The 288,358-nt window shown below is 44.4% G+C and overlaps 4 protein-coding genes and 1 non-coding gene across 24 annotated transcripts in view; 3 read left to right on the top strand and 2 right to left on the bottom strand.

Moving 5' to 3' along the window:
- Nucleotides 1-7,027: 7,027 nt before the first annotated feature.
- On the bottom strand, nt 7,028-20,531 carry COIL (coilin). The gene is made up of 7 exons (XM_022552638.2): nt 20,257-20,531; nt 15,110-16,214; nt 14,898-14,984; nt 14,353-14,400; nt 12,402-12,471; nt 9,627-9,715; nt 7,028-7,972 (listed from the first exon to the last, which is right to left on the bottom strand). The coding sequence occupies exons 1-7, from the start codon at nt 20,499-20,501 to the stop codon at nt 7,862-7,864; spliced, it is 1,755 nt and encodes a 584-aa protein (XP_022408346.1). The 5' UTR covers nt 20,502-20,531; the 3' UTR covers nt 7,028-7,861.
- A 9,088-nt stretch (nt 20,532-29,619) lies between these two features.
- On the top strand, nt 29,620-115,728 carry SCPEP1 (serine carboxypeptidase 1). Of its 17 annotated transcripts, none has more exons than XR_016388963.1 (15): nt 29,620-29,723; nt 31,555-31,703; nt 33,111-33,244; nt 36,380-36,469; nt 38,962-39,117; nt 39,462-39,536; nt 51,964-52,036; nt 55,979-56,016; nt 56,539-56,667; nt 57,299-57,383; nt 58,165-58,278; nt 60,811-60,948; nt 61,960-62,123; nt 78,796-82,111; nt 100,837-115,728. XR_016388963.1 is itself a non-coding variant. In XM_089900866.1 (14 exons), exons 1-14 carry the CDS (start codon nt 29,638-29,640, stop codon nt 78,880-78,882), a joined length of 1,518 nt encoding a protein of 505 aa, XP_089756992.1. In that variant the 5' UTR covers nt 29,620-29,637; the 3' UTR covers nt 78,883-100,799. The 17 variants fall into 17 exon arrangements, 10 of the variants coding, with proteins under 10 accessions (XP_089756992.1, XP_089756996.1, XP_089756994.1 ...); XR_016388962.1 differs by having other exon boundaries at nt 101,776-115,727; XR_016388959.1 differs by lacking the exon at nt 100,837-115,728 and having other exon boundaries at nt 78,796-78,937; nt 79,233-100,799.
- Nucleotides 115,729-146,904: 31,176 nt separating this feature from the next.
- On the top strand, nt 146,905-179,346 carry AKAP1 (A-kinase anchoring protein 1). The gene is made up of 11 exons (XM_022552774.3): nt 146,905-147,027; nt 166,004-167,645; nt 170,172-170,305; nt 171,816-171,942; nt 172,479-172,606; nt 174,489-174,666; nt 175,947-176,097; nt 176,498-176,565; nt 177,457-177,530; nt 177,783-177,845; nt 178,251-179,346. The coding sequence occupies exons 2-11, from the start codon at nt 166,028-166,030 to the stop codon at nt 178,323-178,325; spliced, it is 2,616 nt and encodes an 871-aa protein (XP_022408482.1). The 5' UTR covers nt 146,905-147,027; nt 166,004-166,027; the 3' UTR covers nt 178,326-179,346.
- A 48,512-nt stretch (nt 179,347-227,858) lies between these two features.
- LOC115803551 (U6 spliceosomal RNA) lies at nt 227,859-227,965 on the bottom strand. Its single transcript, XR_004024288.1, has one exon. It is a non-coding gene; the product is annotated as a U6 spliceosomal RNA (small nuclear RNA).
- Nucleotides 227,966-286,705: 58,740 nt separating this feature from the next.
- The window catches only part of MSI2 (musashi RNA binding protein 2), a 388,015-nt gene continuing 386,362 nt past the window's right edge, over nt 286,706-288,358 (top strand). For 2 of the 4 annotated variants that reach the window (XM_022552618.3, XM_022552619.3), the window contains exons 1-4: nt 286,709-286,865; nt 287,165-287,205; nt 287,527-287,608; nt 288,330-288,358. The exon at nt 288,330-288,358 is cut by the window's right edge and continues 56 nt beyond it. In XM_022552618.3, the coding sequence (XP_022408326.1) occupies nt 286,804-286,865; nt 287,165-287,205; nt 287,527-287,608; nt 288,330-288,358 (214 nt within the window). In that variant the 5' untranslated portion in view covers nt 286,709-286,803. Of the gene's footprint in view, nt 286,866-287,164; nt 287,206-287,526; nt 287,609-288,329 lie in introns of all 4 variants that reach the window. The other 2 variants (XM_089900876.1, XM_022552616.3) reach the window with 2 other exon arrangements.

Here is a 288,358-nt window from a genome sequence, read left to right on the forward strand (position 1 = left end):
AAAAATTCAGACATTACCTTATAGCCACATTTCATACAGAAAAACCCTCCCCAAACCCTGCCCCAATCCAGTCACTTAACACGTGGGGTAGCATTACTGCAAGGTTAACAAATTTACCAGCCTGTGTGTCCTGCAGAGCAAACTGCCAATCCCCTTATATCCCAAATGCATTTTTTCTGCGGTTTCATTATACTTACGTTCCCATAATCTCTCACTGGTTCATCTCCGAATGACTTTTCTGTTAACTGGAACAAAACAAAACAAAACAAAAAACCACCTGAGTTGTTTTCTTAATATAACCACTTTGAAAGTGGAGATCATGTGTTCTAAGTGGCTAGAAACCTGGGAGAAAAGCTGTACCACTCAAACATGAGAATAAGACACAACAGTTTGGAGATAATGGGTGGATGTGCAGGAATCTCCAAGCCTCCTATTCTAAAAAGCATCACTGATGAGAATTAGATGACTGACTTCCTCCTACCTGCCAGAGGAAATTAGAGAAAATCTAAACATGACAAATATGACATGAAATATGACACAAGTTATTTCTAACAGGTGAAAATAAATTAAAAATAAGGGGGTTCAAGTGCTACCAAAAATTTGGAGCAGGACCTTAGGCAAGTCACATAATGGAAACATAAATGATAACTAATGTCTCATCAAGCACTTACTGTGTGCCAGGGCCTGTGCTAAAATGCTTTACACATTATTATCTCACTCAGTCCTCACCACACTCCTACTGGCAGATATTGTGATGAGGAAAATCGAGGCTCGGAGAGGTTAGATAACTTGTCTTATGAAAAAACTACTAAGAAGAGTATAAGGCAGAACTGTACCTGGTTCATCAGACTCCAGCACCCATGTCCTAACCACAAGCATCTCTGTTATTTCACCTATGCTGAGTCTGCCGTTTCAGGGTAAAATGGAGGTTGGGCTTCATTATTCCAAAGGTGGCTTCTGGCTTTAACATTTTGTGACCCTACAATGACCGAAGATTGTATGCTTAGATTCCAGCAAAGACTCACGGTTCAGGGCGTCCCTGCTGGCGCAGTGGTTGAGAGTCCGCCTGCCGATTCAGGGGACACGGGTTCGTGCCCCGGTCCGGGAAGATTCCCACATGCCGCGGAGCGGCTGGGCCCGTGAGCCATGGCCGCTGAGCCTGCGCGTCCGGAGCCTGTGCTCCGCAACGGGAGAGGCCACAACAGTGAGAGGCCCGCGTACCGCAAAAAAAAAAAAAAAAAAAGACGACTCACAGTTCAGACCGGAGCTTTATTTCTCCCTTGAGTCCACTGGGACACGGAAGAGATGATATTCTCCTGGCTGACCCATTCCCATGGGGGTGCCTGGACTGTTTAAAGAGCTGGGTGCTCACTGTAACCCCACTCTCATTTAGGCAGTGAATCTTTAGAATGAACATCTTAAAACAGGATACCTAAATATAACTTGAAAGTGAAATGAATCCACCGTAAAGAATATCCTATGCTAATACTCAGTAGTGACTTTTCTTTCTGAAGTTTAAGTTGGAGTTTACTTCATTTTTATTTATTTATTTAATGGGGCCACGCTGCGTGGCATGGAGGATCTTGGTTCCCTGACCAGGGATAGAACCCGTTCCCCCTGCAGTAGAAGCACAGAGTCTTAACCACTGGACCGCCAAGGAAGTCCCAGAGTTGGAGTTTATTATTATTATTATTATTATTTGGCCACTCCACACGGCTTGTAGGATTTAAGTTCCCTGACCAGGGATCGAACCCAGGCCCTTGGCAGTAAGAGCAAGGAGCCCTAACCTCTGGACTGCCAGGGAATCCGCCAGAGTTGATTAATTAGCTTCTTTTGAGTCTTACTAAAGTCTTAAGAGTAGACCAATACTTTCTGAATGTAACGTTTTCAAGCATTACTTTAACACTTCATTATAAATCTAAGGGTGGGTTAGTCTCATTCTACAAATGAAGACACTCACCCTTTGTCACCCAGCTCAGATGAGGACCCAACTCGGATTTCAAAACCCGTTTTCTTTCCACTATGACAGCAGTTCTCCAGATGTAGTCTGTGGACTCCTGCAGGTCCTCTAGATGCTTTTGGCGGGGGTCTGTGAGGTCAAAACTCCTAAGACATCATTTGTCTTTTCACATCTTGATGTTTGCAATGACGGTTGCAAAAGCGACAAACTGCTGCACTCGAGCACCCATCTAGTCAGTGGTGTCCTTGGCCTCACTCGCAGTAGGAAAGAAAAAAAAAGCCAGTTGCGCTTAAGAATGTCCCTGATGGAGCAGAGACAATTGTTATTAAGTCGTGACCCTTAAAGGCACAGTTTCCACAGCATACCACAGTACGGCAGTTGTCTCAAGGAAAACCACTCGTGCAACTGGTCCCATTGTGAGCTGGACTGCCCCATTTTTCAGGGAACACCAGTGTTACTTGAAATAAGTACAGACAGAAAATCAGTGGTCATTCTGACATGGGTATTGGCAGACATTGTCTTGACAATGAATGAAGTGAGCCTCTCAATTCAAGAACAACTGACAGTGTTAGTTGCCGATGAAAAAATTTGAGCTTTCAAGCAAAAATTAGAATTTTGGAAAACTCCCATCTGCTATAGTGAGCTGATAGCTTCCCACTACTTAAAGACTTTTCTGATGAGATGAGGTGCTTGGCAGTATTAATAAGTGTAATTTTAAAATACTGCATAATTAAATGTGTCAGGATTTGAAAGATGGCAGATATCCAGCAACCCTCCCAACAAGGTCTGATCACAACCTAGGGGGTGAGGGTATTGCAGACTCTTCCTTGGCAGCTCTATCTCAGCCCTAGGGATTGTGGCTGCCCCTCATATATGACTCCAGCCCCTGCTATAGTTAGTAGTTCTCTGGTTGAATTAACGTGTGGTCTCTCTCTCTCCTGATTGGATGGAGGCTGATACAGCTGGCCTTGCAAGCAAGCGCTGAGATCAGTCACCAGGGAAGAAAACCAAACCAGAACAGTCACTGCTGTGAAGGGAAGAGAGCAAGGAGAGGGGCACGACCAACCACCCTCCTCATCTTTGTCAACAGCAAGAGCTGTCTATTTGACATGAAGGGGGGGCGGGGATGCGGTTTGAAGGAGAAAGTTTGGAACAGCTGCTTTTAGATATAAATAAAGAATTGAAAATTAGACTCAAGGGCTTCCCTGATGGCGCAGTGGTTGAGAGTCTGCCTGCCAATGCAAGGGACAGGGGTTCGAGCTCTGGTCTGGGAAGATCCCACATGCCGCGGAGCAACTAGGCCCGTGAGCCACAACTACTGAGCCTGCGCGTCTGCAGCCTGTGCTCCGCAACAAGAGAGGCCGCGACAGTGAGAGGCCCGCGCACCGCGATGAAGAGTGGCCCCCACTTGCTGCAACTAGAGAAAGCCCTCGCACAGAAACGAAGACCCAACACAGCCAAAAATAAATAAATAAATATTTTTTTAAAAAAAGTAAAATAAAATAATTTTTTAAAAAAATGTTTAAAAAAAGAAAGAAAATTGGACTCAAATAGTGCCTACATCTCCAGCAGGCTAGTTCTTTCACCAGCGCAAAGAGTTTCCGTGACGTCATCCCTTCAGAACAGTTAAAGGACTAGGGAGTGAATGACCCAACCGGTTCAGGTTTGGAAGTAGCTTAAAAAATAGTTAACAGGTGATGAACTTACCATCACAGTGTCCAAGATGAGGACAGCAAAGGGGAGACCAATCATATCAGTGACGCGAGTTGAACTGGAGAGCTTGAAGGTTTCACAAGAAGAGGAAAAAGACCCAGTGTGAAATTGGACCAAGTCAGGGTCAGAGTCTTTCCATATAGAGTTGAACAGCTGAGAGCTAAAATAGTTTAGAACTTAACAGTGACCACGGCCACTGCAGCATTATTTACAATAGCCAAGATGTGGAAACAGCCTAAGTGTCCATCCATGGTATGTATTATGTGGTAATACATACCATGGAGTATTATTCAGCCTTAAAAAAGGAAATCCTGCCTATGTGACAACATAGATGAACCAAAGGGCATTATGCTAAGTGAAATAAACCAGTCACAGAGGGACAAATACTGCATGACTGCACTTACATAAGGTATCTAGAAAAATCAAACCCACAGAAGCAGAGAATGGTGGTTTCCAGAGACTGGAGCTAGCGGAAATGGGGAGCTCTTGTTCAATGGGTATAAAGTTTGTTATGCGAGATGAATGCATTCTAGAGACCTGCTGTACAATATGGTTAAAAATACTGTATTGTGCACTTAAAATTTTTGTTAAGAGGGTACAAAACAAAACAAAAAAACAAAACCAAACCAAAAAGAAGTGTATGGAAACTTTTGGAGGTGACAGACATTACCTTGACTGTGGTGATGGTTCCACAACTGTGTGCATTTATCAAATTGAATAAATGCGTGCAGAGTTTGGTATATCAGTTATAACTCAATAAAGCTGTTTTTTTTTAAAATTTTTAATCCAAACCAAAACAATAAACACTTGATTAAAAAAAAAAAAGAAAAAAGAACTTAATGGTGAGGAGACAACGTGAAGATGGACAAAGCTGGGCCATGGGGCCAGAAAGGTAATTAGCCAGGAGGTTCACATGAGCTCCCAAGGATAAAGGCAGCAGGGGGAAAAGTGAGGCAGGCACCCTGACGCTGCTTACACTCAGGCCAAGGCAGAGCCTCTTTAGGGACAGCCACCATCCTGCTCTGAAATGACACTAGACTCTCCCTCTTCTGCTTGGGTGGTCTTTGGCAAGTTATTCAATTTTGAGTTGAGAGGAGTCAGATGCTGTGAGCCCAGAGAATAATCCTAGAATAATACTGGCTGGCATCAAGAACCGTGCTTCTGGACCACCAGTCCAGGAGCAGCGAGGCACATTCAGTCCCTGGCATGGGCTTTTTGCCTAGCACCTATGTTTTCACCTCTCCTCTTCTCTGTCACTCCTAGAATAAACGGTATTGTTTAGTTTCCACAACTGAAAATTATGTCTGATTTCGAGCAGTAAGAAATACATTTACATTTTACATGGTGATCCAGGACACCTGGATATGGCATATGGCTATATGTAAATTACGTCTTTCATAAAGCAAACTGAAATTTACTAAATGTGGTGCACTATTTTTCTATTCTATTTCATTTTTCAAAATGCAGGTCATGACCCACTAAATCAATACCATGACTCTTCTAGTAGACTGCTATTCATAGTTTGAAAACCACCACCATAGAGGAAAAAGGTGACTAATAAACTGATTATAATCTGAAGAAAAGACACCCTGAGGTCAACACTTTCCTGTGCTCTAGTCAATGTTTAGTAGTTATCATTTTTTTTAAACTGAGGTATAATTGACATATAACGTAAGTCTCAGGAGTACAATATATTCAGTATTTGTATACGTAGCAAAATGATCACCACAAGTCTAGTTACCAGACGTAGTAACAATTTTTTTTCTTGTGATGAGAATCTCTAAGATCTGCTCTCTTAACAACTTTCAAATACAGTATGCAATACAGTATTAACTACAGTCACCATGCTGTATCTTACATCCCCAGGACTTATTTATTTTATAACTAGAAGTTTATACCTTTTGACCTCCTTCACCCATTTTGCCCACCACCCAGCCCCTGCCTCTGCCAACCACCAATCTGTTCTTTGTAAGTTTGGGGTTTTTTTGAAATTCCACAGATAAGTGAGATCATACGCTATTTGTCTTTCTCTGTCTGACTTAATTCATTTAGCATAATGCCCTCAAGATCCATCCATGTTATCACAAATGACAAGATTTCATTCTTTTTTCTGGCTGAATATACATATATATATATATATATATACACACACACACACACACACACACCACATTTTCTTCATCCATTCATCCATCGATGGACATCAGTGTTTCCGTATCTTGGCTATCGTAAACAATGCTGCAATGAACATGGGGGTGCACATATCTTTTCGAGTTAGTGTTTTGCTTTTTTTCACATCTTTATTGGAGTATAAATGCTTTACAATGTTGTGTTAGTTTCTGCTGTACAACAAAGTGAACCAGCTATACATATACATATATCCCCATATCCTCTCCCTCTTGAGCCTCCCTCCCACCCTCCCTATCCCACCCCTCTAGGTGGTCACAAAGCACCGAGCTGATCTCCCTGTGCCATGCAGCAGCTTCCCACTAGCTATCTATTTTACATTCGGTAGTGTATACACGTCCATGCTACTCTCTCACTTCATCCCAGCTTCCCCTCCCCCGCCCCCTTGCCCTCAAGTCTGTTCTTTACGTCTGTGTCTTTATTCCTGCCCTGCCACTAGGTTCATCAGTACCGCTTTTCAAAATTCCATATGTATGTGTTAGCATACGGCACTTGTTTCTCTTTCTGACTTCGAGTCAGTGTTTTTGTTTTCTTTGGATAAATACCCACAAGTGAAATTGCTGGATCATATGGTAGTTCTACTTTTAATTTTTTGAGGAATCTCCATACTGTTTTCCATAGTGGATGTATCAATTTACATTTCCACCCATAGCGCACAGGGGTTCCCTTTTCTGCACATGCTTTCCAACAATTGTTATTTCTTGTCTTTTTGATAAAAGCCATCCTAACAGGTGTGAGGTGATATCTCACTGTGGTTTTGATTTGCATTTCCCAGATTAGTGATGTTGAGCATTTTTTTTTCATGCACCTGTTGGCCTTTACTATTTGTCTTGTTTTCCAAACCCCGGAAAGAAAGCATGCTTACACAAGAAACCCAGTGCCAAGATTCCATCATTCATGTTAATCTCACTCTTTCTGGAGTCATACCTCTCAAATCAATAAATACACACTTTGATACACATCAATGTCATGCAAATTAAAACTGGACAGCATCTCCTTTGGTCCAATAGCTCCCAAATCTAACAAACTCCATTGGACTAAACCTTGCAACACCAGAGTCTTTAGTCAAGGCAAACCTTGCTCCAGAAATTTTTAATCTTTTGCACTACTATAAAACAAGACAGCAATTTGCAAAACTCAACCGAACAAGATGACTCAGCACGGAAGTTTAGTTCAATATGATTTTATTTAAAATCTGCAAAGCTGAAGGAGGGATCTGATGTTTTGTGAAAAGAAAACAATTTTCATACTATATATTTTAGCCTTTTTAGTTCTGTGCTGAATAATAACAGAAAAGGAAGTTTCTGTTCACGATCCTAACTCCAGCCCACTCAGCCAGGTGCTCGGGATCTTGTAGCAAGATAACCCTGGTCTGAGCCTCTCCCCCGAGTGGAGCCCCAGTTCTTCCCCAGGCACACATACTTATTTCCACTGCTCTCCACAGGCCCTAAGAATCCTTCATTTTAAAGAAAGTTGAAAAGAGTATGAAAGGATTCCTTAACTCACTGCCTGCAATAAACCCAACTACTGGTTAACTCTTGACAATTACAAGTATAAAATACTTGAAATGTATAAGATGTTCCATATTGAATGGACCATCTTAAATGTTAAAAAATTAAGTCAAGTAACATGCTTTCACGTTTTAAAATATTACTTAATAAAACTTACTTGAGACAAGAAATGCAGCACTTTTTTGTACTTGGTATTATAAACTCCTACTGACAATGGCTACTTGATGGTCAAACAAAATAAAAAAGAGAAGAAACTGTACATACTGCTTTATACACAATGCCTGAAGAATGTCATGTTTTGAATTTTGTTACTAAAATTAAGCCTGCGGAAAAAAAAGAGGTCTAAAAAAGCAACACCCATGTTATTTTAAATGATGAGGTAGATTTTTTCCTACGCGGTAAAGATAACCAAAAATGCATACAACTCTCAAATTTTCTTTAAAAAAAAAAAAAGAAGTTCAAGTTACAGTCACTTTCACAAATAAGACATTTATAAACCATCAGGTGGAGAGATCATACTCAGGGAAGCTCCGCACTTTGTGTTACTTGGAGATTCGATAATCAGTCTTGGATCAATTAATTCTCTCCAGAAAATGGTGATCTGAGGAAAAACAGAAAATATTCAGTTTAGAGACTTCATTTTGAGGTCGTATGAATTTTAGTCATTTAAAAAGTCAATTTCCATTTATGCAGAATGCTTGAAGACCTGGAGTAATTTGAGTCCCAGTAAACTCAGTTCAATTAGGGTAGAAGGTCTTGTTTACCTAGAATGCAGCTAAATTTTACAGTAAACATACTTCATCTTTCTTTGATTTAGAGCAGGGGCTGTATGGGGAGGGCAGCTGGTTACAAAGCGGTCAGGAGGATTTGCCCAGCAAGCCTCTGTGGAAAGGCAGCCCACAGACCTCCCGGGAGGCAGATGTGGCCCAGGAAGGTTATCACTATACTGTTGATGCCCTTTTGTGCAGCTCTGTAGTTCTTTTCCTGTGCTGCCTAAAAATAGGAGGTATTTCACATTTTACCAAGAGAAAGCAAAGCTAACGTTGGCCATATGAATAATGAGAGCCATCTAGTGTCAAAAAAGGTAATTACAGGCCCTACTTCAGGCTGCTGTTTAGTAAGGCCTCCAAGAGGAAAGCCTTCAACGTTTAATTTTCCAATGTAGTTTCCAAGAATACATTTCAACAAAAAAGTGGGGCTGCATATATTGCAAATGAAGAAGTACAGGAGACTGGGCAATATCTGCTGGGCCTACCACAGACCCTAAAAATGTGCTTTTGGAGTAAATCCCTGAGTGGCATCTACCCCAAAGACGAAGCAAAACATACAGTCAGCTTAGGGTTTCCACAAATTCACATTTCAGATAAAACGTGCCTCCGCAGTACTAAAACTCAGAATACTATCATAACATTTCAAGTATAAACACCTTAAGAAGTGGTTTCTTAACTATAAATTCTACTCACTTTAATGCTACCATACTCTAATGAGGCAGCCGTTCCAGCAACTCTGCAAGTCTGCTGCCTACAAAGCTCTAAACCATATACTTCCTAAAATGGAAATTTAAGGACCGAAACAAAATCAAAAGACAGCTTCATCACTTCACGTCATTCTTCAAAATGACCTGTGCTGTTGTAAGTCAGAATCATGGTTAACGTTTGAGAGGTAGTAGTAAGTGCAAGGAGGCGTGATGGAGATTTCTGGAGGGGCTGCTCATGTGCTATTTCTTGATCTGGGTGCTGGTTACTACATGGGGTATGTTCATTGGTGAAAATCGCCCAAGCTGTACATTTATGTGTACTTTTGTTTTTAAAATGCTACTCTTTTCTACTGACACCCTTATAAAACTGTGATTTGATTTGATTTGATTTTGATTTTTGGCCATGCCACATGGCTTGTGGGATCTCAGTTCCCTGACCAGGGACTAAACCAGGGCCATGGCAGTGAAAGCCCAGAATCCTAACCACTAGGCCACCAGGGAACTCCCAAAACTGATTTTATGCAACTGTACACTCTTAAATGAGATTTATTTGTGCATCTTGTCTTATAGGCTCTCTGACGTTCAAGATGGCACCCTAACTTGGCACTTGGCACCGTCACAGCCACCCTGCAGGCACGACAGAGATCCCCCAAGGCTGAGATCCTTTATGATTTTAACACAGGCAGTTCAGGAAGCTGCAGTGTCCCCTTCCAGGCCACCAGTGGCCAGTCAAGAGCGTGGACGACCAAGCAAATCCCAAGAAGAGAAGCGCGCCTACCCTCTTCTCCTGCGTCACCGCGTACTCCACTACCTCAGCTCCATTTTCGTTGTGATAAACCAGATCAAACTTCCCAGGTTCTTTCACGGCTGAAAGCAGACGGTAGGAAGGAGAGACAGTAAGTCATTTCCCAGCAGTGAAATGTTCCTCTACAGGGAATTCATATCATTAGAAAAACAACCACAAACACACTGTCCATTGATGTGGAGGCTGGCGACACACATGAAAGTATGGAGTGCTCAGTGACGGGAGAGCCTTCGAAAACCCTGCATCAAAAGACGGGAGCTTCTCGGCTACTGATCAGTGACAATCTTTCCTTCATCAAAAAGAAATGAGCTTGATCCGCTACCACTAGTAATCCCGGAAAAGAACGTGTAACCACAAGATAATCCCCAAAATAGCTGGTATGTTTCAACAAGGGTAGGTAATGTGAATTCTGCCAAGTTTTTATATCTTGCTGTATCCTCAGAAATCACACAGGCTTACTACTTGGTAATACAGCAGTCCTCACTTTACATGGTAGGGTGGGACCGTTAAAGTGACCATGCAGGCTGAAATCATGCAAAACAATCTTAATCAATGGGAAAACTTATGATTGTCTCATGATCTTTAAAATTTTTTGTCAAAACTTTAAAACCTTTACTGTATAGGGAAATGAAAAAATACTACAACTGCTATTTATGTAGTACACGGATCTAATTTAAAGCAGAAATACTGAGAATTAAAGTGTTCTATGTCTTTGTAAGAAACTTATCAAGGGTACTTTAAGCAGTGCTCACCTTCTTGTCATGTAACCACAGTACACAGTGAGAACCTTTTCTACGCCTTACATAACTGTCATACTCCTCTGTTTGTTATTCTTTGAGCTTTTAACGTCATGAAATAGCTCTGAGAGTTTTTCACAGCTTTGCGAAGTTTTTGCTGATGTCACTTCTAGGACATCCTCATCCCTTTCATCACAACCACTTTCCTCGTTGACGTCAAGAAGCTCACATAAAGCTCAATGTCAACATTCCCACAGTGAGCTACTTCTTCTATGATTTCACTTAAACTCGATTTGGATGTCACTTTTAGCATTATCACTTTTTGTTTCTTTGCTGTGCTTTCATCTTTGTTGGCCAATTCCCTATTTCAATTATCCATTTTTGTAAAGTGTTATGTTACGTGGATTTATCACTGAGAGACAAGGAAGCAGCACAACTACACACTTTGCTGTGTTATGGGAATTGAGTAACAGATGCACGTGACCAACCACCAAAAGACTTTGAAAGAAGTGATGTGACTTGTCACTAATCACATGGCCATGTGTTATTTATGCAGTGATTTGTGGACAGGAGAGCTAGCGGTACTCTATACAGTTACTTTTAACAGTTAACATACCAATGTCACCGGGGAGCTGGTTTTATTTAACTAAATCATGGTAACTGAAATTCATGTATATTAGAACCATGCAAAGTGAGGACTACCTGTACTTTTGCTAGAAAACAGATAAAGTGTTTCTTGATGCTCCCAAAAAGGAAAGTTCTAATTGGATGTCATCACTGTCAATCACCTGACAAGAAGTGATCAGGCTGTGTCCACAAAATTTGATCATGGACAAACCTCTGTCCACCATTCCAAAGAAGAGGGATTTCTTCAAATGAAACCTAATCAGAAGAAAGCTGGAAAACCAGTGGAAGGTGTGTGTGTGTGTGTCTGTGTGTGTGTGTGTGTGTGTGTCTGTGTGCGTGTGTCCGTGTGTGTGTGTGTGTGTGTCTGTGTGTGTGTTTTCTGGCTGCACTGCACGGCTTGTGTGATCTTTGTTCCCCGACCAGGGGTTTCTCTGAAAAACCTTTTTGAATGATTTCTATGTACTGGAGTTTTGAATCTTTTACTCACTACCTTATTTAAACACGAACAGAAAATAATAAATTCCTTAGAGTCTGCTAAAGAAAAAGAGATCTCCTCTACTCCCTGGCTGGGGACCCCTGCAAACACAACCCCAGTTAAGCCATATACAGTAAAAGCCCTCTTATTCCAGGATTTCAGAACCAAAAATGGGTGGGGTGAATCAGGGATAAAGCAGGGAACCATTTAAAATAATGTGTGAGCGTGTGGATACACTTACACTTTAGACATTTTATTTTGACTTAACACACAGAAGTATGTTCATTTGCCAATCTTTTGAAACAGAGCTAGCAGGTCTTATAAGTCCACCAACTAGAGCTGTCTTTCTTTTATAAATCATATCCTTAATGTATATATGTAATTTCCACAATTTTTGAGTTTTGAGGGTTTTTTTAAAGTGATGCAAGAATGAATAATAATAAAAAAAAGAATACAAAAGCTAGCAACACAATGTAAGTGTAGAATCTTCACAGATTTTTACCAAATTCCTCCCAATCTCTTATAGCTGACCCACCACATATAATTCAAAAGCAAATTTTTCAGTAACAATCCTGAGTGAGCATTCAACTTAGGTTTCACAGACGTAATTTTTTTTGCCATCAATTTTCATCAATTTATGTAATTTTACGAAACTACATAACTACAGTAACAAGAACAACTCGCCTAACAGCTCTGGGAACAAACCCAACAACTCTTAGTAGACACGCACCTCCACTTGTGGCAGTGCAGCACCCACCCTCCCGGCCGCTCTGTGCTGACAGAGGTATGCAGAGCGCCAGGCAGCCATGGGGGCCAAGGCAGACAGCAGCGCCTGCGTGTGAAAGCTGTTTAGAAACCAGTGCAGATGTGAAGAGCCTACATTGCCAAATTCTTTTCCAGAACACTCACCAGGTAAAGATGAAAGAATTTCTATATCTACTTGCTGGGTCTCCGGATTATGGCTTAATATTTTTCCTTCCTTTCAAAAACAAAAGTTCAAGTCAAAAATCAACATGTCAACTATTATGAATATACTAAAGCCACTGAATTGCACACTTTAAAACAGTTAAACAGTGAGTTTTGTTATGTGGGTTTTATCTCAACAAAAAAAGTTTTTAAATAAATCAACATGCATTTGAAATAAAACTCCTACATACCAAGCCAGCATTTCCCCTGGTCTCAATCATCCCAGGAGCAGGTACCAAACAGGGACAGCCCCTATAGCCAACAGCCTGCTACTTATTCAGACTAGCTGATCCTAAGCTGTCTCCCTCACCCTGCCTTGCCTACACCAAGGAAACCCCAATAAAAGCTCCTCCCTCCTGCTTCTGCCTCCCAGCCACAACCAGGTGCTGTCCCCTGTGGTCCTGCCTGGTGTGGCATCCCCCTCTTCTCTCGGGAAATGTAAGTAATAAATTCCTTTCTCAGTAGCACTGACTTCTCTGTATCATCACTCAGTCACCTCCATAAATTAAAATTCCACGGATACAAATGAGACAGGTTAGAGGCTGAGGAGACTACATTCTTTGAAGGTAGATTTGACTTTTAAAGACAAGCTTAATGAATAAAGCCAATGATCTAGCTGGATAAAAGTACTTGACATCAAAGCAAAAAAGTGATACTGATTTTCACCCTTGAAAGGTTTTGAAAGCAACTTCAAAAAAGTTCTAAAAACACTGGGAAATAAAGTAAGCAAATAGCTTACCAAGATGATAACTATAATGACCAACATCCATTTAATATGAGTTTTAAAAAAATCAATATCATCTAGAATCAACAATTGGTAGAGGCTGTGGGACATACCAATTCATGTTTATCTCCATTTCCTCATGTACCACAGAATTGAATTAGTTATCTATGGCAGGGTGAAAAAACATCCTGGTTTGCCCAAGACAGGTCCATTTACATTTCCTTTCAGTATAATTATTAATACAATATTCATCCTTTTCACTCACAAGTGTTCTGATTTATATAAGTTATGTGGTCACCTATATTAAGGGGCTAAGATGATAAAACACCAGTTACCCAGAACTAACCAACCAAATCCCTTCATGAACTGATTCTTCTTCTAGCCTGCTTTTGAAGAAAGATTCTTACCAAGATTTTAAAAGGCTACCTAGGGATCAACTCAGATTGAATCAAATCTTCTTATACCTTATCCGTATCACTATATTAACGTTATCAATTATTCCCTTAAAAAAATGAACTTACATTCTGAATCTCACATCAAAATAAGAAAGTATGCATTTTAACAAGATTCTCAGCAAAATTTTGAATGCATGAGAAAGGGAAGGAAACATGTAATTACTGATTGAGTCAAACTTTTACTGAACTGTGATAAAGTTCACATGCCAACATGAAGTCCCATACAAATATTAAGTGAGTAAATTCCAAGGACAGTATTTGTGAATTACCAGTGGTTAACTGGTAAAGCAAAACAAACCATATTAGATGATAATAACCAGTAGTAATGCACAAATATATGAAGTAGATTCCTCTGCTGAAAATAATCAAATTTTCTGGCTGAGAGCTATCTATTTTTCTCTTTCAAAGTTTAGGATCATGGGAGAGGGGTACTCAAATAACTTTGTGTATCTAAGCTGATTAGAAATAAATGAGTAATAAAAAAAAAATTAAATTCGTCATTCTCATTCTATATTCTTCCCAAGTATTAAGAAAAATAACATTGGGAGACTTCAAAGTGATACTATCAAAAAGTTTACATTTTGAAAATATTTTTTCTACTTTATGACATTATTTACTCCATAAAAATCCGTATTATCCATATTAGCAGTATTAAACATGACTTTAGCTTCTTTAATATACTGACATTTGATTACTTTAAAATAAAGAACCTTACCTTGTAGTCAGAAACATCAGGAGAATAATCGGATGTTAGTTCCAAAAGCTAAAAAAGAAGAAAAAAACTCACAAATACACATGCCCTGTGGCACCTTTCCCCTACTCCTGAGAAAACAAAACACGCAGTATTGGGGTGCCCACTCCACCTCTCTGGGAGCCCTACCATGAACCTGGGGCAAAACAGGGGTTCCAGTAGGAAAGTTTTTTTTGGGGTTTCGGAGGCTTTTGGGGTGATATGTAGAGGCTTTTTTTATTGAGCACTTGCTATGTTCCAGACACCAGGCTGAGCCATTTCTACTCATTCAGAAAACAATTACTAGGCACCTACTACATGCTAGGCAAGAGAACACGAAAGATATGATCCAGGAAGAGTTATTATAAATATGATTTAATATAAAGTAGTTTAATAAATTTATTAAATTTTATTAATATAATTTATATTAAATTATAAATATAAATGTAACCTGACATGTTAATGAGTACGTTTATTTAGGGGGGAATAATCTTTTTTGTTGTAACTATTGCTGTTTTTTAAAAATATACCTTAAATGCAATCTTTTCTCCAACTTGAGGGGCAGCTGCTAAAAGCGGTAAGAGACTGTAGTCCTTCTTGTGTGTCTCTATGGGATTCTGAAAAACAGTATATTAGTCATGTGATTTTGTTACTAGTGAGAAACTGTGAACCCATGACATCAATTCCAGAAACACTACGTGAGGAAAGGGGAAGAGGTAAACTCACAATAAATAATACTTACCTGGATAACAGTAGATGAGTTCGTCACCATTTCATTCAACTGCTGTTGCTTCTGATAATCAGCATTTCTATTTAAAACACAGGGAACAGCATGCCCTCGTCCTCGACCTCTGCCCCGCATACCCCGACCCCTCGCTCCCTTCCAAGAAAGAAGGTCCTCTCCCCTACTCCAACCTCTTCCCAAAGTGATGGGGAGAGTCACATTGGGAGGAGGACCAAGGGCCTGTCTGCCACCATTTGAGTCCGACTGCTTCCATCCAGCAGCATTTGGAACCTGTGAGGATGGCCCTGGACAACGTTTTCCTGCAAAGAGACCTACAGTCTTTAAGAAATCTGCAGTACACACCGGGGTACTCTTTGACGTCACACATTGGTCATCTGACTCTGAACTAGAGTCTGAACTAGAAGATGATGTTCTGGAGGTCTTGCCCTTGATGGGGGTAGAGGTAAAACCAGTATTTGCAGCCCCTTTGTTCGCAGTTGTGGTTTTCGTAGAGGATCCTTCCTTTGATACTTCAGTCGAGATTTTCTCTGGGGAATGTGTGACCCCCAAGATGACATTGCTGAGACCATCACTGGTTGATTCATGATGAGACTCAGACTCTGAGGAGGAGTCGGGACTCTCTTTTGTACGAATGCCTGGGCCACCTTTTCTTTTGGCTTTCACAAGGCTGTTTCTAGCAGGAGGACCTTTTGGAGGACTGTACTTCAGGATGGTCCACTCTTTCACTGCCTGTGCTTTAGAAGACTTGGGAGTCTTTGCCTGCTTTTTATATTCACATTTCTCCGTTTTCTTTGGTGATTTTCTTTCGGTCTCTCCACCATCAGCATCCACTACACCACTTGTGGCTTTCTTTTTCCTCTTGTTTTTTTTACTCACACTCTGATCTGTGACAGCTTTTGGTTCTAGATCCAAGGTCTTCTCACTGTTATTGTTCTCATGCCTCTTCCAACGCTTCTTTGAATTTTTGTAATCTAGTTCGGTTTCTTCATCTTCCTCCAACTTAAATGCCCGCTTCTTTGCTTTTCTAGATAATAAACGAGTACTATCACCATTGTTAACTGTTACAGGACTCTCAGCAACTCCTCTCTCTTCTAATTTAACTCTATCAAAAGAACAAGAGAGAAAGCTTTAGTAAGTAATTCATAAGCATGTCTCCAGGATGTAGTTATATACTAAGAGGACTGCAAACTGTCACTGTCATCAGGCAATGAAAAAATGTCAAATCGCTTAAGGACAAAAGACTCTTTTTAACAAAATGGCCTATATGGCATCACTTACGGTCAACTTGCAAATGACTAATTTTATTTATTGATCAACTACTGCATCCTAAACATTTCCTATAGATTTTCTCTAATCTAAACACGACCATGAAGTAAGTATCTTTCATTTTAAAACAGATCACAAAATTACGGTTCAGACAAGTAACTGCCCAGGATCCACAGCTAATATGCCACAGAAATAGGATTCAAACCTGTTTGTGTAACGTCAACGTTCACAATCTTTCCACTACATTATATGCCTACGCTAAATGGTGATAATGCTAACTATCCATTTTTGTTTTTAACTGTAAGCTACTATTTTAAAACTCAGATTTCATTTTTATTGTGCTTAAATTTAGGAAAACACCGAACAATTTATAATTTATGTTCTCTGGGGTACTGACAGCCATCGTAAAATTCCATAACATTTGGTGATTATTGATTTTATGTGCCAACTTGACTAGGCCCTGGGGTGACCAGATATTTGGTTAAACATTGTTCTGGGCATGTCTGTCAGGGTGTTTCAGGATCAGATTAACATTTGAATTTGTACACTAAATAGACTGCCTTTGTGAGCAGATGGTCCCAGTGTGAATGGCCCTCACCCAACCCACTGAAGGCCTGAACGGAATAAAAGGCTGAGCAAGAGGGAATCCGCTTTCCCTGCCTGCCAGTCTTTGAGCTGGGACGTCAGAAGAACTTCTGCCTCAGACTAGGAATCAGACTGAAACACACCATCTGCTTTCCTGGCCTTTGCACTTGGGCCGGAACTTTATCATCAGCTTTCCCAGGTCTCCAGCTTGCCGACTGCAGATCTTGGGACTTCTCTGTCTCCATAATCTCATGAGTCAGGTCCTTATAATAAATCTCATTTCTGTACCTAGAGCTATAGCTATGTCTATATCTATATCACCTCCTATTGTTTCTGTTTCTCTGGAGAACTCTAATATACAGTTCATCCAAAATCATTTCACTATAGTAAAGGAATTCTGTTCCTCCATGAACCGGCAACAGCTAATTCTAATAGGCACAGCCCAGTGACAGAGAGCTGAGTGAGTGTCGTCAATGTCAAGCACATAGTGGGTGTTTAAAAATGCCTGCTGGGGCTTCCCAGCTCCCGAGGTTTCAGGAAACCAAACTGCCCTCAGCCTGGCTCAGGTGCTCTGTCTTCTTCACTCCCACTGCCGGCCTCACAGACATATCAAGAGGGGCTTGGCTGGCTATCCAAGGAGCCACTAATCACAGCAACATGAAATGAGAGCTCATCTTTAATGTTCAGCATTTAATAATCAGTATTAAATGCCGCAGAGTCAAAAGAGTGACAGAGGAGAGAAGGCATTCTGTTTCCTCACAGAATGACTCTTCAACAGGGAGAGCTCACTCCAGCTGGTCGCTCTCCAGGTGCTGCAGCCAGGCCTCTGTGAAGCTCTCTTCAGGGGGTGTTATGGGATGTACTGTGTCCCCTCAAAATTCTTATGCTGAAGACCTAACCCATAGTACCTCTAAATGTGACTGTATTTAGAGACAGGGCCTTTAAAGAGGTAATCAAGTTAAGATGAGGCCGTTAAGAGCGGGGCCCTAATCCAATCCGACTGGTGTCCTTATGAGAGAGAAAATCTGGACACACAAAGAGACACCAGTTCACGTGCCTTTTTCTGAGGACAGAAAAAAAGGTCATGTGAGGACACAGTAAGAAGAGAGACACCTACTAGCCAAGCAGAGAGGCCTCAAAAAGAAACAAAACTTGCCAACACTTAACCTTGGACTTCCAGCCTCCAGAACTGTGAGAGGGAAATTTCGGTTGCTTAAGCCTGTGGTGTTTTGTTAGAGCAGCCCTAGCAGATGGATGGGGCTCCAGGCAAATGGGAACACTTCCTCCTCCCAGGGGAGATGGAGACCGCCTTGAGGAGCTCCACGTTAGCAGCCTGGGGGCAGAGGAAGTCAGATTCTGGGGGCTCAAAAGAAGGGGCTGTGAGGAAGTGGCCATGGCACACAAGTGTGGAGATGCTTGCGCCTCCAGGGCTAGTTCTCAGGATTCCCACAGCCAGGCTCCGCTTTTCCTCATGAGAGCTCTCTCAGCACTCCTGGCAATCCCAACAGAATTCTTCTGCTGGTCAAACTCATCCCTTCACCAAGTCAGGGTAGCTTTTGCCTCCACAACTGTACGAGGCTATCCAACCTTCAAGGTACTGTGAAATTCGCTGACCATTTGTGTTCCACGATGATCTCTTCTTTTCAACCATCTTCTGCACTTAGCAGCAAAACCTGGTATGATTATCCAGTCAGATAATTATCCACTCCACATGACACAAGAACATAATATACAGAAGCACAAAACTAGTTATTTTGGTCTACTCCAACAATACTGGGTACCTTTGAGAAAAGAAACTGTTTTCTTCTGTAGCTCTGAAGAAAAGTGAGTCTGTCAGGGGAAGACAGAGAATGACTATGGACATGAAACCACGAAAACATACAAAACTTTTCCAAATTCAACTTTTTCCTAAGGTCTGCCCCATTTACCACTGAAGCTAGCTGCAGAGGTATTTCTTGCCATATGCAATCGTGCATTCTGGTGTTTAGGAGGAATTCTGCCTGCCATTGTGCTGTATTTATTTCCCATAACAGCTTTCATGGTTTGCTTTTGACACTGTTGACTTCATTATAAAGGGTCTAATTTCCAGACGATTCATTAAATGAAGTATAACTGCAGTTAGCCATCAGCAAGTTATTAATTCATTAGACAGGAGATAGATCAGAAAGTAAACTTAACAGGAGAGGATGCAGTCCTTACAACTGCAATATTTAAATAGTCCCTGAATTGCAGAGAGAATGGAGATCTATTTCACAGTGAATAAAAAGGAAAAAGACCTCTTTCTGAAACTTGGATTATTTCAAATTGTCACTGGAAACAGCTAAACATTATTAGTAAATCAGTGTTCCTGATTTACTCCATTTATGCTCAAAGATGTAGCAGTTGTTCCAAGTTAAATTCCCTGATGCCCTGAAGAAATCTTATGAATCTGACATACTCTGGGGAAAGGAATATTCAACATGCAACAAATGGCAAGCAGAAGTAAGTAGCCTGGTTCACAACTCTAGAATTTTTTTCACTGTAGATGAAGCTTTTAAAAAGAAGCCCTGAATAAATCAGTCCAAGATATGAATCCGAACTGAAATCACCATTTTATTGAGATAAATCAGCCACACGTGAGCAATTTACACCACAACCGCTCCTTGATACTCATCTCAGTATCATCTTTTAAAACTTCTTTTAAAAGCATATTTAAAACTATTTTGTTTCCCAATCCACAACCCAAAAGGTTCCAAACACCTATTTAAGTGAACCCAGGTGAGACACTGAATGACGCCCACTAGTCCCAGGGGGTATCGCAGGAGCTCTGAGATTGGACACGCTGCAAGCGGTGAAGAAAACATGACTTTGGGTCCGTTTGCTTGGGTCTCCGGCACCTGACCCTGCGAACTGCCAGGGGAAGGCCGGGTCTCAGGCACGCCCGGCACCCCGCGCACCTAACACAGTGCCCGGCTAAGTGAGCGCTTGCTAAGTCAAGGCTGGAAGAAACGCGGGCCCTGCCCACACCCAAGATCAGGGTTTTTCCAAGTGTGGTCCACCAACCTTCTGCATTAGAAGCTTCCCGGGGAAAGATGCTCGTTACAATGCAGACTCCTGAGCCCCAAACCTGACTGGACCAATCAGAATCTCCGGGGTTCACGGAAGTGCAGTTTGACAGCCCCCCTCCCCCAGCTCACCCTGACCCTCACCCGGACCCACACCCACACGCGGTCTTCAGACGCCGGAGGCGCCCCCGGACGTGCGCAGGCTCGTCCCCGGCGCCCCACCGCCGTGCCCCCATCCCGCCCGCGCACCTGAGGCAGTCGTTGTCTCGTACCAGGCGCGCGCTCTCGGCGGGGGGCAAGAGCCCCCCCTCCAAGTAGAGGCCCAGGAGGGCCCCAGAACTGAAGCCGAAGCGCTGGCGGATGAGACTGATGAGATCCGTGACTACTCGGCATCTGTTCAAGTCGATGAGAAGCCAGAAGGACGTGCAGTGCGGGGTGGCGGGCGGCGGGTAATCAAATTGAAGGCGTAGCCTAACCGTCTCGGAGGCTGCCATCTTGCTCGATGCGCAACGGAAGCCTAGAGACTCCACGGGGCCGCCGAGAGGCGTGCTCGGGGCCCGCCCCCTGGAGCCTGTTCACGGGTGCCACCTTTTGGTGGCAAACGGCTGCTCCAGGCTTTGTGAATGACGAGAACGCGGAGCGGGATTGATTCAGGTCCGCTCAAGACAGGGCCAGGGAAGAGAATAAGCGAAATGCCTTTATTCCTTTCCTGCTGAGCCCTACGTAGGGTCCGAATTTAGGCAACTCTCTAGATAAACAAGCACTGCTCAGCTGTGGTCTTCTTCTAAGATATTTGCTCATATACATAAAATAATTTCAAAAACGTAACTCCCAATGCATCTAGTTTACAAAATGTTTCATCATACAGAGTTGCAAAAGATGTAATTCCTAATGTATTGTAAATATTGACATTTTAAAATAAAACCATTAATCACTCTTTTCAAAGTATTCAGTGGAATTTAAATACCTTGGCAGTTTAATACCTACCACCATGCAAATTTTAAAATATAAAAAATAGTCCTCTTATTAACTCTTAGGTAAGTGAATCAGAAGTTTTACATCACTTGAATTTCCATTCCATTTCTTCCACATAGTATATTAACTCCTTTAGTTTTCATTACAAAGGTATGAATTATAAGCTATTATTATTCCCATTTTGAAGATTAAAAAAAAACAAAAAGTTCAGAGAGGTTAAGTAACTTCCCCAGGGTCACTGGACTAAGTACGTGGCTAATACCTTGCAGTCAGTAGATACGTTTTAAAAAGTTTTTTTTTAAGTTTTATTTTCCTGTGACCCTAATGCTCTAGGTCTTCTGGATTGAGTTATTACTATTATTAGAGGTACACAATTGATCAAAATAGCATAAAACGCCACACATTTTGTTACATAATTATTAAACGGAGAAAATAAAATGGACATGGACCATATCTATTAATAAAATAAATGGAGGTCTGTGTGGGTTTTTTTAATTAGTCCAAGTCTCTGTGAATGGATATTGCTAAATGAGACAGGGCTCCCCATCAATTCTGGACTTATTTTTTGTTTTTATAGATGTGACGTCCTGAGAAAACATGTTCATTTATGTAAGTAGATAAGAATGGAAGGACTTATGTTATTGGCTATATCAGTCAATTCCTTAAAACTCTTTCCAACTTACATGCTAAAATCACCTAGAGATCGTTTGTTAAAAATTATTTTCAGTACTCCTTCAGCCAACAATTCAGTTAGGTTCAATAATGTTAAAAACAAAGAACTGGGAATCACCTGACTTTCAAAGAAAGTGTTTACCCAGTCGCTAGAGTTGTTCACTTTCTCAATATCTGGGAAGGCTCTACTAAGATTTAAGTGATTATTATTCCACTTACTTTTACAATTAGAGGTGCCTTGTCTATGGAGCTAAACTTAGATGAAACGGGGGTAAAAATGACAATTCATAAAAATGGGGATTATGATCAAAGACCTGTATATTGATGACAGATGGATAGAGAGATGGATGATTATATATAAATCATCCCTATAAATCATCCATATATAATCATCCATATAAAACTCTTACATGTAGATTTATTAGCAATTTAATCTGATAGTTGAAATCAATTATGTTTATAAATATTCATTTGATAGAATTGGAAGAGCACATCAACATCTAAGAAAGAAGAGTTAATCCCAATAAAATGAAGCTGGGTTCTCAAGTTCAGGGCATTGTTACATTTTTTGTATGAATGATTGCTGTTATGGACATGATTTACAGCAGAATCCACTACATGTTTCCCTAAAGTTAATCTAAATTTAATAATAGCTGGAGGAAACAAACAAGTACAGTAGGTGCTGTAAGGCTATGTGGATGGGGTCAGGAGGGAGAAAGACACTTTGAGGAGAACAGAAACAGTGCACAGGCGCATTCTCAGGCAATCAGCTGTAGGAAGGAGTCCCAGTGAAAGAGGGAGATGAACTGAATTCTCTTAAAACCACGCAGGCCTACCTCTCCTTAGAAAGTGCGTGCGACTCCTCAGGACACATTTACGCCCAGTTTGAAGACTGCTACTCCAAAACATGGAAAGTTAGCTAAGCAGTGTTTACCTGGCTAGTCTTGTTTCCTTTCTGGAGATGCGCAAAACACCACCATTCCCCCTATTATCGGGACCTCGAGTGTGTCCTCTGTGGTTTCTGGTGAGAAATCTGCTATCCTTGGAATTGTCTTTACTTTATAGGTAAGGTGTCATTTTTCTCTGCTTTCAAGATTTTTTTTTTTGTCTTTGGGTTTCAAAATTTTAATTATGCTGTGTCTTGGCATGGATTTTTTTAGGTTTATCCTGCTGGAGTTTCACTCAGCTTTGAGAATCTGTAGGTTTATATCTCATGCCAAATTTGGGGCATTTTCAGCCATTATTTCTTTGGGTACTTTTTCAGCCTCTCTTCCTAGGATTCCAATCGCTTAAACGTTAGGTCTCTTATTATAGTCCCACAGATCCTTGAGGCTCTTTTTTTTTTTAACTTTATTTTCTCTCAGTTGTTCAGATTGTGAATTTTCTATTCTCTTTCAGATCACTGATTATTTCCTCTCTCCCCTCCATTTTGTTGTAGAGTCCATCGCTGAGCTTCTTACTTTGGTAATTGTATTTTTCAGTTCTAAAATTTCCTTCTGGTTCTCCTTTACATTCTTCTATTCCTTTGCTGAGACTTTATATTCCTTGCTGAGTCTTTCTTTTCTTTCATTCATTTCAACATGTTTATCCTGTCTGCTTTAAAATATTTGTCAGATAATTCTAACATCTCCATTATCTCCGTGTCAGCATCTATTAATTGTCTTTTTTTCAGTTTGAGATCTTCCTGGTTCTGGGTATGAAATTGAAGAAGTTGAAATCTGAACATTTTCATATTATGGTCTGAGATTCTGGATCTTGTTTATTCTGTTTTAGCTGTCTTTCTCTGACACTGCTCTGGTGGGGGAGGGGAGGTACGGCAGGTGGGGATTGAAGTCCAAGTTCCTTACCTGGGCTATGTTAACACCTGAAGGCGCAAGTGGCAGAGAAGCTCCTCCTTGCTGAGAAGCTCCTCCCACTGGTGGGAGTTCCCATCCTGGTTGACATGTAAGAATGGACTCAAGCAAACTCATTTGTCTCTGGTCCCTGATTTATTTTTATCTGAGTTTGGAAATTTGAGAAACAAGGTGCATTCTGATTCACCCCACATATAGAGTTGAATTCCTGTTGTTGCACCTACAGGATTTAAATTTAGAAACTGAAGCTGAAACTAAGGAGCATGAAATAGCATTGGCCTCCTGGGTTTTCCTTGCTCCTAAGAATTATTTCTAGTCCATTCCTTCTCTCATATTTTCCTGTTCGCACTCAGCTTTGTCAAGCACATTTATATCTTCCCTCCTCCTTGACTGGGGGGCTTTGTTATGATTCCCTACCTGCTATCATCCTTTTTGAGTTTTGGAAATAATTGCTATGGCGTTTAGCCCGGTTCCTTCAGGAAATTAGCCCTGAAGAAGAGAAAAAACACTTTTGTTGCAACTATGAAACAAAATTGCCTGCCCCCCCACCCCCCGCAGATCTGGTCATGTGATTGCCTGCCGACTCCTCTTCCCCGGATTCACACCACCTGTAGTGAATCCTGAATTAGTAGCTTGTCAGCAGTAGCTGCATTCTGATCCAGACCAGCCAAGACCCCTTGTACTTTATTCTGCAACGATTCACTGGGAAGGCCTTTAACGAACCCCCAGGCAATGAGCCTCCATCAGCTTCTCATACCTTTCCCCAACATATAATTTAAAAAATAAAGTATTGTTGCAAACACAGTTTTGAGATAAGTTTCTTCCAATCCTGTTGCCTCCCCCAAAGCTCTATTACATTTTTGATCTGTCCCGAGAGGACGAGTTTACATCACAGAAAATGCAAGTTCAAACTGAACCACAAACACAAGCATCGCCTTAGAAAATGTGCTTTTGCCACTCTCCATGAGAGAAAATTCCATTGGCTCTTCAGTCTTAACTCTCTTTTGCTGGTCTTTCGGCACAGTCCCCTTCTTTTCATCTATCTCGCTTCTTTCTCTCCTAGAAGGACACCAAATTCCTCTCAAATTCCTGTGCAGCACAGTTTAGCAATTCTTTGTTGCCTTTGCTGATGCCCCTATACTCTCAGCTCCCACCTCCTCATGTCAAGGAACCAATAAGTTCTTTTTTTTCTCATTATGGTTTATTACAGGATATTGAATACAGTTCTCTGTGCTATACAGTAGGACCGTGTTGTTTCTGTATTTTATATATAGTAGTTCGTATCTCCTAGCCCCAAACTCCTAATTTATCCCTCCCCACGCCCTTTTCCCTTTTTAATCATCCATTGGTTTTCTATGTCTGAGTCTATTTCTGTTTCATACATAAGTTAATTTGGGTCGTATTTTAGATTCCACGTATAAGTGATATTTGTCTTTCTCTTTCTGACTTACTTCAGTTAGGACAGTGGTTTCTAGGTCCATCCATGTTGCTGCAAATGGCATTATTTCATTCAAAAATATATTTTTCTTAAACAAAGACCATTCCAGTTGTTGGGAGGAACTTTACTGCTGGCTCTTAGAATAATAATCTTTCACTTGGTTCCCAGGTGTGTTTTGTTGCTTTGATTCTAGTGATTATAAACTGTAAAGAAAAGGGGATATGTTAGTGTTTGCCCTCATAAAAGACCACCCAGTGTTGAAGGCCAGATTCAAATGGAGATTATAGTGCACCTACTCGCAGTGTGCCATACTTAACACCACATTTATCTACACAGCCACTGTAAGTGACTCATTGTTTGGTGATTCTTGTGTCATAAGAGCATTTTTGGGGGTTCCCTTGTTTGCTTAGCCTTTGCTTATATCATCAAAAACTTAAACAGATAAAATAGTATGCATTTCAGGTCCTAAGGCATTTTAAGAATGGACTTCTACAATCCATCAGAGGTCTAGTCCTACTTTTTCCAAGCTTTTTCCTTATATTTTATTATAAAAATTTCCGGACACATATAAAGTTTGAAAAAATATATAGTGAACACCCATATACCTGCCACCCATATTCTACCATTAACATCTTACTATAATACTTGCTTTATCACATATTTATCCATCTATTCATTGCTCTTTCCACCCATCATTCCATCGTATATTTTGGATACATTTTAAAGATTGCATACACTTCCTCCTAAACACTTCAAACCCATATGATTAACTAAAGGTGAAGTTTTGTTTACAATTTTTTCCTTTTCAAGCAAAATTTGTCTCTTATGAAACGAGCAAATCAAGTGTATGTTTGCTGAGTTTTGACAAATATATACATCTTTGTAATCCAAACACCTGTTACAAACAAGACAACAGGCCCCAAATGAAGTCGCTTATGCTCAGCCCCACATCACCAAATCGAGACTTAATTACAGTTTTGGCTGTCCCAGAAATGGAATCTTAAACCAGTCCATCAGGATTTGCCTATTCAGCACTAGTTAATCTGCCTGATAGACCCCTGCCATCCCGTAAAGGCAAGTAAACTTGCAATAACCAACTTTTTTGTCTGTATAACTTCCTCATTCTGCTCCTTTCTACCTATAAAAGTCTTTCATTTTGTACATTGGAGCTCCTTTCTATCTGCTAGGTTGAATGATGCCTGATTCATGGATCACTGAATAAAGCCAGTAAGATCTTTAAAATTTACTCAGTTGAGTAAATTTTTACTCAACTGAGTAAAAGTTACTCAGTTGAGTAACTTCCCTGGCGGCCCAATGGTTAAGACTCCACCCTCCCAATGCAGCGGGCCCAGGTTTGATCCCTAGTCAAGGAACTAAGATCCCGCATGCTGCAAGACGTGGCCAAAAAAAAAAAAAAATTTTTTTACTCAGATGAATTTTCTTCGTTAACACACCTATCAAAATGTGCAATATTACCACTACCCCCAGGAAATTTCATATCCCTTCCCTGTCAATGCCTGCCTTTTATCCCTTTGATACCTGCCTTTTATCAACCACAGTTTCTAGTTGATTTTTACTCTGTCATTTTATCAGGGAGTTCCCTCCCCTCCATTACTTCTACTGAATAAGCCCATCCCATGATTTAAAAATAACACTTTTAATGTTATATTCAGTCGCCCCTAAGTATCTATAGGGAATTGGTTCCAAATCACCCCACAGATACCAAAATTCACAGATGCTCAAGTCCCTCATATAAAATAGTGTAGTATTTGCATATAATCTCCCATACACTTTAAATCATCTCTAGATTACTTATAATACCTAATACATGCTATGTAAATAGTTGTAGATACAGGCATGACTCATTTTATTGTACTTCACAGGTATTGCATTTTTCACAAATTGAAGGTTTGTGGCAACCCTGTTTCAAGGAAGTCTATTGGTGCCATTTTTCCAATAACATTTGCTCACTTTGCATCTTGTGTAACATTTTGGTAATTCTTCACAATTTGCCAATATTTCAAACTTTCATTATTATTATATTTGTTACAGTGATTTGTGATCTGTGATCTCTGGTGTTACTATTACAAAAAGATTATGACTTGCTGAAGGCTCAGATGATGGTCAGTATGTTTTTTAGCAATAAAATTTTTTTTAATTAAGGCATGTACAATTTTTAAGACATAACGCTATTGCACACTTAATAGACTACAGTATACTGTAGACGTAATTTTACATGCACTGGGAAACAAAAACATCTGTGTGACTCTATTGGGGTGGTCTGGAATCAAACCGGCAATATCTCCAAGGTATGCCTGTACAATGTTAATGCTACGTAAATAGTTGCTTGCATGCAGTAAATTCAAGTTTTGCTTTTAGGAACTTTCTAGAATTTTTTCCAAATATTTTTGATCTCCTGTTGGTTGAATCCACCGATGAGGAATTCACAGATATGGAACCAGCCAATAGTGAGGGAGGGCTGACTTGCAGAATAACGGTTGCAGCCTTTAATGCAATCGTACCACTTCTATTTTATCTTAGAGAAATAACCCCAAATATGGAAAATACCATAGGCAAAATATAGATACTTATCATAGTGCTATTTTTCTGTGACAAAGTGAAGCCCTAGAGTCTAATTATGGAAGGGTTTAAGTGTATTTGAGGCTCTGGCGACACAGAACAACTTTGAATTGTTTAGCTAGGAAAAGTTTAGGACAATCTTTGTTACATCATTACTTCTGTTTGACTAACGGTGTAACTTTTATATAAATAATATCTTTCAAATGTTTCTTCAGAGGCTCATCCCCAATACCAGCATTATGGGATTTTACTCCTTCTGGAGCATCCCATGCTAAAGTTTAAGAGAACCTGGTTGCATATTTCTCTTCTCTGGCCCAAATCTCAGCACCCTCCCCCTTCATCTGCAGCACTCTGCCATTTCACAAGGCTACAGATGAAAACGTCTGTCCGTTAATTACCTGCAAGGGCGGAGGGTTAGAGAAGGGAACAGGAAAGAGAGAGTTGTCACATGTACTTCGTTTTTCTGTTTTGCCATGTGCACCTTTGAAGCAGAATATTTAGAAGTAACCTGACCCTCATACCGCCCTGCACAATCTTGTTTCCTAGCTCTGAGGTGAGTTATTCTGTACACCCTAAAATAAAAATGACATTTAGACACACACACACACACACACACACACACACACACACACAAGAAAACACCTCTCCCGTCCTTTTTCCTCCCTTCCCCTTCCCAAACCTCTAATTGCCTCTTTAAAATGACTGTTGTCGTGTTAACGAAACGGTTAGGTGTTATTTAGGGGGCTCGGTCCTTATGCCTCAGCGTAGAAAGAATTCAGCGAGGCAAACTGATAGATAAGAAGTGATTTTTTAGAATAGGACACTTGTGAGGCTTAACAAGCAGTCAGGCAAGCATTGCGATGCCCCGAGTACTTAGTGGGTTACATTTTTATAATCAGAGGAAGAGAGAGGAGGGGGAGAAGACCTTCTTTGTCTTTCTTGAGTAGATGTCATGCTTTCCTCATCGGTTCCTCCTCCAGATTGGGTTTTTTGTCCCTACATAGTCAGGCCAGGACTGTCATGGCACTTTGGAAAAATTATTTCAGGTCTCAGTACAATGAGGACCTTTCACTTTGATATGTCACCTTTCCATAAATGATTGTTTTTTGTGTGCAGACCATGTGCCGGTTGTCATTAACTTGATGACACCACTGGGCAGAATATAGGTCTCATGCCACCATTTTTGTATTGTTCCGGGGCATGTCTCAGGCTTCTGTTGCATTATTTTGTTGCTAATCAAGCTAGCTTTATTTTGTTGTTAAGCAAGCCAATCTGGCTTTGATGCTAAGCCACTTGTTCTGCTTTGAGTCAAGCAAGCCCACATTTTTTCAGGATTTTCCCATTACTTTCTTGAGTGATCATTAATCTTACTGTGGTCTCCCAAAGCTCCCTAAAGTTCCCTATCAACAATCCCCCTAACGGGGTTTCTAAGCTAACTATTTGATTATCCTACTCAATCCCTATCATTAACAACACAGGATTATGCCAATGACAAATTATCGAGAAAAAAAACAGAATAAAAAAATTTATTATCGTATTTAAAAAGATGACGTAAAAGACTAGAGGAAAAAAAAATCCCAAATGCCAACAATGTTTATGTAGTATCTAATTTTTCCCCCAAATTTCCAAAATGTCCATTATATTCGTAATTTTATAAGAAAAATAATTTTAAGAACAAATCTATGAAAATGGAATCCCACAGTTTCCAGATTAAGCTGGCCAGGTTTAATCTGATTTGGAGCAGATGCAGCAGTTTGAAATGCCAGGTCTTTTGTTGGGGAAGGAAGAGATGGGCGGGGCAGGAAGGACGGTCCTCCTGGTTATTTCTCTGTAGCGTCTCAGTTCTGTCGCACAACCCAAGTCAAATCAATGCATTAAACGCCTCTTCCTTTCTGCTTGTCCCCAAAACGGCAAAAAGAACACCCCGAGCGCCTCTGCAGGGATCCTAGTGGGCCAGTTGGGCAGAGGGCGCGCGAGACGTCGCTAGCCTCTCCACCCGTCCAAGCCCCGCCCCGCCCCGGCCCCGACGCCCAGGCTCCGCCCCCGTCCCGGCTCGGCCTCGCCCAGCCCGCCACCGTCACGTGGTGAGGCGCGGGGCCCAGCCCGTAGCTGATGCTGCCGCGCGGTATTCGTCATGGAGCTGGCGCCGCGGAGTTGTCGTATGCCGCTGCTGCTGCTGCTCCTGGGCCTGAGCACGGGTAGGTTCGGGCAAAAGTGCTTCAGCGGCCGGTGCCTCCTTCTCTTCTTTAGGGATAAGAATCAGTTAGTGGGTTTGTGCTTTTTAAAGCATATTCCTTTTCCCCTGTTTCTGCCTTGTGTAATTATTTTTGCTTTTGAGCCTCACTTTTTTTTTTTTTTCCTGATTCAAAGTTCTTTTTCTACTTTTTTCTGGCTCTGGGTGGTCTGCTGCCTTGTTTCTTCCCTGCGTGTAGGTAGAAGCAGTTTTGCAAAATGTAAGATTTGGAGAAGCTCCTGATCAATGAGGGTTCCGCAATCTTAAGGCCACCTCCCTGTTCCTGCCGTGATTGGCTGCTAAATGAGATTATAAGGTCTTTTTATTTTGAGCTGAAACACACGGCACCAAGACTCTGAAAAATCCTACCACGAATGGGACGTTTAATTGCGAGTAAGCCTTTCTCCCTCTACCTGATCAGAACAGGCAAGATAATATGTCCCCTCACCGCAGTCCGTTTTGGCAAAAACAAATTCGTGTTTAATGGGATGACTTGCAAATTGATTTTCAGTCTTTTCTTTAAGCAAAATGAGCCCTGGTGTGAATCAAGAACTGAGAATTCGAACTAACCACAAACTTGCCTTGTGATCTTAGGCAAGTTGCTTAACTTGTTTTCCCTTTTGTAAAATGGGGATCATATGACCCTTCGACTTGTGTCTGGGAAATGTTGTCGAATAGGTTGCCCCCCGATTTTTTTTATATAAATTTATTTTATTTTATTATTATTTATTTTTGGCTGCGTTGGGTCTTTGTTGCTGCGCGCGGGCTTTCTCTAGTTGCGGCGAGCGGGGGCATTTATTGAATGCCTGGTAAGTGCTAGGTATTGTACAACTATCTTGATTGTTTCAAGGATCTTGCATTTTTTTAGTTGGTCTAACGATTAAGGAAATACCGTTTTTCATATTTGCTGCCGACCTTTCTTTGTTGTTTTGCCTTTTATTTTTGTTGTACAGAAATGTAACAAGTTTCTGTCCTCAACTCTTAATATTTGTTTTATAGTCTCTAGGGTATGCTTTAATCGCTTCCCCATCCAGAGGTCAAAAAGACTTTCAACTCTATTTTCATATTATTTTTCACATCTAAATTTTAAAATTGAAATATCTGAACCACTTGGAATTTATTTTGGTTTAGAGTGTTAAGAAAGAAACTACATCTCTATAATCTTGCCCCACTAACTTGTGATGCTTCTCTTTGTTTTTTTTTTTTTGGTTATGCGGGCCTCTCACTGTTGTGGCCTCTCCCATTGCGGAGCACAGGCTCCGGAAGTGCAGGCTCAGCGGCCATGGCTCACGGGCCTAGCCGCTCCATGGCATGCGGGATCCTCCCGGACCGGGGCATGAACCCATGTCCCCTGCATCGGCAGGCGGACTCTCAACCACTGCGCCACCAGGGAAGCCCGTGATGCTTCTTTAATTGTATATTAAATGAGGAACAAAAATCAACGTGCTGCATTTTGAGATTTTTCTTTTTTCCCCCAAGTGTAAATCTCTCTCTCTCTTTTAAACAGAATTATAAACACGTTTTATGCTTCCTGTTAAAAATCCAAACATTACAGAGGGTGTAGGTGAAAACGTGAAAGCCTCCAGCACCCTGTGCCACTATTAAGTTTGGTATGTTTTTTCATAGCTGAGTTTTTTGAGTTTTTTTTCCCTTATCCCCACAATAAATTGGAGTAAATAAATTGTCTGAAGTATAAACCAAGTCATCACTAGCCAAACCCAGCCGTGTCTCCTGGGCTGGGAATTTAACTGGACATAGACATTCTTCCGGAAAATCGAACTGTGCTTCTGTTTCAGGAGCTGTCATCAGCTGGCCCACAGAAGAGGGCAAGGAAGTATGGGATTATGTGACTGTCCGGAAGGACGCCCACATGTTCTGGTGGCTCTATTATGCCACCAGCCCCAGCAAGAACTTCTCAGAACTGCCCCTGGTCATGTGGCTTCAGGTAAAATTGGTTTCACTGCCTGGCCTGAGGTTGAGGCCAGGTTTCCCCCACTTACCACCTTGCTTGCCCTTAAAGGCTCACAGCTCAGCGATGAAGAACTGATGTGGTCCAGCAGCCAGCTGGGGCTCTCCTAGGCTTGGGGATTCAGCGTCCTTCTGAGGCAGGCAAAGGCGATGGTACAGTCAAGGAAGCCAAATCAGAGAGTGAGAGGTTCTGGCCTTTTACGGGGGTCTTTTTCTATTGAGCCCAGCACAGGCAGCAGTAGGAACCCTTACTGGAAGCTCCTGAAGACACATTTGACAATATGCTGACAGAAAGTGTTTCTGGAAGGTTCCAAAGCAAAGACTGAGGTACCCTGACCAGCCCTTCCTCTCCCTCACCTCCCAGTCCTTTCCTAGACCTGAATTCCTTGCCCCTAGAAAAACTGGTATTTTGAAAGAACTCAGCCTTTTGTATCTTAGCATTAAGTGTTGGGCCCTATCCTTCTCCCTAAAGAGTGTTTGCATCTTAATCTTGAGCTCTAGTGGAAGGATTGAAGACAGGAAACTGGTTGGAAATTATTTGAGGGCAGGCAGAGGATCCTTCCTTTCATTCCTAAAATGTCTGTACAAAGGTGGCCCACACCCACCTGGAAGACCAAGATCTAGGGAGGGGTTGAGGAATGCGGTCTTGCTTCACCTTCTGGAAACTGTAGGCATGGCCCAGCTGGGGCGCCAGGTTGCTCACCAGTAAATAGGGCGCCCTAGGGCTTCCCTGGTGGCGCAGTGGTTGAGAGTCCGCCTGCCGATGCAGGGGACATGGGTTCGTGCCCCGGTGCGGGAAGATCCCACATGCCGCGGAGCGGCTGGGCCCGTGAGCCATGGCCGCTGAGCCTGCGCGTCCGGAGCCTGTGCTCCGCAGCGGGAGAGGCCACAACAGTGAGAGGCCCGCGTACCGGAAAAAAAAAAAAAAAAAAAAATAGTGCGCCCTGATACTCACCCCCATGGGATGTAAATGTCACTTCCTCCAAAAATGTCATTATTCATAAGCAGCCTCCCAGTGCCCCCAGCTTTGCCTTCCAGACCAGTGGATACAGGCTTTCTGATGAGATAAGAAGAGCAGTTTGCATGGAGGGGCCTTTTTCTCTTGGGGTTATCGCAAGTATTTTCTTTGAAGGCTGGGGTGAGGCTCAGTCCGAGAGTGCAGATATGAAAATGTCTCAGAAGAAGAACCCATCTGTGTGGCCCAGGGAGCTTTTGTGCATCCCGGGCGGCTGGAGATGAAGCTGTGGCAGGGCTGTCAGGGAGAGCCGTGCAGTGGACAAGCCCAGTTCTGCCTTCCTGCCACTTAGAGCCGTGGCAAAACAGTTCCCTTCTCTGGGCTTTGGTCTGTGGGATTTCAGCAGTTTTCAAACTTTTTATTAATCAGAAGAACTTCTTCCCCTCCCAAGTGAAGGCTTGCAGACCAGCCAAAGCAGAAGAAAGAAGTGCTGGGGCCGAGGTTGGGGCGGAGTGCCAAGTCCCCCCCATTCAGCCTCCCCTTTGTCACATGCTGCCCCTCAGGTACTTTCTGGGCTTCCAGGGACACAATTTGAAAACCACTGAATTTCTGAAACTGCAAACCTTCCTTCTGGTTGACTGCAGAGTAGGGCAGTTGTTTTATTTGAATGAGTTGCCAACATTTACAAATCAAGACATTTCCTTCCTTTTTCCAAAAACCAGGAGATGCAATTGCTTGGGGCCTGAACTTGCTGTCCCGGAGCGGAGTGGTGGGGCCCCTCCTGCACACAGGCAGGAGCTTCTGGGGGAGGGGACCCACCTGCCCTCTCTGCTCCGTGTGGTGTACTTCTGGCCCCTCGAGACCGTGCAGTTGGTGACCTTTGGTTTCTGTGAGCTGAGATGCTGTTTGATGGTTATCAACTGGTTCACTGTCCTGCTCTTCATCTCCTCAGAGGCCCAAGGGAAGGGGAAAAGTGTATGATTAAGGAAGAAATAATTCAGGTTAAAAGGAGATCTCTCTTAGCAGCCTACTGAGAATCCATGCACTGACTTCTCTGGACAGGTCTTTGGGAATCAAGGTCACGTCACCTGAGTGGAGTAGCTCTGAGTGATGTAGTGTGCTACTTTAGGTACAGTTTCAAGTCATTTAAGCGTTTTAGTTTGTCCTTGGACACACTTGCCATATTTCAGAGTCACTGCATAGTCCCGGGCCATGACAGTACCCCCATCCCAAAGTTCTAGACAAAGAGATTTTGCAGTGGTATGTTATCAAGTAGAACAGAACAGGAGAATGGGATTTCTCCCACAAAGACCATACCTCTAGGATTCCAGCTTCTCTCCTTTCACTTTGGTCCTATCCCAGCCCAGTAAGTCCACTAGGAAAAAGGGGCCCAGCTTTCACTCAAGGACCCTCGCTTTTATTTTATTTTGTTTTTGTTTTTCGCTTTGCTTTTTTTTTAATTGAAGAATAGTTGGTGTACAGTATTATATGTTACAGGTATACAGTATAGTGATTCACAATTTTTAAAGGTTCTACTCCATTTATAGTTCTATAAATATGGGCTATATTCCCCGTGTTGTACAATATATCCTTGTAGTTTATTTTATACGTAGTGGTTTGTATCTCTTAATCCCCTTCCTTTACATTCCCCCCTCCCTTCCCTCTCCCCCCTGGTAACCACTAGTTTGTTCTCTGTATCTGTGAGTCTGCTTCTTTTCTGTTACAGCCACTAGTTTGTTGTATTTTTTAGATTTTCCATATAAGTGACATCATACAGTATTTGTCTTTCTTTGTCTGACTTATTTCACTTAGCATAATACCCTCAAAGTCCAATCAAGTTGCTGCAGTTGGCAAAATTTCATTCTTTTTTATGGCTGAGTAGTATTCCATTGTATATATATACACCGCATCTTCTTTATCCATTCATCTGTTGATGGGCCCTTAGGTTGCTTCCATATCTTGGCTATTATAAATAATGCTTCTATGAACATTAGGGTGCATGTATTTTTTCAAATTAGTGTTTATGTTTTTTTCAAATATATACTCAGGAGTGGAATCACTGGATCATGTGGTAGTTCTATTTTTAGTTTTTTTTTTGCGGTACGCGGGCCTCTCACTGCTGTGGCCTCTCCCGCCGCGGAGCACAGGCTCCGGACGCACAGGCTCAGCGGCCATGGCTCACGGGCCCAGCCGCTCCACGCCATGTGGGATCTTCCCGGACCAGGCACGAACCTGCGTCCCCTGCATCGGCAAGCGGACTCTCAACCACTGCGCCACCAGGGAAGCCCCTATTTTTAGTTTTTTGAGAAACCTCCATACTGTTTTCCACAGTGGCTGCACCAATTTACATTCCCACCGACAGTGTTACAAGGATTCCCTTTTCTCCACATCCTCGCCAACATTTGTTATTTGTGGTCTTTTTGATGACCGCCATTCTGACAGGTGTGAGGTGGTATCTCATTGTGGTTTTGATTTGCATGTCCCTGATGATGAGCATCTCTTCATGTTCATGCTGGCCACCTGCATTTCCTCTTTGGAAAAATGTCTATTGAGTTCTTCTGCCCATTTTTTAATCAGGTTGTTTGTTTTTTTGATGTTGAGTTATATGAACTGTTCATATATGTTGGATATTAACCCCTTATTGGTCGTATCATTTGCAACTATTTTCTCCCGTTCCATAGGTCTTTTCATTCTGTCAATGGTGAGGACGTTGCTTAGAGGGATTTATAGCCTCCCAGTTTTATAATAGTTAGCTTGGTGTCGGTTCAAAACATTCAATAGTTTCATAAACTCTCTGTTGGGGTCCTTTAGTTACCCCTGAGCCCTGACTCTATGTTGTCTTTTTTTTTCCTTTAGATTTCCCTGGTTTCTGTTTTGCCTGAGCTGTTTCCTTCCATCATTGTGTATCTCCCTTTCCTAACCATCTTGCACAGGGAGACAGCATCCTTTTATTCAAGGCCCTCGGCCTCTCCTGTTGGCTCAGCTGACCCCTGAGGTTTTGTCCAGAAAAGCACTGACCATCCTTACCCCTGACCATCTCCTGAAGGACCTCCTCCCCTCTCTTAGCCCTTAGAAGCCATAGAACCTCTGCCTCCCATTGTCTGGGCCCCCAGCACTGAGCTTCTGTTCAGAATCCTGCTTCGCCCCTGGCCTTGGATGCCCACAGTGTTGAGTGCTTCCTGCCCAGGGACTTCCGCATTTACTATGTTATATCCTGGGGATCATCTTGATCAAACTGCCCCTCAGTCTGGGTGCCTTGTAAATCCTCAAGGACACTGAGGAGAGGGTGGTGGAGAGTCACAAGGCCCCGGGTCCAGTCCTGGTGGAGCCCCTAATTGCCACGTTCCCTCTCTGGGCCATACTGCTCATCTTTGAAGGGAGAGGTTTGGACGAGATGTTTTGAGGTCAGCAAACCCCACGTGAGGCCAAGGCTCAAGCTCAGAGAATCAGAGGTAGGAACGTTCCCTCTGGGGGCTCTTAGCCCGGTTGCTTCCTTTTTTTAGAAAGACTTGAGCAGTTACCAGGGGGCTCAGTTAGTGCAGACACTGGATCAGTTGTGTCCTGTGTGTAAGGTTGACCCAGCCATCACTGACTCATAAATTGTTTATAGTGATTGGGGTCATTGTTGTAGTGACGAAGGTTTGACTAACATTTTCTCTGACTTTATTTTTGTTTGTTTGTTTTTTTTGCTTTCACAGGGTGGTCCAGGTGGTTCCAGCACTGGATTTGGGAACTTTGAGGAAATCGGGCCCCTTGACAGAGATCTCAAACCACGAAGAACTACTTGGGTACAGTGAGGAAGGCCTGGAACTCAAAGTGCCGTGTGGCCTCCCCCAGGCTGAGTCCCACCCAGCCCTACCCCATTCTGGGTGGCGTCACAAGTTGAACGATCCCACTCCACCCCCCTCCCTCTTCCTCTGTGTCCAGGGGGACCTTGCGTACTTGTCCACAGGCTTCCTCTTTGGCCAGCCTCTTCCATTTCTTGGGACAGCTTATCCCATACTGGACACCTTCCCAACTCGGTGACCTTTCTCTCCACTTGCCTGCAGAAACCTCTGTCTACTCTAGCAGACCCCCTGGACCTTGTCATTACCCACATATTGGCCATCCCTGCAATCTGAGACACCAGGGTCCCACCTTCTGGCCACAACCTGCAATCCTTTCCCCTCCTACCCTCCTACTTCCATTCTTGTCTTCCTCAGGACTTCAGACCCCTTGTCCTCTGCCCTTTTGATGTCTCTCTAGTTCTCTGTCTCACCCCGCCCCTTCATTCTTCGCTTCACTTCCTTACCTAACCCCCACCCCTGGTTCCCTCATTCTTCTCCCTCCACATCCTTGCCACGCCCAGCCTGGGGTCAGTCCCCCTGTCCACCTGCTCAGTCCCTTCCTCCAGGCTGCCAAACACTGGTGGGTAAAACCACACCAGTGGGCAGGGTGGGGCTGTTGCTCCCAGCTGGTGGCCACCCTCTGCTCTGTGCTTCTCCTCTGCTCCTCTCCCATCTGTTGATGGACACTTAGGTTGTTTTCACCTTTTGGCTGTTGTGAATAACGCAGGGAACATTAGCGTACAAATATTTGTTTGGGCCCCTGTTTTCAATTTGGCAGGGCGGTGGGGAATTGCTGGGTCCTATGGTAGCTCTATGTTTAATACCCAAGTGTTGTTAATATTCTTCATCCACCCCTTTTCCATCGCCTCTCATGGGTGCTTTCAAAATGCCCACCCCCCACCCCCAATCCACTTCCCACATGGTGCTTGGGTGAAACCCTCCAATGCCAGTCACTCCTTAGTTTACTGTCTTTCAGTTCCCCAAAGATCGGATCCAGATTCCTGGGCATAAACTGGCTTCTGCTAGCCACACCTCCCAGCTTCTCTCCATGTGCACTCTCCTTGAGGCCTCTGCGTAGGCCATTCCTGGGCTTGCACTTCATTCCTTTGGTCACCCGGTCACACCTAGCTCACCATACTCACCTCTAAGACTCAGTGCGGGAGCACCTCCACCTGAAGATCCCCTCTGAGCCCTTTGATTTTCTTGTCTGTCTCCATACTGGTCTTCTTTAAGCACATTTTACTTTTGCCTCAGGGCCTTTGCACATGCTGTTCCCTCAGCCTAGAACATTCACATACTCACTTCCAGTAGCAGAGTACCCCACTGGCTTGTCCCCAAGCCTCCCACGACTAATAGGGTAATGTGACTGGGGCAGAGAGCCTGAACAAGAAGTGAGGAGATGCTGGCCTTGGTCCTGACGCTGCCATTACCTATCCAACTTTGTGACCTTGGACAAGTCCTGGGCCTTTCTGGGCTTTAATGTCCTGATCAGTAAAGGACATGGCTGTAGTGTGCCATCACTAGGGATCCTTCAGGATGTAAAATTATATAACTCTAAACCTCTTTGGGAAAGGTGTTAGAATAAATTCTGTTCTTGTAGTGTTCAGCAAAGCCAGGCCAATGTGGAAACTGGATTCATCTTGAAGAAAACAGATGTGTGGTATTCCGACCTCTCACTGCATCGAGCTGTTGCTCAGACTGACACTGCATGGTTCTACCTGCACGAATGAATTACATTCAGGACATTTGTAGTGTCTGAAAGTAACAGCCTAGATGCTTTGATCCCTGTGTATATGTTAATTTTTCCTTCTTGCCTCTCCTTTTCTTTGCCTTTCTTTGCTATACTAGTCTGTGTTCCTGTTCCAATTTTTTTTTTTTTTTTGCGGTACGCAGGCCTCTCACTGTTGTGGCCTCTCCCATTGCGGAGCACAGGCTCCGGACGCACAGGCTCAGCGGCCATGGCTCACGGGCCCAGCTGCTCCACGGCATGTGGGATCTTTCCGGACCAGGGCACGAACCCGTGTCCCCTGCGTTGGCAGGTGGACTCTCAGCCGCTGTGCCACCAGGGGAAGCCCCCCAATTTTTTTTTTTTAATCCATTTTAGTAACATCATAACCACACTGATATCCTCACATGTGTGGTTTTTGTTGAGCTCATATAAGGTGATCAAAAGATAGTTGGTGACTGGCTGGCTGATTGCAACATTTTTTTTTTTTTTTTTTTTTTGGTACGCGGGCCTCTCACTGTTGTGGCCTCTCCCGTTGCAGAGCACAGGCTCCTGACACGCAGGCTCAGCGGCCATGGCTCACGGGCCCAGCAGCTCCGCGGCATGTGGGATCTTCCCGGACCGGGACACGAACCCGTGTCCCCTGCATTGGCAGGCGGACTCTCAACCACTGCATCACCAGGGAAGCCCCTGATTGCAACATTTGACTTTCCTCTGTGGCTTGTAGCTCCAGTCGGCCAGTCTCCTGTTTGTGGATAACCCAGTGGGCACTGGGTTCAGTTATGTGAACAAGAGTGACGCGTACACCAAAGACCTGGCCATGGTGGCATCAGACATGATGGTTCTCCTGAAGACTTTCTTTGAATGTCACAAAGAATTCCAGGTAAGCAAGCTCGGATGGGGGCTCGCAGTTGCAGCACTGCATCCATCAGATGCAAACTTCCCTGAGAGTTACATGCCTAGCTGATTCCAGAGAAAACCTTTTTGCACCCAGGATCAGACTGTGGGCTTCTGTTTCAGTCATCACTAAAGGTGGTTTTAGCTTGAAAAAAATGACCCTGCAGCCAGTATTCTAATTAAACCTAATAATCAGATATGGGAGGAAAGATCAGCAAAAGCAGATTTGTTTTGTCTGGCCATTACATGCAATAGAAATTTGAAATTGATTCGTGTGAATTAAAAGACATTCAGGATATTTAATTCTTTGTAAATTCCTTTTCTTCCTAGACGATTCCATTCTACATTTTCTCAGAGTCCTATGGAGGAAAAATGGCTGCTGGCATTGCTCTAGAACTTTATAAGGTAACAAGGAAGATGACTTTGTTTTGATGTTGGACAGAAACTGATTATCTTACTTGTTATACTCACCTGATAATTGAATACTCTTTGAATAGGACCTTGTACATACAGAGTAAGTCTGTAATAATAACCCTGAAAAGTTTCAAAAAGAACAATGAAGTTTGCCCCACCAGATATCGAACGGGCTATACAGCTAAGCGAGTAAAGCAATTTGGGGCTGGCATAGCAACAGAGAAATGCAGATACATGCATCAGGCTAAAGAATCTAGAAACATATTTTATATATACTTATGTATACGTATATATGTATCTGTGTATGTTTATAACACATACATATGTATCATACTTACATATGAACATATATAAATGATAAGGTGGTATTTCAAATCATTGAGGAAAACAGAATGTTCAATAAATGATATGGAGACAAGTGGCTATCACTTTGGAAAATAGTAAAGTTAGATTCTTGCCTTACATGAAACATCAGTTCTTTTTTTTAAAATTTAATTTATTTATTTTATTTTTGGCTGCATTGGGTCTTTGTTGCTGTCCACGGGCTTTCTCTAGTTGTGGCGAGCGGGGGCTACTCTTTGTTGCATTGAGTGGGCTTCTCATTGCGGTGGCTTCTCGTTATAGAGCACAGGCTCTAGGCGTGCGGGTTTCAGTAGTTGTGGCTTGCGGGCTCTAGAGCACAGGCTCAGTAGTTGTGGTGCATGGACTTAGTTGCTCTGCGGCATGTGGGTTCTTCCCAGACCAGGGCTTGAACCCATGTCCCCTGCATTGGCAGGTGGATTCTTTACCACTGCACCACCAGGGAAGCCCTGAAACATCAGTTCTTGATAGTTTAAAAATCTAAACATAAAAATCAAAACTGTAAGAGAACCTGAAAATATAGGAGAAAAGTTTTATAATCTTGGGTACGAAAAACTTGCTTTTCCTTCATAAGATGAAACACCCAAAAGCAAAAAGAGTAAGTTTGACGTATTTAGACCACATAGAAATTTAAAAGTAATTAGAGTTTCATAAACAATTTTAAAAGATATATACACACAAATAAATATATAGTAGAAGTAGTATTCACATCAATAAGTCCATTAAAAAAGATAATATTCTAGGGGGCTTCCCTGGTGGCGCAGTGGTTGAGAGTCCACCTGCCCATACAGGGGACGCAGGTTCGTGCCTCAGTCCGGGAAGATCCCACGTGCCGCAGAGCAGCTAGGCCCGTGAGCCATGGCTGCTGAGCCTGCACGTCCAGAGCCTGTGCTCTGCAACGGGAGAGGCCACAACAGTGAGAGGCCCGCGTACCGCGCCAAAAAAAAAAAAAGATAATATTCTAATAGGATATTGGCCAGAAAATATGGGCAAACAATTTATAGAAGAAATGCAAACTGCCTATGGACATGTGAACAATGTTCAACTTTTAGTAGTAAGTCAAATCTGTGAGATTTGCAAATATTTTTAAAAATCGGTGGGAGGTCTCTGGGGGTCCGGTGATTAGCACTCCACGCTTCCACTGCAGGGGGCACGGGTTTGATTCCTGGTCGGGGAACTAAGATCCCGCATACCACATGGCATGGCCAAAAAACAAATAAATAAAATAAAGTAAAAATTTGGTAACCCCCAGTTTTGGTAAGCAGTCAGGGAAATAAGTGCTCTTGTGCACGTTTGATGGGAATGAAAATTGGTAAATCATTGTAAAAGGGCACTTTGGCAGTATCTATAAACTTTTAAAATGTATGTGCCCTTTGACCCAATAATTTCACTTCCAGGAATCTGTCCTGTGGGAATACTTATACACGTGTGTGTGTCAGAGGATGTTAAGTTCATCGTTGCTTATAATGTCCATAAACGGAAAACAAGATCAGTGGCTGTGTGTAGAGGATTACTTAACTGAAATACGTGGATCCTTCCGTGATGGACACTTTGAAGCCATCAGAAAGAATGGGTAGATCTGTGCATATGTATACATGTATGTATATATATATGCTTGTGAAAACAAAGAAAGGAGTTAGAAGGATATATACCATGTTAACTGGTTAGTGAGCGTGAGGGTGCAGGTGGGGCAGAGGTAGAAGTTTTTCCACATTTTCTCCTGTCTCCTTCTGTGATTAAACTTTTTACAGTGAGCTTGTATGAGCTTTTTTTAATTGAAGTATAGTTGATGTACAATATTATATAAGTTACACATATACAATATAGTGATTCACAATTTATAAAGATTATACTCTATTTATAGTAAAATATTGGCTATATTCCTCGTGTTTTACAGTATGAGCTTTTTTTTTTAAGATTAATTCTCTTTAAAAATGAACCTTTTATAAGAAGCAGTATAGGTGCATAACAGAAAATTAGAAAATACAGCAAGCACAAATTTTAAAAATTAAAAAGAGATCACCATTGTTAACACCTCAGTGTATAGCCTTTAAATCTTTTTCTGCGCTTTTAGAAATAAGTAAATTTTTTAACCAATAGGAGATAGTAGTATACGTAATGTCTGTAGCGTGCTTGCTTCTGTCACTAGTCCTCCCTTCCTACTTCAGTATATTTTCATCTCAAATATTCAGGCTTTAATAATCCCAACACGTCCTTTGTGGTCAGTTTGTTTAAGCCAGGACTCAGTCCAGATCCGTGAATTACATGTGGCTGGGATGTCCCTAAAGTCCGTTTTCATCTAACACAGTTCCTTTTTTATGACCCCCATTTGATAAAGAAACCAGACTAACAGAATATCCCATTTTCTGGAATTGTGTGGTAGCATCTTCATGGTGTAATTTAGTTTATTCCTCTCTTCATGGTGTTTCCTACAAAACTGGAGGTCGTAGTTAAAGGCCTGCTGCATTCAAGGTAAAAGTTTTGGAGAGAATATATTATAATAGATCAGATTTCAGGAAACGATGGCCTATAGGTCAAATTCAGTCCACCACCTGCTTTGTATACGACCCATGAGCCAAGAATGGATTTTACATTATCAAGTGACAGTGGTGGGGTGGGGTGGATTAAAAGAAGAATAATATTTCATGACACATGAAAATTGTGTGAAAATCAAATTTCAAGGTCCACAAATAAAGCTGGGTTTTTTTGTAATTTTTATTTTTTTTAACATCTTTAGTGGAGTATAATTGCTTTACATTGCTTACACAATGGTGTGTTAGTTTCTGCTTTCTAACCAAGTGAATCAGTTATACATATGTTGACATATCTCTTCCCTCTTGCATCTCCCTCCCTCCCACCCTCCCTATCCCACCCCTCTAGGTGGTCAAAAAGCACCAAGCTGATCTCCCTGTGCTTTGTGGCTGCTTCCCACTAGCTATCTATTTTACGTTTGGTAGTGTATATATGTCCATGCCACTCTCTCACTTTGTCCCAGCTTACCCTTCTCTCTCCCCATATCCTCAAGTCCATGCTCTACTAGGTCTGTGTCTTTATTCCCGTCTTGCCCCTAGGTTCTTCAGAACTTTTTTTTTTTTTAATGTTCCATATATGTGTGTTAGAATATGGTATTTGCTTTTCTCTTTCTGACTTACTTCACTCTGTATGACAGACTCTAGGTCCATCCACCTCACTACAAATAACTCAATTTCGTTTCTTTTTATGGCTGAGTAATATTCCATTGTATATATGTGCCACATCTTCTTTATCCATTCATCCGATGATGGACACTTATGTTGCTTCCATGCCCTGGCTATTGTAAATAGAGCTGCAATGAACATTTTGGTACATGACTCTTTTTGAATTATGGTTCTCTCAGGGTATATGCCCAGTAGTGGGATTGCTGGGTCGTATGGTAGTTCTATTTTTAGTTTTTTAAGGAACCTCCATACTGTTCTCCATAGTGGCTGTAACAATTTAAATTCCCACCAACAGTGCAAGAGGGTTCCCTTTTCTCCACACCCTCTCCAGCATTTATTGTTTGTAGATTTTTTGATGATGGCCATTCTGACCGGTGTGAGATGGTATCTCATTGTAGTTTTGATTTGCATTTCTCTAATGATGAATGATGTTGAGCATTCTTTCATGTGTTTCTTGGCAATCTATATATCTTCTTTGGAGAGTGTCTATTTAGGTCTTCAGCCCATTTTTGGATTGGGTTGTTAGTTTTTCTGATATTGAGCTGAATGACCTGCTTGTAAATTTTGGAGATTAATCCTTTGTCAGTTGCTTCATTTGCAAATATCTTCTCCCATTCTGAGGGTTGTCTTTTTGCCTTGTTTATGGTTTCCTTTGCTGTGCAAAAGCTTTTAAGTTTCATTAGGTCCCATTTGTTTATTTTTATTTTTTTCCATTTCTCTAGGAGGTGCGTCAAAACGGATCTTGCTGTGATTTATGTCATGTAGTATTCTGCCTGTGTTTTCCTCTAAGAGTTTGATAGTGTCTGGCCTTACATTTAGGTCTTTAATCCATTTTGAGTGTATTTTTGTGTATGGTGTTAGGGAGTGTTCTAATTTCATTCTTTTACATGTAGCTGTCTAGTTTTCCCAGCACCACTTATTGAAGAGGCTGTCTTTGCTCCACTGTATATTCTTGCCTCCTTTATCAAAGATAAGGTGACCAGATGTGCGTGGGTTTATCTCTGGGCTTTCTGTCCTGTTCCATTGATCTATATTTATGTTTTTATGCCAGTACCATACTGTCTTGATTAGTGTAGCCTGAAGTCCGGGAGCCTGATTCCTCTGGCCCCGTTTTTCGTTCTCAAGATTGCTTTGGCTATTTGAGGTCTTTTGTGTTTCCATACAACTTGTGAAATTTTTTGTTCTAGTTCTGTGAAAAATACTTGTGGTAGTTTGATAGGGATTGCATTGAATCTGTAGATTGCTTTGGGTAATAGAGTCATTTTCACAATGTTGATTCTTCCAATCCAAGAACATGGTATATCTCTCGATCTATTTGTATCATCCTTAATTCCTTTCATCAGTGTCTTATAATTTTCTGCATACAGGTTTTCTGTCTCCTTAGGTAGGTTTTTTCCTAGATATTTTATTCTTTTTGTTGCAATGGTAAATGGGAGTGTCTTCTTAATTTCACTTTCAGATTTTTCATCACTAGTGTACAAGAATGCCAGAGATTTCTGTGCATTAATTTTGTATCCTGCTACTTTACCAGATTCATTGATTACCTCTAGTAGTTTTCTGGTAGCATCTTTAGGATTCTCTATGTATAGTTATCATGTCATCTGCAAATAGTAACAGTTTTACTTCTTCTTTTCTGATTTGGATTCCTTTTATTTTTCTTCTCTGATCGCTGTGGCTAAAACTTCCAAAACTATGTTGCATAATAGTGGTGAGAGTGGGCAACCTTGTCTTGCTCCTGATCTTAGTGGAAATGGTTTCAGTTTATTACCATTGAGGATGATGTTGGCTGTGGGTTTGTCATAGATGGCCTTTATTATGTTGAAGAAATTTCACTCTATGCCTACTTTCTGGAGGGTTTTTATCATAAATCGGTGTTGAATTTTGTCAAAAGCTTTCTCTGCATCTATTGAGAGGATCATATGGTTTTTCTCCTTCAGTTTGTTAATGTGGTGTATCACATTGATTGATTTGCGTATATTGAAAAATCCTTGCATTCCTGGAATAAACCCCATTTAATCATGGTGTATGATCCTTTTAATGTGCTGTTGCATTCTGTTTGCTAGTATTTTGTTGAGGATGTTTGCATCTATGTTCATCAGTGATATTGGCCTGTAGTTTTCTTTCTTTCTGACATCTTTGTCTGGCATTGGTATCAGGGTGATGGTGGCCTCGTAAAATGAGTTTGGGAGTGTTCCTCCCTCTGCTATATTTTGGAAGAGTTTGAGAAGGATAGGTGTTAGCTCTTCTCTAAGTGTTTGACAGAATTCGCCTGTGAAGCCATCTGGTCCTGGGCTTTTGTTTGTTGGAAGATTTTTAATCACAGTTTCAATTTCAGTGCTTGTGATTGGTCTGTTCATATTTTCTATTTCTTCCTGGTTCAGTCTTGGCAGGTTGTGCATTTCTAAGAATTTGTCCATTTCTTCCAGGTTGTCCATTTTATTGGCATAGAGTTGCTTGTAGTAATCTCTCATGACCCTTTGTATTTCTGCAGTGTCAGTTTTTACTTCTCCTTTTTCATTTCTAATTCTATTGATTTGAGTCTTCTCCCTTTTTTTCTTGATGAGTCTGGCTAATGGTTTATCAATTTTGTGTATCTTCTCAAAGAACCAGCTTTTAGTTTTATTGGTCTTTGCTATCGTTTCCTTCATTTCTTTTTCATTTATTCCTGATCTGATCTTTATGATTTCTTGCCTTCTGCTAACTTTGGGGTTCTTTTGTTCTTCTTTCTCTAATTGCTTTAGGTGTAAGGTTAGGTTGTTTATTTGAGATGTTTCTTGTTTTTAAGGTAGGATTGTATTTCTATAAACTTCCCTCTTAGAACTGCTTTTGCTGCATCCCATAGGTTTTGGGTCATTGTGTTTTCATTGTAATTTGTTTTTAGGTATTTTTTGATTTGCTCTTTCATTTCTTCAGTGATCTTTTGGTTATTAAGTATAGCCTCCATGTGTTTGTATTAAGTTTATTAAGTTTTGTATTAAGTTTATTAAGTTTGTATTAAGTTTAGCCTCCATGTGTTTGTATTTTTTATAGATTTTTTCCTGTAATTGATATCTAGTCTCATAGCGTTGTGGTAGGAAAGATACTTGATACGATTTCAATTTTCTTAAATACCAAGGCTTGATTTGTTACCTAAGATATGATCTATCCTGGAGAATGTTCCATGAGTACCTGAGAAAAATGTGTATTCTGTTGTTTTTGATGGAATGTCCTATAAATATCAATTAAGTCCATCTTGTTTAATGTATCATTTAAAGCTTGTGTTTTTTATTTTCATTTTGGATGATCTGTCCATTTCTGAAAGTGGGGTGTTAAAAGTCCCCTACTATGATTGTGTTATTGTCGATTTCCCCTTTTATGGCTGTTAGTATTTGCCTTATGTATTGAGGTGCTCCTATGTTGGGTACATAAATATTTACAATTGTTATATCTTCTTCTTGGATTGATCCCTTGATCATTATGTAATGTCCTTCTTTGTCTCTTGTAATAGTCTTTTTTTAAAGTCTATTTTGTCTGATATGAGAATTGCTACTCCAGCTTTCTTTTGATCTCCATTTGCATGGAATATCTTTTTCCATCCCCTCACTTTTAGTCTGTATGTGTCCCTAGGTCTGAAGTGGGTCTCTTGTAGACAGCATATATACGGGTCTTCTTTTCGTATCCATTCAGCCAGTCTATGTCTTTTGGTTAAATTACATTTAAGGTAATTATCGATATGTATGTTTCTATGACCATTTTCTTAATTGTTTTGGGTTTGTTATTGTAGGTCTTTTCCTTCTCTTGTGTTCCCTGCCTAGAGAAGTTCCTTTAGCATTTGTTGTAAAGTTGGCTTGGTGGTGCTGAATTCTCTTAGCTTTTGCTTATCTGTAAAGGTTTTAATTTCTCTGTCAAATCTGAATGTGATCCTTGCTGGTTCGAGTAATCTTGGTTGTAGGTTTTTCTCCTTCATCAGTTTAATATGTCCTGCTACCCCCTTCTGGCTTGCAGAGTTTCTGCTGAAAGATCAGCTGTTAACCTTATGGGGATTCCCTTGTGTGTTATTTGTTGTTTTTCCCTTGCTGCTTTTAATATTTTTTCTTTGTATTTAATTTTTTTTTTCTTTTCTTTCTGTGGTACGCGGGCCTCTCACTGCTGTGGCCTCTCCCGTTGCGGAGCACAGGCTCCGGATGCACAGGCTCAGCGGCCATGGCTCATGGGCCCAGCCACTCCGCGGCATGTGGGATCTTCCCAGACCAGGGCATGAACCCGTGTCCCCTGCATCGGCAGGCGGACTCCCAACCACTGCACCACCAGGGAAGCCCTGTATTTAATTTTTGATAGTTTGATTAGTATGTGTCTTGGCCTGTTCCTCCTTGTATTTATCCTGTATGGGACTCTCTGTGCTTCCTGGACTTGATTAATTATTTCCTTTCCCAGATTAGGGAAGTTTTCAACTATAATCTCTTCATATATTTTCTCAATCCCTTTCTATTTCTCTTCTTCTTCTAGGACCCCTATAATTCAAATGTTGGTGCGTTTAATGTTGTCCCAGAGGTCTCTGAGATTGTCCTCAATTCTTTCATTCTTTTTTCTTTATTCTGCTCTGCGGTAGTTATTTCCACTATTTTATCTTCCAGGTCGCTTATCCGTTCTTCTGCCTCAGTTATTCTGCTACTGACCCCTTCTAGAGAATTTTTAATTTCATTTATTGTGGTGTTCATCATTGTTTGTTTCCTCTTTAGTTCTTCTAGGTCCTTGGTAAATGTTTCTTGCATTTTCTCTATTCTATTTCCAATAAAGATTGGATCATCTTTACTATCATTATTCTGAATTCTTTTTCAGGCAGACTGCCTATTTCCTCTTCATTTGTTAGGTCTGGTTGGTTTTTACCTTGCTCCTTCATGTGCTGTGTGTTTTTCTGTCTTTTCATTTTGCTTATCTTACTGTGTTTGGGGTCTCCTTTTCGCAGGCTGCAGGTTCGTAGTTCCCGTTGTTTTTGGTGTCTGTCCCCAGTGGCTAAGGTTGGTTCAGTGGGTTGTGTAGGCTTCTTGGTGGAGGGAACTAGTGCCTGTGTTCTGGTGGATGAGGCTGGATCTTGTCTTTCTGTTGGGCAGGTCCACGTCTGGTGGTGTGTTTTGGGGTGTCTGTGGCCTTACTATGATTTTAGGCAGCCTCTCTGATAATGGATGGGGTTGTGTTCCTGTGTTGCTAGTTGTTTGGCGTAGGGTGTCCAGCACTGTAGCTTGGTGGTTGTTTAGTGGCGTTGGGTCTTGGTGTTGCGATGGAGATCTCTGGGAGATTTTCGCCATTTGATATTACGTGGTGCTGGGAGGTCTCTTGTGGATCAGTGTCCTGAACTTGGCTCTCCCACCTGAGAGGCACAGCCCTGACGCCTGGCTGAAGCACAAAGAGCCCGTCATCCACACGGCTCAGAATAAAAGGGAGAAAAGAAAGAAAGAAGAAGATAAAATAAAGTAAAATAAAACAAAGTCATTAAAATTAAAAATAATTATTAAAAATTTTTTAAAGTAATAAAAAAAAAAGAGAGAAAGAAAGAAAGAAGAGAGCAACCAAACCAAAAAACAAATCCAGAAATGATAACAAGTGTTAAAAACTATACTAGGGGGAAAAAAATGGACAGACAGAACCCTAGGACAAACTGTAAAAGCCAAGCTATACAGACAAAATCACACACAGAAGCATACACATACACACTCACAAAAAGAGAAAAAGGGGGAAAAAAAAAAAAAAATATATATATATATATCGTTGCTCCCGAAGTCCACCTCCTCAATTTGGGATGATTCGTTGTCTATTCAGGTGTTCCACAGATGCAGGGTACATCAAGTTGATTGTGGAGCTTTAATCCGCTGCTCCTGAGGCTGCTGGGAGAGATTTCCCTTTCTCTTCTCTGTTCGCACAGTTCCCGGGGTTCAGGTTTGGATTTGGCCCCGCCTCTTTGTGTAGGTCGCCTGAGGGCATCTGTTCCCGCTCAGACAGGATGAGGTTAAAGGAGCAGGTGATTCGGGGGCTCTGGCTCACTCAGGCAGGGAGGAGGGAGGGGTACGGATGTAGGGCGAGCCTGCGGCGGCAGAGGCCAGCATGACGTTGCACCAGCCTGAGGCACGCCATGGGTTCTCCAGGGGAAGTTGTCCCTGGATCCCGGGACCCTGGCAGTGGCGGACTTCACAGGCTCCTCAGAAGGGGGGTGTGGATAGTGACCTGTGCTTGCACACAGGCTTCTTGGTGGCGGTAGCAGCAGCCTTTGCATCTCATGCCCGTCTCTGGGGTCCGCGCTGTTAGCTGCGGCTCGCGCCCGTCTCTGGAGCTCCTTTAAGCAGCGCTCTTAATCCCCTCTCCTCGCGCACCAGGAAACGGAGGCAAGAAAAAGTCTCTTGTCTCTTCGGCAGCTCCAGACTTTTCCTGGACTCCCTCCCGTCTAGCTGTGGTGCACTAGCCCCCTTCAGGCTGTGTTCACGCCGCCAACCCCAGTCCTCTCCCTGGGATCTGACCTCCGAAGCCCGAGCCTCAGCTTCCAGCCCCCGCCTGTTCCAGCGGGTGAGCAGACAAGCCTCTCGGGCTGGTGAGTGCTGGTTGGCACTGATCCTCTGTGTGGGAATCTCTCCCCGCTTTGCCCTCCGCACCCCTGTTGCTGTGCTCTCCGAAGCTTTCCCCCTCCGCCACCCGCAGTCTCCGCCCGCGAAGGGGCTTCTAGTGTGTGGAAACCTTTCCTCCTTCACAGCTCCCTCCCCCGGGTGCGGGTCCCGTCCCTATTCTTTTGTCTCTTTTTTCTTTTGCCCTACCCAGGTACGTGGGGAGTTTCTTGCCTTTTGGGAGGTCTGAGGTCTTCTGCCAGCGTTCAGTAGGTGTTCTGTAGGAGTTGTTCCACATGTAGATGTATTTCTGATGTATTTGTGGGGAGTAAGGTGGTTTCCACATCTTACTCTTACGCCATCTTGAAGCTCCTCCACAAATAAAGTTTTATTAGAACTCTCACTTGTTTACATATTGCTTGTGGCTGCTTTAGCAGTACAGTGGTAGAGTTGAGTAGCTGCAATGTAGTAGACTTTTGTTCTACAAAGCCTAGAATATTTAATATCTGCCCCTTATAGAAAAAATTGCCAGCCTCTGACGTAGGGGATGTTGTGCACTTCATTTTGCTTTGAATCAGAGGGCACATAATAACCAGATCTAGTCTGATCCCTCCATTGAACTCCTATACCTGGACAGAAAATGATCTGAGTGGTGTTATTTTCACCTGACATGGATGTCCAGTTCTTCATCCATCTTTCACTGAATAATGGTTTTAACATCAATTTTTAATTCTTACGCAAGTCAGTAATTTCATTAGGAGTTTCCAAATGATGGTTTTCTCCTCCCTTCATTTTGTTCGCATTTGTTAGCTGGTATTCTCCTATAAAGTGGAACTTTTCCTCATCAACTGGTAGTATTTAAGTAACTTGAAATAAGTTCCTTTTGGAAAAGCCAAATAATGGCATAATTTTTTCTCTTTTATTACCAGTGTTCAAAGTCAGGCTATTCATTGTTTTCTTATTTTAGATCTCTGAATAGCCTGTGCATTCACATAATTCAAAATTCAAAATATGTAAAAGGTATGCTATAAAAATTCTCCGTCTTGGGCTTCCCTGGTGGCGCAGTGGTTGAGAGTCCGCCTGCCGATGCAGGGGGCACGGGTTCGTGCCCCGGTCCGGGAAGATTCCACGTGCTGCGCAAGCGCGGAGAGGCTGGGCCCGTGAGCCATGGCCGCTGAGCCTGCGCGTCCGGAGCCTGTGCTCCGCAACGGGAGAGGCCACAACAGTGAGAGGCCCGCGTACCGCAAAAAAAAAAAAAAAAAATGTCCGTCTTGCCTCTGTCCCCCGCCCAAGGCAACCTCTGTTAGTTTTTTCAGTACCTTTTCAGAGTATTTCATGCCTATATAAGCTAGTTCATGTATATTCTTTTCCCCCGTTTTTATACAAATGATTGTATATACTGCACACTGTTCCACATGTCTCTTTTTTACTTTAACAATATACCCTGGAGATCTTTTTATATTCGACCATAAAAAGCCTTCTCATTCCTTTTGTTTGTTCGTTTGTTTTTTGTGGTATGCGGGCCTCTCACTGTTGTGGCCTCTCCCGTTGCGGAGCACAGGCTCCAGACGCACAGGCTCAGTGGCTGCGGCTCACGGGCCCAGGCGCTCCGTGGCATCTTCCCGGACCGGGGAACGAACCCGTGTCCCCTGCATCGGCAGGCAGACTCTCAACCACTGCGCCACCAGGGAAGCCCCTCATTCCTTTTTTTAAGCTGCATCATGCACCATGGAAATAACCATAATTAATTTAGCCCACCGTATTGATAAATATTTCAGTTGTTTCCAATGTTCTGCTACTGGGCAGATGAATTCCTTTTAAATGGATAAAAGCAGCAGGGGGCATGAGTTCCCAGTCCTAAGGCATCCATCCCACCCTCAAGGACCTTCTGAGGAGGCCTCCCAGCTCTCCAGTGTCCACTGGAGACAGTGGCGATTGTACCCAGAGAGCCCCCAGAGCACCTTGTGAGAAATCAGAGACCTCCAGGGGAAAGAGTGCCAGCGTCCTTTCTAAGGAAGAGATAGGAGCTACACCAGGTCCCCCGCACATCCTGCCAACACCCTTGGGAAAACTCAAACAGTTCTTACTCATTTTGCAAATGGCAGCAGGAAAGAGTTACCCTTGCCTTCTAGTGGGCATCTGTTGTCTTTGGATATCCAGGGTATCCTGGGTGGGCAGGAGCTGTCTCTGCTCAAGAAAGGCAGTGTATAAAGGCCTGGCTCCCTCATGTTGAGGAAGGGATGGAGGCCCCTGGGTCTTCTTGACAAGGATATTTCTTGGCTTCTCTTTCAGGCCATTCAGCAAGGGACCATCCAGTGCAACTTTGCCGGGGTTGCTTTGGGTGATTCCTGGATCTCTCCCATCGGTAAGTAGGGAATTTTCAGACATTTTAAAAGTCCCTTTCCCTACCCTTCGGGACTTTGGGCTGTGGTATCTAGATCAAAGAACAAGGCAATGGAATTCTCTGGGTCCTTGAAAAAGTCAGCACAGAAAGTGTTTGCTCCAGGAGTATTCCAAGAAATTCAGGAGTGAGAACTCACAGTGCACCTTCCATGGACTGCTACAGGCTGAACCGAGGTCTCTTATTTGATTTTCACAACAAAAGAATCAAATTTTACAGTTGAAGACATTCTAGAGACGTAGAAAGATGATGGAATTTGCCCTCTGACACACAGAATGAGTTGCCTGGGCAGGATACAAACCCAAGTCTGTTTGTCATCTCGTCCTGTCCACCATCCTTATGCTAACATGAGCATTTGGGGTGAAATTCCCACCTGTTGCTCATTTTGATGGTGAGGCAGGGCTACCATCTGGTCCTGTAACTCAGAGGTTCGAAGTTTCATAACCTGAGCATCCTTGTTGGGAGTATAGATAAAAGTTGTTTGGATTGTATACACCCAAGGTGTGGCTTCAGGCATCTGAAATAGTCACTGTGGTAGGGTTAACTCTAGTGAGGATTTCTAAGTCTCAGCAATGTTGATGTTTTGAGCGTCATGTGATTCTTTGTTGTGGGGGGGGGGTGTCCTGTGCAGTGAAGGATATTAGCAGCATCTCTACCCGTTAGATGCCAGTATTTCCACCCCAGCTTGGCAACCAACAATATCTCCAGACATATTGCCAAATGTCCCCAGGGGACAAAATCACCCCAGTTAGGAACTACTGCCCTAACCTAACAAAAGGTGACTTTTCACAGACAAAACCAAACGGTAGAGTTAGATTTCAGAAGAGAAGTTGCCTCTGAAATAGGGAGGGGAATAAGCTGGAAAGGGACACGAAGGAACTTTTTAGGCTCTCGTTGGGTGGTTGTTACATGAGTGGATGTGTTAATCGAAACTCTTCTAAATGTATGTCTGTGGTTTGTGATGATGCCTCAGGTTTTTAAAAATAATAATTTATACAAGGTAATATTTTCCCCTTAAAAGATAGAGATTTGGCTTGTTACAGAGCCATGTCCCTGATGGATTCAAGACATTCTGAAGCTGCTTGGAATGGTTATTTCTTGCCCTCGTTCTTGGCATCTCCAGGGCAGGGGTTAAAGGACAGAACTGAAAGCTCAGTCCGCATTGTGAAAAGGGCTGCTCTTTGTGTTTCCTTCCTGGATGTACTTCCTAGGACGCCAAGATGTTGCAGAAGCCTTGACCTGAGGCGTGAGGGAGTCAGCAGGTTTCCTGACAGGTGTCTCACTCAGAGTGACGGTCCTGGCCTCACACTTCCTTCGAGGGTCTCATCACAGCTGTGTTAATAACACTAAACACTTTTCATGTGTTAACTTCACTTAATGTTTGCAACAGCTCCATGGGATGGATGGTATTATTATCCTAGTTTTGGAGGTGATGAAATGGAGACTCAGAGAGGTTAAGCAATCTTCCTAAAGTCACACAGCTAAAGCCAGGATGCACATGAAGGCAGCAGGCAGTGGAATCCATGCACTTAACCATTACCCTGCATTCCTCCCTGAGACCAGTAAGTTAGCCTCATGGCTTTGCATGTGCTCTTCATCTGGTCCAAAATCTCCCGAATTCACATTGTTGTGACCCACCTCCCCTTTTGAATCTTCCTGCCCAGCTCTTAATCCCTCCTTCCAGGTCCACCTTGATCTCTTCTTCCAGATCCACCTTACGTATCACTCTTCCACCCCAGGAGTACTCTCTTTTTTGAAGAAGTACTATTAATTTTCACAAGCAATTATTAATTGCTCGCTAGGGAGTAGTTGTTTTGTTGGGTGCTAGGAAAGATGCACAGACATGCTTCATTTCTTCAAGAGGATCTGCACAGTTCAATATGGTAGCCGTAGCCACATATGACTATTTACATTAATTAAAATACATAAAATTTTCCATCTTTCATTTGTACTACACACAATTTCAAAGTGCCCAGTAGCCACATGTGGCTGTTGACTATTGTTTTGGACCACACAGATACAGAACATTTTGAGAATTCCCTGGCGGTCCAGTGGGTTAGGACTCTGTGCTTCCACTGCAGGGGGCACGGGTTCAATCCCTGGTCGGGGAACTACGATCCCACAAGCCTCGCGGTGTGGAAGAAAAAGAAAAAGATATAGAACATTTCCATCATTGCAGAAAGTTCTACTGGACATCAGAGGTCCGCATCAGAGTTCAGCAACTACGGCCTCCAAGTCAATTCTGTCCTGCCACTCTGCTTTAGTAAATAAAGTTTTTACTGGGACACAGTCACGCCTGTTTATTTACATATCCTCTGACTGTTTGGAGGCTGCCAAAACAGGGTTGAGTAGCTGTAACAGAGATCAGCTGGCCTGCCAAGCCAGAAATATTTATTATTTATCTCTTTCTTTCAGAAAAAGTTTGTCAGTCCCTGGTCTAGATCAAGCAGGGAATGGGATGCATTGGAGAACTGCAGGTGATTCTTTATAAGAAACTGAGGGGGCTTCCCTGGTGGCGCAGTGGTTGAGAGTCCGCCCGCCGATGCAGGGGACACGGGTTCGTGCCCCGGTCCGGGAAGATCCCACATGCCGCGGAGCGGCTGGGCCCGTGAGCCATGGCCGCTGAGCCTGCGCATCCGGAGCCTGTGCTCCGCAACGGGAGAGGCCACAACAGTGAGAGGCCCGCGTACCTCAAAAAAAAAAAAAAAAAAAAGAGAGAAACTGAGGCACAGGTTTGATGGTTTAGCTGGAGAGGTGAATGACAACTGGGTCCTGTAGGACCTGGTGTGCCTGCATTTCTCAGGGTGTGCTCTGAAGAATATCAGTCCAATGAAGTGCTATGCAAAGGGCTCCATGGCCAAATAAGTTTCAGAAGTGCCAAATACTGGTCCCACTTCCTCATGGTTCACAGGTACATTAAAGGCTCTGAGAAGTCCTGCAGTAAAAAATAAAAATATGTTGTCTTTTGCATAACCCCAAAGGTATTTCACCACCAAGTCATTTTTCCTTCTAATACTTTGGTTAACATTCTGTAGAACTGGGGTTATTTGAAACAGACTTTGAGATACTTGGGCTTAGGGGGAACCATTGAAGTCTTTTAAGCAAAGGAGTGACGTGTTCAAATGTGCTCTATAAGTTGTGGTCCTTGATGGAAATCAACTGTACTTCAGTTTCTTTTTTTAATTACAGAAGAAGAAAATCACATAAGCCAAAAAAAAAAAAGGTGTGGGCCTTGCTACTTTTTTGGCACATCTCTCAATGGCACTAGCCGTACCTAGTGTTATGGTAGTTGTGAACTTGTCCAAACCAAGCCCAACTATGCTCTTTGAAGTCAGGTGTTGTCTTACTCATGTTTATATCTTATAAAGCTCCTTACTGGCTTTAGGCCCATAGTAAACTCTCAATACATTTTCGGGATTGAAATGAATTGATTGGCAGTTACAGCACAGACACTTGTGAGGTCATTAGTCTTCTTCCTTAATTAGCTCCTTGACGGAAGCTGGCGTCCCCAAATTGGAGGAGCAGGCAGGATGCAGAGCAGAACTCTGAAGGTGGGGAAATATTTTAGGCTGTCACAAAGTCTAGAAGTCTGCAAATGAGGGCCTCCACTGCACACGCACTGCTTGGCTGTGGTGCCATCCCTGGCGACTCACTGGCTGTGCCAGTATCAGGCCAAATTAATGTAGCATTTAGTCCTGAGTCACCAGAAAGACCCCCACAGCCTCGCCCCACCTCCCAGCCACTGAGACATCAGCCCTGCATGGGCCCTGGTGAGTTAAGGGGCCTTCAGACCCAAAGCCACTGCATTTCTTCTGTCTCTTTCTGCTTTGGAAGGAAAACTAGTTAGGTATTTTGTGGGGAGGACAGAGCCACAACAAACTTATTTTATTATGTGGTTTCCTTTAGATTCAGTGCTCTCCTGGGGACCTTACTTGTACAGCATGGTAAGTAGATGAGTCCCCAACTCTGCACGTTCTGTGGTTAACAGCCCAGCTGACCTCTTCTGGTTCTGTCCGAAGGAAGGACAAAGCTAGCTGGGTTTGCCTGTGTGGTTGACATTGCCCCTTAGGGACTTATCAAATAATCTGTATCAAATCAAAGACCCTAAGCAACAGCCGGCCTTGGGGACAAATTTAAAGAAATATCAGCACAGTTACCCATTTCTCCAGCTATAAGAAATGCACATTTTAAAATTCCCCCCCCCAGCTTTTTATTACAGACATTTTCAAATATGCAGAAAAGTTGAAAGATCATGGGGAACACCCATATACCCATCACTTAGACTCAGTTACCATTTTCCTATATTTCCGTCATCAATAAACACAGCACTTGTAATGCTGTGCTTTCATATGGACGGTCCCCTTTCTCCTTCCTGCCGTTCTTTCTGTTACCCATCCCTAACTGGAGCAATGCCAGATTTGTGTCTCTCACAAAGTGGGCCTTTTAGTTCTTGCTTTGCGTTCCAGTCTCTTCTCGACGACCAAGGTCTGGCAGAGGTGTCTCGGGTTGCAGAACAAGTCCTGGATGCCATAAATAAGAGACTCTACAAAGAGGCCACCGAGCTGTGGGGGAAAGCAGAAATGGTCATTGAACAGGTAAGAGGGGACGCGCTCGGGGCCAGCCTGCTTGGCTTTTCCCCTTGGGTGAAGGGACCTTGGTTGGTGTTGTTAGGATTGGGATCTATCCTGAGACTGCCCACAAGTCGAGAAATGCTGTCAAACTAAACGATAAATCTGACGAGTCTGAGCAAAGACGGGGTCAGAAAGCCACCCAGCCTGCAAGACTTGCCTGCCTCTTGACTGAAGGTATGGCTTCTATAAAAAAGAATATGTCCCACAGATTTGCCAAACACAGAGGCAAGTGTTTGGATCCTTGCCGAGCAGTGCTTTGGCCCCAGTGAGCCAGGAGGGAAGAATGCACAGGCTGAGGACTTCAGTATGTAGGACACTGTAGCTCGGTTTTCCCTGGTAATTAACACACAGGCCCTTGGTTTCCTCCTGCGGCATCGGAGCTCCACTCGGATGAGCTGCTCACTATGCCAGGAGACTGGGCTGACACTGCTGCTGGTCTCTGAGCCTTAAGGTCTACATTTCTTTCTGGTCCGAGCAAATGTACAGAGTTAAAGCTGTCCTCGGATAAGGTGGAGAGCCAGGTGCCGTTCTGTTTTGCAACTTTGATAATGAATAAATAAAACAAACAGCCAAATATATTTCTTCTGTATTTCAGAACACAGACGGGGTGAACTTCTATAACATCTTAACTAAGACGTCTCCCACGAAATCGAGTCTAGAATTCACCCAGAGCCACATAGGTGAGTGGACCTTGAAGTTGCTAGACCCTGTCTCAGCCTGCGTGTGAGAAGAAACCAATTTTTTAAAAAGCTTTATTGATATATAATTTACATACCATAAAATTCACCCATTTTAAGTGTGTGATTCCATGGTTTTTAGTTTATTTACAGAGCTGTGCGCTCATCACCACAATCGAGTTTTAGCACATTTCCATCACCCCAGAAAAATCCCACATGTCTGTCTGCAGTCAGTTTCTGTTCCCACGCCCAGCCCCAGGCAACCACTAGTCTGCTTTCGGTCTCTGTACATTTGCCATTTCAGGACATTTCACATAGATGGAGTCCTGCACTAGGTAGTATTTTGCATCCGGCTTCTTGCACTTAGACAGTGTTTTGAAGTTTGGAAACCAGCTTCTGCACATTGAATTACGATGTCAGTTCTCCTAAAGGCTGGATTGAGTTGTCTTCCCTGTGGGTGCTGAATGCCTGGTATCCTTCTGCCATGTAGAAGCTGCAGGAGGCCTCTAGATTCCACTCAGCTGATTGCCTTTGGCCGTGCTGGATAATCTCAGTGGCCCCAGAGTACATAAAATGCAGCAATCAAAACCAATAAAGCATCTCCACTTTGAACATGTTCCTGACTCCCCCCACCCCCCCGCCATCTGGGGGGAATCAGGGGGACACCTTTCTTCTTCCAGGTGCAGGCCTCCCTCTTACACACAGCATCCCCGGCAGCTTAGAAAAGAGGTTCTCTTGGTCTTATTTCCAGTCTTTCGACTCACCGTGTACCAGTTTGTTTTAGTTTACCTTTTCCAGCGCCACGTGAGACACTTACAGCAGGATGCCTTAAGTCAGCTCATGAATGGTCCCATCAGAAAGAAACTCAAAATTATTCCTGAAGATTGCTCCTGGGGAGGTAACTTGTGTGACCTAATTAAAGCGTCTTTTGTAGAGCTGGGGGGTGGTGAAAAAGGTGGAAATTCAAAGGCCTTAATTTGTTGAATGGGCTTTGGTGGTGGCGATAGTGTGTTGCAGGTAGAATAGTGTTGACATTGATAGATGAGCAAACATAGAAAGACAGTAAATAACATGCCAAAATTGGTTCAGAATCGGGGGTTGGTAAGGGAAGTGGGTGGGGAGAGAAACGAAGCGACTTTTTATAAGTGGAAGCCAGGAGTGAGTACATGGGAATCATCACACCCTCCTCTTTACTTTTGTATCAGTGTGAGGTTTTCCATAATAAAAAATTGAGATTAAAAAAGCCATGCCCAGGGTTTCCCTGGTGGCGCAGTGGTTGAGAGTCCGCCTGCCGATGCAGGGGACACGGGTTCGTGCCCCGGTCCGGGAAGATCCTGTGCTCCGCAGCGGGAGAGGCCACAACAGTGAGAGGCCCGCGTACCGCAAAAAAAAAAAAAAGCCATGCCCAAGGCCACAGTTGGTTGTGGGTGAGACTTCCAGACAAAGGTCCTTTCGGACAGGGTTTGAGAAGCTCTCTCGGGCTGGCCTCTGCAGGCGTCCTGATGTGGATGTGGTCTGGCTTCTACTGCATTCTGGTCTGAAGGTCATAGTGGGGAAATACTGGGGTCCTCAGGGACCCCAGTAAGTTCCTGCTCAGTCTTATAGGGAAGCCGTGAGCAAGTGGGACTCCCAGACTCCTGGAGGGGAAACACTCAAGCTGAGGAGGGTTTTGTTCATGTCTAAGAGACCCCAAAGCTATGCCTCTGTTAGGGCAGAATGTTGACAGCGGCGGAGAGGCTGGGACTTGGCTCTGGCCCTGGCTTCTTCAGGGGACACGGCCACCTTCCCAACACGCAGTCAACAGAGGACTCGTCCTAGACCTAGTGTCTTCATTTCCCCCCCATCCCTTAGAGTTTTCTAGTAATGAGGGAAAAGTTAGCTCAAACAAAAGAATGTGGTGTCAGAACTTTAAGGGGTACAGACACCCATGGGAGGTTGGATGCTGAGAAGGAGGAGATATGAGCACCCCCAGGAGGCCAGGTGAAGGTCAAGCTCACAAGAGCACATCTTTCCAGCTCAACCCCCTCATCTTACCTTCATGACAGTGTTGTCCAGCCCCAGCTTCTCTCGTTATAGGGACCCTCCCTCGCTGCCCAGTGTGTCTGGACGGGCGAGCCAACTACACTTTTGCAGATGAAAACTGATAAGAGCAAACTCTCCCTGGCTCAGGTGTGCCTGTGTATGGGTCTGGAAAGGACAGACTGTCCTTTCCGGGTACCCTCAGTGTCCCAAGTCCAGTTTGTAGTTAAGGCCTACATACTTCGGAGTCAGCCAGGCCTGCGTTCCGGTCCCAGCTTGCCACTGGCTGTTTCGCCCGGGGCGTGTTGCTCAGCCTCTCTGAGCCTTATTTTCTTTAGCCATTGCACAGGCTAAAGAAGCTAACCTCGCAGGGTTGGTGAAGGGAGGAGGCAATGGGATGTTGCTTGCAGAGTGCTTACTTAGCACAGTGACTGGCAACTAAAAGTCAATGATGGCTGCTGCCGTCGTTCAGTACATACGATGACAGTGATGCTCAGGGATCCGGCAAGAAGGCTGTGCGGACCGCCTCCCCTCTTGCCTGGGGCTAGTCATCCATGTGACTTTACCAAGGGCCAGCTCCGAATTGGTTTAGTACTGATTTGTTGATTACTAAGGTAGCCCTACTGGTTCAGAGCTTAAAACTTGGTCCTGAAAAAGCAAAAACAAAGCAAAACAAAAAAACCTTGTCTCTGGTGTGACTCAGCAAAGGAGGAAAACTAATGCTGGCCCCAAATCAGTTTGTCCCCTGAGAGGACCAGCGCGATGGTATTTTCTTTTTTTTTTAATTTTATTTATTTTTTTGGCTGCATTGGGTCTTCGTTGCTGCGCGCGGGCTTTCTGTAGTTGTGGAGAGTGGAGGCTAATCTTTGTTGCGGTGCGTGGGCTTCTCATTGTGGTGACTTCTCTTGTTGTGGAGCACGGGCTCTAGGCACGCGGGCTTCAGTTGTTGCGGCATGTGGGCTCAGTAATTGTGGCGCACGGGCTTAGTTGATCCGCGGCGTGTGTGATCTTCCCGAACCAGGGATTGAACCCGTGTCCCCTGTGTTGGCAGGCGGATTCTTAACCACTGCGCCACCAGGGAAGTCCCTCAAAGGGTATTTTCTAAACCTCCCTGTTTCCTTGGGTGTTAGCTTTCTCTGGGTTTCCATCCCTCATGACAGATGGCATCTGCTGTCATCACAAGCACCTGGATGACCGGACACGTGTGCTCTTTGGGATCCCCTTCTACACGGCCAGCTCGGGACACAGATTTCTGGGCCAGCTGGTCCCTGTTGGTGAAGCAGCTGTGTATTCGGTCTTTGTTAGGTGCTGCACGGTGGTCACTTTTGGGTGCTGGGTGCTCTGGGCTGAAAGGTGCCTCTTGTTCTGGCAGGTTCCAAGCTGCTACCTCTTTCTCCTTCCCCTTGTACAGGCCAGGCTGCCAGCGTCTTCCTGAACATGGAGGGGGACTTCATGAAACCCGTCATCAGCATTGTGGACGAGCTGCTGGAAGCCGGGGTCAACGTGACCGTGTATAATGGGCAGCTTGACCTCATCGTGGACACCATGGGTAGGAACCACTCGGGGCCCATGGAGGCAGTGTCGTGGGTTGAGCTGGAAGGGAACTGGCCTCTTGGGGGACTGTTGACATTGAAATGGCAGGAGGAAGGCCATTTCCTGTTACATGCATCCACCCCTGACCTTGACTCTTTGAAGAGGGTAGGGCTGCCCGAGGTTGTGACCCCTCAGAGAAGCCTGGCCTGTCCAGCTTTTGAGGCCTTAGGTATGATTACAGAAAAGGATAATACCCACGCCCACCTCGAAATTTAAAAAGAAGACATTTCCCTAGCCACCGGACAGAGGCACCATTTAACTGAGGGAAAACCTCATTTTTGTGCAGCGTCACAGGGGATGGTAAAGCACTGCAGCGTGAATCAAGACAGCCCTGCTGACCCTGTAAAGATGAGGACCCAGGGGAAATGGTCTTGGTGGGGTCCCTCCCGCGTTGGCTGCCACCTGTGCCCACCTCTGGTTTCAGGGAGGGCCAGGGAGAAGCTCAGGCAGGTTCTCAGAACTGGCAGATAAATCGAGGCACATGGTCTGGAGGGTATGAGCGTTCCTCAGAGTCAGCGGGATTGAATATTTTTGCGACTTGGGAGCCAAGGGTACTGAGGACGATTTGAAAAGGTTCTGTGTTTCTTCCACGACCTCCCCGATGTGATCCAGCATCTCCTTACCCTGAGGCTTCTCCGTCCTCCTGACAGTGCTGTCCACCTCCAGAGGTCCCCGATTTCCTTCCTACAGAGCGTAGGGCAGTGGGAGGGTCAGGAGCAAAAAGTAGTCACAGCTGTTAGGTTTCTCCTGGGCAGCCTGGCTGTGGCTGGGACAACCAGTGCTACAAATGCAGAGTCCCAGGCCATGCCCAGACCTACTGCATTGGAATGTGCATTTTAACAAGATCCCAAAGTGAGTTTTATGTACATCCCAGCTTGCAGATTCCATGCCGAATCATGGGACCCAGATTTTGGGTTCTCCTCCACTCAGCTCTTAATGCTGGGCCCTTCTTTATCCCCCTCACCAGGTCAGGAGGCCTGGGTGCGAAAACTGGAGTGGGCAGAACTGCCCAAATTCAGTCAGCTGAAGTGGAAGCCCCTGCACAGTGACCCTAAGACTTCAGAAACGTCTGCCTTTGTCAAGTCCCACAAGAACCTGGCTTTCTACTGGATTCTCAGAGCTGGACACATGGTGAGAGAGGGTCAGCGTTTGTTCCAGATTTGCCACTCGAGTTGGGGGCGGAAGAGCCACACGCACTGGTCTCATAAGTGCATTGGGTTTGGGGGTGTTTTGGGGTTGCTAATGAAACTCTATTTGTGAGTAAATCCTCCTGAGAGACTTACGCTGGGTTCTCTATCCTCTGCTCTTTAGATTAAATGAGTTGAATGTTACTTTCCTCTGGACAGTTTGTCCTGAAGGAACAACTTGTCCCAAGGGAGGGAGGGAGGGAGAAATTGTCTTTCCCTGACATTTTCAGGGAGTGAAATCAGAGCTCGGTGGTCTGTAAGGCTGAGCACAGTGCAGAGTACAAGTGTTTGTGAGGAGCGGTGGCTCTGGAACTTCAATTCAGAAGTGGCTTCACCAGCAACGACGGGCACTGAGGCTGCAGCACTCTTGCACTTGCCTAGCGAACACGTTGTTTTCCCTTAGGCTGTAGGTGGACTGAGTAGCTTTCCCTGGGCTGAGGGAGATGATGGAGGGATGGATCCACTATGCAAGCACATGCACACACGTGCACACGCATACACACACAGACTACCTGCAAAGGAGCCAAAGACGGGAATGCCCAGGAAGCAGAGGGGCCCAGGTGTTTCCCTCACGGTTATGCTTTGGTCCAGCCGTTTAAATGCAGGCTCTCCTTTCGTCCCAGATGGCAGTTTGCTGGAGGAGATCTGTGGGAGAGATGGTAAGGCTTGGCGCCATAGCACTAAGACAGAATCTCCACAGAGAAGGGGCTGAGGGACAGCTATCTGGCTAGAAAGGAGAGCCTAAGGAACTGGCCTTAAAGCTTCATTTGCACAGTGAGCACATCATAGAGCATTCACTTGGACTGCCAAGGAAATGCTGAGGGACTTGAGGGTTACCAACAGTGGTTCTCAACTGGGGTCAGTTTTGCCCCAAGGGGACTTCAGGGATGTCTGGAGACATTTGGGGTTGTCACAGCTTGGGGAAGGTTGCTACTGGTATGTGGTGGGCAGAGGCCATGGATCCTCGTAAACATCCTGCCGCACACAGGCCAGCCCCCCGCCACAGAGAATTGTGCTGCGTGAAACGTTAGTCGTGTCAAGGTTGAGAAACCCTGACCTAGAGGAAAGTGGGAGCTTGGGTATATGGTATACCTGTTCTCACAATATTTATTAGGTATCTTGACCATGAATAACTTATCCTCAACCTCTCTGACCCTTAGTCTTCTATATTTTTTTATATATAAATTTATTTATTTTATTTATTTATTTTTGGCTGTGTTGGGTCTTCGCTGCTGTGCGTGGGCTTTCTCTAGTTGTGGTGGGGGGGGGCTACTCTTCGTTGCTGTGGGCAGGCTTCTCACTGCAGTGGCTTCTCTTGTTGTGGAGCACAGGCTCTAGGCGCTCGGGCTTCAGTAGTTGTGGCACGTGCGCTCAGTAGTTGTGGCTCATGGGATCTAGAGCGCAGGCTCAGTAGTTGTGACGCATGGGCTTAGTTGCTCCGCGGCATGTGGGATCTTCCCAAACCAGAGATCGAACCCATGTCCCTTGCATGGGCAGGCAGACTCAACCACTGCGCCACCAGGAAAGCCCTTCCCTTAGTCTTCTCTTAAGAACCTCCCAGAGAGAGACGGGAAGATAGCAGAAGAGTAGGACGTGGAAACCACCTTCCTCCCCACAGATACATCAGAAATACATCTACACGTGGAATAACTCCTACAGAACACCCACTGAACGCTGGCAGAAGACCTCAGACCTCCCAAAAGGCAAGAAACTCCCCACGTACCTGGGTAGGGCAAAAGAAAAAAAGAAAGAACAGAGACAAAAGAATAGGGATGGGACCTGCACCAGTTGGAGGGAGCTGTGAAGGAGGAAAGGTTTCCAGACACTAGAAGCCCCTTCGCAGGCAAAGACTGCGGGTGGCGGAGGGGGAAAGAAGCTTCAGAGCCACGGAGAACGCAGCAACAAGGGTGCGGAGGGCAAAGCGGAGAGATTCCCGCACAGAGGATCGGTGCCGACCAGCACTCACCAGCCCGAGAGACTTGTCTGCTCACCTGCCGGGGCGGGCTGGGGCTGGTAGCTGAGGCTCGGGCTTCAGAGGTCAGATCCCAGGGAGAGGACTGGGGTTGGCGGCGTGAACACAGCCTGAAGGGGTTAGTGCGCCATGGCTAGCTGGGAGGGAGTCTGGGAAAAGTCTGGAGCTGCCGAAGAGACGAGACATTTTCTTGCCTCTTTGTTTCCTGGTGCGTGAGGAGAGGGGATTAAGAGCACTGCTTAAAGGAGCTACGGAGATGGGCGCGAGCTGCAGCTATCAGCAAGGACCCCAGACACGGGCATGAGATGCTAAGCCTGCTGCTGCAGCGACCAAGAAGCCTGTGTGCAAGCACAGGTCACTCTCCACACCTCCCCTCCCAGGAGCATGTGCAGCCCGCCACTGCCAGGGTACCGGGATCCAGGGACAACTTACCCGGGAGAACACACGGCGCGCCTCGGGCTGGTGCAATGTCACGCTGGCCTCTGCTGCCGTGGACTCACCCTGCATCCGTACCCCTCCCTCCCCCCGGCCTGAGTGAGCCAGAGCCCCCGAATCAGCTGCTCCTTTAACCCTGTCCTGTCTGAGCAAAGAACAGACGCCCTCAGGCGACCTACACGCACAGGCAGGGCCAAATCCAAACCTGAACCCCGGGAGCTGTGTGAACAAAGAAGAGAAAGGGAAATCTCTCCCAGCAGCCTCAGAAGCAGCGGATTAAAGCTCCACAGTCTACTTGATGTACCCTCCATCTGTGAAATACCTGAATAGACAACGAACCATCCCAAATTGAGAAGGTGGACTTTGGGAGCAAGATAGATTATTTTTTTCTCCTTTTCCTCTTTTTGTAAGTGTGTATGTGTATGCTTCTGTGTGACATTTTTTCTGTATACCTTTGCTTTCACCATTTGTCCTAGGGTTCTGTCTGTCTGTTTTTTGTTTTGTTTTGTTTTACTTTTCAAAATTTTTTTCTTAATAATTATTTTATTTTACCTTACTTTATGTTATTTTATCCCCTTCCTTCCTTCCTTCCTTCCTTCCTTCCTTCCTTCCTCTCCTTCCCTCCCTCCTTCCCTCCCTCCTTCCCTCCCTCCTTCCCTCCCTCCTTCCCTCCCTCCTTCCCTCCTTCCTTCCTTCCTTCCTTCCTTCCTTCCTTCCTTCCTTCCTTCCTTCCCTCCTTCCCTCCCTCCCTCCCTCCCTCCCTTTTATTCTAAGCCATGTGGAGGACAGTCTCTTGGTGCTCCATCCAGGCATCAGGGCTGTGCCACTGAGGTGAGAGAGCCAAGTTCAGGACACTGGTCCACAATAGACCTCCCAGCTCCACATAATATCAAACAGCGAAAATCTCCCAGAAATCTCCATCTCAATGCCAAGACCCAGCTTCACTCAACGACCAGCAAGCTACAGTGCTGGACACCATATGCCAAACAACTAGCAAGACAGGAACACAGCCCCACCCATTAGCAGAGAGGCTGCCTAAAATCATAATAAGGCCACAGACACCACAAAACACAACACCAGACGTGGACCTGCCCACCAGAAAGACAAGATCCAGCCTCATCCACCAGAACACAGGCACTAGTCCCCTCCACCAGGAAACCTACACAACCCACTGAACCAACGATAGCCACTGGGGACAGACACCAAAAACAACGGGAACTACGAACCTGCAGCCTGCGAAAAGGAAACCCCAAACACAGTAAGATAAGCAAAATGAAAAGACAGAAAAACACACAGCAGATGAAGGAGCAAGGTAAAAACCCACGAGACCTAACAAATGAAGAGGAAATAGGCAGTCTACCTGAAAAAGAATTCAGAATAATGATAGTAAAGATGATCCAAAATCTTGGAAATAGAATAGAGGAAATGCAAGAAACATTTACCAAGGACCTAGAAGAACTAAAGAGGAAACAAACAATGATGAACAACACAATAAATGAAATTAAACATACTCTAGAAGGGATCAATAGCAGAATAACTGAGGCAGAAGAACAGATAAGTGACCTGGAAGATAAAATCGTGGAAATAACTATTGCAGAGCAGAATAAAGAAAAAAGAATGAAAAGAACTGAGGACAGTCTCAGAGACCTCTGGGACAACATTAAATGCACCAACATTCGAACTATAGGGGTCCCAGAAGAAGAACAGAAAAAGAAAGGGATTGAGAAAATATTTGAAGAGATTATAGTTGAAAACTTCCCTAATCTGGGAAAGGAAATAGTTAATCAAGTCCAGGAAGCACAGAGTCCCATACAGGATAAATCCAAGGAGAAACACACCAAGACCCATAGTAATCAAACTATCAAAAATTAAATACAAAGAAAACATATTAAAAGCAGCAAGGGAAAAACAACACACAAGGGAATCCCCATAAGTTTAACAGCTGATCTTTCAGCAGAAACTCTGCAAGCCAGAAGGGAGTGGCAGGACATATTTAAAGTGAAGAAGGAGAAAAACCTACAAGCAAGATTCCTCTACCCAGCAAGGATCTCATTCAGATTTGATGGAGAAATTAAAACCTTTACAGACAAGCAGAAGCTGAGAGAGCTCAGCACCACCAAACCAGCTTTACAAAAAATGCTAAAGGAACTTCTCTAGGCAAGACACACAAGAGAAGGAAAAGATCTACAATAAAATACCCAAAACAATTAAGAAAATGGGAATAGGAAAATACATATTGATAATTACCTTAAATGTAAATGGATTAAATGCTCCCAGCAAAAGACACAGACTGGCTGAATGGATACAAAAACAAGACCCGTGTATATGCTGTCTACAAGAGACCCACTTCAGACCTAGGCATACATACAGACTGAAAGTGAGGGGATGGAAAAAGATATTCCATGCAAATGGAAATCAGAAGAAATCTGGAGTAGCAATTCTCATATCAGACAAAATAGACTTTAAAGTAAAGACTATTACAAGAGACAAAGAAGGACACTACATAATGATCAAGGGATCAATCCAAGAAAAGACATAACAATTGTAAATATTTATGTACCCAACATAGGATCACCTCAATACATAAGGCAAATACTAACAGCCATAAAAGGGGAAATCAACAGTAACACAATCATAGTAGGGGACTTTTAACACCCCACTTTCACCAATAGACAGATCATGCAAAATGAAAATAAATAAGGAAACACAAGGCTTAAATGATACATTAAACAAGATGGACTTAATTGATATTTATAGGACATTCCATCCAAAAACAGCAGAATACACATTTTTCTCAAGTGCTCATGGAACATTCTGCAGGATAGATCATATCTTCGGTCACAAATCTAGCCTTGGTAAATTTAAGAAAATTGAAATCGTATCAAGTATCTTTCCAACCACAATGATATGAGGCTAGATACCAATTACAGGAAAAGATCTGTAAAAAATACAAACACATGGAGGCTAAACAATACACTACTTAATAATGAAGTGATCACTGAATAAATCAAAGGAAATCAAAAAATACCTGGAAACAAATGACAATGGATACACGACGACCCAAAACCTATAGGATGCAACAAAAGCAGTTCTAAGAGGGAAGTTTTTAGCAATACAATCCTACCTTAAGAAACAGGAAAGGGCTTCCCTGGTGGCGCAGTGGTTGAGAGTCCGCCTGCCGATGCAGGAGACACAGGTTCATGCCCCCGTCTGGGAAGATCCCACATGCCGCGGAGTGGCTGGGCCCATGAGCCTGCGCGTCCAGAGCCTGTGCTCCGCAGCGGGAGAGGCCACAACAGTGAGAAGCCCGCATACCACAAAAAAAAAAAAAGAAAGAAAGAAACAGGAAACATCTCAAATAAACAACCTAACCTTGCACCTAAAGCAATTAGAGAAAGAAGAACAAAAAAAACCCAAATTTAGCAGAAGGAAAGAAGTCATAAAGATCGGATCAGGAATAAATGAAAAAGAAATGAAGGAAATGATAGCAAAGATCAATAAAACTAAAAGCTTGTTCTTTGAGAAGATAAACAAAATTGATAAACCATTAGCCAGACTCATCGAGAAAAAAAGGGAGAAGACTCAAGTCAATAGAATTATAAATGAAAAGGGAGAAGTAACAACTGACACTGCAGAAATACAAAAGATCATGAGAGATTACTACAAGCAACACTATACCAATAAAATGGACAACCTGGAAGAAATGGACAAATTCTTAGAAATGCACAACCTGCCAAGACTGAACCAGGAAGAAATAGAAAATATGAACAGACCAATCACAGGCACTGAAATTGAAACTGTGTTTAAAAATCTTCCAACAAACAAAAGCCCAGGACCAGATGGCTTCACTTGTGAATTCTGTCAAACACTTAGAGAAGAGCTAACACCTATCCTTCTCAAACTCTTCCAAAATATAGTAGAGGGAGGAACACTCCCAAACTCATTCTACGGGGCCACCATCACCCTGATACCAAAACCAGGCAAAGATGTCACAAAGAAAGAAAACTACAGGCCAATATCACTGATGAACATAGATGCAAACATCCTCAACAAAATGCTAGCAAACAGAATGCAACAGCACATTAAAAGGATCATACACCATGATCAAGTGGGGTTTATTCCAGGAATGCAAGGATTCTTCAATATACGCAAATCAGTCAACGTGACACACCACATTAACAAACTGAAGGAGAAAAACCATATGATCCTCTCAATAGATGCAGAGAAAGCTTTCAACAAAATTCAACACCGATTTATGATAAAAACCCTGCAGAAAGTAGGCATAGAGGGAACTTTCCTCAACATAATAAAGGCCATCTATGACAAGCCCACAGCCAACATCTTCCTCAATGGTGAAAAACTGAAAGCATTCCCACTAAGATCAGGAACAAGACAAGGTTGCCCACTCTCGCCACTCTTATTCAACATAGTTTTGGAAGTTTTAGCCACAGCGATCAGAGAAGAAAAATAAAAGGAATCCAAATCAGAAAAGAAGAAGTAAAACTGTTACTATTTGCAGATGACATGATAACTATACATAGAGAATCCTAAAGATGCTACCAGAAAACTACTAGAGGTAATCAATGAATCTGGTAAAGTAGCAGGATACAAAATTAATGCACAGAAATCTCTGGCATTCTTGTACACTAGTGATGAAAAATCTGAAAGTGAAATTAAGAAGACACTCCCATTTACCATTGCAACAAAAAGAATAAAATATCTAGGAAAAAACCTACCTAAGGAGACAGAAAACCTGTATGCAGAAAATTATAAGACACTGATGAAAGGAATTAAGGATGATACAAATAGATCGAGAGATATACCATGTTCTTGGATTGGAAGAATCAACATTGTGAAAATGACTCTATTACCCAAAGCAATCTACAGATTCAATGCAATCCCTATCAAACTACCACAAGTATTTTTCACAGAACTAGAACAAAAAATTTCACAAGTTGTATGGAAACACAAAAGACCCCGAATAGCCAAAGCAATCTTGAGAACAAAAAACGGAGCTGGAGGAATCAGGCTTCCGGACTTCAGGCTATACTACAAAGATACAGTAATCAAGACAGTATGGTACTGGCGCAAAAACAGAAATATACATCAATGGAACAGGATAGAAAGCCCAGAGATAAACCCATGCACATATGGTCACCTTATCTTTGATAAAGGAGGCAAGTGTATACAGTGGAGGAAAGAGAGCCTCTTCAATAAGTGGTGCTGGGAAAACTAGACAGCTACATGTAAATGTATGAGATTAGAACACTCCCTAACACCATACACAAAAATAAGCTCAAAATGGATTAAAGACCTAAATGTAAGGCCAGACACTATCAAACTCTTAGAGGAAAACATAGGCAGAGACTCTATGACATAAATCACAGCAAGGTCCTTTCTGACCCACCTCCTAGAGAAATGGAAATAAAAACAAAAATAAACAAATGGGACCTAATGAAACTTAAAAGCTTTTGCACAGCAAAGAAACCATAAACAAGACCAAAAGACAACCCTCAGAATGGGAAAAAATATTTGCAAATGAAGCAACTGACAGGATTAATCTCCAAAATTTACAAGCAGCTCACGCAGCTCAATAACCAAAAAACAAACAACCCAATCCAAAAATGGGCAGAAGACCTAAATAGACATTTCTCCAAAGAAGATATACAGGTTGCCAACAAACACATGAAAGAATGCTCAACATCATTCATCATTAGAGAAATGCAAATCAAAACTACAATGAGATATCATCTCACACCAGTCAGAATGGCCATCATCAAAAAATCTAGAAACAATAAATGCTGGAGAGCGTGTGGAGAAAAGGGAACCCTCTTGCACTGTTGGTGGGAATGTAAATTGATACAGCCACTATGGAGAACAGTATGGAGGTTCCTTAAAAACTACAAATAGAACTACCGTACGACCCAGCAATCCCACTACTGGGCATATACCCTGAGAGAACCATAATTCAAAAAGAGTCATGTACCAAAACGTTCATTGCAGCTCTATTTACAATAGCCCGGAGATGGAAACAACCTAAGTGTCCATCATCGGATGAATGGATAAAGAAGATGTGGCACATATATAGAATGGAATATTACTCAGCCATAAAAAGAAACGAAATTGAGTTATTTGTAGTGAGGTGGATGGACCTAGAGTCTGTCATACAGAGTGAAGTAAGTCAGAAAGAGAAAAACAAATACCGTATGCTAACACATATATATGGAATCTAAGAAAAAGGAAAAAAAAGGTCATGAAGAACCTAGGGGTAAGAGGAATAAAGACACAAACCTACTAGAGCATGGACTTGAGGATATGGGGAGGAGGAGGGGTAAGCTGTGACAAAGTGAGAGAGTGGCATGGACATATATACACTACCAAACGTAACATAGATAGCTAGTGGGAAGTAGCGACAGAGCACAGGGAGATCAGCTAGGTGGTTAGTGACCACCTAGAGGGGTGGGATATGGAGGGTGGTAGGGAGGGAGACGCAAGAGCGGAGATTTGGGAACATATGTATATGTAGAGCTGATTCACTTTGTTATAAAGCAGAAACTAACACACCATTGTAAAGCAATTATACTCCAATAAATATGTAAAAAAGAAAAATACAGTCAATCATTAGGATGCTTGAAACAGGAAGGGAAGTGACCATAACATCTCATGTAGCTCAGAGTCTCTCTGATTATGTCACAGTGAGTACTTAAAACGAGTGCAAAACTTGAAGCAAAGCTGCCTGTTATTCTTTAAAAAAAGAACAAGTATCCCAAACTTAATGACCTTTTCTCTAATGACAAGTGGCTGTCTAGCAGGTATTTTACTCTTTGGTTCCTTTATTCACTGAGCAAACATTTTAGTGTCTCATAACTACTCATCTCTGTGCCAGGTACTGAGAGTACACAGATGGATGATACACCATCTCTGTCCTCTGGGAGCTCATGGACCAGAACGGCAGACAGGCAAAGAGACTCTAGTAACATGGGGTGAGACATCCCACGATGGGGCTTGGCCCTGGGAATGGGGCCCAGCCCAGGCTTGGGGGTCAAAGATGAGGCCCTCAGGATGGGCAGGAGTTAGCTGGGTAAAGAGGAGAAGGTGTGGGGTCAAAGAGAGCAGTGCATGCAAGGCCAGAGGCACCTTCAGGCAACTGCGGCCTCGGAGGGTTGTCTCCGCATCACTGAGGAGACATGAGGCTGGAGAGGGAGACTTTGCATGCCTTGGTAAGGAGCTTAGACCTACCCTGAAAGCAGTGATGTGCCACTGGGGGGTTTTAAGCAAAGGAGTAAAATTAGCAGATTTGTCTAAGAAATAACATTCTAGCAATAGAGGGCATGGGACAAGACTGGAGCAGAGAGCTGATCTAAGATGCTTTTATGATAATCCTGGCGGGGGTGACATACAGAGGAATTTGATGTTAGAAGGGAGAATAAGCAGGACTTGGTAACTGTTTTTCGATAGACCAGCCGAGTGGGCTATCCATAGGCAATTGACTATATAAACTGTGTATTTGTGGGTCTGGAGTTAAATGTTTGTCCTTAGAGATAGAGATGTGGGAGTCAAATATGGAAGAGGCCAGGGTCAGGGCCCTGGATACACCAGTATTTAAGAGGCAGGAGGAGAAAGAAGGACTCTCAAATGAGACTTGAGTAAAGAACAGCTAGAAAAGTAGGAGGGAGACCCGGGGCATCCCCAAAGCAGAGAGGGGCCAGTGGTGTCGAATGCTGCCAAGAACTCAGATAAAGGACTGAGGCGTAAGCAGTGATTTGGGTGCACCGATGTTGGTGGTAATTGTGGCAAAAGCATGTTTAGTGAATCGGCAGGCTCAGAAGCCAGCACGGAAAGGACAGAGTGAATGAATGAGCTGTGAAGACGGAAGACAACTTCCTTTAAGAAACCAGAAGGAAGTAGTAGCCCACCCTTTTAATAAACTTGATCCGAAGAGACAGTGGACAAGGCAGCAGGACACAGGGTTAAAAAGGCATTTTGTCATGGCTCTGAGTACCTTCGGTGTTGACTGGGAAAAGGCAGTAGGAGGTCTTAGAGCAGAACACTATTCCAAGAAAGGGTCTCTGTGGAGTCAGAGAGGAGGGGGAGGCAGGAGGAACCAGCTGTGGGCTGTCACTGGTGTGAGGAGTTCAGGCCCGTTTCCTGTTGGTTTGTCACCCATAGAACAAGGCATCAGTTGGGGCAGCCTTAAAATAGCTGTTGGAGACTGTTATTAAATCATCCCCCAACCACTTCCTCTTTAGTTGATTAAGTGTCATTTTGGCATACCCCACCGTGCCTGTGCCTCCTGGGGACCGAGCCTGGCAGGAGAGTCGGCAGGAGTGTGAGAGAATCGTGGAGCCGCAGAATTTCAGAACTTGGAGCCATCTACTCTACCGCCATCCTTGTGGAGGACAAACTGAGGCCTCTGCCCCTCCCCCTCTTGATGGTGTGTGGGAAGGAGATTTTTTTACAAGGATTATTTGAAAAATCTTACAGGAAAACAGAAAGTTGAATAACTGTAAAAGCAGGGGTGCCCCAAACAAAGGGTCTTGTTGGTTTACAGATTTGCTGTTAGTTTCCCTTCCACTCTGGGACCCTTCCTACACATAGAATCCTTTAAAATGTTTACAATTTTCCCTCTTCCTTGAACAGGCTGGATCCTAGTAACATAAGCACAGCCCTTATAAAGAAATCAACAGGGACTTCCCTCGTGGTCCAGGGGTTAAGACTCCACGCTTCCACTGCAGGGGGTGAGGGTTCCATCCCTGGTTGGGGAACTAAGATCCTGCATGCAGTGTGGCCAAAAAAAAAAAAAAGAAAGAAAGATATCAGCAGCTCAGCCCCAATGGAATAGGAGATTCCTTCCTAAATGCTGGCTTCTCTAGACCCCTGCAGCCCAGCAGGTGGGGGCCCAGACGTAGGGTCATTTCACAGAAGCGACGCTCTTTTTTTTTTTTTTTTTTTTAAGCGGAGGCCTTCTTAGAAGCCCATATGATTTAGATTTATTTATTTTTATTTATGACTGTGTTGGGTCTTCGTTTCAGTGTGAGGGCTTTCTCTAGTTGTGGCAAGCGGGGGCCACTCTTCATCGCGGTGCGCGGGCCTCTCACTATCGCGGCCTCTCTTGTTGCGGAGCACAGGCTCCAGACGCGCAGGCTCAGTAACTGTGGCTCACGGGCCCAGTCTCTCCGCGGCATGTGGGAGCAACTTCCCAGACCAGGGCTCGAACCCGTGTCCCCTGCATTGGCAGGCAGATTGTCAACCACTGCGCCACCAGGGAAGCCCTAGAAGGGACGCTCTTTTACGGAGTGGCACCCAGGTGCAGCTGTCCTCCCAGGTTGCTGTCACAGAGCTAGCCCCCTTCCCGAGAGCAGGGTCTCGGGATGCCGGCCCCGACCCCAGCTCCAGGCATAGAAGCAGGAGTGCTAACGCAGACACCGCTTGCTTCCAGGTTCCTTCCGACCGAGGGGACGTGGCTCTGCAGATAATGAGGCTGGTGACGCAGCAAGAATAGGACGGCCCGGGCTGCAGGTGGGCTGCTTGGCCCTGGGGCACGGAAGCCGCAGCAAGCGCCCTGAAGGGGTAGGAAGCACTCTTCTCCCTTTGAATCTGACTCGCGGGGGAGAACCTCACTTGGGCTGTGATTGTGAAGGGTCCCATCAGCTTCGACAGAGAACAAAATCAGTGCCTCTGTGACAACTTGGAAATCATTTCTGCTTCTGAAAACTGAGTTTTAAAAAACTGGATTTGGGGCTTCCCTGGTGGCGCAGTGGCTGAGAGTCCGCCTGCCGATGCAGGGGACACGGATTCGTGCCCCGGTCCGGGAAGATCCCACATGCCGCGGAGCGGCTGGGCCCGTGAGCCATGGCCGCTGAGCCTGCGCATCCGGAGCCTGTGCTCCGCAACGGGAGAGGCCACAGCAGTGAGAGGCCCGCGTACCGCAAATAAATAAATAAATAAATAAAAATTAAAAATTGGATTTCTTTTCCTCAAAATAAAGGGTTGAAAAAGATTAACATTTTCTTACTACAAAAGCAAATTATGCGATTTATAGAAAAAACAGGAAATACAGGCAAGCAACAAAATGAACACTCATATGCTCCCTTCCCACGGGTAAGCGCTGTTACCACTTAAGTGTTTATTCTTGAAAATCTTTTTTTGCTGTGTATACATATATATTTTACACAAAAAAACGCAATCATTGCTATGTTATTTCACAGTCTACTTTGTTCACACATCAGTATGATGTCTGCTGAGCATTCCATTTTATGGATGTACCATAATTTACCTACCAAATGCCCAGTGTTGCCCATAAGCAGTGTCTAGTTTGTCGCTTTTATAAACGGTGCTCTGGTGATTTATCCTGTTAGTTACATTTTTACACACATCCTTATCATTTTCTTAGAATAATTTCCTAAAAGCATACTTGTTCAGTTAAAAAATTGTAACATTTCTTTAAAATTAAAATGATGAGTTTGGGACTTTAGAGTTTTAATTCATGGCTCAAGATCTGCAAAGGGACCTGATAGCTTCTATGATAGCCCTGAAAGAAATACTACTTCCTGTAGTTGTGGGGCTGAGATTTTGAAAACCAAACCCAAAGTCTCGTCCTGCAGTATGTGAGGAAAGAGTTACTAACAGGTTACGCCTACGTGACCAGCCCCTTCTGACCTGAGACTAAAAACAGGCTTCCTTGGGTGGTGCTCCACGCTTTCCCCACAGTTTGGTTTGCTGTTGGGAAAAGAGGGCTCCTGTACTCCTGTGTGGACGGGGAAGAATGCCAGAGGCTTGTGCTGGGCCCCCCTGGACTCCACCAATGCGTATCGTTCTCCTGCTGCTTCTGCCAGGTGTCATTTGCTGGAAAAAAATTGAGCTATGAGTATAACTAGTTACTGGGTCTTATGAGTCCTTTGGACATTGAATTACAACACAAATTGAATTCCCAGCCTCACAGAGTCTTTTTGTTAGAGGTTAGGGTATTTCGGGGGAAGGAGTGAAAGTCTGAACATTAGGATATGTCATATGGGCAGATTCCAATGAACCTGGGACCTCAAAGCTTTTTTGCCATTGGGAGCAGCCCTTCCATCCCTGTCTGAGGAGGTTAGTCTCTTGTCCTAAGATCCTATAGCAAATTCCCAGACTTGCCTAAGGCCCCTGTTCCTGCTACCTTGTATTCTCTCTCAATCCACACCCATGCCTTCATGGGATTCCCTATGATGTGTCGACTGAGGAAGAAAAGTCTCAGGCTTGGTTTGTAGATGGTTCTGTGTGATATGCATGCATCGCCTGAAAGTGGACCACTTTGGCACTGGAGTTCCTCCCTGGGACAGCCCTGGAAGATGGTGGTGAAGGAAAATCCTCCTACTGGACAGAACTGGGAGCAGTGCACCTGTTTATTTTGCCTGCAAAGAGAGATGGCCAGAAGAAAGGGTCTGCCCCGAGTCATGGTTTGGTTGGGTCGTTGAACTGGAAGGAGCACAACTGGAAAATCGAAAGGTCTGAAGGAGAGAGGTCTGAGGATAGAGCTCTCGGATTGGCAGAGCGTGAAGATATTTGGGTTCCACGTGAATGCTCACTGAAGGGCAGGGGAAGGTTTTAATAATCGGGTGGATGGGATGACCCATTTGGTAGACATCAGACAGCCCCCTTCCCCAGCAACTCCTGTGGACTTGTGAACAGAGTGGCCCTGGTGACAGTGATGGAGGCTATGCATGGCCTCAGCAACATGAACATGTGTTCACCAAGACTGACCTGGCTACAGCTGCTGCTCAGTGCCCAACCTGCCAGCAGGAGACAGCGCTGAGCCCCTAATGTGGCACCATTGCCGCAAGGAATCAGCCAGCTACCTGGTGTTAGGTTGATTACATTGGACCACTTTCATTTTGGAAGAGGCAGCAAGTTGCCCTTACTGGAATTGACACTTGCTCTGGACATAGATTTGCCTTCCCTGCCCACAATGCTTCTGTCAAAACTACCACCTGTGGCCTTACAGGATGTCTCATCCACCATCATGGTATTCACAGCAAATGACATACAGCAGTGGGTTCACGCTCTTGGAATTCACTGGTCCAACCCTAGTCTTCATCATCTCGAAGCAACTGCTTTGACAGACAATTGAATGACTTTTTGAAGATTCAGTTATATTGCCGAATAGGTGGTGACATCTTGCAAGGGCTGGGGCAGTGTCCTCCGGTTTGTGGTAAATTCTCTAAATCAGCATTATGTTTCTCCCATACCCTGGATTCAGAAGTTCAGGAATCAAGGGAAAAATATGAAAGTCCATCCTCTCAGTATTAACCCTAATGATCCAATAGTCAAAGTTTTGCTTCCCATCTCTGCAGTTTTAGCATCTGCTGGTGTAGAGATCTTGGAGAAATGCTTTCACAAGGAGACACAGCAAAGATTGCATTAAATTGGAACTTGAAGCTGCCATCTGGCCTCTTTGGGCACTGAATCAATAGGCAGAGTACTGGCTGGGGTGATTGACCTGACTATCAAGGGGAAACTGGGTTGCTGCTGCACGGTGGGGGTAAGAAGGGGTACTGCAGGAGACCCTTTGGGGTGCCTCTTAGTACTCCCATATCCTCTGATTAAGATCAATGGAAAACACAGAAACAACAAGGTCCTGCCACTGTATAGCACAGAGAACCATATTCAGTATCCTATGATGAACGATAATGGAAAAGAATATTAAAAGAATATATATATATAACTGAATCACTTTTCTGTACAGCAGAAATTAACACAACATTGTAAATCAACTAGATGTCAATAAAACAAGCAAACAAAAATCAGTGGAAAACTACAACAACCCAATTTAGACTGCTAATGTCCCAGATCCTTCAGCAAGGGCTTGAGTCGTTCCACCAGGCAGGGAACTATGACAACGGAGGTGTTTGCTGAGGGCAAAGGAAACGTGGAAGGAGCAGTAGGTGGTGATAGTTACAAATACTAGCTGTGGCCCTGTGACCAGCTGTAGAACGAGGACTCTAATAGTTTAAAGTATTTCTTCTTTATTTTGATGTGACTATATTTTAATAAATATTAACCAAAAATTTTGTATCTCCTCTCTCAATCTCTATCATCTAACCTGAGATGTGCTCATAATCACTTTATATGTAAGTGTTTTAAGTTACAAGATGTCAAAACAGGAGTGTGAATCAGCTAGGAAAAGAACGAATGTTATCCAAAGACGAAAAAGGGACCTTGATGCTCTCCTGGGGATGAGGTTAGAATGGTTTTGGTTGTAAGAGGGATAGTGTGTCATGTTAAGCAGAAGCATAGCTTTGTTTTTGTCTTTATTTGGAGATTAAATGGTGTTTCGGGCAACATGTGGGTGGCCAGTTGAGAAGGGGTAGACTGTAGTCTTTGTAATGTTTCAACTTGCCTTGGCCAAACTCTGTTTTCCAGAGTTAAATTTCCGCTATGTTTCTGATTAGAGTGGCCTAGAAGACTGGAGATTCTATGACCTTTGGAGGATGGAAATTGATTTTTCCTAGTTAGGCCAGCTGCTGTTTCACCTTGTGAACTGTTGTCTTCTCATCTGTTTCTTAATTTCTTATTTCATGAACTCAGTGTTTGCTTTAATTTCCTTGAGAGGAAGCAAAGTGTTTAGAGTTTCCTAGTACAAACCTTCCAAGGAATGTTTCTCATCTGTTTCATCTATCTTTTGTATTTTGTGTTGATTTCCTCCATTTTAGTTGAGGTTGGTTGTGTATGTGTTTTTTCATGTTTATTGTGTTTGCTTGTTTATGTATACTTATCTTTGAATGAGGGTAGTTACAGAATAATCTCGTTCCCCATCCTGTTCTTTTGGTTAATTTTTAGCTTGTCCCCTTAGTTCTTATTCTGGAAGATTGGATGTTGTGGGTCCATATGGTCTGTTTAGTTGTTCAGGTGCCTAAGGGAGGTGGATGCTGGGATCTTGAGCAATAAGAACAGATCTCCCTCGACTTTGATGGGGTTACATCCTGGTAAATCCATCGTAAGTTGAAAATAAGTCAAAACTGCATTTAGTATACCTAACCTACCTAGCTTACCTAGCTTAGCCTAACCTACCTTAAACGTGCTCAGAACACTTCCGTTAGCCTACGGTTGGGCACAATCATCCAACACAAAGCCTGTTTTATAATGAACTGTTGAATATCTCATGTAATTTGTTGAATACTGTACTGAAAGTGAAAGAATGGTTGTCAGTGTCTCATGATCATGTGGCCGACAGGGAGCTGTGGCTGCTGCTGCCCAGCATGACAAGAGAGTGTTGTACCAGGTGTCGCAGCCCGGGGAAAGATCACAATTCAAAATCTGATGTATGGTTTCTACTGAATGCATATTGCTTTTGCACCATCTAACGTCGAAAAATTGTAAGTCAAACCATTGTAAGTCGTGGACTGTCTGTATTGGGAACCTTACTTGGGGCCCTTATTCACTAATGGCAGAGGCACCTAGATTTTGTTGTGGTCCCCTGCTGCAGGATGGACCAATCACTTTGGTTTTTTTCTTTGTTTGTTTTTTTGGACCAACCACTGGTAAGAAGCAAAGTCCAGAGAGACCTAGGGACTCCTTATTTGATGGATTAGTATTAGTTACCTATTGCTGCATAATAAATCACCCAGAAATGTAGTGACTTAGAACATTATTATCTGATCGTTTCTGTAGGTCAAGTTGGGGTCTCTCCTGGGGCTGCCATCAAGCTACTAGCCAGAGCTGCAGTCATCTCAAGGCTCAACTGGGGAAGGATCTGCTTACAAGCTCGCTCATGAGATTGTTGGCAAGACTCAGCTCATCACAGGCGGTTGGACTGAGGGCCTCTCTCAGTTGTTTGCCATGTGAATCTCTCCGCAGGGCAGCGCATGACGTGGCAAAGTGAGAGAGAAGAATCAGGGAGAGAAAGTGAGCAAGGTACAGGTCACCGTCCTTTATAGCCGAATCCCAGTGTGCTATCTTATCACCTTTGCCTATTCTATTCTTAAGAAGCAAGTCAGTATGTCCTGCCCCGTTCAAGTGGAGGGAATTACACAAGGGCATGAATACAGGAAGCAGACATCGCTGAGAGCCATTGAGAGACTGTCTACCAGGTGGGCCAGCACTCATTTTCTCATACCTCCCTCTGTCTTTCTTCACCTCAGAACTCTTCTTGTCATGAGAGGGGTCAGAGGAGAAAGTATGGTGATGTGTAGACTTTCAGGCTCTCCTCACACCTCACACTCCTGAGGTGGAAGAATGGGCTTCCCCATGGCCTTAGATTCAAGTCCAAAATCCTTAACCAGACCCTAAGACCTAATAGAATCAGGGCCCTCTTCAGCCTCATTGGTGTCTCTCTACCCCTTTCTCTTTTCACTGCAGTGCTCTTAGAAGTTGGGTTCCTGGAGAGGGCCCTATAAGTTGTATCCTCTTCCTTACCCAAGTTCTGAAACAACTGAAAACAACACAATAAAGTCAGCAGATAAGAAAACCAAAATAAACTGGAAGACGTAGCTTAGTGTGCGAATCAGAATGCACTTGCTAATTGTAAATACCCAGTCTTGACCTTGGACCAGCCCATCCAAGGGAAAGGGACAGTGTGTAGGGCAGACACTGCCTCCTGCTCATCCTGGTAGAGAGGGGAAAAGAAAGCCAAATCCCCCCAAGCCAGCATTCATGCTAGATTGGCTCTACCCAGTCAAGAAATGTAGACCACCATCTGTGCCCCAGTGTGACGGACACTATGAATTAGCTTGCCAGTCCACCCTCACAGGCACCTTCCGGAGTGCAGAGGTCAGAAAGCCCAAACTATACTCACAGATGCCTTGGTAGCTAGGGTTCGTATGTAAATAAGGTGGATATTAGATGGTGGCCCCTTTGGGTTTTTTTTTTTCTCGCAAGCCAGGTTGTAGAATCGTGAGATTTTTCAGCAGCAACGTTCCAGGACCCATTCTTCCTGTGTATGAAGGATCTTTTGGGGTGGCATCTTCTTGCCTGAGGGCTCCTGGTCCCTGACTTACAACTATGGTGGTCTGTTAAATCAGTGTTCCAGTGGTAGGAGCTACAGTAGTGGACGAGTTCTTCCATGTTCTTGGACTCACCCCTGGAGACCCTATCCTCGAGCCATTTCTTCCCTCCTTCCAGTCTTTCCAATGAAGTAGTGAGCACTGATACTGATAAATCCTTTCCTACCCAAAATATCTACAGTGCTTTCTATTTCCTGCACTAAACTTTGGATGATATTGTAGTGGAAGTGCCTGACGATTAGCTTATTTGATTGTAATGTAGGTGCCTGACATTAAACTTTCGATTGAATAAGCACATTGCCAGCTACACAAGTACATAAAGAGCCAGGCCACTGCACCTATGAAGTTCCCCCTTTAGAAAGCCCTGGGTGACCTAGATGACTGACCGCTTGAGTGATCCTGCTTTTTCCCTTCCTGCTCCTTCATTCCCAATCCTGTGTTCTAAATTAACCAATAAAGAGTGAACTCATGAAACTCTAGGCACCCCAGTAAAGGCAGAACCCAGGTATGCACTCTCTTTCTCTTTGGCCATGACCTCAGTATGTAGGCCCCAGGCATGCCTGTACCCTCCAGGGCTTGTGAGTAATCAACCTTGCTTTTTCAAAGTTCCCTGAGGGTTGCTGTGAGGTGCATCTTGCAATCATGATCAGAACCACAAGAGCTAATCCAGCCACAACACTGGCTCCAGTAGGGGAAGAGGAGGCTCACCACAGGTAGCAGGGCCCCAGGTGAGTGCCCGCAGGCATTCCGAGCAGATAGGTAGCATCACTGTCCATAGGCTGAGACTGCCACAAAACAGATACCCATCAGATAACTCAGCCTTCCTCATTGCAGAGGATTAAAGCGAGGCCAGAGCTCTGAGTCTTCAGGAAGACTTAAAGCCAGAAACAGGGAAGAAGCCTTTCCCCTCTCCACTCTTCAGCACCCAACACTGGACTTTTCATGTGTCCTTCTTACTGAAAGACCTCCTGCCCCTCCCCACGTAGCTACTTTCTTACTCATCTTTCAGGTTTCAGCATAAACCTGACCTTCTCTCATAAGCCTTCCCTGATTCCCCTGGGAAGTTAGCAGCCCCCTTACTCAGTCTCATAGCCCTCTACCCGTACTCTGTGATCCTCAGTCTTCTAGTGATTACTTCCTGGGGCCCTGGTACAGGGTAGGCCTTCAGTGTTCGCTAGTTGTTTGGCTGAGTGACACTCCAGAGCAGGAATGAGGAATGAACACAATGGACCTCTTGCAAATTGTGCAGTCCCTGAGCTGCACTTGAGTTTGCTTTGTTCCAGGTGCTTGTCTTCCTCATTGGCTCTGACTGGGATTTCACCATTCAGTGATACCCACTTTTTGCCGTATCTGTGCATGAAAATTTGCCACATTTTCTCGTTTCAAAAACTTGACCTTTTCATTTGTGCTGTTCTCTTTCCAACTTTGTTGGCAGATGTAGTTCACTGTTGCAGAAGTCTTGGGAGCAACGTCTTCAATGATAGCAAGAACAAGAATTGTATTTCTCACGAGGAACTGTGCCCCTGACTTAGGGCCATCTGTTGCAAGGTTAGTTACACTTTATGGAGGTCTATCTATGCTGTAGGATAGGTAATCGAGCAGGTTGTAGGCAGAGTGTGCCAGTACGAAAGCCCTTCTGAATGAGATATCACCTCACAGAGGTCAGAATGGCCATCATTAAAAACTCTGCAACAATAAATGCTGGAGAGGGTGTGGAGAAAAGGGAACCTTCCTACATTGTTGGTGGGAATGTAAATTGGTACAACCACTATGGAGAACAGTATGGAGGTTCCTTAAAAAAACTAAAAATAGAATAAAGATGCAGATGTAGAGAATAGACTTGAGGACATGGGGAGGGGAAGGGTAAGCTGGGACAAAGTGAGAGAGTGACATGGACATATATACACTACCAAACGTAAAATAGATAGCTAGTGGGAAGCAGCCGCATAGCACAAAGAGGTCAGCTCGGTGCTTTGTGACCACCCAGAGGGGTGGGATAGGGAGGGTGGGAGGGAGACGCAAGAGGGAGGAGATATGGAGATATATGTATACATATAGCTGATTCACTTTGTTATACAATGGAAACTAACACACCATTGTAAAGCAATTATACTCTGATAAAGATGTTTAAAAAAAAAAACTAAACTAAAAATAGAACTACCACATGATCCAGCAATCCCACTCCTGGGCATATATCTGGAGAAAACCATAATTTGAAAAGATACATGCACCCCAGTGTTCACTGGAGCACTATTTACAATACAGAAGACATGGAAGCAACCTAAATGTCCATCGACAGAGGAATGGATAAAGAAGATGGGATATGTATATACAATGGACTGTTACTCGGCCATAAAAAAAGAATGAAATAACACCATTTGCAGCAACATGGGTGGACCTAGAGATTATCATACTAAGTGAAGTCAGACAGAGAAGGACAAATAGCATATGATATCACTTATATGTGGAATCTAAAAACATGACATAAATAAACTTATTTACAAAACAGAAACAGACTCACAGACTTCGAAAACAAACTTATGGTTACCAAAGGGGAAAGGCTGGGGGGAGGGAGAAATTAGGAGCTTGAGATTAACATATACACACTACTATATATAAAATAGAGGGAGTCAAGATGGCGGTGTGGGAAGACAGGGAGTTAGCATCTCCCCACAACTAGGGCACCTGCTGGCTGCTGGTGGGAGACTCTGATGCCCAAGGAGACGGGCGGAATGCCAAAGTGAACCGGTAGGATGTAGGGGGACTAAGCGGGGAGGAGAAGTGGAGGCCAGACAGGATTGGCGCCACTGAGGGTGGGGAGATCAGGAGAGGCAGATGGGAGGGACTCTCCAGGAAGAGCAGGAGAGGAGTGGAGGGCGATTGCCTGACCCACTCGGGCCGGGGAGCCTGCTGAGCTCCCAGGCCGGTACCCCCACTCCAAAGCCCCATCCAGGCCACGTAGGTCCTGGGGGCATAGGAGGGAGGCTGGGGGGATCAGGAGAGGCAGGTGGGAGGAGCCACCCAGGAGGAGCAGGAGAGGAGCAGAGGGTGATTGCCCTGTTTACTTGGGCCTGGGGAGCCTGCTGAGCTCCCAGGCCAATCCCCTGCCATCGAAAGCACCCTCCAAACCCCCCTCCAGGTCATGTGGTTCCTTGGGGGCATAGGAAGGAAGCCGAGGGGAGAACAGGAGAGGCAGGTGAGAGGAGTGGGAGAGGAGCAGAGGACAATTGCCATGCCCACTAGGGAGCAGGGAGGCTGCTGAGCTCCCAGGCTGATCCCCTGCCCTCCAAAGCCCCCTCCAGGCCACGCGGGTCCTTGGGGTCATAGGAGGGAGGCCGGGGAGATCAGGAGAGGCAGGTGGGAGGGGCCCTTCCAGACCAGAGGAGCAGGAGAGGAGAGGAGGGCGGTGCCCTGCCCACTTGAGCCCAGGAAGCCTGCTGGGCTCCCAGGTGAGGTCCCCTGCCGTCTGAGACCGGGGATGGGTGATATGCCTGGGCCCCTTCTGTTTCTTGAACCTAAGCCCCACACCCCACACCCCACAGCTCCCAGGGCCTTTTCTGACTCTGTGGGTCCTGAGCATTGGCCCCACCCACCGCCCAAACCTTTCCCTTGTTTAGTTCCTGCCCTCCACAGCCAAGGCCTTTCCCCACCCTTTTTTTTTCTTTTCCCTCCTCCTTTTTACTGTTGTGGTACTGATGTACCTTCTGGTTGTTGATTCATCTATATTTTTATTTTTATATTCTTCCTAACATATCTGTTAGTTTACTAGTCTACTTTTATTTTTTACTTTTTTTTTCTTGCTGCCCCAGGCAGCTTGAAGGATCTTGGTTCACGAGCCTAGGGTCGGGCCAAAGCTCCTGCAGTGGGAGCTCTGTGTCCCAATCACTGGACTAACAGAGAACCTCAGACCCCAGGGAATATTCATAGGAGTGAGATCTCACGGAGTTCTTCATCTCAGCACCAAGACCCAAATCTACCTAATAGCCTACAAACCCCAGTGTTGGAAGCCTCAGGCCAAACAACCAGTAAGACAGGAACACAATCCCACCTGTCAAAAAAATAAATAAATAAGATGACAAAAAAATGTCACACATGAAGGAGCAAGGTAAAAACCTACAAGACCAAATAAATGAAGTAGGCAACCTACCTGAAAAAGAATTCAGAGTAATGATAGTGAACATGATCCAGAATCTAAGAAATAGAATGGAGACATGGATTGAGAAAATACAAGAAATGCTTAACAAAGATCTAGGAGAAGTAAAGAACAAACAAACAGAGATGAACAACACAATAACTGAAATGAAAAATACATGAGAAGGAATCAATAACAGAATAACTGAGGCAGAAAAACGAATAAGTGAGTTGGAAGACAAAATGTTGGAAATAACTGCCAACGGGCAGAATAAAGAAAAAAGAAGGAAAAGAATTGAAGACAGGGGGCTTCCCCAGTGGCACAGTGGTTAAGAATCCACCAGCCAATGCAGGGGACACGAGTTGGAGCCCTGGTCTAGGAAGATCCCACATGCTGAGGAGCAACTAAGCCTGTGAGCCACAACTACTGAGCCTGTGCTCTAGAGCCCATGCTTTGCAAAAAGAGAAGCCACCACAATGAGAAGCCCACGCACTGCAACGAAGAATAGCCCCCGCTTACCGCAACTAGAGAAAGCCCACGCACAGCAATGAAGACCCAATGCAGCCAAAAATAAATAAATAAAATAATTTTATTAAATAAAAAATTGAAGGCAATCTCAGAGACCTCTGGGACAGCACTAAACACACCAACATTCGAATTATAGGGGTCCCAGAAGAAGAAAAGAGAAAGAAAGGGTCTGAGAAAATATTTGAAGAGACTATAGTGGAAAACTTCTCTAACATGGGAAAGGAAAGAGGCAACCAAGTCCAGGAAGCACAGAGAATCCCATACAGGATAAACCCTAGGAGAAACACACCAAGACACATATTAATCAAAGTAACAAAAATTAAATTCAAAGAAAAAATATTAAAAGCAGCAAGGGAAAAGCAAAAAATAACATACAAAGGAATCCCTATAAGGTTATTAGCTGATTTTTCAGCAGAAACTCTGCAGGCCAGAAAGGAGTGGCAGGATATACTTAAAATGATGAAAGAAAAACACCTACAACCAAGATTACTCTACCCAGCAAGGATCTCATTCAGATTCGATGGAGAAGTCAAAAGCTTTTCAGACAAGCAAAAGCTAAGAGAATTCAGCACCACCAAACTAGCTTTACAACAAATGCTAAAGAAACTTCTCTAAGTGGGAAACACAAGAGAAGAAAAAGACCTACAAAAACAAACCCAAAACAATTTAAGAAAATGGTAATAGGAACATATTGATAATAACCTTGAATGTAAATGGATTAAATGCCCCAACCAAAAGACACAGACTGGCTGAATTGATACAAAAACAAGACCCATATATATGCTACCTACAGAAGACTCACTTCAGTCCTAGGGACACATACAGACTGAAAGTGAAGGGATGGAAAAATATATTCCATGCAAATGGAAATCAAAAGAAAGATGGAGTAGTAATACTTGTATCAGATAAAATAGACTTTAAAATAAAGACTGTTACAAGAGGTAAGGAGGGACACTACATAATGATCAAGGGATCAATCCAAGAAGAAGATATAATAATTATAAAGGTTTATGCACTCAACATAGGAGCACCTCAATACATACGGCAATTGCTAAAAACCATGGAAAGAGAAATCAACAGTAAAACAATAATAGTAGGGGACTTTAACACCCCACTTGCACCAATGGACAGATCATCCAAACAGAAAATAAATAAGGAAACACAAGCTTTAAATGACACAATAGACCAGATAGATCTAATTGATATTTAGAACATTCCACCCAAAAGTGGCTGAGTACACTTTCTTCTCAAGTGCACAGAGAACATTCTCCAGGATAGATCATATCTTGGGTCACAAAGCAAGCCTTGGAAAATTTAAGAAAATTGTAATAGTATCAAACATCTTTTCTGACCACAATGCTATGAGATTGGAAATCAATTACAGGAAAAAAAAACCCTGTAAAAAACACAAATACATGGAAGCTAAACAGTGCACTACTAAATAACCAAGAGATCATGGAAGAAATCAAAGAAGAAATTAAAAAATACATAGAAACAAATGACAATGAGAACATGATAAGCCAAAATCTGTGGGGTGCAGCAAAAACAGTTCTAAGAGGGAAGTTTATAGCAATACAGCCTCACCTCAAGAAACAAGAAAAATCTCAAATAAAACAATCTAACCCTACACTTTAAACAACCAGAGAGTGAAGAACACAGAAAACCCAAAGTCAGTAGAAGTAAAGAAACCATAAAGATCAGAGCAGAAATAAATGAAATAGAAATGAAGAAAACAATAGCAAAGATCAATCAAACTAAAAGCTGGTTCTTTGGGAAGATAAACAAAATTGATAAATCCTTAGCCAAACTCATCAAGAAAAAAAGGGAGAGGACACAAATCAATAAAATTAGAAAAGAAAAAGGAGAAATCACAGCTGACACTGCAGAAATAAAATGGATGATAAGAGACTACTACAAACAACTATATGCCAATAAAATGAACAACCACGAAGAAATGGACAAATTCTTGGAAAGGTACAATTTTCCAGACTGAACCAGGGAGAATTAGAAAATATAAACAGACCTATCACAAGCAGTGAAATTGAAACCATAATTTAAAATCCTCGAACAAACAAAAGTCCAGGACCAGATGGCTTTACAGGAGAATTCTATCAAACATTTAGAGAAGAGCTAACACTGATCCTTCTCAAACTCCTCCAAAAAATTGCAGAGGGAGAAACACTCCCAGATTCATTCTACGAAGCCACTATCACCCTGACACCAAAACCAAACAAAGATAATCACACACAAAAAAGAAAATTACAGACCAATATCACTGGTGAACATAGATGTAAAAATCCTGAACAAAATACTAGCAAACAGAATCCAACAACACATTAAAAGGATCATACACCATGATCAAGTGACATTTATCCCAGGGATGCAAGGATTCTTCAATATACGCAAATCAATCAGTGTGATACACTACATTAACAAATTAAGGAATAAAAACCATATGATCATCTCAGTAGATGCAGAAAAAGCTTTTGGCAAAATTCAACACTGGTTTATGATGAAAACTCTCCAGAATATGGGCATAGAGGGAACTTACCTCAACATAATAAAGGCCATATGTGACAAACCCACAGCAAGCATCATACTCAATGGTGAAAAACTGAAAGCATTTCCACTAAGATCAGGAACAAGACAAGGATGTCCACTCTCGCCACTCTTATTCAACATAGTTTTGGAAGTCCTTGCCACAGCAGTCAGAGAATAAAAAGCAATAAAAAGAATACAAATTGGAAAAGAAGAAGTAAAACTGTCACCATTTGCCAATGACATGATACTGTACACAGAAAATCCTAAAGATTTCACCAGAAAACTACTAGAACTATTCAATGAATTTGGTAAGGTTGCAGGATACAAAATTAATGCACAGAAATCTCTGGCATTCCTATGCACCAACAGTGAAAAATCAGAAAGAGAAATTAAGGAAACACTTCCATTTACCACTGCAAGATAAAGAATAAAATACCTAGAAATAACCCTGCCTAAGGATGCAAAAGACTTGTACTCAAAACTATAAAACACTGATGAAAGAAATCAAAGATGACATAAACAGATGGAAAAATATACCATGTTCATAGATTGGAAGAATCAATATTGTGAAAAGGACTATACTAACCAAAGCAATCTGCACATTCAGTGCAATCCCTATCAAACTACCAATGCCATTCTTCACAGAATTAGAACAAAAAACTTTACAATTTGTATGGAAACACAAAAGACCCCGAATAGCCAAAGCAATCTGGAGAAAGAAAAACTGAGTTGGAGGAGTCAGGCTTCAAGCTATACCACAAAGCTACAGTAATTAAGACAGTATGGTAATGGCACAAAAACAGAAATATAGATCAATGGTACAAGATAGAATGCCCAGAGATAAGCTCACACACATACAGGCACCTAATTTACGACAAAGGAGGCAAGAACATACAATGGAGAAAAGACAGCCTCTTCAACAAGTGGTGCTGGGAAAACTGGACAGCTACATATAAAAGAATGAAATTAGAACACTGTCTAACACCATACACAAAAATAAACTCCAAATGGATTAAAGACTTAAATAAGACCAGACCCTATAAAACTCTTAGAGGAAAACATAGGGAAAATACTCCTTGACATAAGCCACAGCAAGATCTTTTTTGAACCACCTCCTAGAGTAACAGAAATAAAAACAAACAAATGGGATTTAATTAAACTTAAAAGCTTTTGCACAGCAAAGGAAACTATAAACAAGACAAAAAGACAACCCTCAGAATTGGAGAAAATATTTGCAAATGAAACAACAAAGGATTAATCTCCAAAATATACAAACAGCTCATGGAGCTCAATATCAAAAAAACAAACAATCCAGTTAAAAAATGAGTGAAAGACCTAAATAGACATTTCACCAAGGAAGACATACAGATGGCCAAGAGGCACATGAAAAGATGCTCAGCATCACTAATCATTAGAGAAATGCAAATCAAAACTCCAATGAGGGGGCTTCCCTGGTTGCACAGTGGTTAAGAATCCGCCTGCCAATGCAGGGGACACAGGTTCGTGCCCTGGTCCGGGAAGACCCCACATGCTGTGGAGCAGCTACGCCCAGAAGCCACAACAACTGAGCCCAAATGCCACAACTACTGCAGCCCACGTGCCTAGAGCCCATGCTCCGCAACAAGAGAAGGCACCACAGTGAGAAGCCCACGCACGCACCATAATGAAGAATAGCCCCCTCTCACTCCAACTAGAGAAAGCCCGTGTGCAGCAACGAAGAGCCAACGTAGCCAAAAATAAATTTATTTAAAAAAAAAAAAAACTCCAATGAGGTATCACCTCACACCAGTCAGAATGGCCATTATCAAAAAATCTGGAAACAATAAATGCTGGAAAGGGTGTGGTGAAAAGGTAAATTGCTATCAATTTACAAAAAGGGATCAATTTACAATCCATAGTAAATTGATACACCCACTATGGAAAACAGTATGGAGGCTCCTTAAAAAACTAAAAATAGAACTACCATATGACCCAGCAATCCCAGTACTGGGTATATACCCTGAGAAAACCATAATTCAAAAAGAGACATGTACCACAGTTTTCATTGCAGCACTATTTACAATAGCCAGGACATGGAACCAACGTAAATGTCCATCAACAGATGAATGGATAAAGAAGATGTGGCACATATAAACAATGGAATATTACTCAGCCATAAAAAGAAACGAAATTGAGTTATTTGTAGTGAGGTGGATGGACCTAGAGTCTGTCATACAGAGTGAAGTAAGTCAGAAAGAGAAAAACAAATACCGTATGCTAACACATATGTATGGAATCTAAAAAACAAACAGAAACAACGGTACTGAGTAACCTAGTTGCAGGGCAGGAATAAAAAGGTAGACAGAAAATGGACTTGAGGACATGGGGTGGGAGGGGGAAGCTGGGGCGAAGTGAGAGTAGCATCGACATATATACACTACCGAATGTAAAATAGATAGCTAGTTGGAAGCAGCCGCATAGCACAGGGAGATCAGCTCGGTGCTTTGTGACCACCTAGAGGGGTGGGATAGGGACGGTGGGAGGGAGATGCAAGATGGAGGAGATATGGGAATATATGTATATGTATAGCTGATTCACTTTGTTATACAGTAGAAACTAACACACCATTGTAAAGCAGTTATACTCCAATAAAGATGTTTTAAAAATAAATATAAATAAACAAATAAAAGAATGTGTCTTGCTCATCTTCAGATCCCAAGTACCTGTCCCAATGCCTGACATACAAGAGCACGTGGTAAATATTCGACAAACCAAACTAAATTATGAGCATCACGCAGGAAGCCTGGAACCTACTTAAGAAATGGAGAAGTGCATTTCCAGTTTCATGTTTCCAGTTTCATTTGGGACTTAGGTGATACATATATCTTTTCTAGTTAGTGTTTTTGTTTTCTTCAGATAAATACCCAGTAGTGGAATTGATGGATCATATGGTAGTTCTATTTTTAATTTTTTGAGGAATCTCCATACTGTTTTCCATAGTGACTGCACCAATTTACATTGCCACCAACAGTGCGTAAGGGTTCCCATTTCTCCACACCCTCACCAACACATGGTATTTGTTGTCTTTTTAATTAATTAATTTATTTTTTTGCGGTACTCGGGCCTCTCACTGCTGTGGCCTCTCCCGCCGCGGAGCACAGGCTCCGGACGCGCAGGCTCAGCGGCCATGGCACGGGCCCAGCCGCTCTGCGGCATGTGGGATCTTCCCAGACCGGGGCACAAACGCGCGTCCCCTGCATCGGCCGGCGGACTCGCAACCACTGCGCTGACAGGGAAGCCCCTGTTGTCTTTTTAATGATAGCCATTCTGACAGTTATGAGGTTATAAATCATAGTATAGTTTATTTACTGATTCATATGTATATTATATATATACATATGTATATATATGTGTATATATATATATATTCTTTTTCAGATTCTTTTCCAATACAGGTAATTACAGGACATTGATTATAGTTCCCTGTGCTATATAGTGAGTCCTTGTTATTTATCTACTCACTGTGGTTTTGATTTACATTTCCTTGATGATTAGTGATGTTGAGCATCTTTTCATGTACTGGTTGGCCATCTGTATGTCTCCTTTGGAAAAAATGTTCTGCTCATTTTTTAATTGAGTGGTGTTTTTGATGTTGAGTTGTATACATTCTTTGTATATTTTGGATATTAACCCCTTATAGGAGATATTGTTTGCAAATGTCTTCTCCCATTCAGTAGGTGGCCTGTTCATTTTGTTGATAGTTTCCTTCACTGTGCAAAAACTTTTTAATTTGAAGCAGCCCAATTTGTCTGTTTTTGCTTTGTTTCCCTTGCCTCAGGAGATATATCCAAAAAAATGTTACAAAGACTGATGTAAAAGTGTAGTGGTTATGTTTTCTTCTAGGAATTTTACGGTTTCAAGTCTTTGATCCATTTTGAATTTATTTTTGTGCATGGTGTGAGAACATACTCTAGCTTGAGTCTTTTGCATGTAGCTGTCGAGTTTTCTGAACACCATTTATTAGGCTGTCTTTTCCCCATGATGTATTCTTACCTCCTTTGTCATAGATTAATTGCCCACACAAGTGTGGGTTCATTTCTGGGTTCTCTATTCTGCTCCATTGATCTGTGTGTCTATTTTTGTGCCAGTACCATACTGTTTTTTTTTTTTAATTTATTTTTGGCTGCATTGGGTCTTCGTTGCTGTTGCGTGGGCCCTCTCTAGTTGCGGCGAGTGTACGGGCACACCAACCCTCGCCATGGTGTGCGAGCTTCTCATTGCGGTGGCCTGTCCCGTCACGGAGCATGGGCTCTAGGCGCACGGGCCTCAACAGTTGTGGCACGTGGGCTCAGTAGTCGTGGCTCGCGGGCTCCAGAGTGCAGGCTCAGCAGTTGTGGCACACAGGCCCACTTGCTCCACGGCATGTGGGATTCCCCTGGACCAGGGCTCGAACCCATGTGCCCTGCATTGGCAGGCAGACTCTCAACCACTGTGCCACCGGGGAAGCCCCAGTACCATACTGTTTTGTTTTGTTTTTTTTTGTGGTACGTGGGCCTCTCACTGTTGTGGCCTCTCCCGTTGCGGAGCACAGGCTCCGGATGCACAGGCTCAGTGGCCATGGCTCACAGTCCCAGCCGCTCCGCAGCATGTGGGATCTTCCCGGACTGGGGCATGAACCCGTATCCCCTGCATTGGCAGGCGGACTCTCAACCACTGCGCCACCAGGGAAGCCCAATACTGTTTTGATTACTGTAGCTTTGTAGTATAGTTTGAAGTCAGGGAGCATGATACCTCCAGCTTGGTTCTTCTTTCTCAAGAGTGTTTTGGCTATTCAAGTCCTTTTGTGTTTCCATACAAATTATAGAATTATTTGTTCTAGTTCTGTGAAAAGTGCCATTGGTATTTTGATAGGGATTGCATTGTATCTGTAGATTGCTTTGGGTATTATGGTCATTTTAACAATATTAATTCTTCCAATCCATGAGCACCGTATATCTGTCCATCTGTGTCATCTTTAATTTCTTTCATCAGTGCCTTACAGTTTCCACCTACAGGTCTTTTACCTCCTTAGTTAGATTTATTTCGAGGTATTTTATTATTTTTGATACAATTTTAATGGGATTATTTTGTTAACTTCTCTTCCAATAGTTTATTGTTAGTGTATAGAAACACAACGTATTTCTGTATATTAATTTTATATCTTGCAACTTTACCAAATTCTGATGAGTTCTATTAGTTTTTTGGTGGCATTTTTAGGATTTTCTATGTATAGTATCATGTCATTTGCAAACACTGACACTTTTACTTATTCCTTTACAATTTGGATTCCTTTTATTTCTTTTTCTTATCTGCTTGCTGTGGCTGGGACTTCTAATACTATGTTGGATAAAAGTGGCGAGAGTGGGCATCCTTGTCTTGTTCCTGATCTTAGAGGAAGTGCTTTCTGCTTTTCATCATGGAAAATTATGTTCAGCTGTGTGCTTGTCATATGTGGCCTTTATTATGTTGAGGTACGTTCCCTCTATACCCACTTTCTGGAGAGTTTTTAATCATAAATGGATGCTGACATTTGTCAAAAGCTTTTTTTCTGCATTTATTGAGGTGATTATATGATTTTTGTTCTTCAGTTTGTTAATGTAATGTGTCACATTGATTGATTTGTGGATATTGATCCATCCTTGCATCCCTGGGGTAAATCCCCTGGATCGTGATGTATGATCCTTTTAATGTATTGTTGCATAGGTTTGCTAATATTTTGTTGAGGAATTTTGCATCTATGTTCATTCATCAGTGATATTGGCCTATAATTTTCTTTTTTTGTGATATCTTTGGTTTTGGTCTCAGGGTGATGCTGGCCTCATTGAATGAGTTCAGAAGCATTTCTTCCTCTGCAATTTTTTGGAATAGTTTGAGAAGGATAGATGTTAACTCTTCTCTAAACATCTGATAGAATTTACCTATGAAGCCATCTGATCCTGGGCTTTTGTTTGCTGGAAGTTTTAAAATTACTGATTCAATTTCTTTACTGGTAATTGGTCTGTTCGTATTTTCTATTTCTTCCTGATTCAGTCTTGAGAGGTTGTACATTTCTAGGAATTTGTCCATTTCTTCTAACTTGTCCATTTTATTGGTGTTTAATTGTGTCATGGTAATTTATTATGATCCTTTGTATTTCTGTGGTTTTGGTGTTGACTTCTTTTTCATTTCTGATTTTATTAAGTTGGGCCCCCTCTTTTTTCTTGATGAATCTGGCTAAAGGTTTATCAGTTTCGCTTATCTTCTCAAAGAACCAGCTCTTAATTTTATTGGTTTTTTTTTTGTCTCTATGTCATTTATTTCTGCTCTGATCTTTATGATTTCATTCCTTCTACTAACTTTGGGTTTTGTTTGTTCTTCTTTTTCTAGTTACTTTAGGTGTAAATTTAGGTTGTTTATTTGAGATTTTTCTTGTTTCCTGAGGTTAGCTTCTGTCACTATAAACTTTCCCCTCAGAACTGCTTTTGCTGTGTCCCATAGATTTTTGGATTGTTGTGTTTTCATTTTCACTTGCCTCTAGGTACTTTTTTATTTCCTCTTTGATTTCTTCAGTGACCCATTTGTCACTTGGCTTAATTTTCTCTGTTCCTGATGATCACTGTCTGAGTACAGTTGTAAAGAATAGCTACCTCCCAAATACTTTTCCTGGACTCATGGTAGTTTCACACCTTCTTTCGTAACTTCAGCCTTACCATCTGGGATCAAGAAGAGAGCGATCAAGCTCAGGCACCATGTGGAAATTTAATTTTTATGTGTTTTTAGTCATCATGTATTTATATTTTATATCCTACCCTTTTTTTCATTTAATAGTATTTCATATAAAACTTTCCAGTTATTGGACCTTCTGGATTGGTGAACACATCAAGGTGCTGGGAGGGTGTTGTGTCTGGAGAGGACATGGAAGCTGTGTACCCCTCACCCCATACTGTGCCCTACGTATCTCTTCCATTTGACTGTTCCTAAGTTGTATCCTTCATAATAAACCTGTAATAGTAAGTAAATTGTTTCCTGAGTGAGTTGTTCTAGTGAATTATTGAACCTTGGAGATGGATTTGTAGGAACCCCCAAACTTTAGCCAATTTAGATAGAAGTGTGGGTACCCTAACCACCCCATTTGTGACCAGTGTCTGATGTATGAGACTGAGCCCTTAAACCTGTGGGCCTGATGCTAACTCTGGGTGGTTAGTGTCAGAATTGAGTTGAATTGTAAGACACCTAGTTGGTGTCAGAGAATCAGAGAATTGGTTGTTGATGTGAAAAAAAAAACCCACGTTTGGTATCACAAGTATTGTGTGTTAAAACAGCTCTTTCAGTGTCAGAAAAAATGTGGGATTTGCTAAAACGGCCTTGCTCACTGAAACATGTGATTTGGGAAGAGGAAAAGTGAGTGGAGTATAAGGAACCTTTAATCCCTGGGTAGTCATGTGGCCATCCACAGTATGGAGCAGCAGCTGTGGTGGGATAAATTACTAACAGTAAAAATTAATAGCTCCCAGGGAGTTGGTACACTGGATACATAAGAAATGCAAACGAGGGCTTCCCTGGTGGTGCAGTGGTTAAGAATCCGCCTGCCAATGCAGGGGACAGGGGTTCGAGCCCTGGTCCAGGAAGATCCCACATGCCGCAGAGCAACTAAGCCCGTGCTCCACGACTACTGAGCCTGCGTGCTACAGCTATTGAAGCCTGCACGCCTAGAGCCCATGCTCCACAACGAGAGAAGCCACCGCAATGAGAAGACCGTGCACCACAACAAAGAGTAGCCCCGCTTGCTGCAACTAGAGAAAGCCCGCGCACAGCAATGAAGACCTAATGCAGCCAAAAATAAATAAATAAAATTTTTTAAAAAAACTGCAAACGAATAAGAAAAAAGCAAAACACACAGTCCCTAAGTTATTGTTATCTGTAAAGACTAAAATGATATTAAAAGAGAGTGCTGGGTCAGACCTTGATACTGAACCGTGCTCACATTTCTATCAGTCTGAGCTTCAGCCTCAAGCCTCAAAGCCACCCCAAAAGGATGGATTATGTGGGGACAACAGAGAGTAGCTCCAATACCTCTGGTCACCAAGGAGGTGGTCCACATTGGGGGAGGGCAAAATCAAGAAACAATTGAAACTAGAGGGTACAGCGTGAGGAATCTTATTTTGTGGATTGGTATCATCAGTTTCCTGAAGAACCTTTACTAGAATAGATTATGAGAGTAATTTAGGAGCACTGTCTCTGGTTTTGAAAGCTGCAAAGTGGAAGAGCATGTTTGGGTTGGTGTAGGACCCACAGCTCACGATGGAGCAATCACAGGTGGCTGTGCAAGATTCAGAAACATAACAGGCTGTTCCCAAGGAAACACCAGTCTGGTGAATGACTAAAAGTGAATGTAAGGTCTTTTTACCCTGAGAAGGGAGACAGTCTGACTCTCCCTATAAAGGCCAAGTGAACACCGCACATGAAGCGGCTGGTATGCTCTGTATGCAAGCCGTGTGGGACTGGCTTTATGGTGACCAGGGTATTCACCTGCAGCAAAATGGGTTTATTTGGGAACAGCAAAGAACTACAATTCAGGACATAAAATCTTTGACGAAGCACCAGCAAGTCTGGAGAACAAAGGAAAAGAATGTTCTTTTATAAAGGAAAAGGAGGTATTGGGAGGGGCTGTTGTAAATAAAGAGTCCATTGGAGGAAACTGGGAGTGCCAAGTGTAGTGGCTTTTCATTGGCTGAGTGGTGACAGCCTCTCATTGGCTGGGCTGTTGCTGGGCAAGGAGAAATTCTTCCTTCTCCTGCTCGGTAGTAAAGTAGTAATCTTCTTCCTGTTGGAGATGCAAAGGTATGTCTGGCCTCCTGACTCCATTTTATTTAATTAATTAGTTTATTTTGGCCACACAGCATGTGTGATCTTAGTTCCCCGACCAGGATTCGAACCTGTGCCCCCTGCAGTGGAAACGTGGAGTCTTAACCACTGGACCACCAGGGAAGTCTCATCCTGACTCCATTTTTTTTTTTTTTTTTTTTATGTGGTATGCAGGCCTCTCACTGTTGTGGCCTCTCCCATTGCGGAGCACAGGCTCCAGACGCGCAGGCTCAGTGGTCATGGCTCACGGGCCCAGCCGCTCCACGGCATGTGGGATCTTCCCGGACCGGGGCATGAACCCGTGTCCCCTGCATCGGCAGGTGGACTCTCAACCACTTGCGCCACCAGGGAAGCCCCTGACTCCATTTTAAATGAGGTTTCTGTTTATCAATTTTCACACCTGTAACCCAGGTCATGGTAAATTCTGTGGTTAAGGGGTGCGCTTTTTCACTGGGCACCCTGTGTAACTTTACTGCTGCAAAATCAGCAATAATCCCAGAAGCCTTATCGAATTTGCTGTCTCAGTTTCTCCTCATGGGCTTTACAGATGCTAATAAAAACTCTAGGTTAATGAACAAGAGAATGTGGAAAGGTGGGGGGAGGGGCGGATCAAGGGATGCATCCCAGCAGGATGGAAATCCTTAGAAATGAGATAAATAAAACTGGACATTGATGGGATTGAAACAAAAGTCTTAATACAGCACGCTTGAAGGTTGGGTGGACAAAAGGGACCCCCTGGTGGGCCCCAAACAAGTCCACTCTATTTACTTCAGTTTGAAGAAATTTTTGTAAATTTAAAAAGCTGGCAGACAAAGATCACAATGAGAAACCTGACCTGGAGTAAGTTGGGGCAATAGCTAGGCAGTAAACCAAGATGAAGACTGTTAAAGTAACCAGATTAGGGCCAAGATGGAGTCACTCACGCTAAACCACATGTCATCAAACCAAAACTTCACTAAGTTTTTATGTTGGGCTCTCCTGGAAAAGGAAGACCTAAGCCAACCCATCAGCTCTTGCCTGCTCAGCACAAATTACCTGGCCCAGCTCTTCTAAGACTTCCCTTTGCTCCATGTAAGGAAAGAAACCCTGCCTTAACAAATCAGCAAATGCCCAGTATAACTTCCTTGTTCCTGCTCCCTTCTGCCTATAAAATTTCTTGCCTTGTATAGTTCTTTGAGGTTCCTATCTATCTATTGCTAGATTGATGCTCCCCAATTTATGAACCTCTGAATAAAGCCAACGAGGTCTTTAAATTTTACTCATTTGGGGCTTCCCTGGTGGCGCAGTCGTTGAGAGTCCGCCTGCCGATGCAGGGGACACGTGTTCGTACCCCGGTTCGGGAAGATCCCACATGCCGCGGAGCGGCTGGGCCTGTGAGCCATGGCCGCTGAGCCTGCGCGTCGGGAGCCTGTGCTCCGCAACGGGAGAGTCCACAGCGGTGAGAGGCCCGCGTACCGCAAAAGAAAAAAAAAAAAAAAGATAAACAAAGCTGAACACTAGCTAAAGTGGTGAGGCTAGACTTCATTCAGTAATACTTTTGCAACAGGAAAGAGAGTCCAGCATAAACTCAACTCAACTTCAATTTGTGCAGGGGTCTGAGATAGAATTATAAATTTGAGGTCAGTGGTATATAAATGGTGTGTTGATTGCCTTCCCAATATCATTGCTCTTCCTTTTTTTCCCCAGTTGAGATATAATTGACATATGACATTGTGTAAGTTTAGGGTGTACAGTGTGTTGGTTTGACACATTTCTGTGTTGCAATATGATTACTACAATAGTGTTTGCTAACACCTCTATTACGTCCCCTAATTATCATCTCTTTTTTGTGATGAGAACAATTGAAATCTAGTCTCTTAGCAATTTTGAAGTTTATAATAGAGCATTGTTGACTATAAGTACTATGCTATGCATTAGATCTCCAGAACTTTTTTATTTACTAGTAGCAAGTTTGCACCCTTAAACGTCTCCCAGTTCCCCCACCCACCCGACCCCACACACCCAGCCCCTGGTAACCACCAGTCTATTCTCTGTTTTTAGTTCAGCTTTTTAGATTCCACATACAAGTGATATCATATAGTATTTGTCTTTCTCTGTCTGACTTATCTCTTAGCATTATGCCCTCAAGTTCCATCCATGTTGTTGGATGCAAATGGATGAATTTCCTTCCTTCTTTCTCATGGCTGAATAGTATTTCACTGTATATATTTAAATTTCCTCCCTTCTCTCAGAGTCTTAAATTTGTTCAGGATACCATGTGCCCAGTTAAATATACCTTCCCTGACTTCCTGGCTGCTGGAAATTGTCAGCTCTGACCAAAGAGGTAAACAGAAGTAGTCAGGTAAGAGTTCCAGGAAACTTTATACAAAGTGATAGATTAGGCTTTCATAAATTTTTGTCATTCCCCCATCTACCTGCCTGGAATATGAAGTTGAACCTGGGGGCAGAGCATCTATCTTGTTATTTAAGGCAAAAAGAGCATGAGAATGAAAGCTACATGTGAGGATGGTGGAGAGGAACAGTCAAGGGTACCTAGGACGCTGATGACATGGCAGAGCCCAGATCATGTATTTTTTTTTAACATCTTTATTGGAGTATAATTGCTTTCCAATGGTGTGTTAGTTTCTGCTGTATAACAAAGTGAATCAGCTATATGTATACATGTATAGCTATACATGTACATATATAGATATATAGTATTTTTAATCTTACTAGAAAAATAAGCCCCCGTTTGGTTAAGCTAGAATAGTCACTTTTTTAGCTGTACAGTCGTCCCTCAGTATCCATGGGGGATTAGTTCTGTTGCAGGAAAGGGGATCCCTCCCAGGGCTCTTGTCTAACACTCAGAAATGAATTGTCCGAGGAGACACATGCTGGCAAAGCAAGAGACGTTATTGGGAAGGGGTGCCCGGGTGGAGAACAGTAGGGTAAGGGAACCCAGGAGATCTGCTCTGCCACGTGGCTCACAGTCTCAGGGTTTAGGGTAATGGGGTTAGTTTCCAGGTTGTCTCTGGTCAATCATTCTGACTCAGGGTCCTTCCTGGTGGCCCGTGCATTGCTCAGCCAAGATGGATTCCAGCAAGAAGGATTCTGAGAGGTTGGTAGGACATACAGACTGGAGTCTCCTCTCTCCTTTTGACCTTTACCAAATTCTTCCGGTTGGCGGTAGCTTATTAGTTCCACGTCCCTTACCAGGACCTCCTGTTGTAAGATAACTCACGCAAGTGGTTAGGATCATATCTGGCCAGGGTGTGTGGTTTTGGTCAGTGGTTCCCCTAACAGTTCCAGAACCCTCCCCAAAAGGACGCCAAAATCTAAGGAAGGTCAAGTCCCTTATACAAAATGGCATAGTTGGCCCTCTGTATCCGTGGGTTCCACACCCATGGGTACAGAAGGGGCCAACTGTATGTGGGCAAATGCAGTCCTGACATTGATGGCAACTGAACCCAAGGGCCTTAATGCAATTGCACAGGGATAGAATCTAGACAGTGAGAGGAGAGGAGGGCCTAGGAAGAATCCTGTGAGAACTTGTAACACTTAACGGCCAGGCACTGGAGGCTGACTTGCAAGGGAGAGTGTTTGAGAAAGAGTGCTTGGAAGTATCGGCAAGACCAAGAAGGAGAGGGATTAAAAGAACGAGCTCTGTCACCAGAATTCAATCCTGGCTCAGGTTACTACTAGCCAGATGACCTACGGTGATTGACTTAATTGTTCTGTGCCTCAACTTCCTCATTTGTAAAATGAGGATAATAATAGGGTTATTGTGAGGATGAAATGTGAAGGGCATAGAGTAAGCCCTCAGTCAAGACTAGCTGCTGTTATTGGTAATCATCCCACAGAAAGAGGAAGTTTTTCTTTTTCGTAAAGGCTTATCTCTTGGGAAGCCTGGCACATGGTATTATCCCCCATGGGATTATCAGACATTAGTCATCAGACAGGTCTAATGAAATTTCTCTCTATGGTGTCGCAAAATTCCTTTTCCAAGTCTGCCTGGTTGGCCCTGTAGTTGTACACTGGCAAAGAGTTTTCCATTCAAAAAAACATTTAGAAGCGTTTGTTGAACCCCTTTCATGTGCGAGGACTGTGTTGGGTGATGGTGGGATACAAAGATGAATGTAATATTGTGTGTGTGTGTGTGTGTGTGTGTGTGTGTGTGTATGCATGGGGGAGGGGGCGGCAACAGCGACTGCTACTCTCTTGTTTTTGCTAGACTTGAACCAGATCAGATGCGAACCTGAGGGAAGCACCTTGTGGAGTCCAAGGATGAAGCTAACTTGGCAGACGGCAGAGCCAAGAGACAGAGAGATATAGAGAGTCCCAGTGCAATGGCATGTTTGAACACTGGCTCGAACAACGCCTTGTGAAAACTAATAAAGGGAAGCCCTACTAAAATTGTCAGGAGGCCAGAAAGGGGAGATCTCATGCACATACAATTCAGATCCCAACCAGAAGAGATGTACCTTGCGTCTCCAGCAGGAAGTGACAATACTTTATCACCTCCAGAAAGAAGAAAAAAGATTCTCTTTGCTTGGCAAGAGCTCAGCCAATGAGAGAGTGTCACGACTCAGCCAATGAAAAGCCACTCTACTGGGAAACTTCCAGTTTTCCTCTAGTGGACATTTTGTTTGTAATAGCCCCTCCCAACTTCCCCTTCTCTTCTATAAAAGAGTCTCCTCTCCTTTGCTTTACCGGGACTTGCATGTGGTTTTCTGTAATTGCATGTCCCAAACTGCAATTTTTTGCTACTTCCAAATAAACCCATTTTGCTGATAAAATAACCGGCTGTTTATTGTTTTAGGTTAACAAGCTGAAGAGAGTCGTATTTTCTAACTTTTCACGAATGGGATCCAATAAATTGCTTAAACCATTTTGAATTAGATTTTCCTTCACTTAGAATGGAAACAGCCCTAAATGATGCTGGTGATAACATTTGCCTCCTGCCTTAAAATTTACTAATGACTTTGTTCCCAGTTGTTAATGCCCTAATTAAATGAACTGTTGAAGTTGCATAGTTAGCCAGTTTCAGAAACTGGAGTAAATTCTAAGTATCTTTTTTCTTTTTAATTACATTATGGAAAATTTCAAACAAATACAAAAGTAGAGACAATGGTATAATGAACCACTATGCTTCTCTCACTCTTTTCAACAGTTAATCAACTCATGAACAAACTTATTGCACCTAGTCTGCCCTCCATCCCCTCCATCTGATTAGTATGCCCGGATCATAGGACTGCATCATATCTGCCAAGGAGCAGGGAGAGGGGAGATCTAGCCCACTTTAGACCCCAAGACTCCTCCAGCAGAGGATTCCCCTTGATGGTGGTAAGTCAAAAAAGCTGACTTTCCATTTTAAGTGGTAATAACAGTAATACAAAAGAGAGAGAGGGTAATCAGGAAAAGCTTTTGTATAGGAAAAAGGATTAAACTGAGCTCTATGAGGTGGGTTGAATGTAGGTACCTAAAGAGACAAGAGAATAGGATTTATTTTTTATTTCGAATATAATAAATAAGTATAATAGTAAGAAAACTTGGAAAATTAAGAAATATAGGAAAAATAGTCATTAAAATTCTTATTAACCAAAAAGCCATTGGGGTTTGGATTTTAATGTTTGATTTTTTTTGTTTTGTTTACTTGTTTTTTGTTTTTCTATATATAGGTTAATTGTAACTGTACTGCAAGTTTATATCCCTATATTTTTATTTAACAGGGTAAGCAGTATTCTAAGTTACCGTGGACTCTTTGTAAACATAATTTTTTTTTCTTGCTGTGCCATGTGGCTTGCGGGATCTTAGTTCCCTGACCAGTGATCAGACCTGGACCCCTGGACCCCAGCAGTAAAAGCACTGAGTCCTAACCACCAGACTGCCGGGGAAGTCCCTGTAAACATAATTTTTAATAGATGCATATTTCATTAAGGATGTATAGCATGGTTTATTTGATCAATGTCCCATATTTTGGCATTCTGATCCCTTTTATTGTGTCTGATTATATATAACTATGTAATGAGTATATTTTTTCTTTAAAACTTTTTCTGAATTTTGAGTTAAATTGTAGCAAAATTACTGGTAAAAGAGTATGAATATTATAGAATGGGGTATTTCTAATACTGATTTTACACCATCTTATATTGTTATCTCAAAAGGTGATTCAAACTTCTTAAGGTAAAATTGATAGAAACATTAGTTTTAAGAATATAAGACCTAGAGTGTATGTCACAGAAATATAATTTGGGGTTTGCTTTTTTTTTTTCTGGCCGTGCTGCACGGTTTGTGTGTGGGATTTTAGTTGCCCAACCACCAGGGAATTCCCCTACAAATATAATTTTTAAGTGGGCACACAGCCATCCAGAAAAAAGACTACATTTCCCAGCCTCCCTTGTAGCTAAGTGTGATCATGTGATTAAGTTCTGGTCAGTGAGATATAAGCAGAAGTGTTCTCTTGGCAGTGGATGGAAACCTTCCCCAATGGGTGCTTTTTGCCTTTTTTTTTTTTCCTCTTCTTTTTTTACTTTACTGGCTGGTAATATGCATGCCATCATTTGGGATAATGAGCATAAGGACAAAAGCCTAGTCACAGTGGGAGACAAGCTGGAAGAGGCCAGGGTCACTGAGAACTTTGAGGAATGCACCCACCATTCCACTCCCTCCACTTCCCTCCCCTTTGCATGGGAGAGAAGAAGTTCCATCTTAAGCCACTGGTGGTTTGGGTTTTCTACCACATACAGCCGAACCTTATTCTAACTAAATATGGCTTTAGAAACTAGGAATAGCATAGTTACACTCTTTTTCATCAGCCCAGAGAAGGAAAGAGTTACTGCCCTGGCAAAAAGCATTTCAAATGTACTTCGAGAACACGTCATTAGGTTTGGCTTAAGTATTGCTGATTCCAACAAAAAAGAAAACTTTAGTGGCAACAGCCGGAAATCCCAAGTAAAACTATAGGATTCATGATGTCCAACTTCCAATTTAGTTACCTCAAGTGTAAAAGAAAAAAAAAGAGAGTAGGGGTAGGGTAAATATATCCCAGTTTATCTTTTTTCCAGAGATTACCATCCCTACTCCAAGAACTATTAAAAAGTCCTCTTGAGAAAACTGAAACCAAAAATAAAGTGGCACTGGCATCTCTCTGGGAACACATTTAACTCTGCTCTGAGAAGGATAACCTGTTTTAATTTGCTAAAGCCCAAGTCTAGCTCTGTTTTCCTCTGAGCTGGGAAAAAGAAACCACTAAGAAAATATTTTAAAACAAAAATGTCAATCTAAAAAAGAGAAACAAAATGCCAAGTCAAAAGAAAGTCACGTTAGAATGTATTTTGGTGAAAGCACAGATAACTCTGGGGCTCAGATATGTTGGGAATGGGGAATCAGGGATTTTTGTTGTTGTTTGTCAAAATAAAGTGCCCATTTCTGGGGGCAGCGAAGTGAGTAAAATGTTTTGCTGGGATGTTTAGAAGCAATCCTGGCCCTTGCTTTTTCCTGCCATTAGGAATTTGTCGGCAGTTAAAATCGGGGTCAGGTTCAAAAGCAAAGAGCAGCCTGTAGGTGACCCTCTTCAGAATGAAATAGCATCGCCAATGACATAGCTTAATTTGATGTCTTCGGGTGTAAAGAACTCTCTCGACCAGATCTCCCCACTCAGTGTCCTCTCTGCCAAACCACGTGTGATAGGTCTGACCAGTTCCTGTAAGATGCCTTCTTTCCCTCTAACTCATCCTGGATTGAAGCTTTGGGTGCTTGCAAACGAGCTATAGAGGGGCCATCCAGTCTGTGATTACACACGGCAAGATATCAACCCAAGCCAGCTTCTTCCCGCCGGTCTGCACACCTCTGAACTACTCCAATCAGTGTTCATCTGGGGAAAGCAAAGTTGAGTTTTGTCTTAGGCAAAGCCTAACAGAGGTAGCAAATCTGTTTCCAAAATAAATCGTATAGTGCATCTCAAAGCCAATGGGATTAAAAAGAAACCTGCAGGGCTTCCCTGGTGGCGCAGTGGTTGAGAGTCCGCCTGCCGATGCAGGGGACGCAGGTTTGTGCCCCGGTCCGGGAGGATCCCGCATGCCGCGGAGCGGCTGGGCCCGTGAGCCATGGCCGCTGAGCCTGCGCGTCCGGAGCCTGTGCTCCGCAACGGGAGAGGCCGCAGCAGTGAGAGGCCCGCGTACCGCAAAAAAAAAAAAAAAAAGAAAGAAACCTGCAAACATCCTCAGCCATTCTATTATAGTGATAAATAATTAACCTTCAGCAAGTCAAATTTACGTATGGACTTTAGGAAGTTTCTGATATCATAAGTCTTTTTTTTTTTGCGGTACGCAGGCCTCTCACTGTTGTGGCCTAGGGTAAAGGAGAGGGTTGTAGAACTTGGCGATGAAACCTATACTCTCTTGGAGAAAAAGAAAAAAAGACTGGGGCGTATAACTTTAATCGCTGATGGGTTTTAGCATTACATTCCAGTGTGTTCCACCAGTGACACAGCTCGTTATTACCTTGGGCTTTTTCTTCAAAAGCCACCTGCCTGCTTCCCTAGCGCCTGGAAGGTTGCCCTTGTTCCTTGCTCACTTTCCCTTTAAGACTCGTTAGTGTTTCAGCTGGTAAAGGTCCAAGTGCCCTCTGGAATAATTGGCATGATGTGCAAATTTTCCATTTCGGAAGCGAAAGAGCCTGTTCTCCAGGGAGGGCTCTTCCAGGTAATTGCTCTCTGAGAGATTCCTGCCGCTACCTTTGGCAGCCTTCACCAGAGACAAATCCCTTTTGCTGTTAGGACAAGCTAGAAACCCAGAGATGGAAAAACAGGAGCTCAGGACAGACATGCCAAGACCTTTGAAACCAGTGACCTTTCCAAACAGAGGTCAGCACAGGCCAAGGCATATGAACCCCACCTCCCCCCTCCCGGCAAGACAGGCACAACAGCTCTGCCCCAACATTTCCATCGCCTTCCTTTCTCAAAAGAGCTTCCTTTTTCGAAGGAGGGTTGGTAGAGGGAGCTAATGTATTAATCAGGATTCCAAGCAGGGAGAGAAAAGCCTTTAACAACTTGGGCTGGAGGGAGGCACCCAAAGGATGTGCTGGATGAGGAAAACTGGTTTGCTAACCCGAGGGCGCTCCAAGAGGAATTTGGGTGAGAAGGGGAGAGTGAGAAGGAGAGACTTGGAAAAGAGGGAAGTCCTCCCTCAGCCACCACCTGCCACCCCAGGCAGAGGATGTGTGGGGGAGGGGGGAGGGAGGCTGGAGGGAGCGGTGACAGAAGAACGGGTGGCAGGCTGGAAAGAAGCATGGAAGAATAAAAATGGAGTTGTTGTCTCCTGTGAGTTGTGCGCTGGAGATCCCCTTCCTCAGCTCTGCTTTGAAATCTTCAGTAACGTTTCTGTTGCTCCCTGTTGTGGTCAGTGCATCCTTTTGGTTTTTTCGTCGTTGTTCGTTTGTCTGTTTTGTTTTGCTTTTTGTGGGGCTATTTTGGCCCTGCTGCGTGGCATGTGGGATCTTGGTTCCCCGACCAGGGCTCGAACCCGCACCCCCTGCATCGGCAGCGCTGAGTCTTAACCACTGGACAGCCAGGGAAGTCCCGAGTGCATCCTTTTGGGGGACGCTGGGGAGCTGCTCATTCTGTGGTCTGTTGACACTGGGTGAAAAGAGGGAGCGGCTGGACACAGGAGATAGGAAAGCCCCGGCTGGGTTATGGCACTTTGGGGTGGAGAAGGGAGGCTCGAAGCCCCCAGGATGAGGGGAGATGTGAACTTGGAACTGCCTGACTCCAAAGCTCATGCCTTAATTATCTGTACAGTCGCATCTTCCCACACCCCCCTTTCCCAGCCCCTGCATGGAGCTTTGGGACTGTGGGAATTCATGTCTACGAGCTTCTGGCCCCTATATCTGGTAGGAGGAGCATAGCATGGGGCATAAATATGTGGGTTTTGGAGCCAGATTCTCTGGGTTTGAATCCTAGCTCGGCCATTTACTAGTAGTGTGACCTTGGGCAAGTTATTCCGATTCTCTGCACCTTTCTTATCTGCAAAGGCGAGACAATAACCATGCCTTCTTTAAAGAGTTGTTAGGGGAAGTAATTGAGATACGCACAGAGGAATTTTAGGACAATGCACTAAATGTTAGTTGTTATCATTATTTCTGACAACAACACAGGATCATGCCACGAAGAGCCCTGCAGTTCAGTGATGGTTATGGTACCCTTATATCCATCTTTCTGATCCACAGAGAGAGTTCAGGTTCTGAGGCCAAACAGACTGGGTTCCAATCTCAGCTCTGCCCCTTCTGGCTGAATCACTCTGGGCAAATTACTTAACCTCCCTGTGAAAGGGGTAAAAAACCACCTCACCTGAGGTGCAGGCTTGTTGGGCGGGTAAACTAACATGAAAAGTAGCTGACCAAGGCCTGTCCATCTGTTTTGATCATGACACTGTCTAGGAGCTCCCCTGCCCTACTATGCTTTACTACACATATATTCTAAATAGCTCTGGGGGCTCCTAGGACATCAGACTTTTCCCACATTTGGTTAAGTTTGACTGGAGTCAAACTCAGTGAGAACTGTTCCCTCTGTTTTGTCTGGAAACCCAGTTGGCCTCATCTTAGCATCTTGCTGGGCAGGTTGGCTGAAGTATGACAAAGGCTATTTTGAGATTGCTGGGAAAACTAAACTGGCTAAGATGGAATAAACTAAGTCAAACACATTTATTATAAGCCAGAGCCTTTTCCTCTAGCTTTGGGCAGTTCTGCATGTTAGCTGCTTCCTCTTCCCCTTCCAGGGACCTCCCCAAAGGCTTTTGTCACTGATTGCCACAATCTGTAATGTTTATTCCTCCTAGGATACCAAGTCCCATTATAGTCCCTCAAGAAGGCTTGATTTCCCTTTGTGTGTTGCCCGGGGACCAAGACATTTTGTTTGGCTGTTGAAAGAGTAGCCCCAGAAAGTTGAAGGACTTGGGAGCATATATATCCCTATATATGTGGGTAGAGATGCATTGAAATTGCCCTAGAAGAATACACCTGAAGGCTAATGCAGCTATCTCTAAATGTGAGATAACATGTTTTGTTTTGTTTTTTTAATCTGTACTTTCTAATCTTTTCTACAATGAAAAATATGGCTTTTGCAATAGGGGAAAAATAATTGTTAAAGATAAAAGTGATATTTTTAGCTAGAAAATCCCTCCAACAGATGTTTATCAAGGCTGTATTGTGGACAGCACTGGGCGTGGCACTGGATGAACAAAAGGGATAAGACCGCTGCACTCAGAGAAACTGTAATAAATCGAGGGAAACCTTCAGTAAACTAATAAATATGTCATGACAAAATGAGATGCATGCTTTGAAAGAAATGGCCTGGGTGCTGTGGTTGAGAGTGATGGAACCTGCTTGAGAAAGCAGTTCCCTAGGCTCAGATTTTTAGGAGGAAAAGGAGGCTGCAATGCACAGAGCGGGCAGAGGACGGTTCCAGACACCGGAAGTGTCTGCAGGATGGTCCTGAGACAAGAGCAAGCTTGACACATGGGAAGGAGTGTTTGGAGAACAGAGGTGAGATTTGGAGGGGAGGGGCCAGTTCATGCAGAGCCCCTAGGCCTTGATAAAGAGTTTTTTGGTCTTTATTCTAAGTGCAAGAGGAAGACTGTTAGGAGGCTCTTGAAAGAAAGGAGGCTGGGATGGTGCCCATGGAGATGGAAAGAGGTGCGTGGATTTAGGGCATTTTGAAGACAAAACATGCCGTTGGACTGGAGGTGGGGAGTGAGAGAGGGCAGTGACACAGATGGCTTCCCATTTCCTGGCTTGGAATTATCCATCAAAGTGAGACAGACTGTGGGAGGAACAGGTTTGGACTTAAACTTCAGATGACTGGGTTTATTAAAAGGGCGCCATTCAGAGGTGGCTCAGACCTCTGATGTGATAAAGTTCAATGCAAACAAGAGAAACAATTCACCCAGTTGCTTTGGCACAAGTTAACAGCTTTAAAAAGGTTTAGTTCCTTATTTATAGAACTGTTAAGGACTTAAAAGAGTCATGTATATGTTTGAGTTGTACTTGATTTCATTTTATGGCTGATAATACGTGCTAGAGGGGCAGTTGGTGGCTTGAGGTTTCACAAAGATAACAGGTATAACCCTTGTGCAATAAAAGTCTTATTTTTATGGCAAGACAAGAAAAATTTAAACAAAAATCTCTGCCCTTTGGCCTCCTCTCTCCCCCACTGTGCATTGTGTATCTGCATTGTACATTGACCAGACCTCCCCCATCGGTAGAAATACCTGCTCAGCCATAAAGAACAACATTCTCCCAGCATCAACAAGACAACTCCTTAAAAGATAGCATTCCTTCTTGATCTTGTAAGGGGTCACATGACCCACCACGATGAGGCTTATATCTGGATTATGTAAACTGTCAATAATACGTCATTTGAGGTACCGTCCTCTGTCTCAAAAAACTTATGTAACTGTGCCTTGACTTCTAAGGGGGTGGAACAGTTCTCAGAGCTTTCTGAGATGCTCTTCCCAGGTTATAATCCTCAAACTTGGCTTGAATAAAATTTTCCTTTTTTTTCTTAGATTGAATGATTAATTTTTTGTCAACACCCTCATGAAAATCAAAGGTCTACTATAGATATACTAGACAACATATTTTGGACAAATTACTGGAATAATTTCCAATAAACTTTATGGAAAATATAAAGTGGCTACTAGTTGGTATCTAGCCTAAGGATAGACAATAGTTGTCCTTTTTTTTTTTTTTTACGGTACGCGGGCCTCTCACTTTTGTGGCCTCTCCCGTTGCAGAGCACAGGCTCCGGACGTGCAGGCTCAGTGGCCATGGTTCACAGGCCCAGCCGCTCTGCGGCATGTGGGATCTTCCCGGACCGGGGCACGAACCCGTGTCCTCCGCATCGGCAGGCGGACTCTCAACCACTGCGCCACCAGGGAAGCCCAAAAGTTGTCCTTTATCTAGCACTTACTATGTGTCGCTCATTCTGTTATACACCGTAAATAAAAATCCTGTTTGAGCCCCACGTTATTTACCATCCAATTTACATGTGAGAAAAAAGGCTCAGAAAGGTTAAGTAACTTCCACAGAGTCACAGAACTAGCATGGGGCAAAGTCTGTATTGGACCCAGGTCTGGGCTGACTAGAAAGCTTGGGCTTCTATGAAGCAGCTGTTGTCTTTGGTTTGCAGAATGGGTTATCTGGGAAGCGTAGGCTGAGATGGGATTGGGAATGAGAAAGGTTTATTGGGGAGTGACACCCATGGAAAGGCAAGACTCCAGTGCAGACCTGTCAAAGTCTCTGGAGCCCAACGTGATCTGTAAGCAAAGACAGAGATGGAGATGGCCAAGCCCTTGTACCACTACTTCAGCTTACCTGTTGGCTGGGGAAGGCACTTAAGTAAAGTGTGATCTCAGCCTGAAAGCTGGGCTGGACCCCAAAGGCTGTCAGTTAACTGTACTCCTTGCATCTGGGCAGGAGTCCATCCTTAAATGGGGATCTGAACACTGCATCTCCTTGTTTGCCACATGCTCTAAAAATTACCAGTGCTTCTTCATCCAAGAAAAGGCAGTGTATCAGTCATCCATTGCTGTGTAACAAATTGCCCCCAAATGTAGTAGCTTAAAACAGCAAATATGCATTATCTCATAGTTTCTGTGGGTCAGGAATCCAGGCCCAGTTTGGCTGGGAGCCTCTGACTGAAGGTCTCTCAAGAGGTTGTAGTCAAGCTCTACTGGGGCCACGGTCTCATCTGAAGGCTCCACTGGAGAGGGAATATGCCTCAAAGCTCACTTGTATGGTGGTTGACAGGACTTCGTCCCTCATCCCAGGGACCTCTCCTCAGGACTACCTCATTACGTGGCAGCTGACTTCCCCCAGGGACAGTGAGAAAGAGGACCCAAGGTGGAAGTCATGGCCCTTTATAATCGAATCTTGGAAGTGACATCTTATCACTCCTGCCACATTCTATCAGGAGGCAGGGACCATTGGCAGCCATTGCAGAGGCTTCCTCCCATAGGCAGGTGCATATTCAAGTAAACAACACTGATGACAATAATAATTTTAGCCACCATGTGTTGACCATTTGCTATGAATCAGGTGTGGGATTTGGCCCTGAATACATCATCTCACCACGACGCCTTCATTCACACAAGATTCATCAGGTATCAGGCCCTGTGAGCTGCTGAGAGCAGAATGATACATGAAGTGCACTTCCTGCTCTTGAGGTGCTCATGTCCAGGGATACAATTTGACAAAGGAGGAAAAGAGAGGTCACACAGTTAGTGGGTAAGTGGCTGAGCCAGGAGGGCAAAACTGGTTAGTGTGACTTCAAGGCCAGTAATTTTTATGAAGACAGCCTACTCCAGAAAACATTGCTAGTCTAAGAACAATTGGGAGGAAGGAACAAGTCACAAGAATATATGCAATGTCCTTCCATTTGTATGAAGTTCAAATACGGGGGCTTGCGGCTTCCCTGGTGGCGCAGTGGTTGAGAATCTGCCTGCTAATGTGCGGGACACGGGTTCGGGCCCTGGTCTGGGAGGATCCCACATGCTGCGGAGCAACTGGGCCCATGAGCCACAACTACTGAGCCTGCGCATCTGGAGCCTGTGCTCCGCAACAAGAGAGGCCGCGATAGTGAGAGGCCCGCGCACTGCGATGAAGAGTAGCCCCCGCTTGCCGCAACTAGAGAAAGCCCTCGCACAGAAATGAAGACCCAACACAGCCAAAAAATAAAAATTAATTAATTTTTTAAAAAACTGGCTTGCTTAGCGGTGCACAAATAGTCATAACCCTAAAGAGAAAAGCATGGAAATGATTTGCACAGGTTAGGATAGTGACCGTCTCTGGAGGAGGAGGGGAATATGATTTGCGATGGGGGCCTCACAAGGCTGAGTGCCCTTTTAGACCTGGTTGGTTGTTATATGGGTGTCCAGTTTATAATGATGCATTAAACTGTACATGTGTTTTTATTTACTCCTCTGTATATATCAGATATCTCACAATAAATAAAATGACAATAAAAAACCAATTGCATTGAGTGGGGTGTTATTTGCCAGGTGCAGGCACCTGTGATGGCAGGTAAAGAGGTCTCTTTTATAGACATGAGGGGCATAAGGTCTTTTTGCCTTTGGCACACATAGATTCACAGCCTGGCTCACCCCTATGTTCTTAACACGTGTTACACCCAAAATAAATTCTGAGGAGGACAAGCGCTTGGTGAGATCATCTTGCAATTTGATACAGCAAGGCTGAGCAAGTGGGGTTTTCCTATTCCAGAAAGGGCTGCTGGAGACGATTCCCATTATAACAATGGCCACTTAGATCAGTACAAAGCAAAGAGCAACTTTGTAGAGAAGTGCCAGGGAAAGCTCACTCCCTGGGTACCTCAGATTAATTAGGCTTTAATTTATTCCCTTTTAGAATCTGTCCAAAAAGCAGAGGGGTCTTTTAGGGTGGGTTCTGTGTGAGGCTGTGAAGCCAGACCAGCTGGAAATACTTGAGAGGGATTTGGAAGCCAGTCTCTGTCCATCGGTAGGTTAGGGGCCTGGGGGTCAGGAGCTGGGAGATGTCCTATCTCCTTGGGGGATTTGGAGCTCCTTCTAACCAGTCCCACTTTAGTCAGTTGGAGCTTTGCTCTCTGAATTACCAGCCCTCTAGATGCCCTGGGCTCATGACAGCATCCTTCCACCATCAATTTCAGAGGAGGTAAGGTTGCCAGATAAAGTACTGGATGCCTGTTAAATCTGAATATCAGATAAACAATGAATAACTTTTTAGTATAAGCATGCCCCAAGTATTGCATGGGACATACTTATACTAAAAAAATTATTCATTGCTTATCTGAAATTCAAATCCAACTATTCAACTGAGCATCCTCTATTTTTATTTGTGTATTTATTTGGCAACCCTAGGGGAGAGAGTACCCAGCATCTAGCAAAGGAAAGGACAGCTGGATGCAGGCAAAATGCTCCTGGGCTCTGTGCAGCCAGCAGTGCCTACACTTGCTTGATCTGCTCACATTTCTCTCCCTTTTGCCAGCCCTTGGGGGTTTCTACCTAGTGTGCAGGATGCACACCTGCTTTGCACTGGATATTTGATAATATTAAGGAATTATTGTTGATTATGAAGTATAATAATGACATTTGGGTTTTTTTCACTTTGTTTTTTACTTTTTTTTTGGCCACACAGTGTGGCATGCAGGATCTTAGTTCCCTGACCAGGGATCGAACCCATGCCCTGCTGCAGTGGAAGCACAGAGTCTTAACCACTGGACCACCAGGGAAGTCCTGACATTACATACTTTTAAGGAGCTCTTATCTCTTAGAAATGTAGAGTAAAATATTTATAGATTAAGCAATATGTGACATTTGCTTCAAAATAATATGAGGAGGGAACGTACGTTGTCCAAAAAAAAAAAAGGCAGCTCATGGTTGCCTGAGAACAGCAGCAGAGGGAGGGATGGACTGCAAATGGGCACAAGAAAATTTGGGGGATGATAGAAGTGTTTTGTGTTTTGATTATGGCAGCGGTTTCAAGGATGTATATATACATCTGTTAAATCTCATCAAATTGTATACTAAAATGGATGCAATTTATTGTATATAAATTTTACTTTAATAAAGGTATAACCTCAATAAAGGCATACCTCAATAAAAGTACTAGTTGAGGGCTTCCCTGGTGGCGCAGTGGTTGAGAGTCTGCCTGCCGATGCAGGGGACGCGGGTTCGTGCCCCGGTCCGGGAAGATCCCACATGCCGCGGAGCGGCTGGGCCCGTGAGCCATGGCCGCTGAGCCTGCGCGTCGGGAGCCTGTGCTCCGCAACGGGAGAGGCCACAGCAGTGAGAGGCCCGCGTACCGCAAAAAAAAAAAAAAAAAGATAATAAGGAAAAAAGAAGAAGAAAACTCCAAATTAGATGTTTTGGCATTTCTCAATAAGAGACAGCTGCTAAAAAAAATTAGATTTGATTCAAATAACTGCAAATGACTGAAAGATAATTATTTCCTGGAAAAATGCTATACTTAGATCTCCTCTGACTGCAAATTTTCACTGCACATTAATGAAAACAAAACACGAGAATCCAAAAGAGTGGGAGTGCAAAATAATACAGCCGCTTTGGAAGACAGTCTGGCGGTTTCTGAAAAACTAGACATAGTCTTCCCACATGATCCGGCAATCAGATTTCTTGGTATTAACCCAAATGCGTTGGAAACTCATGTCTACACACAAACCTGTATCCAAATGTTTATAGCAGCTTTATTCATAACTGCCAAAACTTGGAACCAAGCAGGATGTGCTTCAATAGGTGAATGGATAAACGAATCATGGTACATCCGTACAATGTAATATTATTCAATGATAAAAAGATATAAGCCACTTGGGGGCAGGGGTGGGGGAAATATTGGTCAAAGAGTACAAACTTCCAGTTATAAGATTAACAAGTTTGGGGATCTGAGGTACAACGTGGTGATTATGGCTAATAATACTGTTTCATTTACTTGAAAGTTGCTAAGAGAATAGATCTTAAATGTTCTCACCACAAAAAAAAAGGGAGGAAGGAGGGAGGAAGGAAGGAAGAGAGGAAGCAAACAAGCCACCAAGCCAGGAAAAGCCATGGAAGAACTATAAATGCATATTTCTAAGTGAAAGAAGCCAATCTGAAAAGATTACATACTGTATGATTCTAAATATATGGTGTTCTGGAAAAGGCAAAACTACAGAGACAGTAAAAACATCAGTGTTGTCAGGGGTTGGGAACAGGGGACGAATGAGTAAGTGGAACACAGGGGATTTTTAGGGCAGTGAATCTATTGTCTGATACTGTGCATGACATTATTATGCATTTGTCAAAACACATAGAACTGTATGACACAAAGAGTGAGGCCTAATGTCAACTAGGGCCCTTAGTTAATAATAATGCATCATTATTGATTCATTAATTGTAACAGGTATAACACACTAATGCCAGATGTTAATAACACGGGAAAGTGTATACTTGGGGAGAGGGGGTATATGGGAACCCTTTGTACTTGCCGCCCAATTTTTCTATAAACCTAAAACTGCTCGAATAAATGTCTACTAATTTTTTAAAAGATAAGGAAAATAGAAGAAAAAATCCAAATAAGATGTTTTGGCATTTTTCAAAAGATAAAAATTTTTGGAATTAAAAAAAAAATCATTGGAATTAGATTTGGTTGAGATAACTACAAACACCTGGAAGAAAATTATTACCGTCTAGAAGGATTGTACACACAGATTTTCTCTACAAATGTGCCCTTTGGTCTCTCTTTGTTTAGCCCAGCGGCATCTTGTCTGTAACTGTCCGGTGTTTGCACCATTGTTCTCTGGTTCAGAAGGGTGACTCCTGTTCACAAAGGGTGAAAGAGCAGGGTATGCAGGGAGGCCTTCCAAAAATTTGACAAGAGTGAGGGGGACTTTGAAATATTAATCCAGCCACACTTACAAATCCTGCTGACAAGGCTGGGAAGTTGGGATACTGAGCTGCTTATAAGCCTTCTCGCAGCAGGGGTGGCCTCCTTTAGCTGTTGGGAACCAGCCTTCAGCCTCGTGTCCGTGTCTGGGAGGACACACCCAGTTCTGACTAAATGAGAACGTAAAAGGTTCTGACTGGATTCTGCTGGCTGGGAATGGAGCCACCTGTCTGTAGGGAGAACAGGTCGTGCCTAACTCAAGGGTGCTCCCAAGTGGCTGTGGACCAGCAATGGTCCCCTGCAGAGAAGCAAGAAATGTGAGCCCAACTCTAAGTATCAGGACATGGAGAACATGGAGAAGCCTGGGATACAGAATCCTTGACTGCAACTTCCACTAGTGGGCTGGATATGTGAGCATCACAGGGTAAACCAGAAGTTCAGAACAACTACTGATGATAACTAATATTTATTCAGCACTTACTCTGTACAGGCATTGGGCTATGTGTTTATGTGAAATACCGCATGTAATCTTCACAACCATCACAAAGCAGTTACTATTTGCATCTCCATTTTAAGAGATTAAGTAACTTGCCCAGGTCACAAAACTATTACGTGGTAGAGCTGGGATTTCACTCTGCCCGCTGGACCTTCCAGCCTATCCTCGTAAACACTGTCCTAGTGAGGAGGAGGGCAAAGAGATTAGAAAGAGGGAGTGTTCTTTAAATGGCTACAATGGCTTTGAGTCATTACTGCTTGATGAGGCCTACAGATGGGTCTAGTGATAATACAAGAACCTGAAAGTGGGGGTGGGGGGTGGGCAGGGAGTCGAGGATGACGAACAGCTGTGATGAGTTGATGAACAGCTGTGATGAGTGCCCTCTTGCTGGATGAAAGCTTTTCAAGAGCAAAAGTGTGGTCTCTGTAGCCCCAGTGCCTAGCATGGTGATAGGCACATAGTAGGTGCTCAATAAAGGTCTGCTGAATGAATGCAAGAAAGAATTTTTTTGGCCATCAGAGCCATTTACATGGAACTCTCCCATAGAGCCCTAATAAATACCTGATTGCCTGCTGGTGATATTTTTTATTATGATAAAATATAGATAGCATAAAATTGACAATTTTAACCTTTTTTTTCCAGAAGAAAGTAACCTGGCCTTTTAATGTTATCTTCAGAGCTGTCATAGGGCATCATACTATATCCGAACTGGAGAGTGGAATTTTGAAATTTGGTATTGCTCATGGTTACAGTCCAATCAGAAACCTCATATACATGCCCCTGCATTGCTCTCTGTGCTGTAGTGGGATTGAAGATGGACAGAAGTGGAAGGGGCTACATCAGTCTGGTGCTGAGCTAGGTGAGAGTGAGCAACTTTAAAGTGTAAATGAAGAGCATCATTCATGAAGGTGACTGATGTCACAGCTCCGGTACTTGGGATCACAGCCTGCAGTAAAGTGGTGATGATAATGTAACCCCCTTAAAGGGGCTGTGCCGTTTTAACCATTTTTAAGAGTACAGTTCAGTGGCATTGTGTATATTTACATTATTGTGCATGCTGACGATTTTTAAATGATACACAGATTAACAAAGCAATAATCCCTTTCCTTTCTAAACTAGTCTATATTAGTGTTGGTCAGGATGGCATAGGTTATGCTGCAGTAACAAAAAACTCCAAAATCTCAGTAGCTTGAAAACAATAAAGGTTTATTTTTAGCTCACGCTACATGTCCATTGCAGGTCAGCTGGGAACCAGGCTGACGGGAGAGACGCTATCTGGAGTATTGCTGGTTGCTACGGCACAGAGAAAAAAGTGGCATATCTTGTACTGGCTCTTAAAATATCTGTTCACACGTAATTGGTCGAAGCAGGTCCCATAACCACCCCTAACTTAAAGAGGATGTGGAAGTACAGTCTTATCACGTGTCTGGAAAGAAAGAAGCAGAGTATTTGTGAAGAGCCCTGTGAAAGCTACAAGTCTCTTTCAGTTACAAATGGCAAATCATATTTGAATCGGCCAGAGCAGTAAGGGGAATTTGCTGACTTACCTGAGTCTAGGGGTCGTTTGGCTTCAGACACAGTTGGATCTAGATACTCAGAGTCGTCTTCAGTGATCCAGCTCCCTTTTGTTTGGGCTTCATTCTCAACTAGTGTCTCCCTAGTCATGATAAAAATAGCAACCAGCAGTTTCTTATTATCCACCAACTCTGAAAGGAAGAGTCTCTTCCCATTATTTCCTACAAAACTCCCTGGACTGATTTTCTGGTCCTCCATTCTCTGGGGCCCCCTCCAGTCTTGTGGATCCTAGGGGCATAGGAGGGAGAGAGGAGGGGGGAAGAGGAGAGAGGCTGACGGTGGGGGGCAGACCCTCCAGGACTGGAGGATCTGGGGTGGCATGGAGGGTATCTCCCCCACCCACTTGGCCCCAGGAAGCCTGTTGGGCTTCCGGGTCTGGTCCCCTCCCTGCCTTCTGGGGCCCCCTCTGTCCGTATGGCTACTAGGGGCATAGGAGGGAGGGGAGGGGAAGAAAAAGAGATGCCAATGGGGAGGGAGCCTCTGGGATCAGGGGATCGGGGGGAACGTGCCTAGCATTTCCCCCACCCCTTTGGGCCCAGTGAGCCTGCTGGGGTCCTGGACCTGGTCCTCCAACCTCCAAGGCACTCCTGGACCCCTCCTGCTGAGTTAAGCCTAAGCCCCACCCCCCAGCCAAGGCCTTTTCCAGCTTCTTTTTTTTTTTTTTTTTGTCTCCTCTTTTTTACTACAGTGGTTCTGTTTTACCTTCTGGTTGCTGTTTCATCTATATTTTTACTTTTTTACTCTTTCTAACATATCTGTTAATTTTCTAACCTTATTTTATTTTTTACTCTTTGTTACAGTTCTGCACCTTTTATTCTTTTCTGTTTTTTGCTGCCCCACACGGCTTGTGGGACTTTGGTTCACAAGCCCGCGGTCGGGCCAGAGCTCATGCGGTGGGAGCTCCAGGTCCAAACCACTGGACTAACAGAGAGCCTCAGACCCCAGGGAATATTCATCAGAGTGAGGTCTCCAGGAGGGCCTCATCTTGGCACCAAGACCCAGCTCTACCCAACAGCCTACAAATTCCAGTGCTGGAAGACTCAGGCCAAACAACCAGTAAGACAGGAACACAATCCCAACCCATCAGAAAAATAAAATAAAATAAAATGAGGGCATCTCTGGTAGTGCAGTGGTTGAGAGTCCACCTGCTGATGCAGGGGACACAGGTTCGTGCCCCGGTCCGGGAAGATCCCACATGCTGTGGAGCGGCTGGGTCCGTGAGCCATGGCTGCTGGGCCTGCGCATCCGGAGCCTGTGCTCCACAGCGGGAGAGGCCACAACAGTGAGAGGCCCGCGTACCACAAAAAAAAAAAAAAAAAAAAAAAAAAATGAGATGACAAAAAAATATGCCACAGATGAAGGAGCAAGGTAAAAACCTAAAAGACCAAATAAATAAAGAGGAAAAAGGCAACCTATCTGAAAAAGAATTCAGAGTAATGATAGTAAAGATGATCCAGAATCTCGGAAATAGAATGGAGGAACAGATTGAGAAAATACAAGAAACGTTTAACAAAGGTCTAGAAGAACTAATGAACAAACAAACAGAGATAAACAACACAATAACTGAAATGAAAAACACACTAGGAGGAATCGATAGCAGAATGACTGAGGCAGAAGAACGAATAAGTGAGCTGGAAGAAAGAATGGTGGAAATAACTGCCAAGGAGCAGAATAAAGAAAAAAGAATGAAAAGAATTGAGGACAGTCTCAGAGACCTCTGGTACAACACTAAACATGCCAGCATTCGAATTATAGGGGTCCCAGAACAAGAGAGAAAGAAAGGGTCTGAGAAAATATTTGAAGAGACTATAGTGGAAAACTTCCATAAGATGAGAAAGGAAATAGGCACCCAAGTCCAGGAAGCACAGAGAATCCCATACAGGATAAACCCTAGAAGAAACACACCAAGACACATATTAATCAAACTAACAAAAACTAAATTCAAAGAAAAAATATTAAAGCAAAGGGAAAAGCAAAAATAACATACAAAGGAATCCCCATAAGGTTATCAGCTGATTTTTCAGCAGAAACTCTGCAGACCAGAAGGGAGTGGCAGGATATACTTAAAGTGATGAAAGAAAAAAACTTACAACCAATATTACCCAGCAAGGATCTCATTCACATTCAACGGAGAAATCAAAAGTTTTACAGACAAGCAAAAGCTAAGAGAATTCAGCACCACCAAACAGGCTTTACAACAAATGCTAAAGAAACTTCTCTAGGTGGGAAACACAAGAGAAGAAAAAGACCCACAAAAACAAACCCAAAACAAGAAAACGGTAATAGGAACATACATACTGATAATGACCTTGAATGTAAATGGATTAAATGCTCCAAACAAAAGACACAGGCTGACTGAATGAATACAAAAACAAGACCCATATATATGCTGTCTACAAGAGACCCACTTCAGACCTAGGGACACATACAGACCGAAAGTGAAGGGATGGAAAAAGATATTCCATGCAAATGGAAATCAAAAGAAAAATGGAGTAGCAATACTCGCATCAGATAAAATAAACTTTAAAATAAAGACTGTTACAAGAGATAAGGAAGGACAATACATAATGATCAAGGGATCAATCCAAGAAGAAGATATAACAATAATAAATATTTATGCACCCAACATAGGAGTACCTCAATACATAAGGCAATGCTAACAACAATGAAAGGGGAAATTGACAGTAACACAATAATAGTAGGGGAATTTAACACCCCACTTACACCAATGGAAAGATCATCCAAACAGAAAATAAATAAGGAAACACAAGCTTTAAATGACACAATAGACCAGATAGATTTAGTTGATATTTATAGGACATTCCACCCAAAAGTGGCAGAATACACTCTCTTCTCAAGTGCACACGGAACATTCTCAAGGATAGATCACATCTTGGGTCACAAATCAAGCTTTGGGAAATTTAAGAAAATTGCAATCGTATCAAGCATCTTTTCTGACCACAACACTATGAGATTGGAAATCAATTACAGGAAAAAAACTGTAAAAAGCACAAATACATGGAGACCAAACAGTGTGCTACTAAATAACCAAGAGATCACTGAGGAAATCAAAAAAGAAATAAAAAAATACATAGAAACAAATGACAACAAAAACACAATGACCCAAAACCTATGAGACACAGCAAAAACAGTTCTAAGAGGGAAGTTTATAGCAATTCAATCTCACCTCAACAAACGAAAAATCTCAAATAAACAATCTATCCTTATACCTAAAGCAACTAGAGAAAGAAGAACAAAGAAAACCCAGAGTCAGTAGAAGGAAAGAAATCATAAGGATCAGAACAAAAATAAATGAAATAGAAACAAAGAAAACAAAAGCAAAGTTCAATAAAACTAAAAGTTGGTTCTTTGAGAAGATGAACAAAATTGATAAACCTTTAGCCAGACGCATCAAGAAAAACTGGGAGAGGATGCAATTCAATGAAATCAGAAATGAAGAAGGAGAAATCATAACTGACTCCACAGAAATACAAAGGATTATAAGAGACTACTACAAAAAACTATATGCCAATAAAAAGGAGACCCACAAAGAAATGGACAAATTCTTGGAAAGGTACAGTTTTCCAAGACTGAACCAGGAAGAATTAGAAAATATAAACAGACCTAACACAAGCACTGTAATTGAAACTGTAATTAATATTCTTCCAACAAACAAAAGTCCAGGACCAGATGGCTTCACAGGAGAATTCTATCAAACATTTAGAGAAGAGCTAATACCTATCCTTCTCAAACTCTTCCAAAAAATTACAGAGGAAGGAACACTCCCAAATTCGTTCTATGAGGCCACCATCACTCTGATACCAAAACCAGAAAAAGATAAAACAAAAAAAGAAAATCACAGACCAATATCACTGATGAACATAGATGCAAAAATCCTGAACAAAATACTAGCAAATAGAATCCAACAGCACATTAAAAGAGTCATACACCATGATCAAGTGGCATTTATCCCAGGGATGCAAGGATTCTTCAATATATGCAAATCAATCAATGTGATACACCACAATAACAAATTAAGAAATAAAAACCATATGATCATCTCAATAGATGCAGAAAAAGCTTTTGGCAAAATTCAATACCGATTTATGATAAAAACTCTCCAGAAAATAGGCATAGAGGGAACCTACCTCAGCATAATAAAGACCATATATGACAAAACCACAGCAAGCATAGTACTCAATGGTGAAAAACTGAAAGCATTTCCACTAAGATCAGGAACAAGACAAGGATGTCCACTCTCACCACTCTTATTCAACATAGCTTTTGGAAGTCCCAGCTGCAGCAACCAGAGAAGAAAAAGCAATAAAACGAATACAAATTGGAAAAGAAGTAAAACTGTCACTGTTTACCAATGACATGATACTGTACACAGAAAATCCTAAAGATGCCACCAGAAAACTACTAGAACTAATCAATGAATTTGGTAAGGTTGCAGGATACAAAGTTAATGCACAGAAATCTCTGGCATTCCTATACACCAACAGTGAAAAATCAGAAAGAGAAATTAAGGAAACACTTCCATTTACCATTGCAACAAAAAGAATAAAATACCTAGGAATAACCCTGCCTAAGGAGGCAAAAGACTTGTACTCAGAAAACTATAAAGCACTGATGAAAGAAATCAAAGATGACATAAACAGGTAGAGAAATATACCATGTTCTTGGATTGGAAGAATCAATATTGTGAAAATGACTATACTACCCAAAGCAATCTACAGATTCAGTGCAATCCCTATCAAACTACCAATGGCATTTTTCACAGAATTAGAACAAAAATTTTACAATTTGTATGGAAACACAAAAGACCCCAAATAGCCAAAGCAATCTGGAGAAAGAAAAATGGAGCTGGAGGAATCAGGCTCCCTGAATTCAAACTATACTACAGAGCTACAGTAATCAAGAAAGTATGGTACTGGCACAAAAACAGAAATATAGATCAATGGTACAGGATAGAAAGCCCAGAGATAAACCCATGCACGTATGGTAACCTAATTTAGGACAAAGTAGGCAAGAATATACAATGGAGATAAGACAGTCTCTTCAATAAGTGGTGCTGGGAAAACTGGACAGCTACATGTAAAAGAATGAAACTAGAACACTACCTAACACCATACACAAAAATAAACTCCAAATAGATTAAAGACCTAAATATAAGACTGGACACTATAAAACTCTTAGAGGAAAACATAGGAAAAACACACTTTGACATAAACCCCAGCAAGATCTTTTCTGACCCACCTTCCAGAGTAATGGAAATACAAACAAAAATAAACAAATGTGACCTAATTAAACTTAAAAGTTTTTGCAAAGTGAAGGAAGCCATAAAGAAGATGAAAAGACAACCCTCAGAATGGGAGAAAATATTTACAAATGAAGCAACGGACAAAGGATTAATCTCCAAAATATACAAACAGCTCATGGAGCTCAATATCAGAAAAACAAACACAAAAATGGGCAGAAGACCTAAATAGATATTTCACCAAAGAAGACATACAGATGGCCGAGAGACACATGAAAAGATGCTCAACATCACTAATTATTAGAGAAGAGCAAATCAAAGCTACAATGAGGTATCACCTCACACCAGTCAGAATGACCATCATCAAAAAATCAACAAACAATAAATGCTGGAGAGGGTGTGGAGAAAAGGGAACCCTCTTGCACTGTTGGTGGGAATGTAAATTGATACAGCACTATGGAGAACAGTATGGATGTTCCTTAAAAAACTAAAAATAGAACTACCATACGACCCAGCAATCCCACTACAGGGCATATACCCTGAGAAAACCATAATTCAAAAGAACACATGTACTCCAATGTTCATTTCATCACTATTTACAGTAGCCAGGACATGGAAACAACCTAAATGTCCAGAAATAGATGAATGGATAAAGAAGATGTGGTACATATATACAATGGAATATTACTCAGCCATAAAAAGGAATGAAATTGGGTCATTTGTAGAGACGTAGATGGACCTAGAGTCTGTCATACAGAGTGAAGTAAGTCAGAAAGAGAAAAACAAATATCATATATTAACGCATACATGTGGAATCTAGAAAAATGGTACAGATGAACCTATTTGTGGGCAGGAATAGAGACATAGATGTAGAGAACATGGTGGGGAACACGGTGGGGAAGGGTGCAACAAATTGGGAGATTACGTTTGACATAAATACACTACCATGTGTAAAATAGATAGTTAGTGGGAACCTGCTGTATAGCACAGGGAACTCAGCTTGGTGCTCTGTGATGACCTAGATAGGTGGGATGGGGGGGTGGGAGGGAGGTCCATGAGGGAGGGGATATAGGTATACATACAGCTGCTTCACTTCATTGTACAGCAGAAACTAACAGAACATTGTAAAGAATTTTACTCCAATAGAAGAAAAAAAGAGTTAAAGGGGAACTAAAGGGTAGTTTCTACTTCTCCAAGACATCCACAACTTATCCAGGGAAAGAATGAGAACATTTTCTACGTCACTGCCTCTGGCCTTACTCTCTCTTCTGGTTTTCCTTCTTTTGATCCTGGATTATATGCGCACGTGTGTGTGTGTCTACAAATACCCATGCACATCCATGTATATGATGACATGCTCGCCTATATTTACATATGTTTATGTATATCTTTTGATTGTTGATCTCCCTACTACCTGTTGATCTATCCATGTTTCTAACTAAAAGGTTATTAGAACATTCAATTCTGCTAATCAGAATTATTATCATATTGGTTAAAAACCTGAGCTCTGTCAGCAGAGAGAACTGGGCTCCAATCTGCTGTGCCATTTACTAACTCTTTGGCATATTTTAACTTATTCAATCTCTCTGAGACTTAATTTCCTAATCTGTGAAATGGGGATAATAATACCTACTTCCCAGGGTCACAGAAATGATTAAATGACATAGGTGAAGTGCTTAGTATAGTACATGGCACATAGAGGTAGCTATCATATACTGAGAATTCATTTTCAATAATAATAATCATGATAATATAGCAGAAAATTCGAAGCCATGAAAACCTATTCATAATATTATAGATTAAAAAGTCAGATTGTCAAAAGAGCATTTACAACATGATCTCATTTTTATTAAAATACACACACACACACACACACACACACACACACACACCTGGAAGGATATACACCAGAGTTTACCAATGATAGTGTGGGTAGAACTACAGGTGATTTTTAAAATTATATTTTACTTTGCACATATGCAGTTGGCTGTATATTATTCTGCCAATCTGTAATTCCTCTAGTTTGTACAATACATAGCAACTCTTATGGAATGATAAAAAGAAACAAAAAAAAACATGTCACTGTAAAAGAAAGAGAAACAGTGAGTGATCTTCTGGAAGATCTAGCAAAGCTTCATGACCAGATGCCATGGGATGGATAAGGTACCAGCCTATCTTGGCAGGCTTCAGTTGTCCTATTTTTTTTGTTTTGTTTTGTTTTGTTTTTTGTTTGTTTTTTCACTCTCTCAGTCTGTCTTTGATGAATACAAGCACCGCTCCCAGGGAAATCTTACCACACAGACTCAAGGCTATCCTGGACATCAAAGAGCCTGGAGCAGTTTGTCGCTTATCTGGATGTGGGCACAGCTTGCCACTAAATTCTTCTCTTTACAGCTACTCTTAAGGATCTGTGATAATAGAAAGGAGCAGTGATAGAAAACATGAGGAGATCCTCCAAACCATTGGTGATTGAACCCAGGGTGTTCATCTACAGGTACTTAGTTTTTGTTTTTTGAACCAGCAAATGTACTGCTCTGACAATTCGAAAGAGCTTGTATCCCACAAGAGAGTGGCTGATGAGAGAGGAAACCAGGCTGGGGACTTTGGGCGAAGGTAAGGGTCCAATTCATACAGGAGATCAGTAATTTGAATAATTAATACGTGACTTCCCCGACTCTACACAGCCATTTGAGTTCACACAGACGAATGGCCATGACATAATTAGGCTCTGGATGAGGAAGATTAGTATAAACTTAAATCTCTCTTCACTTCCCATAGGTTTGGTACTCCAAACACTAGTTGTCTGGGAGTCTAGAGTGTGGGAGAAAGAAGTAGGATCATTTCGTCAGCTGGTAAAAGTGTTCATCTGTGAGGCTGCTCCTCACACATGGTTGATTTAGTATGTTTTACACTTTGGAGACTTTTATGGTAGTTACATATGTGCCCTTGTGCCTGAGACCTGATGGTACATCAACAACTAGCTATGTGGGTTGTGGAAGAAGCTGGGAATTGGTGTGACCAGGACTTGGCAAACTGGTGTAGCTGCAAGTTGGGTTCCTAAAGGCTCTGAGTCTGCAGACCTGAGAAAGGTGGTGGGTGGCAACTGGGTCTACACCTAACATTTGCTGGGCCCAAGTAAGAATATTAAATAGATTCATGTACCATATGTCTAAATAATTAAGAGTTTAGAATCAAACTAATAAACGGTTAAATAAATTCTAACTCTCACATACAGCGTCATCACAACAAAACAAACATACTTTCATAACAACAAAATTTTTTTTAAATCCATAAAACTGTGGTTTTTAACATGACTTAAAGCCAACAAAATAGCAAAGATAACTGAATGTAATTATTACTGCAGTGAATATTAATTTCAATTTCCTTGTTTGTTTTTTTTCCTTCTGGTGGTTCATCGATATATATAATATATACGACTTGTTTTCCATGACTTTTGAAATGTTACCTTTATAATAATAAAGAAAAAGAAATAATACTTTTGATTATATTCTGTAATAGATCTAAGTAAATTGAGTACCTAAGTACAATTTACTTCTAAGTATGTTGTATATGATTTTTCCTCTTACTTTAAAACACATTAAATTAATAATCTCATTTTGAGTCCTCCATTCTATATAGTGATCATCTGATGCATTTTTAAAATTTTTTATTTTTTTTTTGCGGTATACGGGCCTCCCACTGTTGTGGCCTCTCCCGTTGCGGAGCACAGGCTCCGGACGCGCAGGCTCAGCGGCCGTGGCTCACGGGCCCAGCCGCTCCGCGGCATGTGGGATCTTCCCAGAACAGGGCACGAACCCGCGTCCCCTGCATCGGCAGGCAGACTCTCAACGACTGCACCACCAGGGAAGCCCCATCTGATGCATTTTTTAACCTATATTACATGCGGAACATTTTTTCCCTTTTTTGTAGTTGTTTTTTCTTTTTTATCTTTTGTTTTTCTGTTTTTAAATTTATTTTTTCTTTTTTTCTCTTTTTCCATGCTGAACATTTTTGCATTATGTTGTAAAATAATTTTTATGAAACTGAGAAAATTTCCATTGTTTTCTGTAAATATTGAGCTGCCATTGCCACAAAAAGCATCATTATGCTTGATTAAATATTGGACACATACTATTTTATCCTCTAATTTAAAAAATTATTTTCCATTATGGTTTATTACAGGATATTGAATATAGTTCCCTGTGCTATAGAGTAGGATCTGGTTGTTTATCCATTCTATACATAATAGTTTGCATCTGCTAATCCCAAACTCCCAATCCAACCCTCCTCCATCCCCCTTTCCCTTGGCAACCACAAGTCCATTCTCTATGTCTGTGAGTCTGTTTATTTTGTAGATAAGTTCATTTGTGTCATATTTTAGATTCCACATATAAGTGATATCCTATGGTATTTGTCTTTCTCTTTCTGATTTATGTCGCTTCATACGATAATCTGTAGGTCCATCCATGTAGCTGCAATAGCATTAATTCATTCTTTTTTATGGCTGAGTAGTATTTCATTGTGTATATATACCACATCTTCTTTATCCATTCATCTGTTGATGGACATTTAAGTTGTTTCCATGTCTTGGCTATTGTAAATAGTGCTGCTATGATCATGAGGGTGCATGTATCTTTTTTTTTTTTTTAGTTTTATTTATTTATTTATTTATTTATGGCTGTGTTGGCTCTTCGTTTCTGTGTGAGGGCTTTCTCTAGTTGCGGCGAGCGGGGGCCCCTGTTCATCGCGGTGCGCGGGCCTCTCACTATCGTGGCCTCTCTTGTTGGCGGAGCACAGGCTCCAGACGCGCAGGCTCAGTAATTGTGGCTCACGGGGCTAGTTGCTCCGCGGCATGTGGGTCCTTCCCAGACCAGGGCTCAAACCCATGTCCCCTGCATTGGCAGGCAGATTCTCAACCACTGCGCCACCAGGGAAGCCCTCATGTATCTTTTTGAATTATAGTTTTGTCTGGATATATGCCCAGGAGTGGGATTCCTGGATCATATGACAAGTCTATTTTTAGTTTTTTAAGGAACCTTCATACTGTTCTCCTAGTGACTGCCTCAATTTACATTCCCATCAACAGTGTAGGAGGGTTCCCTTTTCTCCACACCCTCTCCAGCATTTATTGTATGTGTTTTTGTTTTGTGGTACACGGGCCTCTCACTGTTGTGGCCTCCCCTGTTGCGGAGCACAGGCTCCGGACGCACAGGCTCAGCGGCCACAGCTCACGGGCCCAGCCGCTCTGCGGCATGTGGGATCTTCCCAGACCGGGGCACGAACCTGCGTCCCCTGCATCGGCAGGTGGACTCTCAACTACTGCGCCACCAGGGAAGCCCTGTATGTGTATTTTTGATGATGGCCATTCTGACTGGTGTGAGGTGATACCTCATTGTAGTTTTGATTTGCATTTTTCTAATAATTAGCGATGTTGAGCTTCTTTTCATGTGCCTATTTGCCATCTGGACACATACTATTTTATAAGACCATCATACATAATATAAGAACATCATTTGTCTCTGTTGAATACTATTTTTGTTTTGCTGTTTATTCAATCTTTTAAAAATTAATTGTAGTAGTTACATATGTAATACTTTTTGTGTGCAAGTGGTGTTTCATTTTAGTCAAGAACCTAAGTGATTCCAGAAACAAATACCTTAATTGGCCAAAACTGATCATGAGGCTTGCTTTAAAATTTTGTCACAGCGGTAACAAAATACTGCTTTTGGACCTAGGATATAAAAACATATAACAGCTATTTCTACAATTTCTTTCTCCATCTAAAATAATTTTGCTGTAAAATTAAATACTAAATTTAATTCTGCCATATTCATACAATGGAAAATTGTACTCATTAATTTGAATTGGATTGCATCTTGCTAGAAATATATTTACACTGTCAGAAAGACGTGACAGCCATTTTTCAGGATCACTGTCCAATAAGCACAGTAAAGCTCCAGAGGTTTTTCGTTTTCACATTCAATTTCAGCTTTTATAAATGCAATTTTCTTCATATGCTATCGGACAGGCCAGAATTGCATTTGGCTCCCTGAGTCATAATTTTGTTATGAATAATTCTTTTTGTTGCTGTTATCATTTTAATCAATAATTAAGCCTTTATTTAATGGAGAATATGAAGTTGCAGGGATTTCATCTAATCTTTCCAAAATGTGAGTTGGAAATTATTTTGTTCATTGTTATTTGATTAGTAATGAAATCTTTATTAGGTAAAAAATTTGTAAAATCCTGTCTGTCTCTTTATGTGGGTCATGCTCAGCAGAAACCTGCTCACTTTCATTGTTTCTAGTTTTTAGAAATTTAAGCACTGATTTTTTTTTCTTATTGAAGTGTAGTCGACTTACAATGTTGTGTTAATTTCTGCTGTACAGCCAAGTGATTCAGTTACACATACATATATGTATGTGTATATATATATATATATATTCTTTTTTATATTCTTTTCCATTATGGTTTATCACAGGATATTGACTATAGCTCCCTGTGCTATACAGTAGGACATGTTGTTTATCCATCCTATATATAATAGTTTGCATCTGCTAACCTCAAACTCCCAATTAGTTCCTCTCCCACCCTCTCTTCCCCTTGGCAACCACAAGTCTGTTCTCTATCTAAGCGGACTGCTTTCTATCAATACTTCCTTTTCCTTCATCTTTTTTCTTTACTGAGCTTCACTTTTGTATTTTCTATCTCTATGATGATCTTGTACTCATTTTCAAAATTATTTAAATAAAGCTGAAATGTATATCTAAATTTTGGAAAAATTTACATCTTATTCAAATGTTAATGAAAATTAATCATTTTAGCATTCAATGTGCATCTAGTTGCCACTGTATTTGTCCACCTAGTTGCCAATTCATATAATGTTTCCTTAATGTTGCATCTAAACTTGCATATATACAAATTTAAGAGTGATATGAATTATTTAGTGTTACAAAATATCCCTTAGCTTTTACTTGCAACTCTTGCAAATACCAGAACCATGCACCACCGGGAAATGATAACCTTGTTATGCAGGAATCTGTTGCATTCAAGCTAGCTGAGAGGAAGGATTTGACAAGTTAATTGATTTGTCTTTTTTTCTTAAATTCTTCCTCCTCCTTGCGCTCGGAGGCAATGTCTAGCTCTATGTTAGCGGTAGCACCACTGACAAATCTTCATGGCGTTTGGTCTCAGTCCCTTTGTATTTCAAGGACATAGGGTTAGAAATGTAAGGAAGCCATTTCTTGGGACCTGAGCAGTGTGAGTCATGAGAACAAATGTTTAGGGTTTATGGATTGTGCTGTGGTAGCACTGACTGCCAAACCCCAAATGATGGGCACTCTTACATTCCTTGATACACTTATCTGTTGTGTAAAGCTCAAGGCTTGGGCCCCTTTTGCCTGGATTAAGGGCTGTGGTGGCCACTTTGGATGTTGTCTTTGGAATAGTGAGAATCTATGGAGACTGGAAAACCTGGCAGATCAGCAACTAGGAGAAAGGAGACCCGCTAGGTGAGATTTGGGAGAGGGGGCAGAGGCAGATCACCATGAGGCTAAATGAGGCTTAAGCTTCCAAGCCCTTTATTTGCACAGACTGCTCCAAGACCCATACCTAATTTTCTGTTCTTTTTCTTAAAGGTGGCCCCCAGTCCATAAAACTTTTAAAGTGGAATACCAGGACTCAAGACAGGCAGGGAACTTCAGGACTGGTCCTCCTTCTGGCAGCATCCTGGAGTACTCAACAGGGACTAGAGGCATCTGAGCTGGAAGCAAAGCCTGGTCCAACCCAGTCAGGTTTCACAGTAATAAAAGAAACCCCAGCAGCAAGATTCATCCAAATCCCTAGAACGGCACTGATCAATAGAAGTATAATGCAAGTCACAGGTGTAACTTTAAATTTTCTAGTGGCTACATTTAAACAAGTAAAAATAATCAGGTGAAAGGAATCCTAATGGTATATTTTATTTAACCCAATGTATCAAAAATGTTAATGAAGTTCCTAAAATCTGGTGTGTATTTTACACTGGCAGCACATCTTAATTCAGACCTCCCACATTTCAACTGCTCAGTAGCTACGTGTGGCTATGGCTACCATATTGTACAGCACGGCTCTAGATAAGCCCTCTGTCTCTACCTTCTAGTCAATGTTGGCTGGGGCACTGTATTAGTTTCTTATTGCTGCTGTAACAAGTCACCCCAAATTGAGTGGCATAAGACAACACAAATTTATTTTCTTATAGTTCTGGAGATCAGAAGTCCAAAATGGGTATTACTGGGCTAAGATATTGGTCAGGTTGCCTTCTTTCTGGAGACACTGTTACCTCGCCTCTTTCAGCTTCTAGAGGCTGTCCACATTCCTTGGCTCATAGCCCCACATCATTCCAACTTCTGCTTCCATAGTCACATCTCCTTCTCTGGCTCTAACCCTCCTGCATCCCTCTTATAAGGACCGTTGTGATTATGTTGCGCCCACACAAATAATCCAGGATAATCTTCCCATCTCAAGATCCTTCACTTAATGACATCTGCCAAGTCCCCTTTGCCCTGCAAGGTAGCATATTCCCATGTTCTGGGGATTAAGATGTGGACATCCCTGGGAGGTACTTAGGAGAGGCTGAGGCTTCAGGGAAAAGATGCTAGGGCCTCTAGACAAAGTAGGGTCAAGATAAAAAGGAATGGCTCCATTTTTTTTTTTTTTTAAATGGGCTGAAGATCTTTATTATTTTTTAGTTGAAGTATAGTTGATTTACAATATTATATGGGGCTGAAGATATTAACCTCATCAAAGAAGATATACAGAAGGCAAATAAGCATATGAAAAGATGCTCCACATCATATGGTATCAGGGAAATGCAAATTAAAACAAGATCTACCATACAGCTATTAGAATGGCCAAAATCCAGAACACTGAACACACCAAATGCTGGTGAGGATGTGGAGCAACAGGAACTCTCATTCATTGCTGGTGGGAACACAAAATGGTATAGTCCTTTGGAAGACTGTGTGGCAGCTTCTTACAAAACGAAACATACTCTTAGCATACAATCCAGCAATCGTACTCCTTGGTATTTACCCAGAGGAGCTGAAAACTGACGTCCACACAAAAACCTGCACACAGATATTTACGGCAGCTTTAATCATAATTGTCAAAACTTGGAAGCAACCAAGATGTCCTGCAGTAGGCAAATGGATAAATTAATTTTGGTACATCCAGACAATGGAATATTACTCAGCACTGAAAAGAAATGAGCTATCAAGACATAAAAACTCACGGAACAATCTTAAATGCATATTACTTAGTACAAGAAGCCAATCTAAAAAGGCTGTATGCTGTATGATTCTAACTATATACCGTTCTGGAAAAGGCAAACCTATGGAGACCATAAAAAGATCAGTGGTAGCTGGGATGGGGGTGGGAACAAATGATTATGCAGAGCACAGAGGATTTTTAGAGCCGTGAAAATACTCTGTAGGATATTATAAGAATGGATATATGCCATTATACATTTGTCCAAACCCTTAGAATGTACAACACCAAGGGGGAACCCTAAAGTAAACAATGGACTTTGGGTGATTATGATAGGTCAATGTACGTTCATCCTTGGTAAAAAATGTACCATTCTGGTGAATAACGTTGATAATCGGAAAGGCTATTCATGTATGGGGGTAAGGAGTATATGGGAAACCTCTGTACCTCTGCGATTTTGTGGTAAATCTAAAACTGCTCTAAAAAAATAAAGTCTTAAAAACAAAACAAAACACCTGATTGACAGAAGTCTACACAGTGAGTTGGGTATTTAATTTTGATAAAACTGGTCTTCATTAGGAGTAAATGTCTCCAAGGCACTATGGTTTGAAGGAGGCAGCATGAATTCCAGAATTCAATGATGCAAAGAATTAACTGGACTGTAAATCCAGTGGAGACTTAACCATGCTGCTCTTTTTATTAGGATTGCTATGGTTTACAAAGTTCTATTGGTTTTGAGTGATCTATCCCTAACCCAATCCCCCACCCCCTGCCACGCTTAAGACCTGTTATTTGTGTCGCGTACTTCTGTAGAATGCAGTTTTTCAGGAACGCATAAGGTTACTAGAGTAGAAGCACCTCTGTTATTTGTATATAACAAAGTATTTTTTGGGCTGAATACACCGGGACAGACGAGGGCATCTACTGATAACATAGCTCAGCTTTTAGACTTAAAAACCCTTAATAAAAGAACGCGGGACTAGGGAATCACAGTACTCCACATATTGAAAAAGTGCTTCTGGTATAGCATATCACAGCTTACAGCGAGTGAGGACCGAGAATCAAAACTCTGCTTCAGGGATGAGAAAACTATAACCTAGAAGTTATTTTCTACTTCGCATCTTGCCTCCCTAGCAAAGTGTTACAACAAGCCTTCTTGTATAGGCCAATGTTCATTATGCCAAATAACTGGCCATCTTAACAGTTTCTGCATCACGTTACAGCCAAGTCAACAAGGAGGCTTTGTCCTTCCCCAATGCAGTTCCAGTTTTATTCTGTGGTTCCACAGCAACCTCAGCAACTGCACATCATGTAGTACTGCAGTATTTACAGAAAAAAAAATCCAGGTAAAGGTAGATTCTCACTGCTCAGACAGCTGTTGTTCAAGGGTTAACTACAATCACCTTTCTCAATCCTCATAACTGACACCCCCAGTTCCGCCACGGTTGCCATCACCGTCCTCCTCTCCTTGGGTAGCAGCCCCCTGTGTCTTCTGGCTCCATTTTGTCCAGAGAAAGAACAAGAATGAGCTGAAATTCTAAGGGAGGAAACCTAGGGGAAGCTGAAGATGTTGAATCTTTGGGGGAGCCTGGCTCAGGGTCATCCCAACCAGCAGGCTGTCTACTTTTACTGCCATTTGGGAAACTTGTCACACTTATCAATCCTAGAATAGAGCTTCTTCTCCAAGGATCATATCCATTCCACACCACCCCATCCCTCACTATTGGCTACACACACACACACACACACTCAGTGCACACATCAGAGGCAGACTGCTCATGATGTCCTCAGTAGCAGAATGGATCATGTAAACATTAACATATTCATTGAATGAAAAAATAAAGATGTATTTCATTTCTTCATAGGAATACTATTAAAATGGGACAGTGGGCTCCTAACCAAGGACTCAGCATTAAATAAGTCAGAGACATGGTCAAAAATACATCCTAGGAGAAAAGATTATAAAATCTGTTATCACCTAGAACAATAAAAGTGTGCTGCTTCAACTTCTATAAAACAGACTTAAATATAGCTGCAATGATTACACAAGAGCCCAATGAGCTGTAAGTGCATAAAAGTGCCATTGGATCATACACTTGAGCTAGAGCCTAATTTGATGGCTATAAAGGGTAAATGCTAATCTTGCTCAACTTGTTAGAGTTTAGATGGCTCATAAGAGGTGATTTAATGATCTAAGATATCTTACGGATTCCTGTATTTTCTCTTGATATGTTCCCCTGGAACCAGCTGAGGTATTTAAAACTATTTCCATGAGTCAGTATATCCAGTGTTCAATGTGTTATTGGTAATGGCAGCCATCCTAGCCAATCTGGTCCAGAGCATTGAAGAAACAAGGTGCACTGGAAGGGGTGGGGACCTGGCACTTGACACACCCACCCAGGATATGCCCTGGGAATGCAGCCCACAGGTTGGGGTGCTAGGAGGCTCTCCAGTGTTGCAGGCAGAACGTGGAAGCTGGGGAACAGGGCAATCAATGATAAGCAGTTGTTTTGTAAAATAGGAGACATCAGGGTCATCTGATACGACAAGAGGCGGATACAGGGTAACAACAGAGCAGCTAATAAATTAACACCCTTGGCATTCTTGGATGTCACAGTCACCACTTAAAATACTTTTGAGGGACCCCAAAGATCCATGACATGCAGCCATTTGTCATTCTGCCAGGACAAGCATCTTAAATACCTGAGCACGTGTGAGCTAATTGAGCGAATGACTGGTCTTCCATCTCACCATGACGCTGTGCTTCTTTGCTCATTGTTGGGCATAGAGAAATTTTCCTTAGGTAATTAAAAAATAACAATAACCACAATGTTTTTTTTTTCTTTGAAAGAGGAAGTTAGCTGCTGATGCTGGTATTAAACTGAAGAGAAATTTAGTCAGAAAAATGAAATATAACTGAATGTCAAACTCAGCTGTGCTGGGCTGGAAGGGATGAACAGGTCCACTTGTGTTCTATACAAAAAAAAGAAATTAAAGAAGCTGTTTGTGTATGGCACAGAAACTGGTCATCAAAAGAGAGTTAAATTTTAGTGAACGTTGAAAGGGAGGTGAGTAGGTGATGAGAGGCTACACACGACAAGCAGGTGACCCTTTGATTCTGGAGAACAAGAGTCACTTATACAGGGCTTCCCTGGTGGCACAGTGGTTGAGAGTCCGCCTGACGATGCAGGGGACACGGGTTCATGCCCCGGTCCAGGAGTATCCCACATGCCGCGGAGCGGCTGGGCCCATGAGCCATGGCCGCTGAGCCTGCGCTCCGCAACGGAGTCACTTGTACAATGTTGGGGTTCGAAATGGCTTGGAAGAGTATTGCTCAAGCATGTCACGGGTTTGCTGCAATTGGAAATCAAGCCTGTAGGCGCCGGTTTCGGGAAAGCATGTTTGCAGGTAGCAGCCATTTCTCCCAGCTGGAGTTCAGAGGCAGGACTTGGGTGGGGCTTGGGCAGAGCCAAAGCAAGGTAAGGACTTAGTCCTGGGAGGACTAGGGTGATAAGAAAAAGGGCCTTGATGCTTCTATCTCTTTCTGCCATGTGAGGACACATGCTATTTGCAAGCTAGGAAGAGAGTCCTCACCAGAACCCAACCGTGCTGGCACCATGATCTGGGGCTTCCAGCCTCCAGAACTGGGAAAAAAATAAATTTCTGTTGTTTAAGCTAAAAAAAAAAAGGCCTTGTTGGCCCCAGCCAAAGGAACCTAGGACAGAGCAAGAAGTCAAAGATGATCTCAGAGCAAGCGTACCTTTATGTCGTGTCCCTGGTCATCAGACTAAACATTAATCTTCCTTTTCTAAAGTTAGAATTGGTCCTAGAAATTGTGACAAGGCTGAGTCTACAGATTTGGGAGGAGGATCAAGGGCTCTTGGGTATAAGGGAAGAGAGCTGCAGAGCTAAGAACCTGGAAGGGGGTGAGAAAAATTGCCCGATGAGAAGTATCTGGAGCGTCATACTATTGCAGAGCCCACGGTCAAGTCAAGTGCAGTAGCGTCTGGTTGTCCTTCTCAATGGAGAACCTTTACAGGACGTTCTCAATGTGTGCCTCCTGGATAAAGTTAGGATAATTTGTACTGTGTCTGTTTGACTAAGTTGGGATGTACATTTCCCAGGATTCCCTTCTCTGTATGGTTCCAGGTAGGATTTGGCCAAAAAAGGAATTGGCATGAGATTTGGAAGGTGGAGGGGAAGAAGCAGCCATCACCCTCGGCAGGTTGTTGTGGTCAGAAGCGGTTACAGATAGATGCAGAGGTGCCTGTGGGTTCCAGCTCGTCCTCGTTCTCCTCTGCTCCTGCTCCGGACGCGCAGGCGCAGCGGCCATGGCTCACGGGCCCAGCCGCTCCGCGGCATGTGGGATCTTCCCGGACCGGGGCACGAACCCGCGTCCCCTGCCTCGGCAGGCGGACTCTCAACCACTGCACCACCAGGGAAGCCCCTGATCTGCCTCTTCTTACCAACTGCTAACCCTGATGACTAAGAGTGGCCCCCGACACCAGATGCTTGACAGTGATCCACAAAGGCAGTCGCTCCCCAAAGGCACAGCTTCCCACTGACCTCCCATGAGACTTGACTTTGCCACCTATCTCATTTTGGTGCTGGATGTGCTTAGCTTCTCAGATTGACCAAACAGTGATCTCTTCCCTGATCCCCAACTTTCCTCCTGGTCCTTCTCTTCACCAGTTTCTCCCATCATTGTGTAAGTCTCCTTCCTATAATAAATTCCTACTCTATGACTTGGAGCATTTCTGCTTCCCTGAATAACCTCTGACTGCGTTACTAGTAGCCTGTGGAGACTCCTGGGAAATCGATGCACGGAAGCTTCCACCTGCTTACTTATCGTGAAGATTCTTTTGTTGCAAGAGACGGAAAGCCATACTGAACTAATTTAAGCAAAAGAGGGACCGTTTTGGGCTTATATCCTCAACCCATGAAAGAAGAGGGGTGACTGGAGCCAGGGTTTCAAAAACTATCAGTCTTTTATCTCTTCTGCTCTTTTCCTGTTACCTTTCTCCTTCCCCCTATCAGGAAATACTGATCAGCCCAGCTCAGGTCATGTATCCACCACTGGTCCAATTACAGGCCTGAGGAATGAGGCATTATAATTAACCCAGGTGGGATTGCTTGCCCACCTCTGTGACTTGAGGTTGAGTTTATTATCAGGGGAACTGTCGCACAAATGTGGCCACTAAGAGTATTATTGTGAGCCAGGAAGCTACCTTCATTTATCTCTATCGCACCCTGCTTAGTAAATTAAATTGGCAATTTCGAACACAAGAAAAGCCCTTTCTAGCTAAGCCATGCAAAGAGATATCCAATGGTTGGAAGACACAAATTGCCTAGGCCCCTCACAGAATCTGATATTACACGAATATTACACTGGAAACCTTAAAAACAACTACCAGGATACCACTGGGCATCTTTAGATGGAGCTCTAAAATGTGTCTCACTAGAGGCTTGTTAAGATAGGCAGAAGACATTCTGGCAATGAAAGAGCTACTACCTTCTTTGTTTTTGGACATTACAAGAAACAAGAAAATGAAAGGATGAGAAGTAAAGGTCTTCATTAGGAAGCAAAGGAAGTGAAAGGTGGAGACTATTACATCTTTACTACATTGAGTCTCCACAGCCACAGACATGGTATCATCTCTCCATTTGTTTAGGAATACTTTTAAGTCTTTCAGTAAAAGCTTTAAATTATTTTTCATAGAAGTCTGACCGTATTTTATAAGACTTATTCCTATATAGCTTCTAGATTTTTGTTCTATTATGAATGGTATTTTAAAATCAAATTTTCCAATTATTTGCTTTTTTTTTTTTTTGCAACTTTCTTTTTACTGGAAATTGTAGTCAACTTTTTCATCAGTTCTGAGGATTCGTCTGGAGAGGCTCTTGAATTTTCTAGAAATTTTATCTCCTAATTTTTACACAAAAGTTAATTTTCCTTAGGTGAAATATGCAAATTTAATAATGTAAAGTTAGGATCATAATACCCTGTATTAATTTTCTTTGACTTAACAACTAACATTTATTTAGCTCTTACTGGAAATCATATGGTCTATGGAAGTGTTTTGCAAAGCATGTCTCATCGACCAAGAGGAGGTTTTCATATTCCATACTACAGTTCTTTCTCAGAGATTCACAAAGGCCCTGACAAGTCCTGCAAAGAAACCTCTCTACCTCAGTTAAATCCTGCATTCCAAATTTATTTCATCACAGAACCCCTTTTCAGGCGATACCTTTCAGCTTTCTGAGGAACTGCTTTTTACAAAGAGCTCACTTTGGGAAATGATGGTCTCAGGAAACAGTTATTGTGAAAATTGGTTAACTCCAGGATTTTCTCAAAGTATGTGCTGTCTCTTTCACTATATTCTGTGGAAGCTAAGTTGGGTAGAACAAGGCTCTATATGGCTTTATCTGTTCCTACTCTTCCGTTTTTAACAATAACTGTCTATGGGTTAATGTTAGCAATATAAAAAGAAAGAAAAATATGCATATTAATTTTCATGAGCCTACCCACTACCTCTATTCCTCAAGAAAGGGCCACAGCTGGTCACAGTGGGAGATGATCCTTGAAATTCTGTCAATATCTTTTGACTGATATGGAGATGAGATTTTTTTTCTGGTGCTATTACTCTTCCTGCTAAACCCCAGGTCATCAGCTCTTATGTCATGTTGTTTCCTTACATTGTACAGAACCGCACATGTTTATCGAAAGCTGTCCTTTCTGTGTTCTGGATTATGTACAAAGGCCACAGTTTATCAGAGTACAACTAAATAACTGGAAATGGAGAAGGCCCACAAGTAGGAACCAATTTTATTAGGGAAAAAGAGTTCTAGTTATGTAAGTTTTCCTTGTATTGCTATTTCTGATCAAACAGAGTGTTTATTAGATCATTTGAAAGGATAATGATGAGCTTCACCCTCGTGTACATCAAAATCATTTGTGGAGCTCTGAAAAAATATAAATGACTGAGCCCTATCTGGGACCTTCTGAATTAGAATCTCCAGGGAGGAGCTTGGGCATTTGTATTTTTAAAAGCTCTGCAATTTATTCTCTGGCTTTTATGATGTGGCATTTCTTTTTTAATAAACCACTTTCCCACATGGCCCTGCCTAAATTTTTCTTCTGATTTTGATATTAAAAAATAAGGAATATTTTTAAAGAAAATAAATAAATTTCAAAACCACTTCCCAAACACTAACAATTTTTTTCCTTGTTTGTCTCTAGTTGTTGTTTATGTAGAGAAATTCTTTAATTCTGAATTTGTCACTTAACATTTTGTTAAAAAATGTTTCCATGCTTTCATGTAGTGATAATAATTGTCACTTTAGGAATCATGTAATATTCCAACAAGTTTTTATTTGTATCATAATTTAACTAACCATTTCTTTATTACTAGACATTTAAGCTGTTTCTCTGTTTTTAGCCATTCTACAGAAAATGGCAATGAAGAACTTGATGTATATGGATTTTGCTTTTCTTTTGAATCAGTTCCCTTGGAATAATTTTCTTGAAATCTGGTTATTGGCTCAAAGGATATGAACGTTTTTTACGACTCTTGTTAATGATTACTAAATTGCTTTCCAAAAGGTTGAACAAATTCACAAAGCCATGCCTCAACTCCACAGCATAATTGCCGAGGTTTTCAGGGAGGGGCAAGCAATACTAGAGGTCTGTTAGGTGTTCCCCTGACAGGTAGAAGAAATCACTCTATTACCAGTCCTATTACCTTACTTAAGAAGAAAGACAGGGCTTCCCTGGTGGCACAGTGCTTAAGAATCTGCCTGCCAATGCAGGGGACACGGGTTCGTGTCCCGGCATCCGGGAAGATCCCACATGCCGCAGAGCAACTAAGCCCGTGCGCCACAACTACTGAGTCTGCGCTCTAGAGCCTGTGAGCCACAATTACTGAGCACGAGTGCCACAAGTACTGAAGCCCACGCACCTAGAGCCTGTGCTCCACGACAAGAGAAGCCACCGCGATGAGAAGCCCGCGCACCGCAACTAAGAGTAGCCCCCGATTGCCGCAACTAGAGAAAGCCCACACGCAGCAACAGACCCAACACAATCAAAAATAAATAAATAAATAAAAAATATTAAAAATAAAATGTTTCTCTTTGCCCAGGAAATGGTCAAAGACCCGAAGATAACTGCAAAAAATTAAATTAAAAAAGAAAAGAAGAAGAAAGGCAATCTAATAACAACAGTATTACAGAACTGCTCAGCTATCTCATCTACCAGGCGCCGGCACTTTCCATGCATTCTCTCTAATACTCAAAATAACCCTGGCAAATTAGATCTTACTGCCCCTCATTTTACAGATTAGGAAAGGGTGGGAAGAGAGGTATGATAACTTGCCCGAGGGTCATACAGCAAGTTAGTACTGAAATGGGGGTTTGAACCCTGTGTTTTATCACTGCTATACCACACTGCATTTTACGCCACTGATTTCTGAAGCAGCCACGGAATCTCACCAATTATTGATAGATACCTCCTAAGTCATAAATCGGCTGTAATGGGACTTCCCTGGTGGCACAGTGGTTAAGAATCCACCTGCCAATGCAGGGGGCATGGGTTCAAACCCTAGTCCGGGAAGATCCCACATGCCACAGAGCAACCAAGCCCATGAGCCACAACTACTGAGCCTGCGTGCCACAACTACTGAAGCCCACACACCTAGAGCCCATGCTCCGCAACAAGAGAAGCCACTGCAATGAGAAGCCCGCGCACTGCAAACAGTAGCCCCCGCTCACCGCAACCAGAGAAAGCCAGTGCACAGCAACGAAGACCAGGGCAGTCAAAAATAAATAAATTTATTAAATAAATAGGCTGTAAAATGGAATATGATATAACAGATGTGGTGGGTTAAACATGTCTCCAGTTCTCTGCCTCTTCTCCCACCCAGAGGTGGAGTCTATTGGTGCTTCCCTTGAACCTGGGCTGGTCTGGTGACTTATTTTGACCAATAGAATGCAGCACAAGTGATGCTGCCTAGGTCTGGACCTAGGTCTTAAGACACCTGGCAGATTCAGCCTTCATCCTCTTGGAACCTCAAGCCACTATATAGACGTGTTCCACTTCCTTGCTGGAGAGACCACGAGGAGGGAGAGGTAGATGCCTGGCCAGCCCAGCTGTTCCAGCCATCTCACCTCAGGCACCAGACATGTGAGTGACGCCATCTTGGATCCTCCAATCTCAGCTGAGTCACCATGCCAACAACATCTGGAGCAGAAACAAACCCTCCCGATGAGCTGACAAGCAATCGTTGTGTGTGTGTTTTTTTAATTTATTTATTTTTGGTTGTGTTGGGTCTTCGTTGCTGCGCGTGGGCTTTCTCTAGTTGTGGCGAGTGGGGGCTACTCTTTATTGCAGTGCACGGGCTTCTCATTGTGGTGGCTTCTTTCATTGTGGAGCACGGGCTCTAGGCGCGCGGGCTTCAGTAGTTGTGGCTCACGGGCTCTAGAGCACAGGCTCAGTAGTTGTGGCGCACGGGCTTAGTTGCTCCGCAGCATGTGTGATCTTCCCGGACCAGGGCTCGAACCTGTGTCCCCTGCATTGGCAGGCGGATTCTCAACCACTGCGCCACCAGGGAAGCCCGCAATGGTTGTTTTAAGACATTTCAGTTTGGGGGTGAATTGATACGCAACAATAGAACTAAAGCAATACATTTTATTTTGGTGAATGTCAAATGCAGAAGGAGTACCGATGATATAGTCAAGCTTCCTTAACCCTAACACAAGCAGAATGAAACTCGTTGACATTTACCACCTCTCCTCCCACCTCTGTACTGACCTCTGTCACAGCCCTGATCCCACTGTACACAGCCTTTGTATACATCCACGTCTGCCTTCCCTACCACATTGGGGGTATTCACCTTGGTAACCACAACACCCTACACAATGCCTGGCACAAAATAGCTGTTAATACATATTTGTTGAATGAACCTCGACTTGCTCTTGACTTATTGATGAAAGAACTTGAAATGCAATCATTGCTTTTATTCTTGGGCTCAGCACTGTGCAAAGTATTTTATGCTGAATATCTCATTTAATTATCACAACGATCCCATGAAGTAGGTCTTATTATTATCCTCATTTTACAGAGGAGGAAACAGAGTCTAGGCAAAGTTCCTTGAGGTCACAAGTGTACCTGTGCTGAGCAAGGCAATGCTTTAGGCTTTGACAGCAATTAGATGAATGAAGGCACTTCAGTATGGTGCCCAAAACCCGCAGGTGTCTGGTTGGATGACTGTGTCATGGTAGACAGCACTCGCTCTGTGAAGGCTGCCTCCCAACTACAGGAACGTCAAGGAGGGTTGTGCAGGTCAAGTTCTGCACAAGGGCATCCGGCCCAAGGGCAAGTAGGGACTGAAATCCAGGCTATGCTATCGCACTGTGCTCACCATGGTGCCTGGCACAGAGCTCCCTGTCTGGGGGAAGGGACCCTTGTTACCTAATCTGCACAATGCCACTGGGTGGACTAGTGATATTCCTGGGTAGAATGTGCTAGTCTATGGGAAACCTGAATGCCTGATCAAACAGAAGACAGAGATGACTAAGAAACTTGCCAGGTTTTAGAATGGATAGAGCAAGGAAATGGTTCCAGAGAAATAGCAGAGGGTATGTGGAGGCTGGGGGCAATGGAAAATTTGAGAGAGGTCTGAGCCCCCATAGTGCTATGTGCTCTGCCCCATCCCTCCTAGAGGTGGGTCACCTTGACTAAATGTCTCATCCCCAGGGAAGTTCCGGTCTCTCTGCAGTTACTTGAGACTTCCGGATCTTGCTGTTTCAGACCATCCCAGCTGCAGTGGTGCACAGCAAGGTATGCAAACTAACAAAAATATTTCATAATGATTATTAACCTTACCAGAGAGGGCTCACTGCAATTTTTCTCATAGAGTCCAAGCAATTCAAACATTCATACAGCACCCAGCATGTGTGGCCTTATGGATCCCAACAGTTGGCCCCAAAGAGATGCCTCTCATGGAACAAAATGAGGTAGGTAACAGTCTACCTATAGAAGATTTAATTGCTTCTCTATATGCACGAGCTTGGCTATAGTTGAAGGACCTAACTTGGTTTGGGGTAGAATTTCACCCTATCTGGAGTAGCTTGCAGAGTTTCTCAGGCTCCACTTCAAAACTGGAAGAAGCTGGGAAGAGTGGAGGGGGCTCTGGGAAATGGCCAACCATACCCCTGCCAGACGCCCACTGAACAGAACCAGAATTAAGATCTTAAATATGTAGCTGGAAAATTCCCAAGAACTATGTAGTGGTGATGGTGTCAGAGCCTGAGTAGTGCCTATCTGAGGCCCTTTCATCATAGCCACTTGGATGAGGCCTCTGCCTTGTGAAGACATGGCACCTTGGGCCCAGATGGGAGGAAGGGGACAGCCACCTTTTATCGACTGCTGAATGACTTCACATTCTCTTGTACCACCTGGCACCCGTGGGTTCAAGAAAGAAGGGCACTGTATCAGTTTCTTAGGGCTGCTGTGACAAAGTACCACCAACTGGATGGCTTAAAACAATAGAAATGTATTGTCTCACAGTATAGGAGGGATTAAGTCCAAAATCAAGATGTTAGCAGGCTCTGTTCCCTCTGAAGCCTGCAGAGGAATCCTTCCTTGGCCCTTACTTGCTTCTGGTGGTTTGTGGGTGATCTTTGGCATTCCTTGGCTTATAGATGCATAAATACAACCTGCTGTCATCACATGATGTTCTCTCTGTTTCCCTGTCTTCGCAAGGCCATCTTCTTATAAGGACACCAGTCATATTGCATTAGGGGTCCAATCTACTCCAGTTAGGACCTCAGCTCAACTAATTACATTTGCAACAGCCATATTTCCAAATAAAGTCACATTCAGAGGTGCTGGGGGTTAGGACTTCATCATTATCTTTTTTTGGGGGGGGGAGACAATTCAATCTATAGCAGACACGTTCCTGTATAATACCGCTCTCTGGATCCCTAGATCCGCCTCTAGTACAGTGAACTGGTTAACCCATGGGTTCCGAGCCAGATTTCTTGGGTTAAAAACTTTGTCTCTGCTGCTGTGTGACTGAGGTTTGCGGAGGTAAGAATAAGGTGCTGTGAACGGTGCTGCGCGTTAGGTGCTCATTAAGTATTAGCCCTTAGTGTTGTTACTTCCCAACTCTGTCCATTGACTTCCCTAGAAGGAGACCATTTATTCTTCCCTGCAGACACGCATGTCCTGGGGCAGAACCAAATGCTTCTACAGTTTAAGGGAACAGGGAGTGGGATGGAGAGTAAGAGAGGTTTGTTTCACTTTGTCCGGGGTGTTATATTAATCTAATGAGACAAAAGCAATATATTAAAAATAACCTATTTCCACAGAAAATACCATACTTATAAAACTATGTGTGCAATTTCGGGGAGCTCATGGACATCCAGTAGCTTGGGCAACCTAGCCTAAAATCCCTGCCTTAAGCAGGCTTTTGCCCATTATGAGCTCATGTTGGAGTTTAATAATAGAATCCTATTTTCCTCATGGCCACGTTCTTAGACTCACATTCCATCCTCACCTCCCTTCTCATTCCTCTATCTTCTAATCTCATACTAGAATCACTCTTTGACCTCTGAACTGCCCTGACCTTGTGGTCACCTCCTCAGCCACAGCTGCTGGGCTGATTTCTAGTTGTGATTACAGTTAATCTGTGTTCTCACCTTTCCCCCTTGGACTTGAGTCTTGTATCTTCCCTAGTGTTCCCGTTCTCCCACTCCTCTTTTCTCCCCTCATTCCTTTTATCCTGGCAGGCTTTGCCCTCATCCCCAGGCATAGATATGACCGACATCTCCGTCTTCTTTGCCCCTGCTTTCTGTCCCTCCTTCTCATAACCATACTCATAGCTCCATCTCCCTCTTTCTTCCTCTTCCTCCCCTCTGCCTCCGTCCCCCCATTTTTTCCTGCCACCTTTCCAGGTCTCACCCCCCGGCATCATTTTTCAGTTTCTTCCTTGTGGACGTTTCCTACCTCCACCACCACCAGGGCATTGTCTGCCTTTAAAATATCCACTTTTTACATGGTTTTCAATACATACTTGTATTTCCCATCCACTCCTCTGAGCTCAAGTCCTCTGAGCTGCAGGCTTGCATATCCAGCTTAATTACTATTTGCACTTGGATGTTACGAAAACATTACAAACTTAATGGGTCCAAAATGAAACGAATGATTCTCTGCCCCCATCTTCCCCAGTCTCAATAAACTGTACCCCATTTCACACAGTAACTCAGGCCAGAGGAAGTATTGCTCCTTCTTCTTTACCCCCAACAACATGAGTGAGTCTTGTTGCTGCTACTTCTAAAATCTGTCTTGAGTCCAAAGCAGTCTCTTCATGTTCACTGCCATGACTCCCGGCTCAGCCAACATGATTTCTCACCTGGGCCACTGTACCAGCCTCCCAACTGGTCTCACTGCTTCTATGCTAGTGTTCCTCTAGTCCATTCTTTCCACAGCAGCTACAGCTCCTATTTCCAAACAGAAATTATACTGTGTCACTCTCTACTTAACCCTCTTTAATGGCTTCCCATTCATTCACTAAACATATTTTTACTGAGTGCCCTCGATGTGCCATACCCTCAACAATGCCTCCACTCACGAAATAAAAGAAATATGTAGTATGTAGATAGTGGTAAATGCTGTGAAGAAAAATAAAGAAGGCGTGAAGGACAGGGAATTGTGTGTGTGTGTGTGTGTGTGTGTGTGTGTGTGTGTCTTTACAGTTATTAAACAGGGACTCCAAGGAAGGTTTCACTGAGACTGAGTAGGTGATCTTTGAGCAAAGGACTTGAAAGAAATGAGGGAGTTGAGCTCTGCAGAATATTCCAGTTGGAGAGAATAGCAAGTGCAAAGGCCCTGGGGTAGAAGTATGCCTGGGAGCTAAACAGAGAAGAAGAAAATCTAAGCTTTACTATGGTTTATAAAGTGGTCCAGTTCCCTCACACCCCATGCCCCCCAAAAAAACCCCTCCTCCCTTTATAATCTCCAACCTTCTTTTCTAGCACTCTCCCCACCTCACTGTAGTCCATCCACACCAATCTAGTTCACCAAACGCTGTTTCCTGCAACACAGGCAGTGTTGCTGCCTCTGCTGGAATACTCCCCAACCCTTATTCTCAAGTACAATTTGCAAGGCCAGCTCCTTCTCATCAAGCAGGTTTCAGTTTAAGTTTCACCTTAGGCCTTTTTGAACCACAGAACCTAAAATAGGTCTCTTGTTATTTCTTTCCTGATTGTTTCCTTCATGTCCCTAATCACACCATGCAATTGGGATTCATATACATATATGAACTTAAACTCAATAGGTATCTCATCATCATTTAAATTTGCATTTGATAACTAGTTAGGATTAACCATGTTCCCAAGTAATAGTTCTTGGCATGATCTCTTTTCACTTAAAGTCCCTGTGTCTCTGGCCAGCTGGAACCCCCCACCCTGTCCACCTGTTTGGGGGCAATTTATTTTCTCAAGTTTCCTCAGGGAGTCACTGATAGATCATGATGACTATCTCTTGGTAGGAATTATTCCAAAACCCAACCCCCTTTGGAGGAAAGTTTGTTTCACTTTGACATCACCAAGTTGTGAAAATGCGCAAGAGTGCCGCATCTGAGTGGTGCCACGTACTCCCATTACGCAGTTATTATCGTGCAATTATTAATATCACTAAATCATGCGTACAATGTAATGATGAATTACAGTGAATAGATCTATATAATATAGATCTATATTCTATCTATAATATATAGTATATATAGGCAAGGGAGGCAGGCAAGGGGAGCCCTGCGCATCACTTGCCCCTTTGCCTTTTCCAGGGGCCTCTCTATACAGAGGCAGGCAGACGGTCTAACTGGCCCCTCGAAATCTCCCACACCCGAGGCGGGCGAACTCGCGCAGGTCTTGAGGGGTCCAGAGCTTCGAGGTTCGTAGGTGGGGGAGGAGCAAGGGGCGTTCCGAAGACTCCAGCCAGGCCTCTCCCCCGAGCCCAGCCGAGATTACAGCTCATCTCGCGAGAGCCTGAGCAAGGCCGGCTGCGGGCGGCGGGGGCGGGATGTTGGCGGAACACTCTAGACCGCGCCCCCTCTGGCGCAGCTGGCAGAGGCGCTGGCGGGAGCGGCCGGCGGCGCGCACGCGCAGGTGAGCCGGGAAGGCGCGGGGGCACAAGGGCGGGGGGCGGGGCCTTGCGTCGCGCCGCGGGCACGTCTCTGCGCGTCCTCAGTATTTAATGTCTCTGTGTTCCACGGGTCTGGGCGAGCACGTGGGGGAGCGGCCGGAGTGCACCGCTGCGGGACCGGCCTGGCAGAGGGGCTGAGGCGGGGCAGAGGCGGGGGCCGAGGGGCCAGGGGGCGGCGGCGGCGCGAGGACTCTGCATCCCGACGGTCGCCGAGGAGCTGGTAAGTTGGGGCCGCAGGGAGCGGCTGAACTGGGGACCACCTGCCGGGGCCCCGAGGGCGGCGCCGTTGGGGTGGTGGTGATCCTAGGGTGCAGGTGCAGGGTGCGTCGCGTGCTCCAGGACTCATGGGGTGCGAGGCTCCCGACGCTGAGGGCGTGCAGAGGGGTTCCGGCCCGTCGCCTGCTGTCAAGCAGGCCCTTTCTCTTTCGTCGCCTGCGCGCCCCCTCGTCCTTCTCCGCCGGGTTCTTGCTGACAAATCGCTTGTGCTTGGCTGGGGCCGCGCTCCGCAGCCGCGCGGTGTCCCCTACGCGCGTCACCATCCTCGGGGGCGGGAAGCGAGGGCGCGACGCCCGGGATACCCCTCTGCGGCTTAACTTTCCCCGAGTGCACACACTCTCCCGAGAGACGGACCTGAGTGCGTTCCACCCAAGGTCGCCCAACCCCACACGCGTTTACTTTTCAAAGGTCGTGTGTACCCAGTCTGAGCCGGGAGAGGCGCCGGCGGGCGGGCTGTGGGCAGGGCCAGGTGCTCACAAGGGCGAGGAAGTGTCCCAAGGCCTGCGGGCACTCCTTCCCCTCTGAGTTGAATTGGTCACTTCAGGAACCTCACCCAACTTCTGGACCCCTTTATATCGCCCGGGGGTGCTCCCCATCGAGGCCGGCGGTGGCAGACTGGAGCTGGTCGCTCTGCCCCTGGGAGTTCAGTGCGGCGAACCAGGGGAAGGGGCTCGGTTTGCAGAGCCGGGAGGATGAGCTAGGAGATAGGTCGTGATTGGAACCTTGTTGCGGGCGGAGGGAAACCGTTTGAACCGAGTTAGGGTCCCGATGTGAAAGGCTTGGTGTCTCTCAAGAGGATTAGCTTTTGCAGCCCCTTAAAGGGTGTGGGAGAGGCGGAGGCTGTCCTGTCCCGTGTGCCCGCTGACTTAATGCCCGCGGGTTTGTGGGTCACGTGTCGGGCTCCGCCTGCACCCACCTCTGGTCCTCGGGCCGGAGGGACCATGCTAGTTTCGGGGTTCTGGATCAAAGTGTGTTTGGGCAGGCTTTCACCAGTTTTACTATTTTGTGCCCTTGGGTGCGGTTCCTCCCATTTCCCCTCCAAGGAAGGCACAAGAGACGGATAGGAGCTGTTGGTGTGTTGGGTGGTGCCGAATAGACCTGGGACTGCTTGGAAGCCCTGGGCGTTTCGCGGTCTCCCTTCTCCGCGGAGATGCAGAGGTTGGCCGGCGCCTTCTTGCCCCCCGGCCTCTGCTAACACAAACCCGGTGCACTTAACTCCAGGTGTGAGAGGAGGCCTCTCAAGTCGGGTAGGGTGTGTGGGCAGGACAATTAGGTTAAACTAGCCATCTTTCCCCCTATGAAGTTCAGGCTGCTTGGTGTTTAAATTTATTTCCTGCAGGGAAATCTGGGTTGCTGGACACTTGGTACAGTCATATCTGTTGGTTGGTTTGCTATCCAAGCCCCCCACCCCCTTTGTCGAAATTATTGATCAAGAAACACCATTCACAAGAAGCTATTAATTCTGGCAACTAGTGACCTTACTTTGCTACCCTGGTATTGTAACTAAGTCCTTCCCGGATTCGTTTTTTTTTTTTTTTTTTTTTTTAATTCTATTTAGAAGTTTGGGCTCTTAGTAAGCACCACCCGCCCTCTTTACTCTTAAAGGTACAGAGCATCTTTGAAATGCAGAGAGGGCAGCGTGACTTGACCATTTATCAGATTCCTCTTTTCTTGAAGTTCAGGTGGTTCACCTGCTGATTATTTAAGATTTTCTCAGCACTGGAAACAAGTGAAGTAATTTTGGGGGAGCTTTTCTGACTTGTGTTGAACCTTTCCTCTTGAACCTCAAAACTAGTTTTGTGGGTTCTGGGTAGTAATTCCTGGGTATATTCTCGGATGAAGAATGGCCCTAGGCTAGAGTAGGTCCTACAGGTATGCAAATCTTCGAAGCCTTTGTGCCTACCTGGATTAAATAGGCTCTATTGTCATATGTTTTGTCAGGTGATGGCCCAGAAGTTGCAGGTAACTGATCCCCTCCCAGCCTATGAGTGAGACTGGTCTACTGTCTAGCTGGAGCCCTTTGTGTGAATATCATTTCCTCCTCCCAGCTGTTTCTAGGAAGTACACTCAGACTTGGCCACTGCAGGGTGACAGTGAAGGTGTCTGTTGGAAGTGGCTGCTCAGGTGCCAAGGGGATGTGTCTCCAAGTATAAGGTTGCTCAGCATCAATATTTTAAAGTAATTTGTTTTGCTCTACCTGGTAACCCAAATTATTCTTGGGCTTTGAACCCAGGCCAGGTCATAACCATCGTTTGTGGGTGAAGGCTAGTTTTAGGCTTTTCAGTGTTCTCCCATCCTAAAGACAAATTAAGATAATATTTGTGGGGCATGGCACTGTGCCTGGTACATGATGGGTGCTCAAGCATTGATTTCTTTTTTTTCCCCTCTTTCTTAAAGAGTCTCTGAGACTGACTTTAAGTTTCCCTTGAATCTGTTAAGTGACTTGAATTTTAATAAAAGTACCCTACTCCCCAACCTCTGACCTGGAGACTTGGTTGGAAGGAGGGGGAAAACAAATTGGCTTCCCCACACTTTGCCAGCCTGCCTCCTGGCTCAAGCCTACAACACCCCATGTGCCTGGTGAGCTGGTGCCTTCCAGCCCATTCTCCCCGGGCTCCTCCTTCCTCATCTTCCCTGTGAGTCTAGAATGAATGGGCTTCTCTGCAGTTTGGACCGCTGTGCTCTTGTGGGGAAGTTTTGGGTGTGACTTAGTACCTTCAGCTTACCTTTCTAGGCAGTTTCCCTCTGCTCTGGGCAGGTGGTGGTGGGTCCTTACGGGCCTCTTATCCCACTGAAATCATTTCATGCTATTTGAGTTGCTGATCTTTGTGGGATGTATTTTAATCCTAAACCTTCATTTCTAGGGCAGGTTGTTTCTTCCACATCCCTTTCTGGTGTAATGTCTCACACAGGTTTCACCTTTGATCATTTAACATCAAGTACCCATTGTGTGTGGCATTTCCACCGAGCAAACCTGCTGGCCCTCGTACCTAGTTTTAAACTTGGGCCGTGTAAAACAGTGACAGTGTTTCGGGTAGGACAGAGTAGCTGGAGAAATAGCTGGTGGGGGCATGGAAACTAAAATTTAGGGGACACCTCTTCCTTGATAGTTACTCTGGGAGGTGAGTTACAAGCAAACGCCTCCCTAATCCTTTAATCCTGACACCTCTGAGTGCAGTTGAGGAGGGTGAAGCTAGAGTTCATTCGGGATTGTTTCAGTGGCTAATAAAAAATACAAATAGAGGGATAGAGAAACCGACAAGTGTGGGTTTGGACTTAAACTAGAGGGCTTTTGTGAGAAGGACAAGGAGTCATCAAGTCCATGGGCTTTTCACCTAATCTTTCTGTTGCTTTCTAAGCAGATTCTTGCAGTAAAGGAATGTGTGTTATCATTCAGCATTCTGAGGACTGGCTTTCAGTTATAAGGAACTTTCGAGGTGTCCTTTTCCTCCTCCTAAATGGTTCTACTGAGTGGTCTTTGTTCTGTCCAGTTCTTGCCATCTTGAATGTCTCTGCAGCTAGGTTTGATAAGTTTGCAGCAGTTGACAGTAAACATTCTGTCCCCATCTGGTAGTACAGCCTGGCTGCCTTCACTTAGCCGGTCCTCACTGAGGCCCATGTACTTAGGAACAAAGCAGGGCCTCAGAAGAGTTCTGGAAGTAAACGTATGCAGTGCTGAGGGCTCATGAGACTTGTTTCACCCTGGGCTTAGCTAGCAAGAGCCCTGGATTGGGGGTTGTGGGTGGAGGGGAGGTTGAGATCTGGGTGCCGCTTTCAGGGTTGAAACCTGGCTGGGGTTCCAGGCAGGTCTGTTGGCCCTCAGGGTCTTAGTTTCTTCAGCTGGTGAAAGAAGATTGGTCAACATCAAAGGCATTCAGATTGTGCCCCTAAGAGCACAATCTGACTAACCCCTGGAGTTAGTCAGCCCCTTAGGGCTGCTGGGAGGTAGAGTTGCCTGCAGGGTTGTGTATGGGAGGCAGGGTGTGTTTGGGCTGGGGATGCCTGGGTGGTACAAGCCAAAGTCTAAGAAAAAAATGACAATCCACTGGTTTAGGTGCATTTGAAGTTCATTTAACGCTAAGGTGCTACTGTAGTAAATATTTTTATGTTTTACAATATCTTTATTCTCTTAAGTCTGTCTTTAGGGTTGAGGGTCTAGAGCTGCCTTGTCCTATAGGGTAGCTACTAGTTATGTGTAGCTAGCTAAATATAAATTTTTTAAAGCATTAAGTAAAATTTAAAAATTAGTTCCTTGTTGGCAGTAGTCACATTTCAAGTGCTCAGTAGCTTCATGTGGCCAGTGGCTGCAGTACTGGACAGTGCAGGTTCTGGAACATTTTCATCATCGCATAAAGCTCTGTTGGACAGCACTGGACTTAGTTCTTTGCCCAACTCTAAAAGCTTCATTGTCTCGCCTTGTAAAGCATCATGTGTTTGGGCTTAGTCTTCCATATTCCACACACCCAACAGCTTTGGTGACAAGTTATTTATCAGTCCTCTCCATGGCATGTTCAGAACAAGTTCCGGTCTGCCAGCTTGGAGGGCAGTGATCAATTATGAAACAGTTTGAGAAAGGAGTGTAGTGAGGGGTCTGGGGATGGGAGTGTGAAGTGAAGGGGCCAGACGCTAAGCCTTTGGAAAGCCGTTTTCGCTTGAGAGCCTATTTATCAGTGTAAAGGTCCTCGCTGCTTCTCCAAGGCCAGTGCTCACTGGCCTTGGTCGTTACGTCAGGAGACTTGCTGCTTGGTCCTTCACTCACCTGATGACTTCCCGCAGGTCTCAGTGTGGGCCCTCTGCTGAACCAGGTCGCAGACACCTTGCGGACAAGCGTCATTTTCATTCTGCTCCTCCGGTCCATCTCAGTGTTAGGAGGCCTGGCTTTACTGAAGGCCTCGGGGAGAGTTGGTCCCCAGTGGGGATCCCGAAGTGTTGGTGTGGAGCCGGCTCTGGGGAGTGCGCTTTATTTCCAGATGCCCCTCATCTAGTCCTGGGTGTGCTTAGTTTGAACCCTACTCGACTGGCCTCTGGCATATAATGTGAACTCTTTTTTTGGACCCCAACAGCAGAAGATGTATAACAGACACTTACTGAGTACCTACCGTATACCTGATAATTTAGCAGGGTTTTTGCACGTTATTCCCTTTTTATTCTCTCTCAATCCTATGAGGTTAAGAATTCCTAGTTTGTGGACTTTCCTGGTGGCGCAGTGGTTACGAATCTGCCTGTCAATGCAGGGGACCGGGTTCGAGCCCTGGTCTGGGAAGATCCCACATGCTGAGAAGCAGCTAAGCCCGTGCGCCACAACTACTGAGCCTGCACTCGAGAGCCCACGAGCCACAACTACTGACCCCACGAGGCACAACTACTAAAGCCCTCGCGCCTAGAGCCCGTGCTCCGCAACCAGAGAAGCCACTGCAATGAGAAGCCCACACACCACAATGAAGAGTAGCAACTAGAGAAAGCCCGTGCCCAGCAATGAAGACCCAATGCAGCCAAAGATAAATTAATTAATTAAAAAAAAAAAGAATTTCTAGTTTGTGTATGTGGAAACAGAGGCCCTAAGGAAGGCAAGCTTATCCTAGGGCACAGGACTGGGCTGTCTTGGGGCTTAGATCAGGGTTCAGTATCTCTAGCTCCCTGCTTAGAGGCTGTTTCTTGTTAACCGCCCCATTACCCCTCCATCCTCATCCAGAAAGTGAAACGGGGTTTTTAAAAGAATAAAATCCCACAAACTGAGTCAGACTGTTAGGTCATTACAGCCTCATTCAGCCCTAGGAGGGAGGTATTTGTATCCCATTTCTTTGGTTGTTATCATTTTACAGGAAACAGAAGTTAAGGATCTTTAAGGCAAGTGTTTTATCAGAATTATGCAACCATCCAGTGCCTTCCGAGCTGCATAACCATGCCTTAGGGCCTGGAAAACTGCTCTCAAGACTCTGGCTTAGTTTGGTCACCTGGTTGAAAAGGCAGCCTTGAAGTCACTCATTCCCTGGCTAGTAATAGTGTGGCCTGTCAGACCTCACACAGGGTTTCGAGACCATCCCCTGGCCTCAACAGGCCGTCGCCTGAGAGTAGCTTGGCTTGCCCCCTGTTGGAGCAGGCAGCAGGATCCCTTCAAGCCCAGCCCTCAGCTCTCAGCACGCTGCCCTGCCCACCCCCTTCCCTCCAGCCTTGGCTGGGAAGACAGATCTTCTGCCCCTCCCCCTTCCTGCCCCTCCTGAGAGATAGGAGTGGCTTGCCCTGAGCTGCACTGGGATGGGCGTGAGTTCTGTCTCTAGTGAGGAGAGGCCATGCTGAGACTAACCTCCTTGCTTTGTCCTTTGACTTTGGTGAGGCCCGCCCAGCCAAGCATGTGCTATCATGCTATTTTTAGCAGGTGGTATCCTTTAGGAGGGCCAAGTGCATGTGGCTTCAGTGTACGGGGCAGGTCCTGGTGCCAGAGCTGCAGCCTCTCCTAATCAGGGGAGGAAGGAGAATAAAGCCACCCTAGAGACTGTCATGGGGGGTGTGTATGTGTGTGCGGTCACTTAAGAGGTCCCTGCGCTGCTTTTTCTATCTGGACCTGTGGCAAGGACCCACCCCTGCCTCCTGGGCCAGGCAGGCATGTGACCGAGGCAGCCCAGTGAGCGGGCACTCCTGGGTCAGGATTGCTGTCCTAGGGAAGGACGACCCAGCAGCTGGTTTCTCAGGAAATCACGTTAGTTCTGTCTTCGTGGGAAGCCACCCAACCTGAGGACAGGCCACTAAAAACTCTGTAAAACTATGAACCCGCGGCAGCCTGATAACTGGCATCCTCTGACTTAAGCCAAAATAAAACCACGAGAGAAGGCAAACCCGTGCCCTTCAGCAGGAATTCTTACTGGGAAGCCACTGAGGCTGAAGAGATAACGAAAAAGGGGTTTGACAAACAAGTTTTGTTCCTCGCTGCCCTCCATTCTCCCCCCTTTCTTGTCCCTTCTTTCCTCTAACTTGGAGCTGCCAGCTCCAGCCCATCTCTCTTGTTTCTGATTAAGAAAGCTTAGAGCCATATAAGGTCCTCTGTTGCCTATGGTTTACGTTGGCTGGAGAACAAGGTTGTTTTCGCAAAGTCCGATTCAAAGAAGTGGCAGGGACTTCTGTGTGTGTGTCTGTCTGTCTCTGTCCTCCATCCGCAACCCCACCCCCACCCCCGGAGGGGGGCTGGGCCACCTTATTGGGACAGATGCACTTGAGGGTGTGGAGGCACTGTGGTGAGAGGGCTTAGCTGCGGTCTTCCAGGACTAAGGATCCCAGGGCTTCCTGGCAGATGCATTCGCTGAGAACTCAGAGCGAACCTCTGTTGGCTCACACAGTACGTGCCCGCCATGCTACCAGCCACAGAGGCACTCTGTCCTGGAGCGGACGCTGCAGTCAACTTCTGTTTATTCAGAAACTACAGTCCCCTGGCTTTTCGGGCAAGTCAGTCCCCCTCTCTGGAGGGAGTTGGGTGAACCTGGTCTTCCAGGTTCTTAACCTTCAGCATGGCTTCTGTGCAGCGATGCTGGGGAGCAGTTTCTCTGGCAGCGGCCCTCCAGCCTCGTCTTTGCCTCCCCTTCTTGCTGTCTCTTGAGTCAGCCAGGCTTGTTCCTGCCTTAGGTTGCTGGCACGTCTTCTCCCCGCTGGAACCTTCTCCCCCTCTCCTTTCCCTGTCCTCTCAAGATCTTGGCAGAGCTGCTCCTTGCTGTTCACTCTCCTGCCACCTCTGCAGAGAGACCTTCCCTGACCATTCTGTCTAAAGCTCCCCCTCTCCCAGGCACACTTTATCCAGGCTTCGTCAGCCTGGGTTCCTCGTTTAATCTGCGCAACACAGAAAGCGATTGGCTTTCTCAACTCTCCCAACTAGTACCATTCTGGATGCACAGGAGCATGGTTAATTCATTACGTGCAGGGGATGCCTAGGGCTCAGCTGTCTGAATCTGTTGAGAGAGGCTGCAGGTTCCGGCTTCTTTGCGGTATTATCTCATCTGAAATGTGATTCCCTACCCCTCCTTCCACCTTTGCTTCCGGAGGGCTCCCCCACCTCCCTGCCCCCAACCCCAGTGGAACCTGGCTCGCTGTGGGTATTAAAATCTTTATTAAATGGCTAGCCCTGGGGGGTTCTGCTGCCTGATGCTGGTGTGACCTCACCGGGGTGGGGGGATCATACGCCTTGTCTCTGAAAGGGTCTAGCTGTCAGTAAGCATGTTCTCTTTCTGAGTGTTACTGTATGTCAGCGGGGCAGTTGGGGGTTTTCTGAAGGAAGATTGGTATCAGTTATTATGGAAAATAAAGCAGTATAAGTTTGTGCATAGATGAATTGGGGGCTTCCCTGGTGGCGCAGTGGTTGAGAGTCTGCCTGCTGATGCAGGGGACACGGGTTCGTGCCCTGGTCCGGGAAGATCCCACATGCCGCGGAGCGGCTGGGCCCGTGAGCCATGGCCGCTGAGCCTGCGCGTCCAGAGCCTGTGCTCCGCAACGGAGAGGCCAGAGCAGTGAGAAGCCCGTGTACTGTAAAAAAAAAAAAAAAAAAGATGAATTGGCATTAATACATATTTGTTATAATGGTTGACAAGAAACATAAAGTTGTATGGTAGTAGAGCATCCATTGTAGTTAATACTTCAGAATGTATTAAGTTTCTGTCAAAGCGTTGCTTGTAGACAGATTTGACTTTTGACTGTTAAGCTTTGAAAGAACAGCCCTTTGCTTGGAGTGCTTCCCCACCCTGTCCTGTTCTCTTCTAGAGGCAGCCGTCCTCCCTGCCATTTACCTCTACACAGTTGACTCTTGGTCTCCCGGGGCGTTTGTTCCAGGACCCCCGCAGATAACCAAAATCTGTGGATGCTCAAATCCCTTACAGTCTCTGTCCTCGGGTTCTGCATCCATAGATAGGGAGGGCTGACTGTATTTCTAAATAGTATACTACTCCTTTTTTTCCTTCCTTCCTTTTTAAAAATATTATCTGTTTTGTTTTTCTGCTCTGCGAGATAAGGACTTGGCCCATTCCTACACTTTTTCCCCCCTCATCCTCTCAGTATAGAGGTAACCCAACATTTGGTCACATGACAGTGTTGTGATCTAAATATTGCTATGGCTGCAGTCCTATTTCCTTTCTTGTCTCCCCCCTCCCTTCTCTTCTCCTAGTTAATTTCCTTTGTTTCCTTAGCTTAGTTTTCTTTGTATGTCTCACCAGGTCTCTGAGTCTCCCCTGGGCCTTGGCCACTGCGGGTCGATTGCCGGGAAGCTCCTCTCGTGCTTAAACTTACCGCAGACTCAGCAGTTCCGAGTCGCTCCTGGGAAGCATCCCCGGTTCCCTGGCTCTGCTTCCCCTTCATCCTGGGACTTCCTTCTCCCCTTCTCTTGTGTTGCTTCCTGGATTGGTGCCCCCTCCTTTCTTGTTTTACTCCCTCGTCTTGGTGAGAAAGTGTGCGAGGGTGGGCAGCCAACCAGGAGCACGCTGATCTGTGCCCAAGGACAAGCCCCTTTGAAGGCAGGGGTCGGAGCTGTGCAGCTGAAGGCTGAGGGTTGGTGGAAAGACGGCAAAGACAACCAGGCCCCCAGGTCCCTTCTGCCACACCAGCAAAAGGCCGGGCTTTACTTCAGGAGTAGTTGAAATGAGAGGGGATCTGGACCTGGGTACCAAGTCGTGGTGAGAATGAAAGTCTGCATGCTGAATGGGGCACCCCAGCCCCCTTGGCTCCCATGGCACTGCCATTAAGGCTAACGTCCTTTCATCTCTCACCCCAGGACACTAGAACATCCTAATTTGGGGTGTCTGGCAGCCTGATTCCTACCCCCGCCCCCTGGCCCAGCCAGGACATTTGCCTGACTTTTGGGCTGTGGCAGAGGGTGGCAGTACCAGGCCCACTGGAGAAGAGGTCATTGGGGGGTTTTGCCCCCAAAGAAATTGAAAGTCTTGAAAGAGGGCAGTGCGTTTGTTGATTCCTGTCTGTGTCGCACCGAGCTTTGTACGCTGTTGGTACCGATGAATATTTGTTGAGTAGAAATTACCTTATGTGCCTTTGTGGGATTTCTGAGTTGGTCATATTGCACTGTCTGCCATCTGGAAAGTCATTGTCTTACCTCTTTGCTTTTCCCACCGGAGGTGGTGGTGGGAAGGGTCTTTTGCCTCATAGCAGCATCTTTTCTGATTCCTTCTGAAGGCACATGCCGTCCTTATTAGCTTTCAGGTGAGCGTGTTGCCAGAGCACACCTGCATACCTTTTGGGCAGTCTTGTGTTCTGTGGTCATGGGTGGGAACTCCATGTGCCTGGGAACAGTTTCCTGGCCCCTGCTCTATCACTGTCCTCAGAAACCTGTCAGAATTCACTTGTAAAGCAAGAAGGTTGCCAGGAGCCAGGGATAAGGGGCAGGATGGATGTGACATAGTTGTTCACGTTTTTAAGAACCACATCCCTACCCCCAAGGGAAGCAATGGGAAGTCCTTTGTAGGAGATGCTGATTTGCCCATATCATCTGAAGCCTGGTGAGACTGGATGGCTGTGGGTTTGGTCAGAGGAGGAGGAGAGAGGTTGGGCAGTTAACCCTGCGTGGGTCCCTGATTTCTCGAGTTTTCCTAAGTGGAAGTTTAATTTTCAGTTGAGCTGGAGGAGGAAGAGCTCTTAATTTGAGACCATGTCCAGATGGGATTTTTTTGCTTCTGACTCTTCTTACCTGGAGCTCAGGTACTGGACCCCGAGTTTCTGCTTTGGTTGGAGGAGGCTTCAGTGAGCAGGTTCTCCCACCCAGATGTTACTGGGCGAAGCCTCTGGTCTCCCGGAAAGCCGACTGGAAGTGTTCCGTGACTTTTGTGGGACAGCTGGTCCACCCAGAACGGGCAGTGTGGTTGGTCTAGCTCCCCTGGCAGCTGTGCTGGGCCATCACAATGGAGGGTGTGGGGGACAGTCCCCACTGTGAGCTAATTTGGAATCTTTAGGGTGCCAACGTGAGTCACAGCCCATCCAGGCCCCCTAAGGATGAAGGTAACAACCCTGTGAACACGGGCTGGGCGAGACCAGCCGCCTGAGGCATGGCCCCAGCGCTGTGATTCCTGGGCCCCAGCCATGCTGCTGAGGGTCAGTGGCCCAGCTCACCATCGTCCCCCACCCCCAGGGGCAGGACCATACTCTGCTCAGCAAGGTAGGTGCTGGTCATTGCAGCTTTTATCCAGCTCTTGTGTTTCCTTCAGGTCTTCGGGGACACCATCTAGCACTGCGCTGTCCACTAGGTAGCCACCAGCTGTATGTGGCTCTTTAGATTTACATTAACATCAAATAAACTTTAAGATTCAGTCCCCCAGTCACGCTGGTCACGTTTCCAGTGCTCAGGGGCCCCCTGTGCCTTAAGTGGCCACCAGTCCTGGACTGCAGTCCCCCCTCGGGGGCGGCTCAGGCCTCTGCCTCTTGCGACCTGCTCTGCTTTGGCCGTGCCACAGCTGCCACGGCTTCTTCCCGTTGTCCTGACAGTAGAGGTCAAACGCCATTTGTCCGGCCCTGCCAGCTATTTGGCTCCAGCTCCCGGACTCATCCTGCTCTACTCTGCTGCCCCCTCCATCCCCCAAGGCATCTTGGGTTTAGAACCTTAATTTACGCTGTTAGCCCACCATTACAACCTAAGGAAATCATGGCCTTCTTTGAGACAGCCTCCTTGTGTTCTCTTTGCCCACTTCTGAAGTCAGGCTCAGCTTGGTGCATCTGTGTGTGAGAGACAGAGAGATTCTTCCCTCCGGACTGTGAGCTTCTGGTGGCCAGAAGCGTTTTCTTGCAGCGACTTAAACGTATTTGTATGTGCAGAAGCTCAACCTGATGAGGAATTGGGTAAATGCATCCTATACAAACCCAGAGACACCCTTGTAGTCTTGTAAAGACCTTTGTGTATGTGGCCTTCCTCTGGGGTGGGGGGCAGGTGGGGGACGACATGGGCCTAGCCAGCAGCCTGCCGTTAATTCTCTGAATGCAGTGGCAGCAAGTGCTAGGCTTTAGGTTCTGAGTCATGTAGCTGTTCCCTGTCCTCGGAAGGCCCCCTTCAAGAGGGGAAGCCCCTTAGCAAGAATTTGATGTGCTGGACACTCTAGAGATGGGCTGTCTTGCGCCCCCTGTTGGTGAACACCCAGGGACCGTCTTCAGCAAAAGTGAATATGTAACGCTGGAATAATGGAAGAAATGTTCAGATTTCTTGGAGAGTGTTTAAAAGTCCACTCAGAACACAGAGTAGGGACTTCCCTGGTGGCCCACTGGTAAGACTCTGCGCTCCCATTGTAGGGGGCCTGGGTTCGATCCCGGGTCGGGGAACTGGATCCCGCATGCATGCCGCAACTAAGACCCGGATCACAGAGTAGATCTGGCTTCACTGGCCAGGCCCAAGCCCACACTGGACTTGTACGGCTCTTGGTCCCCTAAGCTCTTGTTTTAGGATCGATTTTTTTTTCGCCCCCATCATGAATCACATGCAGCTCTTTTTCCACAATAACCACAGCCAAATGGATTTAGTGGCACCAACACTCTTTGTTTTCTTGTTTAGTAAATCTCCCAAAGACCTGCCTTCTTATTTAGCAGAAGGCTCTAGACTGCAGCGACTGCACTGGTCATCACGCTTGGGAGTGAGGCCATTACTTCTCCAGAGGTGAGCTGTTCTGAGAAGCTGCCTGCTCCTCTGGGAGAAGGAAGACATCTTTTTAGAACCTGGACTGACCAGGTGAATGCTGAAGCCTTGTGGGGCTGTGGCACGTGCCTGCGTTGAGCTCTGTGTGACCACTGGGCAGCCAGCCAGCCTGCATCTATTTCCCAGCAAATGGACCTGCTAAAAATAAGCAGGCAGCCAGATTCAAAATAGCCAGGTCTCCTCCGCACCAGTGCTAGGGCCGGCTCTGCATTCTTCTGCAAGGTTTTTCCTGGGCCTGGGGTGGGAGGCCCTGGGGGAGGAGGCCATCTTCATTAGTGAGTGTGTGTGAAGGCCGTTAGGCCTCCAGTGTTAAATGCCACTACAAACCTCTTCAGAGGTTCAGGTTTAAAAAAGAAAACAAAACACATGCACTCAAAACCAGGGCAAGAGAGCAGCTCATACATGAGTCTGTGCCCAGAGAAGGAAGGTAGCAGTGGGCCTCGTGAGGGCTGCAGCTGTGTGCGCGTGAAGGCAGCCCCGTCAGGATTCAGGGAAGGTGGGTGCGTCCTGCACCACCTGTCCAGGCCTATCAGACCGGGTAAAGCAGGGAAAACGGCGCCTTACCGATGCACAAGTCTGTCTGAGTGAATTGGCTCAGGTAGGGCCCTTCGAAGTTGAAGGACCGAGGAAGTGAGGGACTTTCCTTGACTGGTGAGAAGTGGGGCTCCCCGTGAGGTGCCCCCAGGCCGCCGCGCCCTTGGTGAAACCCACTAGCCTCCTGAACCCGCCACCTTTGGGTGGGGTGTCTGCTGATCCCAGCGGCTCCTGGCTCTGTTCTCGGTGGAGCTGGCTTCTGAGGCTATTCACAGTCCCCTGGTTGCTAGGAAAAAGTAAACGAGCCCTGTGTTCCCCTTCTTTCTGGGGATCTCATACCTCTTTTCTCAAGCGCCTGGAGCTCTCCCTGTCGGGCGGTTCCTGTCCCTGTGGGCATGGAGAAGAGGGGCCACTGCTGCTCCCCACGTAGAAGCAGCGGCTCCTGGTGCCCCAGCTCTAGTCCCTGGGGTGAGTGGTGGCCACTGGGATCAGGTGGGACATTCAGTGTCCTGTGGGGTGGCTGACACTGCTTCACGATGGCAGCATCACCCCCCTTCTCTGAGGCCCTTCTGGCACAACAACGGGGTATTTGTCTGGCTTGGAAATGCAGAAAGTGTCTCCTGAGCTGTCATTAGCTGAGTAGCCTGTTGGGGGGTGGTGGGGGGGCTATAGATGGTGGATCCGGGGGCTTGAGCCTCAGTCTCTTGGGGACCGAGCTCGGCTGGCAGGGTTAGGTGGGCAGGTGGCAGCGGTGTCCCTGGGCTACAGAGCAGCAGGCAGGGAGCACGTGTCATGGCCCCAGGTGGCTGGTTCTGTGCATTCAATCTGAACTAGGGCTGGGAACGGAACAGGTGAGGTGGCAGGGGAGGCCAGGGACGTGGTGGGCTGTGGTCTGGGTCGCGGTGTGGACCTCCTGGAGTGCAGAACCAAAGCTAGACTGGTGGTTTGTGTTGGGCCTCTGCCTTATTGTAGTGTAGCCAACTTCTGAGATCCTGGGGGTTGGATGGGGACACCTGCTGGAGAGCAGACCCCTGTGATCGGCTTTTAGTTCCAAAGGGGGGGCGGCTTCTTCCAGCTATTTTGAGAAGCAGTTTATGTCTTGGTAGCAACTCCCCCCTTATACGCGCGCACACACACACACACACACACCCATGTAAGTCTGTGGCCTTGGGTCCTTGGTGTGTAAAGTGAGGAGACTGCCCCCTATGGGTAGTTAAGACATAGGATTCTTTTTCTTCCTCTCCATCCCATTCCATTTAATCTTTTACCTGAGACAGAGCATTGCTAGAATACTATGGGGATCACAGCTATAAGCCCTGCTGAAATGGGATTAGAATAATAAGGAGTTAGAATATAACTTTACTGACGAGAAGAAAACCTGTGTTCAGACCCCAGCCCCACTTCCTGTTGCACGTGATCTGTTGGGTGGGACTTGATTTCCTGATAATGGGCCTTATCCTGAGTGTGCCCGTCCCCCATAACCTCTTTTCCTTCTCAAATTTCATTTTATTTATTTATTTATTTTTATGTGAAGGACATTGAACAGAAAGCAAATCTCCATAATCTACCACCACCTTTTTGCGGGTGTGTGCAGGTTGTTACAGAACAGTGATTTCCCCAACTTGACTGCACATTGGAATCACCCGGGTTGGAAAAAAAAAAAAAAAAAAACCCGATGCCCAGGTCTCACCCTCAGATTCTGATGTAATTGATCTGGGTACCACTGTGAGATTTTAAAAGCTTCCCAAGTGATGCTGATGGGCAGCCAAGTTGGAGAATCTCTGTTAAAGAAATTTAAAAATCTCTCTTTCCAAAAGGAAAAAGGGAAGACTATTCTCTATTTGCAGATAAGGAAAAAAACAAGTTTGGTAAGGTTTGTAGGATACAAGATCAATGTACACACCTTCCCCTCTTCCACAGCTGAAAGGCTTGGCATGGATCCTTCCCAGTTTTTCCATGGGATTATGTGGACATAGACATCACATACCCACAGTGGTCTACAGCTTTTATTTTCCGTATCATGGCAATTTTTCCATGTCAGTACAGGAGAATCAGCTTCATTTTCCAAAACTGGTATGACCATGGAGTCTACAATAGATTTAGCAGCCATTGCTTTGAGTCTTGTTTCAAATGGTACCCCAGTGAGCACTCTTATATAGACCTCTGCCTGTGGTTTTTTTTTTAAGGAAAGATTCCAGGTGTGGGATTTTTGGGTCATAGGGTAGGGTCATCAAGGTGTTTTGTTTTTTTTTAATTGGGGTATAGTTGTTTTAGAGTGTTGTGTTAGTTTCTGCTGTACAGCAAAGAGGAGTTAAGTTCCCTGTGCTATATATAGCAGGTTCTCATTAGTTATCTGTTTTACACATAATAGTGTATATATGTCAGTCCCAATCTCTGAATTCATGCCACCCCGCTCCTTTCCCCCCTTGGTGTCCATACATTGGTTCCCTACATCTGTGTCTCAGTTTCTGCCTTGCAAACAGGTTCATCTGTACCATTTTTCTAGATTCCACATATATGTATTAATATACGATATTTTTTTTTCTCTTTCTGACTTACTTCACTCTGTATGACAGTCTCTAGGTCCACCCACGTCTCTACAAATGACCCAATTTCATTCCTTTTTATGGCTGAGTAATATTCCATTGTATATATGTACCACATCTTCTTTATCCATTCATCTGTCGATGGGCATTTAGGTTGCTTCCGTGACCTGTAATTAGTGCTGCAGTGAACATTGGGGTGCATGTGTCTTTTTGAATTATGGTTTTCTCAGGGTATATGCCCACTTGTGGGATTGCTGGGTCATATGGTAATTCTGTTTTTCTATTCTACTGTTCTCCATAGTGGCTGTATCAATTTACATTCCCACCAACAGTGCAAGAGGGTTTCCTTTTCTCCACACCCTCTCCGGCATTTATTGTTTGTAGATTTTTTGATGATGGCCATTCTGACCGGTGTGAGGTGATACCTCATTGTAGTTTTGATTTGCATTCTCTAATAATTAGTGATGTTGAGCATCTTTTCATGTGCCTCTTGGCCATCTGTATGTCTTCTTTGGAGAAACGTCTATTTAGGTCTTCTGCCCATTTTTTGATTGAGTTATTTGTTGTTTTGATATTGAGCTGCATGAGCTGTTTGTATATTTTGGAGATTAATGCTTTATCCATTGATTCATTTGCAAATATTTTCTCCCATTCTGAGGGTTGTCTTTTGGTCTTGTTTATGGTTTCCTTTGCTGTGCAAAAGCTTTGAAGTTTCATTAGGTCCCATTTGTTTATTTTTGTTCTTATTTCCATTACTCAAGGAGGTGGGTCAAAAAATAGGGCCATCAAGTTTTAAGAGGGGTACAAACTTCTCCTTTGCTTGGCCTGTACAATGCCTCGTCTGCACAGACTCATTAAAGTGGGTTCTAGATTTAATGTGGAGTAGAACCTGAGTTCAACCTCTTGGCTGTGTGACCTGGAGTTACTTTAACCTTTAGGGTGGTAATACATATTCCAGACCCAGTGGCTGAGGATTAAGCAATGCAAGGGAAAGCATGTAGTGAGGTTCCGTGTTTGAATTTGAAGCTCTAAGGTAGCATCATTGAAGTTTTGTGCCTGAAGGGATTAATATAGTCTTCTGAGCCCTGGCCATTGTTTAACTCTGCTTTGTATTTTCCAATCCCATTGCTTCATCTTCAAATATTAGCAAGAAGGTTTATCTTTACAGATGAAGGAGTTTCTGGAGATGACCCCTCCCACCCCTCCCCGACCCCCTCACTTTGGAGCAGAACACTTTTCCTAGATTCCTTCACAAGCTGTCATGTTGCTTGTGAGTCCTTTGCTGGTCTTGTTAAATGGTCTGGGGTAGAGCTGAGATACTGTATTTATAGCAGTTTCTCAGGTGATGCTCAGTGCTTCTGGTCCATAAACTGCACTTTGAGAAGCAAAGTCTCCAGGACTTTTGTGTGTGTGTGTGTGTGTGTGTGCAGTGGTTGGACTTCTTTTTGCCTCGGCTGAACATTAGAACCACCTGGGGACCTCTGTGCTCTGGTTTTTCCCGAGAACATTGATATAAGTAAATTAAACATTGATATAAGTAAATAAGAGTTGTTAAAGCATTTACATTCATCTCTGCAACGAAGCACAAACCAAATTAAGGAGTAATTCACCGTATCAGTGGAGGATTTTTGGTTTTAAGAAGACTTACAGTTTTTGCAGACAGAATAAAATTTGCTGTATGGGAGGCAGAGGATACAAGTGTGTATTCTAGAATAAGTTTGTCGCATACCTCTAATGAGAGCTAACCCTGCTTTACAAGGATTAACACGTATCTCAAGTGATCTTATACCAGCCATCCTTTACAAGGTGTGTCCCCATCTTACAGGTGAAGAAAACAGTTCCCTGTCTCCTGCCTTCCTCTAGGCTCTTATTTCTGCTTACTTGGATCTAATGGACTCTAGGTCTTCAGCTTTCTTTCGCTTAATACTCTTTGTCCTGCTCCCAGAATAAGCTAGAGACACAGTTAGGTGTGTGTGCCTTGCAGACCAAAGCTGGTTCTCTGTTGTCTATAGGAAAAAGTCCAGACTCTGCAGCGGGTGCAGGACCCTCATCGAGCCCAGTAAACGACTTGACTTTCAAACATGACCCTATCTCCACGCCACTGTGTGTTTTACTGGTCCCTCACCTTGGAGTATCCCCTATCCTTTTTCTGGGGCGGCTGCGTTGTGTCTTCGTTGCTGCGTGTGGGCTTTCTCTAGTTGCGGCGAGCGGGGGCTACTCTTCGTTGTGGTGCGCGGGCTTTTCATTGCAGTGGCTTCCCTTGTTGCGGAGCACAGGCTCTAGGTGCGCCGGCTTCAGTAGTTGCAGCATGTGGGCTCAGTAGTTGTGGCGCACGGGCTTAGTTGCTCCGCGGCATGTGGGATCTTCCTGGACCGGGGATCGAACCTTTGTCCCCTGCATTGGCAGGCAGATTCTTAAGCACTGTGCCACCGGGGAGGTCCTCCCCTATCCTTTTAAAAATCTTCCTCATCCTCTGTTCTGACTTTACTGCTGCGTAACTACTATTTCATTGACTCATGATTTTGGGGGTGCACGCGAGGGACATGTACATGTGGATTCCATTGGTATTTAAAAATGCTCCAACACCACCTGGATAGATAAGTGCTCTGGGAGTTTAGAGAACTAAAGCACTAAACATAACTAGTCCCTTGGGGGAACATAGGGAGAATTTGGCATCAAGAAGTGATGCAAGGGCTTCCCTGGTGGCGCAGTGGTTGAGAGTCCGCCTGCCGATGCAGGGGACGCGGGTTCGTGCCCCGGTCCGGGAAGATCCCACGTGCCGCGGAGCGGCTGGGCCCGTGAGCCATGGCCGCTGAGCCTGTGCATCTGGAGCCTGTGCTCCGCAACGGGAGAGGCCACAACAGTGAGAGGCCCGCGTACCGCAAAAAAAAAAAAAAGAAGTGATGCAGGAAGGGATTTGGTTTCAAGAGAAGGCTCAACTTGTTTCAAGGGAGTGTGCATGGATGAGGGAGCAGAAGTGGGGGGAGGTGTGTCTTCCTGCCCACCCACCTCCAAGGATCACCCAGAGTCTTGGGTGTGCTGAGAGGGAGGAATGCTCCTTCCAGGGTCAGGGAAAGTGGGGGAGCAAAGGCTCTGCCGTAACCTGTTTGTCTTTGCTGTGCAGTCATATCAGGATCCTCTTACCTGGCTCTCATAGCATCCCCTTCTCTCTCCTGTTCTCGCAGGTATAATTACTTCAGGCCTCCAGGATGGCGATCCAGTTCCGCTCACTTTTCCCCTTGGCACTGCCTGGAGTGCTGGCGCTCCTCGGCTGGTGGTGGTTTTTCTCTCGTAAAAAAGAGCACCTCAGCAGCCACAACAAACAGATGGGGGCCAGCGCTGTGAAGCTGAGGGCTGGCCCTGCCACGGAGGAAGCGCTCCCCGTGGAGGACCCCTGTCCTGGAGCAGCGGCCCCGCCCCCCGGTGCCGCCCATCCGCCTGAGAGGGAGCTCCCCACCGCCAGCAAGCCCCCCGTGGAGCCGCCGGCCCTGCTGCGGGCACACCCGGCCTACCGGCGATCAGAGTCCTCGGGCGGCCTTCCCAACACCGCGGACACGAGCTTTCAACCAGGACCACGCAAAGAGGACGGTGCAAGGGTGGAGCTCGCTCTGACGGGTGACGAAGCCAAGTCCGCTCCTCTAGAGTGTCCCCTGCCGTCCCCAAAAGGCGTTCCGTTCCCCCACGAAGCAGCTGAGGTGTGTAATCGAGAGACCGTGATGGGCAGGCCGGCAGGGCGGCGCCGGCAGGGCCAGTCTGCAGCCCCCGCAGAGAAGGTGGACCCTGGGGAGAAGACCAGGGAGATGGGTGGCGCCGAAGGCACAGGTGACGCGGTGACGGGAGAAAACGTGCCGGAAGAAGGTCCCGTGTCCCGGGAGCAGGGCCCCGAGTTGCCGAGCAGCAGAGCCCCCAGCCTGGCTCCCTTGGGAGGAGGGGGAGAGAAGGGGAGCAGCCTGCTGGCGGTGTACGAGGACCCCGTGGGGAAGTTGCTGAGTAGCTTCGTGGAGTCGGCCCACTCGGAGCTGGCAACGCCCAATGAGACACCAGCGCCCCGGGTCAGGGGGAGCAGAGGCTGGGACGGAGACTTCAGCCGGGAGCTGGGCAAGGAAGAGACCTTGGACAGAAACGAGAAGGTCGAGCAGGCTGCCTTCCAGATCATCTCCAAAGTGATCTTGGAGGCCACCGAGGAGGTGCTGACCACCACGATGGGCAGGATCGCGGGTCGGATGCATCAGGCCTCGGCTGCTCAGCTCCAAGGGCCGAAGGAGGAGAGCTGTGCCCTAGCCCACCAGAGAACTGCCCTGGGCCAGGATGCCGCGGAGCCTGCTCTGGCCACAGCGGAGGCAGCCACGGGCCCGGTGGACGCCGCCTTCCCCTCCGCAGACCTGCTGGCAGAGGATCTGCCCCCACCAAAGACGTACGTGAGCTGCCTGACCAGCCCTCTGTCCAGCCCCACGAAGGACAGGAAGCCAAAGAACTCCGCGCACCACGTCTCCCTGGCCCCCTGCCCTCCACCGGCTGCCTCCCTTGGAGAGTCACTGGACGAGGCGAGCATCCTGGCGGAAGATGCCGCCTGTGTCACCTGCGTGTCCAGCAACGGCCAGGGTGTCCCCTCCGTGGCCTCCTCTGGGCAGTGCTCAGATTCTGTCAGCACTTCGGGGCTCGAGGACTCTTGTACAGAGACCACTTCCAGCCCCAGGGACAAGGCTACCACCCCGCTGCTGCCAGAAAGTACTGTGCCCTTCAGCAACGGGGTGCTGAAAGGGGAGCTGTCGGACCTGGGGGCTGAGGATGGATGGACCGTGGGTGCGGAAGCAGATCATTCGGGAGGTAGGAGGGCCTGGGGTGTCCCTCAGAGGACCAGGGGGTCTCCCTTTATTTGGTCGGGAAAGGCAGCCGGCCTGCCTCCGCTCCTTGTGCAAGTAATGACGCTCTCCAATGCTGTGTCTCAGCCGGCCTGCAGAAAGTCGGGGTACAGCATAGAGCTGGTGGGTAACTTGAGAAGTTAAGCTGCCCTGAACCCCAAAGCCACGGGAACTGTAACTTGGTTCGTCAGCCAGGGACCCTTCCCAGTCCTTCCGAAGGAACCAGCTCAAAGTTGGGTTCACCCATTAACCTGAGTGTGTCTCTCTCTTAAACGCTAACCTCGTAATAGCTTTTTTTCTAAAAAGGAGAGGCCTCCTCAGCTTTAATTCCCTTGAGTACCAAGGATGGGTAAGCTTTTTTTTATGATTTATTTCCTTTTAATCACGTGCTTGTTCCCATGTCTTCGCCTGCTTTCCTTCTCCAGAAGCTCTTTCGGGGTAAGTGCCCAGAGAATGGCCACAGCCTTGAATCCTTGCGGGAGGCTCACGCCTCCCTGCGTGTTGCTGTCACCTATTCCTTCGCAGAGAACCTCAGCCATTTCCTTTCTGTGCAGCTGCAGTTCCACCCCCGGGAAAGGGGCACTTTGGTAACGAAGTGTCCACTGGGTTTTTCGAGTGCTGACCCCAGCGTAGACAGGTCAGCAGCTCCTGTCCCCGGTTTTGCAGCTTCCCTGGGGTATTTTCATTGATCTCACGGAAAGAGGCCATGGATTCCCTCTGTGGGTATCCAGCTTGCTTGTCCTGGAGCCACTCCCTACCGTTGCGGCTCCAGGAAGGTCGGGACTCCTGGGAATATTGCTGCTTTCAGCAGCACCTGGTGTGTCACACGCTACAGGTCGTCACCTGTAAGATGCTATTGTGTGTACCTCCAAAGAAAAAAGAAATGCTCCTGCTCCTGAGTGTAGGAAGCCAGAGACCGAAAGGTGCACCCAACTTCAGGGATGTTAACATGCTTTAAAATTATTTTAAAGCATCTTAAAATGGGTGCAAATCTTTTAGGAATAAAGGAGTTTCCCTCTGCCTCTTGCCCCTCAGCCTCACCATGCTGACTCCAGTTTGATTGTAGTAGCTACTCAGATGTGTCCAGGCTGCAGGGGAGAGAGTGGTGAGCGGGGAGGCGTGGGCATGGCAGGTGGGAGCATGGTGGAGCCACCCACTGAGCACTAGCTGTGCCCGGCTCCAGGCTCGAGCCTTCCAGGATTCTCCGCAGTAGCCCTGCCTTGGGCGCGAGGAAGTCAAAGCTTACAGTGGCCCAGGGACCACCCAGCTGAGTGGAGCCGGCCTTGCCGGAGTTCCTGGTGTGGTTGGAGCCGCCTCTAGGTGTCACTGGGGTGACAGGCCCGTCCTGTTCCGTCGGGCAGCGGCTGGGGGCCGTGTACGAGCCGAGCCCCCCGTCAGCCACCTCTGGTCCTAGCAGGTCGGCTAAGCAGGCTTCTCTCCTAAGGGGTGGTGTTCCCTGCGCGAAGCCCGTCTGAGCCCCCGGGGTTGAAGGAGTCACTTCATGGTGACTCGTCCTTGGCTGGCAGCCACGCCTGTCTCCTCGGCACCCAGGCAGCGTGTGGATTGCTCGGCAGAGGACCGTGTCCGTCCAGGTTTTGGAGAAGCCGTGTGGAAGACAACCTAGTTAGCAGACTCTGAGGAATGACCTCCTTCTGGCAGTTGGGCCTTCCATATTGAAGCCAGAGCCACTTCTCTGAAGCTGGTCTGGCCCCCGTTTTCTGAGATGGGCCCCTTGGCACACCCCGCGCGGGAGTGGAGCAGCCCCTGTCGGAGCCAGTCCCGCTCCCCGCTCTCTCCTCTCGGGACCGGGACCGAACTTTCGCTCCGGTTTTGAGCAGGGGTCGAAGACCCACCCTGGGCCCAGAAGAGCACTCAGAGGGGCGGCACGAGTCAGGCCTAAGCAGAGGGGAGGGGGGCCTCCTTCTGTCACCTTCTCTGGCAGGGCCCTGTCCAGGATAAGGGCGATGGAGGACTCTCTGTAGCTCTGCTTGGCTGAAGGCCACCGCCTGTGTGCCCAGGCCTGGGGCCTTGGGGACCAGGGGCCCTTCGTCTGAGGGGCTGCATAGTTGGAAGGGTGCGGACCAGCTGTGACGGGTTGGTCTCCATGGGGACCTGAACCTTCTTCCAGCTGCTGAGACCGTGGGACCTGCTGGCCCCCCTCCCCGCCGTGGGCCCCCCTTCCTGGGCCAGCGTCGCTCTCTTCGTAGTTCACCACTTGTCTCTGCTCCAGCAGCTGTGCTGGGCGCGGCTGCCAATTAAGCAAGCGGGACTGTAAGTGACAGGCTAAAATTAGGTGTCTCTACACCCCCAGGCCTCCTTTCATTGGGGACTGTTCTGAGCCTTCTAGACTGCGAGTTGACAGTCACCTGCCAAGTTTGAGGGAGGGGGCAAGGGGCGGGGGCCTCCCGGGAATGCGAGTTTGGAAGTTGGATGTTATTAACTGCTCTGGCTGGTGTCTGTGTGTCTGTGCGTGTTGCTTCCTCCCCTGCAGGTTCGGACGGGAACAGCATGGATTCGGTGGACAGCTGCTGTGGCCTCAGGAAGCCTGAAGGTTTCCAAAATGCCCAGGCGGGCTCCCATCCCAAGAAGGTCGACCTCACCGTCTGGGAGATCGAGGTGCCTAAGGTAAGGGCTGCGAGCTCTCGGTGCCCCCAGGCGCAGCGTCATCGGGCTGGGGGCAGGGGTCTGAGGGAGGGGCCGTAAACCGGAAGAAGCCCCCAGGGAGCCAGAGGCTGAAGGGATGGGAGCGCTCCACTTTGCCAGGGTCCAGAGAACTTCCTGCAGAGTGGAATCCCTCCGGCTGCCTTCAGGAGCATCCTCTTCACACTCGCAGGCCTGCTCCCCTCCTCTGGGGCTTTTCTTGTGGGCCTGGGACTCAGATATGTTTGGAGATGGCAGCAAGACCGGACTGAGGGCAGGGGCCGGCCGGGAGTCCCCTCACTGCTCTTCTCATGCTCTCCAACGCAAAATGTGTTTTATGATTGAGCACAGCATAAACCTGTATCTTAGAGGGCTTGAGAAGTATAGCAGTGTAGGAAGAAAATAAAAATCAGGCTCTAATTCCACCCCCGAGAGTGACTGGGAAGACTTTTATTTCCTTCTCATCTTGCACCCTGTGGTTTTTAAACAAAACTAAGATTATGTTGCTCTAATTAATGCTTTTAAATATTTAACAATTAGCTTTCTGAGTTATTCTTTGAAAATGTAATTTTAACTGCATTATGCATTGTGTGAATGTCAGTTTACTTCACCAGTCCCCCAGTTCCAGGGTGCTTAAGTGGTTTCTAGCTTCTTTTCTAACTTACGTCTTACTAGCTTGATCTTGATGTCTGTCTCTGGGGCTCAGAAATAATTGGCCGACTGCATTCTCCTGAGGCTCTTAGCCTCCCACCGAGGTGGAGACTTGGATTGGTTTGAACTCGGGGTCTAGGGGGCTGCTCTGCCCTGCGGTTCTGGCTCCCTGAGTTCTTTCTTCCCCTGGTCACCCTGATGGCAGTCCTGCCCTCTTCTCCTTCAGTGGTTGCAAAGGGCACACCCAGGCAGCTCTGGGTGAGGAGTGACCATGTCTCTAGCGGCTCCTCGGGGTGGGGTCGCTGGGGAATGTTTCAGGGCTCGTCTTAACATTGTGGCTAAGTTTGGAGCCCAAGGGCTCTTTCATAGACCTTTATTTTCAAATCGAGCCTCTTCTTCGGACCTGAGCAGACTTGGAGGGGCGGACGACTTGTAAATCAAACTTTGTGCTAGTGAAACATCTCATAGCGTGGATCTGGGAGGAGAAAATACTGCCTCTGCAGCTTCTGAATGCGGGCCCCGCTGTCGGGGATGAAATGGAAACTGCCCAGGCCTGGAGCCATACTGCCTAGTTCAGCTGCTCAGTAGCCGTGTGAGTTTGGGCCAGTTACTTAACCCCTCTGGGTTTGTTCCCTCAACTGTAAAAGGGTGATAAACACATGCTGTTTGTTTCATACATTTACTCTGAGTAAACGTAAGTGCTTAGAACGGCCCCTGGCAAGTGAGTGCTGACGTGTCAACAGATATTATGTTCGAGCCTGACCTGGTGTAAAACAGAGGCAGGTCTTGGGGATGCCGGGAGTTGACTCCTCGTTAAGTTCTCGTCTTTCTTTCTCTCTGGAAGCACCTAGTTGGCCGGCTGATAGGCAAGCAGGGACGGTATGTGAGTTTTCTGAAGCAGACGTCTGGTGCCAAGATCTATATCTCAAGCCTTCCGTACACCCAGAACGTCCAGATCTGCCACATAGAAGGTCAGTGGCAGCTGCTGCCCTGTGTTGGGTTTTCTTACCTGAAGTGTAAGTAACTTGAAGCATTTGAGTCCCGGTTGCTCCGCTTTTGGGATTTAAGTCTCTGAGTGGAAAGCCCTGCTTCTCACCCTAGGTGAAGGGAGTGGGGCTTCCCTTTACCCTCATTTCCACTTCTGGTGCTTGAAAGAGACTCGGGTCCCCCCCCCCGCCCCGAGTCTGGTCTTCTGGTCAGGAAAGGTGTGGGCACTCGGGCAGGCCAGGGGTCCTGGGTTGACGGTCGATGAAGGCTGGGCCTCCCTGTCTGCTAGGCTCCTGTTACCGTGAGTGTAGTCACAACAGTAGAGGTCTCGTTTGAAAGGTCAACAGGCGGCAAGCTTCTTGAGATGCCTTTCATCCTGAGGCGAGGCCTGGCATTTTGGCACATTACAGATGTACCCGAACTCTAGGAAAAGTCCCGTGCAGTGGGGGGTGTGCCTGAGTGCCCTTCTGCTGCCTGTCTTACCCCTGTGGCTGTGTCGTGCTTCCCACACCCCACTCAGGCTCTCAGCATCATGTGGACAAGGCACTGAGCTTGATTGGGAAGAAGTTCAAGGAACTGAACCTCACCAACATCTACGCTCCCCCACTGCCTTCGCTGGCACTGCCTTCTCTTCCAATGACTTCCTGGGTGAGCATGCCTCTGGGGGCCGGGGCTGCCTGTGCCCCTTTCCCCCAGCCTACCCCAAACAGGAGACTCCCAAGACCGTGGGCCAGGAAGGCCGGGAGATGCCTGTGCCCTCTCACCTCTGCCCTCCACTGGTCAGTTCTGCTTCTAGCCTGTGTTCTCTGGATCGGGTTGAGGGCCGGAGTGCTGGTAGGAAGCCACAGGCCTCTCGGTCCCTGCTGCTCGGAAGGACCACTCTCCCCTGGCTCTACCGCCTGGGCACCCTTCGTGTTTTCAGGGCATTTGCCTAGAGAGGATTATAGCCTGTCCAGACTGGGTGTGTGCAGGCTGGCTCGGGACTCCTTAAAGCTGGTGCTGTGTCCTGGATCACCTCTGAGACCTGGTTGGGACCCATCGTTTTGGGCTCGAACGGGCTCTTACTGTGTCGTTGTTCCTTCCTCCTAGTTGAGCCAGGTCTAGCGGTGGCCCTGGCGAAGGCTCCCCTTCGCCTTCCTGCCTCACGGGAGGTTCCCGGGTCATAAAGGAGAAGAATCCCTGCCTCCGCCCCCACCCCGGAAGCCCTGGCAGAGGGGTAGCGGGTGCATCGGGGGCCTGCGTGCTGGGGCTGCAGGCTCTCTGGGGCCTGTCATCCTTCCCTGCTGTGTGCCCCCAGCCCTGTTGAGCCCCGTCTCACCGGGAGTAGAGCTGTAGGGTTCTGAAGGCCGAGAACACTGCATTTCACAGGTGGAGTGAATGTGCAGCTCCAAGCAAATGGCCTCCCTGGATTTTGTTTAGGGGAGGGTATCTTCCTCCCTCCAAAGACCCTTGTGCTTTGCGGGGAGAGGTGAATGTCCCTTTCCTTTCCCATGGGTATTTGAGAGTGGGCTGAACCCCACTCCATGCTCCACTTCTGAATCATAGGGTTTTTCCCACCAGGTTCGACCACAGACCCACTCTTTTTTTAAGTAAGTGAGTGGTTGGTAAGACTTCCTCCCCTTGTGCTCTGTGGCTGGGTGGGACTGGAGAGGTGCCTCTCAGCCAGCAGCACTGAGAGGGCGGGAGCGGGGTGGGGGGGAGGCACAGAACTCTCAGCCAGAGGCTCTTTTTGTGGCCACCTGGCTGGGAGGTGGAGTAGATGCCCTACTGTGTCCAGCGCACCTGGATGTTGCCTTAGTATCAGGGAAGCTAGTGCCTTAAGGACAGTTTTTTTTTGTTTGTTTGTTTGTTTTTGAGAGACCAGTCTTGGCCTCTTCTAGGGTCTTTAACATGGGACCTCGCACCGAGCAAACCTGCATTCCAAATCCCAGAGTGGGAATGAGTTGGGAGGATGTCTGTGGAGAGTTGAGAAGAACAAATGACTCGGACTGTGCAGACCTTGACAGTGGACCTGACTTCAGGCCTCTGCTTGCTGGTAGAAAGGCAGAGCAGAGAGATGCTGTCAAACCCAGAGCTCCTGGGGTCAGCTGCAGGTCCCAGTGAGCTGGCTGAGGGGTCCGAGGGCTGGTCTACCTCTTATTCTTGTTCTCAGTGGCCACCTCATTCCTGTTTGCCTTCCCTGGGTCTTACAGACTCTTGAAGAGGCGAGGGAGGGAAGTTGTGCCCAAGCCAGTGGGAGGCGGGACGTTGCATCCACAGCTGGCTCCTGGGAGCCTCTCTGCCCAGCTGAGCTGAGGCCGCCTCTAGTGGTTACTTGTGGTATTGCAGGGCAAGGGCCACAGTGGAGCCAAACACTGCACGGCTAAAATAGTTTTCCTTGAACCTCTGTCAGCCTCTGGGTGCCATGTTGCTTTGGGTAGTCATGCCTTTTTCAAAGATGTGCCAGTTCAGAGACTTCCCCTGGGGCCTCAGTGCTCATCCCAGACATGAGAAGAGTTGCTGCCGTGCTCACCACCCCTCTCCTCTGCAGCTCATGCTCCCGGATGGCATCACTGTGGAGGTGATCGTGGTCAGCCAGGTCAGTGCCGGGCACCTGTTTGTGCAGCAGCACACACACCCTACCTTCCATGCGCTGCGCAGCCTGGACCAGCAGATGTACCTCTGCTACTCTCAGCCTGGAATCCCCACCTTGCCCACCCCGGTGGAAAGTAAGTGCTGTCCCGGGGGTCAGAGGGGAAGCTGGGCTCTGGCCAGGCTTGGGGAGAAGCTTTGGGGGGTCTCCTGTTGTTCTGCCCTTCGTCTTGACCGAGAGGAGGCTGTTTTGGACCCTTCATGGGCGCAGCATCCCTGGGTTCTTGCTGTTGGCATGGAGTGTGCTGGGCTGAGTTTCCTGGCTAGCTCAATATGGCGCCTCCATCGGCTGATGGAGGAAAGGGGTCAGAGTAAAGTGCTGGCACCTGGGTTTGGATCCAGCTCTGCTACTTAACCCGTTGAGTGGGGCTGATGCCCACTTGATCTGGGAATTGCAGTTGGCTACTGTGTGTGTTAAACATGCACAGGACCTGATGCAGATGCAGGCCCCACAGAAGATCCCCAAAGGCAACAAAGTCCTGTGGTGGGTTGGGTCATCTCTAGTGGACAGGTGAGAAAGTCAGTGACTTGCCCAGGTGGTCCCTGCGCAGGAGCTGTTACCTTTGTTGCCCTCGTTAGCGGGAGGGAATCGAACGTTGAAACGTGTCTCTAACCCACCCCATCAGGGACTCCTAACCTGGAGCCCCCAGAGGGCTTTAAGGCGTGAGGAAAACCTTTGAAATTTCGGTAGCATTTTTTATGGGTTTTCTTTTAGAGGAATAAGGATTTCACTTTTGTCAGATTCTCTGATGTTGCTTCAGCCCAGAAGTAAAGACCAAACTGGAGGCCAGGAGGTGACTACGTCAGGGGCTGCCTTTAAGGGTTAGGACACAGTGTGGCCAGCTGTGTCACAGACCCCCACCCCTGCTACGCCAGGGTGCGGTTGGTGACACTTGGGGGCACTTGCTCTCTGGCCTGGTTGGCTGCCCCGGGCATTAGTGCTCTCAGTACCTTCCTGAAGCAAAGGCCAGAAGAAGTGGGGTTTGGGCCTGGGAGCCTTCTGATGAGCCGTCCATCTGAGTTGTCCTGGGCCAGAGCAGGTGCTAGCAACCAGCCATCGAGATCTGCACTTGGAGGCTCTCGATTTTTTTCTGGGACATTCCCTTAAAGAGTATAAGGCAGATTTGCTGGTCCATTCCCTGAATTTTGGAATTTACTTGGTTTATTCCAATTAATCTGTGTCTACCTCTGGCTTCAGTAAGTCTCAGAGTAAACAGATGTGGATGAACACTTTTTGGTCTGGGTAGCTTTTTGGGTGGCGCAGATGTGAGGCGGGCCAAGTCCTTCCCTTGGGGGATGCTTGCTGTCGCCCTGCCCTGCGCCAGGCCTTTGCACATGCTCTCGTCCTGCCCTGCAGTAACGGTCATCTGCGCTGCCCCTGGCGTGGACGGTGCCTGGTGGCGAGCCCAAGTGGTGGCCTCCTACGAGGAGACCAATGAAGTCGAGATTCGCTACGTTGACTACGGTGGATACAAGAGAGTGAAAGTAGACGTGCTCCGGCAAATCCGGTGAGTCGGGTGTGGTTTCTGCAGAGCTGGAGCCTGGGACGTGGGTTGATTCTTCCCTGCTGCTGCCTACTCTGTTTTAGCAGAGTATGATATAAACAAACTCCATGCTCGCCTCAGCCAGACGGAGCTAGAAAGGCCCGTCTGGTAGAAGAATTCCCCCAAGTGTCATTAGGCAAAAGTGAGGCGACTTGTCTTTGGGAGCGGGATGCAGGCAGCGCCTCTGAGCCCAGGCCTGTGGCAGGGCGAGCTGGGCGCTGTGGCCTGCTGTCTGTCATGTGTAACTCTGTGTGGCTTCACCCTGGGTTGTGGGGGTCACGGCGCTAAGCAGAAGGCGAACGTCAGCCCAGAGTGAGTCAGCCGTGAAGTCCGTGTTCAGCTTGTGCCTTTCTTGCCTTTCTAGGTCTGACTTTGTGACCCTGCCGTTCCAGGGAGCAGAGGTCCTTCTGGACAGCGTGATGCCTCTGTCAGGTAACAGGTGGGGCCTCTGGCTTGGGGGGCTGCAGGCAGGTGTTGAAAGTAGGTCTTTCTCTTTGAGACCCTCGTTCTCACCTACAGGGCTTAAGCAAACACAGATTGCTGCCACTCTTCCGATGGAATAGGTCTGGGCGGAAGTCTGAGAACTCGCATTCCTAATGAGTTCTGCAGCGATGCCAGTACTGCTGGTCCATGGATCACCCTTTCAGGTCCACTGTTCTAGACTCTGCCCAGGCCTCCAGCTTTGAGAGGCTTCCGGCTTCCAACAGAGGCACCTACCAGAACGGGGCTCATAAGACGTTCCCAGACCTTAATCCTGCCCCTCCCGTCCTCACTGCTTCTCGCCTTGGGTATGTCCTTGTACGAGGACGTGACCTGTATAACCTGACAAAGAATGTGGTCTGCGTGCCCTGCCCACTTAGAGTCACTGCCTGAATTGGGCTGTGTGGCCAGCTGCCTCGATCTGAATTCCACCTACATCGCTCTGGGAGCTGGTTGACCTTTGGCCACTGGCCTGTGTCTCCGTGCTCTCGCCTGTAAAGCGTGTTCTTGATTCGGTGTGAGAACACATACAGCGTGCTCAGTCCACGTGGCCCCCAAATAAGTGGCGGTGGTGGTGGTGGTATTTCCGCTGAAGGCAGAGTTTCTGTCCCTTTGGCCCTCCGTCCTCCAGCGGTTGGCGTGCAGCAGGCACCCCGAGTGTACCCACTTGGAGCCCCGGGGAGGCTTGGGGCTCTGAACCTGGCGTAGGTGTGGCTACGCCCCATGGAGTTCTTAAGTCCACGGGAGTGTGCGAAGTCTTCTGCTTGGAAAACACCTGCAAGCTGTGTGAGTGACGAGTGCCTCGCCTCAGTGAGAGTCTAAATGCTGCTTTTCCTTCCAAAGATGATGACCACTTCTCACCTGAGGCGGATGCAGCTATGAGCGAGATGACAGGCAACGCAGCACTGCTGGCTCAGGTGTGTGGCTGGGGGGGGGGGGGGGCGGGGGCGGGGGGCAGGCCGGACAGGGTCTGTCTCAGGAGCCTCCTCCCTGGCATCTGCAGTCCCTCCCGGCCTCGCCTAACTCTCTGGGCTTCTTGGGAACTGACTTTTCGGTGCCTGCTTTCCTGTGCCTCACCCCGGCTTGGCCAGCAGTCTCTAAGGAGAGGTGCATGGGGTAGCTTTTAAACATGGTGTGGAGGGTTTTGTTTTTGTTTTTCTTTTTTTCAGGTGACTAGGTATAGTCCAACCGGCCTTCCTCTGATTCAGCTCTGGAGTGTGATTGGAGATGAAGTGAGTTCTGTCCTTCTTTCCCTTTGAACGCCCAGAGACGCTGTTGGTGGCCACAGTTGGGAGTAATGCTAGTGTCATCATAGTGGGTAGAGGCCGGAGATGCTGCTAAACATCCTGCAGTGCACGTGACAGTCCCCACAACGGAATGTCCGTGAGCCTTCCTGGACCTTGTCCATTTGGGTTTTCTCCTTCATCTCCTGGTACTAAAGCCTAGATTTCCTCAGCCTATTGGAAAGGCTATTTGCATGCCGACAGAACCTGTAAGTGAATCCCCTGTTGGCCCAGAAGATGAATCAAATTTCCACCCCGTGACTCAGGCGCCTGCTGTGAGGGGGGAACCCACGGTGGCTTGGGGAGTGGTCCCTGGTGCCGTGGCCATGCTCTCCAGAGACCTTTCTCTCCTAGGTGGTGTTGATAAACCGGTCGCTGGTGGAGCGAGGACTTGCTCAGTGGGTGGACAGCTATTACTCAAGCCTCTGACCCCCTCCCCACGCCGCTTCTGGAGTCTTTTTTGCACTGTTGAAGTTGGGCTTGGTACCCAAGGCAAAGACTTTACATCAGAATTACAAACATTTGTCCTCCCCCGAAAGTCCTTTCTTTCTGTACTGTAGTCATGTTGAGATGTTTCATCTCTGAGACAAGGAAAGAACTGTGGGTTCTTTTCAAAGCCATAGGATGGCGCATAACAAGCCAGTCGGCTTAACCTGGTTGCAAGCTGTTTATTTAAAACAAAAGTGGAAGGAAAACTGTTTCAACTAGGTTGTCCTGCCCCCCGCTCCATTCCGTTCCTCCATTATTCCTATTTCCTCCGCTACCCAAACCCAAACCCCTGTAGCAGACAGGCCAGGGGAGGTGTTGCTTGCTTGTGGGGAAGGGTTTCTTTTACCTTCAGAGTCTATCTTCAGGGAGCAAGACACGAACTGACTGATGGGCATTGATCACTTGTACAGCTTGCAAATGAATTTATGATATTTAACCATTTTTTATAAATTCCGTCTAGGTCTCTAAGAAGGCAGACTTTTTAATGCATCTGTAAATACAAAGCAATCATACCTCCAGCCTCGGTCAGTGGGAGAGGGGGGAACTGTTGTCTTGCCAAGCCTGTTGTAATTTGTAACCATTTTCTATCTGTGCAAACTCTGTAAATATGTTTAAAAAATGTAATTATTTTGTACAAGATACACTGGAGAACAAAGGGAACCCACGATTTTTCCACATCCCATGTTGTCTGTGAGCAGAAGTTACTTGTGCCGGCTACCGCTGCCCGTCCCAGCTCCCATCGCATCCTGCATACCTGACAGGGTGACTGTATGGTATAGGTGTGATCCGGGGATTTTTGTTTTTGTTTTTGTTTTTTTTTCTGTACAAATTTGTTTAAAAAAAAAGAAGAAAAAAAAGCAGCTCATTGAATTACCTTGCAGTGGTGTGTGTTTGATTCTTTTTTAGACTGCATTCAGCACTGTGCAGTTTAAATAAGCTTATATAAATCTCGAATTGTGTACCTTGCAACTTTGAGTCCATTTTTTTCCATGGTGAAAAAGGGGAGTGAAGGATGGTTGTACGTGTGATGGGCTGTAGGGTCCCAACTAAACCAGGAGACCCACGGCTCCTTTGAAGACAGTTTAGCCAGAAATCTCCGTCTGGTATTTTCCCTGCCTTGGCCCCACACGGTGGCAGCCAAGCTTCCTCTGGCTTCCCCAGTGATGGTCTCAAATAGCCAGGCTTGAGTTTAAAGCACTGGTTTCCCAAATTCTTTGTGCATTCCTAATAGATCTGTGAAGTTATTTAAGGTACTGTAGTGCTAAGAATGATATAAAAAAAAATACATTTACATGGTGAGAGCAGAGCTAAGTCTTGATCCAGGGGCCCCTCCTCTTAAAGGTAGGTCCAGGCCTCTGTGCCTCTGGGCTTGCCCACCCCTCCAGGGGTCTCTGGAGAGCTGAGATAGCCCCGGGGTCCTTCACACTGAAGGCATCCTCCTGCAGAGCTGCAGCCACTCTCCCAAGCTGTGGGGACCAAGTGGTTAAAATAAGAGCCTCAGTTTCCCTCATCTGTGGGATCAGATAATGGTACCAGCCTCGTAAGGCAGTGAAATGAAATGGAAGTGTTGGGTTGGCCAAAAAGTTCGCTTGGGTCTTTTTCTGTAAGGTGTTACGGGAAGACCCGAATGAACTTTTTGGCCAACCCAGTATCTCTGCTTGCACAGAGCTTGGCCCACTGCCAGGTCTCATGTGGTCTTACCTGCCAACAGCCCTAAGTCCCAGCGGCAGTTGGGTGTGACTTTGGCCAAGGTGGATCATACTCAGGTCTAAGCTTTTTCCCTACAGTTTGCATCACTGGAGCAGGAAAGGGTGTATGGGAGCCTTCAAGCTAGTTTGAGGAGGGTTCACAAAGCTGGGTGTGTGGGTTTGGTCTCTATCTTTGCGAGCCATGGAGGGGTTTTGAAGGTGGGAACCACGTGATTCTGGTGCAGGAAGGAGGATGGGCGAGGTGAAGGAGCAGAGACCAAAGCCAGGGTGGTGCAGCCGAGACAAGCTTCCTCTGGGGTGGCTCTTGGTCTGACAAATGACGGGGTCAGGGTCCTTGGATAAGGCCCCAGGACGGGGGAGGGGAGGCCGTGGGGACGCGGAGGTGGGCTGTTCTTGGTGTCTCGGGTTTTAACCTTCAGGGGTGGAATATTGGAGGGAAAGTGAGTTGGAAGTTGCTGAAAGGCATGTACTCTTCGGATGAACACTTATTAGATTGCTGTGGGCCTTTGATTAATTTCCAGAGTTCTGAAAAAGTTGAGTTTGACCATTTTGCCGGTAATCTTGTTGCTTTTACAGAGGAGCGGGTTTCAGGTTTTACAGAGGTGCTTATTCCACCCGGCCAGACGGTGACCCTCCGGGCGAGTACATTTTTGATATGTTCTTTGAATTACCTGTGGGCCATCCAGGGGCCAGCTGAAGTGTGAACTTGACCTCTTGGGAGAAGCCGGGGCTGGAGAAGGGTGTAAGGGAGAGGTGGATGGCTGAGCACAGGAGCTAGAGCATCCAGCCTGTTCTCGTTGCAGGTGTTTGTGTGCACTGTAGCCCCTCTCTGGTCCTTGGAGCCCTGCTGGGTACGGGAGGAGTGACCAGACCTCGTGGGGTGTCAGTGTGGAGGCTGGGTTCTGGGGTTACTGCTGCACCTTGTACAGCTTAGAGGTGGCACCTAACCACTGCAAGCTGAAGATCGAACAAGGTTTAGCTGGAGAACTTCCTGTCAGACGCCGTGCTTTTTTACAGGTAATACTTATTAGTCCTCATGACAACCCAGCGAGGCAGGGCCTGATGCCACAGGTAGAAGATTGAGACTAGACAAGTTTGCGGATGGAGTGGAGCTGAGACTCAAAGCCAGGTTCTCAACCACGACTGCTCTGCAACAACATGAGGATGATCATGCCTCGTGCCGTTTCCCCGAACACACACCGCAGTGGCTAATTGACCAGCCCACAGGAAAGCTGTGGAACTGAGAATTGGAAAAACACTGGCAGGAGAGATCCATCATTTTGCCTATTTTTATGTAAACAAATCCAGGAGAAACTTGGCAGCATCTAGGCCAGAGAGTGAACATTTTTAACTCTATGATGATCAGAAAGTAAGACTAAGAGTCCGTGAACAAGTCCACATAAAGGATGTGGACAGAAAATTGAAAACCCGGGCCCGTTTCAGGACCAGTGCCGTCCAGTAGACATAGTTTAAATTTTCTAGGAGCCTTAGTAAAAAGGAAAAAGCAGATGAAATTAATAATAGTTTAACCCATTTTTTCAACATGTAATGGACATTAGAAATATTGAGATATTTTACAGTGTTTTTATACTAAGTTTGGAATCTCACGTGTGTATTTTACACTCCAGCCTGTGGGTTCAGACTCACAGTAGCTCAGGTGCTCCACAGCTACAGGTGGCTGGAGACTGCCAGTCTGTACAGCTCAGGAGTGGACTCTTCCATTGGTCACCATCACACCAGTACTAACAGCCTCATGGATATGTTCTTACTCAAAAAGTTCTCGGGCTTCCCTGGTGGCGCAGTGGTTGAGAGTCTGCCTGCCGATGCAGGGGACACGGGTTCGTGCCCCGGTCCGGGAGGATCCCACATGCCGCGGAGCGGCTGGGCCCGTGAGCCATGGCCTCTGAGCCTGTGCGTCGGAGCCTGTGCTCCGCAACGGGAGAGGCCACAACAGTGAGAGGCCCGTGTACCGCAAAAAAAAAAAAAAAAGTTCTAGATTCTTTTGTGCATTTATTTCTCTAGATGAACTTTAGAATGATTTTGGGGGGGAGGGGATCATGGAAAACGTTCTACCACATTTGAAAATAACGGATATTGTTGGTTTGGTATAAAGTGTTATGTAATCTATCAAATTCAGCTTGTAAATTATTTAAATCTTTTTCTTTTTTGCTGTCTCCCTCCACCACCACCACCCCCCCTTTTTTTTTGCCTATATGTCTATTTCTAAGAAAAGTACATTAAAGGATTGTATATTGGTATTATCATGTTTTCCTGTTTTTCCTCGACAGCTTCATTTTATAAGTTGGTTGAAGCTTAGTTTTAAAAAGCTCGTGGGAATTCCCAGGTGGTCCAGTGGTTAGGATTCTGGGCTTTCACTGCTGTAACCCGGGTTTAATCCCTAGTCAGGGAACCGAGATCCTGCAAGCCACGTGGTGCGGCCAAAAAAAACAAAAAAACTCGTGAATGGTATTTTCTCATCAATATAAAATGTCTTCTTGTTTGGTTCTTTTTGTTTTGAACTTATATTCAAAACAAAAGCATCTTTTCTCTATCACTTTACAGGAGATAGGTGGTTTGTAAACAGCACATTGCTAGAATTTTTTTTTTGGCGAAATCTGGAAAGTCAATATAACTTGTTGATTGTGATCACTGTTGCAATATTATTTGCCATTTAGTTCATTTTCCTATTATGTTTTCTAACTGGCTCTTCTTTTGCTTTCTTCATTTTTTGTTTGGTCAAAAATTTTCCCTGTAGTAAGTTGGCATTCAACATCTTGATTCTATGTCATCAGTGGATTTCAGTTAGCCACTTTCTCCCTGAACAGGAAGAAAGTCAGCAGAATGTCAGATTTTTGCCTTTCCTACAAGTGTGCGTGCACGTGCACACACACACACACAACACACACACACACACACACACTCTCTCTCTGTCTCTCTCTCTCTCTGTCTCTCTCTCTCTCTGTCTCCTGGGTTTTGTTGAAATCATCTAGAATTCAGGATTACAAACTTCTCACATGTGCCTCTATCTCAGGAATCTTTTAATGGTGATATTGAACTTCAATCATGTTATCAAGAAAGTTTTTGGTCCAACTCCCTATTGGGAGCTCTGTTTGCTCACCTCTTTCTTATATACCTCTTCCCAAGTTCTTTATTTTGATTCACTTTAATCTGTTGTTTCTTTTGAGTTTTTTTGTTTTCTGAACAGGTATGAATCCTTGCATGTATGAACCCTGTCTTTTTGTCCTGACACACCAGTGTTTGTCAGGCTGAGCATCTCTGCTGGAGTGGACATCTTATTGCCAAAAAATCCACCCGCTCTCCCCCCTGCGCACAGTAGGATTGCACATCTTGGCACTCGGGCATCTCAGCAAAAGGTGGGTCGAGGTGGCCTTTGTCCCAGGGCAGATGCTTCAAGAGCCAGCGTGTGACTCACTGGGCCTCTCCCTCTGGCCCAGCATCCACCGAGTTCCAAATGGAGACTAATCCATGTGCCTGGGTCCCGGCATGAAGATGGTGCAGGACAGAGCTGCAGCCAACCCAAGACAGGGTGTGATGTACGAAGCATGTCTGGCGTGAGTCACGAGGTCTGGGGGTCTCATGTGGCCTATCCTAGCTTGTCCTGAGCAACAGAACCGTTCTGGGCCCCAGACTTTCCTCTGAGGACTCAGAGCTCTGGCCGTGGCCTTGGAGCAAGTTCCTTGCCCTCTGTGTCCCCTTAACCGAATTAGATGAGCACAGAGGTACTTGCCAGGTTTGATTTTAGACTGATCTGTAAGGGCCTTCCTGGAGATTCCTCTTAATGAGGCTGACTTATTTTGTATTTTTACAAAGCAGATTATCTAGGAGAGATCTTGGCTGTTCGTTGCTAGCAATAGGCCCAGCTGACATCTGGTGGCGACAGACGGCGTGTGAGAAGCTGGGGAAGGCGACCACCTCCTACCTCGACCAGGGATGGGTTTCTCATCTCTCCCGGCCCCCCTGACTTGGTGAAGGGCAGGAGCTCTACCTATTTCCACCGATCTCTTCCTCTCCATTGAGTGCCTGCTGTATGCCAAGCATCCTGCTTAGAGGGCTGCAAGGATGGGGCGCACTCTGGCCCTTTAAGAAGCATCTCTGTTTGGGAGGTGGGCTCCGTGAGGTCTGCACAGATGGCGCTTTGCTGTGGAGCTGCCTTCCCTCACTTCCTATGGGATCCTGGCGACCACTGGTTGAGGTGGGCACCCGGGCCTCAGAATCAGCAGAGCTGGACTTGAACCCAAGCCTTCCAGACTTGCACCCAAGCCTTCCAGACTTGCCTGCTTTTCCCTGCATGCAGTACCTCTGCTTCACTTTATGGAGCCAGAGGAGCCATGTGGACAAGGACAAGTGAGGCCAACCTTCCTGTGCTGCTGGGGGGGCTCCCGGCAGGAGGTGGCCTCCACCAGGCTCCGCTGAAGGAAGGGGAGGCCAGGGAAAGTGGGGGGAGGGGAGGAGAAGCAAGGCCCTCCTCCCGCTGAGATGGGGCTTGTCCCGTGGGTCTGGCTCATGGCACTTGGACAAGGGGCTGGTAGAAGAGCAGACCAGCAGGCTGTCTGCAAATACGTCCTGTGGGCGAGTTCTGTCTCTGTTTTTGGTTTCTTTAAAGGCGATGAATGTACACAGTACACAATTCCAAAGATACGTGAAGATAACAATGCAAGGCTGCCTCCTTTCCTGTCCCCCAGACACACATTTCCTCTCTGGGGAGACTATTATGAGGTTCTCGTGTTCCTATTCAGCCACATGCGTGACAGTGTGACGTAAACACGGTCACAGCCAGGCCTGTGTTTGTAAATAGTTTTACTCTCACACGGCCATGGCCATTGTTTACCTGTTGTCTAGGGCTGCGTTTGTGCTGCAGCCACGAAGTTGAGAACCTGTGATAGAAGAAGCTGCTTGCACAGCCCCAAATACCTAGTCCTTTACGGAGAAAGTTGGCTGAGCTACCCCCCACTGTAAACACGTGTGCACTTGTCCCCCCAATTTAAAAACCCAACTCAATATGTCCTGCCTCTTGCAACCGTGAAGTCTTCAGACGTTGAGAATTACAGAATCTTGAGGTTCCTTGGGATTCTCTGTAGGGGCAGCTCTGTGTCTTGTAGACTGCCCCCTGCTGAAGGCCTTGTTCCTGGTTGGGTGACCAGGCCAGAGCCCTGGGTGGACCAGGAAGGCCCTCACTGGGGCAGCAAGGTGTGGTCCACAAGCCCAGTGCGCTGGCAGCACCTGGAGAGACCCTCAGGCCCCCCACTGACCCCCATCTTCATCTTAATAAGACTCCCGGCGATTCGTGTGCACATCAGGGTTTGAGAAGCACGGGTCCAGGCGGGTGGGTTGTGTCCAGCCCTGGCTGCGTATTGGAACTGCTTCTAAAACTACCAATGCCTGGGACCTGTTCTCAGAGATGCAGGTTTAACTGAGCTGGGCTGCAGGCTGGGCATTGAGGTAAATACGTATACGTGTGTATATATATTACGACCTTTGAGGTACAATGTATACTCTATATTTGTGTGTAAAGTGCACAGGTCTTGAGTGTAGATTGTACACATTTTTGCATACATTTACACCTTGGGTAACCATGCTCTGGTGAAGATAAAGAGGAACATTTCCCGGAGTTTCTCTCATGGAGTTTTCTAGTCAATACTCCCCCAGGTAATCATCATTCTTTTATCACCTCAAGATTAGTTTCACCTGTTCTGGAACGTCATCTGAATGGAATCATCCAGGAAGCACATGAGCATCTTGTAACATCTTGTAACCTGACCTCCAAAAGTAACAGGAGGTTACTTTTTCAGACAGTCTTTCTCAAATCAGGGGCTCATGCCATCTGCTTCAGAGTTTACCTGGAGTGACTGTTAAAAATGCAAAGTGCTGGGTCCTACCAGAAACTCTTAAGAATGGGCCTGGGGATCTGCATTTTCAATAAGTCCCCCAGCTAAACTCCTGCCCTCTTAAATTTGAGACCTACTGCTTCTACAACTTGGGGCAATTTGATTTCCTCTTTAACAGTTATGCCCCCTCGCTTCAGACTGTGAAAAGGTGGAACACTTATTTCCTTCTTTAACCTGGATGCCAGGAAGTGTTGAGGACTGTTTTGGGTTAAATTAAATTAGCAATTAAATATCGTGTAACCTGGGTGGCTGTTTTGCTGTCTGCCAGTGTGTCAGAGTTGTCATGCCTTAGGTTAGAAGAATCTGGGGGACAAACACCAAAGTCTGTACAGTTGAATTTCTGGCTTCAAAAGATTTGTCCTCCAGTCTCAGTTCTGCCTGTGGTTGCTCAGAGGATGAAGAAAAATCATTTAACTTTGATAAAAAGCTTACCTAAAAAAAAAAAAGTAGAGATAACAAAGGTTTACGCACTCCCCCGCAAGCCAAGAATTTCTTGGGTAATTTTCAGGGTCTGCAATTCGCCCAGCACAGATTGCTGCTACTGTGGTCTTAGATCACTAGATGGTGCCATAGCACAAGTTTCTGGAAGTATTGACTCTACCAACCGATTTGTCTTCGAACAGTGGTTCTTCAAGTAAGGTCTCAATCTCAGAATTTATTAGAAATGCAAATTCTCAGGCTCTACCCCAGATCTACTGAATCAGAAACTGTTTTAACGTGCCATCTAGGTGGTTCTGCACGCTTAAGTTTGAGAATCACTGTCCTAGAATCTACCTTGGGGTAGCTTGGGTAAATGTGAGTGGAAGTGGGTAGAGGCCTTGCTGGAGAGGGGTGAGGGGGGGGGGGGCAGGGGGGAAGGCTGGGGAGGGGGACAGTGAAGGTCGCTGGTGCAGGGACATCCACGTTGTCCATATTTGGACAGGGCTTGTCCAAATAGGAGAGCAGTTAAGGAACAAGAGGCTGGGTGGCGATTTTTTATTTTTCTTTTTAGGTTAGGCGTGTCAAATGGTGTCAGCTGGATGGAGGGGAAAAGGGGGGGTCACTAGGGAACCCCCACTTTAGATGAAAGGTCCTGGAGCAGGAGCAGAAACACAGAGGCTGGCCAGCCTATGTCCCCACTATGGCTATTTTTTCTACCCGTTCTGAAATTTCACCAAAGCAACCACTGTGTTAATGGACTAAAATCTTGCAACCCTCCCAAGATGATCCAGGAAGATGGATGCTCAGAAATCAAAAAGAACCTTGAGACTAGGTGGAAAAATCACTAGTGTATTAAAATCGTATTTCTAGGGCTTCCCTGGTGGCGCAGTGGTTGAGAGTCCGCCTGCTGACGCAGGGGACACGGGTTCGTGCCCCGGTCCGGGAAGATCCCACATGCCACGGCCGCGGAGCCTGCGCGTCCGGAGCCTGTGCTCCACAACGGGAGAGGCCACAACAGTGAGAGGCCCGCGTACCGCAAAAAAAAAAAAAAAAAAAAAAAAAAATCGTAATTCTATCTTTTCAGCCCTATCTGTGTCCTAAGGGGAGGCCAGTGCCAGAATGAATTCATATCCTTTTTTTTTTGACAGACAAAAATTCCTTTTGCAGGTGGCTCCACCTTCAAAGGGGCGATGCATAGTGCAAATAATTTTTTTCAGCTATGACGTGTACAGTTTAGTTTGATTTATTTTTGATGTCAGAAACAAAATGGAAAGTTAGCGTTTTAAAAATCAGTGTGGCTGGCTGAATAAATAAATAAAACGCTCTTAGCCAGAACCTGCCAGTGCCTCCTTAATTGCCCATTGATTCTTTAATTCTCTGCACTTTAACATCTATGGAAATTAAGAGGCCACAGAGCATGGAGATGTCTTTTGTTAAACAAATGAATGAAGCCGGGTTTTAGAGGGTATAGTTCTTCCTTCGCTGTCACCTGGCATTTAAAGGCAGGATGACAAAAGCCAGGTGTTCTGGGTGGTTTCTTCCAGAGCACGGAGGGGCCTCACTTGTATTTCCAGCTATGAATATTTATGGTGTGTCCTCGGACCTGAGAACATATAGAACATGAAGCAATTTAGCAGCAGGGACACTGTGTGTCCCTCCTGCAGCTTCCTGGGCGTCTGGGGAGGTGGCATGGCGTGATGTACCTCTGAAAGGTCACGGTTTGATGTTCGGATCCTCGCCCACTAACCTGAGTGGACCAGCCACAGGTCCTAGGGAGCTGCCTCCATTTCTCTCAGGGAGGGAAACACTCCCAGAAGATTTCTTTATCCTCATTTCCAGGCAGGATGGGGGCTCCGGCCATTCTCACCACCCTCAGGGGAGACCCCTGGTGTGTCCAGAGAGGCTTCCAGGATGCTGTGGGCTTTCAGAGCCTCCGGACTCACCATCCCCCTCAACCTTCAACTCCAGTCATTCCAAACTTTGGCAAGTCGAGTTCTCTTGCTCTTTGCCTCTGCTAAAGCTGTCTCTGCTTCTGGTTGTCCCTTCTTCCTCTAACACGTTGAAGGTCTCTCTTCTAGGAAGTACTTCTGAATTCTCCCCACCAGGTGAGAAACGGTACCCCCCAACCCATCCCTCACGGCCGCCCGGGCCGTCACCACGTGGAGCCCCCTTCTACTGAGACATCGCCTGCTAGCATTTGTGAGTCTCTTGAGAGCAGGACATGTCTTCTCTTTCTGTAACTAGCGTATGAAACAGGACCTAGAGCATCATAGGCCCGCAAAAATATTTTGTTGACAGAATAAACGATTAAGTGCCATTTGCCTTCAAGCAGATACTACAGAAACTCAGTTAAAAGAGGATGAAATGCTGCAAAGGGAATTCCGTGACTATTTCCTTATTTTTTGGCTGCGACTGGCTAAGAGCTGTGTGATCTCAGGGAAGTTACTTAACCTCTCTGGGCCTCAGTTTGCTCATCTGTGAACTAGGGTCAATAATAATAGTGCCGTCTCAAACTGTGGAACTCTAACCTAAAGTTTCTGACATCTAGGATGCACTTATTATATATTTTGTTTATTATTTATGCCCTTCAGCTGCTGAATGGGGTAGGTGTGAGGGCAACATTGGCTGAATGCTTCTTTCAAGAAGTCTCTCAAATAGACCATCTTTATCTGCTTCTGTGGGTTCTTCCAGGGTGGGGTCTACCCCCTTTTCCTGGATCCTTTCCTCCACATTGAGGGCCCAACTGCTGGTCCCCTCTCCTCTGTTCCCTTGATCCACCGTGGGTTGCCTCCTTGTCCATAATTATGGCTCCAGGGGGATGACACCATCAAAACGCCTGCTGCCCAGGCCCCTGCTGCCAGATGCCCTTTCCTTCCCAGCTGGGCTGGGTGGTGAGGCTGGGACCCCCTCCCGCCCCCCCATCCGGGCACACATCCTCAGCTGGCTGCCTGCAGAAGCCCTCTCCTTTCTCAGTCCCAATTCCCCTTTCCATCAGCATCTCCATTACAATAGAATTCTCGCCCTTCTACTTATCAAATCAGCATCGCACCTGCCTGTCTCCACCACTGTCAACACCCCTGCTTCTGTGTCTCCTGCAGCCCGGAGCCCGCGGCTACTCTCTCTCTGGCAATTATGATTCCCTCCCCGGCTCATATCGAAAGTCTTTGTTCTTCTCCCTGAACATTCAAGTTAATTTCTACCGACTGTTTATTCAGCCTTTGTACTGGCGGGCTTGCTACTTAACTCGGGAAACGAAGCCCCGGAGGGAGAGAGCAGGGACGCGGAGTAGCACTTTAGGACAGGAAGGAAAGACACTTCAGAGAGTGAGGGGGTGAGGCAGCAGCTCTGAGGGCCCCTGGGACGTGGGCGTGGGGAGGGGAAAGGAACCCAGGGGGTGGGGTGGCCGGCCAGTCCTCGGGAGCTGCTTTTTGGGTTAGCATCTCGGTAGGTGTTTGGGGGGTAAGCCTGTGTGTGTGTACACATGAATACGTATGCATGTGCAGTTACAAACCTGTATGTATATGTGTAGGAGGCTGGAAAACAACAGTTGTCAACTACCTCTCTGTTGGTCTTTTGTTCTGTGGAACATTTGGAGAGTCTGGGAGGAGGTTCTGGGCAGGCAGAATGCCCTGCTCGGAAGAGAAGAAGCGGAGGTGGCCCAGCAGGGCGGGGCATAGAGGAAAGTGGGAGCCGGGAGGGAGGAGCGGTGGGCGGTGGAGCGGAGGAGAAAACCCCAGTCAGGGTGGCCCGAGGAATAAGATGCCCTTTTAAGTTGCTTGCTGTGAGGTGCTGCTGTGATTCCCTAGCATTCACGGAAAATTCAGTTTTTAGGCAGCAGCTTTGTATTCGAGGTTACTTGGGGAGTAGCAGGGGTGTGGGGAGAAGATGTGTGTCTCGTTTATAAACTAATACCGGGGTGCAGATAAAGCCACAGCCAGGAGACAGAGGCTGGAAGTCTAGAACTTCGAACAGTTGGGAATTTGAAGAAATCTTGGAGAGAGCTTTGGCTGATGGAATGAGGCGATTGAATCAATCACCCCTTAGGGAGCCTGGGTTTTTCTTTATAAACACACATACACACACAAGAATATGTTCATGGGCTTCCCTGGTGGCACAGGGGTTAAGAATCTGCCTGCCAATGTGGGGGACACGAGTTCGAGCCCTGGTCCGGGAAGATCCCACATGCCGCGGAGCAGCTAAGCCCATGCACCACAACTACTGAGCCTGTGCTCTAGAGCCCATGAGACACAACTACTGAGCCCACGTGCCACAACTACTGAAGCCTGCGTGCCTAGAGCCCACAACAAGAGAAGCCACCGCAATGAGAAGCCTGTGCACCGCAACGAAGAGTAGCCCCCGCTCACCACGACTAGAGGAAGCCCACTCATAGCAACGAAGACCCAACGCAGCCCAAAATAAATACATAAATTTTAAAAATATATACGTTCATAATATATAAAATGAATAAATGCAAAATTTTATATAGCACACAATATGTATAAATTATATACAGTATGTTAAATATATTTATAAATGTGTAAACTCATAAGATACATAAAAACCAAATATTTATATAATACAAATAAAATACATGGAAGTATACATTATAGTATATAATCATGTATAAAATTATAACATACGTGAAATATAGAACATTTAATCATGTTTTAAACATATATAAATGTACATATATACATAAAGTATAAGTAAAATCTTGGAAAGTAAAGTCACACCTTTTATTTTTCCCGTTCTATCTCTAACTTTTACTTGGAGTGTTTACTCCATTTACATTTTTCAAATTTATTGCTGTATAAATTGGCATACAATAAGTTGCACATATTTAAAGCATACAGCTTGATAAATTCGGACATATGTACACAACTGGGAACCCATTTCCACAGTCAAGATCATGAACGTATTCATCGCCCCCCCAATTTACTCCAGTCCCTTTGAAATCCCTCCTGTCCCTCCCTGCTGCCCTCACATCCCCAGGCAATCAGCAACCTGCTTTATGTCACTGTAGATTAGTTTGTGTTTTCTGGAACTTTGTATACGTGGAATCGTACAGTATGTGCTCTTTTCTGGCTGGCTTCTTTCTTTTCCTTTTTTAATGGCTGAGTTGGGTCTTCGTTGCTGCGTGTGGGCTTTCTCTAGTTGCGGTGAGCGGGGGCTACTCTTCGTTGCGGTGCGCGGGCTTCTCATTGCGGTGCCTTCTCTTTGTTGCAGAGCATGGGCTCTAGGTGCGCGGGCTTCAGTAGTTGTGGCTCGCGGGCTCTAGAGCGCAGGCTCAGTAGTTGTGGCGCACGGGCTTAGGTGCTCCATGTCATGTGAGAATCTTCCCAGACCAGGGCTCGAACCCGTGTCCCCTGCATTGGCAGGTAGATTCTTAACCACTGCGCCACCAGGGAAGTCCCTCTGGCTGGCTTCTTTCACTCAGCATCCTTTGTGGAGACACATCCATGTTGGTGCCGATATCAATGGCTCTTTCCTTTTTACTGCTGAGTTCCATTGAATGGATGGACCACACTTTGTAGATTTAGCCATGTGTAGAAGGACATTTCGGTTTAATATTCACATGAAAATATCTCTAACCACCCCCCCACCCATGCCACGAATTGCAGAAAGTTCCTCTTCCCAAGTTTCTCCTAATTTCTCAAGAGCCCCAAGAGCTACAGGGTTCATTTCTCCGTGGGTTGTTAAGTTCAGGGCCTGCTGCCAGCACAGGGAGACCTGCCTGGACAGCGCCCTGCCTCAATCCTCCCCCACGGGCCCCATCCGAGGGCAGGCTGGCCGTGGGAGGCTGGCTAACACCCATTCCTTGTGTCTGTGGCTCCTCAGGGAGCTGGGTCAGGAGAGGTGCCAGCAGCCGCCCTAGCACGGTACCCAGGCCAGCCCTACTCTACCAGTTCGCTCCACGTAGGGACACATCTGAGATGCTCCACTGTCTGTCAGGGTGTATTCCTGCTGCCCCAGGGATGCACACATGGTCACACTCGTATGAAAGCTCAGACTATGAGTGCTCAGCCCCTGCTGCTGACCTAGAGCCTCAGGGCTGCCCGAAAGTCTCCAGCTATAGTTTCTGGAAGGCTCTGGGCAGCCCCTCAGGTTCCATCCAGCCTCCTAACTGGTCTCTCCCCCACAGCCTCACCGGCCCTCTTGCTGTTCCTCAAGCACACAGGTGTGTTCCTGCCTCAGGGCCTTTGCACTTGCCAATCCCTCTGCTAGGATGCTCTTCCCCGGGACGTGTGCTCCTTCCTTATCTAAAATTTCACCTCCCACCAACCTTTCATGTCCCTTTCCCACTATGTTTTTTCTCTAGGCATCACCATCTAGCACGTCGTATAGTTTACTTCTCTCTCATTTATCATTATCTCCTCCACTAGAATATAAGCTCTGCGAGGGCAGTAATTCATCTACTTGACCCATCGGTAGCCCCAGCTCCTAGACTGCCTGGCACATGGCAGGTGCTTAAACATTTGTCAAAAGAACGAATGAATAAATGAATGCCTGGCTCATGTTCGTTCTATTGGAGAAGAGCATCCCAGTCCCTCCAGGATGAACAGCCAGAGACAATTTCAACCTAAGGAGGGCATGAAACTTCCGCACTGAGAGCTGGGGACTTAGCTCTCTTTAGCAAGTCCTGGTAGACCCAACAGTGCGGGAACTGTGCCCCCCGGGCTGCTGGGATCACACCAACCTCAAGGATCAGCTCCTCCAGGAGTTTGCAAACTGTTTAAAAAACAGTATATCCCTGCTCTCTTCCCCCAGAGAGTCTTCCTGGAATTTCATTACACAAAACAGATAAAATTTTATTAGTATAAAGCTACGGGCTTACATTTAGCCCATTTATTTGTTAAATGAGGACATTGAGATTGAGGAAAATACAAATTTTACTAAATGTAATGTGGTATCCTGGACTGATTGGATCTTAGAACAGAAAAAGGACATTAGCGGGGAAAAAACACAGTGAAATCCAAATAAAATCTAGAGTTTACTTAATAGTAATATACCCAGGTTTGTTTCTTAGTTTTGGCAAATAGACCACCGTAATGTATGATAGCAAAGAGTAGGAGAAACTGAAATTGTATGAGGGTATTCAGGAACTCTTGGGACTATAAGTCTCCTGTGAATATAAAATTAGCGAAAGAAAAAGGTTATTTTAACAATTTTATTGCATTAGTAAATAAAATTTAACAAAAAGTACAAATTTGAAATTATGGATGACCATTATCATCTTCTAAAACACAGAAATTATTGCTATGTTTTGCTTTGGTTACACAACATTGAAACAAAACCTTAACTTTCTCAGCTGAGCAGTTGAAAATGGCAACAGATTTTAACAGCTGCTGCCTTGCGGTCTCAGGATGTGCTCCGATGAAACGGGGAAGGCGGGGAGCTCACTCTGGGTTCTGTAGGATGGGAGTGGAGCAGCCTTCCCGCTGCCCTGGCACCACCAGTCTGCGAAGGGTTAACATTTGTACAAAGCACGTTGGAGTGTGCATACTGTTTCCTACAGTTTTAAAATAGTTTAAAGTCTCTTTGAAAGGTGACATTTGCATCTAAATTTGCAGAACCTGTGAAGCCTCTCTAGGGCTTTGCCAAGCACAGTTTGAAAACCACTGGTCTAATCACACGTTCCCATTTTACAGATGAAGAAACTGAGGCCTGGAGCGGAGAAGGGACTAAGGCCTCACAACAGGTCCAGCGTCAGCCTAGGTTGTCCTGTTTCCAGCCATGAGGTTTATTCCTGTGAATGGATGTAACTGGATTATTCTTTCTAACCACTGGAAAGAAAGTCTTCAAATGCTTCAACTTATGTCTTCCTCTTGATGGTCATTTACTTTATTCCATTTTTTAAAGCTCCAGTGAACCGTCTTGAGCATATTTCCTTATTCACGTGTCTAGAGCTTCTCTAGGGTACAATCCTAAATCACACGGTGTATATACCCTCAACTTCACCGGAAAATGCCAAATCATCTCCAAGTGCTTATAAGAGTTGCACTCCCCTCCAGAGCAGAGCACGCCCCCCTGTAACTCCCCATCACCTGTGTTGGAATTGTCAGAAAGGAAGGGGACTGTGCCCCGCACCATCCCGCTAGTGTGTGACACCCTTGCCCTCCGGAAACCTTGATTGTCCCAGGACTGGGCTCTAGCCCTGAGCCTGTCCTAACTCACCGTGTGGCCTTGGGTGAGTCACTTCCTGGGCCCCCACCCCAGCCTGACTCTCATCTGTGACATGAGGAGGTAGCGCTAGCTCAGAGGTTCCTAATCTGAGTGCTTTCACTCAAGATTAAAATTCCACCGCCTTCCGCATAAAAAACAGATGTACTCGCAGTATTCTGTGATTGAGAAAATACAACACCATCCTAGGCTACTGTGAGTTCATGAATGACTTACAATGAATTTGTACCTCATTAAACACTGTGACATGTAATATATTTTGAAATGGTCATAAATGTATCTGTGATCAACATATTTCTTCAACACCATGTTTTATACACATATGGACATGTGCTCCACATCCTGGGTTTATACACACTCCACCTCTCCATCCGTGGTTGGAAACTACTGGACTAGAGATGTCGGTGACGGGGAAGGTAGCACTGTGGCTTCAGAAAGCCCTCGATCTGAATCCTGCTTTTGCCATTCACCACGTTGCCTAACTTCCTGGGACCCTAGTTTATTCTTATGTGTGGGTGCGTGCACCGGGCACACTCCACACACTAAATTACATGCTTAGAACAGTTCCTGGCAGGTCAGTGCTCTCTAACTGTTAGCTATTTTTATCTCAATCAATCCTCCCAACAACCCTACAAGAGAGTTATCATCCATTCATTTAAATGGAGGTTTAGATATTATTTATTTATTTAGAGATTTCTTGAACATGACCGTGTTCCAGGCTCTGATTGGGCACTGGAGATGCAACAGTTGCAAATGTCTGCCTTTATGGAGCACACCACAATTCCAATTTTACACTTAAGGATGCTGGAGCACAGAGAGTTTAAGTGCCTTTTCTGAGTTTATGCAGCGAAAGGAACAAATGAACAGAACAAGCAACCTGGTGGCTTTGTCTACTGGCACTTCTTCACCAAGATCCCTTCACTTTCATCTGGGAACTGCTTCTTCTCACACCCAGTCTGTCCATATGTTGCCTGAAGTAGCTGCTCTGGTCTCTCATGACCCTGCTTATGGCCCTTGGACCAAGCAGGGGACAGGAGTTCAAGTCCATGGGTTTTTTGTACTCGGGGTCAGAGAAAATGCAAAGTCAGCCTGTGGAAGCGGTAAGAGGAGAACTTGGGAGTGTTTTCTTCTATATGGAGAATGTCACTCTGCAGGGAGCAGGGAGACTGGAAGCAAGGCATGGAGAGAAGCAGAGATGTGAGCGGGAGAGAGAGGGAGAGACAGACAGACAGACACACTGGTGTTCATCTCTCCAAACTCAGCCATTCCTGATACCCAGCCACATTCCCCTCTGGGCTCCCGGAGACACCCAGTATCTTTATACCAAACTCCCCCTTTTTGCTTAAATTTGCAGCCAAAGGGCTCCTAGTTAATAGACCAGGACATGGCAGGTGTCTGTGAGCAGGTACTCTAAGCCTCCTTGAGCTCCTGCCACGCCCCAGCCTTGCCTTTTGGTGTCTGGAGCCGAGAGTGTCCTGTTCTTAGATAACTTTGCAATACATTCTCTACCTCCAGGGCATGTGGCTGCCACCTAACTCTTAATAAATCAGATGGGAGCTTTCTACATGGAAAAGAGCCTCAGCCATACATCATTTTTGTTTTCCACTTGTGGAGAACAGCTATGCTACAGCAATAACCTGCCACTATATGTCTCAAAGCCCTATTTATATAGCCATATGGATAAATATATATAAATAGGACTGTGGAATAATAGATTAAAGGATGTGCTCATCCATAGAAGACTTATGGGGCTTTCAGGACCTAATGGCGGCTTGATTCAGTAAGAAAAATGGGTCTTCAGCAGGATGTGGCCAAGAATTAGATGAGCCCATAACCTTATAGAGAGCCCACCCGGGAGATGGTGAGGTGGGAGGATTGTGTGAGGTGCCAGAAGCTCTGGCAGAACGAGCTGTGGGAGGGAAAGAGCAGGGCGGGGCTGTGGCGAGTCATGAGCCCTGAGCCGTCTTCCCAGCTCAGGTCACATATTCTGCTGTGTGACCTTGGGTGGGTCGCTTGCCTTCTCTGAGCCTTGGTTCCTCACATATAAATGAGGAATGTGGACTCGCTGCCCACTAAGGCCAGCTTTTTTCACTCTGACATTAAAATGCCTTTGAGCTGCAGGGTCGCTGCCCTCAGAAGGTTGGGAAGATCTCAGGTAGGTGGAGGTTGTCTCCCAGGCCTTGAACCATCACTGGTGTGACCTTCTTGAAGGCTTCCTCAAAAGGGACCTGCAGCCACAAGGCCAGAGGTCCTAGGGCGGTCTAAATAGCAATAACGATGGTTGCTACTACTACTCCCTCATTATTCTGCACGACAGTGTCTGGGCGCATTGCGCTTGTGACCGGCAGCTAACATCTACTGAGTACTTACTATGCCAGGCACCGTTCTGAATACCATACATGTGTTGTCATCCTCACAAGACCCCCAGGAGGCAGGTATCATTATTTCTTCCATTGAGAGATGAAGAAGCAGAAGCACAGGGAGCCCCATGACTGGTCCCAGGCCAAGCAACTGGAAAGTGATGGTGTGAAGATACCCCCTGGAGTCTGACTCCAGAATTCCTAGTCTCCACTGTGTGCATCCCACGTACAAGGGCAGAAGCAGAGGCTACTAGAGGTTAATTAACGTGTGAACAGCCAGGCTCCTCAGACCTGTCAATTTCCTGGGAAGGGATAGAGAGAAAAAGTATTTCTCCCTGCTCCTCGTATTTCTTTCAGTTTTTCCAAGTCAGTCAACTTTTTTTTAAACAAAAGTCTATTTACAGAGGCGACACATAGGACCCACGATAACCACGCGTCAGCCATGCTTCAGTGAACCCCCAAATCAAAGATGGACTGGATAATGTGTACCTGAAGCTATTGGCTTTTTCAGGATTTCGGACTACTTTTGTTGTGTTGTTGTTCCCTCTGTGGGTTGAAACCAGCCTCTTGTGTCTTGATGAGGACACATTTCTCCTGGGGTGTAACAATGCAGCTGGTGTTAGACCTAATGCCAAAGAGAAAACATTTGCTATTTTGGAAGAGTTAATCCTAAATCTTCTTTCTTTGGCTCCTGCCGTTAGAAGAGGCATTTCTGAGGCAGGTCCAGGCAAGACTACAGCTGCAATAATCCTCCCTCGACCATCTTAACACTAATCACGAAACTTTATTGAGCACTTGTAATGTGCCAGGCCCGGTGCCAGAGGCAGATTTAATTCTCCTGACACCTTCTCTAGGAGTTTTGCTGTTACCCTCACATTGCAGCCAAAGGGCTGAGGCACAGTGGTTTATAGCTCGGCTGAGATGCCTCAGCCAGCAAGAGACCTAGCTGGGACTAGAGCCTGGACTGGGCACCCAAGGCCACCCTCCTGCCCCATCAGGGCCCCCAGTGTGGGCACTTTCTCAGACCCTGTCTCATCTCCCACCTCCCACAGATCCCACCCGTCTTCACCTGTCCTGTGGCTGCGTTCAGGACGGGGCCTCCCAGAGGTTCAGAGAGGGCCAGAGAGGCCCTTTCTTTAAGCTTCGGTTTATTACCCAATGAAGACATGCCAAAATGGCTTGCAAACCTTGTAGTGTATTTCAAATGTGAACATGTTTAAAATTAAGGCCATTAGTGCAAAAAATAACATAAAGTAATTTAAGTGTGCTTTTTCCAAGATAGTTACTGGATTTATTTGTTCACAGCTCACACAGACAATAGAATCTGGTAAAGGAATATAAGTATTCTTTTGTTTTTATTGGGATATAACACATACAGCAAAGTATGTGTCAAGTACTCTAATCCTAGGTATACAACTTGGTGGTTTTTACATTCTTTTTTTTTTTTTTTTTTTTGCGGTACGCGGGCCTCTCACTGTTGTGGCCTCTCCCGTTGCGGAGCACAGGCTCCGGACGCGCAGGCTCAGTGGCCATGGCTCACGGGCCCAGCCTCTCCGCGGCATGTGGGATCTTCCCGGACCGGGGCACGAACCCGTGTCCCCTGCATCGGCAGGCGGACTCTCAACCACTGCGCCACCAGCGAAGCCCGTTTTTACATTCTTACATGCATCCCTGTAACCCTACCCAGGTCAGGATATTCACAGCACCCGGAAGGTTCTCTTACGCCCCTTTGCAGTCACTATCCCCCAAGAGGTAACCACCATCATGACTTCTATCACCATGGGTTGATTTTGCCTGTTCTTGAATTTCATGTAAGTTGAGTAATACAATGTATATCCTCTTGTGCCTGGCTTCTTTCGCTGAACGTAACATGTGAGATCATCCATGCTTTTGCATTTAGCGGTGGTTTATTCTTTTTATTGCTATGTAGCATTCCATTGTATGAATATGCACAATTTATTTACCCATTCTCTTATAGATGGGCATCTGGGTTATTTCCATTTTGGAGCTATCACAAATAAACTATTATGAGCACTTACTATAGACCCGAATGTTTGTTTCCCCCCAAGATTCTATGTTGAAAGCTAATCCCCAGTGTCATGGTGTATAGAGGTGGAGCCTTTGGCAGGTGATTAGGTCGTGGGGTTAGTGACCTTATAAAAGAGACCCCCGAGAGGCCCCTTGCCCCTTCCACCGTGTGAGGACACAGCAAGAAGACAGCTGTCCATGAGCCAGGAGGCAGGTCCTCACCAGACGCCATCTCTGCCCGGGCCTTGATCTTAGACTTCCCAGCCTCCACAACTGTGAGAAATAAATTTCTGTTGTTTATGAGCCACCCAGTCTGTGGCATTTCTGTTAGAGCGGCCTGAACAGATTAAGATGACGTTCTTGCACGCGTTTTTGGTGGCCATATTCACTCGTTTACCTTGGACAGGTTATGTGTATGTTCAGATTTCAAAGATATGGCCGAAGAGTTTTCCCAAGTGGTTGTACCGATTATCGCTCTCACAGCAGCACGTGAGTACGGAACAGACATTTAGAGATGGAGGGTAAACGTCATGTCCTTACTCCTTTCAGTGTCACGCTGTGAATGGAGTATTTTGGAGAGACGTCAAAGTTTACACAGGACCTCCTTGAGGCCTGGGCAGCCTCCTGGTGCCCCACTGGGTTCATATCTTTAAGAAAACTCCACAGAGGCACTGCTTTTTCTTAGGAATTGCCTGTATTAGGGTTCTCCAGAGAAACAGAACCAGTAGGATATATAACAGAAACAGAGACCGATTGGTCTGTATAAGAGGACATTTGTTACAGGAATTGGCCCATGTGAAGTCCCACAGGCCCAGGGAAGCAGGTGGTGTCGTTCAGTCTGACTCTGAAGGCCTAGACCAAGAGCGCTGATGTCTGAGGGCAGGAGAAGATGGATGTCCCGGCTCAAGCAAAGAGAGCGGTCCACTCCTTCTCTGCATTTTTGCTCTACTAGGGCCCTCGATGAATTGGATGCTACCCACCTGGATAGGGGAGGGCGATCTTCTTTACTCCATCTCCTGATTCAAATGCTAACCTTCTTCAGAGGCGCCCTCAGAGACACACCCAGACATAATATTTTACCAGTTACCTGGGCCTCCCTCAGCCCAGGCAAATTGAGCCATAAAATTAACCATCACATTGCTGTACTTCAGCCTTTCCTCATCCTCCAGCCACCCAAGCGATGGCGGTGGGGGAAGTGTCCTCCCAATCAATGAGGTCGAAAGGAGAGGAAGTGATCCCGAGTTGCCATTTCTCACTGTGGGATCAGGCAAAGCCACGTGGACTCTAAGGCAGGGTCCTTGACCCCTTTCAGCTGACATTTTTTGAGCAGCTCCCACATGCCAGGCGCATTTGCTACTTCGTGTGACCATTCCAACAACCTTGCAAATTTGGCATAATTAGCTATTACCCTGTGTCAGGCACCTCGTTAATGTTCATTATCACCCATCTTCACGACTGCTCCACGTACAAAAGAGAAAAAGGCAGAGCAGAAAGACGAGGAACTCATGCGGGGTCACAGAGTGGGGAGGAACCAACACAGGACCTGCCCCAGACCGCCCGGCACAGTGGGGAGGCCACATGGCTCCTGGGCCAGCAGAGCCCCTGTTACTGGGAATTACACGTGTGCACGTACACACAGTAGTGTAGTGTACCTGTGAACACTACCTCCTGTGACAGGCACGGCTCTTTCTGAAGAAGCACAAAGGGATGTTTTGCGAATTGAATTACCTTATTTACCAGAAGAGGTGACTTTAAAAAAAAAGATCTAATAGGAGACATAGGGTGAGGCCATTGGAAAATGTGACCCTGTCTTTTCTTGGGTTTTTATAATTGACACTTGCTTCAAGCAGGGGTGCATGGACCCACTCCCCCTGCCACCCCCCCCCCATGAGCCGCCATCACGTGTACATTGCAGGAAGCTCGGCGTCCTGCCTTGGTCTGCAGTGGCCTGAAGTGGGCAAGGCCCCCGACTGGCTCTCTGCCTTGGCCTGGTCGGGTAGGAGGCGTCCACAGCCCGCAGGATTCGGAGTGGTGCGTGAGGGCCAGGTTCTTGCTGTTTCTCCACCCCTTCCCACCACCCTTGCAGCGCAGTACCCACAGAGGGGCTGGTCATTTCTGCCAGGTCTGATGATTTCGGAGTCTGTGAGGTAAGCTAGCACAGTAAAGCTGTAGAAAGTGATACTTTCCAGGTGCAGAAATAACCGTCCCTCTGCTTGTTCCCTCGGATGGGTAGGACGGGCAAGTCGCCAGCCCTGTACGGGGCTCAGTCATTCTGTGGGACGTTGACGGCCTCGCAGGGGGCACAGCGGTGCCCTCCCCACCTGTGATCTCTCGTTCACTCCAGGGGAGCGGCTCCGGGGCCAGCTGCACAGCTGTGGGCTGGCCTTTGCTCACTCCTGCAGCCCAGCCTGCTCCTCCCAGAACTTGCCCCTTGAACGACCCAGGCAACAAAGGGTCCCTGGAAGGGGGTCCCTCCCTCACTTCCCAGGAGCAGCAGAGCTAGCGGCCAGCAGCCACGGCAGGGCAAGGCCCAGTCCTGGGCAGGGGAGGGCTTTGCTGTTAGTTCCCAGCAGCACCAAGCTCGAGGGTGAGGGCTGGAGCCGTGGGGCAAGAAGGCTTATTCTGAGGGGTAACAGACGGGTGGGAGCGGAAGGTAAGATGCAAGGAGGGAAATTCGTGTTCTTTTCGCAGCTACGATGTGCCAGGCACTGTATAAGGTCTTACCCTGTTTGGTCTTCACAACAACCCAATGGACCAGATACTATTTATTATCACACCCAGGCCCAGCGGCTTGGGCACACACGCAAGCAGTGTAGTCACACAAGGCCCTGGGCTCAGAAGGAGGCCTGCACTCAGTTTAATGCTCTGCTGTCAACACCTGGAAATTCTTCATAACTTTTTAGCAAGGGGTTCCGTGTTTCCATGTTGCACTGGGCCCTGCAAATTCGGTACCAGTCCTGATTATACTCATTTACAAACGAGCAAACCAAGGCCCATACGTAATCCGCCCAAGGTCACACCTGGGAAGTGATGGACTTAGTACTTGGACTCAGGGCCGTCCTACTCCCAAGACCATACACTCCAACCTGTCACGGGGCTGTATCCCGGCAGGGTAAGTGGTATGTCAGCACAGTGGTTCTCAAAGCCAGGTCCCTGGACGGGCAGCGTCAGTATCACTTGAGGACTTGGTAGAATCAGACCCTCTGGGGGTGGGGCCCAGCAGCCTGTGTTTTAACAAGCCCTCCAGATGATTCTGATGCAACTCATGTTTGAGATGCTCTGAGCTAAAAGATGGTAGATGACAGACAACGAAAAGAAGAGCGCAGTGAGGGAGGGAGGGTGGGAGGGAGATGGAGACCGTGTGTGTGCGTGTGTGTGGTGTGTGTGCGTGTGCGTGTGTGTGTGGAGGGTGTGTTTTGGGGGGGGTGGTCTGCAGCTGTAAATAGGTTGGTCACAGTGGGCTCGGTGAGAGGTGATGATTGAACCCAAGTGTGAAGGAGATGGGGTGGTGCTCTCTGGGCTTGTCGGGGGGAGTGGGGCAAGAGCCAGGAAGAAGCAAGGACCAGCCCCGAGGCCCGAGGATGGGAATGTGCCTGGTGAGCCTGAGGGACAGTAAGGAGGCCACTAGGGCCAGGACAAGTGCGGCAATGGTGAAGTCCCATTCCCTGTGTCACCAAGGCTCTGGATCCCAATCCCCTTTTCTTGCTTATTCCATCCACGTGACAGTTACCTGGGGAGACAGTTTGGGAACATTACGCAAGAAGGACAAAGGAGGGGCTGTTTCTCTCGATGGGCAGTCATGCTGTTCAGGGAGAAGGCGTGAGGACCCACCTGAAAGTGGGCTTCGTGGATAAACTGATCGGGCCTCATTTAGAACTGAGGCCCCTTGGCCAATATCTTCAACGTGGCTTTCCCACTTCCTGGGGGGTAGCTGCTGACAACAGAGCAGTAGGTCTCAAGGATGCCTTGAGCTCCAATAAATAACACAGGAAGCTCTGGAAATGACTCTGCTGCAGGGGCAACAGTTCTGCAGTCTTAAGGGTTTTCTTAAAATTTCAGGGCCGGCCACTCTCACCACTCTTATTCAACATAGTTTTGGAAGTTTTAGCCACAGCAATCAGAGAAGAAAAGGAAATAAAAGGAATCCAAATCGGAAAAGAAGAAGTAAAGCTGTCACTGTTTGCAGATGACATGATACTATACATAGAGAATCCTAAAGATGCTACCAGAAAACTACTAGAGCTAATCAATGAATTTGGTAAAGTAGCAGGATACAAAGTTAATGCACAGAAATCTCTGGCATTCCTATATACTAATGATGAAAAATCTGAAAGTGAAATCAAGAAAACACTCCCATTTACCATTGCAACAAAAAGAATAAAATATCTAGGAATAAACCTACCTAAGGAGACGAAAGACCTGTATGCAGAAAATTATAAGACACTGATGAAAGAAATTAAAGATGATACAAATAGATGGAGAGATATACCATGTTCTTGGATGGGAAGAATCAACATTGTGAAAATGACTCTACTACCCAAAGCAATCTACAGATTCAATGCAATCCCTATCAAACTACCACTGGCATTTTTCACAGAACTAGAACAAAAAATTTCGCAATTTTTATGGAAACACAAAAGACCCCAAATAGCCAAAGCAATCTTGAGAACGAAAAAAGGAGCTGGAGGAATCAGGCTCCCTGACTTCAGACTATACTACAAAGCTACAGTAATCAAGACAGTATGGTACTGGCACAAAAACAGAAAGATAGATCAATGGAACAGGATAGAAAGCCCAGAGATAAACCCACGCACATATGGACACCTTATCTTTGATAAAGGTGGCAGGAATGTACAGTGGAGAAAGGACAGCCTCTTCAATAATTGGTGCTGGGAAAACTGGACAGGTACATGTAAAAGTATGAGATTAGATCACTCCCTAACACCATACACAAAAATAAGCTCAAAATGGATTAAAGACCTAAATGTAAGGCCAGAAACTATCAAACTCTTAGAGGAAAACATAGGCAGAACACTCTATGACATAAATCACAGCAAGATCCTTTCTGACCCACCTCCTAGGGTAATGGAAATAAAAACAAAAATAAACAAATGGGACCTAATGAAACTTCAAAGCTTTTGCACAGCAAAGGAAACCATAATCAAGACCAAAAGACAACCCTCAGAATGGGAGAAAATATTTGCAAATGAAGCAAATGACAAAGGATTAATCTCCAAAATTTACAAGCAGCTCATGCAGCTCAATAACAAAAAAACAAACAACCCAATCCAAAAATGGGCAGAAGACCTAAATAGACATTTCTCCAAAGAAGATATACAGAATGCCAACAAACACATGAAAGAATGCTCAACATCATTCATCATTAGAGAAATGCAAATCAAAACTACAATGAGATATCATCTCACACCAGTCAGAATGGCCATCATCAAAAAATCTAGAAACAATAAATGCTGGAGAGGGTGTGGAGAAAAGGGAACACTCTTGCACTGCTGGTGGGAATGTGAATTGGTTCAGCCACTATGGAGAACAGTATGGAGGTTCCTTAAAAAACTACAAATAGAATTACCATATGACCCAGCAATCCCACTACTGGACATATACCCTGAGAAAACCAAAATTCAAAAAGAGTCATGTACCAAAATGTTCATTGCAGCTCTATTTACAATAGCCCGGAGATGGAAACAACCTAAGCGCCCATCATCGGATGAATGGATAAAGAAGATGTGGCACATATATACAATGGAATATTACTCAGCCTTAAAAAGAAATGAAATTGAGCTATTTGTAATGAGATGGATAGACCTAGAGTCTGTCATACAGAGTGAAGTAAGTCAGAAAGAAAAAGACAAATACCGTATGCTAACACATATATATGGATTTTAAGGGGAAAAAAATGTCATGAAGAACCTAGGGGTAAGACAGGAATAAAGACGCAGACCTACTGGAGAACGGACTTGAGGATATGGGGAGGGGGAAGGGTGAGCTTTGACAGGGCGAGAGAGAGTCATGGACATATACACACTAACAAACGTAGTAAGGTAGATAGCTAGGGGGAAGCAGCCGCAAGGCACAGGGATATTAGCTCGGTGCTTTGTGACAGCCTGGAGGGATGGGATAGGGAGAGTGGGAGGGAGGGAGACGCAAGAGGGAAGACATATGGGAACATATGTATATGTATAACTGATTCACTTTGTTATAAAGCAGAAACTAACACACCATTGTAAAGCAATTATACCCCAATAAAGATGTTTAAAAAAAAAAAAAATTTCAGGGCCGGTTTAAAGCTTAGGGATGCAGATGACTTTGGATCAATATGCCATAAAGTATGTAAATTAGCTAATATGAGATTTCTAATTCTGCAATTTTAGAATTTCCCCAACTCCACAGGGCTTCTTCTCCAAGCTTCTAGCTTCTGCTAAAAGGGTTCTGGAGAAACCTTCCCTTGGTTCTCCCAGATTTAGAAATAATAGCTGCCTCCTTTTTTTTTTTTTTAATTTATTTATTTTTATTTTGGGCTGGTTGGGTCTTCCTTGCTGCACGCGAGCTTTCTCTAGTTGGAGTGAGTGGGGGCTACTCTTCGTTGCGGTGCACGGGCTTCTCATTGCGGTGGCTTCTCTTGTTGAGGAGCACGCCCTCTAGGTGTGCGGGCTTCAGTAGTTGTGGCACACAGGCTCAGTAGTTGTGGCTCGCGGGCTCTAGAGTGCAGGCTCGGTAGTTGTGGAGCACGGACTTAGTTGCTCCATGGCATGTGGGATCTTCCCGGACCAGGGCTTGAACCCGTGTCCCCTGCATTGGCAGGCGGATTCTTAACCACTGCGCCACCAGGGAAGTCCCTAGCTGCCTCTTATACTTATTATTTCTGTTTTGCCGAGCTGCTTTTTCAGTTCTCCAATATCTATTTAACAAATTATTTGTATTAAATCTTATCTGTTGATTGAAAAAAAAAAATTTCAGGCCGAACTTGCCACTCAGCATGAAATCCCAAGAGGAGAGGATCGGCACAGTTGGCCAGCATTGGCTCATCCTCTTCCTCAGAAGTGACCCTGCCCCTGATGACCTTGTGAACTTGTGTCAGGCAGGGGCCCTGAGCTCCTTTGTCTCTTTTCCTTTGTCATCTCATTCCTAGTCTCAGCCCTTGTGCAGAATCTGCATTTCACTCCGATGGGGGGTGATGAGAACTTGGACTCCAAGGCAGTAGTGGAAGGAGGGGAGAAGAAGGGAAGAAATATTGAGTGAAAGATGGATAGACTTGGTCAAGGATTGGATGGGGGGCATGGTGGGGAAGGGAAATGGGGGATAACTTCCAAGTTGGACACCTGGATAATATTAGCTGACGTTTAATTGAGTGCCAATTCTGTATCGGATAGTATATTAAGTGCACTCTGTGCATTGTTGCATTTAATTCCTCATTATACCCATTTTATAGATGTGAAAACTGAGCCTCAGCTAGGAAAGCACTTGTCTCAGGTCACAAAGTTAGTAAGTGGTGGGTTTGGGATGGAAACCAAAGCCTGCCTGAACCCATGATACCAGTGGTCCTCAAACCTTAGCATGTATTACAATCACCTGGAATGCTTGTTCAACTAGAGATGACTGGGACTTACACCAGAGTTTCTGGTTCAGTAGGTCTGGGGTGAGGCCCGAGAATCTGCATTTCTTTTTTTAAAAAAAACATAGTTATTTATTTTTGGCTGTGTTGGCTCTTCGTTGCTGTGCGCGGGCTTCCTCTAGTTGTGGCAAGCGGGGTCTACTCTTCGCTGCGGTGCGCGGGCTTCTCATTGTGGTGGCTTCTCGTGTTGCGGAGCACGGGCTCTAGGCGCTCGGGCTTCGGTAGTTGTGGCACGTGGGCTCAGTAGTTGTGGCTTGCGGGCTCTAGAGCGCAGGCTCAGTCGTTGTGGCGCATGGGCTTAGTTGCTTCGCGGCATGTGGGATCTTCCCAGACCAGGGCTCGAACCCGTGTCCCCCTGCATTGGCAGGCGGATTCGTAACCACTGCGCCACCAGGGAAGTCCCAGAATCTGCATTTCTAATGAGTTCCTGAGTGATGCTGATGCGGTTGATCCAAGGACCACATGTTGGGAACCACTGCATCCCAATAACAAGGCCATGCCTTGGAATCACCTGAGCACTTACACATTCTGATGCCAGCTGGCTCCCCTCTCTGAAGGTCTGACTGAATTGGTCATCAGTGGCGTCCGAATTTTGGCATTCTTTAAAAAGCCCCCTGGGTGTTTCTAATGTACAGCCAGGGTTGAGAACCGCTGCTCTAAACTCTGTCGATAGGGAATACAGGAGAAATAGCGGGTTTCTGGAGGAAATAATGGTCCCTTTTCACTAATATACAGAAACATAATGACTTCTGCTTTCAAACTGAAAATCCCCAGCATTACAAGCCAATCTGCTCAGGGTCCAGCTAGATGCTAATTGAGTTTCCTGTTTGGGCTGGGTGCTTGTTCTGGGCAGCTTTTCCAACGACCTGAGTGTGGACTGATTGGGACCCGGTGGTTGGTGGGAAATGACAGGATGGAAATCCACTGAGGAGCTGATGACAGGTATCCTTGTAACTGGGCATTTTTCTTATGAATAACGTTTGTGGGGATTTCACTTAAGTTAGCAGCAGCATGTTTTATGACCAAAGCCCTTGCATAATTATGCAACGGAAATGTATTTGAAATTGCTTAAATGGTTATATATAGGTAGGATTTGTTCAAGCATTTGAGGTACTTTTAAGAATTCTGTATTCAGTTGGATTACCTTTGAACTGTGCTTTGGAAATTGGAGTTTGCTATTCCCAGTTCAGTGCTGGGAAAGAGGAGGGTGCTCTGTATAACCTAAAAGCCACAGTGCTTTTTAGAGGGCTGGCATTGTTTCCAAGGATGATTAACTCGTATCTGGTGATTAATGTTTAGGAAATAACTGGGGAGGCTTGTGACTACTGCGTTAAAGTACAAGGAAAGTAAACAAACAATCAAACAATCAAACAAAACAAGGGGACTTCCCTGGTGGCACAGTGGTTAAGAATCCTCCTGCCAATGCAGGGGACACGGGTTCAAGCCCTGGTCCAGGAAGATCCCACATGCCACAGAACACCTAAGCCCGTGCGCCACAACTACTGAGCCTGTGCTCTAGAGTCCACGAGCCATAACTACTGAGCCCACGAGCCACAACTACTGAAGCCCACGCGCCTAGAGCCCATGCTTCACCACAAGAGAAGCCACCGCAATGAGAAGCCCACGCACCGCAACAAAGCATAGCCCCCGCCCTCCGTAGGTAGAGAAAAGCCCTCGTGCAGCAACAAATACCCAATGCAGCCAAAAATTAATTAATTAATTATTAATTATTTTAAAAAAACAAGGAAAGTTGAATGTCTCAATTCATCGGCTCTCACCAAGATTAAAAAAAAAGAGTGCTAATGTTGACTGGATGGAGGAGGAAGAAGAGAAATTGGAATCAGGGAGTGGTAGAGCCTCAGATTTGGAGCTGCAGAAGGCATCTAGACCAGGGACTCAAGCTCAATGCCTTCAGAAGCCTAAAGGGGTGAGGGACCAGCGTGCACCCCACCTAAAGAGGCAGCTGACTGTTCCATGCACGAATGGGGGCCCAATGCTGCCAAATTGCCTGAGTTTTCAAGACAAGGCAGAGATCAAGATCTTAATATAAACTTTCCCAATTTTAAAAGGCTTGCTTAAATGCCATAAATACTGTGTTGGCCAAATAGGTCTGTGGGCTGTATTCAGACCACATCAATGATCTTGTCCAACCCCATTATTTCACAGAGGAGGAAATGTGCCCTAGAGGGTTTACTTGGTTATCGATTTAAATAACGGCAGTCAACTCAGAGCTCTTTGCCTTCAAGGCACTCACAGTCTGATGAGGAAAAGGCAGGAAACAGGGATGGGCTCTGATGGAATGGTCCAGGAGGCTGTGAGGATGGAGACGGGGTGGTCTCATCCCGCCTGCGATCAGGAAGCACTTCCCTCTGGAGAGGAAATCTCAGCTGAGTCTTGACGGAAGAATAAGGGTCAGCCACTTGGAGTGGTGGTGTTAGAAGAGAGGACAGCTTCAGCCAAGACCTAGGGACATGTATGGTTGGAGAAATGCAGAGGCTGTAGGACTGAACCCAGGTAAGAACCTGAACGGGCAAGTGGGAGATTTTGACGTGACTGAAACTCTAGTCCAGGCCCAAAGATGTGCCTTCACTGTGGTGCAGGAAAAAGATGAGTCAAGTGCCTGAGAATCTGAGAGTGGGGCTTAGCCATGCCCAGAGAGGAGGGTGAAAATGTCAGGTGATAAAGTATAGTTTTAGCTTTTACTTTCTTCCTACTTGCTCTGAAACAAGCATTCCAGCACTGCCATCATAATCCCTGAAAGGCTGCCTGATTCTTCCATGGAGATGGCTCATTCTGCTTTTAACAGCTCCTGGTGTTTTGAGTGGATAGATCTTCACATTTCAATAATCAACGTGATTTCCCTTCGGTAACCTTAGCATTCATTGCAAGAGATGCTTTCTTTTTCAGCCCTGAGGCCTTAGAATTTGGAGGAAGGGAAGAAGAAGAGGAAATTCAGATTGTTCTTCTGTGCTATCACATGTTTTACGGGAGTTTCTTTTTTTCTGTTCGTACTGTCACTCTAAGAGGGACCACTAGATTTGGGCAAGAATAAAGGTTGTCCTTTGGGGCTTCCCTGGTGGCACAGTGGTTGAGAGTCTGCCTGCCGATGCAGGGGACACGGGTTCGTGCCCCGGTCTGGGAAGATCCCACATGCCGCGGAGCAGCTGGGCCCGTGAGCCATGGCCGCTGAGCCTGCGCGTCCAGAGCCTGTGCTCCGCAACGGGAGAGGCCACAACAGTGAGAGGCCCGCGTACCGCAAAAAACAAAAAAAAAGAAAGAATAAAAGTTGTCTTATTTCCTCCCCGGGTCAATTATTGATCGGCTGTCTCTGTGGCATCTCTAAGTTTTCGAGGTCCCACTGTTTTCAGTGTTTTCTTGGCACTGAGATGGGATCCAGACTCCATCCCTACCCTCAAAAATCTTACATTCTTGTGGAGAGCTGCGTGTGATCAAAGTCATGACAGGGTTAAAAAGAGGGGCGTCAAATTGTACATGCAGGGATTGAAGAGTTTGATTCCCTTTATTGTTGGTGAAACTGATTCCATCAGCAAACATCTTGACTTGCCATACATTTTTTCTTTTAAACTATATTTAAAAGTCACCATTTAAGGACTTCCCTAGAGGTCCAGTGGCTAAGACTCTGTGCTCTCAATGCGGGAGGCCTGGGTTCGATCCCTGGTCAGGGAATCAGATCCCGCATGCTGCAACTAAGACCTGATGCAGTCAAATAAATAAATATTTTTAAAAAGTAACATAAAAGTCACCATTTAAACCACTTTCAAGTGTACAATTCAGTGATTCTTGGTAGCAATATTGTGCAACCATCGCCACTATCTAATTCTAGAACATAGTCATTACCTGCCAAAGAAACCCCCCACTCAAACTGTCACCCCCGTTTCACCTTCTCCCGACCCTTGGCTAACAGTAATCTGCCTTCTGTCTCTATGGATTTTCCTATTCTGGAATTTCATCTAAATGGAATCACACACTATGTGGCTTGTTTTGTCTGGCTTCTTTCACTCAGCAGTTTTCAAGTTTCATCCATGTTGTAGCATGAATCAGTACTTATTGCTTTTTATGGCTGAATAATATTCCACTGTATAGATACATCACATTTTGACTATCCATTCATCAGTGATGGACATATGGCTTGTTTCCACATTTTGGCTATTGTGAATAGCACTGCTATGAACATTTGCGTACAAATTTTTGTTTGAACATCTGTTCTCAGTTCTTTGGGGTATATACCGAAGGGTGGAATTGCTGCGACATATGGAAATTCTATGTTTAACTTTTTTGTTGTTGTTGTTGTTGTTTTCTTTTTTTTCTTTGCTGTACGCGGGCCTCTCACTGTTGTGGCCTCTCCCATTGCAGAGCACAGGCTCCAGACGCGCAGGCTCAGCGGCCATGGCTCACGGGCCCAGCCGCTCTGCGGCACGTGGGATCTTCCCGGACCGGGGCACAAACCCGTGTCCCCTGCATTGGCAGGCGGACTCTCAACCACTGCGCCACCAGGGAAGCCCCCTATGTTTAACTTTTTGAGGAAAAGCCAAATAGTTTTCCACAGTTGTCGCATCATCTTATATTCCCACAAGCAAATTATGAGGGTTCCAATTTCTTCACATCCTCATCAACACTTGTTACTGTTTGCCTTTTTGATTATAGCCATTCTAGTGTGTGTGAAGTGATATCTCACTGTAGTTTTGATTTGCATTTCCCTAGTTTTGATTTGCATTTCCCTAATGACTAATGATGTTGAGCATCTTTTCATGGGTTTATTGGCCATTTGTATATGCTCTTTGGAGAAATAGCTATTCAAGTCCTTTGTTCACTTAAAAATTGGGTTGTTTGTCTTTTTGTTGCTGAGTTGTAAGAGTTATGAATATATTCTAGATACTAGACTTTTATCAGATGTATGATTTACAAGTATTTTCTCCCATTTAAAAAAAAAATTTAGCTTTATTTATTTTTTATTTTTTGGCCGTGAGCCATGCGGGCTCTTAGTTGCCTGACCAGGGATGGAACCTGTGCCCGCTGCAGTGGAAGCACAGAGTCCTAACCACTGGACCACCAGGGAAGTCCCGAGTATTTTCTCCCATTTTTTGTGTTGTCTTTTTACTTTCTCAATAATGTCCTTTGATACACGAGTGTAAAATTTTTATTGAAGTATAATTGACTTCCAGTATTATATTATTTTCAGGTATACAACATAGTGATTCAGTATTTTTATACATTACAAAAATGATCACTATGATAAGTCTAGTTACCATCTGTCATCATACAAAGTTATTACAATATTATTGACTATATTCCCTATGTTGCACATTACATTGCAGTGACTTATTTATTTTATAACAGGAATTTTGCACCTCTTAATCTCCCTCATCTATTTTCACTTATCCGCCCAATCCCTTCCCCTCTGGTAACCACCAGTTTGTTCTCTGTATCTTTGAGTATGTTTCTGCTTTATGTTTGTTCATTTTGTTTTTTAGATTTCACACATAAGTGAAATCATATGGTGTCTGTCTTTCTTGAAAAGTTTTTAATTTTGATGAAGTTTAATTTGTGTTTTCTTTTATTGGCTTGGGCTGTTGGTGTTATATTTAAGAAACTGTTGCCTAATCCAAGGTCACAAAGATTTACATTTATGTTTTCTTCTAAGAGTTCAGTAGTTTTAACTCTTACATTTAGGTCTTGGATTGATTTTGAATTAATTTCTGTTTATGGTGTGAGATAGGGATCCAGCATCATTCTTTTGCATGTGGATATCCAATTCCCAGCAACATTTGTTGATAAGACTATTCTTTTACCATTGAATGGTCTTGGCATCCTGTCACAAACAATTGATCACACAGAGATGTATGGGTTTATTTCTGGATCCTCAACTTTATTCCATGGATCTATATATCTTATCCTAATGAGTATCACAATGTTTGGATTACTGTAGCTTTGTAGTAAGTGTTGACATTGGAAAGTACAAGGTCCCCACTTTTGTTCTTCTTTTTCAAGATTGCTTAAGCTATTTGGGGTCCCCTGCAATTTCATATGAATTTAAGGATAAACTTGTCCATTTCTGCAAAGAAAGCAGTTAGATTTTTGATATAGATTGAATTGAAGCTGTAGATCATTTTGGAGAATTTTCCATCTTAACAGTATTAAGTCTTCCAATCCATGAACACATGACGTCTTTCCATTTATTTGCTTTATTTAATTTTTTCAATTAACTCAAAATCAATCCAAGATGTAAACATAAGAGTTAAAACTATTGAACTCTTAGAAGAAAACATAAATCTTTGTGACCTTGGATTAGGCAACAGTTTCTTAAATATAACACCAACAGCACAACATTTTGTAGTTTTCAGAGTACAAGTCTCGCACTTCTTTGGTTAGATTTACTCCTAAATATTTTATTCTCTTTGATGCTATTGTGAAAGGAATTGTCTTAATTTCATTTTTGGATTGCTCACTGCTAGTATATAGAAATACAAGTGATTTGTGTATATTGATCCTGCAACGTTGCTAAGCTTGTTTATTGGCTTTAATAGTTTGTTTTGCTTTGGTGTGTGTGAATTCTTTAGTGGTTTCCATATGTAAGATCATATCATCTATGAATAGAGATAGTTTTAGTTCTTCCTTTCCAACCTGGATCACTTCCCCGCCCCCCTGCCTAATTGCCCTGGCTAGGACTTCTAGTACAATGTTGAATAGAAGGGGCAAAAATGGACCTCCTTGTCTACTTCCTGATCTTAGGGGGAAAGTATCAGTCTAAGTGTGACGTTAGCAGAGAGTTTTTCATAGATGCCTTTATAAAGGTTGAGGAATGTTCCCTTCTATGCCTAGTTTGTTGATTGTATTTATCATGAAAGCGTGCTGGATTTTTTTTTCCCCAAGGGATTTGTCTGTATCTACTATAGGTTTTTTTTTCTATTAATATGGTACTGGGTGCATGATAAAGATTCAGTAAATATTTATTGAGTTAATGATGTAAGTGCCACTGCCCTGACAACAGCAGAGCGATGTTGCTGCATAGTTTAGCTGTGTGTTTGTGTGTTGCTGGTCTGTTGTTGTCTTTATGGCATCTAAGTTGGATTGCCCCCAGTCATCACCGTTCCCTTTCTCCCAGCGGTCCTTTTGACCTACAACGACATCTTGGAAGTGGCTGTCTAGGGGTTCAGGTAGTCGAACCCCCTCAGGTCAACCAGAACTGACAACCATACAGAAATCCTATGACCTTGGCCTTTGTAACATTTGGGCTAGCTAAACCAGACAACAGATCTTTGCCTTCCAAATGTGCAGGTCTAAAATGTTAATGTCAAATCCTAAGTGCATTGTGCGTTAGAAAGCTGCAAAGAGTTAACTCCAAGAAGTCATTCCTATTAATCTTGGTGTCTGGATAAAAACCGAATTGGGGACCTCAATTACCTGATTGCGTCCCCCGTAGACTTAGGCGGCAGTAATATTGATGAGGATGGCAATCATTTCTCCCACTTGGAGACCCGATTGCCATCCCATCCTAAGCAATCTGTCCTTCAAGTGCATCTGGAAGCGGGCATTAGTTTTCTCTTTTCTTCTGTTGTAGAGGGAGTTTCTGGTTCCTGAATCCTTAACCCCTTATGCTGCACGACACAGCCCTACTTGACTGAAGAAGGTATTAGAATTGTCTTTCACCGTTCAGGAAACACTTTGATGTTGTCCCGTCTCAACCAATTCTCATCACTGCCCGGTTAGTAGGTATGACCGAGCCCATTTGTCAGGCGAGGGAACTGAGGTTTGCAAAGGTGAAGCCACCTACCCGCCTGCATCCTCCAGCTGGTAATGGGCAGAGAGATGGGACTCAGAACCTTCTTGACTTTCTGGCTCCCGTTACAGAGGGCTTCATCATACAGGTGCAGATATTTTCAAAGGACCACAGACAGAAATGTCCAAGCCTTCTCCTTGGTTCAGTGGTTTGTGGGGGTATGAAGAGCACGGTCTCAGTGAAAGGCTGTGTGGGAGGACAGAGAAGGGTTTCAAAGTGGGCAGCGGAATGGGCACATTTAGTGTCGAAAATCAGACCTCTCTATCTTGCAAGCAGCGGTTTGTGTCCTGGACCTCTGTTTACCCATAGTTCCCCTAGGCTGACCCTTGTCAATTATCCCCCTGGTGAATGATTGCTAGCATGTTTTTGATCTGCTCACCTCCCTCGACAGTGAGCATGTGGTCAGAGGGCATGAATTCCTCTGAGCAAGTGTCTAAGCAAAATGAGTCATGGAAGCAAATCCTCACCCAAAGTAGTTAAGCGTTGGCGGCAAAGGCCATACACCTAAGAAAAGAGTAGGAGCCTTTGCTGGGCTGTGTTCCGAGAGCAGGTTTATACTTCCTTTCCTCCTTTGCCTTCTGTCATTGAACAGAGGGCAAGAGGATGTGAATGAATATGATGGAAAGAAAATGATGAAAGCCATTCATTCACTTATTCCTTTGCATTTAATCCTACGTTTCTTCACTCAGTAAATGTGTATGGAGCGTATCCTGTGTGTTGGGATCTGCGCTGGGCAATGGGGATACAGAAGTGAGCTGGGCAGACATGGTCTTCTTTACCTTCACGGAACTTGGAGTCTAGTAGAGGAAGAAAAACAAAATTAAATAAACAAATAATTACAAATCCAGGTAAAGTACCAGGAGGAAAATAAATAAGACCCTAGAGAACAAAAGAGGAAGACTTAATTGGATTCGATGATCAGAAAGACATCTCTTTTAGGACATGCCATGTAAGTTCTATTTTATTTATTTATTTTTTTAAAATTTGTATTGGAGCAAATAGTTGATTTACAACGTTGTGTTAGTTTCAGGTGTACAGCGAAGTGAATCAGCTATACGTATATCCACTATTTTTTTTTTTTTGGTTCTTTTCCCATATAGGCCATTACAGAGGAGAGTTCCCTGTGCTATGCAGCAGGTCCTTATTAGTTATCTATTTTATATATAGTAGTGTGTATATGTCAATCCCAATCCCCAGTTTATCCCTCCCCGCCTTATCCCTGCGTAACAATAAGTTTGCTTCTACATCCGTGATTCTACTTCTGTTTTGTAAATTCTATTTTAAATATAAGAAGAAAGCCATCTTGGAGCAGAGGAAGAGGTTAGGAGAAAAAGAGTTTTCCACACAAAGCATAAAGCACAGCACTGCAAAGGCCCTGAGGTGGCAAAGAAATTAACGTCTTCAAGAAAATGCAAGGAACCCAGTGTGGCTAATGAGTGGAGAGCAAGGAGGAGAGTGATAGAAGATGAGGTCAGAGAGGTAGGTAGGGGACAGATCATGCAAGGTCTTGTTTTTCCTCCCTAGCCTCCTACTCCCCACATCCCAGTGAGATCTTAGAAACATGTGTCCAATGGAAATAGGTCAAGGTCAATGGAAATAAGGCAAAGGGAAAGTGAGCAGTGGAAAGATTGAACCACTGGCCTCAATTCTTCACTCCTCCATATTCTATATCCATACCCTTGCCATGGCCTCTTGAGTTTGGGCTTCATCTTGTGACTCGCTTTGGTCAATGATATGTGAAGGCAACAAAGGCTGGAAATATGCGGCACCAATGAATATAACTCCTTACACTTCTGCCTTTTGTTATTAAAAGAACAAGCCTTGGGGAGACCAAGGAAGATGAGAGGCACCTGGAGCAGACCTGGACCCATCTTGAAGCCTGGAGTCAAACCCCGCCAAGCCTTAGCTTATGTCGTTGAGTTGTTTGCTTTGCCTTTGAGTTTTTGGAGATGTTTGTTATACAGCATTTTTCTGGCAATAGCTGGCCAATAAGAGCAGGGTGGTGAGGACTTGTCTGAGGAATGATTGACAGAGACTTCTCTGAGGAATGATTATCTGGAGAACAGAAGATTAAAAAGAAACTAAGGTCTGTCACATGCCGGAAGGATTAAGTTTATTCCATGTGATCCTAAAGTACATGTATGAGACCTGTGGGTGGATATACAGGGAGGCGTGTTTAGCTTTACCTGGGGAAGACCTTTTCATCCAGTGAAGTGCCAGGAAAATGGCATGAATTATCTCAGACTAATTTTCATCACCAGAAGGCATGGAACTAACAATGTAGTGCCTACTCTGTGCCAAGGACTCTCATATATTTTTCTTTTACTGCGAGACAGTTTCCACCAAAAAATCTGTGAGGCAAGGATTATTTTAAAGATAAGAGAATTGAGGCTCAGAGAAAGTAAGAAACTTGCAGACGTCTATACATAGCCAGTAAATTGCAAGGCAGGATTTGAACCCAGGTCTGCCTGACACTAAACTCCTCCTATTGGAGAAGCATGTGTCCAGAGGTGGTTTCAAGAGGATTGAAGTACTGAATGGGGAGTGGGCCTGGGCCCCCAAACCATTCCTGCTCCAGAACTTGGCAAGTTTCTTCTACTTGGGGGTAGGGGCGAGGTAGGGAGGGGAAAGGAGAAACGCAGCAAGTTTTTCAAAAAGCTCAATTTATTCCATTTAAATGGTCTCTCTTTATTCTGACGTTCTATCTTGTCAACCGTTCTTTGTGAAATCAAATAATGATGTTAGTTTTCAAATTTTTCTTAATTTAGCAAAAGAAAAAGTTGTCAACCTTGTCTGTCTCCCCAGGTATTTGGGGATGATATAGGCTATGAAATCGAAAAGTCTAGAAGCCTGGATGACTTCCAATGTCTTTTTCAGCTCTAAACTTTTATAACTTTTAAAAAAACTCTAAAGGTCAAGTAACAGCCTCCACGGGCCTCAGGAATCTGCCTTGGCCTGCGGTTGCCTCCAGGCTGAGGGAGGGATGCAGGGTTGGCTGCCTCCTCTGAACTTGAAAAGAAGACAGAAGTCTCATAGATCACACACTTCCTTGGAGCAGTCTGCTTTTGTCTCATGTGGGCCCATTTTGCTGATTCAATGGCAATAGGTCACTGTGTCCCACCCGTAATGGTCTGTGTCACAGTGTTTTGATGGAGAGGGTTGTCAAGGTGCCCACCGAGGTAAGAGCACCTGTTCGGCCGCTAAGCTGAGCTGTGCTGATGCTGCTGAAGTCTCCTGGCAGAAAGCTTACCCTTATTCCTCATCACTCGAGACAGAGCGTTTTCCCTCAGGCTTGGGGTAGGGCTGGGCTTGCTGGGGGCAGCCTTTTAGCTGCCCATGAAGGCAGTTAGTAGGAGCTTCTGGGAGGCTGCAATCCTATCCTCTCCTTCTTGCCCTCCTTCTTCTTCTTTTTTTTTAAAATTTTATTTATTTATTTATTTTTGGCTGTGTTGGGTCTTCGTTTCTGTGTGAGGGTTTTCTCTAGTTGCGGCGGGCGGGGGCCACTCTTAATCGCGGTGCGTGGGCCTCTCACTGTCGCGGCCTCTCTTGTTGTGGAGCACAAGCTCCAGATGCACAGGCTCAGCAGTTGTGGCTCACGGGCCTAGCCACTCCGCGACATGTGGGGTCTTCCCAGACCAGGGCTCGAACCCGTGTCCCCTGCACTGGCAGGCAGATTCTCAACCACTGCGCCACCAAGGAAGCCCTCCTTCTTCGTCTTTTAAAAAATAGCTTTATTGAGATACAATTTACATACCATACAATTCACCCCTTTTAAGTGTATGATTCAATGATTTTAGTTTATTCATAGATATGTGCAGCTATCACCACAATTTAGGGCATTTTTATGACCTCCCAGAGAAACCCCATACCCTTTAACAATTACTCCCCCTTCCCCAACCCCTACCCCGTATCCCTCTGCCCTAAACAACCACTAATCTCCTTTCTGTCTCTATAGATTTTCCTAGTCTGGACATTCCATATAAATGGAATCATACAATATGTGGTGTTTTGTGACTGGTTTCTTTCACTTAGCATAATGGTTTCAACGTTCATTCATGCTGTAAAATGTGTCAATATTTCATTCTTTTTTTAGATTTTATTTTGAGTCATTTTATGCTTACAGCAAAATTGAGGAAAAAGTACAGTTTCCATATAACTCCTGGTCCCCTCCCCTGCACCCATAACCTTCCCCACTGTTAAATCTGCCACCGGATTTGACATTTACTGTCGAATGTAAATTAATTTACTGCATTCGATGTATTTACTACAGTCAATGAACCTGCATTGACACCTCACTGTCACCCAAACCTGAAGTTGAACATTGGTATTGTAAAGATCCACTCTTGGTGTTGTAAATTCTGTGGATTTTGGCAAATGTGTCCACCTTCTCCTTGTATAGAGTCATACGAATAGTTTCACTGCCCTAAAACTCGTCTGTGTTCCACCTGTTCATTCCTCCTTCTCCCCAACCACTGGCAACCACTGATCTTTTTACTGTCTCCATAGTTTTTTCTTTTCCAGAGTGTCACGTACCTGGAATCACATAGTATGTAGCCTTTTCAGATTGTATTCTTTCACTTAGTAACATGTCTTTTCATGGCTTGATAGCTCATTCTTTTTGATGGTTGAATAATATTCCACTGTATGGATGTACCACACTCTATTTATCCATTCAGTTACTGAAGGATATCTTGGTTACCTCCAAGTTTGTGCAATTATGAATAAGGCTGCTATACTTCATCCATTTTATGGTTGAATAATATTCCATTATATTTTATAATTTATACTATTATTATCTTGTTTATCCTTTCATTATCTGATGAACACTTGGATTGTTTCCACCTTTTGGCTACTGTGAATAATGCTGCTAGAAACATCCTGTACATGTTTTTGTTTGAACACCTGTTTTCAATTCTTCTGGGTATTTACCTAAGAGTGGAATTGCTGGGTCATGTGGTAATTCTATGTTTAGTCACTTTGAGGAGCTGCCAAACTATTTTCCAAAGTGGCTGCACCATTTCACATTCCCACCAACAGTGCATGAGGGTTCCGACTTCTCCACATCCTCACCAACACTTGTTATTGTCTGACTTTTTAATTTTAGCCATCCTAGTGGATGCGAAGTGGTATCTCATTGTGGTTTTGTTTTGCATTTCCGTGATGACTGATGCTGCAGAGCATCTTTTCATGGGCCTATTAGCCATTTGTATTTCTTTCTTGGACAAATGTCTATTCAGATCCTTTGTCTTCTTTAAGTTGGGTTATTGGTCTTTTTATAATTGAGTTGTGAGAGTTCTTTACATTTTCTGGATACAAGCCCCTTATCATACATATGATCTGCAATATTTTCTCCCACCCATGCACTCTGATATAGTGCTTGCCTCCCTCTCCTTGCCCTCCACTGCCACCCAGAAAAACCGGAAACAGAGTGTAAACAGAGTTTTGATTTGTTTTTAAAAGCTCACCCACTTCTTTCAAAATAATTGAAAGCAGAGACTCAAACAGATATTTGTACACCAGTGCTCAGAGTGGCATGATTTGAAGTAGCCAAAAGACAGTAACACAAAAAGTAAATTATCGGAAAGAGATCTGGCTTTGGAGTAAACCTGCCTGGGTTTGACTCCTGGCTCTGCCATGAGACCTTAGGCAAGTTACCTCCCTCTCTGGACCTCAGTTTCCTCACCTGTACAATGAGGTGGTAATAATTCCTTCCTGAGAAGGGCCCTGCCTCAACAAGAGAATGAGCTGAGCGATGCCCAGCATCGGGGCAGTGTGATGAAAGGGGTTCTCAACTTGGAGAGAAGAGACCCAGAGGAAGGTTTCCTCTCAGCCCCATCTTTGCTGTCAGTATGACTTTGGGCAAGCTGGTCTTCTAGATCTCAGTTTCCCTGTCTGTAAAGTGGGGATATTAGCACCTGCCCCTATTACACACTGTAAAGTTGTGAGGTTGATAAGAAAGTGTTCAGTAAAAGGAACAGTGTTATACAAAATGGAGATTAGAAAATAAAGAAATACTTGGCAGAATGATGAACTGTTAACCCAGAGTGTTGTTGTTAATTAAAAATGATCCTGTGTAATATGCAGCCATTAACATGGATAATTATGCGGACTACGTAGAAACAGGTGACACCATTTATGAGAGGTAGAATGCTTACAAAGTTATATGGACACAAGAATCAGAACTATGCCCATTGATGTATAATGTAGACAAAGACTAGACGGGATCACGGAAAAGATGTAAGTAATTATTGGACACGGGCCTCGGGAGGATTATGGGCGATTGAAACACGTTCCTGGAAAGTCATCGTCATGTTTTTACAGTAAGAATATGATTTAAAAAAAAAAAAAGTGTGGCAGGGGTCGTTTGGGGACAGGCTGCACTTGAATTCTGTCCCTCATGACCACTCGCTTTGTCGGCCACTGGAGACCGAAACCACAGCAAGCGTCGCCCTGCGGAAGCCCTGCCCTGTCTGTCCTGCCCCCTGGCCTTCCCTGCCCTTCCACACTCACATCCTCAAATGAGGGACGGACCACAGGCCGCTCAATATATGGGACATAACTGTGCTTCCTTAACATACTTTTTTTTTCAGTCAAAGTAAGAGTCCCCCGTTCTTCTCTTCCAATCCCCAGGGCAACCACCTCTCACCTGTTCAGCTGTTTCTTCTGAATGTTATCTGCATATCCCTGTGCAAACACTGCTATTTCTCTATTTTATGTTTTAACAATATATTCATTGACTTCCTGCTATTGGAAGAGGGTTTAGCTCACTCAAGCCCAGCCTCCCTCTCCCTCTGTCTCATTTTCCCAACACAATTATATCACTATTTTGGATTGTATCACCACTTGTCATTTTAGGAAACACACTACACTCTTCTTGTTCACCCACTGTTATCTCCCAACGCTGATCCCCACCGATGCCTCCTGAGAAGGGGCAGCTCACGCCGCAGCCTCCCCTCATCTCTCCTCCTTCCTCCTCTCCCCCGTTTCGGTCATATGTTCTTTTACATCGTCTCCATCCATAGCATTCCCGTTGTTTCGTAACCGTAGTGAAGCCTTCCATGCTTTGCTTAAAGATTGATTCTAAAACTAATAAACAATGTTTACCTTACTGAGATTTATATACATACACATGTGGCTCGTTGCCCGGCCAGTGACATACCTGCTTATATTTGCTTTCTTGCAGTACTTTTCTTGAATCAGGAATTTCAAATAGCTTTTCTTTTTTTTCTAGCACTAGTTGGCTTCACCATATTCTCAATTTGTCCCTAACTTTCCATCCCAACAGGCGTTCTATTGAGTTTCCCCCTCCCCAAGGATCTACCTTCTGGAGTCTTCTGTGCTCCTGCTTCAGTCTGGACAGTAATAATCCAGGAACTTCTTTTCACTGATTTCCTGGGCTCGATCCACACTTTCGGAGATTTGGGTTACATTCTTGAGTTTCTTTCCTTATTTTGCCAGAGCATACCATTAAGTAACATCTTATGCAGAGGTGTATGGTGGGTAAAATTTCTAAATATTTTATGTTTGGAAATGTATTTATTTTGCCTTTAGACTTGACTGATACTTGGGCTGGGCATTGAATCGTAGGTTGTAAATCAAGTTCCCTTAAGACTTTGCAGGCACAGCTCTGTTGCCTGCTATATAGATTTTTCTATTGAAAACCCTGATCCATTCTCATTCTATCACTTTCTAGGGACCTAACCCTCAGTGAAAGATTTTAGGGTGCTCTCCTTATCCTGGCTGACCTCTAGTTCAGTGATGTTCCCTGTTTCAGGTGTGGGCCTGCTTCACACACTGTTCTGAGGTCTTGTGTCCTTCATCTCTGAGAAATTTTCCTGTATTATTTCTTTGATAATTTCCTCTCCTCTGTGTTTTCATCCTCTTTTTTCAGAAACTCCTAATGCTTGGATACTTTTTTGATTCTTCCTCCCTATCTCTCCTCTGTTGGCTTGTATTTTCCATCTCTGGCTTGATGTTTTCAAATCACGCAAGGATATATAAGCTCGAGAACAATTTGTCTTTTCTCTTACAGTCTTATATGAAAATGTATTTCTTGTTATATTTTGTCTATAATAACAGAGTGACAGACATTTCAGACAAGAAATGTTTACTTAAGACTTTTAGGTTAACCATAAGACATAAATCAAAACTGCCTTCAGTGAGCGAGGCTCTGAAAACTTCACTACAAAAATGAGAGTGAGGGGTTTTGGTGGCCTTAGATGAAGACTTCAGTAACTAGGTGAGGCGGGAGCCAGGTAGGAAAAAGAAAACTGTGGTCTTGTCAAGTGCTTCAGGTGCCACTTCTGGTCCCCATGCTCTTGGGGCATGCTGCCCCCTGCTCCCACCCATGCCAAGAAGTGGGTAGCGTCAGCCAATCGGGCCGAGGAACTGAAAGGTTCAAATCTCAAGTCTGTGATGGGATCTTCCCCGAGCAAGGCAGCTGGACTGGGAAGGGCAGGGGAGGCCTCCCTGCCAAAGATAGAAGCTAATCAAGGCACTAGGCAGGGGGAAGCAGGATCCAGGCAGACAAACATCAGAGAAGGGCCCAGAGTGAGGTTTGAGTGAATGTCAGTTAATAAACTGACAGAGGCTCCGAATGCTAACCAGCATCCAAGGTCGTGTGGGTCAAGGGAAGCAGCATTCATCTGGCTTAGGAGGCTGAGCAGGCTCTTCCCCAACCTAAACCCGTTACCTCCATGATGCAGGGTCTTCCTCTGAAGAAGATGAAGCAACAGAATAGAAACATATAACAGAGGCTCAAGGGCCTGATGTTCTTGGACCCTGAGTACATGACTATTCCTCCTTAAGCCTGTATTCGTCCTTTGTGTGCTGTGATGTTGCCCAGAGCTTTGTATTAAGCACCCCCTCAACCCCACCCCATTGTCAGTTGGCTTCACTGTGAGGGGAAGGAAGAGACACATGCACACAGACACACACAGAGCACCGCCACCACGCCAGCTGGTTCTTTCCTTATACACAAATACACTGTGCATGAAGGAAAGAACACTCTGCTCAACACTGTGGTACACTGAGCTGGGACTGGAGCTGCAGCGCTGAGTCAGATGCCCTTCCTGCTTCCGTATCCCGTGGGGGAGCAGACATGTGAACAGAAGAGGGCTGGCAATTCCTTCATGGGTCAGCTGCCTCCAAATGAGAGGCTTGGCAGGAGAGGAGGCCTGCAACCTGTTGTCCCTCTGTTCATTATTTGCTGAAAGGATACTCTAGATAATTAGTCATTCATGCAAATGTTTACTTACTCAACAAATGTCTATTGGGTTCCAATAATGATAATAATTAGCGCTCATTGAGTGCTTGCTCTGTGTCAGGCACAGGGCTAAGCCCTTTGAACTCCATTATGCACCAGATGTTAGGAGGACAGAGATAAAGGCACAGTAACTGCCTTCAAGTTGTCGAGAGGCCAGTAATGAACACTGCAACCATTTCATGTAACCTTCACAACAACAGCCTGTGAAGTACCGTTCCTGAGAGGTAGTATAGTATAACAGAGCCCCTTTTGTATCAGGGACCTGGGTTTGAAACCTGTTTATACTAATTTTTGGCTGTGTAGCCTTGGGCAATTTACTTAAACTGTTTAAGCCTCAGTTTTCCCATCTATAAAATGGGCATGGAATTCATAACAGCTATGTCTTATGGAGTTGTGAGGGTTAAAGGAGATAATGCATTTAAAGTGCTACCGCATTACTTGGCACATAGTGAGCTATTATTAAGCCTAGGGTATTACGGGATCCCAGGAATTAACTTAGCATAATGTTAAATTAAGGCAGCCCAAAGGCATTTTTTACCCACAGGATGAGTAGGAGTTAGACAGAGAGGGAAGTGGAATTAGTCTAAATGGTTTCTATTATTCTGGTTGGAAGCCCAGCATTGCCTTCCTGCTCCCCAACAGTATTTCTGTGGAGCCACAGAGACCTCTTCAGTTCCAACTTCTACCACCATAACTCACAGTGCGTAATTGCAGTAGGCCTTGGAGAAGTCTCTTCTTGTTTCTGGGCTTCAGATTCTTCATCTTTACAGAGAAAATGCTCTAACAATCCCACCTAGGAATCTATCCTTAAGTATGTTCACGACAGCATTACCAATAATAGCAAAAACTTGTAAGCCATATAAATATATAGCAATGGAGAAATAGTTTAATAAATTATGATGCATTCATATACAGAAGACAATATAGCTGCTACAAAGATAGAGGTAACTCCATATGAGTTGATATAGAGAAATGTACTCTAGTGAGCCATAATTTATATGCAATAAATGCATTAATTTGGGGGAATGCAATACAGCTCTATGCATTTTGGCAAAGGTATTCACTTGTCACCATCCCTCCCACCAAGAAAAAACATTTCCATCACTTTAAAAATTTCCCTCATGCCACTTTTCCATTAATCCCTCCTCATCCACGCAGAAGAAACCGCTATTCTGATTTATAACACCATAGATCCATTTTGTCTCTTCTTAAACATCATATTTTTGGAATTATAGTTTTAAAAATATTCAGTTATGTTGTTTCAAGTAACAGTAGTTTCCTTGTTGTTCCTGTTGTACATTGAGTGCTTGTGTTCCCCCCAAATTCATATGTTGAAGCTCTAAACCTCAGTGTGGCTGCATTTGGAGATGGGGCCTTTAAGGAAATAATTAGGTTGTGAGGTTATAAGGGTGGGGCCTTGATCCAATAGGATTAGTGTCCTTATAAGAAGAGGCACAAGGCAAAGGTCATGTGAACACACAGCAACATGGTGGCCACCTCCTAGCCAAAAGAAGAGGCCTCAGAAACCTACTTGGGCAGCACCTTGATCTTGGACTTCCCAGGCTCCAGAACTGTGAGAAATAAATGTCTGTTGTTTAAGTTACCCAGTCTGTGGTATTTTGTTAAGTTACCCAGCCTGGGCAGAGTAGCAGTCTGCTGTTTATTTCTATACCACAGTTTGTTTATTCCCATAAATGTTCATTTGGGTTTTTCCAGTTTTTGGCCATTATGTGCAAATTTTTGTGGCCAACTTGAATCTCTGTATTATATGATAAATGTATGTTTAACTTTATTAAAAAGCACCAAACAGTTGTCCAAGGTGGTAGTACCATTTCATATTCCAACCAGAAATAAATGAGAGTTCCATTTGCTCCATAACCTTGCCAGCACTGGGTATTTTCAGTGTTTTAAATTTTATCCATTTAAGTGGGTGTAAAGGTCTATCTCATTGTGGGTTTTTTTAATAAATTTATTTATTTATTTATTTTTGGCTGCTTTGGATCTTTGTTGCTGCATACGGGCTTTCTCTAGTTGCAGTGAGCAGGGGCTACTCTTAGTTGTGGTGCGTGAGCTTCTCCTTGCAGTGACTTCTTTTGCTGCAGAGCACAGGCTCTAGGCACACGGGCTTCAGTGGTTGTGGCACTTGGGCTCAGTGGTTGTGGCTCATGGGCTCTAAAGCACAGGCTAAGTAGTTGTGACGCACGGACTTATTTGCTCCACGGCATGTGGGATCTTCCCAGGCCAGGGCTCAAACCCGTGTCCCCTGCATTGGCAGGTGGATTCTTAACCACTGAGCCACCAAGGAAGCCCCTCATTGTGGTTTTAATTTGTATGTTCCTGATGACAGATGATGTGGAGCACCTTTTCACATGATTATTGGATATTCAGATATCTAGTTTTCAGATATCTAGATATTTAGTTTTTGAAATACTTTAAGTCTGTTATTCTTTTTCATTGCATTGTCTTTTATTTTTAATTTGTAGGAGTTTTTATATATTTTGAATATGAGTCCTTTGCCAGCTCTATGTATTGCAAGTATTTTCTTTTAGTCTGTGGCTGTCTATCCACTTTCTTAATTATATATCCTGAAGAACAGGAGTTTTTAATTTTGATGAAGTACAATTTATTTATGTTTCTTTTATGGTTAGTGCCTTTTGGGTCTTAAGAAATTTTTGCTTACCCCAAGGTCGTAAAGATATTTCCTGTTTTAGAAGCTTTTTCGAGAAGCTTTATTGTTTTAGCTTTCACATTTAGACCTCTAATCCATTTGAGTTAATTTTGGTGTATAGTGTAAGGTATGAACTAATGGTCATTATTTTCCATACGGATATGCAGTTGTTCCAGAACTATATGTTGAAAAGATTATCTTTTCCCCATTAAATTACCTTTGAAACTTTGTCAAAATTCAACTGAACCATATGTGTATTGACCTATTTCTAGACTCTCTATTCTGTTGCCATTGATCCTTACGTCAATAACATAGAACGTCTTAAAAGCAGGTAATATAAGTCTTCCAACTTTATTGTTTTTCAGAATAGTTTGATTCTTCTAGGTCAGTTGAATTGCCATATAAACTTTAAAATAAGCATGTTGATTTCTACAAAAAAAAAAACAGCTGAGTTTCTGATTAGAATCTATAGGTCAATGCACTCAATCTATAGATCAATTTGCAGAATTGATATCTTAACAATATTGAGTCTTCCAATCAATGGACATTGTAAACCTTTAAAATTCCTCTCAGGAATGTTATGTAGTTTTCAGTGTACATGTCTTAGTCCTATTTTGTTAAAATTTTCCCTAAGTATTTAACATTTTTTGGTATTTTTGTAGAAGTTCTTTTAAAATTTTATTTTTCAATTATTCATTGCTAATATATAGAAATGCAATTGATTTTTTTACATTGTCTTTTTATTATGCAAATCCTCCCATTAGTTATAGTAGTGGTTTTATAGATTCCTTTGAATTTTCCATGCATTAAATCACGTTATCTGCAAGTAGTTTTATTCTTCAATATCAATTTTTATATATTTTATTTCTTTTTCTTGCCTTGTTACATTGGTTAAGATCCCTGAATCTATGTTGAAGAGTTGTGGTAAGAATCCTTGTGTTGTTATGAATTTTAGGGGAAGGTGTTCAGTCTTTCACCACTAGGTATGATGTTAGCTGTAGATTTTCATAGATATTTTTTATTAGATTGAGCAAGTTTCATGTTATCCCTTGTTTGCTGAGAGTTTTCTTTCTCTTTTTTAAAAAATCATGAATGAGTTTGATTTTGTTATATGCTTTTCTTGAATCTATTGAGATGTTCAGACAGTTGTTCTCCTCTATTCTATTAACATTGTGAATTACATTGATTGGTTTTTGCATATGAAACTAGCCTTACATTCCTGGGATAAACCACATTTAGTCACGATGTATTGTTTTTTATGAATTGGCAGATTTAATATGCTAATATTTTGTTTAGGATGTTAATGTCTATATTCATAAGTGATTTGGGCTTGAAATTTTCTTTTCTTATAATGCCTTATGTCAGATTTTTATTTTTTGCCATTCAATTGGTGTCTTTATTCATACATGTTGATTTTTCCCATGGAGAAACTGTTGAAGGGAGAGGAAGGGAGGGCTGGGTGGGGAGCCATGGTTTGTTTATCCTCCATCCAATGGAAGAAGTGAGAGAAAAATATGGAACACTTTAAGAATCTGTGTATCATCCTTGTGCAGGGGCCATACTGATCTGCTCTGTATCATTACAATTTTAGTATATGTGCTGCCAAAACAAGCACCCTTTGTCAGATTTTGATATTAGGGTTATGTTATGCTGGTTTGGAATTGTTTTTCTTCCTTTGTTCTCTGAAAACATTTGTATAAAATTGGAATTTTCTTTTTAAATTTTTTAATAGAATTCACCAGTTAAGCCACATAGGCCTGGAGTTTTCTTTGTGGGAAGGTTTTAAATTACGAATTCAATTTCTTTAACAGATATGGGGTGATTCAGATTTTTCACTTCTTCTTGGTTCAGTCTTAGAAAGTTTTGTTCTTCAAAGAATTTTTTGATTTCCTGTAAGTCATTGAACTTACTGCTGTAAACTAGAGTCAAAATGGATTGTTCACTTTAAAATATTAATTTTTTAATAGATCTTTATTGGGATATAATTGCTGCACAATACTGTGTTAATTTCTGTTGAACAACAAAGTGAATCAGCCACATGCATACACGTGTCCCCATATCCCCTCCCTCTTAGCCTCCCTCCCACCCTCCCTAACCCACCCCTCTGGTCATCGCAAAGCACCGAGCTGATCTCCCTGTGCTATGCGGCTGCTTCCCACTAGATAACTATTTTACATTTGGTAGTGTATATATGTCCATGCTACTCTCACTTTGCGCCAGCTTCCCCCTCCCACCCTGTGTCCTCAAGTCCATTCTCTATGTCTACACCTTTATTCCTGCCCTGCAGCTAGGTTCATCAGTACCTTTTTTTTTTTTTTTAGATTCCACATGTATGAGTTAGAATATGGTATTTGTTTTTCTCTTTCTGACTTCACTCTGTATGACAGACTCTGTGTACATCCACCTCACTACAAATAACTCAATTTCGTTTCTTTTTATGGCTGAGTAATATTCCATTGTATATATGGGCCACGTCTTCTTTATCCATTCAGCTGTTGATGGACATTTAGGTTGCTTCCATGTCCTGGCTATTGTAAATAGTGCTGCAGTGAACATTGTGGTACATGTCTCTTTTTGGTTTTCTCAGGGTATATGCCCAGTAGTGGGATCACTGGGTCATATGGTAGTTCTATTTTTAGTTTTTTAAGGAACCTCCATACTGTTTTCCATAGTGGTTGTATCAATTTACATTCCCATCAACAGTGCGGGAGAGTTCCCTTTTCACCACACCCTTTCCAGCATTTATTGTTTCTAGATTTTTTGATAATGGACATTCTGACTGGCGTGAGTTGATGCCTCATTGTAATTTTGATTTGCGTTTCTCTAATAATTAGTGATGTTGCACATCTTTTCATGCGCCTCTTGGCCATCTCTATGTCTTCCTTGGTGAACTGTCTATTTAGATCTTCTGCCCATTTTCTAACTGGATTATTTGTTTTTTTGATATTGAGCTCCATGAGCTGCTTGTATGTTTTGGAGATTAATCCTTTGTCTATTGTTTCATTTGCAAATATTTTCTCCCATTCTGAAGGTTGTCTTTTTGTCTTGTTTATGGTTTCCTTTGCTGTGCAAAAGCTTTTACGTTTAATTAAATCCCATTTGTTTATTTTTGTTTTTATTTCCGTTACTCTAGGAGGTGGGTCAAAAAAAGATCTTGCTGTGGTTTATGTGAATTTTACCTCAATAAAAATAAATGGATAAAAATATATTATGGATTTTCTAGTTCCAGCCATGACTCAGTAGCTGTGATCAGCCTTTACTTCTCCTTATAAATAACTATAAAAGCAAACAAAAGATATGAAACAAGTGATTTCAGGCCTTGGGCAAGTGCTGAGCTGCTACCTTGAGAGAAGGGTAGCACAAGAGGCAAACCCCATATTCATCCCAGCTTTCTTGCAGGGAAGGTGGTTTCCAAGTTTCAGAGGGTTAGGTGGAGCCCAAGCATATAACAGCAGTTGCACTGGGTAGAAAAGCAGGGACCTCATGGAGGAAACTGACCAGAGTTCAGAGCTGCTAAGGGGGTGGGAACTCACAGGGTATGGAGTGGAGAAAACTGCAGAAAGAGACCCCAGAAATCTGCAAAGGGGTTCCCTTCAGGGACCTAGACAACTGCTAAGCTGCCTATGCCCGGGGTGATCGTTCACAAGGTCTGGTAGAACATAGCTGCTGAGGGGCTGAGAGTTAAACAGAGATTTCAGAGACTTCAGGATACTGGGGCAACCCAGTATTGGAGTTCTGACCCAGCCAGAGTGGAGAAACACAGGGCATTCAGTGGAGACCCCAGGAAGACTGTGTTTTAGGGATAAGGACCATGCTCCAGGAGTAAGCACCATGCTGTAGGATTAAGGGTCAAACCAAAAGAGACCCACCTTAGCAAAGGCTCAAACCAAGCTTCAACAAGGCCAAGGTGACCCATCAACAATTTAACTGTCTGACAGAATAAAATTCAACACTCTGTAGCAAAAGACTTTTAAAAGCCCAGTCTCCATGCTACATCAATCATAATACCAAGAATGTAATGAAAAACTACTACCCATTTTTCTTTTTCTTATTTATTTATTTATTTATGGCTGCATTGTGTCTTTGTTGCTGCGTGCAGGCTTTCTCTAGTTGAGGAGAGCAGGGGCTACTCTTTGTTGCCATGTGCGGACTTCTCATTGCAGTAGCTTCTCTTGTTGAGGAGCACGGGCTCTAGGCACGTGGGCTTCAGTAGTTGTGGCACGTGGGCTCAGTAGTCGTGGCTTGCAGGCTCCAGAGCACAGGCTCAGCAGCTGTGGCGCACGGGCTTAGTTGCTCCACAGCACGTGGGATCTTCCCGGACCAGGGATCGAACCGGTGTCCCCTGCACTGGCAGGTGGATTCTTAACCACTGCGCCACCAGGGAAGTCCACTACCTATTTTTCTATTCCTATCAATTTTCTTGACCTTTGTTCTGAGATATGATTAAGTTACTTAGGCACAGTTTGATTCTTTTCGGTTTGTTTTTAAGCTTCGTCAGGTGAACCAAAGCAGCATTTATTCTCGGGCTAATCTTGTCCCACTTTTTCCATTGCAAACCTTTTCTGAGGACACCAACTGAATATTCTATCTAAATTATGTGAATAGTGCTGCTATGATCATGTATGTACATGCATTTGTTTTAGTACCTCTTTGCAATTCTTTTTGGATATATACTGGAAGTGGAATTGCTGGGTCATACGGTAAATCTAATGTTTAACTTTTTTGAGGAACTGCCAATTTATTCTCCCCAGTGGCTTCACCATTTTACACTCCCACCAGCAACACACAAGTGGTCCAATTTCTTCTCATCCTTGCCAACACTTGTTATTTTCCATTAAAAAAAAATTATAGGGCTTCCCTGGTGGCGCAGTGGTTGAGAGTCCGCCTGCCGATGCAGGGGACACGGGTTCGTGCCCTGGTCCGGGAAGATACCACGTGCCGCGGAGCGGCTGTGCCCATGAGCCATGGCCGCTGAGCCTGCGCATTCTGTGCTCCGCAACGGGAGAGGCCACAACAGTGCGAGGCCCGCGTACCGCAAAAAAAAAAAAAATTATAGCCATCCTAGTGGGGGTGAAGTGGTATCTCATTGTGATTTTGATTTGCATTTCTCTAATGACCAATGACATTGGGCATCTTTTCATGTGCTTATTGGATATTCTTTTAGGAAATGTCTATTCAAATCTTTTGCTCAGTTTTAAATTATGATGTATTTTAGTGAAAATAATCAGTATGGATACTATGATGCCAATTTGGTAAAATAGCAAACATTGTGTGTGTGTACGTGTGTGTGTGTGCAAATACATACTAGAACATAATGGTTAGATGCACAAATTTTTTAGCACTGTCTGGTTGTATCTTACTTCTGCCTTTTTACCACTTGCATAACCATAGACAAGTTACCTAATCTCTCTGTGTGTTGGTTTCCTTGTCTCTGAAACGGGGATAATTACCTCTTAGTGCTGATGTCAGGATGAAATGAGAATGCATGTAAAGGGCTTAGAACAGTGCTCATATAATAATAATAATAATAATAAATAATGCTTATATAATAATAACATCGACAATGATATACAGATATATGTTGGTATATGCATAGAAAAAGGTCTGTTAGGAAAGACAGTCAATTGCTAACAGGGATTTCTGTTGGAGAATAGGATTGGCAGGGGACAGGGCACATTCTCTTTTTAATTCATGTGGTTTTGTATTGTTTGAATCTGTTAAAACAAGTATATAAAAGAAAAATTTACAGCTCAGTGATGTAAAAATAAAGGAACTTTCTGCTTTAACACTGAACTTTAACCTTAACGCTCAATCCAGGCTCTTCACAATTGCCGGATGGCCTTATTTTTCTTATGGCTTTTCAGAGGCTGCAGTTTGCTGTAGCTTTCCAAGAAAGGACGGTGAGGTGGCCCCTGTGCGGCCCTCCACAGCATTCCCTGTCCACTCTGCACCTCTGTTCTCCAGCTACTCAGAACTTCCTCTAGTTCACGCATGTCTTGCTTTCTCAGGCTTAAGAGACTTTCCACTTTGTTCCCTCTGCCAGGAAATACTGCTTCAGACTCCACCCCTACGTGCCTATTATCCTCCTGAACTTGCTTGCTGTGGAAAGCCTTACTTTGTCCTCCTTCCAAGCTGTGTTTTGTGACCCTCCCTTCCCTCTGCTTGTCTAGTGCTCTGTGGGATGCCAACTTTACCTCTCGTCACGCCATATTGGGAATGACGTGTCTATATCCTCTGGGAGTGAACAGGTAGAAGAGGAGCCATGTTTATTTCCACCATGGCTTTGTGATTTTATCCCCAAAGGCTAGCACATGGCCAGAAACATGGGAAGTGCCCGTAACTTTTGTTAAACAACAGAATGAAAGAAGGAGAAACCCAAGCTGCAGCCCTCATCTGTGTATCCTGGCTTATTTAGTATATGACGCCACGCCTCATAAACATAGAGCTTTAAGGATCTAAAGAAAATCCTCTGGGGGAAATTTCCCTAAATGGAAAGCTAAGTAGACTGAAGACCCTTGGCCCTTCACACAATAGAGCTGCCTACAGATTCAAAAAATACTGATGATTATCTCCCATCCAATTCTCCTGGATATTATTGAAAGATCATTTCTTTCTTTGAAATAAAGCAAGATGGGTTTTGTCCTAAGCCTGTGAGTTTCAAAACAGCCACCCCCTCAAGTTCCAGTGGTGGTGCAGCTGTTCCAAAAATGAAAATAATTAGAAAACTATTTGTAGCTCCCTGAGAAACAAATAACTCAAAGTTTCCCAAATTTCCCTACAAAAAAATTCAGAGGTACTGAGTGTCCAGCATGTGTTTCTTGCACAGGGACATCATAGAGTTGAGAGGCTAACGTTGAGTTAGGCTTCCAAGCAACCTTCAGAACAATGGTGTGCGAATGAGGGGTCACATGACGGCATCACCAGAACAGCTGAGTTCCCATGAGGCACTACTAAGGAAGGCACCCGGCCAGGAGAGTACATCCTTCCGTGAGCCAATGTCCAGATCACAGTATTGCTAAACTTGAGAAATTCATCGCGGGTAATTGTTGTTAGTATTGGTGTGGGTTATTGTAACCTATTCTCTTTGGCTTGTTTATTCGATGGTTGTGTGTTTAGGCTGTCGTTACAGTGATGCTGGGGTTGAGTGTGTATTTTACTTGATATTTCAAATTTCTCGTGGAATTTATGAGATTTTTAGTGATAATAAACATGGCTTGTTATTCTGTGTGAACAGGTAATAGAGTTATAGATGCAGGGATGAATAGGATATGGGAGAGATCACCTATATAGGATATAGGTGAGGCACCAATCATAGCCATCCGGAAGGGATGCTTAATGTGGCCTGTCCCACAGGGTCCAAAGAGGACACTTGCCCCTCAATCTCAGCTGCCCTGCGGCTCACAAAAGATGAGGAGAACCTCTTGCCTTTCCTAAGCATACTCATCGCTTAACAGACTTCCAGTGGCTGGGAAGCTGGCGCTGTTGCCTGGCATCCCATGATGTCCCAGCTCCTAGCTGAGGTTGAAACTGATCTCTGGGGATGCAGTGGTTAAGAATCCGCCTGCCAATGCAGGGGACACGGGTTCGAGCTCTGGTCCGGGAACATCCCACGTGCCGCAGAGCAACTAAGCCCGTGCGCCACAACTGCTGAGCCTGCGCTCTAGAGCCTGCAAACCACAACCACTGAGCCCGCATGCCACAACCACTGAAGCCCGTGCACGTAGAGTCTGTGCTCCGCGACAAGAGAAGCCACCGCAATGAGAAGCCCATGTAGACCCGCTCGCTGCAACTAGAGAAAGCCCGTGCGCAGCAATGAAGACCGAACGCAGCCAAAATAAATAAATAAATAAAAAACGATAAATAAATTAAAAAAAAAGATTTCTGGAACAGCCAAGGATGTGGATCTGGCCTTCGCAGAGGGTTTTGTAACCAGGGTAGAAGTAGCCATAGTCAGAGTTACATTTCTGCTTCTTAATATCCAAGACAGACCTGGGAATCAGTGCCAGTACTATTAATATTAATCACCACCACCGTCATCATAGCTAACATTTGAGTGTTTATTATGTGCCAGGCACTCTGTGAAATACTTGAGATGGAACATTTTATTTGATCTTCCCAAGAATCCTATGGGCTTTACCCTCATTTTACAAATGAGGGACCTGGGCTGAGAAGCTAAGTAACTAGCTCAAGGTCACCTAAGTTGTTAGTGGAGGAGGTAAGGTACAAACACAGGCAGGTTTGGGGGCAGTGGTGATGGACCCACCCTATGGTCACCTCCAATGAGTCATGTCCTTGCATTATCCTGTCCCCCTGAGTTTGGGCAGAAGCTGTGACTTGCTTCCAACGCATAGGAAATGCAAGGGTGATGGATGTCACTCCCAAGGTTATGCTATTTATTCAATAATATATGACTCCGTCTTAGCCAACCGGAGCAAGATTCTCCTGATGGCCTCACAGAACAAGCACCCTGCTGTGAAGAGCCTATGGAGAGGACCACGTGGCAGGGAACTTTGGGTGGCCTCTGGGACGTCAGGGCAACCTTCAGTCGACAGCCAGTAATTGGCTGGGGCCCTCGCTCATACAGCTACAAGGAAATGAATTCTGCCAACAACCCGCATGAGTTGGGGAGCAAATTATTTCCTAGTTGAGCCTCCACATGAGAACGCAGCTTGGTAGGGACACCTTGATTGCAGCCTTGTGAGACCCTGGGAGGACCCAGGTAAGCCATGCCTGGCTCCTGACCCACAGGCACTGTGAGATAACAGTGTATTATTTCAAGGCATTAAGATCGTGATGATTTGTCACATGGCACGGAAAACTCACCCACAGCCCACGCACTCAACCAGCCCACCCACATTTGCAGCAGGTCCCGAGGCTCTGGTGTATGGAGCCCCCTGCAGAGTTGCTTTCCAGGGAGTTCCTGCCTCAGTTCTTGGGAAAGGGCCAGAGCAAGAGAATCCTGAGCTTCTTTCTGACAGAAGGCTGAGAAGTGGGGGACCCAGAAACAATGACCTCCTTATCTGAAAGAAGGGTCAGCAAGAAGCACATGGAGCCTTCCGACATTTCTAGGAAAGTAGAGACTTTGGGTTGGGATTGAGGCAGAACATCCAAGGATTGGTCCTAGCAGAAATGTGCTCTTGTGACATTGTACAGTGGGAAGCGGTCTGAGATTTGAACCTAGATGTATCTAATGATGGTGTTTAGTTCAGTCAGTGCTGGGCCTCCAGGCACATTTCACCTTTACTTTCACTGCTGGAATTTCAAGTAAGGCCCACAGGCCACATGCACTTGGAGTGGTGCCACATCTGCTAGACACTTTCAGTTTCTCTGCTCCAGCGAGCATGGCCCTAAAAAGACCATACTGCAGGACAGGGCTGCCTGCATAATTCTTCCAGAGATAAAGTACAACCCTCTGTCCGGGGACTCATCAAACTGTAAGTTTCCTCTTCCCGCTTGACCAGTGTGTGCCCAGCCAGACCTGTGCAGACCCGCCTTAACAAGGGCTGCTGTGTGAGGATGGAACAGGGCGTCTCCAGGCTCCAACCCGACTACTGGGGACACTGGACCCCTTCCCTGGTTCCCACGGGAACTGAGGGCCACGCAAGAGCCGCCCCAGGCAGGCCTGCCCTCGGGCTGAGCTGGCACCGTCCTGGTAGCCACGGGGTCACCTTTACTGATCATACTTTCCAGAGAAGAGGAAGGAACAGCCACGGCCTGAGCGCAGAGATGCAGGCTTGGGCTGGTGTCTGGGAGTCGGCCTGCCCAGCCTGGGGGTGGCCATGGGGATTCTCCGCAAGCTGCCTCAAGAAGTAAGAACAGCTCTGATTCATCTCTTTGTAAGAGCCACAGGACATTTGGGCCCTGCTTCTACGTGCACACTGAAGGGACAAAACACTTGCCTGTTCAAAAATGTCCCTTGTGTAGGGGGCACCTGGACAGGGCCGTCCCCCTGCTGTGCCATTTCCAGTCTATCTGCATTCCTGAGGCAGGATTTCCTGCAGGTGAGGCTCTAGCTTTTGAGAGAAGTGGAAGAGGACTTTCTCCCTGGGACTGGGTAGGAGGCCGGAGAGCAGAGCGTGGGGGGCGGGGTGGGGGCGGGGAGCCCCCCCCACCCTCAGGCCTCCTTCAGAGATGGGAGGATTCCCACACCACTGTTCACACATGACCCCTCAGAGGCCAGGCCCAAGCTGGAGCTGTGGGCTGGGTTCCTGGGCCCTCCTGGGAAGGTCGATCAGAACAACAGAATGCATGCAAGCGAAATAGAGGCAGGCATCCACTTTAGCCAAAATGAATAAGGACATTTAGGAAGACACAGGAAGCTGGAAACAAAAGGTATGTGCAGATGCGCAAAAGTCCAGTGTATCATTCACATCCCCATCTGTGCAAAACACTTGAGAAAGACTCTGACAAAACAACACATGAATCCACGAGAGACCTCGGGAAGGACAAAGACGAAGTGACCCCCGAATCTTGCCATTTTTAACAACAAAGGTGCGATCTCGCTCCGGCTGCCGGTCCCTTCTGAGCGCTGAGCTCACTTCTGTGTTCTCTTCAGTGTGGACCTGTTTGGCATCTAGGTCCATCTGTGTGCTTTTATCGCTTTCATTTTATGTTGATTTTTTTTTTTTTTTTTTTTTTTTTACGTTGCTGTTTCCTCTTTTTCTGTTCCCTGGCCAACTGGTTGAGTCAAGTTCCCATTCATTCTGTTTCCCACTTGCTCAGCTAAGGAATTCTCCTGCCCTCTCCTAAATGCAGCTAAATATGGGGGCCCACCCTTTCCTTTCATTCCTAAAAGAACACACGTTTCTCTCCTATTATTTGAAAACAACACGCCAACTAAGGATGATAGGACAGATATGTAGAAAGTGTGGGTCCCCAGTGACTGGGGAGCTTCGTTGTTAACCCCAAACAGTCTATTTAGGGGCTTATTTTACAAGAGAGAGGAACAGCTTCCCTATCTGCCTCTGGTATTTGGGATTTTCTGTTTCATGCAGCAGTGATAGATTATACTGTTCTGTCTGTCCCTGTGGGAAAATTACATAGTCCCACTTTACTGAGGACAGGCTTGGCCATATGACTGGATTTGACCAATGAAAACCTAGCAGAAGAGACCTCTGCCACTTCAAGAGAAGCTTTGAGAACCACTGTGTTATTCCACCATTTTCTCTTTTCTTTTGCCATGAGCCCAGCAATGCCCTGCATAGGAGATGCTCTAACAGTCCAGGTCGCAAGGTGAAGGGCACATGGGACAGAGCTGTAGCCCCTTCACCATGGACCACTTGTGTGAGCAGAAACTGAATCTTGCAAACCCCTGAGATTTCGAAGTTATTTCTGAACACATAACCCAGTCTATTCAGACTGATATAATCGTCAAATGTAATCCTAGCTCCTGGTGTTTGTGTCTGAAATAGATTTTACTTAACAAAGCATCACGCCATCTAATATTTAATCAACACCCTGGACTTATAATTAACTTCAATTTCCTGGAAAGTGACGAGGACATAGATTAGGTCATCTTCCCAGAACCGCACAGCCAGTAGGGGGAGCAGAGCCAGATTTCAAACTCAGGACTGAATCCCTTGCTCATTTTACGGCAAGTAGCTGCCACATGAGACAGTTCCAGCCTCCCTGGCACCGCGACCGAAGCGCACGAGGGACTGGGCTCCTGCGTGGGGTTTTCTCATTTAATTTCATTTTCAGCTGGAGCGGCACATAGTACTAGGTTTCTGACTGTTACCTTTGGAGTCGGACGTATCACAAAATAAGTATCCTCCAGCCCCCTAACTTCCCATGCTTTAGCAAAAAAGGAGGAAAAAGGTAACTGTCAATGCCCAACTCCTGCTGCCAAACTGGGCATAAAAATTAATGCCCAGTTTAAATGCTCCATACTTTCTGAATTAGAGGCCTGAATAATCCATTTCCTGAATGCAGGGGGAGGTTATCCTCAGTCTCACCTTTGTGCAGGAATTCTAGGCTTCTTGCGAGATTCAGACCTCAGGGCTGTGTACTTAACAGAACAGGGTCCCCATTATCCAGGAGCCCAGGGCACACTGACTGTCTGCTTCACACTTCAGAGTCTGGCAGAATGGCCACCTTCTCCAGGAAACCCAGGCAGTCCCAGCTGGCTCTCCGGGAGAGAGCAAAACTTTTTCAAGGGCCCCTTTCACGAGGGGAAAAAAATCCTTCTTACACTGGCATAAACCTAACCATTCAAGGGCCCCTCACAAATTTTTACACAGGACTTCAGCAGGGGAAGGGAGGAGGTGGGAAACAAAGGAAGAAGAGGGAAGAAAGGAACTCCTTGAAATTGATACTGGACGTGAACAAGAAAATTGTACAAGTTGATGGTGGGGGGAAGAGGTGAGGGAAAGCAGGGAAAACCACCGAAAGTCCCACAGACTAGATGGTTCGTTTTTATCTTGACAGTTTCCCTACCTGAGCTTTTCCGTAAATGGATTTCTAGATCTCCAGGCTATAATTTGGGGGCTAGTTAATGAAAAAATGTTGATTTGGACCAAAGCACACTCAAAATCTCGGCTTGGGACTCCCCTGGTGGCTCAGTGGTTAACAATCCGCCTGCTAATGCAGGGGACACGGGTTCGAGCCCTGGTCCGGGAAGATCCCACATGCCGTGGAGCAACTAAGCCCCTGCGCCACAACTACTGAGCCTGTGCTCTATAGCTGGCGAGCCACAACTACTGAGCCCACGTGCCACAACTACTGAAGCCCATGTGCCTTGAGCCCGTGCTCCACAACAAAGACAAGCCACCGCAATGAGAAGCCCGTGCAGCACAAAGAAGAGTAGCCCCCGCTCTCCGCAACTAGAGGAAGCCCGCGTGCAGCCACGAAGACCCAATGCAGCCAAAAGTAAATAATAAAATAAAAATAAATAAATTAGAAAAAAATAAAGCTCTGCTTCTCAAAAGCTGATTTATTGCCTCCTGCTCCTCTTGGAACTTCCCTTTAAAAGAGGGATGGTGTGGTTTTCTGATAAAGGCTCTTCTCCACCTCCATGTCCATTCTGAGGCGTACAAGTTAGGGACCACCATCCCCTAGCCTGGGCAAAGCTGGCATCAGGAATAGGGGAAAATCTTGGTGGGCTGGAAAGCGTAAAATAAGAGTGTGCCAAAGCAGCTGCCGAAACACCCACAGGTGGTGAGTCTGTTGGGGTGTCTGGGTTGCTACCTGCATGGTAGAGAAGGCAGTGTTGCTACCTCGCCCATGGAAGTGCCTCTCTGTAGGCTGGATGGGGCTTCCTATCTTAGTTTGGACTTGGATCAAGATTTCTGAGATGGCTTGAAAAGTCAGATGCTAAGAGGTGTCTAGAGGCTTGACAACAAGATGAATCACAGAGCCCTAGAGGAGTGAGACTTTCCCCTGAACAGCATCCCACCCTGAACTCAAGGATTAATCTCTTCACATTCAGCCTTTGACCCTAATCAGCTAGCCATGAACAGATTTAACAGCACGTGTTCCCTGGCACTAAGAAGTTAATCCAGGTTGGAGACATGGATTTCTTTAGAGCTTGTGGGATTCATAAAAGCGTAAGAAACCCCAACGTCACCTGCAAGACTTTGAGCAGGACTCTTCACCACATGCTGTCCTGACACAGAGGAGAGGGTTTGCCCAGCTCCTGGTATCACAGGCACTTTCTCTCAAAGTAAGGATGAGTTGGGCAGAGGCTCAAGTCACCTCCATAACTGATGGGGTATCTGTTAGCGATTGCTGTGTAACAAACCATCCCAAACTAGCCTAGGCTGATCATGGCTTGTCTTGCTCATGCCTCGCTCATGCCTCTCTTGTCAGCTGGTAGAATGGCTGGGCCCGGCTGGTCTAGGATGGCTTCCCTCACATTGCTGGCTTTTGGCTGCAGCAATGGGGGTGACTGAGTCATGAATCTCTCATCATCCAGCAAGCTAGCCCAGGCTTATTCTCAGAGAATGAGCAGAAGTGGGAAATGCTTTGAAGCCTAGGCACAGAACTGACTCAGTGTCACTTTTACTACCTTCTACCAATCAAAGCAAGTCACGAGGTCAGCCTGGATTCAAGGACTGGGGCAATCATCTCCACCCCTTGATGCGAGAAACTGTGAAGTTATATGATCAGTGCTGTAGGTAAAGGCAGATGTGGAGAATTAAGGCCATGTTTGTAATCAGATGTGGAGAATTAAGGCCATGGTTGTACACAAATGGATTAGCTGTATTTGTGAGATGGCTGACCCAGCCCATGGGTGTGATGTATGCCCTGGAACCCAAGTCATCTCTGTGTGAAGAGACTAGACTCACAGAGGAATCAGACCTCAGCCTTGACCTCATTGAGGCCGTGTCCCTAAGCAAGCAATTGTAGGGCCAAAGGGTTTCCCACATTCAAAATATTGCCTAGGAATTCTTCTCTCAGTACCTTTTGAGTGCTTCCTGCATTTCACAGAAAGGGAAACCATACAATCAAGTCTTTCAATTTTTTCTTTTTGAAGCAAGGTTTGAACTACCTAAGTCTTCTTTTTTGGAAACACCAGATCACAGTATGTCTGCTCTGTAGTTTCATGGGTTCCTGCTGACTCCCTAAGACACTGCATACATGAAGAGATAGGAGGAGTAACATAAGCTTTGTGGCTTAAGGGTTATAAATCAAGCTTCATAAATCTGGGGCACAAATGTGACCTACTAAGAACAGCAGTGAACAATGGTTCCTGTCTACAGTTATTGAGATCAGGGCTCTCAAGCACTCGACTTGGATGTATGAGTTGGTCTTCAGTGATGACCTTGAAGATCTCTAGGACCACCTGCACAAGCCAATAATGCCTCCAACTCTGGGGAGAAAAACAGCAACACTAGTGGGATGGCTGGATTCTCTGATCACCCCACACTCACCCCACCCCTGGGTGATCCTATGGAAAAGTGAAAAGTTGCTTTTCACCAAAAAGGTCAATGGGGCTGGTTGCTTGCCTATAAGTTGTTCCTCACTGCCCCCCACACTCTGCTTTCTTCCATGCCAACAGAACCTTAATTTAGTTCCAGTACAGGTAGCAATGTGTTTTGGCAAGGTGGAACCCTCCCCAGCCCCAGAGAGTGAATGATGGATTGGTCCAAGCTAACCAATGTAACACATTCTCCTGTGCTAGTGATTGGTTTAAGGATGGACCTATGACCCACTTTCTGGCCAACAGCACTTAAGAAGTCGGCTGAGGGCTTCTGAGAGAGAGTTCCCCCTAATACAAGGAGAGAAGGACTAGGAGAAACCTTCACTCCTTCCTTCCTGCTTTTAGATTTCATTGTTAGGGGAGCAAGTGCTGTTTGGAGGCGTGTCAATCAACCTCTCACCACAAAGGGAAGGCCAAGAGAATCTCTCGAGGGTAACCCAACCAAGCTCCGACACCACTGAGTTGCAGGGCCAAGCTGGAAGCAGGGATAGAAACCCCTATTGTTTAAGCCACATTAATTAGATATTAAGTTACCTGCAGCCAAAAGCATCCTAACTAATGCAGTTAGGGATCATGGAAACTCTGTAACACGTGAACTGAACGTATGGCTATTTCACTTGCAGGGCTTTGGGGGTTGCCGTATCTCCCTGAGGTGTGTGTATATATGTATAAAAGGTGGCAGTGGCAGGTAAAGGCAAACGATCTAATATCTGTGGTCTGGAAAAGGAAGCTATGGCAGTTCTATCAGTGTGTTGTGTCTGCTCTTCAGGGAAGGTTTGAGATAGAAACTTATCCTCTTTGGCAGAACATAGGAGGTTTAGCTAACTTCTACCTAATCTGCCCATTTGCTCTTTTTTCTATACCATTTGGTTAGCCATATTGATAATGTCTCTTTTAGGAATGAGGCTTGGGTATCCATCCGTCAACCAGACCGCCAATCAGTCTTGATGATGTGTGCCTTCAGTCTCAAGAGGTAACTTCAGGGTCTATGTACACGCTTGCTCCACTGTGTGGCAATTGTTTAATTTTTTTTTTCTGTGTCCGTCTTCCATGTTGGATTATGAGCAACTCACTGGCAGGAACCATATCTTTAACCTCAGTATTGCTAAGTTTGGCACAGGATCTGGACCATACAGTGCGCTTCACAGATGATTTTTTGAAAGAAAGAAAGAATGAGTTATATACAAAATTATTTGTAAATGCAAGTCCCACCAGGAGTAGATGACTTTTATGGCTACAGAATGACTTACTTTCTATCTGACTGCCTGAAAAAACTCTAATTAGGGATATTAGGATATCTTATCCCATTTTTAAACCTAACACATCCCAAAATACACTTTAAGGGGAATCAGCCCATCTTTCCATGTGCTTTTTGTGGCATAGTTTGTGCCTAGAAAGCCTTTTTTAATGGGAAAGATGATGCTTCCTAAAGCAGTTCTCCTACTAAATGTGAAGGCGAGAAGTGGAAATATTATTCTCAGAGTTAAAAAAAAAAGATTTTTCATAAATTCACTAAGTAGTGTGTTTGAACTAACTTTAAAAGCTGACAAGGAAACAAGATAAAATATATTTATATCTCTGCTAACCATCTCTCAACATGTCAGTTCCTCTGCAGCCTCCTTGAGATCCATGAGAGACAGCATGTAAGCTGTTCTTTAGACGGCCATCTGAAAACTCATCAAATAGCAAGGTGGGAAGAACAAAATCACCTCCAAAATTTTTGAATTGCATTGATCTGTGGCATAAGCCCTCTCCACAGGAAGAGAAATGATGGATTTGAGACTCACAGGAGGATTCGTTTAAAGTGCTTTGTGTTTTGTTTTGTTTTTTAAATTTATGTATGGAATTGCCCGGGAGTAGCAAATAGACTTTATTTGCTGTATTTCGAGGAAGATAAAATTATCAGGACTGTCTATGTATTTCAAAGCTAGGGAAAACACAAACAGCTTTGAAGCCTCTCCTCCTGGACTTTTTTGTCCTAATCTTCTAAGATATGGTTTTGATAATGTTTATTCTTTTCTTCTTTCTAAAACAGTTGAAAGTACCATTTTTCTCAGTTAAAATAGCAATCTGAAAATAAATAAATAAATAAAGTAGCAATCTGATTTTTAATTACATCAGGTAAAGTACCCATTGAACACCACAGATTATTTAAATGATTTCAAAAGGACAAGCAAAAATTTCTGAACAGCATGGCCACCCTTCTCGCCAAATATCCCTTCTCCTCCTCTCCCTAACCCTGGGCGCTCCCACCAGCAGCACACCCTACTCTTTGTGGGTGGGTTTCTCATTTGGACTCATACACACCATCTGGACAAGTTTTTCTGCTGTGTTTCCCCAATAACTAAAGAGATAAGCCATTTCCATCTGCTTGGAGATAATTTGTAGACTTCTTAAGATTGGTGGTCAGGGGCTTCCCTGGTGGCGCAGTGGTTGAGAGTCCGCCTGCCGACGCAGGGGACACGGGTTCGTGCCCCGGTCCGGGAAGATCCCACATGCCGCGGAGCGACTGGGCCCGCGAGCCATGGCCGCTGAGCCTTCGCGTCGGGAGCCTGTGCTCCGCAACGGGAGAGGCCGCAGCAGTGAGAGGCCCGCGTACCGCAAAAAAAAGAGTGATGAGATCAAGCAGCCATAATAGCGTGAATAGATGCAGCTTCTCCTGCCCACCTGGACCCCACAGAGGTGGCCCCCACCTCACAGTTGGTGATCTCCGTACCCTGCACGAAGGGAGGGATTTGGTAATTCAGAGGAGTAGACTTGCTATCTTTTAGAGCATTTTGGGGGGAGCCAAAAGAGGCCCGTACCTCACAAAGGTGGCCTGGACCTTACGGAGGCATCATGTCAGAACTTTACCATAAAAATACTTTCTTTCTTCACTACTGTTATTAGCTCCACCTTTCTATACCTTGCTGCACCATCAGGCGTGCTGACCAGGGCCTAGTGTTGCCAGCATACCCCACGCCCTACTCCCAAGCTCCCCGTGGCTCTCCAAATGCGTCCTTCGCTTTCTCACGTCTCTTATTTTCCTTCTGCTGTTTGCTCTGCCCGCAATCCCCTCACCATTCTTTGCCATCTGGCAAATTCCTATCATCCCTGATGGCCCAAGAAAACACCCTCTCCTCTGTGATGCTTTCTCCTACCTCCCTGAGGTAACCCTGAGGAACAGACGTACCGTTCTGTGATGACTCAGACATACCTCCCTATGTCATTGGTCCCTTGTGCTATGATTGTTCACAAACACGTCTGCTCCCTGCCTGTGGCCTACCCTCTGGGGAGGGATTTGGTTTTATTTGGCTGGTTATTCCCATCGCCTAGTCCCTCAAATGTTTCCTGGATGAATGAATAGATGGATGAATGAATACAGGAATTCAATCAGTGATATTGAGCAGGTGAGCACTGTTCTGCATTTGGCCGGTGTCCCGTTCCTGTAAGTAAAGTGTGCGTGTGTCTACAGAACCAGCAAAGCAGAGGCACCAAACCTCACACCGGTCAGAATGGCCATCAATTCAAAAGTCTACAAATAATAAATACTGGAGAGGGTGTGGAGAAAAGGGAGCCCTCTTACACTGTTGGTGGGAATGTAAATTGGTGCAGCCACTATGGAGAACAGTGTGGAGGTTCCTCAGAAAACCAAAAATAGAGTTGCCATATGATTCAAGAATCCCACTCCTGGGCATATGCTCAGACAAAACTCTAATTCAAAAAGATACATGCACCCCCTTGTTCATAGCAGCACTAGTTACAATAGCCAAGACATGGAAACAACCTAAATGTCCATCGACAGATGAATGGATAAAGAAGATGTGGTACATATATACAATGAAATACTACTCAGCCATAAAAAAGAATGAATTAATGCTATTGCAGCTACATGGATGGACCTACAGGTTATCGTATGAAGCGACATAAATCAGAAAGAGAAAGACAAATACCATAGGATATCACTTATATGTGGAATCTAAAATATGACACACATGAACTCATCTATGAAACAGAAACAGACTCACAGACATAGAGAACAGACTTGTGGTTGCCGAGGGTGGGGTGGGGGAGGGAAGGACTGGGAGTTTGGGGTTAGCAGATGCAAACTAGTATATATAGAATGGTTAAACAATCCTACTGCATAGCAGAGAGAACTATATTCAATATCTTGTGATAAACCATAATGGAAAAGAATATGAAAAAGAATGTACATATGCGTATAACTGAGTCACTTTGCTGTACACCAGAAACTAACACAACATTGTAAATTGACTATACTTCAATAGAATTTTTAAAAACAGAAGCAGAGACACCAAAATGTAAGTGGGAAAATGCAAACCCAAGTCCTGTATCAGATACCACTGAGCTCCCTCCTGGTGGGGCTGGATGGATATTAGGTGCCCTTTCACCCTGAGGTGTCTCCAAGCCTCTATGCCACCAGACTGAGGCCTTTCCCAATCCCCGCTAGACAGTCCCATCTGATGATTTGATTTTTTTTTTTTCAGTTTTGTTTCCTCCTGTGTTTTTCCCCCCAGTGAAGCTCTCTCTGCAGGAGAGTCTCTCCTATCTTCCCGGTTTGATTCCGTCACTATGAATATACATGCACATCAAAAGGTTTAATCAGATCTGATGATTTGATTTCCACCTCCATTTTCAGGAGTGGGGGCCTGGCCCTCCTCCACATCCACTTACTGGTTGCGGCCTTGCCTTTGCCAACTCCTCGCCAATCCCCCTCTTCTGTGGGCTTCTTGGGGTACTCTGCATCCCCAGCTCTAAAACCCCCGGGCCTGATGGGCCTTAGATAACCTGACGTGAGGAGCACCATGGAATCCCATGGCCGACGGGACCTTTTGGACTTGAATGGGATCCTCTCTCACATCTACATTCACCTGCCCCTTTATGCACCTGAAGCGTCCACTGGTTCTCCCTCTCCTCAGCCCACTGGGCAGCCCACTCCCATGGCCAGAGGTGAAGGGCGGTGGGGTGGGGGGAAGGAGAGCAGTCAGACACTGGGGCGGACAGATCAGGGCTTGGACTTTGGCCCTGGCACTGGGAGGGGAGTAACCTTGGGGAAGTCGCTTCATCTCAGTTTCCTCACCTGTCAAAGGGAAAACCACCACCTCATAGGAAAGGCAGAACTAAGTGACCTAACTCAACAGATGCACAAAACAATATCAACTCTCCCTTCTGTTTTGAGGCCCAACCTGTTCCTAGATTTCTCCCTTTCCTTTCCCTACTGACCCTTGAAGCCCAGGGTTCAGAGAGACTCACGGTCCAAGCCTTAGGCAGGAGAGGCGCTCTCCCGAGGGCCCAGTTCCCCGCACCCTGGGGAGGGCAGGGCACATTAATCAAAGGGACCCGGCAGCAGACATGAGGGGCAGACTAGGGTGCAGAGGGCACAGCACATTTTGATCAAACTGAAAAGACCACCGTCATTAGGAAGGGTCATAATGGATTATTCCTCCTGACATGCGCAGGGAAAAGGGACAAAGTGATAAGGGCACAGTGATGTGCAGGAAACCTGGAATTTCGCTTTCAGGCTTGATCCTCTATTCAGGCTGCGTGGGAGGGCACACTTCTGCCGAATGGAGCACCCAGCGTGCCCAGCATTCAGCCTTTGCAGAGAAACAGGTAAGATTCACTTTCTGGTCAGTTCAGCCAGTGCGTGGCAGGATCCTTCAGGAAGAGAGGTGCTCGGTGAGGGTGAAATATCCATTGTGTCTTTACAATTGCCCACCTTTTCTGCCTGCTTCAATTCCTGACTCCACCTCTCGCCTTTTGCCACAGCAGTAAATAGAATGACACGGAGAGCTTCAGCGGCACTGTCCTCAATTTCCAGTTTAACTCAGATAGTCTCCTCCTGTGCAAAGAAAAAAAAATTCCCCAGGTGTACCCTTCAAGACAAAAAGTACTGAGTTACTTGTTTGTTTATTTCCCCCCACATCACATGTGGAGGGAGGGGAGGATGATGTTTAACATGAGCTCCTCAGTCCCCATGGTCCCCGTGGTAGGGGAGACAAGGATGGAGATAAATCCTACCAGGACGAGTGTTAAGCCCTGCCACAAAGGGTCGGCGAGGTGCTGCAGAAACATGAGAAATGAATGATTGACAGTCACTAGAGAGTGCACGCTTGAACTGAGTCTGAAAGATGAATCAGCGTTAGCCCAGGTTGACAGATGGGTCAGAAAACATTCTAAATGGAGAGACCAATGTATGCAAAGTTTCAGATGCATGGATTGGCCTGGCTTGTTGGAGAATTTGGTTTGGCTACAATACAGGATATTTGGGGAAATAGCAAGAGCTGGAGCTACCACACATGCCAGACCATTCCAAGGATGCGTGAGACCACCGTGGTCCCTGCCCCCTCTGGGCATGCCCACTGTGAAAAATACACAAGGAGAGAAGTAGTCAGTGCCATGTCATGAAGTGCCTTCAGATGCTGTGTGAAGGAATCTCCTCTTTCATAGTAGGAAATTAGATGGAAAGATTTTAGACAAATGAATGTCGTGCTCAGTTTGACACTGTAGAAAGTTGGTGGAAGATGGAATGGAGAAGGATAACCCTAGGGACAGGGGACCAAGTAGGTTACTGTGATAATCCAGGGAGGATATGACAATGGTCTAAACTAGGCAAGAGAGGTTTGCCTGATTTGCAAATGATTTGGCTGGACAACCACACCCTGACTCCATAGTGAAGATTTCTCTCTCTCTCTTTTTTTTATTGTGGTAAAATACACATAACATAAAATTTACCATTCTAACTATTTTAAAGTGTACAATTCAATAGCATTTAGTACGTTCACAGAGTTGTAAAACTATCACCACAATCTAGTTCCAGATCATTTTTGTTACCTTAAAAAGAAACCCCATACTTAGTAAGCGGTCACTTCCCATCCCCTGGCAACCACTAACCCTTTTTCTGTCTCTATGGATTTTCCAATTCTGGATATTTCATATAAATGGAATATGTAGCCTTTTGTGTCTGTTCTTTTTCACTTCGCACACTGTTTCCAAACTTCATCCATGTTTTAACGTGTATCGGTACTTTGTTCATTTTTTATGGCTGAATAATATTCCATTGTATGGATGTGCCATGTTTTGTTATCCATTCATCTCTTGATGGACTTTTAGGTTGTTTCTATCTTTTGGCTACTGTGAACAATGCTGCTCTGAACATTCATGTACAAGTATTTTTTAATTCCTGTTTTCAATTCTTTTGGGTATATACAAGGGAGTGGAACTGCTGAGACTCTTTTTTAACTTAAACATGGTAGTTCCCGAGAAAGGATTATGAATCCAAGTGGTATTATTCCTTTCAGTTGTGATCCTAGTGGGATCAATTTTAATTGCTTAGGACCTGCCTCCTTCTCAGCAAGAAGTGATTTCCAGGTGGGGTCTGGGTTTTCTGAAGTGGCCATGGATGCAAATTGGCTTGGACTCCTTGACCTAGAGACCTATGGTCAAATCTCCTGACTAAAACAGAATGCATATTGTCAGTCCTGATTTCCTGTCTAGATAATTCAAGGAAGGCCTGAGGGGACCAGTGTTGATAATGAGAGACTCTCAGCTTCTGAACTCAGCACGTGTTTCAAGATATTGGATGATTATCATTCCATGGACATTTGGAGGACAAACGTAACACTATTTCCTCCATTAGCCTTGGTATGGTTTTCTAGAATGGCCAAATTAAATTTAGAAATACCTTAGCCCTCTTGGTTTTCTATGTGAGTTTGGGGAGTAATAAATGATGCCTGAATTTTTCTATTTGTACTGGTATGGCCTAGTGGACCTGACAGACAGAACTGAGTTTAAATCATGCTATTTCCCAGCTATCTGACCTCTGAGCCTAACATCCCTCATCTGTAAAAGAAAAGTAGTAATATCATCTATATCAGGATGTTTTGGTTTTGGCTGAGGCCCCAAAGTGCTGAGGGAAAAAAAACATGTGGCAAGTATCTCTCTCCTTCCAAAATGAAGGTGCTAGTATACATTTGTAGGACTTATAAGGAGGCATCCTGAAACTGATTTTGTGACCCCTACACCTACCTGCCTCAAAGTTATACAGAAGCTGAAGTTGTAAAGGCCAGAAGTTGAAATTAGATTTCTTTGGATAGAGTTGTCAGTGGGTAGGAGTTGTATTCTTCCCCTGAAAGAGACCTAAGGAATGTTTCCCTCTAGCTACAAGTTTGGTGAGATGGTTCTAAGGAAACTCTGACTCCTATAAATTGGGAATAAGGCAAGAATGTGTACCCTCACCAATCCGATCAAATATTTTACTGGAGGTCTTAGCTAGTGCGATAAGGCAAGAAAAAGAAATAAAAGTCACATGGATTATAAAAGAAGAAATAAAACTCTATTCAACGATGACATAATTGTGTACATAGAAAATCTCAAAGAATCTGCAACATAAGCTACTAGAGCTAAGCAAGTGTAATAAAATTGCAAGATAAAAAGCCAAAAATCAATTTTATTTCATTTTGCAGCAATTAACAATGGGAAATTTAAGAATTTTTAAAAAGTACTATTCACAATAGCATCCAAAAACTCAAAATATTTAGGTGTAAATCTAATAAAATCTGTACAAGATCTGCATGCTAAAATGTACAAAACATTAATGAAATAAAAAAGAAGACCTAAATAAATGGATGGTTCATGGATTAAAAGACTCAGTATTGTTAAGATGGCAGTTCTTCTCAAACTGATCTATTGATTCAATGCAATCCCAATCAAAGCCCAGGAGGATTTTTTTTTTTTTTGTACAAATTGGCAAGTTGATTCTAAAACTTATATGGAAAGGCAACAGATCTAGAACAGTCAAAAGAATTTTGAAAAAGAAGAACAAAATTGGAGGACTCACAGTAACTGATTTCAAGGCTTACTATAAAGCCAAGGTAAACAAGATAGTGTAGTATTGTCTAAAGGATATACACAGATCAATGAAACCAAATAGAGAATCCAGAAATAGACCTATACATACATGGTCAACTGATTTCCATCAAAGGTGTAGACAAATCAATGGAGAAGAGAGTTTTACAATAAATGGTGCCGAAACTATTAGACATCTGTATGCAAAAGTGAACCCTGTTCTATACCTTGCACCATATATAAAAATTAACCCCACATAGGTAATAGACTTAAATGTGAAGCCCTGAAAAACTTCTATAGGAAAATGTAGGAGAAAAACCATTGTGATCTTATGTTAGGCAGCCTGTAGTTACAAAATTATAATAAAAGCATGATCCCTAAAAGAAAAAATTGAGGTATTAGATTTCATCAAAACTGAAAACGTCTGCTCTTTGAAAGACACTGTTAAGAGAATAAAGTACTAGGGATGTAATCTACAGCATGATGACTATAGTTAACACTGCTGTATGATATATATGAAAATTGTTGAGACAGTAAATCCAAAAAGTTCTCATCACAAGAAAAGAAAGTTTTTTCTTTTTCCTTCCTCATCCTTCTTCTCCTTCTCCTTCTTCTCCTTCTCCTTCTCCTTCTCCTTCTTCTTCTTCTTCTTCTTCTACTTTTTCTTTCTCTTTTGACTCTATCTTTATGAGATTATGGCTGCTAACTAAATTTATAGGGGCAATCATTTCACAATACATGTGAGTGGAACCACTATGCTGTGCACCTTAAACTTATAGTGTGATGTCAGTTATATCTCAAGAAAACTAGAAAAAATCAACACAAACACACACACAAATAAAAACATCAAATTGTTATTGAGTCTCAAATTCTTAACTGATTTACAAATTGGAAGATTTTAAGTGGTCATCTCATAGTATCTAAACAAATGAGCTGGTAGAGGAAAATATTTTCCAGACCTTTTATTTTTTCTTTACTAGATGAGATTTAAATCTTACTAAAAATAAATCATCTACAATATCTTAAAAAAGAGAGAATGAAAGACAAGCCACACAATTGAAGAAGATATTTGCAAAATACATATCTGATCCAAAATATATAAAGAACTCTCAAAATTCCATAATAAGAAAACAAACAACCCAATCAAAAAAAGGCAAAGATTTCAACTGACACAGCATCAAAGATGATATATGGATGGCAAATAAGCACATGAAAAGATGCTCGGCATCATTAGTTATTATGAAAATGCAAACTGAAACTGTAAGATACCACTACACACCTATTAAACTGGCTAATTTTTAAAAATTGACAATACCAAGTGCTGATAAATATATGGGGCACTGGATCTTTCACACAGTGCCAGTGGGAACGCAAAATGGTACAGGTGCTGTGGAAAACAATTTCTTACAATATGACCAGGCAATCCCACAATCCCACTCTTAGGTACTTAAGTGAAATGAAAACTTATGTTCACAAAAAAACCTATCCACGAATGTTTACACTGGCTTTATTCGTAATTGCCAAAACCTGGAAACAATTCAAAAGCCCTTCAGTTAGTGAATAGGTAAACAAACTGTGGTACATCCATAGAACAGAATCCCACTCAGCAATAAAAAGGAACAAATTACTAATCCTCAGGACAACATGGATGAATCTCAAAAACATTATGTTAAGTGAAAGAAGCCAAACTCAAAGGCTATGTGTTGAATGAATCCATTTATATGACATTCTGGAAAAGACTAAATTTTAGGGACAGATAACAGATCAGTGGTTGTCAGGAGCTGGGGGAGAGGGAAGGAGCTGATTTCAGAGACAGAGAGGGAATTTGGGGGTGATGAACTGTTCCATGTCTTGACTGTGATGCTGGCTATATTATCGTATGCATTTGTAGAAACTCATAGAACTTGACACTCAAAAGGTGAACGTTGCTATGTATATATTTCAATTTTTAAAAAATATGATTGAATTTTTTTAAAGTGGGGATTGGGGGATTGAAGATGAAAAGGGCAGACGTTTGAATTTCTTTGGAGACAGTTGTGGTGTGATGTGTCTCACTTTCCTCTTGGGGAAAAAGTAGGGGGTGCTTCCCCCTCACCTGAAGTCCAGTAAGAGAAGCTCCGAATAGACCACCCACTAAGAGTTCACTATGTGCCCTTTGTGGTTGGAAGGCCACAAGGACTGGAACCTTGACTCAGGCTTGAAAGCAAAGTCACAGGGTTGGCTGAGGCCGCCTGGGCAGCGGAGAAATCACTATGTTGCAGGAATCAGTGTAATACTACGAAAGCTGAAAGCATGCGGTACCAGATCCCTCCAGGAAGGGTGGGGTGGTTTTAAAAGCACACTGTCCACCAAGCTCCCTGCAAGGAGACCTGAGCAGAAGCAGGTAGAGGGAAAACTGTCAGGTGTCCAGCTGAGGGGGGTGGGGCATAAGCAGTTAGCCTAAGAGAGCTACTACCTGGACAAAGGATTCCACTGTAGGGATCCGGGGATGGGGGACCTAGAGGACCCCATGGCAGCCCATGAGAGACATGCCAGCTCTAGGCATCCACCCCAGTGGCACCACGGTCAGATCAGACCTTTCATTCCTCTTCCATGACCCTGGTGGAGCCAAAGGGAACCTGGTGAGGGGGGTAGAGGTAATGGGAAGGACTCACAAGGGAGAAGCAGCCAGCAAAGCTGCTACAGATTTCTGGAAGCTCCAGATCAGAGAATCCGTTTCTAGAACTCAATAAGAGGGAGATGAAATATAATGAAAGTCATTTTTTTTTTTTTTAGATAAACATGAATTATTCACCAAAGACCTAAATTTTGTTTTGTTACAGCTTCACATTTATCAAGGAGAAAAAAACATTTTTTTTCCTTTTTTGTCTCCATCTCTGGGGGGTAAGTATGACCTCAGCTTGCTCAGTGCTACAAACATTCAGTGTAATGGTCACCTTTAATCGTGGAAGAGGTGAACTGACCACGGGTCAGGGTGCTAAACAGTGTGGTTATTTACATACTTCTTGTAACCGTTGTGAATGATAATGCCCATACGCCTCTGCTGCCTGAAAGTAGCGAATCGTTCTCGCCAAGAGAGAAAAACATACGACTTTTTGTGATGATCTTAAGGTTCAGCTCTTACACTCTTAAAAGGATGTCAGTGGTCTACTCAATATACTTGCTGAAGTCTGACCTTAACATGTAAAGTGAGAGGGTAAAGTTCTTTCTGAACCTGGGTGGGAAGGGAATGAAGGTGAGGTGGTCATGGGGCCAAAGAGTTAAATCCAAGGATGGATTTGAGCCCATGCCTTGGTTGAGCTCCTGTGTAAGTGACTCCATTTTCATCAAGGGCTGTGTTTGTCTCTCATGACGAGGGGCTTCTGAAGGCTCAGTCACTCTTGGAGGTGACTGGGGTATCGTGAGCTGAGTTGAAGAAGGTGACTCCAATCCTCAGGGAGCGAGAGCCCTCAAGTGTCTGAGCTCACCCTACTGGGAGACTGCAACAGTGTTTATCAACCCAAGCAGTGATGTCAGATTTAATTTTGCTGCCAAGGGCTTTGTAAACCTGTGATAAAGTGTATCCCAGAACCTAAATTACTCTTGTCGTTGTCATTGTCATCCCTGAGATCCGGTCTTTTGTGGTCATCTTCCGTGAAACTGAGTACAGCTGTACCCCACTCCCCGTCCCCCCAGTGAAGGATGACTGGCTTGGTCTGTGTCGACGTGAAGGTAATCTATGATTCTCTCTCTTAGTGTTAATTTACCTCCCCTGAGATTTGGCTTCAGACCTAGGATGGGGAAGGGAAGAAAGTACAAAACATCTCACCTCTGTGTATCCTGAGTGTGTCTAAGTGCATATAAAAAATATTCATATTAATTTTAGTCCTCATTACTCAGCTGGTACAATAAGTATTGGGTTATTTTTCTGTGTCCCTGGATCAGCTAGGACTCCTTTTTGCAAGTGTTAGAAAACCCAACTTGAGGCTCATGTAACTGAAAAGACCAGACATTGAGGAAAGCTTTAGGCATCGCTGGATCCAAGGGTTTAAATCAAGGCTTCGAGACTCAGTCTTTAATTTCTCTTTCTTTTGCCTCATGCCTAAACCAATCACTCCATCCACTTATTTAGAATATAAGGAATGACCCAGTCTGGGTCATTTCCTCAGTCTTTGAACCCAGGACTAGGTAGTCAGCTCCAACTGAACCACAAGACCAAATGTGAGAAGGGGTAGGGCACCCCAAAGAAAATTGAGGGTGCTGTCATCTGAAGGAAAGAGATTGGATGTTTGGCAGAAAAGCTACAGTTGTTAACAGCAAATCTTGGCTTTGGCTTTTCTGAACTCTGAAAGTTTGGGCAAGTTAGTAAATGTTGCTGTGCTCATTTTTTAAATTGGGAAAATACAAGTCCATACTAAAGGACGTCAAACAATTAAATGAAGTAATGTACGTTAGAATGCTTAGTGCAAAGTAGACACTCAATTAAATGTCATTTGCTACAATAATGATAATAATCACATCAATTTTTATTATTAAAACTCCCTGATAGATAATAAATTAATATCTGTATTTTCAGTATCTAGTATAATGCCCAACAAATAGTAAACATGCAACAAATTCCTGTGGAATAAGTGAATGAATGAATGAATGAATAAGGACACACAAACCTTGAAATCATCACATTATCTCTGTTTATAAAGAAAATATACATCGGTTAGGTTAATTTTATTTTAGGTTTATTAGTTTACTAATTGACGTTAATTTTATTTTATTATTTTGAAATGTATCATACATATAGGTGAGTGAATAAAACATGTAAGTACATGCTAAGGAATAATAATGTGGTAAGATGCAAGTGACTAGCAACCAGGTCAAGAATGAATATTGGTGCCCTTCCCCAACTGCAACTCCCTCTCTCCCAACAGAGGTAGCCATTATCCCAATGTTCTGTGACAATCATTCTCTTGTTTCACTTTACAGTGTTACCAGTTATGTATCCATCCCAAAATAATATAGCTTAGTTTTATCTTTTTTTAAACTTTATCAACATCATATCATACTGTATGTATCCATTTCTCTTTGGCATCTTTTGCTTCAACACTGTATTTTGACACTCTCCTATGTCAATGGGTGAAACTGCAGTTCATTCCCTTTCAATGCTATACAGCCTTCCATTGCATGTAGTATTCCAATGCTATATAGTAATCCGTAGTATTCCATATATATATATCTGTAAAGTACAAGTATTTTGTTCATTTGGAGGGGACCATTTGTTTTCTTATAAATTTATAACATTTATTTATATATCCTGGATATTTGTCATCCATCAGTTGTATGTGTGAAAAAAAAACATATTCTCCCAACTCTGGCTTGCTTTTATACCCCCATAGTGGTGTCTTTTGATTTATAGAAGTTCTTATAATAAAGACTAATTTATCAGTCTTTTCCTTTATACTTTGTTTTGTTGTGGGTCCTACTTAAGAAATCCTTCCTGCCTCTCAAGATATTTATACCTTTTCTTGTTATCTTCTAACAACTTTATAATTTTGCCTTTCACATTTAGTTGTTAATTCATCTGGACTTGATTTTTGTATATGGTGTGAGATAGGGGCAAGGTTTTATGAATTACAGATAACCAATCATGCCAGCATCACTTATTGAAAACTTCAGTATTTTCTTGCTGTTCTAAGGTGACATCTCTATTATACATCGTGCTCACAATTGTGTGGGTCTTTTTTGAAAAGGGGTTTCTCTGTTTTTTCTAGTCTTTTTTTGAACTTTGTGTCAATACTATGATCTCTTCACTAAAATAGCTTAGTCTTTTTTAAAAATATTTATTTATTTGTTTGGTTGTGCCAAGTCTTAGTTGTAGCAGCAGGCTCCTCAGTTGCGACACGTGGGCTCCTTTAGTTGTGGTAGGTGGGCCCCTTAGTTGCAGCTCGAGGGCTCCTTAGTTGTGGCTCGCCAGCTCCTTAGTTGTGGCACGCATGTGGGATCTAGTTCCTTGGCCAGCGAACACATCTGGGCCCCCTGCATTGGGAGCGCAGAGTCTTAACCACTGCACCATCAGGGAAGTCCCAAAATAGCTTTAGTCTTGATATCTGATATCAGGTCAGGAAAGTCACTCGAATTTATTTTCTTTCTAGAGTGTCTTGGTTATTCTACATCATTTACATGTTCATATAAACTTATTTTGCTTTTTATTTTTAAAAGTATGTTTTATTGAAGTTTACATACACAGAAAAGTACACACATCATAAGTGCAGAGCTCAATGAATGATCACAAAGTGAACAAATCTATGAAACTACTAACCTGGTCAAGAAATAGTAGATTGAAACACATGAAGCTGGTGTTACTGTAAGTTAAAAAAAAAAAGTTTAATATATGCCACGAAGGATTAACCATATAGGATTGATCTCTCACCATAAACAACTAGAAAAACAGACAAAATATATTAAACCACCATTTTCAGACATTGGACAACAGGTAGTATAGGACTATGATGCCTGAGAAAGAACAAAGAAATGAGGCAAGCCCCTTGGCTGCCCCAGCTTACTGGCTGCGGACAGTTTCCAGCTGAAGCTCAAGCCTGGAAAATCCAAAGAGAGCCCAGGATTTTCACTGAATGGAGGGGATAGATATTGGAGTTCAGGGAAACCAAGGCACGTAGAATTTGCAAAGCAGAGTACTGGGAGGAGGCAGAGAGAGAGAACGAGAGTGAGAGAGAGAGCTATCCAGGAGTTTACAGAGAGGTCTTCACGATTCTTTGGGCGAAAACTGATCAGTGCATGTAGGGATTGGCATTTCACAAGGTTGGAGGAAGAACCTCTGGAAAGCAATAGGCCAAAAAATTCCAGCAGTTCATACAGGGCTGAGAACAGTTTGTGTTTCTGCCACCTGGAGTGGTGATGCCTGTAATGCAATGTGAAAGTTAATTTTATGTGTCAAATTGGATGGTAATTTTAGATGAGGTTAGTATTTAAGTTGGTAAACTCTGAGTAATGCAGATTGCCCTCTATAATGTCAGTGGGCCTCATCCAATCTGTTAAAGGCCTGAATAGAATTAAAAGACTGGCATCCTTGAGCAAGAGAGAATTCTCCAGCAGACTGCCTTTGAACATCATCTGTACTATCAGCTCTCTTGGGTCTCCAGGATGCTGGCCTTTGGACTGGAACTGCATCATTGTCTCTCCTGAGTCTCCAGCCTGCCAACACATACTGAATATTTTGGACTTCTTTTCTGGAACTATGCAAGCCAAAAGTCAATGGAACAGCATCCCTAAATTACTGATAGAAATAAAAACCCCTGCCAACCTAAAGTTCTATTGCCAGCAGAAATATCGTTCTAAAGAGTAAAGACTTAAATAAATGAAGAATAAATAGAAACTTTATCAAAGATACCAAAGCTAAAAGAAATCATCACAAGTAAACCTTTGCTATAAGAACTATATTAATAGTTCTTTGGGGAAAAAAAAAAGATACTATGTGAAAATTACAATCTATACAAAGAAATACAAAGAATGCCAGAACTGATAAATATATAGGAAAGTATAACAGGATTTTCCCTTCATTTTTTAATCCCTTGAAAAAATAATTGCTTAAAGCAAAAATAAATGTATTGTGGGATTTATAATATATGTAGAAGTAAATGATATGGCAAAAATAGCACAGGATGGGAAGAGGGATATGGAAATATACTGTTGTAAGGCTCTTACATTAAATGTGAGTAGAATTAATCTTATTTGGAGACAGAGTACTTTAAGTTAAAGGTGCATATTAAAAATTCCAGATCAATCACTAAATAAATAAATACATAGATAATTAAATAAATATATCACTAAAATGTTGCTAAGATGACAATGGTGTAAATTTAAATTGAATCATTAAAAAATACTCAAGCAATTCAAAAGAAGGCAGGAGAAGAGAATCAAAAGAACCAAAAAAAAAAAAAAAAAAAAGGAGCAAATAGAAGACAAATAGCAAGATAGTAGATTTAAACCCAACCACATTGATAATTACATTAAATATAAATGGAGAATACTCCAATTGAAAGGCAAAGATTTTCAGATTGGAAGAAAAATGGAAGACCCAAAATGCTGTCTACAAGAAACTCTCATATATAAAGATGTAAATATGTTTAGAGTAAATAGATAAAAGAAGAAATATCATGAAAAAGTTAATATCTGATCAAACAAACTTCAGGATACAAAATAACACCAGAAATTAATAGGGACATTTCATAATGATAAAGGACAACAAAATCAAGAGGACATAATAACCCTAAATGTTATGCAACTAATAAAATAGCTTTAAAATACGTTAATAAAAAACTGATGGAATTCAACAAAGAAACAGACAAATCTACAATTATAGTTGAAGAATTCAACATTTCTCTATCAGTAATTGAAGAAAGTGGACATAAAATCAGTAATAATATAGAAGTCGATCAACTTGACTTAACTGACATTATAAAACTATCCAAAAACAGCAGAATATACATTTTTTTCAAGTATACATGGAACATCCGCCAAAGGTAGAATGTATTGTGGGTGATAAAGCAAGTCTCAATAAATTTTAAAAAGATTGAAGTCATCCACTGTGTGCTTTGTATTTTTTACTATAATAAAATTAATCTAGAAATCAATAACAGAAAGGTATCTAGAGGATCCCCAAACATTTTGTGATTAAACAATACCCTTCTAAATAATCCATGGTTCAAAAGAGGAAATCTGAATGGAAATTAGAAAATATTTTGAAGTAAATTAAAATGAAAATAGAACATATGAAATTTTGTGGGAAGCAGGTAAGAGGGAGGGAGGTATATAGCCCTAAATGTTTATATTAGAAAAGAAGAAAAGCCTCAAAGCAATTACCTAAGCTTTCACCTTAAAAAACTAGAAAAAAAAAAGAGCAAATTAATTACAATGTAAATAGAAGGAAGGAAATAATAAAGATAAGACTAGAAATTGCTGATATACAACATGAAAAATCAGTGAAACCAAAAGGTGATTCTTTGAGAAGATCAATAAAATTGGTAAACTAGCCAGACTAATGAAGAAAAAAGAGAAAGGAGACATAAATTATCAACATCAGGAATAAAAGAGTATCAGGAGTGGATCTTACAGACATGAAAGGATAATAAAGGAATATTATGCCAACTTTATGTGAATTAATTCAAGTAGTTAAATGAAATGGACAAATTCCTTAAAGGACAAGAACAGTCAAAGCACAATCAAGAAAAAAATAGATAACCTGGATAGCTTTAATTCAATTAAAGAAATGTGTACTTAAAATCTATCCATAAAGGAAACATCAGGCCTGGATAACTTCAGTAATGAATTCTAACCAACACTTATGGAAGAGATAATACTGATTATATACAATTTCTTTCAGAAAATAGAAGATGAGAGAATCCTTTCTAACTCATTTTACGGTACAATTACCATGCTACCAATACCAGACAAAAACATTACAAAAAAACAAAACTACAGATCACTATTCCTCATGAACATATAAACAAAAAAAATTAAGAAAGATTTAGCAAACTGAAAGTAGAAGTATGTAAAAAGAATAATCATCATGTTCAAGTGGGATTTATCCTGAGAATATAAGATTCGTTTAACATTCAAAACTCAATGTAAGTCATTTTAACACAGTAAAAAAGAAAAGCCATATGATCATCTAAATAGAAACAATATTTCACAAAACCCAACCTTCATTCATGATTAAAAAACAAAAAAGCTCTCAGCAAACTTGGAATAAAAAAGAACTCCCTTGACCTGATAAAAGGTGTCTTCAAAATAATCTACAGTTAACATTACGCATGGGGACTTCCCTGGTGGCACAGTGGTTAAGAATCCGTCTGCCAATGCAGGGGACACGGGTTCAAGCCCCAGTCCGGGGAAGATCCCATGTGCCACGGAGTAACTAAGCCCATGTGCCACAACTACTGAGCCTGCGCTTTAGAGCCTATGAGCCACAACTACTGAGCCCGTGTGCCACAACTGAAGCCCATGCACCTAGGGCCCATGCTCCACAACAAGAGAAGCCACCTCAATGAGAAGCCCGCGCACTGCAACAAAGAGTAGTCCCCACCCGCCACAACTAGAGAAAGCCCACGCACAGCAACGAAGATCCAACACAGCCATAAATAAATAAATTTATTTAAAAAAAACAAAAAACAAACAAAAAATTACTCTTGCTGGTGAGATAGATGTTGAATGCCTTCTCCCTAAGATTGGAAACAAGGTAAGTATGTCGTTCTTACCAATTCTTTTCAACATTTTAATGGAGGCAAGAGAATAAGGAAAGAGAAAAATAAAAGCCATACAGATTGTAAAGGAAGAAATAAAACTTTCTGTTTTCACTGATAACATGATTATCTATGTAGAAAACCTTAGGTAATCTATGAAAAAGCCACCAGAACTGATATATGAGTTCAATTAAGGTCCCAGAATACAAGTTCAAAATACAAAAATCAATTGTATTTCTATATTTTTAGCAACAAAAAATTGAAAATTGAAACTTTAAAATCCTGATAGGATTTTGATTGGGATTAAGTTGATTCTATAGATCACTTTGAAGAGAACTGGCATCTTTACTAACTTGAGTCTTCCAAAACATGAACATGATATAACCCTCTTCATATATAGATCTTCTTTAATATTTATCAATAATGTTTTATAGTTTCTGTGTAGAACTCTTGCATATAAAATGAAGATTCATTCTTACATTTTATGTTTTCTAATGCTATTATAAATATTATCTTTTAAAATTTCATTTCAAATTGTTTACAGCTAGATTATAGAAATTCAATTGGCTTTTGCAATATTTACTTTGTATCTAGCAATTTTATAAAATTGATTTATTAACTATAATTCTGTGTACATATTCCTTTAGCTTTTCTATGTACACAACCATGTTGTTTGCAAATATTGATAGTTTCTTCCTTTGTAATTCTTTTTTTTTTTTTTTTTTTTTTTTTTGCGGTATGTGGGCCTCTCACTGTTGTGGCCTCTCCCATTGTGGAGCACAGGCTCTGGACACGCAGGCTCAGCAGCCATGGCTCACAGGCCCAGCCGCTCCATGGCATGTGGGATCTTCCCAGAATGGGGCACGAACCCATGTTACCTGCATTGGCAGGCGGATTCTCAACCACTGCATCACCAGGGAAGCCCCCTTTGTAATTCTTATACCATTAATTTCTTTTTCTTGCCTTGTTGCACTGGTTAGGACATCCACTACACTCTTTTTGTGACAACCTTTATCATGTTAAGGAAGTTTCCTTCTATTCAAGTTTTCTAAGGGATTTTTTTTAAAACAATCAGGAATGGATGTTGAATATTATCAAGTGTTTTTTCTGATGATCATACGTTTTTCTTATTTATTATGTTGCTTTGCTCAGGATGTATTATCCTTTTTATATATTGCTGATTAAGATTGCTAATGTTTTGTTTATGGTTTTTCAATCTACATTCATGAGAGATTTGCCTGAAAGTTTCCTTTCTTATGTTGTCAGTTTTGGGCATCAACTTAATGCTAGATTCACAAAATTAGTTAATGGAATGGGAGCTCTTTTTAAATTCTTTGAAATAGCTTGTATAAGATTATAATTATTTATTCTTTGAATATCTGGAACTTGCTAGTGATGCCATCAGGACCTGGAGTTTAATATGTAGAAAGTTTTAATTCATACATTCAATGTCTTTCATAGTTATATGACTCTTCAGGGTTTCTATTTCTTGAGTAAGTTAGATTTTCCTGAGAATGTGTCTGTCTCATATACGTTTTCAAATTTAATGGCTTAAAATTTTTCAACAACATCCTCTTATTTTGTTTCAAGGTCTGTAGTCTCTGCATTTATATCACTGTTTCATTCCTGATATTGTTTATGCCTTCTCTCTTTATTTCTCAGTCAGTGTTACCAGAGGCTTGTCACTTTTATTAGTCTTTTCAGAGGACAGACTTTCGGCTTTGTTAATCTTCTCTATTGTGTTTATTTTCTATTGCATTAATTATTTCCTTGACTATTGATTATTTCTTTTCTTACCCTTCTTGAGTCTATTTTGCAGATCTTTTTCTAACTTCATAAAATGAATGCTTAGCTCATTAATGTTCAGATTTTCTAGTTTTTTTCAAACAATATTTTAGATCATACATTTCTCTCAGCATTGTTTAGCTCTATCCCAAAATTTTTGTTACGTATTTTCATTATAGTTCAAGTCTTAATATTTTCCAATTTTCACTATGCTTTCTTCTTTGATTCCCTGGTTATTTGAATAGGTAATTCTGGATTTTTAGGTATACTGGGAAGGGTCTTCTATTAACTTTTTTTTATTGTCAGAGAATGTAGTCTGCATGATATTGTCAGAGAATGTAGTCTGCATGATTTCAGTCCTTAAGAAATGTATTGAGATTTGCTTTATGACCCAGTACATAGTCAATTTTTGTAAATATTGAAAATAATGTGTTTTTGTAGTTTGAGGCATGGTGTTCTAAGTACGTCTATGGTGTCATGAACATGTGCAATTCAGTTCTCCTGCTGCGGGCAGCACAGTTGACTGGAGCCCTATTGCTACTACTCAGGATTCACCAACACATTTGTGCTGAGACCACTCTTCCCTGGGTTGTTCCCAGCCAATGACAGGGTATTAGTGCAGGTCCATTCCTGTGGGGTGTGAGACTCCTTTAAATGGGCAACTTTGGCTAAAGGCCACCCCATCAGTCTGGCCAAACCATTTGAAGAACCGCACTGTAAACTGAGACTCTTCCTACTCATTTCTCCTTCCTTCTCATTCCTTTCAGAACGGCATTGTGGTCAGAAGGCTCTCCCTGCCTCCTCCTGCTTCCGTCTCTTTATCCTTCACAGGTAGTTCCCCCAATAAACCTCTGGCACATCTAGTCCCATCTTGGCATCTGTTTCCTGAACTCACATAATGTCCACTAGGTCAGTTGTATTAAACGTGTTGTTCAAATCTTCCATACCCTTATGGATGTATTTTTACTGTTTGTTCTAGCAGTTATTGGAAAAGGGGGGGGTAAGTGTCCATTATGATTGCTGATTTGTTTATTTCTCTTGGTAATTGTCAGTTTTTGCCTAATAAATTTGGAAAGTTATTGAGTGTATAAATTTAACATTAACATGTCTTCCTGTTCAACTGAATTGCTTAACATGTCAAAGTGACCCTCTTTGTTTCTAGCAACACTTTTTGTCTTAAGTCTATTTTGCTTAATATCAGGAGAGTTAAAACCCAGTACACTCATCGTTTTCACTTTCAATCTCTCTATAAAATACGATTGCATAAGATATGTTTCTTATGAGTAGCACAAAATCAGATAAAAAAATACATTCTGACAAGCTTTGTATTTTCGGTGGAGCATCTAGTTCATTTATATTTGTCATAATTACTAATATTTTCAGGTTTATAGCTATAATGCTTTTTGTTTTATTTCTTTTTCCCACAAGTTCCATTGATCATTTTATCCTTTCTTGCCCTCTTTTAGATTGATTTATAGTTTTGTTCTTTTTTATTTTTTTTCTTTCACCGGTTTCAGAACTCTGTTTGTATCCTGTAAGTGGTTTCTCTAGAAACAGCAGCAAATAACTTATCAAAGTTACTCAATAATTTTACTCTTCTGAAAAATGTAAAAATCTTACAATTTGCATTATATATCTTCCTGATTTAGATGCTATTATTGTTGTGCATTTTAGCCTATCAACTTTTCTTTTGAAACCCCAATACATCTATTGTTGCTTTATACACTCAATATTTCACCTATTTTTCACTTTTTGTGTGGTTTATTCCCTCTTGCTTCTCACACCTTCCATCAGGACTAATTTTTCTTCTGCCAGAAGTGAAGTTTTGTTGGTACCAAATTTTCTCAGTTTTGTTTGTCTGAAAGTGACTTCTTCTCTTTAATTATTGATACAGAATTGAAAAATGACAATCATTTTTCTCTTAGCGCATTGAAGATATCATACATTGTCTTTTTTTTTTTTCCTGTACGTGGGCCTCTCACTGTTGTGGCCTTTCCCGTTGCGGAGCACAGGTCCTGGACTCGCAGGCTCAGTAGCCATGGCTCACGGGCCCAGCCGCTCTGCGGCATGTGGGATCCTCCTGGACCGGGGCACGAACCCATGTCCCCTGCATCGGCAGGCAGACTCCCAACCACTGCGCCACCAGGGAAGCCCCATACATTGTCTTTTGGATGCTATTGTTCCTGAGTTGTAAGTTATCTGTCACTTCTTTAAAAATAAAATAATCTGTCTTTTCTCTCTCACTGCTCTTAAGATATTCTCTTTGTCTTTGGGGTTCTGCAATTTCACTGTGGTGGACTATATATATATGCCTTCTTTGAATCCCTTGGATTTCTTGATTCCATGGGTTGATGTATTTCATCAGTCCTGAAAAATTGCAGCCCTTATGTCTTCAGATATTGCCTCTGCCCCATCTTCTTTCTCTTTTCCTTTTGGAACTTTAATTAGATGTTTGTTAAAATTCTGTATTTATCCTCCATGTCTTTTTTTCCTCTTTCGTATTTTCACTTTGTCTCTCTATGCTGTATTATGGGAATGTTTTTCCAGGTCGGTCTTTCAGCGTGCTCATTCTTCTCACATATGATTATTCTAGTAAATCTGTCCATGGAGTTCTCTTTTCCCCAGAAGTTCTTTTTCAAAATTGCTTGATCATTTTTTAATAGTGTCTTTTTCTTGTATATTTTCATGTGTGTATTTTATTTTTATTAAACATGTTAAATAAACATGGTTATTTTATAGTCTTCATCTTATTATTCCAGGATCTGAAGTTTTTGCAGGTCTCTTCCATCCATCTGCTGCTTCTTGCTCTTAGTTCTTGGTGCCTTATTCCACTGTTTCCTTCCTTCCTTCCTTCCTTCCTTCCTTCCTCCCTTCCTTCCTTTCGTCCTTCCTTCCTTCCCTCCTCCCTCTCTTCCTCCCTCCCACTTAGTCACTCCATGCTTTTGTATCATGTAGTCATTTGCTCATCATCTTTCTCTGTGTGTGTACATGTGTATTTGAACTGTAATCTGATCATTTTCCTTGACATTTTATATGTGGGAATACTTTGAGGTCTGGGATAAACTTGACTTCCTCTATAGAGGATTCACTTTTGTTCTGCCAGGTGCTGGAGGCATTACTATTTCCTGGGATGACTCCAGTTATATCCTCCACTTAGGGTATTCAGACCACCCAGAGAGTGTGGATCTTTTGCTATAAACTGTGTCATGGACTGCTTAAGGTTTGAATGTTTTATAGAGGTTCCTGGCACATGTGTCTACACACACACACACACACACACACACATCTTATCCTCTCCAGTGCAAAGTTTGAGACAGATTTTCCTTGCAGTCTCCAGGAGGGTCTGTAAGGTGTTTCTAAATTCACCCTTATACTCCACGCATAGCCTTTCAGATGTCCCATGTTCATGCTGGAATATGTCTTATTAGACTCCCATCTTTAACAGCCCTGGGGCTTTGGCTGCTTTTTCAAAGTCTTATGAGGCCATGAATACCAAAGTTCAAGTTCACCAGGTTCAGCAAATGCCCTTGGAGTGCTGGGCTCTACTTGCACCTCTGAGCTCCACTTCACTCAATCCCTGGACTAAAAATTCTTAACTTTTCTGCTCGTTCATTGATGCTGTTAAGAAAATCCTGAATTTTTAGTTGTTTTCAGTAAGTATATTGATTCACTTGCTGTTTTTCCAGGAATGGAAATCAGTTTCATAAAGAAAAAGAAAACAATCATGTTTTATAATTCAATAGTCTTCATTTAAATAGTGTAGATATACAGTATTCACTGAAAATCCACTGCAGTTTTATAGATTAATCATACTATATATTTGAAAAGTGTTTTTAACTTTTCAAATTGCTTTCACATGTATCTGTGGTTCTCAAGGAGGGTGGTACTGCCCTTCAGGGGAGTCTAAAAAAGCTGAAGGAGTTGTTTTGGTTATCATTATGAATGGGGTCATTATCAGCATTTAGTGGGGAGCCAGGGATGCTAGACTCCTACAATGCACAGGACAGTCCTGCCCAAAGTATAATTGTCCTGTGTCTCATATGACTTTTGAATTTCCCCCCTGCTCATTGAGAGACTGAATGTCTGGTGAGATTTTAACATAAGAGGTGTGTTTTTTCTCACATTTCTTGTATCTTACCCTGTATCATAACATTGGGAATTATTTTAACATTACACTTCTTATTGACGCGTAGCTCATTTCTAAGAATATTTTCTTTTTCATTTTCTCCACTTTGATAATCTTTAATCTGTCTTGGCACATTATTTGTACTTCAATTCAGATTATATTCCTGTTTCTCATTGTACGCAAACAAGTCCAGTTGTTATCACTTATCCTAATATTATTTAATAGTGGGGAACATCTCTGCTGCTTGTTTGTTTTTTTTTAAGTTCTAAATCCAAGCTAATATATTCTTTTTTTTTTTTTTTTTTTTTTGCGGTATGCGGGCCTCTCACTGCTGTGGCCTCTCCCGTTGTGGAGCACAGGCTCCGGACGTGTAGGCTCAGTGGCCATGGCTCACGGGCCCAGCCGCTCCGTGGCATGTGGGATCTTCCTGGACCGAGGCACGAACCCGTGTCCCCTGCATCGGCAGGCGGACTCTCAACCACTGCACCACCAGGAAAGCCCTAATATGTTCATTTTAACTCTGTGGTATCATCTTACTTCTTCACTGTGCATTTTAGTGGAATTATGCCAGGGCACTTATAGATTGAACTAGATTTACAGATTGAACAAGAAAGCTACTCAAAATTACTCAATAACTATGTGTTGCAGGAGAGCAGCCATAGATGCTAAATAACCGAATGTGTGTGGCTATGTTCCAATAAAACTTTATTTAAAAACCAGGTTGTGGGACAGGAGATGGCCTTGGGGCCCTCCTGCCCTACATGAAGCTGTCTTTCAAAGCACTCCAGACAGACACAGAGACAACCAGAAAAATCATGCTTAATTATAATTCTCTCCTTCATACTTTTCTGTATTTCCCGAATTCTCTAACATGTATTGTTATTTTTATGTATGTGTGCATTTATTTATTTTCACCACTCCTTTTACTTATTTATTTTCGGGAGGAGGAGTTTCCAGAACAGATGCACGTGGTTCCAGACTGAAAAGACACAAATGCTGTATTGTGAAAATTCTCCTTCACACCTCTATTCCAAGCCATCTATGTCCTTCCCCACAGGTAGCCAGTGTTATTTGGTACTTTGTGTTCTCCCAGAGACATGTTACCATGTGCAGTTAAGTGACCAGGACCATTGTGATACACAACTCCAAGGGACGCCATTTATATAGAGCTCCTAGGATGCCACTGACAAGGAACACAATGGAATAGTGCCCCCTGGAGTTTTGCAATGCAGTGGGCTGATCAAAGATGTTTATTGTGTATGTGTGTGTGTAAATATACACCTACAAATATATGTAGATATGTGTGTGTAATTATACACTTACAACAAGTATTTAGGTATATGCGTGCATGTGTATTTTCTTCTAATGCCCTCTTTTTAAAACCAGGAATAGTGTATTGTGCACACATCCCTCTGCACCTGGGCTTTTTTTCCCACTTGATAATACATCTGGATACTTTTTCCATATCAGTTTATAAAACATCCTCATTCTTTTTGATGGTGATGGTGATGGTGATGGTGATGATGGTGATGGTGGTGGTGTTGATGGTGGTGGGGATGGTCGTGGTGGTGGAAATGGTGATGGTGGGGGAGATGGTCATGGAGGTGGCAATGGTGGTGGTGGGAATGGTGGTGGGAGTGGTCATGGTGGTGAAGATGGTGATGGTGGTGGTGGTGATGGTGGTGGTGGTGGTGATGGTGGTGGAGATGGTCATGGTTGTGGTCATGGTGGTGGTGGTCACCGACTGAATCTGCTGTGGGTGCCAGACATTTTTCTAACCACTTTTCAGGTATTAACTCCCACAGTGCTCACAACAACCCCATGAAATAGGCATGGGAAGGCTAAAGGACTGACTCCAAGTCACAGCGGGTACATGCTCACTCTCTGAGGTTAAAAAAGAATTCTCCCCTGGTTCCTTCTAGTATTTGTGTGGTATCATGGTTCAGATTTGAGTATCATCTCTGATCAGAGGTCTTCCTTCTATAAGTACAAGGTAAGGACCCAACTTCACTTTTTCCTGATGGCTCCAGTTAGTCTCAGCTCTGTTTCCCCGCTGTTTCCAGATGCCACCTTTCCCACACACAAAAGTCTTGAATTATTTCAGTCTATTTTTGGACTTTCTGTTTCATTGTCTGTGTACTCAAGTGCCAACACCACACTTTTAATTCTTGAGGTTTTATAACTGGTGTTAATATCTGGTAGGGTTTCATCTCCTCATTACTTTTCTTCCTCAGTACTACCCTGCATATTCCTGACTTATTTCTTCACATTAAATTAAAAAATTATGGTAAAATATACATTGCATAAACATTACCATTTAACCCTTTAGAAGTGTACAATTCAGTGACATTAAGCGCATTCACATTATTGTACTACCATCACCACTATCCATTTACAGAACTTTAAAAAAAATTTTTAAATTGAAATTCAAATTGAAATATAGTTGGTTTACAGTGTTGTGTTAGTTTCAGGTGTACAGCAAAGTTATTCAGTTATACATACATATATATTCTTTTGTAGATTCTTTTCCACTTTAGGTTATTCCAAGATATTGAGTAGAGTTCCCTGTGCTATACAGTAGGTCCTTTGTTGTTATCTATTTGATATATAAGTGTGTATATATTTTAATCCCAAATTCCTAATTTATCCCTCCTCCCAAAGAAATTATGGTTCTTTCTAACCATAAGTTTGTTTTCTACGTCTGTGAGTCTATTTCTGTTTTGTAAATAAGTTCATTTGTATCCTTTTTTATTTTTTTATAAGTTTTTTTTTTTTAACCTTTTTTTGGTGTGTATTTTTTCGTGTATCCCACATAGCTTGTGGGATCTTATTTCCCTGACCGGGGATTGAACCCATGTCCCCCGTAGTGGAAGTGCAGAGTCCTAGCCACTGGACCACCAGGGAATTCTCCTGTATCATTTTTTGAGATTCCACATTTAGGTGATTATGGTATTTGTCTTTCTCTGACTTACTTCACTTAGTATGATAATCTCTAGGTCCATCCCTGTTGCTGCAAATGGCATTATTTTCTCCTTTTTCATGGCTGAGTAATATTCCATTGTGTATATATACCACATCTTCTTTATCCACTCATCCAGAATTTATTTTTAATCATCTCAAACTGAAACTCAATACCCATTAAACAATAACTTCTGTTTTCCCCTCCCCCCAGACCCTAGCAAACACCATTTTATTTTCTCTATAAACTGGACTATTCTCAGTACCTCCTATAAATAGAATCATATAGTATTTGTCCTTTTGTGTCTGGCTTACTTCATTTAGCATAATGTCCTCAAGGTTCATCCTCATTGTAGCATTCTTTGTTATAAGTGTATACTTTTCCACTGTATGTATGGACCACATTTAGTTTATCCATTCATCTGTGGATGGACACTGTGTTGCTTTCACCTTTTGGCTATTGTAAATAATGCTGCTATGAACGTGGGTGTACTCCACATTAATTTCAGAATCAGTTTGTCCAGATCGAAATAAAAAATCCTTCTGCTGCTTTTATAATTACCCTCTACTCCCCGCCCCCCGTACACACACCTCCCAATGGTCACTTATTATTTTGTTCAAATCACAACACACCCCAGACACCGTTTTGGACTTACATTTCATCACTGCAGTGCCTCTTGTGGGTTTGCCTGCACAGCATGCACTCCCCTTCTAGTAAAGCTTCTAGTAAAACTGTCTCCCATCTTCCATTTGGAAAACCACGTCTCCTTTGCTCTCAGCCCAAGACTCCAGCCATTGGCTTCAGGGATTGGTTATGGCAACTTTTGGTAGTAAATTGTTCTTCCTGCACTTACCTGCAGGTCCTACCCTCCTCCAACCTAAGGGAGCGTCTAGAGGTCTCCAAATGTGCCCTGGCTTCCCTGACTCTGGAGGGCCCTCCTTGCCAGGCATCTCCTGCACTGGCCCTTCTGGGAAACCTTTTGGCTTCTCCCTTGTCTGTAACTTTGGGGCTGCTGGCTTCCTTCCCCTGCCACTGAGCCCCTCCGTCCCGTTTAGGAGCCATCCTCGTACCTGCTTGATCCACCCACTGGCTGTTCTCACCCTGGGCACATGTCCCAGTCCTTTCACCGCTCCATCATCCACTGCACGTAGCACAGTGTTTTTCACATAGTAGGTGCTGATTTAAATTGGGCTAAGCCAAGATCATTTTCCTCTGCAGGATTAGGCTCAAGTAAAGCAAGCAAAGCCCTCCCACACCAGGCAGAGGACTTCAAGGAAGCGTTACTGACGTCATCCCACACCCCAGATGTGACCTGTGACATCTGGGCACAACCTACTTCCCCTTAAGTTCTAGCTCTGTGTGCTGATCCTGGTCACTTACAGGTTCCTATGTATCCTGGGTCGCTGTGCCTGAGTCACCCCCTTCCCTGTCCAACTCTGAAAGTTCTGAACAGCAGGAGGCAGAGGGGCTGCCAATAGGATCTCATTCGTGCCTGGCTCACTGTGTGGTGGGCTCTCTACCCTTCAGGTTGTAGTTCTCTTCCTGAAAAGTTCTCTGCAGCCTGACTTTTTTGGTGTACATGTGTTTGTTTGTATGTTTCATTGCATTTTGTGTCCATCTTAATTGTTTCTTTCTCTTTATTTCTAAACATTTAAAATTCACTTCTTCATCGAAGGTCTACTGGGTGCTTCCTTAGTGCTTGGCACATGCAACGAACATAAGCAAGATTTCTAATCTCATGGGTTTTATATCCTTATAGATGCTGGGAGAGAGCAGGCAATTAGCAAGGAAACATAAATTACCACAATAATTTCAGAGAGTGGAAAATAGATAACATAGGATAATGTGCTAGAAAATTATTTGGGAATAGGTGGAGAATATTTTAGATTTTGGTGTTTCTGCTTCTTCCCTCTTAGAATCCAGCTTCCATGTTATTAGGAAGCCCATGCTGCCACATGGAAAAACCCAAACAGAGGATAATTGAGGTTCTCATGTGAGCTCCCAGCAGGAAATTTAAGGCAATGAACTAGAAAGCAGTAGATGGGGAGGCAACTTTAGAGACGTTGATGAGAAAAGGTATTTTTGAGGAGGTGGTATCTGAACTAAGATTTGAAAAGTAATAAGGAGATATCCACACAGTGAGGAGAGAAAGAAGAGCACATGCAAAAGGCCCGAGGAGGGGCTTCCCTGGTGGCGCAGTGGTTGGGAGTCCGCCTGCCAATGCAGGGGACACGGGTTTGTGCCCTGATCCGGGAAGATCCCACATGCCGTGGAGCGGCTGGGCCCGTGAGCCATGGCCGCTAAGCCTGCGCATCTGGAGCTTGTGCTCCGCAACGGGAGAGGCCACAACAGAGAGGCCCGCGTACTGCAAAAAAAAAAAAAAAAAAAAAAAAGGCCAGAGGAGGGAGATTATTCATTTTGTTTGAGAGATAGTGGCATGATATAGGCTGGAAAAGCAGGCCAAGATCAGATCATTCAGGGCTTTTTAGGCTACACCAAAAGGGTTGAGTACAAGTGAGAAGCCGTTGGAGCGATCTGATTTGCAATGACCTCTCTGGCTACTGTGAGGGAACATGTCCTGGGAAGTCCCATGGAGCAAGTCAGAGGAAGAGCTAGCCTATAACTTGGATTCCCTTTGCAAAAATGTAACCTATGAAGGAAGCCAACATACAAAAGATACATTGGATGTGAAACAGATGGAGAAACTTAAGTCTAGAGAAGTCAAGTGACTTGAGCGATTGCGCAGGACAGATGCAGAGGTCCTGCTCAAGGAGGCTGAGGGGATGTGCAGCAAACGCCATTTATTTTAATTCCCTCTACTTTGCTTCAGTCACCAGTTTGGTAAGAGGAGAATTTCAACCATCTGCAAGTAATCCAAATGCCTTACTAACCTGCCTACCCACCCACACCCACCAAAAAAAAAAAAAAAAAGAGGGAAAGAAGCCAAGCACAGAGCTTGTATGCCTGCACTCACCACAATCATTTCTGTGTATCACAGCTCTTGTCATCTTACATGAATAACTAATCAACCAAACACAAACCCACTGATGAAAAAAACACGCCTTGGATTGAGAATGTGTACAGGGTAAAGAGTAATATTAATTTCACCGGTAAATAACAAAAAGGAAGCAAACCCAAGGGATATCAGGACAAGAATCGTGTTTCTGAACACTTCTAGGAAAGGAAACTTGCCAAGAGGCAAGGAGAAGAGGAAGGCAAGGATCCGGCTGACCATCTTTGGAGCTTTTTTCTTCTGTCACCATCAGCGTAAGGAACGTCACCCTAGGTCAACCAACAGGCTGACGCCCAACAACTTAAACCCCCATCTGTCGGTCTCACCCAGTTGAGCAATTCATACAATAATCTTCCACTATTCCCTAAAGGACATATAGGTGTTAGTCGTAACTCACCAACCAACACTGAAGTGAACTCCAAATGCTTTTCGAACTTCCATAACTCATAGCACCATGCTAGGCATGTAATAGGTGTCCGATAAATGCAACCTTCCTCAAACTCCCTAAATGAAGTCTGTCTCTGTCTCCAGCATTTTCCTGGAATGTGTCTCTTGACCACTAAGGGTGAACCCCTCATCTCCACATCTAGGGAGTGGTCTGGAGCTTTCCTCCCCCTCCTCCTGGACTTCTTGACGGCATCTGACACAGTTGAGATCCCTTGGTTGTCTTTCCTGACTCTGAACTTGCCTGGTTTTAATCTTTTCTACTAATGGCCTCTCCTCCCTGACTGCCAGCGACTGCAAATACATACGCCACAGATTCTGTGTTTCTCTCTTATCACTCTTTCCCTATAAGAAATAAACTGCATCTCATTTCAAATCAATGCATGTGTCTTTCACCATCAGTCACATTCTAAGCAAAGTACCTGTTTATGGGCCTCTCTGTCAACTAGACTTCAAGCTCCTCTCGATGCCCCGGGGCCTGGCACAGAGCTGGTAGTAGGTAGATGCTCAGGACACACCAGCCCAACTGGGCAGACTCTATCCTTCAAACTACACTTGCAGGTAGACTGGGTGGAGTCTTATCCCCACTATATTGAGAGGGCACCCCCCCAAATATCAGGGAATTTAAGTAAACATTGAAAACATGATTCCTGGTGTTAGCTACTGAGATTCTGTGTCTTCGGCACAATCATCATTCTGATATTGCCAATCGTAAAAGGACTGTCGAGCTAATCTCGATGCTGTCTAGATACCGGTGTCCGATCTTTTTCATGCCCTTCTGAACAGGCTTGAATTTGCCAGTGTCTCTTTTAAAAGACAGCCTGCAGGACTGAGCATAAAACTGCGTGTGGCCTGACCCGGCAGCACGCGCTGGGATTACTGCTTCCCTCTCACACTCTGCTGTTCTATTAATAGAGCCGAAGATTGCATTAGGGTTCTCAACAGCCTCCTTGCGCTGTAGGTTTGCATCAAGCTTGCGATCAGCTAGCCCCCCGGGTCTTCTTTATGAACGTCTTCTGTCAAGGCAGGCCTCCCCAACAGCCACTTGGGCAACTGAATTTTCGAATGCTCAGGATTATCTACGACCCAAACTAGAAGATACAAAACCAGGTGTTGCCTTTCTTTCTCGTGTGGGATCTGCTGAGTAGGTGCCGGGGTCTTGGGGGCCAGTTCAGAACACAGAGGCGTGTCCAGCCACTGTCGAGGGAATCTCCGGAATCCGCAAAAGCAAGAGGATGGTGACGAAATTCATTTTCAGACTCCCTTCAGATAATGCTTAGGCTCATCCCTTCTCCTCTGAGATTACAGTCCCTTCTTCATCTTGTTCTGACGCTGGGTGTTTATACGCAGAGCCTCTTGTTCCTCCCACCCGTGGGCACAGCCATGCTTTTATTTCTTCTGCCCTCGCCGAGCAGTATTCTTTTTAGCGTGAGTGTCTAACTCAGCTCTGCGGTCTGTCCTCTACTGTCCTCACGTCTAATCTTTTATCTTATCTTTTTTCTTCCCTCTGTCTCTGTATGTGTGTCAGTATTGTGTTTGGTTACATAGCTCTGATTTCAGCCTGCTTGAATGCCCCCTTCAGAGATGACAATGCTTCCCCCCTGTCCCTCCATTAGTTTTTCAGCCACTTGGAATTAGCCGATTGGTAATTGTAGAAATCGCAGTGTGGGCTATCGTGGTGAGTCTTGGTTTCCACTTCAGGAAACGTCTAGATTTGTGGGACTTGGGTCTCAGAATTTGAGTGCAGGGCCTTGAACTTTGGAATCTGGGCCCAGAAGGGAGAGACAGCTGCTTTTTCCTCAGCCAGTAGAGGGAACCGGAACGCAGGGGTGCAAGCAGGCGTTCCTTGCATCTACCAGAAGAGGGCGTCATACCCACGGTCCTCCAAACTTGGAATTTCTGCCACAGAAATAGATCTTGTCCCGGTGGCCTCCTGAAGACTCAAGGATGGGATGGGATGACACTACAGCCATGCTACTTATTGGTGCTTTGGCCACTTCCAATACTGTGTAATGGTAAAAAGCTAAGAATTTTGAAGAAGTGGACCCAATGCTGGTCCAAATTAATGGGTGGGTTTGTGGGCCTGGGCTATGGATGTGTGGCTGGCAAATTGGAAAGCTGATGGGGCCATGAGGCTTGGTGGTGGAAACGACGATGAGAATGCCTGGCGTTCTCTGACGTAACCTGTAGAGCATGTGAGCCAGCCTGGCTGGAGGGGCCCTGCATAGTCCCACCTATGACATTTAGAATTTCTGTTTGGCAAGGCAGCTCGTGGAGGGGCTAGAGCAAGTTTCCAAGCGGAGACACAGGTGGAACGGAAGGTGACGGTGGCACCGTGTCACCCATTTCCAGGTGGAGTTAAAAGACATAGCTGTTTTCTTTGGGGGATGCCCCCGCACCCTTCATTAAGACTAAGTTGGTAACTGATTTAAAAAAGAAGAAATGAAGATTAAGCCCAAGAAACTGGAGGAGAAAATGGTTTCCAGGTGGAGAGGGCTGCTACTTCATTAACACCACTGAGTGTTCAAGGAGCCCACTGCCCTCCTACCCTCCCAGGCAGTGCTGGGTGCCGGCCAGAGCTAGGAGGCAAAGGGCTCTGTCACTGCCAAGCAGTGAAGCCGTTTAGTAAAATATTTACCCACGTGTATAAGAATAATGATGACAGAATGACGAACAGCAGTTCAAAAGCTTTAAGGTACGTGGGAGAGCAGGCCTGGATTTTTTTATAATTTAATTTTATTTATTTATTTGGCTGCGCAGGGTCTTAGTTGTGGCAGGCAGGCTCCTTAGTTGTGGCATGCGAACTCTTAGTTGTGGCATGCATGTGGGATCCAGTTCCCTGACCAGGGATTGAACCCGGGCCCCCTGCGTTGGGAGCGTGGAATCTTAACCACTGCGCCACCTGGGAAGTCCCAGCCCTGGATATTTTTTAATGAGAATGGTGACTTTCTGTTTAATTCCCGAGGCTTCTCTCTTGCGCCAACCGTACCCACATTCAAATAAGAGAGCTGTGGCTGGGGAGGGGGCTCACCCGGCTGGCAGAAGGTGCTGCCTGCAGGATGCTGTCACCCAGAGGGACTGGAGCCAGCCTCACAGCCAATCGCAAGCTACCGTCCACTTCCTGCAACTTCTGAAGAATGAAGATTTTCAGTCCCTGTCCCCACGATAGCTAGAATGATCCTCTGCTATGGTCACTCAATTAATGATATTGATTCATTATGAGTGTGATTGATTCATTATAAGTGTTCTTATTCAGCTAGGCATGTAGGGAGCGTTTGCCTTGGTTGGCGTGGTAATTCTGAGTTGGAGATGAGGACAGAAGAAGGCAGAGGGAACAAAATACAACCACACACTAGGTGTCTAGCTGTGTCCAATGTGGAAATGGAAAGGAAAAAAGGAAACTTTTTGGCTAAACACTCCCCCCCACTCCATTAGGGACCTTTTTGCATTTCCATCCCCAGTTTGGAAAAGAAATAATGAAACAAAATGTATTTTCTCCATCATTTAAATAAAGGAAAACTTCATGTCTCTAAATATATCAAACAAGGTTATAGGAGTAAATAAATTACAGATATTTGTGTGTTAGATCAGTAAAGAGTGTTTGAAAAATATAATTTCACTTTCTCTCAGCCTCACACCCTCTGCCTTTTTTCATGTCTTTTCCAGGTACTGTATACCTCTAGTTATGACTGTTAGAAAGAAACCATCTTGGCTTTCCCATATTATACATTTCTAGAAGGGCTGACTTAGGATCTGTACACACATGCTTATTTTTTATTTCCTGGAAGAAAACAAACTAGCCCTGAATTTAAGAGCATGCTCAGAAGTCAGTTCTTGAGGAAAGAAGCTATTTATTTATTTAAGGGAAATACAAAGGGCCCATTACTTTTAGACAGGGAATTTATGCTTGGTGGAATTTTCATGAATAAAAATTCATTTTATTAAAGACTTTCTGGTTAAAAATACGGTTTGCTTTTTTGGTGCAAAGTCTGCCGTGTCTGTTCTGAACAGTAAAGGCTTGTGAGGCTACCGAGACAGATAAAGTGAACGGACTCTTCAATCAGAGAGGGGCTTGGCCTGCCGGTAAAATGCAATACCAAGAAGTAAACAAAGAGCCTTTTGCGAAGAACACAGAGTTTAAATGGATCTTGCTTTTCCAATTTGAAAACGTGCTCACGGTTGTTAGTAACTGAGTCAAGACATTTAAATCATATGTATACTTTTATATCTTAACAGCGACCTTTTATAAATGTGCGGTGGGGATAAGCAGATGAGCAAAGCGATGCTCCAGAAAGAGCACTGTAGGTAACTGAACATGAAATATGTTGCAATCTGATAACATTAATAATATGCAATCGCTACTTTATATCTAATACGCAGTTCATTTGGCTGGAGTCTAACTAAAGCACTCCAGAACTGTTAGTGTAGGAATCCTGCCACAAACCTAGGAAGTAAGCAGTTCTGTTTTTGTGCATTTTGAAGTATCTCTGTATTAATCATCTATTCTGTGCAGCAAATTAGCCCCAAACGTAGTAGCTTCAAACAAGTATTTAATGTCTCACTCAGTATCTGAGGGTCAGGAATTGGGAGTGGCTTAGCTGGGAGCTTCTGGCTCCAGGTCTCTCGGGAAGTTGTTGAGATGTGAGCTGGGGTAGCTGTCGTCTGAAGGCATGGCTGGGGCTGGCTGAGGCACCGTCGAGATGTCTCACAATCCTGGCAGGTTAGTTCGGGTTGCTGACAGGAAACTGCAATTCTTCTCCACGTGGGCCTCTCTAGCAGGCTACTTGTGCATCTTGACGGCATGAAAGCCGGCTTCCCCTAGAGTGATCAGAGAGAGAGAGCCAGGCGGAGGGCGCGTGCCTTTTCTGATCCAGCCTCGGAATTCAACCGCCATCATTTCCCCCACATTCTATTCATTAGAAGCCAGTGACTAAGTACAGACCACACTCAGGGTGAGGGGAATTCAACTCCACCTCTTACAGGAGGACTAAAGAATGTGTGGAGATACTTTAAAACCATCATGACCCCGTCTACAGATGAGGGTGGCTTATCCGCTCAAGGTCACCTGGCTATTAGAAGACCCTACGTGCAAGGCAGCAGACTGTTTTATTTCCTCTCTGCTGTGCCATCCACACACAAAACAAACCAGAAGACCCCACATTCCTGAAATCACTGCACACAAATTCAGAATCTGCCTTTTTAAACTGGCCAAGATCTTCTAAAAGCAGCAGGAGACTTTATGTTGGAAATGGATGAAATGGACACAAGACTGGAAGGTAGGAGTCAGCTTTCTTCTTAATCAGCTCTGCGACCTTGAGAAAAAAAACACTTCTCTCTGGGCTGGTTTCCTCCTTTGTAAAACAAGACGGGCTAGCTGAGTGGTTTCCAAACTTAGTTGGCCATCACAGTCCTCTGGGGAATAAAAGACTCTCTGGCCTTACATTAAATCTACCAGGTCACAACCTCCAGGAATCTGTAAAATTAAAAAGCTCCCCAGGAGTCCAACGGATGGCTGTGCAGACACTAGGAACCGCTGGACTAGATTATTGCTCGTGCTTCCAGCTCTAACATTATTTTAACTCCTCCCTTCTGACTGGATGTACCCAGGTAACCCATCAGTTCTGAACCCTTGCTACAATCATCAGGGAAATGTTAGATGCCTGGGGCTCCCCTCAGGCAAAATAAATCAGACATTCTGGGAAGGGGCCTAGGGATCATTAGGGTCTGTTTGTTTTTATCAGTCTGTTTTCCAATAGTCATGTTCAACCTTGGTGGCACATTAGAATCAGTTGAGAAGCTTTAAAAAAGATCACTGCCCACACTGTCCCCCAGAATAATTAAATCAGAATCTTGTGGGTGGAAGCAAGCATCAGTATTTTTTAAAGTTCTCAGGTGATTATAATGAATAGTCACACTGACCAATGTTTGCCTCATTTGAGATAATTCCAATGCTGCCTCACCCGTAAAAGATTATTCAGAAGAAAAATTATTCAGAAATCCTAGATGCCACAGTATTCTAAGAAAAAATGCATTTGAAATGGAAGATGGTAAAAATTAAATGGAAGTGAGTTTCCATTTCTGTCAATATGGCAGACTAAATAACTTGAAAATCCTCCCACTATAAATACTGGTTTATAAATATAAACCATGTATAAATATTGGTCAAGATGCAATAAACACCCATTGAAATGAGCTCATGGGACAACAAGGAAAGGCCTCCAGTGCCAGAAGCAAGAGAAAGATGACAATTAGCATGGTGAGCAAGGAGGAGGATGCGGAGCTGGTCTCAGGCAGGTTTGTTGGCCTTGAAAGGCTGAAGTTTGAGCATCAAAATGGAAAGAAGACTGTGGTTTGAGTCCAGTAAAGTGGGGAGATGGAACTGACATCCCCGAATAAATGTGAGACCTTGAAAGGGATGAATCATCATAGAAATAATTCAGTGGAAAAAAATCTCCCTAGTGGCACAGGGAGACAAGAAAATTTGTCTTGGCATAAGTTGAAAGTGGAGAAAAAAGTCTTCACTGAGAATTTGGGACTACAGCCCAGTCTCATGTAAATCTGGGACTGAAATTTACCCTTCCTCTATGGTCCAGGAACCCTAAAGTGGAAAAAAAAAAAAAGATAAAAATACTGACCCAACACCAAACTACTAAACATACATGGATACAATCCACCATAACCAAGATGTAGTAGGTACAAAAGTCCCAAGAACCTCAGATAACAGAACTATCAGACAGACTATAAAATAAGTAAGTTAAAAAATTATTAAAAACATAAAAGAACATTTGGAACCATAAGAAAATAACATAACACTGTAAAAAAAGGTAGATTTGAAAGACAACTAAACAGAATTTCTAGAACTGACACATATAGTCATTGAAATGAAAAGCTCAGTGGAGGAGTTACACAGCAGATTAGACACAGCTGAAGAAAAAATAGCAAATGGATCTGAAGAAAATGCCCAGGAAGCAGCACAGAGAGTCAAAGTGATGGGAAGTCTGAGAGAAAAGCTCAGGCTACGTTGCATAGAAAGAGAAGGTGCGTTGTACACCTAATATGAGCACCAGAAGGTGAGAATAGAGAGGGTGTAAGGGAGACAGGATTTACATAGACAGCTGCTGACAGTTTTCCAAGTTTGATCAAAAACCTGCATCCTGAGATTTTGGGTATGCAATGAATCTTGAACCATGTAAATAAAAGAAATGCATACCTGAACACCACATGGTAAGAATGCAGGAAGTCAAAGACAAGAGAGAAAAATCTTAAAACCAGAAAGAACAGATTACCTACAAAGGAATGATATTTAGACTGACAGCAAATGTCTCAACAATAAATAGAAAACAAGAAGACGTGACATATTCATAGAAGTGCTGAGGATAAAATAACTTTCAATCTAGAATTTTACACCCAGAGAAATCATCATTCAAGGATAAGAACGAAACGAGACAATTTTATACTAATAGAGAAAGCATGTCACTCATATGACCTCCCTAAAAAAAAAACTACTAAAGGATATGTTTCAAGGGAAAGGGCTGGTACCTAGAAGAAAGGGAGAAAAACATGCTAGAAACAAAGGTGAACAAATTGGTAAACATGGGCAAATCGAAACAATGACTGTATAAAACTAAAATGACAGTAGTGATTAAATTTAGGGGTATAAAAACAGGTGACTCTAAAGTAAGAAGCAATAATAACATGTAAAAGGGAGGATGTAATTGAAGTTGAATAATTCTCTGTTTACTGTAGAGTTTCAGGGAGGCTGGATTAAGTGTACATGTTAAAAATTGTAAAGTAATCACTAAAGGAATAGAAATATACCTTACAACTCCTAAACTAGTTAAAGAGGAAAAGGGAATAAAGAATTCTTGATCAGTTCAATAGAAGAAAAGGAAGGAAGTAAACAAAAAACTTAGAGAAAACAGAAGAAAATGAGACATCAGTTCCAAATGTCAGAAATCAGTAGATCAACAGCCTGCTTATACATTGCTAGTGGGAGTACAAATTGGAAGAGCAACTTTGGAAAACAGTTTAGCATTATTCTGTAAAGTTTTACACTTACATATCTCGTGACGCAGTAATCACTCCAAAGAGAAAATTCTGCCCGTATACACTGGAAGATAAGACTACTTATCACCGCTGCTTGTAACAGCAAAAAATTGGAACAACTCAAAGGCCTGTGACAGGAGAATGGACAAACTAATTTGTGGGACAGTCATGAAATGGAATTTTATACAACTATGGAAAATAATGAACTACAGCCAGAAGCAACAGTCTAGTTGAATCTTAGTAATACCATGTTGAGTAAGAAATATAGGCCTCCTCAGAAAATTTTTGTAAAATTTTAAACCGAGTATATGATAAAAATTTGATAAAACTTTTTAAAAAGCAAAGAAGAAGAATGAATACAAGATTGAGACTGGTGGTTTCTTCAGGTGGGGGGACAGTAGAGGAGGAGCACATAAGTAGTTGCAAGTCACTGTTACTGTTTTAGTTCTCTAGTTGGATAGTAGGTTTACAAGTGTTCATAATATCCAAAAATAAAATAAAATAAGGCCATGGATATACCTAATGATGATAGTATGTTTATGCCAGAGATTGTGATTAATATAGTTTTGTGCCCCTAAGTTTCATTAAAAATATCGGCAATTACATTAAATGTAAATGGACTAAACTTACTAGTCAACCCAATAAATAAATAAATAAGATCCAGGTACATGCTGTTTATAAGAGACTTACCTAAAAATCAAAGACATAGAAAGGTTGAAAGTAAAAGGATGGAAAAAGATATGCCAGACGAAATGCCAGCTAGAAGTGAGAGTAGTTATATTTATAGCAGGCAAAGTAGACTTTAAAGCAAAAAGCACTAGGGTTAAAGATCACCTGTGCATATATTAAAGAAATGGTTCACTAGGAAAACAGTAAATCTAAGCTTGATGCGCCTAATTACACAGCTTCAAAATAAATAAAGCAAAATGAGAAATAACATGTTAAAAAATAAAAAAATGCAGTCATAGTATGAGATTTTCATAGCCCTTTTTGATGTACCTTATCACATGCTTTTAAAATATAGAGAGCAAAGTTTGAGAGATTTACAGTAGATACTGGCAAATTCAGTCATATAAGGAGATTTTAATGTACCACTATACAAAGTGATAGATATTAGTAAGGCTAAAGAAAATCTGGATGATATAATTAACAAGCTTGATTTAACAGACTCATACAGAATGCTATACAACAAATAAGATATACACATTCTTTTCAAAACCACATGGAGTATTTATAAAAACTATTTACCAAAGCAAAATCTCAACAAATAATAAAGAACGTGCTTCATGCAGACCACCTCTCTGACCTTAATTAAGTTAGACATAAATAACTAGAAACCAAAACAAAAACTTGTGTTTAGAAATGTAAAAATACACATGTATTGAGGCAAAGAAGAAATCATACTGGAAATCTAAACATTCTTTGCCTGGGATGGTAATAAAAATTCTACATATTTTGTGGAATGTAGTTTCAGTGGCACTTGGAGTGAAATCTGTAGCCTTAAATGTTAAAAAAAAAAAGAAAACCGAAGCGTGAAAATTAATTACTTAAGCCATCAAGAATCTTTTTAAGCCAACAAAATAAATCCAGAGAACAGAACAAAGAAAATAACATGATATATTAACAATACACAATTAGATCAGGAGTCCCCAGCCCCTGGGCCTCGGACTGCTAGTGGTCCAAAGCCTGTTAGGAACCCGGCTGCACAGCAGGAGGTGAGCGGCGGGTGAGCTAGCAAAGCTTCAACTGCGGCTCCCATTACTGCATTAGCCCCTGAACCGTATCCCTCCCCCCACCCCCTACCGTGGAAAGAAAAAGGTTGGGGACCACTGATTAGGTTATATTTTATATATGGTATATATTCTTATACATAAGAACATAAAATATATAATAGTATATAAAAGTGAAAATTAATGAAACAAAAAATAGTATTAACCAAATTGAAAGTTGATTCTTTGAAAACACTAGTAGAAAGTAGAAAGAAACACTAGATAAAAATAGGGAGGTCTCTGACACAACTGATCCAGAAAAGAGAAGATACATATACAATAATATTTGGAATGAAAAGAAATGAAGGGTATGGATAGATGCAGCAGAGATTAGAATATATTAAGAGAAAACTATGAACAGCATTTTGTCAATAAATTTGAAAACCTAGCTGGTATGGACAATTTCCCTGAAAAATATAATGGGCAAAAATTGAGTCAGGAAGAATATAAAACCTAAAGACATCCATAGCCATCAAAGAAATGGAATCAGTAGTTAAAAATCAACCTAGGAAATGTTTATCCCAGAGCCAGACATTTTACTGGCAAGTTCTACCAAACAGTCAAGGAACACATAATTCCAATTTTATACACCCTGTTCGAGAAAATGGAAAAAGAAGGAACCAGTTCATTTTTTGAGGCCAGTATAACCAGAGAAGGGCAGTATGAGAAGGGAAAACTGCAGCCTATTTGACTTATGGACATGGATACAAAAATGCCTACAGTGAAGTTAGATGTTGACCTTCATTCATTCATTCATCCTTTCATTCGTTCAACAAATATTTGCTTAGTGTTAACCATGCACCAATAGGCACTGTGCTAATACGTGGAGAGCAGAAATGGACAGGAGCTTATGGCTTAGTGGAAGAGATAAGCAATAAAGCAAATGATCACACAGGGTAGGGTACACAGAGGGCATTCTGGCAGGATAACAGTGCATACCGAGGGGGATTCAACCTGGTCAGAGAGGTCAGGGAATGCTTTCCAGGCATATTAGTGGAGTAAGAATGAGTGTGGGAAGAACGTTTAGGAGGTTACTGCACGGGCTCCAGTGGGAGATCTGAGATGCAGTAGCAGGAAAGGTGAATTTGAGAGACATTGAGGAAGTAAAACCAACAGAGCTTCATGATGGATTGCACGTGGGAAGGTGTCAACCTGGAGAGGGGTCAGCCTTGTCTCTAAGATGGCTGGGGCTCTGTTCATGGAGAAAACTTTAAAAGAGGTTCAGGTTTAGGGGAAACGAGCATGCATGTGGTTTTGGAAATGTGGAGTTTGGGGTAACTTAAGGAAGGCTAAGTGGAAATGATGAATAGGAAATTAAGCAGAGCCTGGAGTTCTGGGGGGAGAGCAGGCTGGAGATTTTAATTTGAGTGGCATCAGAACGTAGATGGTAATTAACCCATCCTTCAGGGGATCTCATCCAGAGAGGGTGTGTAGTTAGGGGAGAGAATGAACACCACTATTTAAAGGAAAGGCAGAGGTGGAGGAGTCAGGGCAAAGAGAGGAGGAAAGGCAGGAGACGTTCGAGGAAAGGCAGGAGAATGTGGGCATCAAGGATGCCAAGGGAAGAGTGAGTTACAAAGAATGCAGTGTCCAACAGTGTAATGGGCTGTTGAAACTTTAAGAGGGTGGAGGACTGATGTGCTCCTGGAATTCTCCTGACCCAGGGGCTACATTAAGTGAGTGAGCTGGAGGAGAAATGCATAATGATAATAAACTAAGAGCAGCAAGAGTGAATATTTTGGACAATGAGACGCTTCCTGTAACCTCTTTATGGTGATGGTTACTAGACTCTATGCATTTGTCAAAACTCAGACTTATAGACCAAGGAGAGTAAATGTTACTGCATATAAGTTAAAAATAAATAAAAACAATGCAGAATTGGTGATTTAAGATCTAACTTCCTCTTTATAACTGCAGGGCTAGCTCCTGCAATTTAATTCAGTTCAGCTTGTGTAGGTCTACAACAGGGAACAAGGGCACCCCACTCTCACCTTGTTAAGGGCAGAATAAATATGCATGCAGCAGAGCCAAAGGGCATGGGACTGATGGCCAGAGCTCCTCTAAGGAACGGACAGGTGGTGGGTAGGGTGTAGCCTGGTAAATTTGGTTCCTCTGGGCCCCTGACGTAGAATGAGGGGGGTGGATCAGGAAAGGCCTTTCCACCTCTGATGATCTGTGGTTCTAGTGTAAAAATCCCCCACAAAATCCCATTAGCTCTGTTGTCTGCATTTTGTTATTGAGAATAGTCATAATAAACAATTACCATAATAACAACCGGCTCTTCAACACATGGGACCCCAGATGATTTGGGAAGCAGCTTGGAGTGAATTGGAAAATGCTTGGGCTTCTGGTTTAAAGTTTTAAAGTGCCTTCTAAAAATCATATGATAGCAAGCACAACCCATATAGGCTTTCAATGAAAAAGGGACTTTTACAAGTGTTGATTTCAGACCCTCCCCTCACCCTATCAATGCTGTCAAGGAAGAACTATCCCAATTTAGGAGACAGGGAGATTAAGAGCCTGGTCACTCACGGGTTTGGTTGATGTTGGTATTTTCCAAATAGTCCATTTTTCAAAGACCCACGGTGGATTTGGTACAGTTTTGGTGTTGAGTGTATTCCACTGTACCCTAATCCTACGGAAATTAGTGGAAAAGTGTTAACTGGGCATCAATTCATGCTTAACATTAATTTGAGTATTTGATGAACCACAAATACTCAATGATGTTGCCCCCTTAAGCCATATTAACTCAATTTATTGTAATAATTAAAAACAATAAGGATAATTATATCCTTATTGTTTTAAATACCCCACAGATTGAATCCAGCCTGAATTTAGCCGGCCTGAAATCTGCTGGAGAAGTGGGCGATGTTTTTGGGTAGCTACAAAATTGTCTTTTAGGAATTTTCAGCGCGGGAAAGGATAAAAGTCAGCATTTATTAAGCACCTACTGTGTGCCAGGACCTGTGCCACACCACGCTGCTCCCAAGGTGGCGGGGGGGGGTGTGTTTGAAGCCTTCTGCCACCCTCAGCTACATCCCCAGATGGTGGGGGGCTTGGGCTATTCACATCTCATGCATTTTACTACCTCGGCATAGAAACAATAACATATATATAACAAACGGGTTGGAGAGGGGTTTCCTGAAATAACCATCCTTCCCGGCCCTCCCAGAGATGCTCCCAAATTATTTCTCTCTCTATAAAAATTTTTGATTTGAACTCCGATCATTTGACCTTGACCTCTATAACCCTATGTTATTATATTTTTTAAGCGCCTTATGTTTAACGCGGAAACCCTTTCTTCGGCATTTTCTCACCACTGGAATCGCGACAGTTTCCTCAAAGTTCCAAAATAACCTTTCCCGGGCAAGGATTCGTACCTCTGCCGGGTAAGGGCGGGGAGCCGCGCAAGACGTGCCGGTGCGGAGCGAGAGCCAGAGAGAACTTCCAGCGCGAAAGGAAAATAAAACTTGTGGCTGGTGTTTGTGCGGGAGAGTCTCCGCAATCCTGAAGCCCCGCGATCCTGGGGGGTCTCGGCGGCTGCCCGAGGGGCGCCAGGGTTTGGATTTGATCCCGACGTCCTTGACCTAAATTTCTGCGCGGTGGCTGGAAAAAGGGCGCAGAGCCGGGCAGGCGGCTGTTGCCATCCCGGATCCTGGCGGCCGGGTCCGGGGAACTTGAATGGAGAGGCCGAACTAGAGGGGTGGGGGGCATCTTCTCCCCTGCCCCAGTGTGGAGCCGCGGCGAGCTCCCCGCGCCTCCCCCTCCCCCGATCCACCCGCCCCCCGCAGCCCATGTGATCCAGGGAAGTCGGGGTGCGCTCCCCTTGGCTCGGCCCGCCCGGAGGCGGGGCTGCTCGGGCCGCGGGGTTCGCGCACCGCCCCAGTGGGTCGGGCAGCGGGGGGCAGAGTGTGCGCGCGCGGGCAGGCGGGGGCCGCACCGGGGTGCGTGACGTCACCGGCATTGGTTACACGACGTTCTAGAACTCCGCCCCACGTGCGCCGCGGAGGAGGGGGAGGAGGAGGAGGGGATGGGGGTGGGGAGGAGGAGGGGGAGAGGTGGGGATGGGCCGGGGGGGCGGGGACGGGGGGTGTGCGAGCAGCGGGGCTGAGCTAAGCCGAGCCCACGTGTGACGGCTCTCGCCGCTGCCCCGGCTCCGCCGCTCTTAGAGAGATTCGGAGGAGCCCGGGCGGGGGGGAGGAGGAGGGGGAGGAGGGAGCGGGAGATCTCGGGGCTCGGAGCCGGCCGCCGCTCCGCTCCGATCGCTGTGGGGCTCGGTTTTTTGGGGGTGGGGGGGCGGGGGGGCTCAGATATGGAGGCAAATGGGAGCCAAGGCACCTCGGGCAGCGCCAACGACTCCCAGCACGACCCCGGGTAAGTTTCCAGCCGCTGCCCACCGCGCCGCCTCGGGCTCGCTCTCCTTGCAGCGGCGGGGACGGCGGTGCGCGGAGCCGGGCATCTCCCGCGCCCCCCCCCTCCCGCGCGCCCCCCCCCCCCGTGGAAGTTACACACCTTTGGATTGCATTTCGCCGTCACCTTCTCCCCCACCCCACCTCCGGGCTCTCGCTCGCTCGCTCCCCCCCTCCCCGCTTTCCTTTTAGCTTTTGTAAGTTACACGTCAAAATGGCCGATCTGACATCGGTGCTCACTTCTGTTATGTTTTCTCCCTCTAGTAAAATGTTTATCGGTGGACTGAGCTGGCAGACCTCACCAGGTAAGGGAGGGAGGGGGGGACGCCTGGGTCCCCCCCTTCTTGGCTTCTTTATTGCTCTTTGTTATCCCGGTGTAGGAGCCCCCCCCCCGCCATTGGCTCCCCACTTCTCCTGTGCAAGGTTATTTTTTTAAATAGCAAATCCTTTCCGAGCCCTCTACGCGACCTCTGTTGCCGAATTTCCCCCGCGTGTGCAAAAAAAAAAAAAACCCAGAATAACAACAGAAAACTACTTTTGGTTTTTGTCCTTGATCAAAATTTGCATTGCTTTTTTTTTTCCACACCTTCTCCCCCCCCCCAATCTCTCTCTTTCTCTCTCTACAGATAGCCTTAGAGACTATTTTAGCAAATTTGGAGAAATTAGAGAATGTATGGTCATGAGAGATCCCACTACGAAACGCTCCAGGTAAAGCATTCCCTTCTGGATTTTGTCTTTATTTTAGAACAAAGTTTAAGTGTTATTTTTGGAGGTGTCTTCGGAAGTAGCTAAGCGGATTTAGAATGGGGCTCAGGCATGTGGCTGGTTTCGAACGTCGCTCCATCCTCCCCCCTCCTCCATTAACCCCAAAGGTTATTGTTAATTGGGGCTGAATTCTGGATACACAGATGCCCACATCTCCGCTTTAAGTCATTTCCCCGTCGCTTCTTTTTCTCCTGTTTCAAATGACATTCAGCTTCATTCACTTTCCACATAGTTGTTTTTTTTTTGTTTTTTTTGTTTTTTTTTAATGTGTGCTTCCCCCGCACTCCCAACTCCCCGAACTCTTAAGCCCCTTTAGAAAGCTGGTTGGATCTCCTCTAAGTGCCTGGGTTTCTTCGGAATAAAACAAAGCGTTAAAGAAAGGGAAGGGGAGGAGGAGGAGAGAAACTGAGGTGGCGAAAGAGTGGAGACACCAGCGTTCTCCAAGTTACCTCCACCCGCCCTGCCCCCGTTCCACTTCCCCCATTAACCTTGATGTGTTTCCTTGCGAGGCCGAGGGCTGTAGGCAGGAGGGGGTGGGGAGGGTGGGGAGTGGGGGTGAGCGGGGGCAACTTTGCTCTCCGTTCTGCATTAGGGCTCGCTCCTTGTTGCTCTCGATGGTGTCACATTTTCTTGTTTGTTTTTCTCCCTCTTTGTCTCATTTCAGAGGCTTCGGTTTCGTCACGTTCGCAGACC

Source organism: Delphinapterus leucas, chromosome 19 (assembly GCF_059928025.1).
Source record: "Delphinapterus leucas isolate spDelLeu-1000000601 "Yukka" chromosome 19, BTC_Dleu_Yukka2, whole genome shotgun sequence".
Lineage (NCBI taxonomy): Eukaryota > Metazoa > Chordata > Mammalia > Artiodactyla > Monodontidae > Delphinapterus > Delphinapterus leucas.

What these genes read in the sequence shown, in the direction of transcription:
- SCPEP1 (XM_089900865.1), top strand. Translation starts at nt 29,638, where the DNA reads ATGCTGCCGCGCGGTATTCGTCATGGAGCTGGCGCCGCGGAGTTGTCG. An exon ending in CAGAAATGGTCATTGAACAG is followed by an intron (nt 56,668 to 57,298) that starts GTAAGAGGGGAC and finishes TCTGTATTTCAG; the next exon opens with AACACAGACGGGGTGAACTT. An exon ending in ATTCACCCAGAGCCACATAG is followed by an intron (nt 57,384 to 58,164) that starts GTGAGTGGACCT and finishes AGTTTGTTTTAG; the next exon opens with TTTACCTTTTCCAGCGCCAC.
- AKAP1 (XM_022552774.3), top strand. Translation starts at nt 166,028, where the DNA reads ATGGCGATCCAGTTCCGCTCACTTTTCCCCTTGGCACTGCCTGGAGTG. An exon ending in GGGAGATCGAGGTGCCTAAG is followed by an intron (nt 170,306 to 171,815) that starts GTAAGGGCTGCG and finishes TCTCTCTGGAAG; the next exon opens with CACCTAGTTGGCCGGCTGAT. An exon ending in CCAGATCTGCCACATAGAAG is followed by an intron (nt 171,943 to 172,478) that starts GTCAGTGGCAGC and finishes CACCCCACTCAG; the next exon opens with GCTCTCAGCATCATGTGGAC.
- COIL (XM_022552638.2), bottom strand. Translation starts at nt 20,501, where the DNA reads ATGGCAGCCTCCGAGACGGTTAGGCTACGCCTTCAATTTGATTACCCG. An exon ending in CGAGACAACGACTGCCTCAG is followed by an intron (nt 16,215 to 20,256) that starts GTGCGCGGGCGG and finishes TTCTTTTGATAG; the next exon opens with AGTTAAATTAGAAGAGAGAG. An exon ending in CGGTGACGCAGGAGAAGAGG is followed by an intron (nt 7,973 to 9,626) that starts GTAGGCGCGCTT and finishes GTTTTTCCTCAG; the next exon opens with ATCACCATTTTCTGGAGAGA.